At 43.6% G+C, this 286,030-nt stretch overlaps 7 protein-coding genes, 1 long non-coding RNA gene and 5 other non-coding genes across 25 annotated transcripts; 3 read left to right on the top strand and 10 right to left on the bottom strand.

The window, feature by feature from the left end:
- The first annotated feature begins 35,076 nt into the window (after positions 1-35,076).
- On the top strand, positions 35,077-67,821 carry DIS3L (DIS3 like exosome 3'-5' exoribonuclease). 3 transcript variants are annotated; one of them, XM_006050214.4, is made up of 17 exons: positions 35,077-35,303; positions 36,683-36,836; positions 45,701-45,829; positions 47,560-47,695; positions 50,001-50,177; positions 51,839-51,917; positions 52,992-53,171; positions 55,234-55,403; positions 56,451-56,612; positions 58,519-58,766; positions 59,865-59,957; positions 62,762-63,295; positions 64,074-64,228; positions 64,336-64,514; positions 66,094-66,239; positions 66,965-67,139; positions 67,227-67,821. In XM_006050214.4, exons 1-17 carry the CDS (start codon positions 35,165-35,167, stop codon positions 67,530-67,532), a joined length of 3,162 nt encoding a protein of 1,053 aa, XP_006050276.4. In that variant the 5' UTR covers positions 35,077-35,164; the 3' UTR covers positions 67,533-67,821. The 3 variants fall into 3 exon arrangements, with proteins under 3 accessions (XP_006050276.4, XP_044781336.2, XP_044781337.2); XM_044925401.2 differs by lacking the exon at positions 36,683-36,836 and having other exon boundaries at positions 35,176-35,303; XM_044925402.2 differs by lacking the exons at positions 35,077-35,303; positions 36,683-36,836; positions 45,701-45,829; ... (2 more) ...; positions 51,839-51,917; positions 55,234-55,403 and having other exon boundaries at positions 53,118-53,171.
- Positions 67,822-69,406: 1,585 nt separating this feature from the next.
- On the bottom strand, positions 69,407-82,380 carry TIPIN (TIMELESS interacting protein). Of its 3 annotated transcripts, none has more exons than XM_006050215.4 (8): positions 82,240-82,380; positions 76,587-76,727; positions 76,393-76,471; positions 76,108-76,183; positions 73,870-73,992; positions 73,579-73,642; positions 71,261-71,467; positions 69,407-69,812 (listed from the first exon to the last, which is right to left on the bottom strand). In XM_006050215.4, the coding sequence occupies exons 2-8, from the start codon at positions 76,717-76,719 to the stop codon at positions 69,610-69,612; spliced, it is 885 nt and encodes a 294-aa protein (XP_006050277.3). In that variant the 5' UTR covers positions 76,720-76,727; positions 82,240-82,380; the 3' UTR covers positions 69,407-69,609. The 3 variants fall into 3 exon arrangements, with proteins under 3 accessions (XP_006050277.3, XP_025152068.2, XP_025152069.2); XM_025296283.3 differs by lacking the exon at positions 82,240-82,380 and adding an exon at positions 76,976-78,041; XM_025296284.3 differs by lacking the exon at positions 82,240-82,380 and adding an exon at positions 77,078-78,041.
- LOC112577878 lies at positions 73,025-73,160 on the bottom strand. The gene has a single exon (XR_003102080.1). It is a non-coding gene; the product is annotated as a small Cajal body-specific RNA 14 (non-coding RNA).
- A 26,908-nt stretch (positions 82,381-109,288) lies between the features above and the next one.
- Positions 109,289-182,793, top strand: MAP2K1 (mitogen-activated protein kinase kinase 1). Of its 3 annotated transcripts, none has more exons than XM_006050220.4 (11): positions 109,289-109,802; positions 145,371-145,581; positions 146,984-147,130; positions 154,323-154,400; positions 154,956-155,007; positions 174,613-174,737; positions 177,480-177,681; positions 178,699-178,763; positions 180,496-180,557; positions 180,958-181,003; positions 181,763-182,793. In XM_006050220.4, exons 1-11 carry the CDS (start codon positions 109,723-109,725, stop codon positions 181,874-181,876), a joined length of 1,182 nt encoding a protein of 393 aa, XP_006050282.1. In that variant the 5' UTR covers positions 109,289-109,722; the 3' UTR covers positions 181,877-182,793. The 3 variants fall into 3 exon arrangements, with proteins under 3 accessions (XP_006050282.1, XP_044781334.1, XP_045018064.1); XM_044925399.1 differs by lacking the exon at positions 109,289-109,802 and adding an exon at positions 119,990-120,103; XM_045162129.1 differs by lacking the exons at positions 109,289-109,802; positions 145,371-145,581; positions 146,984-147,130; positions 154,323-154,400; positions 154,956-155,007 and adding exons at positions 164,142-165,313; positions 166,888-167,006.
- SNAPC5 (small nuclear RNA activating complex polypeptide 5) lies at positions 168,872-188,950 on the bottom strand. 2 transcript variants are annotated; one of them, XM_045162130.1, is made up of 4 exons: positions 187,685-188,950; positions 186,348-186,437; positions 185,441-185,577; positions 168,872-169,940 (listed from the first exon to the last, which is right to left on the bottom strand). In XM_045162130.1, the coding sequence occupies exons 1-3, from the start codon at positions 187,772-187,774 to the stop codon at positions 185,458-185,460; spliced, it is 300 nt and encodes a 99-aa protein (XP_045018065.1). In that variant the 5' UTR covers positions 187,775-188,950; the 3' UTR covers positions 168,872-169,940; positions 185,441-185,457. The 2 variants fall into 2 exon arrangements, with proteins under 2 accessions (XP_045018065.1, XP_045018066.1); XM_045162131.1 differs by lacking the exon at positions 168,872-169,940 and adding an exon at positions 178,781-183,212 and having other exon boundaries at positions 185,441-185,574.
- Positions 188,951-189,094: 144 nt separating this feature from the next.
- RPL4 (ribosomal protein L4) lies at positions 189,095-193,866 on the bottom strand. The gene is made up of 10 exons (XM_006050221.3): positions 193,721-193,866; positions 192,168-192,339; positions 191,869-191,975; positions 191,400-191,538; positions 190,934-191,058; positions 190,536-190,665; positions 190,124-190,280; positions 189,723-189,806; positions 189,492-189,612; positions 189,095-189,409 (listed from the first exon to the last, which is right to left on the bottom strand). Exons 1-10 carry the CDS (start codon positions 193,721-193,723, stop codon positions 189,179-189,181), a joined length of 1,269 nt encoding a protein of 422 aa, XP_006050283.1. The 5' UTR covers positions 193,724-193,866; the 3' UTR covers positions 189,095-189,178.
- Positions 190,407-190,476, bottom strand: LOC112577860. Its single transcript, XR_003102062.2, has one exon. It is a non-coding gene; the product is annotated as a small nucleolar RNA SNORD18 (small nucleolar RNA).
- On the bottom strand, positions 191,144-191,214 carry LOC112577859. Its single transcript, XR_003102061.1, has one exon. It is a non-coding gene; the product is annotated as a small nucleolar RNA SNORD18 (small nucleolar RNA).
- LOC112577862 lies at positions 191,602-191,699 on the bottom strand. The gene has a single exon (XR_003102064.1). It is a non-coding gene; the product is annotated as a small nucleolar RNA SNORD16 (small nucleolar RNA).
- Positions 192,049-192,119, bottom strand: LOC112577861. Its single transcript, XR_003102063.1, has one exon. It is a non-coding gene; the product is annotated as a small nucleolar RNA SNORD18 (small nucleolar RNA).
- A 112-nt stretch (positions 193,867-193,978) lies between the features above and the next one.
- Positions 193,979-236,701, top strand: ZWILCH (zwilch kinetochore protein). 4 transcript variants are annotated; one of them, XM_006050222.4, is made up of 19 exons: positions 193,979-194,314; positions 198,768-198,819; positions 202,807-202,902; positions 206,799-206,917; positions 210,004-210,203; positions 210,744-210,814; positions 211,120-211,275; positions 212,604-212,675; positions 216,638-216,731; positions 217,260-217,309; positions 219,278-219,383; positions 219,912-219,991; positions 221,594-221,750; positions 222,254-222,282; positions 225,239-225,375; positions 226,280-226,375; positions 230,397-230,509; positions 234,795-234,909; positions 236,124-236,701. In XM_006050222.4, the coding sequence occupies exons 1-18, from the start codon at positions 194,262-194,264 to the stop codon at positions 234,881-234,883; spliced, it is 1,770 nt and encodes a 589-aa protein (XP_006050284.2). In that variant the 5' UTR covers positions 193,979-194,261; the 3' UTR covers positions 234,884-234,909; positions 236,124-236,701. The 4 variants fall into 4 exon arrangements, with proteins under 4 accessions (XP_006050284.2, XP_006050287.2, XP_006050285.2 ...); XM_025296278.3 differs by lacking the exon at positions 193,979-194,314 and adding an exon at positions 194,337-194,524; XM_006050225.4 differs by lacking the exons at positions 198,768-198,819; positions 202,807-202,902 and having other exon boundaries at positions 210,008-210,203.
- Positions 236,301-248,264, bottom strand: LCTL (lactase like). The gene is made up of 9 exons (XM_044925400.2): positions 248,031-248,264; positions 247,833-247,928; positions 246,418-246,472; positions 246,170-246,331; positions 240,312-240,586; positions 239,380-239,506; positions 239,005-239,204; positions 238,209-238,272; positions 236,301-236,416 (listed from the first exon to the last, which is right to left on the bottom strand). Exons 1-9 carry the CDS (start codon positions 248,118-248,120, stop codon positions 236,301-236,303), a joined length of 1,185 nt encoding a protein of 394 aa, XP_044781335.2. The 5' UTR covers positions 248,121-248,264.
- A 24,997-nt stretch (positions 248,265-273,261) lies between these two features.
- LOC123328221 lies at positions 273,262-276,401 on the bottom strand. 3 transcript variants are annotated; one of them, XR_006543026.2, is made up of 5 exons: positions 276,276-276,401; positions 275,413-275,468; positions 274,760-274,824; positions 273,751-273,929; positions 273,262-273,397 (listed from the first exon to the last, which is right to left on the bottom strand). It is a non-coding gene; the product is annotated as an uncharacterized LOC123328221 (long non-coding RNA). The 3 variants fall into 3 exon arrangements; XR_006543024.2 differs by lacking the exon at positions 276,276-276,401 and having other exon boundaries at positions 275,413-275,669; XR_006543025.2 differs by lacking the exons at positions 273,262-273,397; positions 273,751-273,929; positions 276,276-276,401 and adding an exon at positions 274,534-274,668 and having other exon boundaries at positions 275,413-275,669.
- Between the last annotated feature and the right edge of the window lie 9,629 nt (positions 276,402-286,030).

Raw genomic sequence — 286,030 nt, 5'->3', positions numbered from 1 at the left:
TCTTGAGCTGGTTACTTAATCTCTCCATGCCTCAGTGTTCTCATCTGCAAAATGGGAATGATGATGAGGTAAGCACGGCTATCACCCCCATCTCACAGAGGAGGAAACCAAGGTTCAGAGAGAAGAATTCCCCAGCTGAGAGTCACACAGAAAGTAAATGGAGCTCAAGCAGAATTAACATCATAGCCCTTGCTCCCACCCTCCACTTCCCCCCAGCCTCTCTAAGCCTTCTTTCTACAAGGTTCTAGAATATCTCTTCCCCAGGGAGATGGCATCTGAAGCCCAGTTCCATTTCCACCTCTATATCCTTCAGCCTGGACAGTGGTGGGAGGTAAGGAGGTCAAAATTCTGATGACCAAGATAGGTCCTCCTCCTCCTCAGAAGTAGGTAGGATAGGATGCTGGGCAGAATGTTCAAGCTCAGACCACAATGGTCCACACCCTCCCTTTGCTCAAGCTTGTGGGAAATTCCCTTCATTTTCCTTCCTTCTCCCTCCTTTCCTTGCTGAGGGATCCCTTTTTCCCCCCTCCCTCTTCCTGCAGAGTTCCAGTTCAAAGTCCCAGGGAAGAACATCCAACACACACCAGAGATGGCTGGAATCTGTGAATGGTGGAAAAAATTTGGAACTTCTAAGATCTTTTAAGCCCTCAAGTGACATCTGCCATATTAAAGCACTTGAAAAAAATGTCTATCTTCCCAGTAGACTCTAAGGTATTTTCATGTCTATTACATGTCTATCACAAAGCCTCACATCAGGCCTTGCCTTGTAAAAAGAATAAGTAAAAACCAAAGACTGGGACTTCCCTGGTAGCTCAAAGAGTAAAGAATCCACTGCAGTGCAGGAGATGCGGGTTCAATCCCTGGGTCAGAAAGATCCCCTGGAGAAAGAAATGGCAACCTACACCAGTATTCTTGCCTGGGAAATCCCATGGACAGAGGAGGCTGGCAGGCTACAGTCCATGGGTCACAAAGAGTCAGACAAAACTGAGCAACTAAGCATGAGATAAAGGCCTTACAAAAGTAACTTGCCCAAGTTCACGTAGCTAGAAAGTGACAAAACCCAAATTTGAACTCCAGCCTTTTCAAAGCTCTATCCTCCATGCTACAGTGTCTCTCACTGCAGGGCTGGGGCTGGAGCAAGGCAAGCAAAGGGCCAACTCCACAGGACACAACCCTGAGAAAAATCAACCTTTGGATACTTCCAAAGAATTAGAGGGGACCGTGGGGCCCCTGCATCCTAGCCATGAAGAGGTGCAAAGAAGAAACTGTGGAGCAGGCAGGATGTAAGGCAACTCACCAGGGTTACGTCTGCTCACGTGACACATGATAACAGCCCACCCAGCCCATCCTCAAAAAGACCTACACACAATGATCCTGCCCGGGACACAACTTTCCAAGAGCTAACAACTCAACATACCCACGTGCATCCCAACACAACACAAAATGCCCATATGGGCAGATGGTACAACTCCTGCACTCACTTAAAAACAGGGGCGAGGACTTCCTTCATGGTCCAGTGGTTAAGACTCTGCCTGCCAATGCAGGGGATACAGGTTCAATTCCTAGTCTGGGAAGATCCCACATAACCTGGACCCACTAAGCCCATGCACCAAACTACTGAGCCTGAGCTCTACAGCCTGCAATCTGCAACAACTGAGCCCATGCGCCCTAGAGCCTGTGCAAAGCCATTGCAGTGAGAAGCCCGTGCACTATAACAAAAACCCAGAGCAGCCATAATAAGTAAATACATCTTAAAAAAAAAACAGGGGAGAGAGGTGGAGACTTAGGAAAAATTCTAATGAAATGACTTTTCACAGGCTTTTTATGAACCCACAACCACCAATCGAAGAATTGATTAACTTGGTTGTATTTATTAAATCATGTTCAATATTTAATAACTTTGAATACAGATTGAATATTTAATGAGATTGGTTGAGATCTATTTACACATAAACATCAGAAGTGCCAATTGCTTTGAATTGAGAATTGAGTTTGTGACTCACTCTCAGAGGCTAGTGCTGGAGATCTCAGAATTCTACATTTCATGGGTTTCTTTAAATTATAGGTTATCATCATGAAATTATTACACTATTACTTGTTTTGATGCTCCGCTATTATAGAGTATTATACAGTCCCAAGAAATATGGCATTCAGATGCCAGATTTCCTTGCAGCCAGGCAAACTCAGATTGGATCTCTTGTTCTCTTTCCTCCATGTTTACTAGGAAGAGTACAAAACGATGCTGTGAAATGCATCTTGTCTTAAGCCCTTAGTCATCCCACAGGCTCAAGATGATCTGGAAACAATTTATGTGGCATACTTTGCCCAAGACCAATTTGTCCAAGAGAAAGAGCTCTGTTTTGTACACTGGAGGCTAGCGAGGTGAATTTCTGAATCATTTTTACTGAACTAAGAAAATTGGATGCAAATCAAGCTTTCTGAGGTATCATGGAGATTCAGGAAAATCCTTGGAGGATTTGAGATTCTGAAAATCAATGAATGAATTTAGCATATCCATATGTGCAGATTTTACGTTCCTGTGTGTGTGCTGAATAGCTTCAGGTGTGTCTGACTCTTTGTAACCCTATGGACTGTAGCCTTCCAGGCTCCTCCGACCATGGGGATTTCCCAGGCAAGAATACTGGAGTGGGTTGCCATTTCCTTCTCCAGGGGATTTTCCTGAAGCAAGGATTGAACCCTTGTCTCATGTCTCCTGCATTGGCAGGCAGGTTCTTTACTACTAGCGCCATCTGGGAAGCCCACAGGTTTTAAGTAAGTTACCGTTATATCATTGATGCTCTCTAGATAAAAAGTCATTATAAAATGTGGTTTATTAGGGGCCAAAGTTAAATCAAAGGAAATGGCCCCTTTACCACAGCAGTCTGCAGTCAGCAGGATATAAACTGCTCAATAACTCATCTCACCCACACACCCTTGTCACATTCCGATTTGCTTTGATTTGGGGTCCAAATGCTGCCAAAAGAATAGTAGCAACAATAAAACCATTTGATAGAGAGTAAACCTCTGATTCAAGTCAATGTTGCCATATTTCTTCAATACTACAGTATTTTAATTTTCTTTGCAATAGATAATAATGGAAAAAAAACCCTATATCTCTAAACACTCCCCCTTCTCCCCATCTTCAATAACCTACCAACCCTTACATCTTACCGGATACCCATACCAGTTTACCTGCATGTCCCGAATTCAATACAGTGTTCTGGGCCCCCTAATTTTATTTTTTCTATTCTCAGAATCTGAATGCCTTTCCCAACTTCTCTCAAGCTTGGCAAATTCCAGTCTCATTCTTCAGAAGTCTGCTCATGGGCAAGGCCTTCCTTGGCCCACTCACCCTACCTGTTCACCTGCTTCAGTTGGCCCTTTTCTCACTGTCGTTCGACGGTGGTGAATTGGATGGTGAATTCCATGAAGTCATTTCAGTATCCCCACTGTCTCACACAGTGCCTTGCCATGTTGGAAGGATGCATGGATGGGTGGATGGGTGGTTGAACTTGGAAATAAAGGCACATACGTTTTACTTTTGACTGTTTTTTATCCTTTGACTTGAGTTGAGCAGAGTGTTGGTATAGGAACCATCTGACTTTCCAGGAAGTTCATAATGCCATTCAGTCTTAGGCTGAAGTCAGAGCGCAAAGGAATTAACCACTCCTTTACTTTACAGATAAAGTCCTCACCCTCATATTTTCATTCAACACACATTTATGAACTTCTCACTATGTTCTAGGTTCTCCTCTCACAGCTTTGGGTCACAATCCAGTTACTGAATCAACCCTAACCCCTTAGTTGGTGCACAGGGTCCAGGAGCAGCCTCTTTTCTCCAACACTATTGACAATCTCCGTGCAGCAATCAAGAGACTTCGGGGGAGATAGAAGAATCTCCTCCTCGGGAAGGGGTTTGGGATTCCTGCCCAGTGATAGTTGGATTTGGCAAATCCTTAGCTTTTTGTAAGTGCCTCAAACTCTTTGTGGAAGTAGGTAAGGTATCAATTCAATTCTTCCACAGAAAACAAACTGCCGTCCTCCTCCTCCTCAGTCTCCTCTACCATCACTCCCTGCTTTCCGGTGGGTCCTCCAGCAATACTGAGAGACCTGTGGGCTCTGAATCCAGCAGAGCACAAGGTCCCCCAGGAAAGGGACTTTGTTCTGTTTGCTACCATATATCCAGCACCTAGAATGATATCTGAAACACAGTGGGCCATTCATTCCATCAACATGAATGGGATGAGATGAACTCATGGACAAGATGTCATACCTTTGTCTCTGTTAGTGATGTCTCCTCTGTTTGGAATGTCCTTCCCTCTTTCTTTAGCCTGACGCTTGCTCATCCAGCAAGGCAACTCAGGGGAAGCAATGGCCTCCCCTAGGATGTTTTCCTTGAAGCTCCTGAGCTGGATAGAACACCCTTCCTCTGGGTTACCTGGCACCATCTAGATAGGCTTTTCTCATCACCAACCTCAGCACACTGCACTTATCTGTTGTGTGTCTGCTTCTACACTAGACTTTGAGATTGTGAAGACAGGAACCATATGCTATTCATCTTTATACCCTCAGCTCCTTGGCAAAGTGTCCAGAACGTAGAGAGCACTCTATAAAGATTTGTCAGGTTGAACTAAACAACTTCAAGTGAATGCAGATTGGGTCATACCAAATGTGATTGCTGATTCATTTGGTCACTTGGCAAATATTGATTGAGGGCCTATGATGTGCCAAGCACTATCTAGGTATTGGAGAGCCAGCACTGAGTCAAGCAAACAAAAATAATGATAATGATAGTGCTTGTTGATTAGACACAACCCAGATATTTCAGCAGGCTAGTTAAGTGGTGTGTAGAGGAGCCTGGTAGGCTGCAGTCCATGGGGTTGCTAAGAGTCAGACGCAACTGAGGAACTTCAGTTTCACTTTTTACTTTCATGCATTGGAGAAGGAAATGGCAACCCACTCCAGTGTTCTTGCCTGGAGAATCCCAGGGACGGGGAAGCCTGGTGGGCTGCTGTCTATGGGGTCGCACAGAGTTGGACATGACTGGAGCGACTTAGCAGCAGCAGCAGAGTCAATATGAAGCCTGTTTTATACTTCAGCTTTAACCATATTATTTAAGTTAAGGCAGGAAATCCAGGTCCTAATAACTCCATGGTCTCTCCTCCCTGGGCTTCAGGGTCCCCACCCACATACTGAACACATTCTGTATTCTCTCATGAGATATTTTGATAAATGTTTATATGGGGTCCTCTGAAATTCCTTGCACATTTTAAAATCTCCACAATTTGCATAGAAATGCTTTGCAAATAGCATTAAGTATTTCAAGGCTTAGAAAACACTTCACGATTGTGCAAAATGCATTTGTATTTAAAATCCCATGGTAAATAAAAAATTAAGGTCCAATCAAATTTCAATTCAGTTGCAATTCAATTTGCCTTTAAATGCCATTCATGGCTTTCTTTGATCAAACCCACTACCTATGTTACATTTAACAAACTTTTATTGAGTCCTTCTATTGTGTCAGGTGCTGTAGAAGGCATTAAAGAAAACCAAGATTAATAAGACATGATCTTGACCTTTAGAGAGCTCTCAGTGTAGTGGGAGAGATTGAAACATACCTTACCTCCTATAACATGTGAGATGGAGAGATTCTGCACTCCGGGTGCACACGGAGGGCTACAGGAGGACAGAGGACGAACATCTGCTTCTTGTCTGGAGAGGCACTGGGAAGGCATGACGGAAGTGGGGATGCCTAAGCCAAGCTGAAGTCCATGAGTAGAGCTTGACAAACAGAAGAAAATGGAAAGGACAGGCTAGAGAGAGAAGTGGTGAGCGCATAGCTACCAGAGATAGATGGTGCAGCCGCGAAGGATGCTTGCCATAGGCAGCTGGAGCAAATGTGACTGCAGAGGAAAGGGGAGGAAAAGGTGCGGGCGATGAGCTGGGCTCTGATGTTGAACAAGAAGCTAGAATTTTAATCTGGAGATAATGGAGATTACTGTTATTAAAGCTTAAATGTTTTAAAATTATATGACGCCTTTATGTATATATTATACATGTTATAAATGCATATATTACATATACATATATATGTATAGCTGAATCACTTCTAGAAATATTTATTTATGTATTTGGCTGTGTCGTATCTTAGTTGGAGCATGTGGACTCCACTGCAGCACACAGGCTTCTCCTCTAGCTCTGGCGCACCGGCTCTCCAGCTGCGGCACAAGGGCTTTGTTGCCCCACAGCATGTAGGATCTTAGTTCCCCAACCAGGGAATCAAACCCGCATCCCCTGTATACTGGAAGACAGATTCTTAACCACCAGGGAAGTCCCTAAAACTGAATCAGTTTGCTGTACACCTAAAACTAACACAACATTGTGAATCGACTATACGTCAACTTTTTAATTATTATACAATTTTGTTTTAAAAATGCATATAATATTCTGTCACACACAAAAAAGTAAAGCCAGATACCATCTGCCTTTTATGAATATTTACCGTGTGTCAAGAGGCGCTATGCTAAGCAGGTGAAACCCATTGTCACATTTTCTCTTCACAACAACCCCGAGACTTAGGTATCATGATGCCCATTTTATAGGTGTGGCAATAAAGACTCTGAGTGGTTAAGACGTCCAGTTAATCCATAACAGACCTGGCACTTCAATGCAAATGGATCTGACTTCAAACTCCGTGATTTTAACCTATAGGCTGTGGCTTCAACTTGTACAAACAATTAAAAAATTCGGGAATGAGGAGTTTATATAAAATCCTCTTTTTAGCCTTCGTATATATCAAAAACCATAAAATGTTCACACTCCTTAATCGGCAATGAGATTTCTGGGAACAAATCTTAAAGAAATCAGAAATTCACCCACATATGTATGCACAAAGATGATCATTGCAATGTTATTTATAATAGAGAAAAGTTGGAAGCAAACTAAGTGGCCAGCATTAGGGAAAGGGTGTTTTAATAAAATGGAGTATTATATAACCAGAAAAAGTATGCTGGCAAAGGATAGAAAATTGTGTGTATATAATCTGAACTGTGTAAACAAAAAGTGCACAGAAAAAAAAAAATAATACAGACACACAAACACAATGGAAAACACATGTCAAATGTAATCAAAGACTTCCCTGGTGGTACAGTGGATAAGAGCACACCTACCAATGCAGGGGACACGTGTTCGATGCCTGGTCTGGGAGGAGTCCAGATGCTGAGGAGCAACTAAGCCTGTGCCTGCAGCTACTGAAGCCCAAGTGCTTTGGGGCCTGTGCTCTGCAACAGGAGAAGCCAGCACAGCGAGAAGTGTGTGCTCTGCAACAAAGAGAATCCCCCGATCGCCACAACTAGAGAAAGCCCAAGCAACGAAGACCCAGCACAGCCCCCCCAAAATGTAATTAAGCAGTGGCCTCTATAAGGAAGTTAGGAACTTTTCTCCCCTACACATCCAGATTTTCTGTTAATACATTTGAGCACCTCATTCTTGAAATCAAGAAAAAATTAAATTAAAAAAAACCCATCCTGTATCTTGACTGGAGTCATGTCAGCTGGGTCAGCCTGAGCAGTAGGTAAAATGGGAGAATTCATGGCCAAATCCCCTCCCCACCACTTGATGCCGGGACATGTAGATGTCAAAACGTTGATTGAGCTGATATCTTGGCTGTGACATGCAAGGGTCTGAATCCAAATCATTCCAGTCACTCACAGATTCAAAGAGGACTTCCCTGGTGGTCCAGTGGTTAAGAATCCACCTGCCAATGCAGGGAACACAGGTTCAATCCCTGGTCCGGGAAGCTCCCACATTCCAACGGGCAGCTAAGCCAGTGCACACAACTGCTGAGCCCTAGAGCCCGCGCTCGGCAACAAGAGAAGCCTTCGCGGTGAGAAGCCTGCACGCCGCATCTGAAGAGTAGACCCTACTCACTGCAAGTAGGGAAGGCCTGCGTGCAGCAGCGACAACCCAGAGCAACCAAATAACAACAATTAAAAAAAAAAAATTCAAAGAAAGCAGAATCATTCATCTTAAAATCAAAAATATAAATTGTGATGTTCTTAGAACTTGTTGAACACTTCTGTTAAATGTTATCATGTTATGTTCTTTTGACTGACTGTGTTAATTCTTCAGGGGAGGGTGGGGGGGGAAGGAGGAAAAAACAATCCAGAATGGGGCCCAACCCTAGGAAACAAACTGTTGAAACGATGAAACTTAACTATAAGATTGGTGGGCTCTCTCTGAGGAATTAGAATTAAAGCTAATAACCCAATTTGGAATAATTTAAAGCTCTTTTTAGGGAAGTTTCTGACTCAATTGGGCTCATTATGCATGGATTTAATGTGTAACAATTTGTTCTTGAAAGCTAACATTATTGTTGGCAATAAAGATAGGAAGTGGAAATAAGTTTCCAATATGGAAAGCAGATTTATTTCTCATTTCATATGGACTTGTTCCGGGTCTCTGCTTATGAATCACACCATGCTCCCCGCAGTAAGATGCTGTCCATGCAAGTTGGTTATGATAAATGGCCTGTAATTGTGAATCTGATATTGGTTTTCAATATTGAATTTATCATTCTGTCCTCTTAACAGATATTAAATACTTTTAAGAATTTATCCATTTGCCTGATCCATCTGTGATTTTTCAATATGTAAAATTTATTAGTTTCCTAGTTTTTTTTGAGATTTTAATGGCCAACAACATCATTAATAACCCTGAGTAATGGAACTGACCTCTTTTAAACCTCATTCCCTTCCACTAATCCAAAACATCCAAATTGAATCAAAACGTATTCGATGTAGAGACCCGAAACGAAGATGGCCCTGGTAGGTGCCTGATCTGAAATGCGGCTCCAGCGGCCACCGCTTAACCTACCTCCAAGCTTCCCAGAGGGAGCCAAGCCCAGGCTGCCTGCACTTTCGCTCTCTCCTCCTTCTCCTCCCGTTGGATGAGCCAACTCAGGCAGCCCTCCTGTCCTCAGCTGCCTCAGTTTCTTCAGTGAGGGATGATTGATGATGATAATAATGCAGCTTGTCTGGCTCCCTGGTGGAGAGCGCTTTGTGAATTAATGGAAGCGTGCAGGCTGTGAACTTGAGGACGGCTCCGTGGCTGCCCTGGAACTCCCATCAAGCTTGGATGCCCTTCACTGTGGGGATGGTGGGAAGGACGGCTGGAAGAAACTGGGCTGGGGGAAAGAGAAACCAGGCTGTGTGGAACACCAACAATAATGTGGAACTTACCCTGACCCCTGGTTCTGTGCGTTTAAGGCCACCCCTGCCTGTCGCCACTGGAACAGCATGAAGCCAGCACTGGGGCAGGACTGGGGGCTGTGCCTTTACTGGGTTTTGTAGCCTACAAGACTGCATTTCAAGGTTCCTGCAGTGTCTGCTGTGTTAAGTGGACACTTAGAGGCACAAAGGCCTACAGAACAGAGCTCCCGTGTTCAGGGAACACACTGGCCACCAGTCCAGGGGGACCCTCAGTCAGGGTCCAGGAAGGGGATGGGGCCAAGGCTATGTACACACTCAGGACAATGAGCCTCATGATGGGCTGGGGGACAGATAGTCCAGCAGTCCAGCTGAGTTTCCCATCACACTTAGGGGAGGCAGAAGGTCACCTTCTCAGTGTGACTCCAGATGGACAGCCCTCCTGCTGCCTCTGACCTGTGGATAATTGAAAAATAGCTACCGTTCCATCCCCAGAGGCCTAATTTCACATTCTTGAGGTGGCCCGATTAACGTTCAGTTCATTGCAAATCAGCTTCTTTAGAAGTTTTGTCTATTTAAGGATTACGGGCCAAGATCAAAGTTATCAGAAGAATCAGGGAGCTGTCACCAGGGTCACCAAGAGGTGACAAGTTTCCAGGGGGCCCCCGAGTCAGGAGAAAACATATTTTGTACTATAAGCCAAAGGCCACCTGGTTCCAGACCTGGCCCCCGTGTGCATATCAAATATTCAATAAAATGTCCCAGTTGAAACCTGATTCCAAGGCTTCAAACTCCCTTTACTATTGTTTTTCTGCCCTACCAGGACATGATTTACAAACTGTTATAAAAGAAGCTATGTCTTCCCCAGATCCCAGGCATTTCACAACCTTTTGTAGATTCAGTTTTTACTGCCTGGGTCTCTTACTATACTTTTCATATCAGTGGCTTAACTACCCCTCAAACCCACCTTCCCTCAACAGCAAAAGGTAATTTCAGCCTGACAAATGTTTACTGAGTACCTATGAGTGCCTAGATGCTTAGCACTGGGCAAACCACCGTGGAGATGCAAGAAATATCTATAAAATACAGCCTCTACCCTCAGGTAGAACTAGGAATGGCACTGTACTTAGTAATTAATTATTAAACATTTACCGCATGCCTGGCACTGGGTTGGATGCTGCAAAGACACAGGAAAAAGAAGCATGTTTAGTCCCTTCCCAAGGAGCTTACCTTATTAGTTCTTAGTCGCTTCAGTCATATCTCACTCTCTACAACCTCATGGACCATGGCCGGCCAGGCTCCTCTGTCCATGGGATTCTCCAGGCAAGAATACTGGAGTGGATTGCCATTTCCTTCTCCATACCTTATTAGAAAGAGATCTTAATATATAAACGGTGACTTTTTATAATGAAATGTTAAGTTGCATGGTTGAGACAATAAGTACATAAGAGTTGAGCAGGATCCATGTAGGCAAAATAATCAGAATAAACCTTATGAAGGAGGAGGCAGTGAAACAGGGCTTGAGAAAAGAATGTGATGTGGACAGGCAGAGAGGCAGTGATAGACATTTTGTGTGTGTTTGGGAATTGCTGTCTTTACTATTCAGGTCTTCAAATATCTGCCTACCCTTCTATTCCCTATACCTACCAGACAAAGGAGAGGGGCTGCAAACATTTAGGGAACCCTAACCTTGTGCCAAGAGGCATTCTTCACTTAGCATTCATTACCGTATGCATCCTTCCCAACTACCCTCCCAAGAAGGCATCATGATCCCCTTTTATGGAAAAGGATCCCAAAACTCAACGAGAAAATCATTTGCCAAAGACTACATCACCAGTGTTGCCCAGGCTGGGCTTCAAACCTTGGTCTTTCTTCAGTGCTCATAGTCTTTTACCATTGAATCATATGGACTCTAGGAAGCAGAAGGCAGCAGTATTCCAAGGCCATGCTAGACCAGGATCCAGAAGAAAGAAGAGAAGGAAAGGAAGTGGCTTGGTGACTACCTTTCTATGCATGACTTGGCAAGTGCCATGGAGTGCAGGGAAGGGCATCCAGAGAATCATTCATTTTTTGAGATGGCCACCACTGCAGCTTCAGCGTTTCCTTGAGTTAACACCCCAACTCTGGCTTCCCAACACGATGGCTGCTCTTTCTGGCAAAATGGCACTTCTCCTGAAGCTGTAGGCCTCTCTCCTGCAGCAGCCCGGGTCCCCACCCGGGCTTCTTGTCCTTCATCCAGGGCCAGGCAAGCTTAGTTAAGGTTTGGCGTTCAGAGAAGGGTCCTCATCTCTGTCCTCCTCTAAGAGGAATGGGAGGGGGAAACCCTCACTGAGCCAGAAAATACATATCTTCTCAGCACTTAAATGGGTCCTCTTTTAAGCTAAGATCAGTGTAATTAAAACTGCTAAAAAAAAAAAAGAAAAACAAAGAAAACCCCCTACTGTCCTTAATTAGGAGCAAGATAAGAGAGAAGATGCTCTGGTGTAGTTTATTTTAAAGGCAAAATCCTGAAGTGGAACTAAAGAGAGAATAATTAAAATGGAGGTATCATTATTGTTTTTTAAAGGGTCTCAGCGGACAGAGGGGTCTGACTGGCAGACAAGACACAAGAGAGGCATTTGCTCATTTTCAGAGTGACAGTTCTGAAGATGAATGCCCATGAAACCCTGGGCTCTGGGGTCTCTTTCTTGCCACCTACCTGCTTTCCCCAATCATATGGGAGAACAGGAAAATACCCGTGGGTCGGAGTTTGCCAGACAAGGAACACTGCCCTTGGATATATTAGCATCAATCACAATACATGGTTAAGTCTCTTAAACTCCCTTGGCATGAAGGAAGTGGGGTTATCACGTTATGATTCTCATCATCCTTATGGCTGCTGTTATTAACATTTATCCAGCACCAACACAGCACTTAGCGAGCGCAGTGCAGGGCACAAAGGAAGATGCGACTCCTGCTTTGAAAATAAACATCTAGGCTCCCCTATTGGATTAATGCTCCAGCAGCGGGGAGCAGGGTGGAACCCCCCTTCAGCAACAGGAAAACACCCAACCCTCCACCCCTCTGGTGCTCTTTCTTGTTTCCCTTGAGCAACTTGGGGTCTTCTGGAATCTGCTGTGTGTTCTGAGGCCATGTCTGGGTTGCTTGGCCCTCAAGTGGCCTCTGTAGCCAAATCAGGGCTCAGAGAACAGGACAGAGGGTGAAGCAGATGTGGGCAACCAGGACTGTGAGATGGAGCAAGAGCAGGCAGGGGGCACGGGGGAAGAGAGCAGAGAGTTTTCTCACAAACAAGTGGTTCATGTGAGTCAAATTAGATATTTCACTTCATGTCACCCATCCTACTGCTCCGGTCCCCTTGTTTCTCTTATCGCTTCATTCTGCAACCCCACACTCTACAAAGCCTCACAAACACTTTAAAAATCAAGAACCCATGCCATAGTAAATTTTATCCATGCAAGTCTCTAGAACACGAAAGCATTGACAAGTGTCCATGGACATCTAAAAAATATACAAAGACTATATACACACGTCAGTTCTTTGAGCAAAAGTTCCACTTCCCACTGCCAAATGTTATTTTTACAGCAGCTCTGAGAGATGAGTGAAGACATATATTTTAACAGTGAGCCACTTTTTATAGAGTGAAAGGGGGAAAAAAAAGTCCCTAACACTTTTATTGCTTTTTAACCAACAGGAGTTCTGAATGCAGATGAATGAATCACCTTTGCAATGATTGGCTGCGTGAGTTTCCTTGTCACACAGAGAGCAGGCTCAGTGGATGTGACTTGTATCCTCATGAGTCCAGGGAAAGATAAAAGACTGACATTGCTACCAGTGAATTATGAGATTTGTCTTTATCAGTTAAAATAAGGTCATAACGGAGCCTGGCCATTGCCTATTATATGTGTGTTCCATCTACTTTTCTGTATAATGTGATCTAGTGTGCCAGAGTGAGCTAGAGTAGCCTGGTGTATAAATTAGCTATTTTAAAAAGCTGCATTAAGTCTTTAAGGCCACCAGGGTATCTTTTAATGCATTGATGCCACTCTTCAATAGATACCTGTCTTCTTTAATTCTGACCTCCATTTTGATGACAATCTGGTGAAAAAATGTAGCTGGAAGGACTCTCCTAAGTATATTAGAAATTAGAGAGAGAGAAAAAATTGTTTAACCACAACCGGATCCTCAACTAAAAACTACCCAATTGTGGAACTGAATCCCTCATCAGTTCAGTTCAGTTCAGTCACTCAGTCGTGTCCGACTCTTAGTGACCCCATGAACCGCAGCACGCCAGGCCTCCCTGTCCATCACCAACTCCCAGAGTCCACCCAAACCCATGTCTATCGAGTCGGTGATGCCATCCAACCATCTCATCCTCTGTCCTCCCCTTCTCCTCCTGCCCTCAATCTTTCCCAGTGTCAGGGTCTTTTCCAATGAGTCAGCTCTTCGCATCAGGTGGCCAAAGTATTGGAGTTTCAGCTTCAACATCAGTCCTTCCAATGAACACCCAGGACTGATCTCCTTTAGGATGGACTGGTTGGATCTCCTTGCAGTCCAAGGAACTCTCAAGAGTCTTCTCCAACACCACAGTTCAAAAGCATGAGTTCTTCTGTGCTCAGCTTTCTTTATAGTCCAACTCTCACATCCATACATGACCACTGGAAAATCCATAGCCTTGACTAGACAGACCTTTGTTGACAAAAAAGCAGAATCCCTCAGAAATTTCTAAAGAGAACAATTTATTAAAAAATTAATTATTTTGGTATTCGATTCTAGAGCAGTTTCTCTGTGCAAGGCACCAGGCAGACCTCTGAAGTTCCAGCTCTCCCACAGCTAATAAGAGGAGATATGTTTTGCATCATGAAAGTTCTTTAAGAGGAGGAACATGACAAAGAAGATGATGGATATTTTCTGAAACACTCTTTTTGGAAACCACTTGACAAACTTTTTTTAGTGTCTAAAATAAGCTAACTCTAAATCCAATGGAAAATGATGTTTTAGGGGTGTAGGATTGAGAAGGATAAAAGATTCCAAAATCGGTATTTCTTGCACATAGTCTTTGGCCTGTATTTCACACCCTCAGTTTCCTTGTAGCTACTTCTGCCAAAGCAACTGCCCCCATTCACTACCACAACACAAGAGATGAGATTCCCTCAATAAGTTCTTCTCTCCCACAACAGCAACAAAGGCTGGGCAGCCCAGCAGTGGGACTGGGGCTGTGGGGGAGACAGAGATAAAACAGACACAGGTCTGTGTCCTCAAGCAGCTCACAAATCATTCACTGAATAAGTAAGTCACACCTACTCTGTGTGACTGCTCTTGGCCAGCAGTGCTTTGGGGGTGCACTGCTTCAACTTCAAGAGGAAAAACTACTGAGAGCTGAAACTTCCCTGGTAGTTCTGTAGTTAAGACTCAGCACTCCCAATGCAGAGGCCTGGGTTCAATCCCTGGTCAGGGAACTACATCCCACGTGCCACTAAGACCCAGTGCAGCCAAATAAATAGATATTTTTTTAAACTATCAGAAAAAACTATGGAGAGTCTTTTTATAATACACAAATAACCCACTCATTCATTCAGTGCATTTTTATTGAAAACCTAATACATGCCAGATGCTGTCCTAAGCCCTGGGAACAGTGAACAAAGCAAAGTCCCTGTCCTCTTGGAGCTTACATCCAATGGGAGAGACAGACAATAAAAAGCACATACATGATATAAACAGATTTTACACATAGACATTTATATTGAGGTAAGTGACTGCAGCCATGAAATTAAAAGACGCTTACTCCTTGGAAGAAAAGTTATGACCAACCTAGATAGCATATTGAAAAACAGAGACATTACTTTGCCAACAAAGGTCTGTCTAGTCAAGGCTATGGTTTTTCCAGTGGTCATGTATGGATGTGAGAGTTGGATTGTGAAGAAGGCTGAGTGCCGAAGAATTGATGCTTTTGAACTGTGGTGTTGGAGAAGACTCTTGAGAGTCCCTTGGACTGCAAGGAGATCCAAGCAGTCCATTCTGAAGGAGATCAGCCCTGGGATTTCTTTGGAAGGACTGATGCTAAAGCTGAAACTCCAGTACTTTGGCCACCTCATTCGAAGAGTTGACTCATTGGAAAAGACTCTGATGCTGGGAGGGATTGGGGGCAGGAGGAGAAGGGGACGACAGAAGTTGAGATGGCTGGATGGCATCACCGACTTGATGGACATGAGTCTGAGTGAACTCCAGGAGTTGGTGATGGACAGGGAGGCCTGGTGTGCTGCGATTCATGGGGTCGCAAAGAGTCGGACACGACTGAGCGACTGAACTGAACTGAACTGAACTGAAGTATAATACAGTGGATTCGGGATCCCCGCTGCCTTAGTTCAATCCCACCTGTGTCAATTACTAGCTGTAGAGCCTTAGGGAAATTATTTAGCATATTTACATTTAATCTATGTAAAGTGTCTAGAACAGAGCTAGGCACATGGTTAGTGTTATATGTGTGTGCCATTAGTATAAATTCCCTACTTACCTTCTAGGGATAAAGTGATGAATTAAAAATAAAGATGTAGAGAGACTTCCCTGGTGGTCCAGTGGCTAAGGACTCTGCATTCCCAATGCAAGGATCTGGGGATAGATTCCACACAGTGGTAGAGAACTAGCCTGCCATTGCAGGAGACACAAGAGACATGGATTCAGTTCCTGGGTCAGGAAGATTTCCCAGAGGAGAGCATGGCAACCCACTCCTGTATTCTTGTCTAGAGAATCCCATGGACAGGGGAGCCTGGCAGGCTACAGTCCATGGGATTGCAAAGAGTTGCACACGACTGAAGTGACTTAGCATGCATGCCGCAAGTAAGAGTTCACATACCGCAATGAAAAGATCTGGGGTGCTGCAACAAATTCCTGGCACAGCCTAATAAATAAATAAAAATAAATTTTAAAAGTTTGAAAAAAAAGACACAGAGATGATGGGGGTGGTCAGAGAAGGTCTCCCTGAAGGAAGAGACATTTGAACTGAGACCTGAATAAGGTAAGGGTGAGAGCCATGCTGGTAACTAGACAAGAGCATTACAGGCAGAGAAAATGGCAGGTGGAAAATTCCCGTGGTAGGATTATGCCTGGGGTCACCAGGAGCAGCAAGATGCTGAGGATGCCTGGAGCAGAGAAAGGGAGAAGGGAGGCCATGAGCTGACCATGAGGTGGTTACATCAGGCCTTGTAGGGCAGAGTAGGGGTCTTGGATGTTATTACTCTAAGAGTAATGGGAAGTCAATAGAGGGTTCTGAGCAAGAGAGTGACAAAATTTATGTTTTAAAATCTTCTTTGTATGATAGTACCCAAAAAAGTTAAAATAGAATTACCATGAAGTGAAGTGAAGAAGTCGCTCAGTCGTGTCCGACTCTTTGCGACCCCGTGGACTGTAGCCTATCAGGCTCCTCCATCCATGGGATTTTCCAGCAAGAGTGCTGAAGTGGATTGCCGTTTCCTTTTCCAAGAATTACCATGTGATTCCACAGCTTCACTTCTGTGTATACCCAAAAGAATTGGCAGTAGGGCCTTAAGAGCTACTTGTACACCTGTGTTCACAGCAACATTATTCACAATAGCCCAAAGGCGGAAACCACCAAAGGAAGGACGTTCTGACCCATGTTGCAACATGGATGAACCTTGAGGACGTCATGCTAAGCAAAACAAGCTGGTCGCCAAAAGGAAAATACTGTATGATCCCACTTATATGAAGTACTAGAGGCGTCAAATTCATAGAAACAGAAAGTAGAATATTGGTTGCTAGGGACTAGATAAGGGGAAGGAAGGGGTTAAGGAGCTGTTCAATGGGTACAGAGGTTCAGTTTTGCAACATGAAGATTTCTGGAGATGGGTTGCACAACAATGCGATGTACAACTACTGAACTGCATACTCTGAAATGGTTAAGAAGCCTTGGGGTCAAACCCAGCCCCTTGTTTATCACCATATTACCCTGGCAACTTGGCCTCTCTGAGCTTCTACTTCATGTTCCAGAAGAGGAGGATTATAGTAGGTGCTCACTCTTAAGTTCATCCCAGGATCAAATGAAATCTTGTATGTAAAACAACTGCCTTGAGTTCATCACAAACACAGTGGCCATAGGAAAGCCACACATCTTGAAATCATGAAATCCGGTTCCATCCTGGGCCCCTCTTAGGCTTGCTATAAGAACTTCCTATAAGAACAATGGAAACAGTCAGAGACTATTTTGGGGGGGCTCCAAAATCACTGCAGGTGGTGACTGCAGCCATGAAATTAAAAGAAAGCTGAGTGCTGAAGAATTGATGCTTTTGAACTGAGGTGTTGGAGAAGACTCTTGAGAGTCCCTTGGACTGCAAGGAGATCAAACCAGTCAATCCTACAGGAAATCAGTCCTGAATATTCATTGGAAATACTGATGCTGAAGCTGAAACTCCAGTACTTTGGCTACCTGATGCAAAGAACTGACTCATTGGAAAAGACCCTGACGCTGGAAAAGATTGAAGGCAGGAGGAGAAGGAGACGACAGAGGATGAAATGGTTGGATGGTATCACCAACTTGATGGACATGAGTTTGAGCAAGCTCTGGGAGTTGGTGATGGACAGGGAAGCCTGGTGTGCTGCAGTCCGTGGGGTCGCAGAGTCCGACACAACTGAGTGAACTGAACTGAAGAACTTGGACAAGTCACTTAACCTCGCTTTGTATGTTTCCTTATAAAATCAGGCCATAATATCAGCACTGCCTGTGCCAAAAGCATTTTTGTGAGAATCAATCACAAGAACTCATAAAGAACTTTTGAAAAGGCACAAAACGGCAAATGGAAGGTATTATTACTGCATCACTAATTACTAATTACAGATCCAATATCTAGGCTTTGGGTAAAAAAAAACAACAACGACAGAGTGGAGTCTATACAATCCACCCTTTCTCTTGTGACCCAGGAGTTCCAGGCTTGGCTTAAGGAACAGCTAGGGAAGAATACCATTCAGAGTCGCTGTAAAAAAATACAACCCATAATTGCAAGTCAATCATACACATGGCATAAGAGTTGGTGAGTTATTCATAAGAATGGAATACAGATAACAAGCTTGTGTTTGTAGCGCTTTCACTCTGAGGGAAAACTGTTTTGTTACTTGTTCTTTTTTTTTTTTTTTTAATTTTAAATGCAGGGGGAAACGAAGGGGTGAAAGCAGCAGGTCGTGATATAGAAGCAAAGAAACAGCGGGAACTGAGGGGGGGAAAAAGGCCCAAAGAAAGGTCTCTCTTCAAAGGAGAGTGTGTGACATCTGGGACCAGGCCAGGTTCTGGAACCCAGGGCAAGGACAGCAAGACAGGAAGGACTCCAACATTCCCAGCAGCCAACGAGAGCCTTTGGGTTTTCAGGGCTCATCTGAAAGACACCCGCACACTAAATAGCCTGGTATGCAATTTATTCTCTGCAGAGGAATGAAAGGCTGAGTCAATGCCGCAAGGATGTAAACTTGGGTTCTGAGGGAGTTGGTGCGGATGGCTTTAAACACTAAACCGACCCCTTCAGGCAGCGGAGCACCCGTATACTAAAGGACATGGAAAGCAGTCATCATCCCCTTTTAAAAAGAATGTTTCTGTTTTCATTATCATTTAAGGCTGTAGTCAGTGTTGAATGATAATAAGAAACTGGCATGGGGAAAAAAATGCGCCCAAATCGCAGGCGTACACAATAAAAACGCTATTATAGACTTTTGTGAATATAAATAGTTTTTTAAATGAGGCCGCTAAGACTGGCATCTTAGATGCTACCTGAAAAAGAGTCATGGTTATATATTCCAACAGTTGTACCCGCCCCTGGGCTCGGCTTTCCACTGCAGAATGGGCTGGGTGATTTTTTTGGAATAAATATCAAAGGGGCAAAGAAGGGAGACGAGGATCGAAGTGGAGGGAGCACAAAGGGCAGAGAGGAATGACTTGATGCCCAACAGGAGGAAATTGAAGAGGACAAAGGGAAGCGGAGGATAAAAAGGAACAAGGATGGGTTTACTCAGAGTCCCGTTAAATAATGCATCCTCAATCTGAGCAAAGAACAGGCAGGCTTCATTTGGTGGTTTTGTCCCTGTGTTTAGCCTCAACCCCAAACAGTCAGGGTGTTGGTTTCTTTGCTTTCCCCCATTCGGATGAAGGATGAGTATTCAACAGGAACATAATAATGTCCTTGCTGGAATTTCTTTTTCTGGAGTTACTCCCCCCACCCCCTGCCCTGTGAGTTCACAGATGTCAAGGGGGCCTAGCTAAGAAGTGGGGAGGGGGAGGAGGCCCATATTGAGAATCCATTGTAGGAGATTCCCTGGCAGTCCAATGGTTGGGACTCAAGGGTTTGATCCCTGGTCGGGGAATTAGAATCACTCAGGCCCAAAGCAAGCCAAAATGAAAAAAGAAAGAAATGTCCTTGCAAAGGTCAAAGCTTGGTGTGAACAATGTAAAGCGAGCATCAGGAAGGGCTGTCTGACAGTGAGGAATGTTGCACCCTGGAAGCATAATGAAAGAGCTTGTTGAATTTCAGAGAAGTGGGTCTTCCTGAAGGTGGAGATACAGACTAGAATAAGCACCGCACATCTCTCACATCATTCAGGGACAAATCCTTACCCAACCAGGCAGTGATGTGTGGAGTTTGGTCTGCTGGGCCTGAGACTACTGACCACTGTCTGGAGGAAGCAATGGGCACATGGATATCTCCCAAGTGAGTTTCAGCATCTACAATAAGTTCCATCCACTTACTGGCGTTGAGCCCAGAGAGGGTGAGTAAAGACACAGGCACGTGCAGATGAAAAGCACCATAGAGTAGCTGAGAATATGGCATCAGAGCTGGGTCACTGCCATCTGGGTGCCCCGTGAGGGCCTCAGGGCAGGACTCAAGTCAGTCTGCTCTTCTTGTCATCTCTCAGTGGACCTCCTGCCACACTTGGCTAATCTTTTAGCCCACGGCACTACTGTTGTCCTAGATTCCAGCTCCAAACCTACAGCCATCCCTCCATGATGCCGTTGCTGTTCCTCCTCCTCCCCATTCATTGCAATCTGTCTGCTCTCAAGTCCTTCAAGACCCTCCTTCATCTATCCCTTCTTTACCATCCCCTCTCATCTACCAATTCACTTTCTGATCTACCCAAGTTGAAACCATTTCTCCTCTGTAGGAGCTTCCCTCCAGTCTCCTTCCTGCTCTCATCTCCTCCTCCTTCTTCTAATAAACCATCCTGACATCATCACCAGATTGATCTCTCGATGTGTGACTTGGATCGTACCATTCCTCTGCTTGAAAGCTTTCCAGGGGTCTCCATTGCTTATACAACAAAGCCCAGGATCGGGTAACCGGTCATTCAGCGAAAGCCACCTTCCATTCTCTCATTGTCATGCGTCTGCTTGATGTTTTACCTTCTTCTCTGCTTACACTCAGTTCAGCCACCACCTCCGCTGCTTGGCCAGCCCCTGGCCTGAGTTGATACACTTAGAATCTCTAAGTACATTTAGCAGTGCTCTTTCAAATACATGTCCATTTGGCAATTCATGGCTCATTACCTGTGGCATCTCATCTGTTTCACGTGACATCGTTGTGCCTCTTTGTGTCTCCACTGCCTGATCAGTTTGAAAGCTTCTTGGTCTGCAAGCACTGCCCGCGTCTTAATTTGCGTGTGTGCCCTAATCAATTGCTATGAATAGAGTAAGTGCTCATTAAACACTTAACTTAGGAGAGGAAAACCTTAAGAGAATTCTTCTTCACAAAGGTCTTGAAAGTCAGCAGTCTGCTCTGGATATTACAGAAAAGGACTGCCTTCCCAAAAAGCTTCAGCCCCCGTTGAGGCAACCCTCCACATGACCCACTTCATCTCACCTCCATGGCTCAACTCAGATTAAAAATTCAAGAGCTTTACTGGAAACACCCACCAGGAGGCAACACAGATAGAAGAGAGGAAATTCTGTAAAGGTCCCTGGATCTAACCCAATCACGATGAGACTAATTTTGGCTCATGACCCAACAAGCCACACAGGTGGGGTTGTGAGAACAGGCTCTGGCCAGAGCTGAGTAACAGCACTTCTGGGACCCTGAGGATGCGCACATGCTCGCCTGCATGCAGATTCAGACATACATAATCATCCTCAGCAGAATTTTAAAACTTTGTTCCCAAATAGCCCGTGGAATTGAATTTCTGCTATCTGGGTGCATATATGGATATGCATTTTCCATTACTTGTTTACGCAGACTATAAAACATCACTGTAGAGGAGTCGCCAATTTATTAACAGGTTGCCTGCTTCAAGTTCATTTGTTGGCTATTTGAAACTCAGAAGGCATTTTTCCTTGGAAGCAAGAGTGTGCCCAAGCACACTTAACCCATAACGTACTGTGCTTTAATACCACAAAGGTTTTCATTCTATTCATCAGAGGTTTGCAAACTCAAATGCCTGCAGTGGCCAGGGGGGCGGGGGTGGACAATCTAAATGAGAAGAGTCAGGTCAGGAGACCAGGGAATGAGGGAGACCGCTGCGCATGCCCCATCTAAATGGGCTCCCCATCTGCGCTGCTGGAGCCCCTCCCCAGCTCCAGCAGTGGCTGCCATGTGGCTGCCCACAGGCCCAGTGCAGCAGGTCAGGAGAAGCCAAAAACCAAAATCTTAAGCTGAAAATAGTGGGCAAGTAATTAGAAAAATATTTATACACAGTATAGATGAAATAAGACACATTGTCCTGCTGAAACTGGGCTCATGCTTACAACCTCCACTTAATAATGTTGCTTCTTGGACTTCCCTGGTGGTCCAGTGGTTAAACTGCACTTTCATTGGAGAGGGTGTGAGTTCAATCCCAGGTGGGGAAACTAAGAGCCCACATGCTGCACCGCACAGCCAAAAATAATAATAATGTTGCTTCTTTGAGAAAAAGACACTCATCTTAATTTCTACAAGCCAACAGGCAACTATTTTCTCTCTTCCGCTAACATGGGTGGCTCTTCCTGGGTATAGTCCTAGGTTAAGGCTCTACCTTGCATGATTGAAGGCTAATGTCTCTGGGGTTCTTAGAACCCAAGGTTGTGATAGGGCCCGGTGGCCTAAATCTAAGCCCCACACCTGGCCCATTCACTGTGTGTGAGGACAGGACCTTTCCATTCCCTTCCAATGTGTCAGGGCCATTTGTTAACAGGGTATATATGTGTGAGTTAGGACCTGCCTGTGTTTTGCTTTATGTTATGGTGGTGGTGGTTATTACTGCTCTCTTATTTTGTCTGTTTGTTTGCTTTTACTGATTATAAATGCTATATGAGTTCACTATAGAAAACTTGGAAATTTTTCCCTCCTAGAAGTAATCACTGTTAATAATGATTTCCTTTTTTTTTTTTAATCTCTTCCTTTCTAATTTTCTTCACATTACATAGGTGTAGTGGGTTAAACAGTGGTGCCTGTCACTCCACTTTCCCCTAAAAAAGTTATGTCCACGTCCTAATCTCTGAAACCTATAAATGTGGCCTTACTTGGAAAAGGAGTCTTAAGGCTCTTGAGATGAGAATTTAGCCTGTGGCACCACCGATGTCCCAGTTCCCAGCACCAAACCTAGAGTCATCCCTCCATGATACATTATCCAGGTAGCTCCTAAATCCAGTGACAAGTATCCTTAGAGGAGATACACAGAGGAGATACACAGAAGAGGAGGAAGCAGCGTGACTGTGGAGGCAGAGTGATGAGGCCACAAGTCAAGGAAAGCCAACAGCCACCAACACTGGAAGAGGAAACGGACAGATGCTCCCCTGGAGCCATGGGAGCAAGCATGGTCCTGCCAGACTTCGCACTTCTGGCCTCAAGAACTCTGAAAGTAAATTTCTGTTTTGCTAACTTCATGGTAATTTGTTGAGGCAGCCCTAGGAAAATAACACAACAATACATGAGCAAATGGATGTAATTAATTCAAACAATACGGGATTAAGTAAAGTGAAAAAGAGTGATGATCTCTTACCTGCCACACAAACCCCTCTGTGCTCCCAATTAGTAGTAACTGTTGGTAATAACCCTTCTAGGTCTTTTCCTATGCATGCCACATACACACACACACAGAGACATATGCACATAAATATATTTATATGTCTGTGTTTTTTTAATAAATGAAAGTATGATATTCTGCTATTTGTTCTTTTTAAAATTCAGTATTTCTGAGGGATATTTGCATGTCTGTACATAAAGATCTGCCTGATGCTTCTCAATGATTGCAGTATAGTCTATGAACATAGCCTATGCCATTGTTTTCAACGATTCTAAACTTAGTAACAATATTACAATGATATATCAAAGTTGACTCTTCATTTGGCTACAAGTGAAGTTACTTCCCCCCTTTTCAATCTACATATTAAATATATATAGCATGTATATGTGTGTGAGAGAGAGAGAATTAGTACTCTTCACCAAATACTTCTGGATATCTTCTGCCCTTGGGATTGCAAGTGACCAAATAACTTGCTTTAGCTAGTGATCTAGTGGCTCAGCGGTGAAGAATCTGCCTGCCATGTAGAAGACTGGGGTAGACGTGGGTTCAGTCCCTGGGTAGGAAGATCGCTTGGAGAAGGAAATGGTCACCCACTTCAGTATGCTTGCCAGAATAATCCCATGGACAGAGGAGCCTGGCAGACTACAGTCCATGGGGTTGCAAAGGAATCAGACACGACTAAGCACACACACATGCATGTAAAGCAGAAGCCACTGTTCTCATTTCCAACTGGAATCTCTAACAGCAAGTCCACAACTGTCTCATTCTTTTTCCCCTGCAAAGTAATTGCAGAAGTGCTAAAAAGAGCCCCGTTAGTCCAGGTCTCTTGGTAAGGGTGACATAGAGTGCAGGGACAGGGACTTCCCTGGCAGTCCAGTGGTTACAGCTTCATGCTTTCACTGCTGAGGGCATGGGCTCGATACCTGGTCAGGGAACTAAGATCTCACAAGCCACCCGGTGTGCTCATCTTCCAAAAAACAACAGTTGACACCCCAGAGTTGAGAGACAAATAGTGTGAGCAAAAAATAAAGCTTTGCGGTTTTAAATCACTGAGATTTGAGGGTTGTTTATTACTGCAGCACAACCCAGCTAATCATAACTGATTTCACATATACAATATGTATGTGATATATATATATATGCATTTATATTTTTATATCTATATACATTTATATGTTTTTATATATGTATTGTACCCTTCTGAAATTGGAGAAAGCTTAAAACAAGTGGTTTGAAAGAAAAATGTGTGGTTTATTACAGCCTGCTCTGTATTAGTCAAGAATACAATTAACAATACACTGTACTTTGTTTACTTACTTACCCTTTTAACATTTTCACTAAGATGATGAGCTTAATGCTAGTGGAAATAAAAGCCCATGCTGTCAATATCAGGCATATGACAATGGCCATAAATAAACAAATATGTTGTTTGTATATGTGGGTCTGTGAGCTTGGTTTCTGTCTCTATGCACCATTGTGCTCTGCATCTATTAATGAGGTTTCAGACTCTTTTCTATGGTTTAAGTACATTTGAGATAACAGTGCTCTGTAGGCTCAAAGAAGAGCCCTTCTCTCTTGCTTCTGGATGGGGGATTGGCAGGTGCTGTTCGCATTAGGGAGGGAGGAAGTGCTGTTCTCTGATCAACAGTGATGCCTCCAGCTGATTAAAGAACATTGTTTGTAGAACTGGAAGGGGATCAAAATGCCTTTAGTTCTCTAAGTCAGAAAAGACAAGGCCTTGAAGGCTAAAACGATAAACATAACAAGAGCCTTATGGTTTCAATGAAAGATATCCAAGATCCAAGCCTTTTCTCTCCTGGGTAGAAGAATATTTTTTAATGATCTCTCTTAAAATGTCAGATTTAATAGAAAAAAAAAATGAAAAGAAAACCCTCCTGCTCTCCCCTGCCAAAACACTACAATCAGAGAAGCTTCCTTAATCGTGGCTCTGACCGCCTTCACAATCTACACGGAAGATGGGCAGCACATACCAGTAGCCTCCCACTCTCCTGGGTTTGATGACGGTAGCCAGCCACACAATGAAAGACACCTGTAATGATGACGAGGTTTTAAATTTAAAATTCAAATATTCAAAAATGCCAAGACCTCCTATCACCTGTCACAGTGGGATTTTAAGAGAGGATCCTAATCTGGGAGCGGGGGTGGGGGAGAAGGGGGATATAGCATCATTCCTCTGTAGCAACTAAAAGGTGTCAAACAAAAGGAGATGGTTCTACCCACCAGATCACCCTCCAAGTTGCCCTCTCCAAGACGATCCTATATTAGCAAAGGGGGCTGGGCTCCATGCAATGATTCCTTAGTATGTTCTGGGTCCCATGTAAATCAGTGCTGCTTAAGATCAATACAGGGACATCCCAGGTGGTCCAGTGGCTGGGACTCTGTGCTTGAATGCAGGGGGCCTGGGTTCGAGCCTTGGTTCAGGAACTAGATCCCACATGATGCAGCTAAAGATCCCACATGCCACACTGGGACCCAGTGCAGCCAAATAAATAAATACTTTTTAAAAAAGATTAATAGAATGTGGGTGTGTATTGGTGGAGTTTTCTCCTCCTTAGCTTGAATTAACCAAAGCAGCATTATCTATCATTCACTTACTTTCATTTAGCCTCTGGATTACTAGCTTGGTTCTCTCATTTCTTTTTTTAAGAAAGTCATTTATGCTGCTCTCAGAAACTTAATAAATACTATGGTTTTAAGCATAACTTACTGAGTTCAAATGTTTGTTATAGAATGTCATGGTAGTGCTATGGTCTGAATGTTTGTGTCCCCTGACAAATTCATATGCTGCAATCCTGACCCCCACAGATGATGGTATTAATAGGTGGGACCTTTGGGAGTTGCTTAAGTCATGAGGTGGAACCTTCATGACTGGAATTAGTGCCTTAAAAAAGAGGCTCTGGAAAAAAAAAAAAAAGAAGGTCTATGTTAGAGAGGGTTTGGAGAAAAAGGAACCCTCTTACACTGTTGGTGGGAATGCAAACTAGCACGGCCACCATGGAGAACAGTGTGGAGATTCCTTTAAAAACTGGAAATAGAACTGCCATACAACTCAGCAATCCCACTGCTGGGCATTCACACAGAGGAAACCAGAATTGAAAGAGACATGTGTACCCCAATGTTCATTGCAGCACTGTTTACAATAGCCAGGACACAGAAGCAACCTAGATGCCACAAACAAATGGATAAGGAAGTTGTGGTACATATACACAATGGAATATTACTCAGCTATAAAAAAGAACACATTTGAGTCAGTTCTAATGAGGTGGATGAAACTGGAGCCTATTATACAGAGTGAAGTAAGTTAGAAAGAGAAACACCTATACAGTATATCGACACATTATATATGGAATTTAGAAAGATGGTAACGACGACCCTATATGCAAAACAGCAAAAGAGACACGGATGTAAAGAACAGACTTTTGAACTATGTGGGAGAAGGCGAGGGTGGGATGATTGGAGAGAATAGCAGTGAAACACGTATATTAGCATATGTAAAATAGATGACCCGTGCAAGTTCGATGCATGAAGCAGGGCACTCAAAGCCAGTGCTCTGGGACAACCCAGAGGGATACAGTGGAGAGGGAGGTGGGAGGGGGCTTCAGGATGGGGGACACATGTGCACCTGTGGCTGATTCACATCGATGTATGGCAAAAACCACCACAATATTGTAAGGTAATTAGCCTCCAATTAGAATTAATTAATTAAAAATAAAAATACATTTTTTAAAAAAGGGGGCTCTGGAGAGATCTGTAGCCCCTTCTGCCATATGAGGATTCAAAGAGAAGTCTGAAACCCAGAAGAGGGTCCCCACCCAATAATGCTACCACCCTGATCTCCAAGTTCCAGCCTCCAAAACTATGAGAAATAAACTTCTGTTGTTTACAGACTACCCAGTCTGTAGTATTTTGTTATAGCAGCCTGAACAGACTAAGACAGATAGGCAGGATTCTAAGATGGTCCCAGGATTCTTGTCTCCAGTGTACACACACCTTCCGCAGGCTACTCAGTCCAACACGAATCTAAGTGCTACTGTGAAGGGATCCTGCAAATGCAATTAAATTCTCCAATCAGTTGACCTTAAAATAGAAGATTATCCTCAGTGGTCCTCAAAGGAACTGGGTTCTCCTGGTGAAAGAGATAAGAAGTGTAAAAGGGCCTATGGAGAGGGTACATGGGTGGTCTCCTAACATCCTCCTATGCTTAGCGACCTAACACCCAGCAAGAGAAGAGGGGCTACAGTCCTACAGCTGCAAGGAACTGAATTCTGCCAACAACCATGTGAGCTTGAAAGAAGACCCAGAGCTCCCGAAAGGAATCAGCGCGGCTGACATTTTGAGTTCAGTCTTGGGAGATCCTGAGCCAAGAACGTCATTAGGCCATGCCCAGGCTTCTGACTCCAGAAACTGGAAGGTAATAAACGAGTGTCTGGGGACTTCCCTGGTGGTCCAGTGGTTAAGAGTCTGCCTTAATGTAGGAGACATGGGTTCAATCCCTGGTGGGGGAACTAAGATCCCACGTGCTGCAGGGTAACTAAGCTGCACAAGGTGACTAATGAGACCACACGCCACGGCAAAGTCCCCACGTGCCGAAACTAGGACCCAAAACGGCCAAATAAACAGCTGCAACTTTAAAAAATAATAAAATAAATAAATAAATAAATGAGTGAAGCTGCTAAATTTTGGTGGGAATTCATTATACAGCAATAGAAACCCAATACAAACAGACATAGGCCTTGCTCTGGCCTAAAATGTAAAAAAAAGTCAAGTACAACTTAATTTTAACTTTAATCCAGTGAAATAACTGTATACCATGACTGATACTTCATTGGTAATAATAATCCTACAAGATGGGTGAAAGCAATTTAATCAAATAACCTCAATACAAAAGAATTAAAATGACAAATAGCAATGTTCCTATATTTGCCTGATAAATAGCTATCCACATAACTGAATGAATTTTCTTCTAGTTGGCTTCAAGACTTAAAGGATTTTCTTTTTCTTTCCTGTATTAATCAATGAAGCTTAGTTTCTAATTAATTTTGGAGCATCTGGATCTTTGAGCTCCTTGGATAAAGGTATTGTTTAACGCTAAGGTTATTTGCTGGTTTGGTTCTTGTCTCAAATAATTGGTTGCATTTTAATGGCAGTATATGAAAGGCAAGGCTCAACGCTCAGATATCAGCACAGAAGGTACTTTATCTGAAGCACCCGCCCCCACAACAAAAATCAATGAAACAGCGCCCCTTTGTGGTAGAGGGGCAAAAGTATCCATACGCTAACCTTGCTGAGATACAATTGGCAAGCACAAAATAGATTTCTCTTTAAAAAAATTAGAAAGAGTTAAGTAGAATATTTTAGAGTAATCATTGCAAACTGGATTATAGGGATTCACGGGGTGTTTAGAGAGCCAAAAGGGAGCCATTGTATCTTCTGGGAAAAGTGAAAATCAAGGATTAACGGCCTTTAACATATAGGAAATTAAATCACCCCTAGTACAAACGGCAAAGCAATGTCAGCAGCAGTTTGTCCTCCAATGACTCTTCCACTGAGATGGAGCACAAATGGAAGTTAACCGATTCTTCAGATAAATGGGATCATGTTAGACATTTACATGACCCTTTAGAGTCATTGACTCATTGATACCAATACCCAACAACATCTGTCCTGCTTAGCTGCATTTTGTAATTGAAATCATGAAGGCCCAGGGAAGTTAGGAAAGTAGTGGGGTCACATTTGAAACCCAATGTTTCCAATTCTCTAAACCTAAAATAACTAGGTTTATCCCATGGTCCACTGTAGAGAAGGTACACCATTCTGTGAAAGGCGGCATGGCTGAGTCATTGCTGCCAGGGCTCTGTGTCCAAACTGCTCAGGTTCCAAGGCTGGCTCAAGTCTGTGGCCCTGGGCAATTAGTCAATCCTCCTGTACTTTGGTTTCCTCACTTGCAGAATGCAATTGGTAACAGTATTACAGTCAAGGCATTATTTTGAGGATTAAATGAGAAACACAGGAACGGGGCCTGGCAGCTAGTAAAAGTTTGGGAAACGTTAGCTCTAAGTACAATAGCTGATGCTTCATAGGTTGAGAAGCACCTCAAAAAGCTGCAAACATTTGGGGTTATATCTAAAGACTTCTAGGACTTTCCCAGTGGTCCAGTGGTTAAGAATCCAACTGCCAAAGCAGGAGACACGGGTTCAATCCCTGATCTGGCAAGATGCCACAGGGCAGCTAAGCCCATGTGCCACAACTACTGAGGCTCTTGCACCCTAGAGCCTGCATTCCACCACAAAGAGAAGCCATCACGATGAGTCCCTGCTCACCACAACTAGAGAAAGCCCGCACAGAGCAACAAGGACACAGCACAGCCAAAAAAAATAAAATGAAAGAAAGAAAGAGAAGAAGGACGACTTCTAGGATGTGTATCAGATATCAACAATGGTAAGTTACATGGAAGAAGTAGACTTTGCATGCAAGCAGAACTTCAACCTTTTCACTTGGCATCCTTCAGTATTGTTGACATGTGTTGCAACAAGCATGTACTGTTGTGATTTTAAATAAATACAGAAAGACTATTTCAAAGCCTGCTTCAATAATCCCCTCTAGCCCTGGGATCTCATCATCCAGAATTCCTTTTATACATCTAACCTCCTTGTCCTCTAAGCCCTTTGTAAAGACACCCTGTCCTCTCTAGGCTAACCCTTGGATGAAACCTTTTGATTATAATCCAGTGGTTGCTGATGTCTGCACTCCCCGGGCGCATCTGCAAAAACGGCAGGCAAATGCTACGAACTCTTGCAGCGTAAGCATGCTGGTGCTCAGCCTGAAGAAGACTGCAGTCAAGCACCAGGGAAACCTGACCACAGTCAGAGATTTCTATCAGCCACAGAGCACTGCAAGCTGTCACAGCATTCTGCTATCTGGGCACCAGGCTGTCCATCTGCGCTCAGACTGACAAGGAAAGGAAAAACTGCAAAGAGAAGCACGCTATCAAGCATCCTTCCCAGTGTGGCAATGACATTTAGAACTGCTGGAGAATCCTGGAGCAGCTTCATCAGGACTTTTAGTATCTAGTGAGGAGTTCTGAAATAAATAGGCAAGGCTTCGGCAAGTTCCTTAATCTCCTTTGTAAAGTGGGGCTATGTTACTTAGGATAACACCAGCTACCATAAGAAGTGTATTTCACTCCTGCAAGAGACTCCTGGGGATGCTCCTGGGGAGGGAAGACAGAACTCTGCTCTGCATAGTTCTTCAGGAACCCATGTTCGTTCGAAGGGTTGGTGGGTATGCTGTCTTCAGTGCTGACTTTCAAGATCCCCTGGGCTCTGGCATCGGTTCAGGAACAGGAAAGAGGAATATCCATGTGAGGTGTTCAAGGGTCAGGCCTAGAAATGATGCCATTACCTTTTGTGGCCACACCTATCTATATGCAAGGAAGGCTGTCACCTGTGTGCCCAGAGGAAAAAAAGGATATGGATTTGGTTAACAGAGAGACAGTCTCTGCCACAAGAAATCACATGCAGACCAGCATGTAAGAGGAGGTGAAACTAGATCTGGAGAAGACATAGGGACAAGAGTTGAGGTGACGGTAGAGCCAACTTCGTGTAAGGGGTTTGAGTTAAGGACACTCAAGTGGTCACTAACACTGCTCACCAGGGGGTTTCAGCGCACCACCTTCAAGCCAAGAGGGAGGAGCTGCACTGCAACCCAAATATCCCACCTCCACCCATTTTCTGACCTGGGATGTGTGGTCATGTGACTAGTTCTGGCCACTAGGCAGAAGAAACATGTGTCACTTCCAGACTGAGCTTTTAATTTCTGACCTAAAGCTGTCTAGAGGCCTCTTTTCCCTCTGCCAGTGAAGAGCAAGAGGGCTTCCCTGGTGGCTCAGTGGTAAAAAATTCTCCTGCCAATGCAGGAGTTTTGGGTTCTATCCCTGGGTTGGGAAGATCCTCTGGAGAAGGAAATGGCAACCCACTCCAGTATTCTTGCCTGGAAAATCAGATGAACAGAGGAGCCTGGTGGGTTACAGTCCATGGGGTTGCAAGAGTCGGATATGACTTAGCGACTAAACAACAAAAATGAACAGCAAATAGTGTTTCAGAGAGGACTGACTCCATCCAGCCTGGGCCCTGGAGAAAATTCAGAATGGATCTCGCAGGCACCCATGCAACATCTTGCTGTTTTAAGTCATTGGGATTTTTGAAGTTGTATATTACCGCAGCATAACCTAGTTTATTCTGAGAGAGAAACATATTTTCATCCAAGAAGCATCAGATGGTCTGTGAGACAAATAAATCAACAAAAAGGCATTCTTGTCCATTTCAGATCATCAGTTCCAAGAACTAAGGGAGTATGCTTTTGAGAACATAATTTGTACATTATTATTGCCATGCAAGCCAAAGAAGTGTTTGGCAAGCCTTGGATTATTTTAAATACTGACAACATCAACTTTCAATAGAGCCCCAGACACATTCTCTACCTTAAAAAATCACTAGTCCCAATTTAGAGGAAGTTTAAAGTTGTTGTTGTTCAGCTGCTCAGTCGTGTCCAACTCTTTGCGACCCCATGGACTGCAGCATGCTTGGTTTCCCTGTCCTTCACTATTGTTTTAAATAGTTTAAAGTTACAAAATGCTAAAGAGAGATGTTAAGGACATATAAGAAGTAAAAAAAAAAAAAAAGAAAAGAAAGAAAATGGGAGCACTTTGGAGGGACTCATGAGCAGCTGTCAGGAGCGTTTTTACGTGAAGGTCAAATCCTGTTGCGTGCCGGGGGTCTCTAGACCTGTCCTCCTGCACTGCTGGTTGCCATAGGGGCCCGCCTAGTGCTTTGACCTGGGGACCAGCACTGTGATGTTCTCCTAACTTGTGTGATTCTGTCTCAGATCTCACTCACATCATCCCACACGCAGATAACTTTACATAAAAATGCAATGAGTGAGGGATCATGACTCTTTTTAATATATTCCCCCAGAGGGACTTCCCTGGTGGCCCAGGGTTAAGACTCCACATTTCCAATACAGGGGATGAGGGCTCATCCCTATTCAGGGAACTAAGATCCCGAATGCCTTGCAGCACAGCCAAAAGATAAAAAGATACTAAAAATGACAACAACAAAAAATATGTTCTCCTAGAGCAGAGGGCCCCAAAACCAATGCCCCCGCCCCAGGCCACACAGCAGGAGGTGAGGGGTGGAATAGTGAACAAAGCTTCACCTGTGCTTACAGCTGTTCCCCAAAGCTGTTATTACCCTCTGAGCTCCACCTCCTGTCAGACCAGCAGTGAGACTAGATTCTCATAGGAGGCAAACCCTAAATGTAATGAGGTTGAATCATCCTGAAACCATTCCCCTACCCAGCCACCCCACCCAGCCACACACCCACCTCCAGCCCTAGTCAGTGGAAAACTGTCTTCCAAGAAAACTGTCCCTGGTGCCAAGAAGGTTCAGACAAGTGCCCTAGAGAAAGTGATCAAACTGGATACCCTAGTTCTGCTCACTTTAGCATAAAAGGAAGTGCCAATGCTCTTCCACCAGCTGGTTGAGGTGCCTTAACTAGCACTGAACAAGTTGACTATAAACTCCTTAGATATGAGTTGTATTTTATTCATCTGTGAAGAGCACTGTAATTAGTGAGGAGCCTGCTTTGGATTCAGCCAGATTCCAGCTTGGATATTGATTCCATCACTTAATAACTGGATAATCTTGACCTTGATAAGCTTAACCTCTCTAATCTTGTTTCATCATCTGTAAAATGGGGATAATAATGCCTGACTCCATTGACTTGTTGTGGAAATTAAATGTGACACTTCTTTGTAAAGCTCCTGATGCAGCTCAAAGGTCTTTGTTGAGAGCTTGGAGGAACAGTGGCTTCCATCCAACCAAGAGAGTGTGATCTCAGAAGAGACTGTATTTTATTTCAGTCACTCAGTTGTATCTGACTCTTTGTGACCCCATGGACTGCAGCACACCAAGCTTCCCTGTCCATCACCAACTCCTGGAGCTTGCTCAGACTCATGTACATCAAGTTGGTGATGCCATCCAACCATCTCATCCTCTGGCATCCCCTTCTCCTCCCACCTTCATTCTTTCCCAGCATCAGGGTCTTTTCCATTGAGTCAGTTCTTTGCATCGGGTGGCCAAAGCACTGAAATTTCAGCTTCAGCATCAGTCCTTCCAATAAATATTCAGGACTGATTTATTTCCTTTATGATTGACTGGTTGGATCTCCTTGTAGTCCAAGGGACTCTCAAAAGTCTCCTCCAACACCACAGTTCAAAAGCATTGATTCTTCGGTGCTCAACTTTCTTAATACTCCAACTCTCACATCCATACATGACTACTAGAAAAAACATAGCTTTGACTAGATGGACCTTTACTGGCAAAGTAATGCCTCTGCTTTTTAATATTCTATCTAGGTTAGTCATAGCTTTTCTTCCAAGAAGCAAGCGTCTTTTAATTTCATGGCTGCAGTCTCCATCTGCAGTCATTTTGGACTGTTTTAGTCTCCATCAAATTTCAAGGAGAATTCCTTTGCCAGAGGCTGCAAATGCTATCATGCTGAGGTTGAATAGATAATGTTTACCTCAAGGGAAAGGATTGGTTTCCATTTTATCTGCATTGTTTGAATTTTTATATGAATTAAAAATACATGACATTAAAAATAAATACAGTTTTTTTAAAGGGAAAAAAATGTTGAGTTAGCAGGGTTGCTGGCTTATTTGCGGAATCTTATAGCTCTTTCAGGGACAGCAAGAGCAACAAACAGAACATACTAATATTTATCTATATTAATACAAAACACTAATAATTGGGCTTCCCTGGTGGCTCAGCTATAGAGAATTCATCTACCAAAGCAGGAGATGTGAAAGCAGGGTCGGAAAGATCCCCTGGGGAAGGAAATGGCGACCCACTCTAGTATTCTTGCCTGGAAAATCCCATAGACAGAGGAACCGAGAGGAGCCTGCTGTCTATGGAGTTGCAATGAGTCGGACAGGACTTAGCAACTAAATAACAACAAAAAGATATGTATCCATATTAATAAGGGAGTTCCAATCCTATACGGACCTGAAGGTAGAAACAAAGTACAATAATCCTTCATAGTTGCACCAAATCTTTGCAAGACTTTCGTTTCCTTGTACTGACAGTTTCAACTTCCCATGATTCCGCTTATAATTTTTGGATTTTACCATGGTGTGAAAGTAATATCCACTTGGAATTTTTATCTTTTTTGAGCTAATGGCACAAGACACTCTCCTGTGACGCTGAGCAGGGGAACAAGTCTAAGCTCCGAGACAACACGGTGATCAGCAGAGTAAACAACCGAAACGCGGGCAACCATTCTGCTTTTCACTTACAGTACAGCATTCAATAAATTACATGAGATATTCAACACTGTCATAAACAGGCTTTGTGTTAGATGATCCCGCCCAACTCTTGGCCAAAGTAAGTTTTCTGAGCAGGTCTAAGATAGGCTGGGTTAAGCTGTGATGTTGGGTAGGTTAGGTGTGTTAAATGGATTTTCAATTCAGATGGGTTTATCGGGACCTGACCCCATCGTCTGTGGAAGACGATCTGTATTATCTTCGTCCCCCTGAAGTCTTTTGCTTGGTTTCCACCCCTCCCAGGCAATTCCACCCCCAGGCAACCATTAAGGAGGGGAGAAACTGAGGCAGGGTTGGGGGGAGACTGTGAGTCCGGCTAGAACACCCACACCGCGGGCCTCTTGCTGCTCTCAACACCGGGGTTCGGGCCGTTAGGGCGGTTTTCCGTGCAGAGCCCGGAGCGCTCAGGCCGCCTAGAAGGGCCTGCCTGCCTGGAGCTCCGCGGAGACCAGGCCGAGGGGGCGGGCCCGAAGCCTCGGCCTCGCCTCCGCCCGCGCGGCGCCGCGGCTGCCGCTTCCCGGCCGCTCGCGGAGCGGGCGCCTCCCCGGCCCCGGAACTCTGTCCGGGCGCGACCAGCATGCTGCAGAAGCGAGAGAAGGTGCTGCTTCTGAGGACCTTCCACGGCCGGACGCTGCGGATTGTGCGGGAGCATTACCTGCGGCCCAGTGTGCCCTGCAACAGCCCGCTCTGCCCGCAGCCCGCCACCTGCCACAACGGTCAGGGCCTGGGGTGCAGAGGGCTGGGGGCACCGGGAGCCGAGGTCCGGCGGGAGCTGGGTGGCCGGGGCTGGAGCGCGGGGAGCCGAGGCCGGGCAGGAGCTGGAGCTGGGGCGGCGGGGTCGGGGTAGAGCGTCGGCCTTAAGGTGGAAGGGTGCGGCCCAGAGGCGGAGAGCGAGGCCGCGGTGGCGCAGAGTCCGAGGCCCCCGGGCCTCCGCCCGCCTCCAGGCATCACCTCCGACCCGGCTGTCGCTCGCACGCAAGGGGCAGGCGGCTTCTAGACCTCCGCGAGCTGGGCCGGTCCACGGCTCCGCGGTCTCTCAACCCCGACTCCCGATTGCTCTGCCCGGGGAAGCGGAAGGGCCGAGGGGCAGGCGCCCCCGCCGCGCAGAAGCCTGGTTTGGGGGCTCTCCGAGGGGCCTGTGGGCGCTGGAGCGTCCGGCCCCCAGGCTCGCGGTGGTGAAACGAGGAGGTCCCGAGCCGTGGGCCCCGCAGTGCAAGCCGGGGCGCGGGAGCAAACGTTGCTGCTGCTTCTCGTTGTACTTTGCTTTGCTCCCCACCACTTTTCTGACCTACCAGCACCGAGGCCTCAGACATTTACCCAGTGGAGAGCCCACTTGACTGTAGGATTTGTGAATCATCTGGGGCGTCGTTGTCTAGGAAGGTCATGGGGAGACTGGATTTGGGTCGGCTGCCCACTACACCTTCCTCCACTTGATTTCTGGGCTGCTGGGGTGGCCGATTTAACGATGGAGGTTGCAGGTTCTTCCTTGTGGTGGGAGAGGAGCATGGTAGTCCTTTTCAGCGAATATCTGGGATCCTCAGCTTATTATTAAGGCGAACATTTCAGTTACAGCTCGGCTAACCAGCTCCGAGACACAGGCTGGGTGGAAGTCCCACCTCTGCCCTTGCTTGCACTGAGCATCTTTTCTAGTCAATTCAGCCTTCCTGGCCCAAGGAGACTTCTGAGCACGTTCGCAAGCTTGAAACAGAACCGACTTGATATGCCTGGACATAAACAAGTGGTTAACATGTTTATTTGTGGTGCCCCACTGGAAAGTGAGTGCAGGTCAATGAGTTAACACAAAAAAAGTTAAGTTGTGCTTAGGATTTGCTTGTTTTTGTTTTTTGTATTTTAATCTGTCATCTTCTGTCCGACTGGCAACACCATAGACCACACTGAGCTTTTATTTATCATAACTTCAGAAAAATGAAGGTGCTGAATTTAACTCTACCAAAGTGGATTTGTCTTTTAAAAACTTCACAGTGTTGTTAAGATTAGAAGTTGTTCTGCACATGGGGACACCGTGACATTGAAATCATAATAAGCCAGGTTTGCAAACGCTGTCTGATCTCTTCCGTTTTGAATTATGCTTCAGATGGGAAACTCTTGTCTAGTGACGTGACTCATTACATGGTTCCAGATTGGAAAGTCGTTCAAGATTACCTTGAGATCCTTGAGTTTCCTGAGTTGAAGGGAATTGTTTTCATGCAAACGGCTTGTCAAGCTGTGCAGCATCAAAGAGGCCGGAGGTATCTGTTTTGCATTATTTATTTATTTATGGTGCAGGGTTTTTTTCTCCCCTTTAGAAAAGGTCCCTTGTTGGAGAGAGAGGGGAGGAATTCATTATTTTCATCAGAAAGGACTTTTTGAACTAATGTGGCATTTTCTTTGCCAGTGAGGAATGCAGTAACATTCTTTTATATTTCTTCTTCAACACCTGGCCCAGAGATCTGACTGTAAATCAATGAACTGCAGTGTCCCCAGGATGTGGGTATTTAAGATTCTTGGCTTTTGGTTTGCAATTTTATAGTAGCAGACCTATTGCTTACTTCTGGTTGAAAACTGCATATTATTTAATCTTCTTATTTATAGATATATTGTTTCAGAAACGTACATTCTTTTCCCCCTGGGAAAAAGAAAGTGTTTTAAAATTTGAGGCTCCTTTATTGGGGAGGCAAATTTCTTTATAAATTCATTTAATCACTTGTGATTTATTCAGTGAAACCAGAATTAACTTGTTTTATTTTTAGACTACTGGTATAACCACCAACCATAGTAATTGTATTTGCTAAACAAAGAATTTCTGGTTGAACTCAGTCTAAAATGCTTGCCTTGTGCGTAAAGGAAGAACAGTTTTTCACCTTTTAAACAAATACACTATACATGGTTTTGCTTCTTTTACGTTGGGAAAAGATTTATGATTTGAACTTGATGGCTGTATGGAAACAGCATATTAGAATTATACACCCAACCTCTTAACACCCCAAGTTAAGCAGAAATTATGTTTATTCTTTTTTAAATGTTGTGGCTTCTTCAGACGTTGGTAGTAAAAGATGAAGTGTGTTTATTTGTATATGAAAATGATAAGTTGTTCTTATTATATGCTCAATTCAAAAAATATGCATTTACTAGATTGTGTGCAGGTTTTTCAGATAGAATATTTTTATATGAGCTTGAAGTTGATTTTGTTCAGACACAAAGATATAAATGTTTATACGCATCCAGGTTTAAATGCTGCTCTAGGTGTCGTATTTCAATTTCTGCTACTAAAATCAATTTGCTGTTATAGTGTGAGTTGCTAACACACTGCTGGGCCTTTTCAACTTCTGTTTTCTAAAATATTTTTAATATTAAGGATTGTTTTAAAAACCAATTCCTGGGACATTTGAAAGCAAAGAATTGGAATTTAAATAGTCTTTTTTCCTGAACATTTCAAAAGTAGTTAACTTGGAAAATTACTGGTTTTCCATTACTTCACTGTGTCTCTGAATGTACTAAATGTGAAAACAAAAGCTGAAGAGTCATGGAACAGACTCACAGGGTAACGCCCTGGTTTTGCCATTTTTGAGCTCCTAGTTCCAGGCCTTCTGAAGTACAAAAAGAAGTCTTGGTCCCTCTCTCAACAAACTTGTCTTTTGGAGTTAGATGCAAGAAGCAAGAAGGTAATTGTGGCATACCTTACATGGACACATGTAGGATGATTTAATGTGGACTGTGCAAAGTGCAGAAGTGAACATGGGGTGTGGGAGTTGAAAATGCCTTCTGAAGGAAATAGTTTTGAGACTGGTCTCAATGCGGGGAAATGAGCCTGACTGATGACGAGGAATAAGAAGCAGCAAGAGGAGTCAGCAGGTTTGGGACTTAGTGTTTTATTTACCCGTTAGGCGACCAGCAGGTGTATTCAGGTTGAAACAGCTAAGGAAGTTACCTAAGCCCTGCTGCTGCTGCTGCTTCTGCTGCTAGGTCACTTCAGTCGTGTCCAACTCTGTGCGACCCCAAACACGGCAGCCCACCAGCCTCCCCCATCCCTGGGATTCTCCAGGTAAGAACACTGGAGTGGGTTGCCATTTCCTTCTCCAATGCATGAAAGTGAAAAGTGAAAGTGAAAAGTGAAAGTGAAGTCGCTCAGTCGTGTCCGACTCTTCACGACCCCATGGACTGCAGCCTACCAGGCTCCTCCGTCCATGGATTTTCCAGGCAAGAGTACTGGAGTGGGTTGCCATTGCCTTCTCCTACCTAAGCCCTGGAAAGTGTCATATATTAAAAGCTAGCTTTATAGTTGATGACAGCCATTGAATGTGTAGGATTCAGGAGATATGCTTGATTAATTTGGCCTTTGTAAGTGTTACGTGTAAATCACTTGAGTATTTGTATTTAACCAAAGGTGGCCTAGCAGAAGTGGTAAAGAACCCGCCTGCCAATGCAAGAGACATAAGAGATGCAGGTTCGATCCCTGGGTTGGGAAGATCCCCAGGAGGAGGGCATGGCAACCCACTGCAGTACTCTTGCCTGGAGAATCCCCATGGACCCAGGAGCCTGGCAGGCTACAGTTGATAGGGTCACACAGAGTAGGACACGACTGAAGTGACTTGGCACGCCTGCGGCCTAGCAGAGGCTCTCTGGTGCTTTGCTTCATTTAATGTTGGGGAAAGTTTTGTTTTTCAGTTCTTCCTTAGAGATTTTTGAGATGCTGGTAAACAATTCATTCTATTTGGCATGCTTTTAGGAACATTATTGCTTAGGAAAGTTTTGTCAAATGAAAATACCTGGTCTGCTCTAGTGTCTGAAAGAAGGATGCCTTGCTTTCTCTTTTTGACTCCTTCCTAAATGCCATCTGTATAGCATGAGTCTCAGTCTCTTAGAACGTAACATAAGACTGAGATCAAAGTGTTACAGTTGGAAAGTGTTACAGTTTGATGGGGATCAAACTCCCCATCCTATATCAATGTTACTCAACATGAGTAATGTAGTCAACTTTGTTTCTAAAAGAAAAGAAAGTCTCGTGGATACTCAGTGTTAATTTAAATTAAGTTACTTAAATATGTTTCAACATAAATTTAGGTATAAATCCTCATACCTAACTACTTAATGCAACCCTAAACCCAAATCAGACCTTCAAATTAAACAAAGCTACAAAATCAGAAAACTGCAAATGAACATTAATTTAAGGGGACCAATGACACTGTTTTATTGAAATGAAATCACCCGAGTTGGGTTTAATAATGGAAAGACACAGCCTCTATTGGAATAGGCAATGGCAACCCACTCCAATATTCTTGCCTGGAAAATTCCATGGATTGAGGAGCCTGGCAGGCTACAGTTCATGGGATTTCAAGGAGTCAGACATGACTGAGCGACTAAGCAATCACACACTGCCTCTGTGTCTATAGACATGGATTCTATATTTAATATGATTTTGTAGTTTGATTTCAATAATATCAATGCAGAAAATACCTGTTCTCATAAGTATGTTGTACAAAACAGTATGAGGAATGTCAAGTTTTTGATTGGAATAATCACACGCTCTGCCATCTAACAATCCTCAAATGTTTATTTAATGAGGGCTCATGTGGTAGGCCTGTAAGGCTGACATTTATTCATGTGTTAAGGTGTTCATCTGAGAGATTCTATGTGTCAGAGCTGTGCTAGCACTGAGGATACAGTGGAGAGCAAAAGCAGACGTGCTCTCGATGGGGAGACAGGCAGTAATGGATGCTCAGAAACAGATGGGGAAATGCGGCTGTGACAGGCATGCTGAGGCATGGGACTTGGCTCAGGAGAGCCCAGACTAGGCGCCGGAGGAAAAGCTTTCCTGAGTGAGAGGCCTGTGTTGAGCTCTGAGGGGTGTGTGAGTCCCAGGCAAAGAAAGGAGAAAAGCTTTCCGGGCAAGGAAACTGTGCCGTGCAAGGTCGGGGGAGGGAGTACGTGGAGAAGGAGGGAGGAGAGGCCCTGGGCTGGACTAAGATAGGGTCCATGGGCCTCAGGGATGTGGCGAAGGGTTTTGAGCAAGGGGGATAACATGATCGGATTCCAATTTTGAAAAGATTACCGGGCCAGTGGAAAAGAGGCTTGGCGAAAAGAAGAGGAGGTACTTGCTTTAGTTCACATGAGAGATGTGGCTAACTTAGAGACAGGGAGAGAAATAGACTTTTCTAAGAGCTGTTTAGTAGGTAAGATCCATAGAACTTTGTAAATATATAACAGATTGAAAACATGTCCACACAAAAACTTGGAGACAGATGTTCATAAGAGCTGTATTCATAATAGCCAAACTATGGGAACAACCCAAATGTCCAGCTACTGATAATGATTCCACGAAAGGTGTTTTAACCATACAATGAAATATTATTCAGCCATAACAAGGAATGAATTAGTGATAAATGCTACAACACGGACTTGAAAATATTATGCAAAGTGAAAGAATCAAGCCACACACATGGAAATCCTATATTGTATGATTCCATTTATATAAAATGCCTAGAATAGGTAAATCCAAGAGATGAAAAGTAGGTTAGTAGTTGCCAGGGGCTGAGTCAAAGGGAATGAATGGAAGTGACTGCTTGATGGGTATAAGTTTCTTTGGGGGCTGATAAAAATGGAATTAGATAATGGTAACGGTTACATAACTCTGGGACTACACTAAAAACCATTGAATTGTACATCTTAAAAGGGTGAATTTTATGCATCATATCTCAATAAAGCAACTGTTTTTAAAAGAGATCTATAGGGTTTAGTAATGGATTTATGTAAGTGAGATAAGGGAGAAGGTAGTGTCAAGAATGACACTAAGGTTTCTGGCTTGTGTAACCGGATACAGAGGGAGGACACTGGAGGAGGTCAGGGGTGGGAGGGTCTTGAGTTTGAGGTGTCTTTGAGGCTTCCAAAAGGGCAGTCCCTGACACCAAATGGCATTGCAGCTAGAAGCCTGGTCCAAATTATGCTCCATTTAAAATGTTTTAAGAATATCACCTAATGCAGGCAAATACTGCTTGATTCCACTTATACGAGGGACCTAGTATAGTCAAATTCACAATCAGAAAGTACATTGATAGATATCAGGGGCTGGGGAGGGAGGGGGTGAGGAGAATGGGGAGTTAGTGTATAATGGGGACAGTTTCAGTTTAGGAAGGTGAATAATTTGGGAGATGGATGATGGATGAGAGTTGCACAGATTGAATGTACTTTGTGTCACTAAACTATAAGTTAAATAGGGTTAAGATACTGTGTTTTATATTATATGACTTTTACCACAGTAAAAAAAAAAATTAAGAAAGAATACAACCTAATATAAATGGAAATAGAAATTTTTGAAATTCTTGTAGAAAGCTTAGGGACCTCTGAAAGCAAGTCTAGGAGACCTCACCCCAGTTCTGCAAAAACTGAAGAAATGCAGCCTTGAGTACGGAGCCCACTTCCTTGCACATCTCCCATTGGTTGTATGATGCCCACTTCTAATCCCCAGAGAGAGGAGTCAGCAGGGGAAGGCATATTGCGTCTGCAGATAAGATCACTACTGAATAAAAATAGAAAAAAAAATCAATCTAGAAAAGGTAAGTTTTGCTGTCCCCTGAGAAACTGTCTGTAGATAATGGAGATTTTTAGAAAACACTTGAGCCAGACCAGGAAACTAGGGTTTTTCTGTAAGACTGGAAGTTTTTAAATTTTTTTGTACTTGACTATTTGAAACTCTTGTCCTGTCATTCAGGCCAGATTTGTTTAAGGCACTATGATGATCTCTGCTGGCTCCCTGCAGGATGCTCATATATCTCATTCCATCATGTGCACCACCAGCCCTGACTAGCAAAAAATACGACTGTATTCGATGGATATGCTATGAAATTATAAGCATAAGCCCACATGCCTACATGAGCACTGGACTGTCACACTCAGAGTGATTCGCTGTTTGTCTCCTGCTTTCTTCATTAATATTCTCGTGCCATTTGTTCATTTGTTTTATCTGGCTGATAGGTAGCTGACAAATGAATGCACACTCTAAAAGTCTACGGGAAATATATGGGAGTAGAACTTCAAATTGAGAAAATTCTTTTTGCTAAGTGATAGGTTTTGCTAAGCATTGGCAAGGATTGTCATTACGCTTATTTGGTGGTAAACCCCCCTGGGTCTGGCTTGTGGAGCATCAAGTGTTTGGAGAGGACTGGATTCGAGAAGCCCCACGTTTAGGGTACAGGTGTGCTGACCAATGCAGTGATGTGTGCGAAGCCTAGCAAAAGAGCAACTGGGTTCTGAAATGTCAGAGTTTGTCCCAGGGCATTTGTGTCTTGTATTTGGTTCACTGTTGTTGCAACAGGTTGTGAGTTCATTGACTCATTTGCAGACATTTTTTGAGCACCTGCCATGGATTAAGTGCTAGAGATATAAGGATGAAGCGTGCTGTCTGCTCTCTTGAGCCTTCTGTCCCCTGTCTTTCCTCCCTGGGGTCCTTTGTCTACTTAATGGTCTGTTCCCTCCCTCCTGGATGCCTTCCTCTTCCCTCCTGGGTTCCCATCACACCCTACACATTGCCTGAATGATGCTAAAGCTGAAACTCCAGTACTTTGGCCACCTCATGCGAAAAGTTGACTCATTGGAAAAGACTCTGATGCTGGGAGGGATTGGGCGCAAGAGGAGAAGGGGACGACAGAGGATGAGATGGCTGGATGGCATCACTGACTCGATGGACGTGAGCGAACTCCGGGAGTTGGTGATGGACAGGGAGGCCTGGCGTGCTGCGATTCATGGGGTCGCAAAGAGTTGGACACGACTGAGAGACTGATCTGATCTGATCTGATCCCACTGAAATGGGTTGTTCTATCTTTTTTTGTGGTTTTATTTTGTTTTGACAATTAGTGTAGCTATTTTTTTTAATCACAGTAAAATATATATAACATAAAATGTACCCCTATCTAAGTATACTGTTTGGTAGCATTGAATACATTGACACTGTTGTAACAACCTGCCTTCAGAACTTTTTCATCTCCCCAAACTGAAACCCATTAAATGTTAATTCCCCATCCCCCTCCCCCAAGACCCGCACCCACCCCACACACACACAACCACTGTCCCACTTTCTGTCTCTGTGTATTTGGCTCCTCAGGGAAATACATATAAGTGTAATCATCCAATACTTGTCCTTTTGTGACCGGCTTGTTTCACTCAGCATAATGTCTTCAAGGGTCATCTGTGCTGAAGAATATGTCAGAGCTTCCTTTCTAAGGCTGAGTAACAGTCCGTGGTATGTATATACCACGTTTTGTTCATCCACCCATTCCTCTGTAGACACTTGGGCTGGTTCTACCTTTTAGCTAATATGAATAATGTTGTTATGAACATGGGTGTGCAAATATCTCTTTGAGACGCTGCTTTCAGTTCTTCGAGGTCTGTACCCAGAAGTGAATTGCTGGGACATGTGGTAGTTCTAGTTTTGACTTTTTTTTTTTTTTTTTTTGAGGAATGGATGGTTATGTTGCGTTCACCATGAGCAGGACCGTTTTGCAGGTGAAGGGCAGCATCAGGGATATCTAGATGGTTCCCCTGAGGGCCCTCAGCAGAGCACAGAGAAGGAGTTTGCTAACTGCAAGCTGTTTAGTCTGGTATAGTGCAGCCAATACCTGCACTGAACTCAGGTGCTTTATTAGGGATGTGGCTAAAGGGAGCAAAAAACTGGAAGAGATCAGGAAAAACAGGCAATAATTTTCAGTCTTTTCTCTGAATTAATAAATTTCAGATGTTTATAAAACCTCTTCTAGAATTTTTTATTGCTTAACAGGAAAAGTACTCATTTAAAAAATTCATGCATGACAGAAATGTGTGAAGCAGAAAGTGAAAGTCCTTGCCTAACCACCTGGTAAGGAGGGTCTGGGTCTTGCTAGCACAATGATGGAGACTCTTCTGTGCATATTCTCAGAGGTTGTGAAAAATGATTTTAAGTGTATCTTTGTGAAAGTGGGAAAATTATAAATTTAATATGTTCTAGGCATTTCCAGGGGAAAGGGGCAGCTTTTGTTTACACAAGTGGAATTCTATGAAGGAAAGCTACCATTCACATAAATGAAGCTGAACCCTTTTGTTCATTAGGACAGTTTTATAAGTTGTAGTTACCTGATGATCCTTTTTGCTGTTGATTCCTTTTAAAGTGGCTCAAAATTAGAATTACTAAGAAAGTAAAATGTGTTTCTTGCTTTCCAATGAAGTGTTGAGATGATACAGATTTGATAGCATTTATTTAGAGGAAAAAAGTTAAAGTTCTGCCTTTGCTGTATTGAAAAGACTCATTTTTAAACATCCATGGTGGCAGGCTGGAGCTAGGAATGCAAGGACACAAATTTTATTATATTACATGCCAGTCACCTACCTTGGATAATTTATATGTTAATTTAACATCTGATTTAATATTAATCCATTTTTAAATAAATAATTGATTTCCTTTAAAATAATTGTGAATATTATATATTTCATATTACCAAGACAATTGAAAAGCACCTTCTTAGAAACTGACTTAAATGAGACTTTACATTTTATTTGCTTTACATTTATTTGAGATTAATAGGAAGATCTCCTGATGGGGAAAAACCTTAAAACTTTCTGTTCGTTGTCTGACAGATGAAGCTAGCCTTCATTCATGTAAATAGTGTGGCTGCATCGATAAAATTCACAGATAAATCCCCAAACTCACCTTACATACCTTTTCCAGGTCTGCCAGCAAAAATAAAATGTATTAAAACCCAATGCCATTTATGGAATAAAATGAAGTATAAAAATACAGCCCTAAACTCTGCTTGCCTCTGTGAGCCTTTGACTAAGGGGCTACATGAGGCAAGGTCGTATAATTACATAATAAACAGCCAGAGGTCTCAGAAAGGGAAAAGGATGTAGAGGAATTTAACTGATCCATGAACTAACTCCTGAGGCTCTGCCCACGCCCATCCCGGCAGGTGAGATGGAGAAACAGCCGCGCAAGCGCACTCACACACTAAGGCCTATAAACAAGTGTGTCTTGGGTTTTAAATAATCAGTCTTTCACTCTAAAATGCCTCATCTTTTCTGAACCTTAGCAAGAGCTGGCAGGAGATGAGTACATGCTACGTGAGATTTATTCTTCTTCTCTGTGTCACAGACAGTATAACAAATTGCGAAATCTCCTAAAGGATGCGCGTCATGATTGTGTCCTCTTCGCTAATGAATTCCAGCAGTCCTGCTATCTCCCTCGGGAGAGAGGGGAGTCCATGGAGAAGTGGCAGAGCAGGTATGGCCCTGAATAACAGCTAGGTTTTCACCCTATCAGCTTCTTTCATTTCTCTATCATTGGTTATTTGGGAGTTGATCTAAATATAACGCCAGAACAAACCAACAGTTATTCTGGAACTGTGATTAATACTGAAATGTTTAATGTGTCTATATTCTAGAGATGTCATTTGAATACAGTTTTAGAAATTGTAATTAAGGAGATACAGGTGCCTAGAGTAAGTTTGCCCCAGGCCCCTAAAGGCTAATAGGATCTAAAAGTCACAGCTTTAATGCAAGTGTGTGTGTGTGTGTGTGTGTGTGGCAGGGAGAGGTCCTACTTTTAAGCTAAGATCATCTCACTTTCTCTGGTTTAAGTTGCTTTAATATCCCCATCAGCCTTACTAAACTGAAACTCATAGTTTAATTCTAGTCAAGCTGTTTTAGGAAGTGGGGGTCATAGTTGAGTCCACCTAAATGCAGAGCCCTGAAGCAAGGATTTGGGAGAGGAGTTGTTTGTGTGAGAAGCAATTCCCAGAAGCAGGAGTGAGGAACTGGGGAGAGTGATGCAGAGAAGGAGGGAAAGCAGTAAAGGATGTGTTGCTGCTGAGGGAAACTGAGGCTCCGTCTGCTGGGAACCTTTAAAAAAGCATGCAGAGCGTGCCCCAGAAGTCACCTCCAAGGGCAGAGGCGAAGGCACTTAGGTACCACTCTAGCTGAGGGTCATCCCCTGAGGGTGTTAACTCCAGTCAGCGGGCCCTTGAGAAGGGACGGAACCGTCACCCCCGCCTCAGCTGAAGCCAGAGGCAGCCTTAGGGTGCAGGTGCTGGGCACACATAGCTTCTGCCACACTCTTCTGTGGAAGGCAAAAGAGAGTGTAGTTTTAAAATAGCTTTGCCATACAAAATATTTACATCATCTTTTTCCTCATAATTCTTTGTCTGTGTAGCCATTAAATATTTAAATTCTCTAAATCAAAATAAGTACTGATATATACTGAGTCTTTAATGGACTGAGTTCCCACAGGGCTCCACAGCAGAAAGGGAAAAGCAAATCTCTTCCTAGATTGGGTCACATGTGAGGACTCACACTTACTAACTACACAGCCTTGCACGCAGTCAGTACTTAGTGAATATTTTTAAATTCTAGAACTAAAGGAACCTTTCACAGCATCTTCATTTGCAGAAAGGGAGACAGATGCCTACAGAAACTGACTTTTCAAGTCCATCCACTTCATCAGAAACACGATCCTTTCTTGAATACATCTCCAGACCTAGACTCCATTTTCAATTCAGATTCTCCTCACGAGGATTTTCAGACGTCTCACGTGGTACCATGTTGGATTCTGTCTTTACTGGGTTATGATCTTCAGCTTCTTGCATCCAGCCTACTTTTTCTCTTAGCCAAAGGCTTGTTTGTGGTGCTGTGAGGTTCATCCGTCCAATTAAAAGGTGTCAGTGGTGGCAGAGCCTCATGGCTTCTAGGCCATATCAAGAAATGGATGAGGTTTCTGTGGTACTTGGATGTCTTAGAGAACAAGAGATGTCAAGCACTTTCTGATTCTTCTTTTTCTCCCCCAGAGGACCCAATCCAGGATGTGTTTATAATGGGTGCTCAGGAAGTATGTGGTGAATGAATGAATGGTTGTCTGTATAAACCAAAGGGGAGCAGACTGAAAGCCACGTATGACGTTCTGCTCAAGAGCTTGGGTGTGTCTGCCTTGGGAGGGCTCACGTGCCCCTTGCTTCCTAGGAGCATCTACAATGCAGCCGCCTGGTACTACCACCACTGCCAAGATAGGATGCCCATCGTTATGGTGACAGAAGATGAAGAGGCAATTCAGCAGTATGGAAGTGAAACAGGAGGAGTGTTTGTGATTTCCTTCAAGGTATTTCCAGCTGGGTGTGTGTGTGTGTGTGTGTGTTCACTTCCACAGTGGTACCCATAAGGCTCTGGATCCCCTTGGCAGTACAGAAAAGGGAAAATAAAGAATGAAGACTTTAAGAAGTTCCGCGTCTTTATCACTCTCCACCTAATTAATCTTATCTTTGGCAAATTTGGGCAAACTCCCTGTGACTGTAAGGCCTACAGTTTCTAAGACTGCAGACCAGTAAATCCCTATTGACAGCGAACACATGTTTAAAGTCATAACAATAATACTAGTAATGACGATAGGTTGAATCTTATAAAACTGCCAACATTCTGTTGTTTTTGACTTACAAAAAGGCAGTTTTACATGGTTCTACCTAAAAATAATAGCCAGCATTTATCTATGGCAGGCACTGTTCTGAGTGTATTATTTCATTTAGTTCTAACAACAACCCTTTGAGACAGGTGTTAGTATCCCCATTTTATTGGTGAGGAAACTGAAGCACAGAAAGGCTAAAGCAGCTTGCCCAAGGTCACAGAGAGAGAGTGATAGAACTGGGGTGAGAACCCAGGCAGTCAGACTCCAAAGCTCTTAATCACTAAGCTCTGTTGCCTCCAAAACCATTTTGCTAAATATACACAAAACATAGTTTTAAAGGCCAATCTTCTTTTTCTACTATTCACACTTCTTTACTTGTGACCTTGGGCGCGGGTCCGTAAGAGTAAAGGAAGGGGTGACCTGTGATGTTACTTCTGTGAAGGCTGTTGGACCAGCTTGGTGTCCATGTAACAGGCAGGAGCAGCATTATCAGTGACTGTTTTTGGAGCTTTCTGACCAACACAGTTCTTTTATTTCTTAGGTACGTTTTTGGAGAATAGGATGCCGGTTAATCTCTCAAGAGATTACTGGTCACTTCTGCCTGCCCAGTTGGTCGATCAGGTCTCAGTGGTGAATATTGTTTTTGATTCAGAAACTAGAATGAGGCCCTCCATTACCCGTGTCAGTTTACAGAACGTCCAGTTGGATTTTGAATTGTAGATCCTATGAAGGTTCCCATGTGCATGTATTGCTAAAGATTTGCCAATAGAATTTTCTTGGCCCTGCTATAAAGAAAAAGTGTTCTGACATGCCAGAAAAATCCAGGGGCGCTGGATATTAATGGCAGAGTCACTTATTTTTTCTGTTGCAATACATCATGTCTTGTTCCTGCAGAGGACAGTTGACTAAAATTACGTTTTTCTACTTTTTGTGAAAATTACTTTTCCCTGTAGCCCAGTAGCATAGTACAGTTTGATTTTGTATAGCATTTCCTAAGCAAACTGTGTGACCGAGGGCCTTATAGCAGTGTATGATAGCAGAGAAAAAGAGATACTATGAAGTTCAGATGAGCAGGAAGCCCAGAATTTTCTGTGGAGACTTGAAGGTAGATAGGAAAGAATAAGGATAATAAATTCCTCTTGAAGAAGTGAGGGCATGTAGCCTGGACACGGGAAGTAGATGAAGCACAGGCAACCTCACCACACCAGTCTCCTCTGGGTGGTGACCTTGGTGTCTTTTCTAGGGCCTCTCTGCAAGTTACACCAAGAAGTACAATAATATCCAGTAATGTTCTACTTGGAGGCGACCCTGACACTTGTTTGGGAATTATGTTTCATACCAGGCCATCACATTGATAGAGCGTCCCCACAAGTGTCTCCACATGAAAATTGAGACTATATCTGTATAGTCACAAAAGAAGATGTGGTCCTCAGGCAGCTTATGAGGCTGGAAAGCCTAACACCAAAGAACAGAAACCTCTTTCCTTCCCTCCTCTCTGCTCATCTGAGATTGCCTATAGGTTGAAGGAGGGGAGACTGCCTTATTATACTCTACTCCTCACCATTTTTTGCCAGGTTATTTAGATTTCTTATAAATCTCAAACATTTCAAGATTTTTTAAAAAGTGCACATGTAGGAGCTTTTCCTCTCCATTCACTGGGGGCTGTTACCTGCAGCAATGAGATCCCTGTAAAAACAGGCAGCCTGGACTTGTGCACATACTGGCATGTTTGTGGAGAGTGAGGGAGATCTGACAATGCAGAGTGATTGGGGGTAGAAGCATTCCACGGGAGGAACAGCCTCCCTGCGGTTCCTTGGGCAAGGCTGCCAGGATTAATGAGATGGTAGAAAATGAACCGGTAGCATGAGGTTTGGGAGGGTACTGCCCATTTAACCCCTCTTCAAAACCGCATGCCAGCAGTTCCTGTTCGGGAGTTTTCATAATGCTGCTATAACAGAATCTTTATCTTCTGACCATGTTTCTCTCTTGCCTTTATTAAATGCAGAACTACCTGGACGATTTTTGGCCTGATTTAAAGGCCGCCCATGAGCTCTGTGAGTCTATCCTTCAGTCTCGACGAGAAAGAGAGAATGAGAGTCAGGAGAGCCATGGGAAGGAGTACCCAGAACATGTACCCCTGGAAGTGCTAGAAGCCGGCATCAAGTCTGGACGCTACATCCAGGTGAGGGTGGTGATGGAGAATCGGCACAGGACCAACCAGTGTGTTTCCTGCTCTTCTTTATTTAGCTCCTGTCCCAGGCCTCTGATTTCAAAGGCTGTCAGCGAGATGGCCTCAGTAAGCCAGAGTCGCCAGTGTTCCAGGTGACGTGGGAGTCACGTCACCAGCTCACCCTTGGGTTTGGAGCCACTCTCTAGTGTTCTTAATTAGGTTACACACTAAGCATCACACAGGTAGCCTTTAAATGCCTCCCGTGGACTTCCCAGGTGGCACTAGAGGTAAAGGAACCACTTGCAAATGTAGGAGATGTAAGAGATGCTGGTTTGATCCCTGGATTGGGAAGATCCCTGGAGAAGGACATGGCAACCCACTCCACTATTCTTGCCTGGAGGATCCCATGGACAGAGGAGCCTGGTGGGCTACAGATCATAGGGTCGCACAGAGACAGACACGATTTAGCATGCACATCACTGGGAAAGAGAAATTTTTGCATTAAGGTCTGGAGGTTTGGCAGAATTGTAAAGTTGTTGAAAGCTGATTTCCTCATGGCTTTCCCATTTTCCTGCCCCTTTCAAGTGTGTCTGTGCGTTATCTCAGGACCTAGATACTATCAGGGTCTTGAGAGGAAATCAAAATATTATTCAGATTTCAACAGTTCCGTGTGCTTTACTCTGTGTGTGCATGTGTGCACACATGCAGTTTTATCACATGTGTAAATTGTGTATTTACCACCACAGTCAAGATACAGAACTATTCTACCATCGATTTTACATACAGATTTTTACATAGATTTAGGTTGAACCTTGGAAAAGGCAATGGCACCCCACTCCAGTACTCTTGCCTGGAAAATCCCATGGATGGAGGAGCCTGGTAGGCTGTAGTCCAAGGGGTCGCTAAGAGTTGGACACGACTGAGCCACTTCACTTTCACTTTTCACTTTCATGCATTGGAGAAGGAAATGGCAACCCACTCCAGTGTTCTTGCCTGGAGAATCCCAGGGATGGGGGAGCCTGGTGGGCTGCCGTCTACGGGGTCGCACAGAGTCGGACACGACTGAAGTGACTTAGCAGCAGCAGCAGGTTGAACCTACCACACTAAACTCCCTCCCTAAAGTATAGGGTTTTTTTTAAATTATTTATTTATTTGTGGGATCTTTGATCCTTGTTGTGACACGTGAGATTTTTAATTGTGACATGTGAACTCTCAGTTGTATGTGGGATCTGGCTCCCTGACCAGGATTTGAACCCAGGCCCCCCTGCATTGGGAGCAAGGAGTCTTAGTCACTGGACCATCAGGGAAGTCCTTGAATGTGGGGGTTTAAACACTATATCTGTCGGAGAGGCTAATGCTTCCAATTGGTAATGAAGTTTACAGCATTCCTGAGGATATTTTGGGGAAGAAGATATTTTAAAGACTGCTCATCACTTAGGTAAGATAAATTGTCACACTTGGAACACTTGGTACAGCTAAGAGTAGGTCAAAATGATGGTACATTCTCCGGAGAAAATAAACATTGGTGATGAATTATTATTATTATTCCTAAAGAAAGGGATCATAAACCTTATAAGAATATAGTGGGGATATTTTCATAAAATTTTTGAGCTGTACCTTTTGGAGGTTAAAACAGACAGAAAAGAAGCTTTTCATATTGATTTTGATTTTAGGGAACCCTGAATGTCAACAAACACAGAGCACAAATAGAAGCTTTTGTTCGACTTCAAGGAGCCAGCAGTAAAGATTCAGGTTCAGTATAAACCTTACATAAATTTCCATACTGCTTTTTTATTCTGATATTACAGACTGAAGAAAGCAAAGCTGAAATTGTCACTTCATATGTGCCGTGTCAGATATCCTCACATCTGGTTGTGTGGAATCATGGGCTTTTTTTTTTTTTCTTCCCTAGCCTTTTTGTCTATAATTTCTGATTTTTTGGTAATAACTCTAAAAAATGGTAATGGCTACCATTTTATTGGGTGCTTATTATGTATCAGATACTATTCTAAGCACTTAAAGTAGGTATTGTTATTGTTTACTGCCTTTTACACATGAAGAAATTTAACAACAGAGAAGCGAAGTAACTGTCCCAGGATGGTGCACGTGGTAAGCAGTGGGGCTGAACCTGTGAGGTTTTAAGACATCATCCTGTACTGCATCACTGAGCTAATATATTGCCTCATTGGAGTCTTTTAAAAAGTAACATAGATGAAAAAAAAGTATGAATAAATTGTATCATAATAGAGTGTACTGTTAGATCTGCAGTGACAGGATGAGGCTGGAGGAGGGTGAGAAGCAATGGCTTTCTCTGGGCTTCTGCTCGTCAGGCTTCTAGTTCTACAGTAGCTGCAGTTCAGCGGCCTGCTGACCGCTCCCTGGACGCGTGGCCCCCGAAGGTATGGGACAGAGTCCCAGTGTGGGCTGACACTGTCTCATGCAGGGAAGCTACCTTAAAAGACAGTTGAGGGACTTCCCTGGCAGTCCAGTGGTTAAGACTCTACACTTCCAGGGCAGAGGATGCAGATTTGATCCCTGGTTGGGAAACTTAAGATCCCATATGTCAAGTGGTGGGGCCAAAAAAAAAAGATGGTTGGGGGTGGCTTTATGAAAGCACATTATGCAGCATGGCCTGGCAGCAGCCTTTCTTCCTTCCTAACCTGTGGGGCAAAAGTTTGCCTTCAGTTTGACTTCCATCTTTGAAAGGAGGGAGCTTTTATTTACAATAATGCTGATTAGATCTTGAACGGATTATGTTTGAAAGGCCTCACTGGTGTGGTCTCCCCCTTGGCTTTATGGGGTTTCTCTGTGCTGCTCCCAAAGCAGATCTCATCAGTGATGTGCTAATCCACGGGATGAAGGCTCGAAACCGCTCAATTCATGGAGACGTGGTGGTTGTCGAACTGCTCCCTAAAAGTGAATGGAAAGGGAGAACCACCGCCCTGGGTGAGAATGACGGTGATGATAAGGCCCTGGGCGAGTCCCCGAGTGAGCCCATGCCAACAGGTGAGCCAGCCCAAAAGCTGCCTGCTCGTCCAAGGGGACTGTTTATTTTTCCTCTCCTTAGTCCAGAAATACTGCAATTATTAATATATGATATCGTCTCTTTTCCTACATCATCACTTTCCCGTCTCTGCAAGTTTATTTAGTTCTCATCAGCACCCAAATAGGCTATAATATGTCTCACCTTAAAACAAAATAAAAACCCTCTTAGGTCCCTCATCCTCTCCAGCTATTGCCATTTTCCCTGCTTCAGTTTCTGGAGAAACTCATCGAAAAGGGAATTCTCTGTCTCCTCTCCAGTTCCTCTCTCCCTGGTCTCTCCCAAAACCGCAACATCCAGGCCCCACCCCCTCCTACCTCTTGTCCTTTGTCAGAGTCACCGGTGACCTCACAGTCCTCGGTACCCATAACCTGCCAGCAGCATTTGGCTGCAGACCACCGCCTCGTCTTTGGCTTCTGGGCTCTTCTCCTCCACTGGTGGATTCCTCCTTATTCCTTTGCTGGTTCTTGCCCATCTGACTGTCCTCTCGGATGCACCCGGCCTCCTCTCTGGATCTCTCCCTCTCCGCACACTCTCCCCAGGATCTGCCTCCAGTCCTCTGACTGTCCCTCCGGCCCAGAGCCCTTCCACAGCCAGTTTTGTCTACTCAGTCATCTGTTTGGCCTCCTCCCCTGGATGTCTTAACAGGCACCTCAAACTTAGCACACCTAATAACAAACTCCTGATTTCTGCCCCCCAACCTGTTTCTCTCCAACTGTTCCCCATCTCAGTAAATGGCAAGGCTCTTCTTACAGTTGGTCAACCCAAGACCTTGGAGCTATCCGCACCTTCGTTCACACATCGGCATGTGCTGTCCACTCTAACTTTAAGGCGTGGTCTGGGTCCAGCCGCCCCTGCCCTCTGCCACTTGGCTCCTAAGTCAGTGCACGAAGACCTCCGGGAGAGATTTTCCCGACAGCCGCCTCGCTCGCCTCCCTGTGCCTGTCCTTGCTCCCAGACAGTCTTCTCGGCAAGGGAGCCACAGTGATCCTTTTAAAATCTTCAGGTCCTGTCAGGTCTCTGCTTCTGCCACGGTTACCAACTTGTCCTTTACCACCTGAGAAACAAGCTTTCCCCAAACCTCACACCTCCTCTCCTCACTTCAGATCTCTGCTCAGAAGTCACTTCATTTGAAATAGCTGCCACTTTGACCCTTCATCCTCCTGGTCACCTTACGCTACTCTGCATCTCCTAGCAGTCCTTACTGCCTCACATATTTGTCTCCCACCCCCACAGACACCCAGACTGGCGTGTAGACCCCAAGAAGTCAGGGACTTTGTTCTGATACAGCTGTGTTCCCTGCTAGAACCTAGAACAGGGCCTCATCCCTAGTAGGGGCTCCATAAATACTTGGGAAAAGCAAAGATAGCACTTTTAAATGTTATACTTTGCCTTTTCTTGACTTCAGTCTGTGATGATTAAAAGTTTTACGTATCAGACTTATGATTTGTATACTTTTTCTGTGAATAATGTTGAACCAAATTATTTTGGCTGGTAGGAAAATGCAAGACAGTGAAAACGCCCAACAGAAGGCATAGGTTTAAAAAAGTGAAGATCGGGGACTTCCCTGGCAGCCCAGTGGTTAAGACCTCATGCCTCCCCTGCAGGGGGCATGGATTCGATCTCTGGTCAGGAAACTAAGATCCCTGTGGTCAAAAAAAAAAAAAAAAGGTGAAAATCATTGACTTTTCCCCACATACCTAAACCTGAGATTGGTGAAGTAAGGGCCAAAGAGAAAGTGGGACTAATGGCTTCTAAAAGTCATACCACAAAAAAAAAAAAAAAAAAAAAAAAGGAGGGGGGCACATACTAACAGTGTTTATTTTAAAAATTATCTATCTTAAAAAAAAAATGATCCATCCTTCTTAGAAGGAAGGCAAATGTTTGCATCTCTCAACTTGTGTGGATGTGCTTGAAAAAACTGGATGTTGCATTTCCTGTTTTCTTCCTCACTGCTCAGCTGGTCAGAGTCCAGTTAGGTGACACCTTACCAGCGAAGGTTTCTTTTGTTTTGTTTTCCCAAAGGCAGAGTGGTAGGCATCCTTCAGAAGAACTGGCGGGACTATGTGGTGACATTTCCATCCATAGAAGAGGTCCAGTCACAGGGCAAAAATGCTCAGAAAATCCTAGTTACACCTTGGGATTACAGAATTCCCAAAATCCGAATCAGCACTCAACAAGCAGAAGCCCTCCAGGTACCCCCTCTCTTCACCTCTTGTCTCTGCCAGCTTTTGAGCAGTACCAGGAAATGTTAACTTCTTTGCATAAGAAGGGGTAAATTATTGATGGCATGTGGCATTCCGAGATCCTGTTTTCTAAAAATTCTAAATATATAGAATCATCTATTAAGTAGTCCTTGGTTAATAAATGAAGGCCAGAGAGAAACCGTCCTAGAAAGAGCTGTGCAGGACAGCTGGAGAGAACATTCATTATCCAGCTGTCCAACACAGAAACTTCCAATAGATACACTTTGCCAACGCTAACAAGCTTTCTTCCAGCAAGTGATATAGAAATACGATTGCTCTGCCCTGTGGGGATGATATAGTGGTACTTCACAGGATTGATTATCCATAAAGGAACAGAGCCCAGGAGAGAAGACATAAACAAGAAAGTTAGAAATTAACCTTTACTGTGGCAAAGGGTGCAGGCATCACCCAGTCCGATTTGCCCGATGTTCTGTAGTTTGTAAATGAGATGCTGAAGCAGGCTGTCCCCAGCCAGTAACCTGTTCGTCGTGTACCTTTCCATCCTGAAGCCTCACTCAGGCTCTCAGAGGCCAGGTGCAATAGCTGCTTTCCGTATCTGTGGCTTGCTGGAATATGGGGCAGTGAGGTTCAGTTCACGCTGATAACCTTCTCCCCACCAAAAGATGTCTTAAGAAATTAGAAAGTAACTCCAAACACACACACAAATTGGACTGTGCATAGTTGGGTTTTTCCCTTGGGCTGCATATGTTAACTCGAACGTGTCACGGTTGGTTCTCTCTTTCTCAGGTTTTCATCTTGGTGCAGAGAGGTAATGCTTCCCTTCAAAGCACTGGGTTAAGCATTTACCTACCATCTGACAATTTAGTAAAACAGGAAGAACCCAATAAAAGGAAAAAAAAAGAGAAGAAGATGGTTATTTGTATTAATAAATTGGCCACTCTCTATGGAGCTCAATGCTCTTTATCCCTTGTTTGGTGTTGCTAATTGACCCACTTACTCCTGACACTGGTTTCGTGTTTCCCCCTCTCTGTGCAGGACTTCAGGGTGATTGTGCGCATTGACTCCTGGGAGTCGACGTCTATGTACCCAAATGGACATTTCGTGCGTGTTCTAGGAAGAATCGGAGATCTGGAAGGGGAAATTGCAACCATCCTGGTGGAAAACAGCATCTCAGTTGTCCCCTTCTCAGAAGCTCAGGTCAGAGTTGCCCCAGTGCTTTGGTCTGATAGAAGACATTCTCTGCTTTTTCGTTTGTTTGCCTTTGTTGTTGTTCTGTCAGTAAGAAAGAAAAATTTTTGTACTGTGTAACAAACTGCTATCTAACCCACAGCTAATGGGAAAAGTTCATTCCTCTTTAACTCTGTGTTTGAACGAGACTGGAGTCAACTTCAAGTGCAGTTAGTTTCTTACAGCCTCATAGCTCTCAGATTTTCACATGTTTCCAACTGTGCTTACAAATGGTCTGTCAGCATCTTATCATCAGTATGCATCCATCCCCCGTAACTACATGGGTACCTAGTTGCTACAGACCCACTGGGCTCTGCTCCCTGTCTTGATCATTCAACCAGAGGCCTGCAGAAAGCTGTGGGAAGCAGCTTCTTGGGTATACATCTCTGACCCATGTGTCAAAAAAATCATGCTCATTATGAAACCATTTTTGTAACCTTTACAGAAAACAAAAATTGTGTGAACATAAAGCATCAGCTATTTCTGTCACGTTATGATCTGTTAAAAATCCTCATAAATCGTGTTTATTATTCTTGCATAGCTATATTCATAGTGCACACAGGCTATTTTTTGCTTCTTGCACTTAAAATTATTTCTATGTGTTGACATAGCCTACTTATTTTTAATAATGATGGCAAATTACTGTATATTGATGTATTCTAGTTTGCTTAAGCTTACCTCAGTTGTTGAGCATTTGGGATTTTTAATGTTTCAGTATTTTAAAAGGTGCTACTTCAAATGTTTCATAAACATCACTTTTTTTTAATCTTTTGATCATTTTCTTTGGAATGCAATACTTAAAGTGAGATTACCAAGTCAAAGGGCATAAAAAATTTAAATAGCTTTTGCTGTGAATAGGCAGGTTGTCCTCCAGAAAAATTGGGCCAGTTTGCATTGTCATCAAGAGCATATGGGTGTTCTTATTTTCATTATAATTTTTGACAGAATAGAAACTATAATAGTAAAAATACTTGAGAGTATCTTACATTATTAAAATTTTATGTTTAACATTAGTATCTTGAAATCATTTGTTGACTTGTTTTGACAGCTTAGTGAAAATGTTGGAACAAAATAAAACATGAATTAGACTTCACAGGACTAGAATTCTTCCCTTTTAGCCTACTTAACTGAAAATTGATGGCTTGAATAGGTAATAATGCAGGAAAAAAATGCCCAAGATTGATCCTGCTTTAAAAAGGGAATATGCTTTTAATATGTGGGACATGTTGATTTTTTTCAGGGCTTGACTTGAATTAAAAGCTCAAATGTATTTAAACAAATGGATCATTTGAAAATGCGGTAGATATTGTACTTTTTATAAGCCACCCATTCATTCTTGCTTGCACCCTCACAACTAAAGAAACTGTAAATGCTCTGGAACATTTCCTGTCAGACTGTAGAGCCTTCAAGGGCATGCAGATTGTGTCTTTCCTATTGAGTCCCGACTTTCCAGAACCTCACATGGCTCCTGACACATATTAGGCACCTAATAAATAATTATTGCTCAAAAAAAACAAACATAGGTAGAAGGTAGGGAGTAATGAGGGGCTTCCCAGGTGGCACTAATGGAAAGAATCCGCCTGCCAATGCAGGAGACACAAGAGACTTGGGTTCAATCCTTGGGTCGGGAAGATCCCCTGGAGGAGGAAATGGCAACCTACTCCAGTATTTTTGCCTGGAGAATCCCATGGGCAGAGGAGCTTGGTGGGCTACAGTCCGTAGGATCGCAAAGAGTCGGACATGACTGAGTGACTTAGCACACGCACACAATGAGTAATGAATGGGGTTTCTATGCAGTCACATGGAGAATGTTAGAGAGTTTTTATGGAAATTTCTGGTGCATGAATTGCTGAATCTTGGGCCTCTCCTTGTACAGATGTGTGAGATGCCAGTCAACACACCGGAAAATCCCTGGAAGGTAAGTTCCCAAGAGGAACGAGAACGTGAAGACCTGAGGAAAACCCACCTGGTGTTCAGCATCGACCCCAGCGGCTGTGAAGATGTGGACGACACCCTGTCGGTCAGAGCCTTGGATAATGGCAACCTGGAGCTTGGAGTCCACATTGCAGACGTGACGCACTTTGTAGCACCACACTCCTATATTGACATTGAAGCTAGGACAAGGTAATGCTTTTAGAAATCAGCACTGGGATTGTGTGCGTGTGACTATAATGTGTTCCGCAACTGTGCTAAGTCACTTCAGTCGTGTCTGACTTTTTGCAACCCTATGGACTATAGCCCACCAGGCTCCTCTGTCCATGGGATTCTCCAGGCAAGAATACTGGAGAGGGTTGCCATTTCCTCTTCCAGGGGATCTTCCCTACCCAGGGATCGAACCCAAGTTTCTTACATCTCCTGCATTGGCAGGTGGGTTCTTTACCACTAGTGCCACCTGGGAAGCCCATGCTAGTTTCAGATTTTTAAAACAAAGATTTCACAATTGGGAACAGTCCTGAAGATCCTTCCGGAAACGGCAACCCACTCCAGTACTCTTGCCTAGAAAATCCCATGGACGGAGGAGCGTGGTGCAGGCTACTGTCCATGGGGTCGCAAAGAATCGGGCGTGACTGAGCGACTTCACTTTCACTTCCTCTTTTCCTTGAGAAAAGTAGTATCTTGATCAATTACATTTCCTTTGTTTTTTTGGCTGCATTCTCCAGTTGGGATGAGTGGGAGCTACTCCCTAGTTGCAGTGTGTGGGCTTCTCTTTGCAGTGGCTTCTCTTGAGGGAGGTTGCAAGGGCTTAGTTGCCCCATGGCATGTGGGATCTTCCCAGATCAAGGACTGAACCTGAGTCCCATGCATTGGCAGGTGATTCTTAACCACTGGACACCAGGGAAGCCCTTGCCTTTCCTTTTTTAACAAAATCTTTTCACATGTTGTACCCTACAGTGAAATGGGTTAAATTTTTCATGTAGTAATATCCTATTTTATATAAATACTGGATCGTTACACTTTAATTTTTCCTACACAACTAAGATTTGTGCCACTCTGTCTTTCTCTTTTATATCAGTGGAAGAATATTGAGCCCAAAGCAGCATCACTTAGAAAAGTGGGAACACAGGCATAGCTTTATTGCCCAGCCTGCTGCACTTTATGAAAAGCAGCAGCCTTGGGGAATTGGCGCTGAGCCCTTGGCCATTTCCTCACCACAGCCTGTGCCGTCAGCAGTCCTGCCTCTTGCTGCTGAAGGTCATGGACCTGCACGTGTGTCGTTCACAGGGCCACCACTTACTACTTAGCAGACCGTCGCTATGACATGCTGCCCGCCATCCTCAGCGCTGACGTGTGCTCCCTCCTGGGAGGCGTTGATAGGTGAGTTGGTTCATTATTTCTATTGTCAGAACTCGTCTTGGTCCTTCTGTGATGCCTGGTAGCTCTTGCTTCTGGCCACTTCCTTTTTCTAAGCTACTTTCCCACCGCCCTTCCCACCCCTTCTTTCCTCCCCAGTCCTCTGTTTGGGGGCAGCTTTATTTCTCACACCTTCCCTTCCCTTCCACTCCTCTTTTCTTTTTGTCTCCTTTCCTTCTGCCTAGCTGGGAGGCTGCGTCTTCCTCTTGTTGACTTTTTAAAGTCAAAGTCTAAGAACAAATGGGTGTCCCTTTGTACATATATGTTCCCTGCTTGAGGCTGTTTTTCACAAGGATCATGAACTTAGGGAGTTTTGTGGTTATTTGTTGTAATTAAAGTTTATATCTGTCCTTGAAGCTGAAAATTCACACCTTCCAAAAGATGTTTAGTGAAAGGCTCCCACCTGCCACTTTGCATCAGTTACCAATTTCTTATGTATTTTTTTAGATACAATACTGTAACAAAAAAGCACTCTCAGTTTTCCACCTTCCTGTATGGGGAAACACCCAGTTCTTCCCTGCTATGTCTTTCTTTCCCATAAGTTTCCTTTGTCTTTACAGAGGGCACATTAATCTGACACCGCTCGCCACCAGATGTCTTTCTCCACACCAAGCTATTCTCTGCAACCGCAGCTGGGTGTCCAACAATTTAATTCAATTCTGATGCTGTCTTCCCCAGAGACGGCATCAGGTTCCACAGGGTAAGGGCTCAGTCTCACACAGCTGTCCCCCTCTCCCCAACTTCAGACACTGTCACAGGCCCAGACTGTCACCGTGCTTCTGACTGACCTGCTATAGATTAGAGCAGGGGTCCCCAACCCCCAGGTCATGGACTGTTACCAGTTAGGAACCAGACCGTCACACATTAGGTGAGCAGTGGGCAGGCAAGTGAGTGAAACTTCATCTGTATTTACAGCCACTCCCCATGGCTCGCGTTACCACCTGAGCGCCGCCTCCTGTTGGACCAGTGGTGGCATTAGATTCTCATAGCATGAACCCTGCTGCTCTTGACTCATCCTGAAACCATCCCCAGTCCACCCCTGGTCTGTGGAAAAACTATCTTCCATGAAACTGGCCCCTGGTGCCAGAAGATTGGGGACGCTGGATTAGAGCTTTCCACTACCCCTTCCTTGCACTTCAGATGCCAGTTAAAAGTCTACATTGTTACCTGTACTTCTGACCTACTGGCTATAAATCAGAGATACCCAGACCTCCTCCTCAGGTTCAATTAATTGTTAGAGCAGCTCTCAGAACTCAGCAAAACAATTTACTTATGTTCACTGTATAAAAGTATATGATAAGGGATACAGGTGAACATCCAGATGAAAGAGTTGTGTAGGACAAGGTATGTGGAAGGAACACGGAGCTTCTAGGCCCGGGGTGCCACTCTCCCAGCACCTCCGTGTGTTCACCAACCCAGAAGCTCTCCAAACCTCTCTCACTGGGGATTTTATGGAAGCTTGATCACATTGGCGTGATCCATTAGTAACTCCATTTTCAGCCCTTCTCCTCGAGAGAATGAGGGGCAGGATTGAAAGCTTCTAATCATGGCTTGGTCTTTCTAGTGACCAGCCTCCTCCAGGAGCCCACCTCATTAGAACAAGACATGCCTATCTCCCAGGAAATTACAAGGGTGTCAGGAGCCCTGTGTCAGGAGATAGGGACAAAGACCAACATAAGTTTTCTGTTATTTCACACACTAATGCACATATTTGGACATGTGGTCTTTCTTTGTCGTACAAATGGTAACCATATATATACTCTTCAGACCTTGCTTCTTTTTTAACTTAACAATGTATCTTGGAGATCATTCCATATTAATAACAGTTCTGTATCTATGGAAATTTGGATTGCTTCCAAGCTTTTGCTATTATAAACAAAACTGTACTGAATTACTTGGAATATAGCTCATTTCACATTTTTAAAAGTACAGCATCTCTGGAAGATAAAGTCCTAGAAGTGGAATTTCTGTGTCAAAGGGTATATGCATTTGTGTTTAAAAAGCAAATCGCCTTCCATAGAGGTTATACCAGTTACATTCTCCGTCACTGTATGAGAGTGCTAGTTTCCCCACAGCCTTGCCAACACAATATATTGTGTTTTTTTATCTTGGCCAATTTGATAAATGAACATGGTATCTTAAAAGTGCTTTTGATTTGCATTTTTCCTTCTATGCGTACAGTCATTGTTTGGTATGTCTAAGCCGTTTGTGTATCCTGTTCTATGAACTCTTTCATGGTTTTTGCCCCTTTCCCTTTTGCTTTCTTGATCTAGTAGTAGTTGGTATGTAAGAGCTCTTCACACGTTAAGAAATTAGCTCTGTTTTTGATGTCAGTTGCAGATGTTAGAGTGATGGTGCTAAAGTCGTTCTTTACTAAGTGAACTTTTTGCTCATGAACCTGCCATCAAGACTGATATCCTAGTTCAGTGTTTCCTAGTAGCATTCAAAAGGCTTGACTCCTCTTTGCTAGAGAGCCCAGTAGACTTAACTCTATCAGTGCTGTGCTGTTCTAAGGAACATGGAGAACCATCAAGTTGGGCTTGGAACAGTTCGTGTGAACTCATTTCAGATTTGCTCAGAGATCCACAGAACCTTGTCTAACCTCATTTTAATTTTAAATATCTTTCACCTTAGCAGCAGAGTGTTGGACTGAAACATCAGACTGGAAACCCATAGCAATGTCATTTATTTCGTTACATTTAGGCTCTAGTTCTGTTCATTTCAAAAAATGGTAGAATTAACAATGATGAATGTGACTGGTTTTGCAGGTATGCTGTAAGCGTGATGTGGGAATTAGATAAGACCTCCTATGAAATTAAGAAAGTATGGTATGGCAGAACCATTATTCGATCGGCATACAAACTGTTTTATGAAGCAGCCCAAGACTTGCTGGACGGAAACTTCAGCGTTGTGAAGGATATTCCGGAATTCAAGGACCTGGATGAGAAGAGCCGACAAGCCAAGCTGGAGGAGTTAGTGTGGGCAATCAGAAAGCTAACTGACATAGCCCGCCACATCCGAGCCAAGCGAGACAGCTGCGGTGCCCTGGAGCTGGAAGGAGTGGAGGTTCGTATCCAGCTCGATGAGAAAAAGAACATTCATGACCTTATCCCCAAGCAGCCCCTGGAAGTCCACGAGACCGTGGCTGAATGCATGATCCTGGCCAACCACTGGGTAGCCAAGAAGATCTGGGAGAGCTTCCCTCATCAAGCCTTGCTGCGCCGACACCCTCCTCCACACCAGGAGTTTTTCTCCGAACTCCGAGAGTGTGCTAAAGCAAAGGGCTTCTTCATAGATACACGGTAATTTCTCTTTTGAAGGGGCAGGAAAATGGAAGGGGTTACTGTACACTTACGTATTTTACAGTGGTTATAAAATGTGACAGCCAGATCTTTGACCAAAAAGAGAAAACTTCTTAGCTTTTCTTCATTTACTATAATGTAGGTAAAGAGGCTTCCTTTTTTCTTTTTGGCTGCCCCGCATGGCTTGGGGGATTTTAGTTCCCCAACCAGGAATTGAAGCATGATGTAGTTTTAACCACTGGACCACCCAGGGGAGTCCTTGGCTCAATAATTCTTGATTTAAAAAAAGAAAAATTTCATTTATTGACCTATACAGGATGTTTAAGGTTAAGGGTGTTAGGAATTTAACTCGAAAGGTACCTGGCCACCCACTGTGTGCTGAGCGTTAACTTCACCTCATAGGTTCAGCACATTATTCTTCACTACTTAAGAAAGGTAGTGGAGGGAATTCCCTGGTGAGCCAGTGGTTAGGACTTGGCGCTTTGGCTGTGGTGGCCCGGGTTCCATTTCTGGTTGGGGAACTAAGATCCTGTAAGCCGTGCAGTGTGGCAAAAACAGAAAACAATGTTATTTGAATTCTGAAATTTTCTTTGTTTAAATCTCAAAAGCAAGTTAGATTTCTGTAGTTGAAAAAAAGTTGCTTCTCTGAAATGTGTCCCAAATAAATTTAACTATGGGCAGATGAGTGTATTCAGTTGGTGAGTAAAGGGTTCCCCTCGAGTGTTGACTTGTAAATTATTGCTGGGGACCAAATAAGAATTTTTCCATTTTTTGTCAGGTCCAATAAAGCACTGGCTGATTCTCTGGATAATGCAAATGACCCCAACGATCCCATCGTCAACAAGTTACTTCGATCAATGGCTACACAGGCCATGTCTAACGCTGTGTATTTTTCCACCGGATCATGTGCCGAGGAGGAGTTCCGTCACTATGGTGAATGATTACAGTTTTCTTCTCTTGTGGCCGAAGCCTTGAGCAAACTGTTTAAAAAGGTTTTTTGTTGTTGTTGTTTATTTTGATTTTTTGGTTTATTTTTTAAGGTCTTGCATTAGATAAATATACTCACTTTACCTCTCCAATAAGAAGATACTCAGATATTATAGTACATCGATTACTAATGGCAGCCATTTCAAAAGATAAGAAAATGGAAATTAAGGAAAATTTATTCAGCAACAAAGATCTTGAGGAGTTATGCAGACATATCAACAACAGAAACCGAGTAAGAGGGATTTTTAATTCTCTTACCCATCATCTCTTTTGCTAACAGAATATCAACTTTATTGTGTAGTGGAATGAAGTACCGTATATTCCAGCAAGTTAAACTCTAGAATTATTCCAATCAATGAGAAAGATGAAAAATCATAAAGTTTGTTGAGTAGCTCGCAATACATTTACAAATGTTCTGAAATACTTAATGTGGATTTATGAGATTCAACAAGTCAGATTCTTTCCCCGCAAAATGTAGAAATGTGAAAGACTGTCTCTCATCTCACTACCCAAAGATAATAACAATTCTAGACAATGCTTTTTATTTATAAAAATATCCAGCCATACCTGCTGTTTGAAGTAGGCCTTTTTTCACTTAACATGTTATTGATAGCACACCATATCAATATAGTTACATCATTATTTCAGAAACTACTTTGTATTTTATTTCATATTGTTGCTATTGACCATGTTATACAACTTAGATAGAATTAGACCATTTGGCTAAACATCAGATTGGAAACTGCCTAAATGTTTAATATTATCTGTATCCAGTTAGAATGCTAGTTTGATACTAAACAATCTTGTAGCCACTACTCATGTTTAAATGAAAAATTCAGCTCCTCAGTTGCACTAGCCACATTTCACATGCTTAATAGACACGTGTCTCTAGTGGCTACAAGTGACAACACAGTTACAGAATGTTGCCGTCATTTCACAAAGTTTGGCTAGGCAGCAGTGTTCTGGCAATCTAGTTTACAACCATCCTTGTGTATACATTTTTACAGACTTCTCACATTTTGCCTGGATAAATTCCTGGCAATAATGAATTACTGAATCAAAAGGGGTACACAAAACTTTCAGCTTTTGTTTTTAATTGGAAGATAATTGCTTTACAAGTTATAGTGAAATAAATCAGATAAATAAATCTGCCATACATCAACACAAATCAGGCATAATTAAAACTTTCATACCTATTACTAAATTGCCCTCCAGAATATAGTTCTAATTTGTACTTCCATCAGTGGGATTTTGGTAGGACAGACCTGAAAAATACAGGTAAGACATAGACCTGGGTACTTTTCCTCTTCTTGACTGAACTATAAACAGCTTTTAAATAACAAACAAGTAGTACTCCTGCCTGGAAAATCCCATGGATGGAGGAGCCTGGTAGGCTGCAATCCATGGAATTGCTGAGGGTCGGACACAACTGAGCGACTTCACTTTTACTTTTCACTTTCATGCATCGGAGAAGGAAATGGCAACCCACTGCAGTGTTCTTGCCTGGAGAATCCCAGGGATGGGAGAGCCTGGTGGGCTGCCGTCTATGGGGTCACACAGAGTAGAACACAACTGAAGTGACTTAGCAGCAGTTCTCTTTAAAGAGTTAATTTTCTAAAACATTTTTGAGGGATTGATAAAGGGTCCTACAAAATTGATTTAATTAATAATAGAGAATATGTGTATTAATGGTTTTCTAGAACCTAGCCTTTTTAAAAGACATTTGTTTCTTTGGGAATATGAATCACATGTTTCTTCTGGGGTGTCAAGAGGCCCATCATCATGTTTGGGGGTTGTGCTTCTTCTTACAGGCAGCACAGCATTCTCAGAAGCAGTCTACTGAGCTCTTCCAATGCATGTATTTTAAAGACAAAGACCCAGAAACTGAGGAGCGTTGCATATCTGATGGGGTCATTTATTCAATTAGGACAAATGGTGTGCTTGTGTTTATACCAAGGTATGTTATTTCTAACACAAAAGTTGTTATGAAGTCATAGTTAACCTCAATATAGACACACTATAGAAACGGTGGGTTTGATCCCTGCATTGGGAAGATCCCCTGGCGAAGGGAAAGGCTACCCACTCCAGTATTCTGGCCTGGAGAATTCCATGGACTGTATAGTCAGTACATTAGATATCATTCTTTAAAGCACTTACTTTAGCAACTGTATTGAAGTTACCATATGTACATAATGTAATATATAATTCATTATATAAGTATTAAAAAAAAGAGATCCCTGGTAGCTCAGATGGTAAAGAATCTGCCTGCAATGCAGGAGACCTGGCTGGGTTCAATTTCTGAGTCGGGAAGATCCCCTGGAGAAGGGAATGGCAACCCAATCCAGTATTCTTGCCTGGAAAATTCCATGAACAGAGGAGCCTGGCAGGCTACAGTCCATGGGGGTCACAAAAAGTTGGACACAACTGAGCGACTAACGCATTCACTCACTCCTGTATAAGTCGTCGGATAGTTTTACTTTTTTCTTTAGCAAAACATTTTGTTTTCGTCTGCTCAGTGAAGTAGATATTTGGAGGTTAATCAGATGTAAAGTTCTTTTTCTTGTTTTGGGAAGTTTTTTGTTGTTTTTAAGCTGTAAGAAAAACTAGCATTCCAGATAAGTATACAAGATCTGCACACTAAGAATATACTATCTCTGAATTTTTATTCTAACAATACTTCAGGTTTGGGATTAAAGGTGCTGCTTATTTAAGAAATAAAGATGGTTTAGTGGTCTCATGTGGCCCAGATGGCCATTCTGAATGGAAACCAGGATCCCTTCAACGCTTTCAAAACAAGATCACCTCTACCACAACAGGAGGGGAATCGGTTACATTCCATTTGTTTGACCATGTAACAGTAAGTCTGTATTTACATTAAGCATTCCTTTCAATGCAACCAGCAAAGAATGTGACTTAGTAATATGCATTTTCTCCTCTATGATAGGTGAGAATATCCGTACAGACCTCACGTTGCCATTCTGATACAATACGGCTTGAAATAATAAGCAATAAACCACACATGACACCAGATACAGAACTTTTGCAGCAGAGTTCCCTCTTGCTAAAGAGCGATTTAGTGAAAAAAGTAACTAGATCCGTGGAGGAGGCTCAGCTTGCTCAAGAAGTCGCAGTAAACATCACTGAAGATTATCAAAAATACTGCCAAACGAAGGGAAGAAGCCTGTACACACTTCTAGAGGAAATAAGAGACCTAGCTCTCCTGGACGTTTCCAACAGTTACGGCATATGAACTCTTCTGACTTCATTAAAAGAGAACTTTGTCTTCCGTGAGTGTTTTACCTTTAACATCAAGATAAAAGTTTCTGTGCCATTGAGTGCCACCAATCCCTGATTTGGATGGTGGGGGAGGAGATTGGGTAGATATTTCACATATTTGTGAAATGTTTTATCACTAAGTTGCATTTAAGTGCAATTAGGTCAGTATGGAAAGTGGTTTTTCAGATACTGGATCACTGAATCCTGGCTCTGCAAAACAGGTTGCCAGTCTTGTTAATAAACCTAGAACTGACTTTTGGCCAGCTTGTCTCAAATCAGTTCTTTCATTGCATTAATTTTCCAGTAATTTCTACACTGGGCCATTTGGGTCACAGGTCCCTCTGACATCTGCCAGATTAACTTTTCAGTCTCCTGAATTCAGATAGTAAGACTCAGTCCTGTCCATGTGTCCACTTTAAAACTCTCGACTTCGTATTTGACTCAGTCTCCCCTGCTGTCCCCAGCACCAGTTGGGATTGGGGCCTAGGGGTTGGGATGGGATGCACAGGGTAAGGTCTGTTCTCTCACACCTCCCTTCCATCCTCTCATTGAGCTGAGTACTCCTCAGATGGGCTGCCCAGGCCTTGCTCTTGCTGGAGACTTATTACTTAGCACCATCACTTTGCCAGTCTACACCCTGTCCCAAAAAGCAACTTTCCCATGTCCTAGTTCGTAAAGATTAGCTTTGCCTTACCCTCTCCCCCGTGGAAATCTCCTAAGAACCAGACAAACATTTAAACTTGATTCTCAACATAGTACTGTCTGTAATTACCCCTCCACCAAGTTGATAAACTGAGGCTGGAAAGACTCCAATTAGGTCTTCCCACCACATGCTTCTAACACTTCAGCCTCATATCCACCATTCCCAAATCTCTTATTTCCTAGATTTTCATTTCTATATTATTGTACATGTTCTTCCCAATCCTTGGCATCTCCACCAATGCAAGCTCTCCTGTGAATCCTCCCGAGGTGCCCATGATACTTTGCAAATTTCTCTCCAACTAACTAGTCAGTAAGGTACCAACCTTCCCTGATGGTTCAGTGGTAAAGAATCTGCCTGCCAATACAGAAGATATGGGTTTGATCCCTAGTCTGAGAAGATCCTCTGGAGAAGGAAATGGTAAGCCACTCCAGTATTGCCTGGAGAACCCCATGGACAGAGGAGCCTGGTGTGCCACAGTCCATGGGGTCACAAAGAGTGGGATACAACTTAGTGATTGAACAACAAAAGGTACCAAGGAGCATATGAATTTCCCTAGGACCTATGCAGGCCAGGCAATACATCAGCTTTTCACTGACCCTTGGAAGTATTAAAGTGACTTCTCAAAAGACATGTAAACACATATATAACAACTGTAAACATTTTACCGTAAGTATATAGTGTAGCACTAAAGAGCAGTAAGAAACTTTTATAAAGCCTGTAGGGATAGTTCATGAGATTTTTATTTAAAAAAAAACAACACTAGTATTTATCATACATATTTACATCTTAAAACACCACCCAATTTAGTAAAAACAGGGCATTCAATGGAACACAAGCAGCAAAAGCTACTTATTAACTACCAATTGTTTTTACAAGGTCATACTTAAATACAAATAAACACTAAGGAGAAAAATATACAATGAAAGTTAATAAGAAACAATTATAAATAAGGCCTCCCCAGTGGCTTAGCACTGAAGAATCCGCCTGCAATACAGGAGACACTGGAGACTTAGGCTTGGTCCCTGGGTCGAGATCCCCCGGAGGAGGAAATGGCAAACCCAATCCAGTGATTCCTGCCTGGAAAATCCTATGGACAGAAGAACCTGGCGGGCTACAATCCATGGGGGTCACAGTCAGACACAACCGAGCAATTGAGCACATAAACATAATTAAAATAATGCCAGATTTTAAACAGGAATCTAAAAGTTTCACTATATAAAGATTTTCACTCAAAGCAAACAAAATGCACTGCACCGTCACCTCAAATTTGGAAGACAGCAAGTTAATAGATGTTCTCACTTGAGGCCTATCCAACTTGAGGAACATTTCTAGACGAAGCCTTAAGTTACTACTGTACATTGTGAAAGGACTGGTCCAGTTGCATTTCCTTGACTTTAAACTCCTCCTCTTCGTTTACAGTACTGGCAGCACCAGCATTACGTGGACTGTCGAGAAGGTCTCTGTTAAATCCATTTGCTTCTTCCTCCTTTTGCTCCTCACCTGCACTACCCGCCTCAGAGGTCTGTGTGCTGGGTGTGTTCACTGACAAGTCTGCAAGAGAAACCACTATTACTCATTACAAGCACCGGATCCGATCTTACCTAGTACAAACTTCTTCACAAGTCTAGATCAACAAAAATGAAATCTATGATCACTTTAATGTTAATTATGATCTCTTTCTTCCAAATAAAGCCATTTCTATACATGTATTATTATAAAATCCATTAAAAATTCAAGTCGAACTCAAACTTCTGAATCATAGCCAAATGCAACTGTTCTCATTCAAAAACCACAATTACTAGATAGGTTTTTTAAAGTCAAATGTCCTTATGAGATATATAAGTGATCTATAGTAAAAAAATATTTAAGATACTCATTTCTACTCAGAAAATTTTAAAGTCATATATTATAAATAGAAGATGGGCCTTAAAATACTTATCGCCAAGTAAACTTTGATAATGACAGCAAGGAAGAACTGCCACCAACAGTTCTATCTTCATGTAATTTTTCACAAAGTAGTATAAAACATCCATTTGTTAGGTTAAAAATTAAATTCATTCTAACTGGAAAAAAAACTGATAATACCACAGAATAATTTTCACTTGAGAATTTCATTATTTTGCGTGAAACTTGTTTTATAACATGGTATCTTCACTATAATAAGAAAATAATTCTTATTTTCCCACTTCAAAAGGAAAAACTGGATTGGAAACTGACAAAGATGAATGTGATTATGTGTGCTTCATTCAAAAGCAATTTGCCATTATTTTTTAAATACAGCTTTCCAAATTTGATTGTCCAATTTCCAAACCCACAGTCTGTTTTAAATCGGCAAATTTTAAGGCAGTTTTAAAAGAGGTGAGGGAGTCAACAAGAAAGCAATATGACAGCTCACGGCGGGAGTGGCGCAACGCGGTAAAGGCATCTGGGGCCGATTCATGCCACACAAATGGCCCTAAGTCCCCAGTGCTGCAGAGTGTTTTATATGCTTAGGAAATAACAAAGCAATTAATGTTTTAATTATGATCATTAAGATAAAATTATATGTCGCATGCTTTAAGGAGTCAGGGAAGATTCCGTTTTTGAAAAATCCAGAATCCATTTTAAATGATTATTAGAATAATTTTTTAACAGATGCTCAGCTACCCAGAAAACTATCTTGAACTTGTATTCTTTGTGGATTCCAACTAGGTCTCTCGCTCACTCTCTCTCTTGAATATACATAAATTTAATATACTGTACCATATTTTTCTTGGAGAAGGAAATGGCAACCCACTCCAGTATTCTTGGCTAGAGAATCCCATGGACAGAGAAGCCTGGTGGGCTACAGTCCATGGGGTCGCAAAGAGTCGGACACGACTGAGTGACTTTACTTACTTACTTACCATATTTTTCTATTCTTCGAGGTATTTTATTTGAAGGAATAGTAAAGAAGTTAAAACTTCTAACGTGCCCTTGATATATTAATGGTAGCACATAAAATGCAGCATAAAATTTACCATTTCCTAGGGACTGACTGTTACTCAGTAGCTTTGCCTGTCTTCTTTCCAAGGCCAGTTGTTTATTTCTCTCAATTCTTTGTTGTTCTTCTTCTGTTAGGCTTCTACTTGACTCAGAAGCAAACTCTACACTTCCGTATGAATTTGTCAGAAAGGGATCTAATTCGGTAGCAGTTACATCATGGCCATTACTTTCCTCTACTTCATCTGCAGTAGAAAAGAAAAAGTGTGTCTATAGTGTTAAACCAGTTAGAAAAAGATTTTCTGCAGCTATTGACTGAAAACCAGTTTAAAGCAACAAGGTACCAGACATGAAGAAACAATTTGTGAGGTATAAGAATGTCAGATGATTGACATGCTTGACTCAAACAAGTAGAAGGAATATTTAAAGAGTTATTTTAAGTCAAACAGGATACTAGTTTAAAAATATGCATTAACAGAGAGCAAAAGTTCATAGTTGCTAATAAAAGAACTTAAAGAATCCAACGCATATCCTTGTTTTACATTAAAAACATTTTACTAGCTTGCTACATTGTTTGGATGATACACAGTAATTATTTTATATAGGCTATTTTTATATAGGGTAAAACTGAGACACAAAGTGAAAAAGGAAAAAGAAATTTAGAGATCTGTGGACATATTTCCAAGCTAATTTTTTTTTTAATTCAGTGCTCTCTACATTATTAGTCTTAATAAATTCTTAAAACCCTGTACACCAGTTATCTCAAAGTAGGATGTTCCTAAAATGATTCACAGGGGTATGAAAAGTAAATACTAAATTTTCCCTTTATACTTCATTTAAGAATTAAGGAAAATTTATATTTCTTCTTCTAACTTACATTTAGAAGAAGAACTGGCGGTGACAACCTATCACTTATCCTAAGCTACCTTCAAGGCAGGGTGGAATTGAGTCCTCATTTTTTAAATTCAGCATATTATGACATATAGCTGATATTCTGATGACCCAGTTAAGCAAACTGACATACTATCTATTTTAACCAAAACAACCCTAACAAAATGCACAAGTGGTAACTTTAAAAGATTTTTGCAAAATAACAGAACATCTTGAGATAGAAGATAACAGAAGTATAAGCAAGAACTAAGAAGATGGCAAAGCTGACACTTCAACTTCTCTTTGTATCATTCACATTATGCAGTTTAAAAAAAAAAAGACAACTCATCAGATCTGACAAGTGGGGGAAAAAATTCATATCACCAAGACAACCATTTGAAATATGAATTTACATTTACTCTCCTTTCCTTTCCTAGGGTGTGTGTGTGTATAGTACAGTGTTGTTGTTATTTAGTCACTGTATCCAGCTCTTTTGTGACCCCATGGACCACAGTTCACCAGGTTCCTCTGCCCATGGGATTTCCCAGGCAAGAATAGTGGTGTGGATTGCCATTTCCTTCTCCAGAGGATGTTCCCAACCCATGTCTCCTGCATTGGCAGGCAGATTCTTTACCACTGAGCCACCAAGGAAGCCCATTAGCACATAGTACGAAGCTCAAAAAGTTCAATGAATAAGCTAACTGACCCAGTAGGATATGCTGTGGGATTCAGAGTCTAATAACTAATTCCTTTCACATATCAAATCCCATGCCAACAGTTCATACCATACCTTACCAAATAATTAAACCTTGGATTATTTAAATCACATCTTTTACACCTTTAAAAGCAATTTATAAATAACTTTCGGGGATTCTATATGGAGCCTGTATTTTCTACTGCATCTACTAAAAATTTTAAAAACAAAAAGCAAACATGTATGGAGCCATCGCACAGAAAATCTGATAACTATACAGACCCTGTCGGCAGGAACCATATGTTTTGATGTATGTGACTGCCTATGGTTGCACTGTACGACTAACAAATGCAATCAATACCAGGAACAGTCACATAGGTCTAATTAACGTCATATATACAAGATCTGTACTCTTATGTGAAATGTGAAGTATTTCAACATCAAATTATTCTAATTTCCCAGAACCACTTTTTTATAATGGGCATGTATATGAACACTGCATCTTTTCATATATTTTTATTAAGAAGCACTACAAAAGATCAATGGGTCATGACCAACAGTTCACAAAAACTCATGCTCTTTTGTGAACATGTAAAGATATTTTTACATCTCTTAATGGCATACCACTGTGTATTCTAGATGTACCAAGGCATCTTAATTCATTCCTATTTACTATACTGTAATTATATATTCAAAATAAACTAAGAACTCAGTCCTATAACACTGCCAACCCCAATTAGATCCATTTGTAAAAGCAAACTTACTATCAAGTAGATAAACCTATATTCTTACCATTATTGCTAACAAAATCTTCATGTAAAATAGGGAGATCAAGTCGAATTCGTTTTAAACAGGTCTGAAAATAAAAGACATTTTTACATTTTCACTTAGATTTGGAAGAAAGTGGTCACTGATTTTATTCTTAGTTTCAAAAAAAGTTGCACCCAAGTAACCACTATTAACTCTCCCCCTCTCTACTAAGACTGCAAAATGAAGACCCCAAAGAGCTACTTAGCCTCAACTAAATATATCCTTATACAATTTAGCATTGTGAATAATATTCATAATAATCTCAACACCTACCTGAACTTCCTTTTTATTTCCCAGATATTCAACTCTATCAATAAAATCTTCAAATTGCAGTTTAGGGAATAGCCTATGTGCCCAGTGCTCCATGTGTCTGATTAGTGTCTTCAAGTCCTCAGCCTAGCACATAAAAATAAAAATGCTAAATAGAAGATTCATTCTCACAAGTGACCTTGTCAGCAGATTTCAGAATTGAACAGTAGTACCAAAGTCACTGGTGTCCTTCTATAAGGTTAATAAACTTTTAGAAAAAAGTTTAAGAAGAAAAGTATGTATTAAGGGCTTAGAGGATTGCAGTAGGTTTAAAACCTGCAGTAGGCTTTAAAAATCAGAGGAAAGAAGAAACCTAGTATGAAAACTTAATAAAAGTTAAAAGATAATCACATGTGTCTTTTCAGGACTATAAAGCAATACTTGAAAGTAAATTTAATAAAATGACAAGCTTATCTTTTAGAAATAACTATACAGACTGACAGGCCCCTAACAATCATATATGGAGAAGAAAGCACTGAGAATCAGCTCTGCGAAAATATACTTGGAAATTCCAAGGGCAAAGTACTGAAGACCAGCAAGAAAAGTGCAAACATTCTCAGACCACAGTACCTCTCTACATTTGAAATTTCAATTTAACACTAAAAAAAAATTTTAATGAAAAACAAAATTTAATAAACCACAGTAATAAATGAAAAAAGTCCAAAATTCCTGATTTTACTAAAAACAAAATTTTTTTTTCTTACAGAACTTTAAAATAGGAGAGTGGTTAAAAGCTCTGGATCAGACTGCATAGATTCAAATCTAAATTCTACCACTTAATAGCTGTGTGACTTTAAACAAATCACTTTACCTATGTAATTTTTCTTCATGAATAAAATGAGATTATACACACCTCATAGGGTTGTTAGGAGGATTAAGTAATACAAGTAAAGTGCCTGACACAAAGCAAGCCCACAAATGTCCACTATTATTGTGATGGTGGTATTTGATCTTGGTGGTATTTGAACCACAAGAAGCTCATGGTTAAAACCGTAAACTCTACCAATAACTCAATATGTAATACTGAGAACATAATGTCTTGTTGTTCTCATTCTGATAAAGATAAAAGTTCTTTTAAAGGCTCAACCACCGTCTTCCAGTTGTTGACCAGCCACCTCACAATGTCATGTTAGACCCAAGGGACAGAGAAGAGACATACCTAAATACAGTGTAAAGTCCCAAATCATACCTGGAAAAAAGGCATCAGTGATGCAACTTTGTGAGAAAATAATAAGAATTTTCAAAGGCAAAGTATAGAAGACTAGACAAACTCAGAGCCCACCTGCACCCAGTGAAGGAATACAAAATATTTATTCTTCATATAAGTTTATTTATCTTAAGAACTTATGAAAATGATGAAGATGTCCCAAATTCAAAGCACCAGTTTATCATTACTACCTGAAAATTTCAATAAGAGCAATCAATTAACTGAGCTGGGCATGGTTTTAAAATATCTTGACTTAGGTTTAGTTTTGTGGCAAAATAGAACACAGGCTTATATTCTTCCTTATTGTCCACCGAAACTAAGAAAATCAGGTTTTTCAGCTTCCTAGGTTTAAAATTTGGGGATTAATTTTTACTTTTGTACCTCCCAATCACCTCCAAGTATTATATGTTGTTCATCCCCTTGCTATTATTAATATCCTATCTAGGCTATTTCACTTCGTTGCCCTGGGAGTGAAATAGCCTCTGAATTACTATCTGCCTCTGTTCACTTCCCTCTTTCCAACTCTCCTGAACACCACACCAAAATCATGCTCATGTTGTATTAATGTTCCTCTAGCTGGTCCATGAAACCAAAGTCAAGGGTCTGCTCTTAACCACTGGCAGTGGAAGCTTAAAACTAAACCACAGTTTCCTTTACTATATAATGGGACCAACACCTACCCCAGAGGTTGATAATTTAAGAACATATTTGAAAATCCTTCATAAATTATTACAAAGCTCTACTAAGACATCATCTGCAAAAAAATTATATCTACATGATGCAAAGGAAATTTTTAAATGTTCACTTGTGCAGAGATTGACAGTTCCTAAATGTCTTGAATGTCCTTTCCACATATCACAGTTTCTGAAGAGATATGATGCTGAATGACAGCATCTGTGAAACATTCTAAGATTCCTGAGAGCATGAGAATGGCACACAGTCTCACCAATACTTTAAGAAACAAAGGTCTAAAATACAAATCAGACATTTCTTACCTCATGACCTTTACCTTTGAATTTTGCCTTCTCAAACACATGCCTTAATGCTGGGAGCCCTCTCTCTGAAATTAATCTGTGAATAGAAGTATTTTTAAATTTCAAGTTTTCTAAAGCCATCAAGGCCAAAACAAGACCATAAGAAAAAAATGTTATCTGTTAAATTGAAAAAAATGCCTTTAGAAATATCTGATCCCAAAATCATCCCAACCGAAAGCTTGTAACATAAGAGGTAAACGATGATGGAAAGAAAAGTAGAAATCTTTAAGGAAACAGTAAATGTACCTCTCAGCATTCAGCTTGGGTATATTCCTTTTAACTGTTCTCTTCGGAGGTACAGGAACAGGCGCTCCTCTCCCTGACTCTGGTGAAATATACCAAGATTTAATATTACTTATTTAAGCCTCATTTTTAAATGTGTCATTTTGAAAGCTGACAGAGGGATAGCTGGACATGGACACCACTCTGGTGTCATGGACCTTCTTCAGGTTCAGCGCCTTCACCATCTTCTCTCCCTGGAGAGGCTGGAGGTGGGAACGGAGGAAAAGTTTCATCTTCTATATGCTCATAATCTGGTAGGTCAGTCAAGATATTCTCCTGTGGTTCTAGCATCTTTTCTTCTAAGGAAAAAAAAAAGTAAAATGTTTATTCATCCAAGCAGTTTTTCTATTACACAGTTAAGTTCCCCTTGCAGCAAAATGCATGTTTGTCAGTCAGTTAAACCATATTTCAAACTCACACATCGTGAAACAAAGTGGAGAATGTAACAATTACAGAAAAAAGAACCTAAGTTAGAAACTCGAAGAACTGAGTTCTAATGGACAGCCTACCACTAAATAACAATATGGGTTTGAGCAAAACATTTTACCTTAACTGTTGAGTTTCCCCATTATAAAATGATTTCAACTTTTCAGCGGATTTCAAACTGTGGTCCAAATGGGGTGAAACAGGCAGGGTACAAGAATCTCACCTCCACTCCAACCAGAGGTTTTAAAAATTATTACTGGGAATTCCCGGGTGGTCCAGTGGTTAGGGTTCTGTGCTCTGCCCGAGGCCTGGGTTCAATCTCTGCTCTGGGAACTAAGATCCCATAAGCTGTGCAGTGGGGCCAAAAAAGGAAAAAATAAAAATACTGTTTACATATTGGCTTTCTAGTAAAGTTTCCTTTGAAATGGAAATAATGTCTTGATTGGTAACTTGAAAGAATGCTTTTCATACCATCTCACTTGACCTCTCAGAAACATCTGACACTTTTGATCAGTTCCTTTTGCTGGAAAAGATTTTTGTTGACTTCTGAAACACAGTACTCACCTGGTTTTCCTCCCTTCCTGGACATGCCTCCTAAACTTCTGCAGATTCATGTTCCTCTAACCTGGTTAATAAGTTTCCAATATTTCATCCTCGGCCCACTTCACTCAGTTATGCACATGACTCTAATTTATAGATGACTCACTAATTTTTTATTTCTACACAAGCATCAAATCTGAGCTCTAAATCCCTACTTCTCATTCTACAGCTCTAAAATTTTTCAAAGGCATCTACAACTTACCATGTATAAAACCAATCTTCAAAATTTTCCCCATTCAGTAAATGACCCCAATCCAGCTATACAACTCAGAAACCTGCAAGTCACCCTTAATACTTCATTCCCCTACCCTACTTACCCTGTCCATTTACTTTCAATTTATTCCTTGAGTCTGCCATTTCTATTTCCACAACTACTTCCTAACATATATTGGATTATTCCATTACTCCTATCCATTTTGCTTTTTCACTCCATTCTTCGTATTACAGCTTAACTAACCTTTGGAATGTGACAGAATGTGGTCCACTGGAGAAGGGAATGGCAAACCACTTCCGTATTCTTGCCTTGAGAATCCCACGAACAGTATGAAAAGGCAAAATGATAGGCTACTGAAAGAGGATCTCCCCAGATCAGTAGGTGCCCAATATGCTACTGGAGATCAGTGGAGAAATAACTCCAAAAAGAATGAAGGGAGGGAGCCAAAACAAAAACAATAGCCAGTTGTGGATGTGACTGGTGATAGAAGGAAGGTCCGATGCTGTAAAGAGCAATATTGCATAGGAACCTGGAATGTCAAGTCCATGAATCAAGGCAAATTGAAGTGGTCAAACAGGAGATGGCAAGAGTGAACATCAACATTCTAGGAATCAGCGAACTAAAATGGACTGGAATGGGTGAATTTAACTCAGATGACCATTATATCTACTACTGCGGGCAGGAATCCCTTAGAAGAAATGGAGTAGCCATCACGGTCAACCAGAGTCCGAAATGCAGTACTTGGATGCAATCTCAAAAACGACAGAATGATCTGGTCGTTTCCAAGGCAAACCATTCAATATCATGGTAATCCAAGCCTATGCCCCAAACCAGTACGATGAAGAAGCTCAAGCTGAACAGTTCTATGAAGATCCACAAGACCTTTTAGACTAACACCCAAAAAGATGTCCTTTTCATTATAGGGGACTGGAATGCAAAAGTAGGAAGTCAAGAAACACCTGGAGTAACAGGCAAATTGGCCTTGGAGTACGGAATGAAGCAGAGCAAAGACTAATAGAGTTTTGCCAAGATAACGTACTGGTCATACCAAACACCCTCTTCCACCAACACAAGAGAAGACTCTACACATGGACATCACCAGATAGTCAACACTGAAATCAGACTGATTATATTCTTTGCAGCTAAAGATGGAGAAGCTCTATACAGTCAGCAAAAATAAGACCGGGAGCTGACTGTGGCTCAGATCATGAACTCCTTATTGCCAAATTCAGACTTAAATTGAAGAAAGTAGGGAAAACCACTAGACCATTCAGGTATGACCTAAATCAAATCCCTTATGATTATACAGTGGAAGTGAGAAATAGATTTAAGGGAGTAGATCTGATAGACAGAGTGCCTGATGAACTATGGACAGAGGTTCATGACATTGTACAGGACACAGGGATCAAGACCATCCCCATGGAAAAGAAATGCAAAAAAGCAAAATGGCTGTCTGAGGAGGCCTTACAAATAGCTGTGAAGAGGAGTGAAAAGCAAAGGAGAAAAGGAAAGCTAGAAGCATCTGAATGCAGAGTTCCAAAGAATAGCAAGGAGAGATAAGAAAGCCTTCCTCGGTGATCAATGCAAAGAAATAGAGGAAAACAACATAATGGGAAAGACTAAAGATCTCTTCAAGAAAAAGAGATACCAAGGGAAAATTTCATGCAAAGATGAGTTCGATAAAGGATAGAAATGGTATGGACCTAACAGAAGCAGAAGATATATCAAGAAGAGGTGGCAAGAATACACAGAAGAACTGTACAAAAAAGATCTTCAACGACCCAGATAATCACGAAGGTGTGATCACTGACCTAGAGCCAGACATCCTGCAATGTGAAGTCAAGTGGGCCTTAGAAAGCATCACTACGAACAAAGCTAGTGGAGGTGATGGAATTCCAGTTGAGCTATTTCAAATCCTGAGAGATGATGCTGTGAAAGCGCTGCACTCAATATGCCAGCAAATTTGGAAAACTCAGCAGTGGCCACAGGACTGGAAAAGGTCAGTTCTCATTCCAATCCCAAAGAAAGGCAATGCCAAAGAATGCTCAAACTACCGCACAATTGTACTCATCTCACACGCTAGTAAGGTAATGCTCAAAATTCTCCCAGCCAGGCTTCAGCAATACGTGAACCATGAACTTCCAGATGTTCAAGCTGGTTTTAGAAAAGGCAGAGGAACCAGAGATCAAATTGCCAACATCCGCTGGATCATCGAAAAAGCAAGAGAGTTCCAGAAAAACATCTATTTCTGCTTTACTGATTATGCCAAATCAACCAAATCAACCTTTGATTGTGTGGATCACAATAAACTGGAAAATTCTGAAAGAGATGGGAATACCAGACCACCTGACCTGCCTCTTGAGAAATCTGTATGCAGGTCAGGAAGCAACAGTTAGAACTGGACATGGAACAAAGATTGGTTCCAAATAGGAAAAGAAGTACATCAAGGCACAGTCAAAGCTATGGTTTTTCCAGCCGTCAGGTACGGACCTGAGAGTTGGACCGTAAAGAAGGCTGAGCACTGAAGAATTGATGCTTTTGAACTGGGGTGCTGGAGAAGATTCTTGAGAGTCCCTTGGACTGCAAGGAGGTCAAACCAGTCAATCCTAAAGGAATTTACCCTGAATATTCATTGGATGGACTGATGCTGAAACTAATAATTTGGCCATCTGATGCAAAGAGCCAACTCATTGGAAAAGACCCTGATGCTGGGAAAGATTGAGGGCAAGAGGAGAAGGGGCAACAAAGGATGAGATGGTTGGATGGCATCACTGACTTAATGGACATAAGTTTGAGCAAACTCGGGGAGATACTGAAGGACAGGGAAGCCAGTTGTGCCGCAGGCCATCATGTCGCAAAGAGTAGGATAACACTTAGTGAGTGAACAACAAATTGGGACCAGTATTTGTTGGAATCAATCCTTTGGTTTTCCAGAAAGAGCTTATAAGAGACGACTTCCTTCCAATCCCACCATATACACAACATCACCTTCTTGGGATGAAGACAGGCCTTTGGTGTGGTTCATGGTTCACTTCCCTTGCCCTAGGATCTCTTCCATTCCACATTATTGTAGTGTATCCATTTTTAATCACCCATAACAAATTGTTTTAAAAATGGAAGTTTTTTGTTACATTTAAGTTAGGAATTGCATGCAAAACTAAGGTCAAGAAGGTTTTTTCCACTTATGTGGAACCCAAACATCAAAGCGATGAACAGAACCAAGCTGGTGCAAATGATTTTCAATGCTTGATTTGGATATCTTGAGTATGTCAGCTATCTCCCATGTAGTATAACGTTGATTGTTCTCAATGTCTCAATTTAATCACTGGTCTACCAGACCATGGAGCATCATCCAGCGAGAAATCTCCAGCATGAAACTGTGTAAACCACTTTTAACACTTTTGCTCAGTCACAGCACCTTCTCCATACAATGTACAAATCTTTTTTTGAGTTTCAGTTGCATTTTTACCTTTCTTAATAAAGCATAATATGCCAAAAATGCTTTTTTCTTCCATCTTCAATATTAAAATGGCTACACAAAAATTCACCAATGTTGATAAGTTTTTTTTTTTAATGCATGCTGATATGACAGCTGTCACAATACCATCTAACAAATTTGTTTTCAATGAAGTTAAAGACAACTAAGTGCTATTAGAGCCATTATACAACAACAACAAAAAAAACTTTTTGGCGAACCTAAAATAATCTAGTTTCATATCATCAAAAAGTATACTTAGCCCCATTCTGCTTAAGCCTCCTGGAAAGAAATGTGGTTCACATCTTTGAAGCCAAAATGGAGCTATGAATGAGGTAACAAGGCACAAACTATAGTAAGTATAATTGGAGAAGGAAATGACAACCCACTCCAGTGTTCTTGACTGGAGAATCCCAGGGACGGGGGAGCCTGGTGGGCTGCCGTCTATGGGGTCGCACAGAGCGACCTAGAGGACTTCCTCCTCTAGGCCTCAGAATCGCAGAGGAGTGAAGGTAACAAAGAAATTTAATATATAAATTCATTCCCACAGTCTTAGGTGTCCAACGTCCAACTTTTAAGTTATCAAAACAGAAGACCTTGCCAGAAATCCTACCAAACTCACCCCATGATCTTCTTTGCTACCCAGGCTTAAAACCACAAAACTTCCCATCCTATCCCTCTTCTCCAATCTCCCCTCTTCCGTGCTTCCTTGTCTATCCTCTCTTTCAACCGTATTCATTCAACATTCACAGGGCGACTCCTGAGTTTAGAAATCGCGATACAGAAGCCAGAGATGTAAAAGATATATCTGACACACGTTCCCTTCCACTAAAAGGTTTGGTTTAGTGAGTGGCAGACCCGAACGTAAACGAAGTAAAAGCGGCAGCTCTGATTCCCACCGACCTCCTCTCTGCACAGGTCGTGGCCGGTCAGGCCTCCCTTCCCTGCAGTCCTAAATCAGCCCACGTCCGTCTAAGTCATGTCCGCCTGCTTCCTCTCTCCCTCCTTGCGACTGCCCAGATGCCCGCTCCCCCGCCTGACTACCTGGACCGTCTCTCCCCTCCGTAATTTCACTCGCCCCTCGGCCCGATCTCACCTCGCTCCGGCCGCTGCCGCCAACAGCGCAGAGTTCCGCGCGGCAGAAAAACCGCGTTTCTCTCGAACTCTCGCGAGAAGATTCCTTGGCGTTCGGCGCCAAATCTGGGCACACCCTGGGCGGTGCCTACCAGACCCACCTCCCCCAGGTCCCGCCCACCCATGTCTACCCAACCTTTCCCAGGTCCAGCCCATCGCACTACTGCCCTCCGCACCGCATCCGCCTTCCTGAATTCCTCCGAGAAGCTTTCGTGTTGCTTATGCTCTCTGCACTTTAGACTTTGGAAATAGATCTCAGGTTTTTGGATGGAATATTAAGGATAGAGGCAAACAGAATTTTCTAAGAAACTACCGATTCTTCAGATTTACTAACAGAAATCCTTCAATATGAATTCTCAGGTGGCTCAGTGGTAAGGAAGCTGCCTACCACAGGATCCCTTGGAGGAGGAAATAACAACCCACTCCCCTATTCTTGCCTGGAAAATCCCATGGACAGAGGACCCTGGCTGGCTACAGCCTATACGGTGGCAAAGGGTAGAACACCACTGAGCCAGTGAGCATGCACCATGTGAATGTAACTACCACAGTGGTAGGGCACTGACATATTAATGTCTGACTGTCCTATTTCACGTGGGAGAAATACTAGAAATACATTTTCCTTAGCAATTGCACCAGACATGTAAAAAAATATACAGCTTTCACACAGGCCATGTCATTAAAACTTTTAGAATTGTTTGTTGTTTTTAAAAGTGAATAGTGTTGAAAACACATGAGGCCATCAGTTAGAGACAGCTGCACATGGAATTGGGAACTCTGGCTTCAGTGTGGTCGGGTTTCTCCAGTATTACCTCAATGAGTGGGGGACCTTATCTACATGCTGAAGAAGCTTGACCCTGTGGAACAACAGACCTGCTCAGCCCATCCTGCTCGGTTCTCCCCAGACAAATACTTTGACACCGCATCACGATCAAGGAACCCTTCGGGACTTCCCTGGTGGTCCAGTGTCTAGGACTCCATGGTCACATGGCAGAGGGCCTGGGGTTCAATCCCTGGTTGAGGAACTAGATCCCACATGCTGCAACTAAGACTTGGCGCAGTCAAATAAATAAATAAATATTAAAAAAAAAAAAAAGATAAGGAAAGAAACATTCATTGGACTTCACTGGTGGTTCAGTGTTAAGAATCCGCCTTGCAATGCAGGGGACTTGGATTTGATCCCTGGTAGGGAAACTAAGATCCCACATGCAAGTAAGCCTGCGTGCCGCAACTAATGAAGCCGAGCATCACAACAGGAGAGCCTTTGCTCCACAACAAAAGATCCCACATGCCGCAACTAAGACCCAGTGCGGCCAAATAAATACATAGAAAAGAAATGCTTCAAGGTGCTCAGGACCCAGCAACCATGTCCCATCCTCTGAGGATCTATTACAATTTTATGTCTCTTCAGCTGCCTGCTAGCCTTCAAGAGACTTTCTGAAACCAGACTCTCCAATCTGTGAGCCCTGAGGCCTTTCTATGACCCTTGCTCCCCTTTAAAGGGAAGATGTTTGAATCTTCTTTTCATACTTTGAATCATTCCCAGGTTATTAAAATGCTTTGAAAGAGCTAGGGGGAAAATGAAGTGTTGAAGAAAAAGTAAACTATTAAAAAACAAAGATTGAGTATAGGGTGTAAAAAGCTTTTCTGGCAAGCTGGGAACCCAGTCCAGAGGGGAGGTTTGAAACAAAAGAAATAAGAAAAATATTTTAAAACTGAAAGACCATGAACTATTTCTAAATCACATTTAAAAAGCCAGGTCTCTGTGTCTTATCAATCGGCAGGTGTTATTTGGGCTTATCACTTAGGTATGTACTAGAGTGGCTGGTAGTAGTGGTCTGCTGTGTACTTGAGGACTCCAGTTCAAGACTGCGGCATCGAATTGCCCCTGTCATGTACATAACATGCCCAAGTTGGGATCCTATCACCCAGTCAGGTCTGCATCAGCATGAATAATCAAGGTGACCAGCCCAGTTCCAGTTCAGTCGCTCAGTCATGTCCGACTCTGCAACCCCATAAACCGCAGCACGCCAGACCTCCCTGTCCATCACCAACTCCCGGAGTTCACCCAAACTCATGTCCATTGAGTCAGTTATGCCATCCGACCATCTCATCCTCTGTCGTCCCCTTCTCCTCCCACCTTCAATCTTTCCCACCATCAGCGTCTTTTCAAATGAGTCAGTTCTTCACATCAGGTGGCCAAAGTATTGGACTTTCAGCTTCAGCATCAGTCCTTCCAATGAATACCCAGGACTGATCTCCTTTAGGATGGACTGGGTGGATCTCCTTGCAGTCCAAGGGACTCTCAAGAGTCTTCTCCAACACCACAGTTCAAAAGCATCAATTCTTCAGCGCTTAGCTTTCTTTAGAGTCCAACTCTCACATCCATTCATAACCACTGGAAAAACCATAGTCTTGACCAGACGGACCTTTGTTGGCAAAGTAATGTCTCTGCTTTTTAATATGCTATCTAGGTTGGTCATAACTTTCCTTCCAAGGAGCAAGCATCTTTTAATTTCATGGCTGCAGTCACCATCTGCAGTGATTTGGAGCCCAGAAAAATAAAGTCAGCCACTGTTTCCCCAGCCCAGGGATTATTAATTAGGATTTGGCCAGCTACAAATAACAGGGGAAAAAAGCTAACATAAATGAAATAAACTAAAATAACAATAAACAAGGTAGAAAGTTTGTCTCTCGTGTACAAGAAGTTGGGAGGTAGTAAGTTCATTGTTGGTAAGATCCTATCTTCTTGCTTTACCACAAGAGAATTCCATTCTCAAGGTCACCTCCTCTTCTGAAATGGCTCCTACAGCTCTAACTGCATTCCAATCAGCGGGGAGGAGGAAACAGAAAAGGGCATGACTCAACATTTCTAAGAACATTTCCCAGAAGTTGCATGCAACAATTGTGGTTACATCCAGAATGTAAACCCATGGCCACACACAGCTGCAAAAGAAACTGGGAATATAGTCTTTATTCTTGGTGACCATGGCCCAGTAAAAACTCAGGGTTTCTATTACTGTGGAAGAAGGGGTGAAAAGACGTTGGGTGGAAATTAGTAGACTGCCACAAATAATAAAATAGAAAAAAAATAAGCTAGTGCTTTTATTTTTCAAATGTGGAAAATTAGAGTGTTCCCAAAACTATTAATAATATAAATAGCTAGTACTTTCACAATAAGGCATGTAAGCAATTTCAGCACAAGAAACCTATTACATCACTGTATTAGACCTTTGGGAGTTTTTCCTGGACTTTATGGCTTCCCTGGTGGCTCAGATGGCAAAGAATCTGCCGGCAATGTGGGAGACTTGTATTTTATCCCTGGGTTGGGAACATCCCCTGGAGAAGGGAATGGCTACCTACTCCAGTATTCTTGCCTGGAGAATTCCATGGACAGAGGAACGACTAACACATTCATTCACGTCATCCTCAAAGCGTAACATCAGCTCCAAGAAGAGCTAAAAGTCTGACCACCATCAAATCACTTTATTGCTTTGTTTGCTCCTTTGTAAGACAAAGGTGTAGATTAGCTGATTCCAAAGGTATTGTTTTAATGCAAGATACTGAAGAGTAATAAATCAACAGGTATTTATTGAGTGTTATGTGTTTTAGGTAATAAGCCAAATTGGTAAGATAACCTTCAAAACATACTTTCTATGTTTGGCAGTGAAAAACTTATCTTCTCAGGGTCCCACACAATTAGATATATCTTGTGTACCCCAGCTCCGCAACTAAATAGGCTTCAGGTCAGAATAGGGTGAAGTGAAGATGGAGGCACTGCTTGCAGTCCATTCTGGAAAAAAAAAAGAAACCAGCTTCCAAGGGCAGCGGGGCAGAGGTGCCAGTAGTCACGTGTGTAGTGTCAGGGGCGAGAGGACAAGTCCACTTTTGCCCAGTGCTGGCACCCGTAGAGTCTGCACTAGAGCAGGACACCAGCACAGTTTTGACATCAGCCTGTCAGCTGCCAAACCTCATTTCCTGACCACTCAGAGGCTCTAGGAGCCATCCATATCCTTTAATAAATTTCTTTTCTGTTTAAACTACTAATAATGAGTCAGACTTCAACAGTATATAAACCATAGACTTCCAGATGTTCAACTTGGATTTAGAAAAGGCAGAAGAACCAGAGATCAAGTTGCCAACATCCGTTGGATCATCGAAAAAGCAAGAGAAAACATCTAGAAAAACATCTGCTGCTGCTTTATTGACTATGCCAAAGGCTTTGACTGTGTGGATCACAACAGTCTGTGGAAAATTCTTCAAGAGATGAGAATACCAGAACACCTGACCTGCCTCCTGAGGAATCTGTATGCAGGTCAAGAAGCAACAGTTAGAACTGGACATGGAACAATGGACTGGTTCCAAATCGGGAAAGGAGTAGGTCAAGGCTGTACATTGTCACCCTGCCTATTTAACTTATATGCAGGGTACATCATGAGAAACGCTGTGCTGAAGGAAACACAAGCTGGAATCAAGATTGCTGGGAGAAATATCAATAACCTCATATATGCAGATGATACCATCCTTATGGCAGAAAGTGAAGAAGAACTGAAGAGCCTCTTGATGAAAGTGAAAGAGGAGAGTGAAAAAGCTGGCCTAAAACTCAACATTCAGAAAACTAAGATCATGGCATCCGGTCCCATCACTTCATGGCACATAGATGGGGAAACAATGGAAACAGTGACAGATTTTATTTTGGGGGGCTCCAAAATCACTGCAGATGGTGACTGCAGCCATGAAATTAAAAGATGCTTACTCCTTGGAAGAAAAGTTATGACCAACCTACACAGCTTATTAAAAAGCAGAGACATTATTTTGCCAACAAAGTCCATCTAGTCAAAGCTATGGTTTTCCCAGTAGTCATGTATGAATGTGAGAGTTGGACCATAAAGAAAGCTGAGTGCCAAAGAATTGATGCTTTTGAACTGTGGTGTTGGAGAAGACTCTTGAGAGTCCCTTGGACAGCAAGAAGATCCAACCAGTCCATCCTAAAGGAAATCAGTCCTGAGTATTTATTGGAAGGACTTATGCTGAAGCTGAAACTCCAATACTTTGGCCACCTAATGCGAAGAACTGACTCACTGGAAAAGACCCTGATGGTGGGAAAGATTGACGGTGGGAGGAGAAGGGGATGACAGAGGATGAGATGGTTGGATGGCATCACCGACTCAATGGAAATGAGTTTGAGTAAGCTCCAGGAATTGGTGATGGACACGGAAGCCTGGTGTCCTGCAGTTCATGGGGTCGCAAAGAGTAGGACATGACTGAGCTACTGAACTGAACTGAGACCAGATTCCGTTATTTGCAGTGAAGAATCCTAACATACATGGACTGATTATAAATGACAGAAGAAAAATGTGGTTAAATGCTGATTTGCTTAATCCAAAAGTTAAGTACTAAATAAAGATGAACAAGAACTGGAGAAGTTGATGAAGACTTCTGAAAAGATCTGGAACTTGACCAGAGTCTTGGAATTAGGTAGGATTTGGATAGATGTATGGGAAGGTGCCCTAAAATAAGAGAAATAACAGAAGCATAAAAATTATTGAAAAGAAAGTGTTAGTCACTCATTGTTGTCTGACTCTTTGCAACCCCATGGACTATAGCCCCCCAGGCTCCACTGTCCATGGAATTCTCCAGGCAAGAATACTGGAGTGGATTGCCATTCCCTTCTCCAGGGTATCTTCCTGACCCAGGGATCGAACCCATGGTCTCCCACATTGCAGGCAGATTCTTTACCATTTGAGCCATAAGGGAAGCCCCCGCCCCTGCCCCCACTCCAGCAAAAAAAAAAAAAATGTTGGGGAAATAAAGGCGGGATAGCTATATTAAATGGAGAGATCTCATCATAAAAATTTTTTTCATAGCTCCTAAAAGGTTTTAAATATTGTTTTTACATAATATTTGATACCTACAGAATAATATATAAGGTTTATGTATATTACAAAGCACAATAATAGAATATACAAATCTGTGACCATACCTTCCAATCTAAGAACTAGCCAACATCTTCTTGTTGTTGTTATTCAGTCATCTAGTCATGTCTGATTCTCTGTGACCCCACAGACTGCAGCACACCAGGCCTTCCTTTCCCTCACCTTCTCCCAGAGTTTGCCCAAGTTCACGTTCATTGCATTAGTGATGTCGTCCAGCCACCTCAGCCTCTGATGCCCTCTTCTCCTTCTCCCCTCCATCTTTCCCAGCATCAAGGACTTTTCCAATGGGTCATCTGTTCACATCAGATGACCAAAATACTGGAGCTTAAGTTTCAGCATCAGTCCCTCCAGTGAATATTCAGGGCTGATCTCCCCTAAGATTGACTGGTTTGATCTTGCTGTCCAAGGGACTTTCAGGAGTCTTCTCCAGCACTACAGTTCGAAGGCATCAATTCTTTGGCAGTCTGCCTTCTTTACTGTCCACCTCTCACAACCATCGTGACCACTGGGGCGACCATAGCCTGGACCATCCGGATCTTTTTTGGCAAAGCAATGTCCCTGCTTTTCAACACACTATCTAGGTTTGTCATCACTTTCCTGCCAAGAAGCAGTCATCTTCTGAGTTCATGGCTGCAGTCACCGTCCACAGTGATTTTGGAGCCCAAGAAGAGGAAATCTGTCACTACTTCCACTTTTTCCCCTCTATTTGCCATGCATACCAACATCTTATATTTTTATCCCTTTTCTGATCCTCCTTCCTCCTGAGATCACCATTATCCTGAATTTTGTATTTGTCATTCTTTTTAAAAATAGTTTTTGTACATAGTTATAGGCCTGAACAATATAAGCAATACGTTGTTCAATATTGCCTGTTTTGAGTTTTATAAAAAAAATTATACCAAACTGTAGGCAGTCTGCTTGGGCTTACTATCCTAATTTCATATTTTGTCCAGTGATTCTTCTGGGTTGTTTCACACAGCTGTAGTTTAGAAAATTTTTACTGCTCTATATGATTCTTTACTGAATGTATAACAATTTATTTAACTATTCTCTTATTGGTAAACATTTGAAATGGTGTGAGGTTTTTTGCAACTCTGAACAGAACAATGCTATTTTGATTCTTATATATGTATTTTATATATGCATTATTAGATATGTACCCTTATGGCAGAAAGTGAAGAGGAACTAAAAAGCCTCTTGATGAAAGTGAAAGTGGAGAGTGAAAAAGTTGGCTTAAAGCTCAACATTCAGAAAACAAAGATCATGGCATCCAGTCCCACCACTTCATGGGAAATAGATGGGGAAACAGTGGAAACAGTGTCAGACTTTATTTTTCTGGGCTCCAAAATCACTACAGATGGTGACTGCAGCCATGAAATTAAAAGACGTTTACTCCTTGGAAGGAAAGTTATGACCAACCTAGATAGCATATTCAAAAGCAGAGACATTACTTTGCCAACAAAGGTCCGTCTAGTCAAGGCTATGGTTTTTCCTGTGGTCATGTATGGATGTGAGAGTTGGACTGTGAAGAAGGCTGAGTGCCGAAGAATTGATGCTTTTGAACTGTGGTGTTGGAGAAGACTCTTGAGAGTCCCTTGGACTGCAAGGAGATCCAACCAGTCCATCCTAAAGGAGATCAGTCCTGGGTGTTCTTTGGAAGGACTGATGCTAAAGCTGAAACTCCAGTACTTTGGCCACCTCATGCGAAGAGTTGACTCATTGGAAGAGACTCTGATGCTTGGAGGGATTGGGGGCAGGAGGAGAAGGGGACAACAGAGGATGAGATGGCTGAATGACATCACTGACTTGATGGACATGAGTCTGAGTGAACTCCAGGAGTTGGTGATGGACAGGGAGGCCTGGCGTGCTGCGATTCATGGGGTCGCAAAGAGTCGGACACGACTGAGTGACTGATCTGATCTGATCTGATTGTTACATATGTATTTTTATATGTATCAAATGAATAAAGACCTTTAGCAGACATGTGGAAGGGCTAGCCTTTGAGATTTTAATTTTTTTTTCTTGCCCCACTGCACAGCATGCGGGATCTTAGTTCCCCCACCAGGGACTGAACCCATGTCCCCTGCATTGGAAGCATGGACTCTTAATCACTGGACCACCAGGAAAGTCTCAGAAGGAGATAGCCTTTGATGGCAACACTTCTCTCCACTCTAATATGCAGGATGGAGCATTTAGATATAGGTGTGTTATTAGGTTTTTGATAGGAAGTTAAGGATCAGAGAAGATGATTAAGTCACTCCATGGCTGAAGTTTTCCTAGGTAAGTGCAATGGAAGGAAAAAGAGACAAGAGATTTGAAGTATTTGCAGGAAGTGATGAATCTTAAGGTCTGAACTGGATGGAGTAATGACCTAAGGAGACTGAGTGGAGGTGGGGACTTGAATGAAGTTGCGCTCTGAGTGGGGCCTATGGTTTGTTTCCAGGAGAGCACTGGAGCAAGTAAGCCTGAGAGAGAGACAGAGAGGCCCCAGGCTAGGCATCTACAACTGGGTTTCTGTTTACATTTCTTGGGATAAGAAAAAGAGGGGCTTCAGGCTGGACACTTACAACTGGCCTCTTGTATGCATTTATTGAAACGGGTAATAGCTGGGTTCCAGGTTAGAAATTTACAACCAGCCTCCTGTTTGCTCTCTGAAACAGAATTAACAATTGAAACAGGGTAAATAGCCAGGCTTTGTCTCCTGTGGACTCCTTAAGATAACAGTCATGGTAGTAACAGAGAGAGGCTAAACCTTGTTTGAGTAAAGGATCAGGAGGTCATATATTTTCTATCCTTGGAGCAAGGGAGACATTTCACACGTTCAGAAAGGCTCCTTGAGGGTCAAAAGGGGAGGGCACCGCCCCATAATATGTGATCCCATAGGCCTCTGGGCTGAAATCCACCTTGAGAAAATGTTGCCCACACATGTCAGGGAGGGTCCTAGGACAGGTCAGATGTGGAAAAAGAAACCAGACAATTGGCCAAAGGGAAGATGAAGACCCAGAAGAACTGCCTTATATAAATGACTTAATTGCCTCTTTACTGCACTCCTCCTCACTTGGAGGGATGCCACAGCCTTTCTGTCTGGGTGTACATGTCTGCCTTGCTTCTGTCTTAACTAGATAAATTGTTTCTCTGGGTGCTTTCCCACTTGTTGTTGTGGTACGTCTCTAATGATAAACTTTGCACCTGCGTTTTCAGTTTTTGCCTCCTTGAGAAATGCATTTTTCACTGGGGACAAAGATCCCAGGAAAAAATAGCTCCTTGTCTCTCTCCTTTGCTGATCTGATGGCTAGGATTCCCAGCTTTCATCCAGGCTACCGAGGTTCAATTCCTGGGCAGGGATTTAAGATCTCTTCATGTCACTGATCAGATCAAGTCCATTTTGGTCAAAGGATAGCGTGTTTTAAGTTTGAGATATTAGAGGTTGTACCATGCAAGGGTCCAGGATATCAATTGAGGTCTCCTTACTTCTCAAAGGTCAAGTACGATGAACTCAAATACCCATCACTTCACTTTCTGTGGAAGTTAAGGCCCTTCCCAAGATTTTTGTAAATCCCAGTGAGACCAAGGTCCCCAGGGCCATCTGGGACTCTGAACTCCTGAATCTCACATGTTATTTCTGCTCTGAATTGTTTCAGTTTAGGCCCTTTATACAGTTATAACAGTAAAAGTCACTCATTTAATAGATGTGCCCCACTTTGTGGGATTCTTAGAAAAGGGTTACATCATATCTGGCAAAGCTTTTATCTCTGTGCCCCTTTCTCCACTTTTCTCTCTCCTTCCCATCTCCTCTGTTATGGAGAACATGCTTCCATTTCCTTAAGCTTGGTGCCAGTCAACACCCTCAGGATAGGAATAGGAGGCAGTGTCTATGGGTGTTCACCAACTTCAAGCACTTATTAAAATACAATATTCTTCCCAGCAAGAATGCTTCTTTCCCTAAGAGGACTTTAGTGCTATCGATTAAGGTAGTAAAATGTTCTTCACCTCCATTCAAACAGAATTTCATGGAAAAGAAGAGTGATAAGAAAATGTACTCCAGGCGTGGTGGTCTAGAAGCAAGTCATCTTACAGACTGAGACCAGCAATATTTGACTTTCACATCTCACATTTTTAAAATTATTTCTTCTGTGTTCTCAATAGTAAGGTATTTTGCACTTCTGAAAAATATTTGAAAAAAAGAAAAATGTTTTAGATTACTTTTGACACTTTCATAATTTTAAAATGCTTTAGGTTCAAATGCTTTAAAAAGCACTGTCACCAGGTGAGGGAGCTGGGGAGCTCTTTCTTAAGTGTTTTTATGGCCCAGGAGTATATTTTGAAGACTCAAGGCTTAAGAGATGTTATTCAAAATATGAAAGAAAATTTTCCTGATGGCATTTGAATGGCAAAAGTTTCCAAGATAGAATACCAAAAAAAACCCCAACTTCATCAAAATGAAAAACTTTTGCTCTTCCAAAAAAAAAAAAAAAAAATGAAAAGACAAACCTCAGGCAAGGAGAATGTAAAAGTGTGAAAATGTTAGTCGTTCAGTCGTGTCCAACTGTTTGCAACCCCATGGAACATAGGCCACTAGGCTCCTCTGTCCATGGAATTCTCCAGGCAAGAATACTGGAGTGGGTTGCCATTCTCTTCTCCAGGGGATATTCCCTACTCAGGGATCGCACCTGTGTCTCCTGCATTGCAGGCAGATTCTTTACCACCCGAGCCACCAGGGAAGCTGCAAATCACATATTTGACAAAGGATTTTTATATAAAGTACATAAAAAACTTTTTAAAAAGCAAACCTCAATAATAAGACAAACAACCCATTTCAAAATGGGCAAAAGATTTAAATATTCACATCGCCAACAGATATATATGGGTATCAAATAAGCATATAAAAAATGCTCAAAATCATTAGTCAGTGTGTGTATGCCCAGTCGCTCAGTCAACTCTGCTAGTGGGTTGCCATTTCCTTCTCCAGGACATCTTCCCAACCTAGGAATCAAACCCGTATCCCCTGCATCCCACTGCATTGGCAGGTGGATTCTTTACCACTGAGCTATCTGGGAAGCCCACATTAGTCAGTTGAAACATATCAATTAAAACCACAATGAGGTACCAGGACACATCCACTAGAATGACACATATTTTAAAGGACTAATCATACCAGATACTGGCAAAGATGTAGAATACCTGGAACTCCCCTACGTTGCTGATGGGATGTAAAATAGCTTTTAAAAAAAAAAAATCACTGTATTGTATTTTTATTTATTAAAAAATTTTTTTAATCTGTGCCATACAGCTTGTGGGATCTTAGTTCCCCACCAGAAATTGAACTAGGGCCCTCAGCAGTGAAAGTGCAGATTGCCATCCACTGGACCACTAGGGAATTCCCTAAAATAGTTTAAACACTTTGGAAAATAGTTTTGAAATTTCTTTAAAAGTTCAACATACACCTACCATGTGACCCAGCCATTGTACTCTTGGGTATCTAGAGAGAAATGAAAACATATACACATAATAACTTGTACATAGATGTTTATAGAAGCTTTATTTGTAATATCCATCAAAAGGTGAATGAACTAATTGTGATGTGTCAATAAAATGACCTACTACTTAGCAATCAATGAACTACTGACACACACAACTACATGGGTAAACCTCAGCAAGTAAGCTCAGTGAAAGAAGCCAGACAATTCCTCCTCAATAAAAAGCATATTACGGAGTATGTACCATACAATTCCATTAATATAAAATTCTAGTTATATACAGGATAGATAAAAAAAGGTATAGCACAGGGAATTATATTCAATATCCTGGGATAAACCATAATGAAAAAATATGCATAATTGAGTCACTGTTGAACAGTAGAAATTAAACACAACCTAGTAATTCAACTACGAAAGTGAAGAGTGTTAGTTGCTCAGTGGTGTCTGACTTTTGCGACCCCAGGGACCATAGCCTGCCGGGCTACTCTGTCCATGGGATTCTCCAGGCAAGAATACTGGAATGGGTAGCCATTTCCTTCTCCAGTGGATCTTCTTGATCCAGGGATCAAACCTGGGTCTCCTGCACTGCAAGCAGATTCTTTACTGTCTGAGCCACCAGGGAAGCCCCTTCAATAAAATGTAAAATAAATAAAAATTTTTAAAAATGAAAATTATAGTAGGGGCAATGGGCAGATGCAGAGGGGCAGGATTCTGAAGGGGCACAAGGAAATTGCTGGGAGGTGGTGGATGTGTTTATTATCTTGATTGTGGTGATGATTTGTCCACATATGTCAAAATCGTTCAAATATTATCCTTTCCACGTATGCTGCTGCTGCTGCTAAGTCGAGGCAGTTGTGTCCAACTCTGTGCGACCCCATAGACGGCAACCCACCAGGCTCCCCCATCCCTGGGATTCTCCAGGCAAGAACACTGGAGTGGGTTGCCATTTCCTTCTCCAGTGCATGAAAGTGAAAAGTGAAAGTGAAGTCGCTCAGTCGTGTCTGACTCTTAGCGACCCCATGGACTATAGCCCACCAGGCTCCTCCGTCCATGGGATTTTTCAGGCAAGAGGACTGGAGTGGGGTGCCATTGCCACCTATCATACGATTATGTCTCAATATATCTGTAAAATAAAAAAAATCTTAAAGTTTAAAAAATGTTTTAAAAATATAGAAGAAAATTCCCTCAATAGAATTTAAACTAATTTGAATGTATTTATTGAGTTCCCGGTTCTAAAGGGTTTATAGCACTGAATTTGGGACCTGAAATTAAAAGACGCTTACTCCTTGGAAGGAAAGTTATGACCCATCTAGATAGCATATTAAAAAGCAGAGACACTTTACTTTGCCAACAAAGCTTCGTCTAGTCAAGGCTATGGTTTTTCCTGTGGTCATGTATGGATGCGAGAGTTGGACTGTGAAGAAAGCTGAGTGCTGAAGAATTGATGCTTTTGAACTGTGGTGTTGGAGAAGACTCTCGAGAGTCCCTTGGACTGCAAGGAGATCCAACCAGTCCATTCTAAAGGAGATCAGCCCTGGGTGTTCTTTGGAAGGAATGATGCTAAAGCTGAAACTTCAGTACTTTGGGCACCTCATGCGAAGACTTGACTCATTGGAAAAGACTCTGATGCTGGGAGGGATTGGGGGCAGGAGGAGAAGGGGACAACAGAGGATGAGATGGCTGGATGGCATCACTGACTCGATGGACGTGAGTTTGAGTGAACTCTGGGAGATGGTGATGGACAGGGAGGCCTGGCGTGCTGCGATTCATGGGGTCGCAAAGAGTCGGACACGACTGAGCAACTGAACTGAACTGAACTGAACCTTATAGAAGGGCTTCCCTGGTGGCTCAGGTGGTAAAGAATCCCCTGCAATGCGGGAGACCTGGGTTCAATCCCTGGGCAGGGAAGATCCCCTGGAGGAGGGCATGGCAACCCACTCCAGCATTCTTGCCTGAAGAATCCCCATGGACAGTAAAGCGTGGTGGGCTACAGTCCATGAGGTCACGAAGAGTTGGACACAACGAGCAACTAAGCACAGCCCAGCACCTTACAGAGAGTGAAGGGGTAATCAGTTTTTTTCTTCTTTTTTTTTTTTTTTTGTATTTTAACACAAATAAAACCAAACCAAAACCAAACAAAAAAAGGAAGTACCGCAATTGTTAGAAGAAGAGGAATAAGAAGGACCATGTGAATTAACTGATTATTTCATTTTATAATCAGTAGTCTTAATCCTTCAAAATAAGAATGCTTCTTTTTATGTTTACATTGCAAATGGCTAAAAGGCTTGAAGTAAAACAAAATGATTTCATGTGAAAAAAAGTACATATTTTTTTATTGCCTATGAGGACAGAAAAGTTATGAAAGGAAGTTTTGAGTGAAAGCCTAGAAATAGTTCTTTTTTTAAGAAGGTTTTGCCTGGGGACTTTCCTGGTGGTCCAGTGATTAATACTCTATGCTTCCAACACAGGGGGCCTGGGTTCAATTCCTGGTTGGGGAAGTTCTGCATGCCATGAGGTGCAGCCAAAAAGAAAAGGATAAAAAAAGAGGGCATTGTAGTACATTACAGATGGAGCTTTTCAGAAACTCGATAAAGATTTTTCCTTCTCTATAACAGGGCGATTCAGTAGATAGTTTTACAAAGACTATAGAAAAATACATAAGGAGGACAGATTCTTGGGTTTCAGTGAACCCTCAGGCAGGTAACCCATTGCTATGGAAAGAGCCTGGGCAGGTGAGACACTAGACCTGGCTATGGTGTAATATTCACCATTGATCTGTACTGTAACCCAAGCTTTTCTATAAAGCAGAGATCACACTGGATCGTGGTACTTAATTTATATGCCCTAAGACATTGTTTTCATACTGTTCATGGGGTTCTCAAGACAAGAATACTGAAGTGGTTTGCCATTCCCTTCTCCAGTGGACCACATTCTGTCAGACCTCTCCACCATGACCCATCTGTTTTGGGTGGCCCCACACGGCATGGCTTAGTTTCATTGAGTTAGACAAGGCTGTGGTCCATGTGATTAGATTGACTAGTTTTCTGTGATTATGGTTTCAGTGTGTCTGCCCTCTGATGCCCTCTGGCAACACCTACCGTCTTACTTGGGTTTCTCTTACCTTGGACGTGGGGTATCTCTTCACGGCTGCTCCAGCAAAGCGCAGTTGCTGCTCCTTACCTTGGACGAGGGGTATCTCCTCACAGCTTCCCCTCCTGACCATGAACATGGAGTAGCTCGTCTCGGCCCTCCTGCGCCCGTGCAGCCACCACTCCTTGGACATGGGGTAGTTCCTCCCCCATGTCCACACACCCCCATTCAGGCATGTGTGGATCACAATAAACTGTGGAAAATTCTGAAAGAGATGGGAATACCAGACCACCTGACCTGCCTCGCAGGTCAGGAAGCAACAGTTAGAACTGGACATGGAACAACAGACTGGTTCCAAATAGGAAAAGGAGTACGTCAAGGCTGTATATTGTCACCCTGCTTATTTAACGTCTATGCAGAGTACATCATGAGAAACACTGGACTGGAAGAAGCACAAGCTGGAATCAAGATTGCCGGGAGAAATATCAATAACCTCAGATATGCAGATGACACCACCCTTATGGCAGAAAGTGAAGAGGAACTAAAAAGCCTCTTGATGAAAGTGAAAGAGGAGAGTGAAAAAGTTGGCTTAAAGCTCAACATTCAGAAAACTAAGATCATGACATCTGGTCCCATCACTTCATGGCAAATAGATGGGCAAACAGTGGAAACAGTGTCAGACTTTATTTTTTGGGCTCCAAAATCACTGCAGATAGTGATTGCAGCCATGAAATTAAAAGACACTTACTCCTTGGAAGAAAGGTTATGACCAACCTAGATAGCATATTGAAAAGCAGAGACATTACTTTGCCAACAAAGGTCCGTCTAGTCAAGGCTATGGTTTTTCCAGAGGTCATGTATGGATGTGAGAGTTGGACTGTGAAGAAAGCTGAGTGCTGAAGAATTGATGCTTTTGAACTGTGGTGTTGGAGAAGACTCTTGAGAGTCCCTTGGACTGCAAGGAGATCCAACCAGTCCATTCTAAAGATCAGTCCTGGGTGTTCTTTGGAAGGACTGATGCTAAAGCTGAAACTCCAGTACTTTGGCCACCTCATGCGAAAAGTTGACTCATTGGAAAAGACCCTGATGCTGGGAGGGATTGGGGGCAGGAGGAGAAGGGGACGACAGAGGATGAGATGGCTGGATGGCATCACTGACTCAATGGACGTGAGTCTGAGTGAACTCTGGGAGTTGGTGCTGGACAGGGAGGCCTGGTGTGCTGCGATTCATGGGGTCATAAAGAGTCGGACATGACTGAGCGACTGAACTGAACTGAACTGAGACATTGCTTACTGGATCTGTTAAGAAAGAGAAGGGACAAATTTATCCATTTAACAAATATTTACTGATTGTCTGTCTATATGCCAGGTATGGTTCCTAGAGCCAGTGACAAAATGGCCAATACAACAGATCAGGTAAACCAACAGGGAACCAAAAAATAAGCCAGTAAATAAACAAAGAAGATAATGAAAGAAGAAAACAAAGTGGTATTGTGACAAAGAGTGCCTAGAGGGACAATGTAGTGAGGATGAGGAAGTGACACTTGGGCACAGTATATGTAGCAAGAAGTGGGCAGCCAAGCATAGGGTCTCCACACGGGGTAAACAGGAACAACATCTGTGTTCAGAAGAAGGAAAGAAGGTCACAGTGGCCAGAGTTTGGTGACTAAGTGGGAAAGAAGAATGAGGTGAGGTCTGATGGAGGCAGAGCCGAAAAGTCTGCTGAGGGTTTTGAACTGGAGTCACAGGTGGGCCTTGAACAGAGCCTAATGCGTGTTTGTAAAGATCCTTGAGCTGATCTATGGAGAATGGACTTTCAGGAGACCAGAGGGAGAGCAGAGGGCCAGTTAGGATTCTTATGTTTGGGAGACAGAACTTATAGGCAGCCCCGCCCCTGATGTTTGCAGGACCCAGGGCAAGAGGCCACGTGGACACCCAAGCTTCAGGTCATCAAATAAAATATGTTCTGTCCTCCTATCTTGAGAAATATACTTTCACAACAATATGGAAGTCCAAGTTGGAATTGAGACTTCTCAAATCCCCTAGAGTGCTAGAATGCACCATGGGAAGAGCTGGCCCCTAGCTTTCTTCTCACTGCTGCCCCTTCTCTTCTCCCCTCCAACTCCATCATATGCTGCAAGGGCCTTCACCCCCAGGTGCGTGGACATCCAGACCATGAGCCAAGCTCTGTCCACACCTCCTCAAATAGTTCCTTGGCCCCTCTTGGGCCTGGGGGAGTCTACACCTGGGTGCAGTATGTCACTCTGTTCTCAGGAGGGTGGACCAGGGAAAGAGGCCCTGCACAGTTTGGGCAAGACATTCTGGAGTCTTGGGGAACCAGAGAATGGTCTAGAAGTAGGGGACATAGACTCTGTGCAGGCATGACCCTTTGGTCCTGAGGACTCCTCCCAGTGTGGTGGGCGGTATGGTCAGACAGGGGCCATAGTGGAGGCTCTGGAGCCCAAGGCCAGGAAGGACTCCTCAGTGTTTTTGACAGTTTGGATGTGGGTGGTGCTTCAAAGAGAGGAAACAGGATGGTTAGAGAGGGGTGAGGGAGTGGCATCAAGTGCTCCAGTTGAAATGTTTTCAGTTTGTGATGCCCACTGAGGCATCCAAGTATTAGAAATTCCAAGGAGGCAGTTGGCTGTATATGTCTGAAACTCAGGGGGCTTCCCAGGTGTCACTAGTGGTAAAGAACCTGCTTGCCAGTGCAGGAGGCATAAGAGATGTGGGTTCAATTCCTGGGTCCAGAAGATCCCCTGGAGGAGGGCATGGTGACCCATTCCAGTATTCTTGCCTGGAGAATCCCACGGACAGAGGAGTCTTGTGGGCTACAGTTCATGGGCTCACAAAGAGTCGGACACAATTAAAGTGACTTAGCACACATTCACGTCTGAAACCCAGGAGGAGAGGTCTAGAACAGCAGTAATAAAATTGGGAACTCATCAGCATAAAGATGTTGGAGCACATAGCAGAGAATGTAGACAAAAAAAGGACAGAGTCTGAGGCACTGTGCCTGTGCTTAGTCATGTCCAACTCTTTGTGGCCCCATGGACTGTAGCCCGCCAGGCTCCTTTGTCCATGGGGATTCTCCAGGCCAAAATACTGGAGTGGGTAGCCTTTCCCTTCTCCAGGGGATCTTCCCAATCCAGGGATTGAAGCCAGGTCTCCTGCATTGCAGGCAGATTCTTTACTGTCTGAGCCACGAAGGAAGCCCATGAGTACTACAGTGGGTAGCCTATCCCTTCTCCAGGGGATCGTCCCGACCCAGGAATCAAACTGGGGTCTCCTGCATTGCATGCAGAATCTTTACCATCTGAGCTACCAGGGAAGCCCTCTGAGGCACTATCAACTAACAAATACTCACCAACAAAATCTGGAAAACACTGAAAAGCACAAAATAAAAAATAAAATAATCTCACTCACACTTTTGTGTACTCAGTCACTCAGTCATGTCTGACTCTTTGCAACCCCATGAACTGTAGCCTGCCAGGCTTCTCTGTCCATGGAATTTTCCAGGCAAGAATACTGGAGTTGGTTGCCATTTCCTTCTCTATAATTTTACCTCCTAGAAATAAACACTGTTAGCATCTTGAAATATTTCCTTTTTATTCTCTCTCTCTCAATCTCTCCCTCTCTCTATCCATCATATATATTTACACTGTATTTTGATAATAAATGGTGCTCATATGTATATAATTTTTATAAGTGCTTTTGTCACTACTTTTGCAGCATTTTCCCCTGCTGTTATATTACTCTTTTAAAGAGAGATTTTTAAACTGATGCACTAAGTTTCATCATGTAGATGGATCATAAAATCCTCTATTTTGGGACATTAGTTTCTTAAGATAACATAACTGATTACTTTTTTAGCACAGAGAAATTCAAAGAAGGGAAACAAAAATTGCCATTATCTTCCTGCCTAGGAAATACCTGTTGACATTTTCAAAGAAAATTTTTAAAAAATAAAGCAGTTCACAAAGACAGAAATATAGATCAAGGGAACAAAATAGAAAGCCCAGAGATAAATCCACACACATATGGACATCTTATATTTGACAAAGGAGGCAAGAATATACAATGGATTAAAGACAATCTCTTTAACAAGTGGTGCTGGGAACTCTGGTCAACCACTTGTAAAAGAATGAAACTAGAACACCATACACAAAAATAAACTCAAAATGGATTAAAGGTCTCAACGTAAGACCAGAAACTATAAAACTCCTAGAGGAGAACATAGGCAAAACACTCTCCGACATACATCACAGCAGGATCCTCTATGACCCACCTCCCAGAATAGTGGAAATAAAAGCAAAATAAATAAATGGGACCTAATTAAACTTAAAAGCTTCTGCACATCAAAGGAAACTATTAGCAAGGTGAAAAGACAGCCTTCAGAATGGGAGAGAATAATAGCAAATGAAGCAACTGACAAACAACTAATCTCAAAAATATACAAGCAACTCCTACAGCTCAACTCCAGAAAAATAAATGACCCAATCAAAAAATGGGCCAAAGAACTAAATAGACATTTCTCCAAAGAAGACATACAGATGGCTAACAAACACATGAAAAGATGCTCAACATCACTCATTATCAGAGAAATGCAAATCAAAACCACTATGAGGTACCATTTCACACCAGTCAGAATGGCTGCAATCCAAAAGTCTACAAGCAATAAATGCTGGAGAGGGTGTGGAGAAAAGGAAACCCTCTTATAGTGTTGGTGGGAATACAAACTAGTACAGCCACTATGGAGAACAGTGTGGAGATTCCTTAAAAAACTGGAAATAGAACTGCCTTATGATCCAGCAATCCCACTGCTGGGCATACACACTGAGGAAACCAGAAGGGAAAGAGACACGTGTACCCCAATGTTCATCGCAGCACTGTTTATAATAGCCAGGACATGGAAGCAACCTAGATGTCCATCAGCAGATGAATGGATAAGAAAGCTGTGGTACATATACACAATGGAGTATTACTCAGCCATTAAAAAGAATACATTTGAATCAGTTCTAATGAGGTGGATGAAACTGGAGCCTATTATACAGAGTGAAGTAAGCCAGAAAGAAAAACACCAATACAGTATACTAATGCATATATATGGAATTTAGAAAGATGGTAACAATAACCCTGTGTATGAGACAGCAAAAGAGATGTATAGAACAGTCTTATGGACTCTGTGGGAGAGGGAGAGGGTGGGAAGATTTGGGAGAATGGCATTGAAACATGTAAAATATCATGTATGAAATGAGTTGCCAGTCCAGGTTCGATGCACGATACTGGATGCTTGGGGCTGGTGCACTGGGATGACCCAGAGGGATGGTATGGGGAGGGAGGAGGGAGGAGGGTTCAGGATAGGGAATACATGTATACCTGTGGCGGATTCATTTTGATATTTGGCAAAACTAATACAATTTTGTAAAGTTTAAAAAAAAAAAATAAAGCAGTTCATTTATATGGACAGAAAAATCTAAAAAAATTTAAAAAAGTACAAAATGAAAAGTGAAAGCTTTTCTTCCCACTCAGTAAGTCTTTCTTTCTAAAGGTAATTACTGTTAACTAATTCTTGATTTTTTCTTCTAAGATGGGGAAGGGGGAATGGGGAAAAAAAACACTGAATTCAATGAAAGAGAGCAAATAAAGTTAGTATAAAAGAAAAATTAATTTGTGTTTACAGCTTGTAATTATGAGTAATGCTAAAATACACATCTCTGTTGTATATAAATCTTTGTGCACATCTCTGATTATTTCCCTAAAATAAATTTGAACTGTATGCATTATGGACATTATATGAAATTGTTTTTTTTTCCAACAGTTTTTAAACTAAGTATGAATGACATAGAGTTTTGTCCGTTTCTAAGTTTGGCCCCAGATTCTTAGAACTCAAAAACGTGGATTTTGATCTACTCAAACCATTAAACTTATGCCAAATATGTGGCATATTTCAAGTGGTTTGAAGCCCCTTGAAATTGAAGGTAAGTATGAAAATTAGAGAACATTGGAGAAGGAAACGGCAACCCACTCCAGTACTCTTGCCTAGAAAATCCCATGGATGGAGGAGCTTGGTGCAGGCTACTGTCCATAGGGTCACAAAGAGTCGGGCACGACTGAGTGACCTCACTTCACTTCATGAAAATTAGAGAAAGAGGTGGTAGATAAAGGAACAAACATATTATCATTATTTATGGCATGATCAAGATCTTTAGTGTCATTATAATTGGAGATACTTGAAAATGTCACAGCAAAACTTACCTGATGACTATCAAATAAAACAAATTGTACCTATCTATTACTCGGCAAGGTACCAAGAGGTTCTAGAAGAGCATTAACCTGGGAATTAGATGTGTTCCTGTTCTACCCTTAACTAGCTGTGTGACCACAAAGGGCACCACTAAACCCTCCAAGGCTCAGTCGTACTATTTAATTCAAGTTCTAAAATTCTAAAAGGAACTGTCTCCCACTCTCTTTACACAGAAACCCCATATCAGGTACCAGACAAGGTCTAGTTATAAAGGTCTATCTAGTCAGAGAAAGCACACACAGGAGCAAGAATAAATAGCAGTATGGCTCAGGAGTAATTATAACGACACCAAATTGCTATCAGTATAATGACAATAATAATAATTTATATTTTATGAGACAGTACAATGAAAACAATCTGGAACATCACAGAGAAGAGATTCCTTGCTCCCTGGGAGTATGATGTGAAAAGTGCAAGTCACTCAATCATGTCTGACTCTTTGTGACCCCATGGACTATACAATCCACAGAATTCTCAAGGCCAGAATACTGGAGTGGGTAGCCTTTCCCTTCTCCAGGGGATCTTCCCAACACAGGGATTGAACCCAGGTCTCCCACATTGCAGGCAGATTCTCTACCAGCTGAACCACAAGGGAAACCCAAGAATACTGGAGTGGGTAGCCTATCCCTTCTCCAGAGGATCTTCCCGATCCAGGAATCGAACTGGGGTCTTGTGCATTGCAGGTGGATTCTTTCCCGACTGAGCTAAAACACATTGATGTACCAATCAATATAATTTAAAATATCTTAAAACACAAATAAACCCGAGACTATGTGTCACCCACTGTTCATTTGTGGGGATGAAACTCTCTTTAGACAAATTCTAAGCTCTCTGCAAGATGACCTGGCCTCTGAGCAGGAGTATGAATTATAAAAAGATCGACATGTTACGATGACTCTACCTGTGCAGGCCCTGTATTCTTTTATCATAGCTCTCAAGTCTGTAGATTAAATGGTCACTCTCATTTTAAATTTCCTGCCTGTAATCTTTGCAAAGCACTTGACAGGAAAAGGATGATGCTGGGGTTTTCCATTGAGTAGAAGCAAGAATGGAAAAAAAAAAAACAAACAAAACTGACCGGTGATGACAAGCATTCAAATAAATGTTCTGGGAAAGATTTGTTTCATCTCAGACCAGATTAGAGATTAAGAATATCCGGGATCCTGGACTGTGATTGCAAAGGAAGTCAAGACTTCCTTCCCCACAGCTGCCCTCGAGGAAGCTGGTATGTCCCAAGCATATCTTCTTTCATTGTGCTCCCCAATGGAGAAAAGCAAAGTAGCACATCTCTCACGGATGCCAAGCCAGGGTGAGGTCCCTACCCCCACTCGCCTCCAAAAAAAGGTGCCAGATCTGACATCCTGTCTGGCTGAAGCCACATCCTTAGACAGCAATTGAAATTGCATCAGCGTTCACCTTGCTGGGGCACCTTTTCCTTTAAACGAAGGGCAAGTGACCATTAAATGTGGCTCCCAAAATAACCCAGTGGTTTCATTGCATTTGGAATGTCTGACATCTAGAACTGAGGAAGTGGATGTACTGCCTCTGAAGGGGGAGGGGAGGGTGGTGTTACCCTGTCCACTGTGACCCTTCACTCAGTTACTCAATAGGAACAGCTGCCAAACTCACAGGAGCTTCAAAATCTAGACAATGGATTATATTCCTTAGCTGTTTATTTAAACACTGCAAAAGTCAGCCCCACCTTGCAGAATGAATTATAGGCAAAGGGAGTTTTAATGACAGTAAAAGCCTTTAATAAAGAGTCAGAGTTCTCTCATGACTAGAGAGTAGGAAAATGTGGTATAAAAATGAAGAAGGAAATTCCCTGGCAGTACAGTGGTTAAGACGCCAAGCTTCCACTGCAGGGGGTGTTGGTCTGATCTCTGGTGGGGGAGCTAAGATGCTTCTTGGGGTATGGCAAAAAAAAAAGGGAAAACGTAAGGTGGAATTTCCTCATATGGACTAACTTTTGTTTACCATAACTTGACATTTTTTTATTTTGAATTTCCCAGTTGAATTTGTCATAATAAGAGAATAAAAGGTCTTAATTTGTAAGAAGCAAATATGGATTTGCTGCTAAAATAAAACTCATAGGCTGATAATATCATAAACTTCACTGATCCTAAAATATTAACTGTGTGAGCATGGCTAGTAAGAACACAGGACTCTGTAATGTAAATGGCAGTGTTTCATGAATGGTTCTTATTATCTTTTTATACTATTCTAGTTTTTTCCCCCATATTAAGCTGGCATTAGTTACATAATTTTTTTAAACCCACAAAATACTCAGAAGGCCTATATGTTTTAATGTGAGAAAGGCCTATATTTTCTTTCAATCTAAAAACCAAAATAGAAAAAATAAAAATACATTTCAGCTGGTCTGACCTATTTTCTCACAGGGAAAAAAAGTCTTCTTGTGATTTCTTTTTCTCCCATGTTTTATGGAGATGTAATTGATCTAAGACAGGAGGAGAAGGGGACGACAGAGGATGAGATGGTTGGATGTCATCACTGACTCGATGGACATAAGTTTGAGCAAGCTCCGGGTGTTGGCGATGGACAGGGAAGCCTCGTGTGCTGCAGTCCATGGGGTCACAGAGTTGGCTGGACATGACTGAGAGACTGAACTGAACTGACATATAACATTGTATAAATTTGTGTACAAAATGTTGATTTGACAAAGCTATATATTGTAAAATGATTATACCATAGCGTTAACTAAGCCTTCCTTGCTGTCCCATAATGACCATTTCTGTTTTGTGTAAGAACATTTAAAATTTACTCTGAGCAACATTCAATTATATACTACAGTATTATTAGCTATACTGTACTGTATATCAGGCTCTCAGAACTCGTGGATTTTATAACTGAAGTTTGTACCCTTTGACCAATATCTCCTCATTTCTTCTCCCAAAGTTTCTTGTAACCTCTACTCTACTGTTTCCCTGAGTTTGGCTTTTATAGATTTCACATACAAGTTAGATCATACAGTATTTGTTTTTCTCTGTCTAACTTATCTCATTTAGAGTAAGGTCCATCCATATCACTGCAAATGGCGGGATTTCCTTGTATCTCATGGCTGAGTAATATTCCATTCCAGGTCTTCTTCCTCTGTTCATCAGTTGATGGACACTTAGGCTGTTTCCGTATCTTGACTACTGTGAATAAGGCTGTGTTGAACATGGAGTGCAGAGATCTCTATGAGATCCTGATCTCAATTCCTTTGGATACATACCCAAGAGTGGAATTGTTGGATCATTTGGTAGATCTAGTTTTAATTTCATTTCTTTTTAGAAACTCCACTAATTTTATGGGGGTTTTTGATGTATCAATTTGCATTCCCACCAAAAAGCCCAAGGGTTCCTTTTTCTCCATACCCCGCCAATACTTATCTGTTTTTTTTTTTTTTTATGATAGCCATTCTAACAGGTATTAGGTGATACCTCATTGTGGTTTTGATTTCCATTTCCTTGATAATTAGTGGTGTTGGGTAAATTTCTTTTTTTCCCTCTAGTAATTGTTTTATTGAGGGGTAACATAGGTCCAGAACACACATTGTTTTATTGAAAGATAATAAAAATCATACATGGAACACACTTTCCTGTGATCTCTACCCAGAGCAAGAAAGCAAACATTACTAGCACCTTAGAAGCCTCCTTCAACTCACCTTTTGATTCCTCTCCTCCTCAAGGATACCTCTATCCCAGCTTCTGCCTCCACAGACTAGATTTGTTAGTTTTGAGTAAGTATATGTATAATATATATATATGGTATATACATAAATACATATATATTTCTCATGTCTAGTTTCTTTTACCCAACAAGATGTTAATGAGATTCATTCATATCATTGCATGGTGTTGGTGTTGTTCAGTCGCAAAGTCGTCTGACTCTTTGTGACCCCATGGAATGCAGCATGCCAGGTTCTTCTGTCCTTCACTATCTCCCAGAGCTTGCTCAAATTCAAGTCCATTGAGTCAATGATGTTATCTAACCATCTCATCCTCTGCTGCCCCCTTCTCCTCCTGCCCTCAATCTTTCCCAACATCAGGATGTTTTCCAATGAGTTGGCTCTTTGTATCAGGTGACCAAAGTATTGAAGCTCCAGCATCAGTCCTTCTGATGAATATTCAGGACTGATTTCCTTTAGGACTGACTGGTTTGATCTCCTTGCAGTCGAAGGGACTCTCAAGAGTCTTCTCCAACACCACAGTTCAAAAGCATCAAGTCTTTGGAATTCAGCCTTCCTTATGGTCTGAATCTCACATCTGTACCTGACTACTGGAAAAACCAAAGCTTTGACTATATGAACCTTTATTGACAAAATGATGTCTCTGCTTTTTAATATGCTATCCAGGTTTGTCATAGCTTTTCTTCCAAGGAGCTAGTATCCTTTAATTTTATGGCTACAGTCCCCATCCACTTTTGTAGGTTAAAATAAAAGCTGTCACTGTTTCTACTTTTTGCTCATCTATTTGTCATGAAGTGATGGGACTGGACGCCAAGATCTTAGTTTTTGGAGACCTTTTACCCTTTAGCAGTCATTCTACTGTTTCTTGCTCAGCTTTCCCACCAAATCCTAAACAATCATTAATCTACTTTCTATCTCTATAAAGTTGCTTATTCTGGACATTTCACGTAAATGAAATTACTAAATGTGTGGGTTCTTGTAGTTGGCTTCTTTCACTTAGCATGATGTTTCCAAAGTTCATGAATGCAATAGCACAGATCAGCACTTCATTCCTTTTTATGGTCAAATTATATTCCATTGCATGGATGTGCCGCATTTTATTTATCTGTTGATGGACATTTGGGTTGTCTCCATTTTTTGACTATTATGAATAATACTGCCACACATTTGCATAAAAATTTGTGTACAAGTTTCATATGGATATTATATTTTCACTTCTCTTGAGCACATAGGTGTGGAATTGCTGGGTCATATCGGAGAAGGCAATGGCACCCCACTCCAGTACTCTTGCCTGGAAAATCCCATGGATGGAGGAGCCTGGTAGGCTGCAGTCCATGGGGTGGCTGAAGGTCGGACACGACTGAGCGACTTCACTTTCACTTTTCACTTTCATGCATTGGAGGAGGAAATGGCAACCCACTCCAGTGTTCTTGCCTGGAGAATCCCAGGGACACGGGAGCCTGGTGGGCTGCCGTCTATGGGGCCGCACAGAGTCGGACACGACTGAAGTGACTCAGCAGCAGCAGCATGGTAACTATATTTAACTGAGGAACTGGCAGACTGTTTTCCAAAATATCTTCACAATTTTACATTCTCATTTTAATCTTTAAACAATTTATAAAATGTTTTACATTGAATAAATTATATACATAATAAAAAATTCGAACAGCATAAATGGCTAAAAAGTGAAAAGCAAACTTTACCCTCTACATATTGCAAATGGCTAGGTGGCTGACAGGCTGCTCTGGACCACGGGGTGTAGATGCTTACCTGGTTTTGCACACCTAATGCCTTTAGGACTGAATAGAAAGGGAAAGAGGAAGAGGTGAACTGAATGTGTATTTTGAATCATACAAGTCATCTTCATTTCATTAAGCTCTTTATTCACATCTTTTTTCTTCAAGTTTTATAGAACCGGAATTATCTGTTGAAAGGACTTTTTTCAAAAGGTTTTTAAGATATATTCCCAATCTGCTCTCAGAAATGCCCCAATTTAAAGTCTCATCCGGACTGAATACTCATTTCCCTGTACCCTTGTCAGCAGACTAATAGTGTGTATTACCACTTTACATGTAACTTTCTACTTGCCAATTTGCTACACACAAGGAGTCTCTTGACAAGTTGTCTATTCCCCAACGCTGCCTCTAGAAACAGGAAGGGGTCTTTTTCTTTATTCATTTTATTACTTTAGCTCCATCAATGTGACTCGGCCCTGGGGCTACAGGCACCGTAGAGAAGGAGACCGCGAGGCGACCTATCGGATCAAGCTCACCTCGACTAGCTATGGGAGCCAGGATGCACAACCTTTCCCGGTAGGTCCACCTGGGAGTCTCTAGGCGGCAGAGGGCGCTGTGGAGCCAGGGCCGGACCCCGCCCCCAGGGCCGCGCGCCGCGCCCCGTGACGTATTTCCGCGTCATCTGCCGCCGAGGCGTGCTCTCATTGGCTGTCAGAGAGGCAATTGGGGCGGAGCCAGGTGGGCGTGTGGAAAACGCAGCCTCCTGGAATTGGGGGGGCGAGGCTTCCCCTGTCCTCAGCCCTCCCCCAACTCTCCCCCGCCCTCCAGTCCGTCTCTGGGACTGCTGCGCTGAGCCGCTTGGAACGCGGCAGTGGCGGCGGCGCACTTTCCCGGGCTGTGGCTGGATCAGCGTTGTGGTGCGCGCGCCCGGGACCGGTTGACTGAGGGACAGCGGGAGGGAATCCCGGGCTGCCGAGCTGCGCCTGCGGGGAAGCCCTTCGGTTCCCTGTGCACTGAGCAAGTGGGCCGGGGGTTCCCCCAGACCGCCACTGGCCCTTTGGCCTTGACGGGACCGCGCAGGGCGCGCCCCCCGAAGGCAGCCTTCGGGCTTGCGGCCCAGACTTGGCCCCGCGAGGCCGGCGCGGGGCAGCTCAGAGGGAGGAAGCTAGAGGGGCCGCCCTCAGAGTTGGGAGCGCCTTTCCTGGGTCCAAAATGCCCAAGAAGAAGCCGACGCCCATCCAGCTGAACCCGGCCCCGGACGGCTCCGCGGTTAACGGGACCAGCTCGGCGGAGTAAGTCTTGGGGTGGGGGGTGGGCTGGGGAGGCCCGGGCCGGGGTGCAGAAGCCGAGTCGGGTGTGCGCCTCGCGCGGGGCTCTGCTCGGGTCATCACGTACGTCTCGGGCCGCCGGGCGCGAGGAACTCCCGGCCGCCGAGGTATCAGTGACTAAGCACTGATTGTGCTCCTGACTCAGACCAGTCCGTGCACCCAACGAGTAGCGATGCCCCATCCCCACCCCTTTACCGACCCTTCCAGTCATCCCTGACCTTTGGTCATTTTCCCTCTCCCTAAAAAATAAAAACTGGTTTATCGCCCGCCTGTCCCCAGCTCTTTCTCCTAGATTCTCTGGGATTCTGGTGTGTAACGGGGAGAAGGGAGCCGATGTTTTGGAAAAATTAAGATCGCATCTGCGTCTTGAGATCAACTCAGGGTATAGAAGGTGGAGTTGGGACCGGCGAGCAGTCCTCACCTTCGTGCTTGACACCTGTGGGCTGGGAGTGGCTAGTCGCGGCTACTGCCTGGCCAGCGAGGACGTCTGTACACCAACACCCCCGAGGCTTTTTACTTGTCGACTTTGGGGGCTCCCATTCCTTGGCCTTCTTCCTGGAGACTCTTGTTTTGAAGGGAGCTGCTTTTCCTTTCTTCATCTGACTTTTCATTCATTCACCAGATCTCTTCTCATAGGTGTCTCTCCTGGGCTGCTTTAATTGGCCATGAGCCCAATTTTGGACCTGAGACATCACACCATGTTCTTGGAAATCACACACAAGGTGTTCCATCTCTGCAACTTCCAGTGTTCATCACAAACCAGCAGTTTACTTCTTTAAACAGTGATGAGTCTGTTTGATGGATGTTTCTGAGTTGCCAACTCTTTTGTATCCTAGGTAAGGGACAGGACTGTGTGAAGTAGAAAGATCTGGCGAGCTGGAGAAATAAACAGAAAAGATTAAGAGTTCTTAATCTCTTACCTGCACCCCTGGAAACTTTAGGAAACCAGCTGATGAAAAGAACAGATTAGGCCTCGACCTTCTGCCCTTTGGTGATTTCTGTAACCTCTTTGTGTCTCTCTCGATGTTAATAGCCTGGGGACTTGTTGGCTTGGTGGCTCTGTCCACTCCTATAATGATCACAAGGCCAGTGGTGAACAGGCCTGTGATGTGAGCTCAACCACATTCCTCAGACAAACTCCTTTCAATACTGAAGTATCTGTTTTGCTTGATATTAACTTGCCCAGGTTAGTGGATAACTTTGCAAACATTGATGCACGTTTAGTGTACAGAATTTTATCCCCTAAAAATAGTCTGAAATCACCCCCACCTCCACCACCACCACCAGAGCAGGGCAGGGCAGGACAAATTTTGACCACAGTGGATTCTGACTGAATGTTGTGTCCTGACCATCGTGCTCCCACTCGTTTTGGAGGAAGGTCGTGAGTGGAAGTGGGGTTTCCCAAGTGGCACTAATGGTAAAGAACCCACCTGCCAATGCAGGAGACAAAAGAGATGTAGGTTTGATCCCTTGGGTCGGGAAGATCCTCTGGAGGAGGGCAAGGCAGCTCACTCCAGTACTCTTGCCTGGGAATCCCATGGACAGAGGAGCCTGGTGGGTATAGTCCATAGGGTCTCAAAGAGTCGGACACAACTGAAGCGACTAAGCCGCAGCAGCAGCAGTGAGTGGAAGTACCTGTAGTCATTCTGTTGTTGTGACCCAGTGTTCTTACAAAGTGACTGTAAGAACTCACAAAGAACTTACAAAGTTCTTACCATTGTGACTGTGTTCTTACAAAGGGGAGAGGGAAGAAAAAAAGGAAAAAAACTATGCTGAAGTTGGTGGCAGATATATTTGGTGGGACTGGGAGATTCTAAACAGTAAAAGGTTGGACTCTGGAGTCAGGCTAAGTTTGTGGTTTTGTGATCTGGGTCAGGTCTCTCTAGGGCTTAGGTTTAGTTTTTTGTTTGTGAAAATGGGTCTAATGATAGATCTGTTTAGAGTTGTGAAGATTAAATGAGCTAATAGTAGTAGCTCTTCGGTCAGTGTTGGCTGCTGGTACCTTTGTTACTGGGTAGAGAATGCTGAGGGAAGCCTGAAGGTAATTTGCAGCCGTGGTGGTAGATGAGGCGCCGTAGCTTCTGGATAACCAACCCCCTTACTCAGTTTTCTGTGCCATGTGCATCTGCCTCCATGACTCATGGCTGTGTTACAGTAGGAGGCACCTCTGTGTAGGCTGCCTGAGACAAACGGGGACTGTTCCCCTGCCCCCTGCCTCTCATGGCGGAAAGCTGTACACATCTGTTAATACATCTTTCCCGTTTTTCAAGCAAAGCTGATGTACTCATGTTTCTCTCAGTAGATCAGGCCATGATTTGGCACATTTTCATAAAGTGTAAAAAGAAAAAAGTCCATGGACATTAAAGAACTCTTGGTACTAAATTGGCAAGGTTGTTTGTCTGTGACTCCCTGGCACTTGGGACTGCTCTCTAATGGAGCACTTACCCCATTCAGACAAAGTTATGTTACATGGGACCTGGATTCTATGCAGCTTTCTGGGGGTCCTTGAAGAAAAAGACTGCAAAAATATTTCTTTTGCAAGTTTGCAAAAATATATGAGTATATTGCAAGGGTGCTAAATGTTAGAGTGAAATAAGTTGGAAACAAGATCATGTCATTTCCCTGTTTAAAATGTTTTCTCTGGGAATTCCCTAGTGGTCCAGCGATTAGGACTTCCTGTTTCCACTGCTGAGGGCCTGGGTTCAATCCCTCATCAGGGAACTAAGATCCCACAAACTTCACAACTCAGCACAGCCCCCCACCCCCCAAAAAAGTTTTCATAGTTTCATTGCAGTTAGAATAAAATAAAATTGAAATTCTTTATATTGGGCTGTGAATCTGCTGTATCCCCTCTTCCCCGCCCCATCTCTTTAACCACATTTCCTGCTGCTCCTTTCTTCCATTACGCTGGTCTTTCACTTCCTCCATGGGATGGTCCATACTCCCTCCAGGCCCTCGCACATGCTGTTCCGTTTGCCTGACATTAATCCTCCCTTTCTCTTCCCAAGCTGAGAAGGAAGCAGTCTTCACCTCTCTGAGTAAATGTCATTTCCTCAGAGATGTTCACAGACCACCTAATCTAAAGTGGGTCCCTCTTTCTCATGTCACCTGACTTTTCTAATGGCACTCATTCACTGTCCAAAATCTTTTACTGGGGTATTTTAAATATTTCTGTCTTCTGTACACCTTATAACCTGTAAGATTGGACTGCCCTTTTTTGATTTGCTGTTCAATAAGTAGTGCCTGGGATAGTACCTGGAAAGTAATCAGTGCACAAATGTTTGTGGAGAAAATTAGGGAAATTTCTAATATTTGCATAGTCTGTTTATCAAGTCTTTTAATAGCTTTTCTTTTTTTTTGGTTATTTCTCCCTTTATTTTCATTCCCTCCTCCCCACTTTCTTCTCTCCCCAAGACACCATCTCACCCACTCTGGATATTTAATATATGGTCCTATAATTCTACCTATTCGTTGGGTATATGTGTACTTTTGGGAGGGAGATAGTGTTGTTTTGTGTGCTTAGGGTGCTGTATACTGTTGTGCTATTATTCCACCTTGAAAGAGAAGGAAATCCTGCCATTTGCAACACCATGGATGGACCTGGAGGACAGAATGCTAAATGAGATAAGCTAGACACAGAAAGAAAAATACTGCATGATCTCAGATTTTATATGGAATCTAAAAAAAAGGAATACATGAAAGCATAGAGTAGATAGGTGGTTACCCGGGGTGGGGAGGTGGGGAAAATGGGAGGATATTTGTCAAAGGATACAAAGTTGTAGTTAATAGGGTGAATACTCTAGAGATCTAATGCTTAGCATGATGACTATAGTTAATAATACTGTGTTGAATACTGGACATTTGCTGGGAGAGTAGATTTCAGGTGCTCTTGTCACACACACACCCCACATGGTAAATGTGTGAGGAGATGTGTATGTTAATTAGCGTGACTGAAATAATCATTTCACTATGTGTATATAGTGAATCATCATGTTGTACACTTTAAATATTTTCATTTTTTATTGAAAATCCTATTGTGCTATAAATCTGCATCAGTTGGGATAGACTAGAAAATCTCAGTAGTTATTTTCAGGTTAATGGGAGACTCTTTTGATTGGATTCCAGTCAGGGCCTCAGGCTGACAGAGGCACCATGTCTGAAATACGCTTAATGAGAAGGGAATCTTGAGAACCACTTGCTGGCTTTTAAAGTTTCTGCCCAGAAGTGTCACTTTTGCTCCCGTTTTTGTAAAGCAAATCACATGGCCATGGTGACCTTCAAAGGGGACAGGGGCCTTCTTGGAAGGAAAAGAAGCAGCAATATTTGAACAGAAGCAATGACCACCCTTAACTTTTATTTCAGGTTTTTTCTTTTTCAAACAAGTACCGTATTTCTGAGCTCTGTTCATAGTGTTATACATGTATCTAGTTAATTGTTTCTCTTGGTTGCAGAGCAGTCTGTCATGTGCATGTACCACATTTTACTTATCATTCCCCTAGAATAAGAAGACAGTTTTGTTGTTTCTAACCCCTTGCTGCTTCAAACAGTGAAGCCATCACTGTCCTTAAATCTGCACCTCCTTTTGGACTCTTAGAAGAGTTCCCTGTGGAATGTACTCAGAAATGGGATCGCTGAGTTTGAGGGTACTTTGCCTCTCCTTCCATGATAAGGCACTCGCTTAATCTTTCTCTGTGCTTTATTTTTTTTTCTGTTTCCTTTTTATTTTTGAAATTGTGAAAGTATGAAAACACACTGGAGACTTGGAAAATACAGAACAAGTTATATATAGTTCCACTATATATTACAGTTGTTTTTTTAAGTAGATAAATTAAGATTTTTAGTTGGGAGTTTCAATATCAAACTCTCAAAAATTAATAGAATGAATATATAGAAAAGTAGAAGGATATAGTGGATCTGGAAGGCACCATGAACCAATTCAGCCTAATTAAAATTCATAAAGTTCATGTAACAGTAGGATACTAAATCTATTCAAGTTCCCATAGACTGTAAACTAGGAGACATTGAAACATATCCAGGGACATAAAACAAGGTGCAAAAATTTCATGGTCTAGGGGAATTGAAATCATATAGAGTCTATTCTTTCTTTGTGTTTTAAAGAGCACTTTTAACCCTCCCAAGGAGAAGCTGGAGCGCTGAGTAGAGTTCAAAGTTGCAATGCAGGGTGCTCCCCAAGACCTCACTTTTTCTTTTACCTTAGGCAAGTCTTTTGTACTTTCTGACTTTTAGTTTCCTTATCTGCAGAGTGAGGATGAGAGTGGTTTATAAAATCTTTGTCTTAGTGGCCGACAAGGCCCTGCCTGATCAGGTTCTTAGTTTTCCCCGTCGTCCCCTTCAGTCTTGGCTCCAGCCATGCCATTCCCTTTGCTGTTCCACAGTTGGTTGGGTGCATTCCAGCCTCAGAACTTTTGCTGTTCCCTCTGCCTGGAATTCTCTTCTGCCAAATACCCACATGACTTGCTCCCTCACTTCCTTTGGAACTCTGCTCAAATATTTCTTCACACAGGCCTTCTTTGATCACTCTATTTGTAGCACTCCCTGTCATGCTTGACTCCCTTATTTGCCCTATTTTTCTTTGCAGCACTTACCAGTAATTAGTGTTAAGTTGTCTATAAATATTTATCTCCACCTCCCCCTGCCCTAAAATGTATGTTTCCTGAAGGCGGGGGGTTGGTTTGTTCCTTGCTCAGTGAGTAGATCAGTGTCTGGCCCATAGCAGATACTCAGTAGATATCTGTTGACTAAATGATTGAACCGTTCCTACCTTGAAGGAGTATCGTGAAGATTAAACAAGATAACACATACGCAAATGCTTTGAAGGCCACAAGGTGCTGAATAAACAAGGCGCATTGCTTGGCCTAGGTGGCATCCACAGCTTTTTGATTTGCATCAGCACTTTCTGCAGGTTTTTTCACATCTGTTAGTGTGAAAGCCCTTAAGGAAGGGGGCAGAGAGGTTGAAACAGGTTGTTGTGCTTTTGGGGGATCTCTTACAGCCTTAGGCGCTTCCCTGATGGCTTAGTTGGTAAAGAATCCGCCTGCAATGCAGGAGATCCTGGTTGGATTCCTGGGTCAGGAAGATCTGGGGAGAAGGGATAGGTTACCTACTCCAGTATTCTTGGGCTTCCCTTGTGGCTCAGCTGGTAAAGAATCCACCTGCAATGCAGGAGATCTGGGTTCGATCCCTGGGTTGGGAAGATCCCATGGAGAAGGGAATGGCTACCCACTCCAGTATGGGCTCCAGTATGTGGCTCAGCTGGTAAAGAATCGGCCTTCAGTGCGGGAGGCCTGGATTTGATCTGTGAGTTGGGAAGATCCCCTGGAGAAGGGAAAGGGTGCCCTCTCCGGTATTCTGGCCTGGAGAATTCCATGGACTATACAGTCCATGGGGTCGCAAAGAGTTGGACACAACTGAGCGTCTTTCACTTACAACCTTACCTGGGATGTGCATTATGATAACTAGAAGCTTTTGAAGTGGTTTTAACTGACTTTGTAGTTCTGAATTTAGGTGCTTCTACTGGTTTGTTGCAGCAATAACTAATACTGGTGCAGTCTTTTGAGAACAGCTTCAGGTAAAAAGTAGGGGCAGCTGAACCTTGTGTCCTTGGGAAGAATGTCTCTGCTGTTGCACCAGATATAGAAAGAGCAAAAGGTTCATAAAGATGACTTAGTCTGGGGCAGGGAGATGTGTAAGGTCCTTGTTTGAACGTAAGCACGTACAGCATTCTACTTTCACTTATTTATGCATCTTTTGAAAACAGGGAGAGAATACTTCAGTAGAGCTTCCCATCTCTAGTTTGACTTTTCTCTGGCTGATCCCTTTATTGTCCTCCCATCGCCCCTGCTTTTTACCTCTGTCTGGTCTTGCTCACATGGTTTCCTTTGTCTGGAATGCCCTCCTCCACTTTCCTGTGTGATTTTATTTTTGTCTTGTATTTGCCACCACACTTTAGGTGAGGGGAGGACCTATCACTATGAGCAAAGAAACCATGACTATCTTGTGTACTGATATTTCCCCCACATCTAGTCCAGGGCCTGGAATGAAAGAATGCTCCCATCTTTCAAGACCTAGAATAGAGTTCATCTCCCATGTAGCCTTTTCTGAGTAACTCCATGCTATTCTAGGACCCGAGTTTGAGACTTAGTTATGCTACTTCTATATTGCTGATCTTTGGCATGTCGTTTATTTATTAAAAAAAATTTTTTTGTATGTTATTTAACTTCACTGAGTCTTAGTTTCCCTCATTAGTAAAGTAAGGATGATAATATAACAAGCCTGTGAGGGAAGGAGGGCAGGTGAGCATCATCCAAAATAAGGTTATAAAAGCATTTTACCATTGTTGGAAGCTGTCTACATGGGAAGTGTAATTAGCCTTCTCAGTTGACTGTTACCTTTTTTTTCTTAATACCAAATTGCAAATGTTGATACATCATGTTAATTTATACATTTTATATGTTGCCTGTTCTTCGAAGTCTTACTCAAACCTGCATCTAATCCAGCCTTGAGATCTGACTTCCTGTTTATGGCAAATACAGGGACAGAGAAGCAAGTGAAATGACACCAGGAGGAAACAGACAAATTCAGGATGTGGAATATTCTTTAAGACAACCGGCCACGTCCCTTTAGTCAATGTCACACGGGAAAAGTAAGGGAGGGTGCTGTTTGAGAATAAGAGACTAAGGAGACATGCCAGTCAGATGAAATGCATGAACCTTGGTTGGGTACTGAATCAAAAAATGTAATAGCTGTAAAAATGATTTCTTGGAACAACTAGAGAAATTTAAATAGAGAATTATGGTTAATTTTTTACATGTAATAATGGTATGATTATGTAGGAGACTGTTGTTCATAGTTGATGAGTGAAACTTTGAAATGGTTCAGGAAAAGAAAATTACACTCACATAGTAGATAAAGCAAATGGGGCAAAATTGTTCACAGTTGTTTAGTTGGTTGGTGTTATGAGTTTGACTCTTCCCTTCTTTCCATATTTCTTATGTTTGAAAAAAATTTTCCCTTCTTTCCATATTTCTTATGTTTGAAAAAATTAATAATAAATTTTAAAAAAGTACCCAGAGATTAAAATTCATCCTAAATCTTACGTCCTTTTTAACATTAACTCACGTTTTCTCTCTCCGCCTTTGTACTCTGGCCTGTGTGTTTGTGTGTGCGCTTCGTCGCTCAGTCATGTCCTAATCTCTTAGGCCTCATGGATTGTAGCCTGCCAGGCTTCTCTGTCCATGGGGTTTTTTCCAGGCAAGAATAGTGAAGTGGGTTGCTATTTCCTCCTCCCGGGGGTCTTCCCTGACCCAGGGATCAAACCCGAATCTCCCGTATCTGCTGCATTGCAGACGAATTCCTTACCATTGTATCATCTGGCCTATATTGTATAATAAACATCACATTAAATTCTGTATCATTTTGAAATCATATGCTTTGTTTTTCACTAAATGTTCCTTGTGTCTTTTTTTCCTCCATTAATTTGATTACTTGGGACCATGCCTTTTTGGACCCCTGGGTCTACATCACTCCATTCGCTTAGTATAGTAAATCATTATTGGTAAATTTTACAAAACCAAAATAACGTTTAAACAAACTAACCAACAACAACAAAAAACTCTTCCTTGCAAGCTTCCTTTGGTATGAATTGGTAATTGTTTTTACCACATCCATAGGAAGCACAGGTCCAGCAATGGAGAATCTTTCCAACATATTGAGAAAACCTGGAGAACCCACAGACTGGGAAGAAGATGAAGTGAGCTTGAGAAGAAAGCTTAGAGTCTCAGTTTTGTTTCTCTTAGTCCCTTGTAGAAGCTGCCAGTTTTGAAAAAATCATCCTAGTCTCTTTCTGCCACTTGATTATGTCTTTACTTCGTATCCTGTGTCCTGTCTCTTTTGTCTGAAAACCCACGAGAGCTGTTTGAAGGCTCACATACCTGTTTGCTAAATTAACAGCCTTCCAGAATGAATTGCATTTTTTGTTTTTAAAAGAGCAGGTGTTTTCTGAATCTTGGTGCAGGGCCTACTGCTAAAAATGCTGATTCTGCCTCTGATTTCTTGGTGAAGCTCCCAGGGGTATCCTGCTTTGATGTCAGCAAGGGAGTCAGATAAGAAGATGTTGCATGGGGGTTGAAGAAAAATCAAATAGAGTGATTTCTTCCCCCTGAACCCAACTCTTTTTTGAATATTTGCTTGCTGAAGTACAACTTTAAAAGAAAATTGAATATATCAGTACCTTTTTAAGGAAAGAACCTGCAGACATTAAATTTTCCAGTTTAACTTTTGGTTATTCCATTATATACATATATAGATAACTGTAATCAGTTGATGGGTTCCTCTCCTACCCCATTTTTACTCACAGACATAATTCTCATGCTTGTCATTTATTTTTGGCTAAAGAGTAGAATTTGATAGGACCTGGCTTCACAAATGATACTTGTTGATTATTTAGATGGCTTCCAAAGTTTTACTATTTACTGATACTCTTATGAGTATTTTGAACTAATTTGTTTTGTTCTTTTAAACTAATTCATACACCAAATCAGAGGCAGTGAACCATGTTGCCCATTTTGTTATGTATTATTGAATATGTTCCATAAAAAGACAGAACCAGTTTACAATGTATATTTCAACTAGTTCCTCAAGCTTTAGGAAGTTGGGTTTTTTTTTTCTTTTTTTTTTTTGAAATTTAGTGATTTTTTTTTTTTTTTTGATAGTTTAATAGGGCTCCTTCTCAGTCTGCTTTGCTGTGTTTGCCAGGCTGTATTTTTGAAATGGGATTATTTTCAGTCTAAACTAATATTTAATGAATGCACTTTGAATGTAATTTGCTCTGCTGGATGGTGTAGATAGGTGAGTAAGATTGTTTTTGCCTCCAAGGATCTTAAAATCTCATGTATGGAGAGGTTGCAAGTTCACAAGGAGGAGGAAACAGATGGGTAGAGTAAGAAAAGTGCCCCAGGAGAAAGAGGTACAAAGAAAGTACTGTCAATGCTCATTGAGAGGAGGAAGAACGTGCATCCAGTGGGGAAGATTAGGAGGGCCTTCACAGAGGAGATGACATTTGAGCTGGGTCTTGAAGGATGGCTAGGATTTCCATGGGAATGGGGGAGGGAGGGGGCCTGGCAGGAAGAGAGCTCAGGATGAGCAGCTTCACATAAGTGGGAAAGCTTGGGATGTGTAGAGGAGCCGGCAGCGAGTTCAGTGTGCTGGCTGCATAGCTGCAGGTCGCAGGAGATGAAGCTGGAGAGGTAGGTGGGAAGGCTTCGTAACACCAACCGAACACTTTGAAAAGTTTCATGCAAGCTTTTTTCTTCTCAGACCATTTTTTAATAGATACGTCTAAACAGCTTTGATGTGCTTTGTTTTATTTATTATTGTTAGTTTGTGTCTTTTATTAGCCAGTAGATATTACTTGTCTTTTGGTTTGTTGAAGCAATAGATCAGTGTGCTTCGTATTTTTTCAGTTTTATAAATTATGTGGCTACTACATCATCCCACTGTGATGTTTCCCTATATTGTATTACTTAGGAAAAAATATGTATATTTTTTATTTTCCAAAGCATGTCTTTTGTATGGTACAACCTACTTTTCTTTTGTATTCATACATGTAGCATTATTTCATAACTAGCAGGAGTCTGTGGCTTCATTTTCTTCTAGCCTTTTCTCTCCCTTATATGGTCCCATCTGGAATTAATGTGTTTGGGGTGAGGTATGGGTCTATGTTAATTTTTCTACACAATGAGGTCTAATATCTTCATGGAGTTTATTAAATAGGATTTTTATCTCTTGTATTTTCAGGTTTATTTTATGTGGTCTTTATGGTATTTTTAAAATCTATTTCTAAAATTTCTTTTTAGCTCTTACATACTTTTGAGTCTTTTTTCCTTTTCTTAAATTGGGTAGGGTTAAAGATAACTTTAAAAATTGTCATGGTGTATATTTCCATTTATTAATGTCTCCCCCTCTTTTTCTGTTATGGTGTTATAGTTTCTTTTGAATAATTCTCTTGTGTCCTGAGTTAATATTTCAAATACCTAACATTTTGATGCTGTTGTGATGGAACATTTTTTAATTTGTGTATTCCATCTTGACTGTAATTTGATTTGTATGAATTGTTTATATCCTGAAGCTTTGTTAAATTCATTTATTATATCTAGTAACTTTTGATTGAATATCAGTATTTCTAGATTTATTAGTGTCATCTGCAAAATGTAACTCAATTCTTCCCTCTCAACACCATTTCTATTTTATAGCCATCTCAACTTGCTTTGCTCTCAATAGCAGTTCTTGTGTCCCAGGGGAACATTTGAAACTAATGAGGCTTCCCAGGAACCTTCGGGGCTAGGGGCTTTTCTGCTCTTTCCAAAGAGTTGTGAAAATAGGAAGCAGCTGTCCAGCTTTATAGAAGCAGCGCTTGTTAGGGCTGGCAGGGTCCTTACAGATCCTCTAGCCCTGTGCCTCCTTTTGCAGTATAAGGAAACCAGACCCAGAGAGGGGAAGGAACTTGCTGGGACTTCACACAGCTGGAGTTAAAGAAGGTACCTGAAATTTTATCCCAACTCAGACATAATTTCATTTGGTATGCTTACTTGGTCTGAAAAATTTCTAAGTTTACCCAAAACTGAATTTTGGTAATTTTACCCAGTCTTCTTAAAAATTTTTATAAACCTCTTTTTAGGTAATAATCTGAAACTCTGGAAAAGGATATCTCTCGATATCACCACTCACCTAAGGTGTTTGAGGAAAAAGGGAATGAGGAAATGGAGGGAGGAAAGGCTATTTTATTTTTGTCCAGGATCCTTAGTAGGAGGGCCTATTTTTAAGCTTCATAATGTCAGTTTTTAAAGCAGTGGTTTTCAGAATAACCACAGACAGAAGTCCCTGTGAAATGAATGCCTTCCTAGAATTGACCTATTTTGAGTTTAAACTGTTACCCAAGAAAGGTTCAGAATTTCAGATGCTCTTAAGCACATTTACTTTTCAGACAAAGTAGAACAACTGAGTTGAGTGAATGATCTGCATAGGTTCCAGATTCTGGTTAAATCTTGAAATTTGGGGAGTTGTAAGGAGAAGACATGACTAATCAGTCGCATTGTTGTACTTACATGTTGACTGGATCCAGGTTCATTATGTTTCTTTATTGAGTTAGAACTTTAATTTTCAGGTTATTGTTTTTTTAAATTAGATTAGACCCTCACCACATTTGAGAGTTCCGAGTTGAAATTATTGGCCCTATTTGATTTCATATCTTCCTTCAGTAAATAATCCTTCAAGGATGTCCTTGTTGGGGAGGCCTCAGAAGTTAGCAGGATTTCTAAGCTAACTGTAAACCTTTTGTCTAATGGCTTACTCAAATCCAGATTGAAACCCTACCAAAGCGCTAGCCTGTATTTCAGCTCCTCTGTCTCTTTCCCTCTCTCTCTGAGTCTATGGAATGCTAGAAAAACAAGAAGAGGGTAGTTTTAACATTCCAGTAATTATTAACAGTAGAAAATACATCCTGCTTATCGTAGGCATCCATTTGTGTCCACTGATAAAACTTGGACATTGGAGCCACAGAAAATTCTATTCACCAAAAGAAGGACCAGTGGAACATTGGACCAGGCTCATAACACATTATATTAGTTTAGATAGAGAGTGCAACACTTATATTATTTTACTGGAACACTTCTAAAATATAGTCTTTTTTTTTTTTTTTTTTTTTGCCTTATTTTATTTTGGTTACTAAATTAGTGCAAGGTTAGCCATACATGCAGCTTGTAAAAAGGCAGTCCTGAAGCATTTATAAATAAAAAAGAAGTTATAAAATATTTATTAGGGGAAGTCAAGGGGAGAGTTAGCGAGGAAAGTACCAAAAAACCACCAACAGGTGTTTTGGTTGCACTGAACAAAGTTTCAGCTTGATAGGCAATCGGGGGGAAGGGTTTTGTGAATTCCTGAAATGTGAGGTGGCATGCGAGGTGGAGGGGACACAGGGTAAGCGGAAATCAGCGGTTCCGGAGACACAGAAGGCTTGGGTTACTGGAGGCTCACCCCTTGCTGAGGATCCGTAACAATTCCTGAGCAAGTGGCTTTCTTGAAAAACAAGAGCTGCATCTTTAGGGCCCAGGTACGGAGTAATCAAGTATGGGTCCTAGATCAGGAAAGGCAAAAGATAGGATAAAGGCAAAAGACATAAAACTTTATCCCTGAAGGACATCATAACTGAAAAAATAACTACCACTGATTGAGGAACTTCCTGATCCGTTTCATCCATTATCTTAAACTTGCACTAAAATTCTGCAAGAAAGGTCATAATATTCTGTTATACAGATAAGGAAAATGAAGTTCAGGAATTTGCATGTTTGCCTAACTAGTTAATGGTGGAGCTAAGTTTGGAACCCAGGTCTGTCTTGCTCTAACATTCAAGCTCTTCCCACATAGCCCTCCAAAGATCACATAAAATACTAGAGGTCATTTTCCAGCTACTCTTGCCAGAACTGTAGCCACTAGCCATACGTAACTATTTAAATGTTAATGAATTAAAAGTTAAGAATTGGTTCCTAATTTATACTAGCCACATGGAGGACACAGTGGCCACATGTGGCTAGTGGTTACTGTACTGGGCAGCACAGATTACATTTTCATCGTTGCAGAAAATCTGTTAGTATCTAGCAGTTATCCAATTTAACTCTTACTTATTTTTGCCCCTTTCTTTTGCAAAGGAGAAAATGAAGGACAAAGCAACTAACTTGTTCAGTGTCTCCAGGCCTTTGGGCTGGTTGCCTGGTAGCTTTTCCTATGTTCCACCCCCTTCCTTAAAAAAAAATTAGCAGAATAGAGATGTGCAAAAGCAGTGACTCCTACTCTCTCAGCTTTGCCTGGCCTTCAAACTAGATTCTTCCTCCCAAAGTACAGTCCTGAGTTTCCATGAGTTCAAAGAACATTTCGTGGTTAATTTCCCCCAGGGAAATGAAAGATGTTTTTTGGAGAGGAATTCCATGCTAAATGTATGAAATAGCACTTTGATTCCTTCTGGTTCTTTCTCTGCTTTCCTACTAGGCACTTCGTAATTGAACTTGCAGCTGCCAACCATTTGTCTTCCAAATAAGGCCAACTTCAAAACAGTTCAAGTGACAGAGGTATATATACTTTGAATGCCAGCAGCTGCTTGTTATTTGCTGTTTATTCCATGGCATTTGTGTTAGGGTCAAATAGATTATGCCCAGAATTACAACAACAGATTTCTAACTTGTGTGTTTAGAAGATTAAGATATATTAACATTCATTTAACTGATATTTAGTACATACCTAATATGTGTCAGGTACTGGGCTGAGAGATGGATGAAAAGGTTTGCTGAAAATTGGAAAAGATGCCAGTGTTACGGCCAAGTTGAATGTGTTTTAAATTTTCTGACTTTTATTGTCAGTATTTGCCATCCATATATATATACCTATTTAGTCCTAAATTCAATAAAAGCTTCAGTTTGGATCATAGCTTTGAAATAAAGTGAAGAATCACATGGAAATGTTCTTTTAGTACATGCTATTAAAGACGTTTAAAACTATATACTCCAGTGTTTAAATGACAGTCTAAAATGTATGTGTGTGCTTGGGGGATGAACCTGTGGGAAAAACCAAGGAAGGCATTGTACTGGGGTAGTATTTTTAGGAAGCCTAAATGTGATGTTTGATTTCAGTCTAACAGACTCATGGCTTAGAAAATTGTCTTTCAGAAACAGAGAAATTAAAGTTTGGGGCTTTTTCCAAAGGAAATGTTAAAATCACATAAATGAGTATGCTCAGAGAGATTAAAAGCAAATTTGAGGAGCTTCTGTGGTGACTCAGTGGTAGAGAATCTGCCTGCCAGTGCAGGAGATACCAGTTCGATCCCTGATCTGGGAAGATCCCACATGCTGTGGAACAGCTAAGCCTGTGCACTACAGTATTGAGCCTGCCTCCAGAGCCTGGGAACCATGACGACGGAGCCTTCGTGCCACAACTGCTGAAGCCCGTGCTCCCCAACAAGAGGAGCCGCCACAGTGACAAACCCACAAAGGACAGTGAAGAGTAGCCCCTGCTCACCACAACTAGAGGAAAGCCCGTGCAGCAAAGAAGACCCAGCACACAAAAAAACAGCAAAGAAAACTGATTTGACTGATAGCAAGGTGTCTGGGAGAGTGCCTTCCCTGAGAGCACAGAGGCGGGGCAGAGAGCACCTGAAAGGCAGTGGAGACGGTAGCATGGAATCTTGGGGGGCTCTGACATCTGGCCTTTCTGTCTGAGAGCAGGGGATGGGTGGGTGGGCGCAGAGCATCCAGAGGTCTTCACTGGATTGTTGAGAGTAGGATCTAATTTCTAGAAAGTTGGGGATGGGATTATAAGAGTTTTGGAGGCAACAGACCCCAAAGCAGGATGGTCTAAGGAAGACATTCACCTCTGAGTGGTACTTGTCTTTGGTGTTACTGCAGTGAAGAATCCAGCTTCCTGATCAGATTTTTGAACAAATGTTTCTGCTCCCCCACCCCAGGTGTTTCATTTGAATCTAGAGACCGACCCCTTTTTCTGAGGGATTTGAAAGTCTTCAGAATTTTCAGGCTGCAGTACTTTTGAATAATAGTACCTTGTGTAGAGCAACAGTGTGAGATCTGAATTCCTTTTCTACAACTATTAACTCACCACATGACCATTCTGTGACTGCTTTCCTGCAAGGTGCAGTTGGTGGTAATGCCTTCTTACCTTTCAGGGTTTAGGTAATGAGCTCCACATGACCCTACAGGTCACCCCTGGGCCCGTTTTCAAGTTCTAAGTAGATCATAAGTAGGTTAAATTTTATTGTTGAAAGGAATCTTGGAGATCTTTGTTGCAGTCCTAATTTTGGCGTAGATAAAGAATCTAGGACTAGAAGAAAACCTTAATAGAAGTTGACCTTGTCACACAGCAGGTTCTGCTTTGAATTACGAGTGTGACTTCTGAGTGAACATAGCCTGGAGACAGGCTCAGGGGGAGGCCTTTGAACCAGCACACTTGAGTTTGAATCTTGACTCCGCCTCTATTTTCTGTGATCTTGTGCAAGTTTTTTCATATCCTTGAATCTGTAAAATGGGCACAGTAATCCCTACCCAGCAGAAAGGATTCATAGATACTTGGTGTGTGTAAACTGCTTTTTATGATTAACTGGACTCATGAGAAGGACCAGGACTAGATTCGTGTCCCAGGGTGCCTTATTTTCTATTAGGTGAGAAGGAGAGAAAATTCTCACCTCCCAAAGAACTTCCAGTGATGAGACTCTTCAGCTGTTCTTTATCCACACAGACTTAGAATAGAGACAACACCGGGCATACTTGCAATATCTGGGGATGTGCAGGAAGGAAAAGAATTATTTTCAGTGAAATAGGAGGCTGCACAAGGTGCCTGGGAAGCAACTGCCGCAGTACATCCTAATATAGACTCCTCCCAGCGTCTCGAGGCGGCCGTCTGCCTGGCAGGCACCACCCGGGAAGCTCAGCTTTCATCTCCAAGAGTTTAAAGAGGATTACCTGGGGAGCGTGTGTGCGTGTGTGTAGGAATAGGGAGGGGTAGTCACTGTCATACAGGGAAGATATGGCTTCCCTTTCTTCCTGGGGCTCAAACCAGATGTTGAGGGTCAGTTCCAGGTAGATCTTGGGTTCAGCTTCTCCTTCATGTTTCTTCTAGAGGTCTTCCTCAATGGGCCCTGGCCTCTGCTCATACTATGTCTTCTACTGGGATTGCCTTCTCCACCTTTAGTACATGTTGAAATCCTTGTTGCCGTTAAGTTGCTCGGTCGTGTCCGACTCTTTGAGAACCCCATGGACTGCAGCATTCCAGGCCACCCTGTCCTTCACCATCTCCCAGAGCCTGCTCAAACTCATGTCCATCAAGGCAGTGATGTCATCCAACCTACTTATCGTCTGTTGTCCCCTTCTCCTGCCTTCAATCTTTCCCAGCATCAGGGTCTTTTCTAATGAATCAGCTCTTTGTATCAGGTGGCCAAAGGACTGGAGTTTCAGCATCAGTCCTTCCAATGAATATTCAGGATTAATTTCCTTTAGGATTGACTGGTTTGATCTTGCAGTCCAAGGGACTCTCAAGAGTCCTCTCCAACATCACAGAACGAAAGCATCAATTCTTCAGCCCTCAGCCTTCTTTATGGCCCAACTCTCACATCCATACATGACTATTGGGAAAAAAACATAGCTTTGACTATATGGACCTTTGTTGGCAAAGTAATGTCTCTGCTTTTTAATATGCTGTTTAGGTTTGTCATAGATTTTCTTCCAAGGAGCGAGGATCTTTTAAATTCATGGCTGCAGTCACCATCTGCAGTGATATTGGAGCCCAAGCAAATAAAGTCTGTCACTGTTTCCATTGTTTCCCTATCTATTTGCCATGAAGTGATGGGACCTGATTCCATGATCCTAGTTTTTTGAATGTTGAGTTTTAAGCCAGTTTTTTGACCCTCTTCTTTCACTTTCATCAAAAGGCTCTTTAGTTCCTCTTTGCTTTCTGCCATAAGGATGGTGTCATCTGCATATCTGAGGCTATTGATATTTCTCCCAACAATCTTGATTCCAGCTTGTGCTTCATCCAGCCCGGCATTTTGCATGGTGTACTCTGCATATAAGTTAAATAAGCAGGGTGACAATACACAGCCTTGACATACTCCTTTCCCTATTTGGAACAAGTCTTTTGTTCCATGTCCAGTTCTAACTATTGCTTCTTGACCTGCATACAGATTTCTCAGGAGGCAGGTCAGGTGGTCTGGTATTCCCATCTCTTTAAGAATTTTCCACAGTTTGTTGTGATCCACACAAAGACTTTAGTGTAGTCAGTGAAGCAGAAGTAGATGTTATTCTGGAATTCTCTTGTTTTTTTCTATGATCCAGCGGATGTTGGCAATTTGATCTCTGGTTCCTCTGCCTTTTCTAAATCCAGCTTGAACATCTGGCAGTTCTCAGCTCATTACAATTGAAGCCTGGCTTGGAGAATTTTGAGCATTACTTTACTAGCATGTGAGATGAGTTGCAATTATCCAGTAGTTTGAACATTCTTTGGAACTGCCTTTCTTTGGGACTGGAATGAAAACTGGCCTTTTCCAGTCCTGTGGCCACTGCTGAGTTTTCCACATTTACTGGCATGTTGAGTGCAGCACTTTCACAGCATCATCTTTTAGGATTTGAAATAGCTCAACTGGAATTCCATCATTTCCACTAGCTTTGTTTGTAGTGATGCTTCCTAAGGCCCATTTGACTTTGCACTCCAGGATGTCTGGCTCTAGGTAAGTGATCATACCATCATGGTTATCTGAGTCATGAAGATCTTTTTTGTAGAGTTCTGTATATTCTTGTCACCTCTTCCTAATATCTTCTGCTTCTATTAGGTCCATACCATTTCTGTCCTTTATTGTGCCTATCTTTGCATGAAATGTTGTCTTGGTGTCTCTAATTTTCTTGAAGAGATCTCTAGTCTTTCCGATTCTATTGTTTTCCTCTATTTCTTTGCATTGATCACTGAGGAAGGCTTGACATCCTAATCTTGCTCAATTTATAGGTCAGCTCTCCTGTAAATCCATCACAGACTTGTCTTCTACCCACTCCAGGTAGTGGTCATCGTCCAGAGCATGCACTACATATCCCATCACATGTCAGTTGTTTGGGTAACTCTGTCCAGTTGGACTGGACTTAAGGAAGTCTGGAACTGGGTCTTAGTCATCATTATCTCCAGCGCACATCCTGTTTCCTAGAGTCTGGTTTGGTACCGTTCTGTTGAATGACTCAAGCCTTGAGATAGCAGAGGGCAGAAGACACTCCTTTCCCAAGGTCGAGACTTGGCTAATCCTTGTGAAGTCTGACTTTGACTCAAATTTGTGATTGGCTGTTTTCAGTTTATAATATCTTGGTGCAGGAGGGTCACAGTGTCGGTGGTAATCGTAGCATTTGTTCTGTGAGGCTCTGTGTGCTGCTTACTGTTTTTACATCTGTTTATTTCTTCACTCAACCACATGAGGCAGGTGCAGTGTGTTACCTCTGCCAGGTAGATGAGGAAGCTGGCCCTGGTTAATCTCGCAGGCAGCTAAGTGCCTTTTTAGTCAGTACGAAGCCCGGTGAAGAAACCGGCAGTGACATTCTGTGGTGTTCCCTGAGTCGCATGCCTGGCACAGAGGAAGGTGTAGGGAGTGTTTGGGGCCGGATGGATTGGCAAGCCTCTTTTGCGTGCTGAGCTGAACACTCATCCCCAGCAAATGCTGGGCTCTTTGATGGATATGTGACATTGGTGGCACCTGTGGCTTTTCACACTCCCCCCCACGCCTCTCCAGGGACTGGGATAGGCCAGATGGCCACAGACATAGGATTGTCAGCTTTGCATCCTCTCTGCAGATCGCACTGGGGAAGAGTTAAGTTTGTGCAGTAATATAATTTCGGTAACATGGTTTCATACTGCTAAGTTCTCTAACATTCTGGATAAATCACACTTCAGCAGAATTCATTTGGGAAAGGGTTTAATTTCACTGTAGGTGGCTGTGATTCCCACCCTCCAGCCCTCCCGCCCCCCTAATAAATCTAGGCTGATAACAGGTGAATGCAGCACTAAGCCAGGCTATTTCTGGACCCACGATAGCGTCATGTTATATTAATCATCCTTTTCACCACCAGCACCTCTCATTCTTTCTCCTCCAAGCACAGCCACCTGTCTGTCCTTATATATTAGATGTGGAAAAGATTTTGAGAGTTCAGTCTCCTGGATGTATCATGAAGAGACTGAGGTCCAGAGAGGCTAGGAAGCTTATTTGGTGTGGTACAGCTGGTGAAGACCTGAAACGAGATCGGAGGCCTCTGCTCTTTAGAGCGGGGCTGGGTTCTGCCTGTCCCAAAGCCTGCCCTTCAATCTGTCTTACAAGTAGGTCAGAGTCTATATGTTCAGTTTAAAATGAGGGAAAATGACCAGTTGCTCATTGTTAAAGACCCCCGGCGCAGAGTGAGTTCATTTCCTGTGAACCCTCACAGTCGTTCTTGACATTTCTTTGGTAACGGCCACTGAAGTCTTGACAGATTTCTGTAGAGTTAGCTGCTAATAGGATTCAACTTTCTGGGAAAAAAGAAAAAGAGGAAAGTATATGTGGAGGGAGAGAAAAAACTATTGTTAATTTGGCTCTAGAAGTCATCCAACTTTGATGTTTCAAATATGGCAGACAGACACAGAATCCAAGTCAGGTGTTTAGACTGCTGAAGATTAGTGAAATGTAACTGTAGGTGCAAGTCTGGCGTGTGAAAAGAAATAATGCTTTTTGTTTGTGGTGGAAGCTTCCATGTTCTACATTCTCCTGCTAGGGGACTTGCGGATGCTTGGGAGCTCAGCAGTTAGTATGTTGTCAGCTGGTCTCTGGTCGCCCCTCGTTAGGGGTGGGCCTGTTCCTTGTCTGAGTGGGAACCGTTGGGAGCGACACACATGCCTGGCCAGCCGAAGGGGCCCGTCGAGCTGCACTGGGTGATGTACGAGGCAGGAAGTCCCTCTGTAACAGCAGATGATAGTTCGCGGCATAGGTTTCACATGTAGTAGGTGGTCAGTGTTGATTCATTTCTCAATTAAAAATATGTCTTTATTTTTCTGTTCTTTCTTTACTAAGAGGAGCTCAAGTCTCTTTAATTAAGGGAAAAAAAGGAGCTAATGATGCCCTGCTGCACTTTCAACACCATGACTAGTTCCCCCAACAGATACAAACTCTGCTTTGACTCCTAGTGGGTGCTCTTGTTTGGTGGTGTAGGAGTGATCTGTGGAGGCAGACAGCTGAGTTTGCAGTCCTGGCTCCACTCCTGCACCCCTGTGTCGATTGGGCTCGTTGCTTAACCTCTCATCCAAGTTTGTTGCCAGTGTTTGGGAGCCTACCTCTCCTGGAAGTTTGATGTCAGAAATTATCTTGACCATGAACCTTTGCATGGTCTTCCTTGGAAAAGGTCCAGTGGAACTGTCCATGAACTACTCAGGAGACAGACCTCTTGGCGGGGCGGGGGGAATGTGGTGATCTTCACACGCATGTGTTGTGTTTCACCGCCTGCCCTGTGAACTTCTGGAGATCAGGACTTCAGTCTTGATGCCCCATCTTTAGCCCAGGCCCGACGTATAGTAGGCAGTCTCTAAACATGAAATGCGTGCATGAATGTCAGTGTTAGCTTACCAAGGTCATGTGGGACGGGAGGTTGGCTCCAGTGGGTTTTCTCTGATATCAAATGCACTGTTATGTGCATTGAGTTTCTTGATACTTACGCTTGAATCATTTCTACTCTTTGTTCTTTTTTTACTACTAAACAAAGCTGGGCTAGTTGGAGCCCCCAGATAGGGCCAAGAGATATGGCCCCTGCCTGACTCTGTGGTAGGTAAAGTGCTTAGTCCCAAACCAGTATGAAGAAAAGTTGGAAGTATTAATTATCTGATCAAGTAGAGTCTAGTTACTAGACTGTAAATGATAGATAATGGGCAGGGATGCCATAAATATCTTAGGGCCTGAGGGCCTGAGGAGTTAAAACTCCTCTCAGAATAGCCCAGGCAGCTCCTAGGAAGTAGCTTCTGAGGCAGGATGTGGCAAACCAGTGAGTAAATGAGAGCCTTTCTCCTTTGGAAGAAAAGGAAGTGGGTGGGGAGAAGTGAAGAGGAAGAGCCTGGTGGACAAACCTTTTTTATCTGCTGCAGTAAGAGCATGCTTCTCTTTTGAATGCCAGGCAGAAACTGCAGAATTTTAACCCAAAGCGATCAAGGTCCAAAGAATGCTTCATAAGGCTGGTTTTGCTGTCTTGTTTTTCTCTACATCTAATAACTCAAGTTTAATATGCAGTGGAGTACTGTCTTAGTAGATTTTGTTTTGTAATCTTGGTCATTCATTCTCAAAATTCTCCAAGGGAGGCTTCAACAGTACATGAACCAAGAACTTCCAGATGTTCAAGCTGGATTTAGAAAAGGCAGAGGAACCAGAGATCAAGTATCTGTTGGATAATCGAAAAAGCAAGAGAGTTCCAGAAAAACATCTACTTCTGCTTTATTGACTATGCCAAAGCCTTTGACTGTATGGATCATGAAAAACTGTGGAAAATTCTGAAAGAGATGGGAATACCAGACCACCTTACCTGCCTCCTGAGAAATCTGTATGCAGGTCAAGAAGCAATAGTTAGAACCGGATATGGAACAACAGACTGGTTCCAAATTGGGAAGGGAGTACATCAAGGTTGTATAATGTTACCCTGCTTATTTAACATATATGCAGAAGTACATCATGTGAAAGTCCATGCTGGATGAAACACAAGCTGGAATCAAGATTGTTGGGAGAAATATCAGTAACCTCAGATATGCAGATGACACCACTCTTACGGCAGAAAGCAAAGAGAAGGCCTCTTGATGAAAGTAAAAGAGCAGAGTGAAAAAGCTGGCTTAAAACTCAACATTCAAAAAACTAAGATCATGGCATCAGGTCCCATCACTTCACGGCAAATACATGGGGAAGCAATGGAAATAGTGACAGACTTTATTTTCTCAGGCTCTGAAATCACAGCAGATGGTGACTGCAGCCATGAAATTAAAGGATGTTTGCTCCCTGGGATAAAAGCTATGACAAACCTAGACAGCATATTAAAAAGGAGAGAGATTACTTTGCCAACAGAGGTCTGTCTAGTCAAAGCTATGGTTTTTCCAGTAGTCATGTATGGATGTGAGAGTTGGACCATAAAGAAAGCTGAGTGCTAAAGAATTGATGCTTTGGAACTGTGGTGTTGGAGAGGACTCTTGAGAGTCCCTTGGACTGCAAGGAGACCAAACCAGTCAATCCTAAAGGAGATCAGTCCTGAATATTCATTGGAAAGACTGATGCTGAAGCTGAAACTCCAATACTTTGGCCACTTGATGCGAAGAACTGACTCATTAGAAAAGACCCTGATGCTGGGAAAGATTGAAGGCAGGAGGAGAAGGGGACAACAGAGGATGATATGGTTGGATGGCATCTCTGTCTTGATGGACATGAGTTTGAGCATTCTCCGGGAGATGGTGAAGGACAGAGAGGCCTGGCGTGCTGCAGTCCATGGGGTTGCAAAGAGTCAGACACGACTAGCTACTGAACTGACTGAATGTGCTGTGGAGTACTGTCTAGGTAGATTTTGTTTTCTAATTTTGGTCATTCATGTATTCTTTAATGCTCTTTGAGGATTCACAATTAATGTGAGGTGTCACCCACAATCACACTCTTTTTGTAAGCAAGAATAAGTTAGAGGAAAGGTATTCTTGTTTATTTTAGAAAAGCATCTCTTTTAATGTGGCCAGCTGTTTGTTTCAGAGCACATTCTCACTGTGTTCATAACAGTCTTTTGTAACACAGGACAGGAGTATGCTTCCATTTAATACATATGAGAGAGCTTGTTCAAGGTTAGATGATCAGTTACCAGCAGAGTTGATGGAGGCTGTAGACCTCTTGATTTCAAATTCAGGGTTATTTCCACAATTTTAGTGTCTTTTGTTAAGACTGTGGTTATACATTGGAGGTAAATTATTGACAGAGGGTGCAATTCTGCAAATAAAAAAGCCCTCAGGCATTCAGTAATGCATATATGAAATGAGATAGCCAAACTGAATTTGGTGAGCTTCAAGCATAGTTGGAAAAGCAACCATCATTTATTAATGTATTGCATAGATAGCAATAATATGAATCAGTGTTGGGTTTAGGAATTGGCTCCAGGACTGTGGTTTGACAGGAGAGAAACGCTTCTGTCCTTAAAATGAGCTGGTATGCATAATAGACTCGATTTGACGGTACAATCAAAGGCTTCTTTGAGCCAGTCTTTGGAACAGATAACGAGAGTTGATTATCTAAAAGAGAATTCCCCAGTGGGCTTCCAAGGAGTTGGAAAGTTGAACTCAGCTGTTTTTAGACTTCAGGTTTCTACATCCTCTCAAGGAAACCAGTGTCTTCTGAGTTGTGCAGTTCTTGACTCTATTTCTGTTATGATTGCAAACTAGAATTTCTTTTAGGTTGATGTATAGTTGACTTACAATACTGTGTTAGTTTGGAGTATACAGTGCAGTGACTTGGTTTTTTGGCAATTATATTCCATTTTAAGTTTTTACAAGATATTGGGTATAATTTCCTGTCCTATATATAGTAAGTTCTGTTGCTTTTCTATTTTATGTATTTCTGTTCATCTCTCCTAATTTGTCCCCCTCCTCGCTCTATATTTGTGAATCAATTTCTGTTTTGTATATAGATTCATTTGTATAATTTTTTAGATTCCACATATAAGTGATATCATATAATATTTGTCTTCCTCTGGTCTGATTTGTTTCTCTAAGAATTATGTTCTCTGGGACCGTCCGCATCGCTGCACATGGCAGTGCTTCATTCTGTTTCCTGGTGGAGTGATCGTCCACTGCGTACGTGTGCCACATGTTCTCAAGCCAGTCGCCTGTTGCTGGGCCCTTGTCTTGGCTATTATAAATAGTGCTGCTATGAACATTGAAGTGCGTGTATCTTTTCAAATTAGAGTTTTCTTTTTCCCAGATGTATACCCAGAAGTGGAATTGCTGGATCATAAGGTAGCTTTGTTTTTTGTTTTTAAGGAACCTCCATACTGTTTCCCATAGTGGCTGCACCGGTTTCTGTTCCCACCCGCGGTGTAGTAGGGTTCCCTTTTCTCCACAGCCTCTCCAGCGTTTATTATTTGTAGACTTCTGTTCATAGCTATTCTGACCAGTGTGAGGTGATGTCTCATTGTGGTTTTGATCTGCATTTCTTTAACTGTTAGCGATATTGAGCATCTCTCATGTGCCTTTTAGCTATTTCTGTGTCTTCTTTCAGGAAATGTCTGTTTAGGTCTTTTGCCTGTTTTTTGATTGGGTTGTTTGTTTTTTTGATGTTGAGTCATATGAGATGTTTGTATATTTTATATATTAACCCCTTGCCGATCGTTTCATCAAACTAGAATTCTTTACTTCTTTAAATGTCTGCTTTGCATGAGTGCATTATTGGTGATTTGACCCCAAAAGTGCATACTTAAATTGCATTCTGGTCAAATTGTGATATCTTGAATGTATCTTAAATGTTTAAGTAGTAAAACAAGTAAAAATTCTGATGGCATTTTTAGAAACTAAGATGCCAGGCTGCTGTTTGTTGCTAAACCATAAACAACATCCTCAGGCATTTTAGGCTGGTGTGCGAGGGCCACGTCTTAAAAATTTTTTAACTTAAAAGAGTTTTTATGTTTTATTGAAATATAATTGACCTATAACAGTGCATACGTTTAAGGTATACATTGTACTGATTTGATATGTATTGCAGTATGATTGCCACCATAGCATTAGTGAATACCTCTGTCTTGTCACATAATTATCATTTCTTTTTGTGTGTATGTGTGGTGAGAACATTTAAGATCTAGTCTCTTAGCAACTTTGAAATATGTAATATAGTATTGTTGACTAGAATCACTGTACTGAGCATCAGACATGCAGAACCTGTTCGTCTTCTAACCCCAAGTCTGTAGCCTTTGGCCAGCATCTCCCCGTTTCCTCCCAAACCTAGTCCCTTAGCGTGATGTGCTGTGTCCTTCACAGTCTCGCCCCAGCTCAGCCTCCAGTTTCCTCTGGGCTCTCTCCTGGGCGCACCTGCTCTCTGATCACTTGGGACGGCTTGTAGCTTTCAGCGTTCTTCTGTTCATGCTGATGCCCGAGCCTGCATGGAGTGCTTTTCCCCCTGCTGCAGAAACTGATACCCTTCAGTTCTGTCTTCAGTGGGCATTACACTTTCTGACCTTTGCTTTCCCTTCCTCATCTTAGATGGAGTTGTCTTTTTTCTGTTCCCATGTCCCACTGTGCCCACCTCAGTTTCAGCATTATGGTCTCCTTTACCCTGCAGTCGTTGCTGTACTTGTTAGTACCCTTCCTGGTGCTTGGCTTGCACTGTAATATCTGTCTGTCTCTTTCTCATCTCTATATCTCTGTCTCCCTGTTTACACACACACACACACACACACACACACACAGCCTGGTGAGGCAGGACATTGTCTTGCACCACTGTACCTCCCTAACCTCTAGCATAGATAATGCCTATCACACCATGGGTGCTCCATAATGAATCTGTGTTGCATTTTCACGGCTATAGACAGCACAGCTGTAACCTAGATACCTACTCCCATTCCTTACACCCTGCCCTCCTCTAGATTGGGCAGTCCTGGAGATTTAGATTCTCTTGGTCACTTCTGTTTCTTTGGGACTCACATTTCCCTTCTGTGTTTTTTCTCTTCTCTTTGCTCTGTGCTGAACCAACTTGGAATTTGGCCCTCTTTCCTTTGTTTCCATCAAACAACAGTAAGAACAAAATATACACAAGGCTGTTTGTGTGCATGGCAGAGTAGACTGAAGGTCTGGGGTAGGGAGAATGTATTGTAGCAATAAATACAACATAAACTTTGGTGGTCTTAGGTTTAGATGACCTCTGCCACTCTGTCATGGTGTATCCTTTTCTTCATCTTTTGCTGCTTCACAGCCACTCCCCATAGAAGTCTCTCCCATTTTATTCTGTGATATAATCCATCTCTCCAGCTCCACCCCTGTGCTGCCCAGGCCTGCTTCTGCCTATGCCAGAGCTCAGGAGCAGCCCCTTCTCAACTATGGGCCAGCCTTCCGGGCCTCAGGTATCCTCCACTCTGAGGGAATTTGTTACGAGCACACTTATTTCCTCACCCTTCACCTTCTTTCAGAAGACAGAAACGAACACTGTCAGTTTGGGTTTTCATTAAATTTCATTCTCTCTGGTCTATGATGTTACTTCTACCAGCTAGGTTTTGACTCTGCCAGACCAGTCACTCTTAAGTGGAGAGCCTGACTAATAGTTTAGGAACTTGAGTGCCTCCGTGAGCATGTGTATGGCCTTCTAGCCCTGGTCCCTGAGATTGCTAGAGGGGCCCAGGCAGTGAGATTTCCCCCAGAGGTGGTATGTGCTCAAAGGTGAGGTTTGCTGACCTCTCTTGTCTGTACTTTGAGCAAGGAGAAGGATGTTGCTGTAATAAACATGCTGTTTGTGTATTTAAGGGGAGAAACGGGTCTGGAGAAATGAAAATTTCTCAACATGATCTAGAATTGGAGATGTGTTTTGAGTGCTGTGTTTTTTTTTTGTTTTTTTTTGACTACATCTTCCTGCTTCTGGGCACTAGCTATTGATCTTTTTTTGCCCCGGGGACTCAGCTGTCCTCACCATTTTGGGTTATGAGGTCTAAGGTTGTGGTTGGATCCTTTCTCCTTGAAGAGCAACCTGCACCTGTCGTTCACAGAACAACGTGGGCCATTATTATGCAGGGAGTTGCTAAAATGCCTTTCTCTAGAACAGGGAATTGTTGTTTAGTCGCTAAGTCATGTCTGACTCCTTTGCGACCTCATGGACTGTAGTCCGTCAGGCTCGCCAGTGGGTGGAATCCCATGCAGCATTGTATTAAGGCCGCTTTCACCGGTTTGTCCTTTCAAGAACAGTCAGCGAGTCCCATTCGATGGCTGCCTTTGTTTTTCTGATGGTGACCACCGGTTTATTGGATTTTCTACCTAGGTCATCCTTGGTGCTTTCTTTCGTCACTTTCTGCCCCTTCCCTGCTACCCTCTCAGGGCCGCCAGAACGTTTACTGCTCATCCCACGTGGACACCTGGTCAGTGTCCTATCTCTTCCCTTCCCTCCCCAACCAAATTGTGTGTCAGCCTCGGATGTTCCTCTGAAAGAAGTTTCTTTTGGGGTAGATTTAATTTGCTGCCCTCTCAGGGATTTTACCTCTTAGCCAAACACACTTCTTACTTCAGAGTCACTAATGGGTAAATACCTGGTGTTAGGGATGAGCTAAGTTAGAGATTTGTTTGAAGGACATGAGCTCTTTAGCTGGTGTGGGGGAAAGATCAAACTTTGGAATTCCAACCCTAGCTTTGGTTAAGTCACTTAACTACTTCTGGCCTCCATTTCCATGTCTGTAAAACAGGAACAACATACCCATTTTTAAATGTTGTTGTGAGGATTAGGTGAGTTAATGAGTATACCATGACTAGCATTTAGGAGCTCATCTCTTAACTGCATCTAAATGTTCATTCTTTGTCAGACTCTTACATCCCTCTTTTGTCCCTATTAAGTAAAGGTGATGCATATCTTTTTGTCCTCTGTCTTCTGATCTTTTTTCCTCTCCCTCCAAACTCAATCACTTTTTTCTTTTCTTTTGGTACCACTACAGAAGACTGGTCCTTCGGAAATTAACTCACGTGTGGCTAATATGAACACATTTTGTCCACTGGGGCAGAAGGAACCATAGGCTGTCAGTTCTTTCAAGCAACAATTTGACACGCCCTGTCTGATTCAGGATGTTGTTCAGTATTTAAGAAGAGTGTGTGAGTGGGTGATCCTGTCACTCCAGAGGTTCCTGTGTGTGTGTGTGTGTGTGTGTGTGTTTCAGCATGCCTGTCTGCAGAAACATGCCATGGGAAGGTTCTTTATATGATTTCAGAAGGCAGTTTGATTCCAAGGATGAAGTTGGGTTGTTTTTTTGAAGGATAGGAATATGTGATGATTATTTATTTCTTTTAGTCAAACTCATTCTGTTGACTTTTAAAAATATTTGCTTATGGGCTTGGAAGCTGTTTGATTTAAAGTGAAATTAGTGATAAACATCTGTCCCGACTCTCATTTTCTGATTTTTTTACTTTTAAACTGTATTCTCCCGGTGTTCTTTGCTCTTAATGTTCTTACTCCCAGTTCTGTACCACAGTCTATATTGTAGACCCTGCTGGAATGCCCTTTCTCCTTTTTTGCTATCTAAATTTTATATGTTCTTCTAGAATCCTACAAAAATTACCTTGATTACTCAGCATGTTCTGAACTACAGAGCCATCTGTGTCCTAGGCTCTTTGTGAGGATTAGGGAACCTGAAGGATAGTCTTTGCTCTAAAGTCTTTTTTGGGAGTGGTGGTGAAGCCAGTAAAGGCAATAAAGGTAGTGTGTAACAACATTGTGCATTTTTTCTATGCTATTATTTATTGCATGAAAATGTGAAAACGCAGGGATTTCATCAGTAAAATGGGGCTAACAGTGGCAATTGTGCCATGGTGGCAGTAAGAATTTAGGTGCTTATCCATGTTTAGCAGAATACCTGGCACACAGCAGGTATGCAATAAATCAGTAGTAGGTACTGTCAAATCACACATTATTCTTATTAACCAACAATTACTGACAATACCATAGCAATATTAAATATTTGTTTATCACTTTTGGTGATTCCAGTACTTTTTTTTTATATTGCACTTTCACTTAATCTGTGAAATCACCTTTTATTTACCATCACATCATTGTCTTAATTTGCCCTTCTTTGTATTCCTCTCACTATTCACCGAGGGCCTTGTAGTGTCAAATGGCGTGCATTCTTACCGAAGACCTGGGGAGATGAAACAAACCTATAATATGACATCAGAGGTCAACAGGCTTATTGGCAAACTGGACAGAACTGAGGAAAGAATCAGTGACCTAAAAGAAGGGTTCATAAAAACTATCCAAGCTGAAACACAAAGAGGGAAAAAAAGAATAAAAGGAAATCAGAACGGAGCTTTCAAGGCGGATTGATCTGATTATCAAGAGATACTGAGATTGAGAAAGAGAGAGGAAACAGAACTGACTGGAACTTTTAGAGGAATTCGCTTTTGTGATTGTGGAAGCCTGTTAAGACCAAAAGCTTCAGGGTAGGCTGGCAGGCTGGAGGCCCAGGAAAGAGTTGCACTATAAGTCCAAAGGCAGTCCACTGGAAGAATTCTACTGTTGGTAAGGCCCGCTCACATTATGGAAGGTAATCTGCTTTACTAAAAGTCTACCAATTTAAATGTTCATCTCATTTCCCCCCCAACCCCCCAAAAACCCAGAAGCATCCAGAATAATGTTTGATGAAGTACATTGGCACTGGGACCAGCAGTGCTGCACGTGGGATTGACCGTCATACGTCCCTTCCTGGCCACCACCCTCCCCACCGAAGGACAATCGCTTTTTAACTTGATTTGTTTTTGTTTTTGGATTTTTAAGAAATTGAAGTATAGTTGATTTACAGTGTTATGTTAATTTCTTCTATACAGCAAAGTGATTCAATTATATATATCTTCTTTTTCATATTCTTTTCAACTGTGGTTTATCACAAGATAGTGAATATAGTTCCCTGTGCTACACAGTAGGGCCTTGTTGTTTATCCTACTGTTGTTTATAATATGCTGTATTACAGTTTGCATCACTGTTTATAATAGCGTAGTTTAGTTTTGAATTCTATATAGATGGAATGACATAGTGTGTATTCTTTTGTATCTGGTCTCTTTCACAGAGCCTGTATACGTACTCCTGGAATTTTACTCCCCCGTTAGTTAACCAGCCCTTCCCAGAGCACCTGCAGGATGGAGGTGGGGGGCTATAAGCTTCTCCCCACCATGTTGTCCGGGGCTGGCCATGGTCGGCACACACGGGTGGGCTGCGCTAACACAGGTGGGCTAGTCCAGGTTGGAGTCTGGAGGTTGTGAGCTGTGCCTTTGGCCCCTTGGCCTTCCTCAGCCAGGCCCCTTTTCCTCTCTTCTTGCCTTTGTAGCCCCCTGCATCTCCTGCTGTCTGTGGTTTGGCCATGTAGAGACCCTTGGTGCCAGCTCTACCCCTTTCCCCTCACCTCCCCGGTTGAAGCTCCTCAGCCCCTCAGTCCAAATACGCCCTCTGCCTTATTCTGTACCTCCTCAGCTGGCTATCATGTTGATAGACTTCCTGAGACATCTAGACCACTCTCTCCAACCTACTCCCCATATCCTTTTTTTTTTTAATGGGTGTGGAAACCAAGGATACCAGAAAAGACCTCTCAGAGGGGGAGTGCATAGGATGTAGGTCAGGGGCGCATCCTTAGTCTCTGGGGGCTGTTCCCTTTCTGCCTTTCTTTCCCTCTTGCTTTCTGGCCCTACTGGCCGGATTCCCCAGGAGGAGGAGAAGTTCAGCACTCCTTGGGCTCTCTGGTGAGGAGACCCACCTGCACCGGGGCTCCCCCTCCCCTCCCAGCACACTGAGTGGGGGTCACCCCCTGCTCTTCCCTCTGTGCTTCCTCCTGGTGGGGGTGGGCCTTCCACCTGCCGCCACCGTGCTCAGGTTGGTGACAGACAATGGGCTGGAGTTTGGCGTGCATTTGTGGCTCATTTCTGTTTGGTGTGTGTCAGTCTGATGACCCCATTCCTTGGTCTGGACATTGCCTCCCTCCACCTTTCGGGTCAGCTTCCCGTTGCAGTGACCATCAAAGTTGAAGGTGGCAATGTTTAGGAGTTGGGAGGCCTGCCACCCATGAGCTCTGGGACCTCGCCCTCTGTGCACCTCCGTCTCCTCACTTGTGGAATGGGTTGCATAAGGTGGTCTTTCAGGTCTCTCCTGTGCTGCCTTGTGTACTGCTTCTTGATGTGAACATCGAGCCAGGAATGAAGGGTTCCAGCTGTGGCCGTGTAATGAGGCTTAGCAGATGGGTGAGTTGAGAGGGAAGGAGATGTTCTGTAGGCTCGTCCCCACCCACTTCATTGTGCTTCCCTGGTGTTTTCAGAACATGAATGACAGCCCATGTTTTTCTCCAAGTCCCTTGTTTTTCTTCTGTGTTCCCATTTCAAGCCTGTGCTCGTGCGTCTGGATGAACTCGTGTCTACTGACGCCCTGGTGCAGGATTCCCGTTGCAGTGGGTTGCTCCCTTTCTGCCGTAGGCAGTGTGCATGCTGGGGGTCGGAGCTGTCGCGGCTGCTCCCTGAAGAGGGCCGGGTGTGTCAGAGATGGAAGCTGCTAGGCTCCAGGTTCTTTTCTTAATCCCTAGTCCTGATATTGCTGATTTCAGTGAAAACCAAAGATTGTGAGAGAGGCTGGTTCTCACCGTCTGAGTGTTGGAGATTTGTGGGGTGGCTGGAGGTGAGGGGCCCCTCTCTTCCTATTTCCTTTGTGTGAAGCATTTCACCTTGGGAGGGCACAGATGAGCCCTGTTGAACATTATCTGTTCCCCGTGTGAGAGGAAGCAGTACTGAATGCTGATATCTTATTGATTGATTTCTCTTTAATGAGTTGTGAAAGTCGTTTTGTGGCCAGGACTTTCCTTTCACCTTCAGATAAAATCTTTTGTCTTTCATTCTCTGAAATAGTTTTTAAAACACTTTTAGAGGCTTTTTAATAATTTTTAAATTACAGGAAATTAAATTACAGAAAGGACAAAAGACAGTAGCATTTGGAGCCTGCTGTTGATGCTGTGGCTTCTCCTTATCCTTCAACCCACTCCCACCTGCCCCAACATTTGTGTTGAAATGTGTCAAAATGCCTGTGTTTTGTCCCATTAGTTTTCTGTTTTAATCCTGTCCTGGTGAAGTAAGCATCTTCCTACTCTCTTTTATAGGAGAGAAAACAGACTGTCAAGTTAAATGACTTGTTCATGGTCACCCAGCTAGCTGATGCCCAGTTCGGGATAAGCATCCAGGATTTCTGATTACTGTGACTCATTAATTTGGTGACACTGGTCCACCCCCGGTCGTCAGGAAAGTCTTGCCACCGTAGCTTGTAGTTTTTGCCATGTCTCCTTGCTCCGTGGCTCCACCCTCTGAAAGCAAAATCAGAAGCTGGGTCCTTAGCTGATGGAGTAGGCGGAAGGACCGTGAAGCACAGGAGGGAGGGCAGGGAGGAAGGTGGCACAAAGCCCAGATTTAGTTTTTCTTCCTCAAAGTGGGAGAATTCCTTATTTCTGCAGAGTCAGAAAATGAGCAGAGTCAGCGTCCCTCCCACCTTCCCCCCTCCCCCTCCTCAGCCTCCAAATGGGTGTGGCTTCTTGTGGCCAGTGTTCCTCACGAGGCAGTTGTTCAGATTGACATACAAGGGAGACAGGATGGCATCTGAGGCAAAGTGCTCTTCATGTAGGGACACCATTTATACATTTTTTCGTCTGGTTGAGCCCTGGTGTGTTAAGTGCGCCACCCTAGAATCTCACCCATGTTTGCAAGTCACCACCCTTGAAAGTATGGAACTTTTTGAAGAGGTAATACAGCATCATGATTAAGGTTAGAGATTCTCTCTGCCCAGGTTTAAATCCTGGCTCTGCCACTTACTAGCTTACAACCTTGGAAGAGTTACTTCCCCTGTCTGTGCTTGAGTTCACTGTCTGTTGTAATTGTAGGGGTGTGGATTAAACGCATTAATATGTGTAAAACACTCAAAAGAGAATACAGTGTTATTAAGGAGAGTGATGATCTTTTCATCTAGCCCCCGTTTCTTCTCTCCCTCATACATGCTCAGTGTCCGGGTGTGTATGTGTGTGTATGTTCTTTTTTTTGGCCACACTGTATGGCATATGGGATTTTAGTTCCCCAACCAGGGATTGAACCTGTGCCCCCTGCATTGGAGGCGCAGAGAGTCAACCACTGGACCACCAGGGACGTGTCCCTGTGTGTGTGTGTTCTAGAGTGCTTTTTGAGTCTGCATTTCCAGTCAGACTACTGACCCTCCAGGCAGCTGTAACCTCATCCAGGTTTTAGCTGTGAGGTCTGTCTGCATTTGACGTGTGTTTCTAAATGTTGTCATCAGTGGGCTCCTTTGTGGAGAGACCTTAGAGAAGGGAAACCAGAGGGTGTGAGCTGTGCATTCCCAGCAGCCATGGTTCCAGCGTCCCTACCTGAGGGCCTGAGGGGAGCATGAGGCTGAGCTGAGCCTTTCAGGATGACGATATTGACCAACTGTCTCAGTCTGCGGGGGCTACATCACAAAATACCATAGGCTGGGTGGTTTACATAACAGAAATTACTTTTCTCCTAGTTCTGGAGGCTTGAAGTCTGAGATGAGGACTGGTTGACTTGCCAGCATGGTTGGGTTTTGGCAAGACCTCTCTTTCTGGCTTGTAGATACTGCCGTCTTGCTGTATCTTCACACAGCCTTTCCTTGGAGTGTGTAGGGGGAAGGCCACCTCTTTTACAAGACTATCAGTCCTATCTGAATAGGGCTCTACCCATATGACCTTACTTAACCTTGATTATTTCCTAAAAATCCTCTCTCTAAACACTGGTTAAGGTTTCAACTTAACGAATTTTTAGGGGACAGTTCAGTTGATGGCCCCAGCCTTCTTTCCCTGCAGAGTTACCCAGTGAGGAAGATGGGAAAGTCAGCCCCGTGTCCTCTTCGGCCCCGTGTACCGTGTTATTTGTAAGGCAGTATTGGATCCTCCCATACACTGGGGAGGCATAGGGTCTCCATCTCCTTCTTAAGGTTTGGAGTATAATGTGAACGAAGAGTGGAAGACGATGCTGCTCTTACCCTTCAAGCTCAGAAATGGTGCGCCTGTTGAGGGGAAGGGGTCACCAACTTCCTGATGCGTAATGTCTGCCTGTGTTGCCACCCGTGTTGTTTGTCTAGACTAAGGACAAAAATGAAACACGGTAGAAGCGCTCCTTACCACCCTTCTCTTCACAGGCTCCCAGGAGGTAATGAGCACTTTTCAGTTCTTTATGTAAAACGCACTAGTGGGCTGCTCTCTGCCATACCCACTCACTCTGGCACCCACTGTTTGGATTATGTGCTTACCAAGAGATGATTTGTCCCCAAAGTCATTTCTACAGTTATAGCTGGAATTGTAATTAAGAAATGTATCTATTTAAATATATGATAAACTGATGAAATACGATTGCAAACGAAGTGGTTTTCTTTTTTCTCCCTCTGTGGAGACTGGTTAAGAGCCGTGCAAAGACTCAGTAAAGCCAAGTCAGTAAAAAAAAAAATTACTGTCAAATTTGGTGAGCATTAAAATGGGAGAAAGTCATCCAACTTTTAAAGTTTTATGGAGATTATTCTGTTGACATCTTTACTCCACCTGAAAGAATTTGGAAATGATAGGCACTGTATTCTCTTCTGGTTCATGTAATAAAGGTGATGTGGAGTTCTTACTCAAAGAAGGTGGGTGAATGAATGCACTTTATGTTTGTTGCAAAAATAAAAATTTTAGGTATATCCTGTTTGCTCTGTTTTGATTCACCTTGTTCCTGATCTGATCACATGGAGAAGGAGGGTTTCTGTTGTGATTCAGGTTAGAGCCTGTTTTGATGATGTGCTTTGGTTTCAATTTAGTGATTTTAGGAAATAGATTGTATTTTGTTTATGGTGTTGTAAAACCAACACTCGTGGGACTTTTTGAAACTGGGGTTTTAAGACAGAGTAAGGTGGCTCACTCTGGATTTTAGTAGATTCTGTGGTTCCTTTTGTAGGCCCAGAGCCTATTGAGAGAGAACTCATTCCCTTATTTTACAAACGAGGAGACCAGGCCTTGAGAGGGGACGTGTGTCCGTGGTGAACCGTGAGGGGTGGTGGAGTGCAGGGGGCAGAGCCACAGCAGGTGAGACCCTCCCCGAGCCGCCTCTGTCAGCTCTCTCTCTGGCCCCAGCGCTGGAGCTCTCCACAGCAGGAGCACTCCTTTGGGTGGGCTTCTCTGTTGCCGGTGTTGACCTGTGCTCCCCGCTTTGGGACAGGACCAACCTGGAGGCCTTGCAGAAGAAGCTGGAGGAGCTGGAGCTCGATGAACAGCAGCGGAAGCGCCTCGAGGCCTTTCTGACCCAGAAGCAGAAGGTGGGGGAACTGAAGGATGATGACTTTGAGAAGATCAGTGAGCTGGGTGCCGGCAATGGAGGTGTGGTGTTCAAGGTCTCCCACAAGCCGTCCGGACTCGTTATGGCCAGAAAGGTGAGGGCACTTTAAAAAAAAAAAAAAAAAAAAGGACTGAATCAAGCTTGCCTTGGTAGACAGGTAATTGGATTATCTCTTAGAAGACCTGGGGGCCTGGAGACAAGGGTGGAAAGAAAATTGACTTTTCGTTCAGTACACTTTTGTGCTGTTTGAAGTTTGAATTCGTGTTATCTGTTAGATTACAGATAAACACACTCATGATGTGTTAGTGTATTTATCCCACTCCCCAGACTGGAAAATAATAGCAAGGGACCTTTTGTTAGCTTTCTGGGTGCTCTAGAAAGAAAGCTGAGATGCTCATTTGCCATTTTTCAAGAGCAGGGGCTGCTTTCATTTACCCAGCCCCAGGGACATACATTGAAGAAGGAAATGGCAACCCACTCCAGTGTTCTTGCCTGGAAAATCCCAGGGACGGGCGAGCCTGGTGGGCTGCCATCTCTGGGGTTGCACAGAGTCGGACACGACTGAAGCGACTTAGCAGGGACACACAAAACATTGACTTCGTGTTGCTTCTCTGAGCTCCACCCCTGCCCATGCTTCCCCTTCGTCTCCCTGCAGTATGGCGTCCTGGCTCTGCACCCTGGCGTGCAGTCCTTGAGCTGGACGTGCCTCCCTGGTGACCCTGAGTCCTCCTCTTTCTGGACAGCAGATTTGGACTCTTCCATGTTTTGCAGCACACCATGTTCATTTCTGTCCACATATTTTTGCTCATGCTGTTCCTTCCATCTTTTCAAACACTTCCCATCTTCAAGGCCCACCTCCTGTCTAGCTTTCACTAGCGCCCACGCTGCTAACCGCTGCTTCCATGTCTTCTGACACTCATTGTCCATGGTTCTTTTTAGAAGCTCAGCCTTATTTGGTAACCATTTCATGTTTTTGTCACCTGTCTCCTCAGCTGAAACAAGGGACAGCGTGGCGGGGCGAAGATAAGGAGGCCCCCCAGGCCTTGGCTAAATCTCAACCACATCAGGCTCCTAAGGTCAAGGGGAAGTCTCCTGGGCAGCTTAGATTGGCAGACCCAGTTCCTCATCCCCTTCTGGTCCTGCAACCCTTGGGTATCAACCAAGTCTCTAAGGCCACTTCCCCTCATCTCTCAGCTTCCCAGGTCCTTTTGTTCTTGGGAGCAAAAGAGCCCCTCTTCCTCAGTCTTGGCTCCTGGGAGTGGAGGCACAACTGTCCCTCCCCTGGGTACAGCTCCTCCAGTGCCAACACCTGCCTTGGTTGTGTTGGCACTCAGCACTCTAGCTGGCCAGTAACCTGTTTGTTGAAACTTGCCTGTTTCCTCTCTTCCCACCTTTAGGAGCTTAAGCATTTCAGAAAACTTCTGTCTATCCACCCACCCACCCCTCCATCCATCCATATGTTTAAAGCTTCTCTTCCTTCCACTTTCTTTCCCCAGCTAATTCACCTGGAGATCAAACCTGCCATCCGGAACCAGATCATAAGGGAGCTGCAGGTTCTCCATGAGTGCAACTCGCCTTACATCGTGGGCTTCTACGGGGCGTTCTACAGCGACGGCGAGATCAGCATCTGCATGGAGCACATGGTGTGTGGCAGCCTGGCAGCCTCTGAAGAGCGGCCTGGAAAGCTGGGGGCTCCAGTTTGACCTTTGCTCTGAGATGTGACCTGACCTATTGCTTCCTTCTTCCTCCCTGGATCCAGATCACTGTCTGGGGCATTTAGGAAACCTGACTGTAGAAGTTGGATTAACCAAGAAAATGACAGGCCTCCTTCCTAAGTCCCTGTCTCTTCAGAGAGGTGGCAGCAACCAGGTGTCCCTAGGTTGTACCTGGAGCACATGTCTCGGTTTTCTTGATCCCAAGATTTTGATGTGGGTCAAGCCTGGTTAATGTAGTTTAAACCCATATATTACATGCCATGCTGTGTACTAGGTACATGGTTCAGGGGTTATGAAGATGAGTGAAAGTGGGTGAGTCCCTGCTTTCAGAGAGTTTATAACTTGCTATAAGAGCAGGGTTAGCAAAATTAATACTGATGAACTAATAGCTATTGGGTATATATCATATTAAGCACCACCCTAAGCAAATTAATATTATATTTCTACAAACACCTTATTGAGTTGGGTACATTATCTGCATTTTACAAGTGAGGAAAGTGAGGCACAGAGAAATGGAATAACTTAATGAAGGTCAGGCGACTGCTAAGTAGAATTAGTAAAGTTTGAACCAAGGCTCTCTCACCCCAGTGCACTTTGTTGAGTCTACTGGATAGGGATTGAGGATCTGTTTCCATCCCTGATGGCCAGAAGTTCAAAGGGAGAGAGGCTGGCTTTAAGGTTGCTAATCTTTTCTGTCCCCAATAGGCAGCATGGCACAGGGCACTTTGGTATCTGAGATGTTGATTCATAATTCCCTTCTTCACAAAAATCCAAGCGGACACTTTGTTCTGTTTGCCATTGTGTCTCCAAAGCCACAGCAGGTGCTCAATAATTATTTGTTTATAGATGTCACTTTCTCGTCGTGTCCTTGGAAAGTTTTTTATCTTTCTGATTCTCCGTTTCCTCATCTGTAAAATGGGCATTATTATACCTGCCTTGTTGTGGTGAGGATTAAAATAAAAGATGTAAGCCTTCTACCTGACTCAGAGTATACCTTTTGTAGACTTTAGCTTTTGCTTTATCCTCACTGGAGCTGACAGTTCAGAGACCAAGGCTAACGTGACCGAGTCTCCCTGCTTCATGGGTGCTCTGCTTTCAGTCCCTGCCTTTTGTCCCTCAGCAACTTCTCTGCTTCCTTCCTGACTCTCTAGACCTGCCCTCAGCTCTGTAATGAGAGCCCCAAAGCCTGGTCTTAATAAACTGTAGGAGAACCCTCCCAGGATATTTGTCCCTTGCCGATGCCCCTGTTAAATTGAACATCTTTTCATTTTAATGATTAAGAAATGCCATACACCGGGTTTCAGGCATGTGTTGACTGTCTTTGCAGTACCATATGGAACGTAGGTTCTGAAATATGTCTTTGGTGCACCTGAAGGTCCCTGAGAAAGCTCTCATCCCTTCTTGCTTCCGCTAGAGTGAAGCAGTCTCTGTGGGAAGCGTGTGAGCGTTTCTGGCTTGGTCTCAACCCAGGCCTGGGGTGCCGATTATTCTCAGCCTGGTGGGGTGGGGAAGGGCAGAGGGGCAGGGCTGCTGCTTGTCCCTGGGGTTTCTTGTGCTCTTTGTGCTGATGATGGTTTTCCAGCTTTAGCCCAAGAGTTGGATGAAAATGTGTAAATGGCAGTGGAGGTCCTTGAAAACTAGAAGGGTGAGAGGGTGGAGGTGATGGTGATCAAGCAGTGGTAAAACAGGAAAGGCCTGAGCAACCTTTTTCCCTCTTGGGTCTTGCTAAAATAACAGAGAATGGGTGGCGGCATGGCTCGACACAGTGGAACTAGCTTTCGCATCTTCTGCCACTTGAGTCCTTTTCATGTTATGTGACTTGTTAATCATATCAGCCCTGTCATGTGATGTGGATTGATCCCCACTCCTACCCCAAGCTGGTAGATGGAGAGAGTAAGGCCTTGAGAGGTTTAATAGTCTAAGTTTTATAACCAGTAAGTGTCAGAGCTGAACTCTAACTGATGTCACTAACCAGATCCACCTTCTTTAAATTTCATATTGCCTCCATTACGCTATGTAAGTCATGTACCCTCTCAGGATTTTCTCATCTCTGCAGAAAAATGTTTGGACTGGATCTTTTCTAGGGACCCCTCCCCATGCTAACCTTTTGTGTTTCTGTGGTTTTTGGCCCTCATAGCCAGTCAGTTCATTACATTAGTTAATCATTATGGAATCAGCTTCACATGCACTTATTTTAGTGCCTATTAGTACAAAGTGCCACATGAGCTGCTGCAGGGATGGGGACATTGAGAGCAGTGTCACGGTGAGGGTGTCGCTGTGGACATGGGGGCTCTTTGAGCCCCAGATATGTGTCTCCTCATGCCTACTGTCTTCTGAACCATCAGAAGTTCTTTCCTGAGTAACCGCCAACCCCTTTATTAGAGGGTAGCACGGAACTGGAGGTTATTCTTCCTTTAATAGAGGAGCCAGGAGGTGGTTTGTAGGTTTGAGCATGGTTGACCTCCAGGGTGCTTGCTTCAGAGGTTAGGATCAGGCCCTAAACATTGATAGTCAGTGGCCTCTTCATTTATCAGATCCTGCTGGAACCTTTCTCTATTGGCCGTATGTGGCATATTGCCACATGGCGTTCAGTCTTTCTGTTTGTCTTAAATTGACCTGTGTTGAGACTTCCTCATCCTGGAACCCTTCTTTCTTCAGTCTGGATTCAGAGATACTGATCACAGCCTCGTGCTCCTTGCCCAGGTTCAGCCTTTCCCTCCCAGAGGAGACGACACAGGGTGTCACGGGGGTTGGCACCCATTCTCTTGGCCCATTGCTAGTAGCTGCAGGTTGGTTGTTTTCCCCCATGGATTTGGCTCTCTGGGGAGAGTGAGATCTTCTCACTTAAGTCCTCAAAACAAGGTGTCTCTGGAATTACCTGAGGAGGTAATTACCTGGGAAAGGTGAGCCTGGGAAACTGGCCGTCGAAAGCTTTCTGGGGCCAAGCACAGTGTGGGACACCCACTAGGTGATATGTGCTGACCAACTGATGAGGCAGGCCAGGACGGGTGCGGTCAGGCCTGGGCTCAAGAGAGAGTCAGGGCCCCTGTTTCTGGGGTGCCTAGGCCCAGCTGAAACTGCTTCAGTGCTAGTGGAGAGGCTCAGCGCTGCCAGGGACGGGGCCCTGCAAGGAAGCAGTTGTGGCCTGAAGTCTAAGCAGCCATGCCCCAGGGTAGCTTTCTGCTCTTGGCTGGGCACGCTCACCCCTTCCTTGGTCCCTGCACAGGCCTCCTGCAGAAGAGCTCCTGCACCGGCTGCTTTGCCAGGACAGTTTTCTAATGGCTGCCTGCCACTTCTCTTTGGGGATTTCTGCTTTGTCTCAGCTTCCCCATTTGAAAGGTGCTGTCATGTAGAGCTCTGTTCATTAGCCATATCCCACCTTCCCAGGCTCTCTGGCCCTCTCTGTATCACAGTGTTTGCATGATGTCCTTTGTCACTGGGCATTTTCCCCCAGTGCTTTACTATAAAAAATTTCAGAAGTACAGAAAGTTGCAGGAATTGTGTAATGTGCAGTCTAAACCCACCACCTCAGTTCTGCCATTAACATCTTCCCGTGTTTGCTTTTATCACACCTGTCCACTTATGTATTGCTCAGATACATACATTATTGGGATGCACTTTAAATTTGTCATCAGCATGCACTGAGCCCTGTCTTCTCAATGCACTTGGCTAGGGCTGACCTTTTCTAGAAAAAAGCTGTGTTTGTACTGCCCAGTCTGGATTTTGAGACCCAAGGGGTACCTGGATGCTGCCTGATCAGAACAGGAATGTTCTTGTCTTTGGGGAAGTAGACTCCTGCTCAGGGGTAGCTGAGCAACCAGAGAGCTGGGAACTCAGGGTTGATGTTTCGAGCTCTCTCTTTTTTTTTTTTTTTCCCATAAAGCATTTGTCTCTTCTATAGAAAACCTTCACAAAAGCACCACTGACTTAGTTAATAATCGGCTTCTAAAAATAAGCCCAGTTTTCAGCAGCTTTAGTCAGCGAAGGCAGGTCCTTGGCAACTGCAGTAGAATTGAAAGGTTGGGAGGTGAGTCGCAGGCAGCACTGGGTGAGCCTGATTGTGGTTTGTGCCTCTTAAATCCTGCTCCTCCCATTGCTCATACTGTAACCCTGCTTGTAGTACAGAAGGAGGCTAAAGGGAGGAGAGCCAGCATTTCTTCCTTGTTAACAGAAATGTTTACTATACCAAGGTACTTCGCTGGGCTGCCCTCTGACCTGGCAGTGGAACCTGAGAGCGTTTTCTGCCTTGTTTGCATCACAGATTTGGGCAGAGTTTCTCTGTTCCCTAGCTTTAAGTATACAGTCTTCCCTAATAATTAGGCAAAGTCTTTCAAACAAAGGGTCTGAAATCACATTCAGTTGAAAGCAAAATAGAAATAGCCAGAAGCTTTCTGCACTGGAGTCCCTGTGTCTGTCAGTAAGGGAAATTGAGAGGTGCTGTGGCCTTTCTTGGAGCCTGCTGACTTGGGTATATTTACCTGGGCTGTGGTGCTGGCCTGATTTGGCCACCAGGGGCCTGTGGCATTGTGAAGGCAGCCAGGCTCAAAGCATGACTCAGGCACCCGCCTGGGTCACAGCCAGGGTAGGACTCTCCCGAGGGCTCTTGGAAAATGTGTGTTTACGGAGAAGTTCTCTTTGGCTCTAGATTAATAATTCCCATCTCATAGCACAGTTGAATTTTTGGTTGAATTTTGAAATCTTCCCCTGTGCTTCTTGGTTGTCTGACCCATCGTTAGGTAGGTGTGCCTGGGAGTTTGTTGTGATGAGAAGTCTAACGTATTCAGGCTGTTAGTATGCACATGCCTACATACCTGCACACCTGCACTGTCTTCTTTTTTCATTAACATCCATGATCCATAGCTGATCTATGATAGAAAGTCATTGGTCCAAACTGTCCTTTCTGTAAGCGTAGAATATTAAGTTGATAATCTGTGGTTAGCATTATTTTAGGTAACTTTAAAAAATGATTTTTACTTACTTATTTTTTTATTTTTGGCTGCACTGGGTCTTCATTGCCAAGCATGGGCTCACGCTAGTTATGGTGTGTGGGCGTCTCATTGCAGTGGCTTCTCATTGCAGAGCATAGGCTCTAGGGCATGTGGGCTTTAGTTGCTGGTGTTCAGGCTTGGTTGCCCTGTAGCATGTGGTGTCTTAGTTCCCTGACCAGGGATCGAACCCATGTCCCCTGCATTGGCAGACAGATTCTTAACCACTTAGACCACCAGGGAAGTCCCTAGGTAACATTTTTCAAGAGCTCTGTATCCCTGAACAAGTTTTACTTATTTTCTCACTTCCTTTAGAAAGAAAGCAGTGTTGTAACTTCCTAACAAATTTTGCACAAACTGGATGCTCAGTAAGTATCTGTTAATTGATTTATAGGTTTAATTCTCCACTTTCATAAATGAGGTCAGTTTTTTTGTTTTTTTTTTTTTTTTTTTACTTTTAAAAGGTAAAACATTTATTTATTGTAGAAAGTTTGTAAGTCATAGAAAAGCACAGAGAAGAAACTATTGCACGACAGAAATCCCTGATCTTACTATATAGACTGGAGCATTTTGGTAACATTTTTGATATTCTGGTTTTGTGTGAGTATATGCACACTTTAGTTTTATAAAAATGAGATTATGCTGTGTCCTCCTTTTGTTTATTACGTCATGCATTGCTCTCCAACCTTCTGTTTCTTGGCTGCATCATAGAGTCTGGGTGGTGTTGAAAGCGGGATCTCTGTGGGAATGTCTCTGTACTTATCCTACCCAGATCTCGCCCTCCTCAAAGGCTCAGGTTCCATGTCCTCTTGTGAACGCTTCTGCTGGCCGCTTTGTCCAGGGATTGCTCTCTCTGAATACCTGTAGTGATGTCTTTTCTCTTCATTTAACTGTTTGTTCCCTGCCCTGTTTCAGAGGAGGATTCACGGTGCCTCACCACTTTATGATGTGTTCTGTCTTCCCAACCAGAGGGTGTTATTTCCTGTCCTTATAGTTTCTTCATTTGTAGTTCCTCACATATCCCTATGCCTTATGCAGAGGTGATTAACAGATGATAGTTGATGATGGTAGCTGCCCAGGGTAGACAAGATACTTTAGAAAATCAGTCTGAGTTTGTAGGAATCATCTCTGCTTCTGGGGTAATTTTATATTGTGACTGATAATTGGCTGCCTCCCAGGAGTACTAAGCAATTGAATGTTTCCTTGCTTATGGGAGTCCCCTGTGATCCAATGGTTAGGATTCCACTCTTCCACCCTATTCTTTTCTCCCCTTGCTCCTCTCCTTTTGCAGGTATGGAAATCATACTCATTCTTTGAGTAAGATTTCCGCTCAAATGCTATCTTCTGAGTGAAGTCACAATTCTCCCTTCTTCTCTGGGTGTGTGCAGCACTTTTACTATATACATTTATTCTGTTTCATTGTGTTTTGTGGAGTGGTATATTTCTCCTACTAGTTTATAAATTTATTGAGGACAAAAGCTAGGTCTTTTTTGTATCTTTATCCCCCACAGAACCTCAAACAGTGCATGGTGCTTTGTAGGATTTGTGGAATGAATAATTACTTTCTATGGTATTTTTCTTTGGATTTTGTGAAGTATAATTCGTTAGGATGATACCAAATGCAAGTTGTGACTTACATAATGGTGACAGAATGGCAAACATTTATTGAGAACTTACTGTGGGCTAAATACTGTTCCAAGGGCTTTGGATGGATGAGCCTGTTTAATGCTTACAGTAGCTCTCTGAGTATTACAGCAGCCTTATTGAATTATTATCATTCCCATTGTACAAGTTGAGTAACTTAGTCAGTGTCCACTAGATAGTAAGTGCGAGTTGGGAATGCAAATTCAGATAGTGTGCCTCTAGAGCACTCCTAGGCACTACTCTGTCAGTTCAGCAGAGTGAACCGCTGAATTAGTAATTTATGGGATGGTTAGTCATAGGAGTTGAGTTATTAATCATTTGCTAGATCCCACAATGTTTCACATTCATATCTTGATATCTGGAGCATACCAGAGGGTACCCTTCTAGGAAGATTTGTCATGTGTGAGATTGATTTTGGTCCTGAAGTTTAACACTTGAAAGAATAGTGAGAAACACTGTCACTAAACGGGCTTTGGTATTCTTATTCTTAGGATGGGGGTTCCTTGGATCAAGTTCTGAAGAAAGCTGGAAGAATTCCTGAACAAATTTTAGGAAAAGTTAGCATTGCTGTGAGTATATTGAGAAGCTTTTCTTCCAAGTTCTCTCATTGATAAATAGGAAAGGGACAAGGAGGAAGGTGGGAAGTTCACAAAGGGAAGTTTTCTAAGAAAAGTTAGGTTTTTCACTAGAATTTTCTCTTATCTGGATTCTAGATATAATATCCTCTCCCTTTCACTAAAACTAGCAAAGTAACTTTCTGTATGTTAAAATCTATCTTGAAAAATAGAACAGGGTATCCAAAAGAATTCTCATTTTTGGCATCAGAAAGCCTCTTTTTAGATTGCAGGTTAAAAAAATGAATTCAAGCAAAGTGTTTTTTAAAATGTAAGTTATCTAAACTTGCAATTACCAATTTTGCTTAAAAATCATATACTATATACCATGTAAAAAGATGGTTTCTTAATAAGACAGATGAAAAAAATCAAAAGAAGAAAAATAAGGGAAGAAGGCAAATTTGTGATGTTAGAAGAAGTATTTTCTAGATAATTTTAAAATAGAAAGGTTGAATATTTTCTAAACACCATGATTTCAGTCTCCCTCTTTTTACATTTCCTCTCACCTAGGTAATAAAAGGCCTGACATACCTGAGGGAGAAGCACAAGATTATGCACAGAGGTAAGAAATTATTTGCTAGTTGTGATGTTTTGGATTTTAGCTGAAATCTAAAAGTTGTTGCATCCTCTTTTATGTTTTGTTTTGGTATAAAAGGCATTTTCTGGTATTTTTTATTTTTACTACGACTCTTTGTTTAGTTTGATGTCTGGAGAAGTAAGAACCACCCTCTTTTTGCTATGTGGTATGCCTGAATATTATGCCAGTATACATATGCCAGCATATTAAAAAGCAGAGACATTAATTTGCCAACAAAAAGTCCATCTAGTCAAAGCTGTGGTTTTTCCAGTAGTTATGTATGGATGTGAGAGTTGAACTATAAAGAAAGCTGAGTGCCGAAAAATTGATGCTTTTGAACTGTGGTGTGAGAAAAGACTCTTGAGAGTCTCTTGGACTGCAAGGAGATCCAACCAGTCCATCCTAAAGGAGATCAGTCCTGAATATTTATTGAAAGGACTGATGCTGAAACTCCAGTACTTTGGCCACCTGATGTTAAGAACTGACTCATTTGAAAAGACCCGTTGTTGGGAAAGATTGAAGGCGGGAGAAGGGGATAACAGAGGATGAGATGGTTGGATGGCATCACTGACTCTAGGGACATGAGTTTGAGTAAGCTCCGGGTGTTCGTGATGGACAGAGAGGCCTGGTGTGCTGCAGTCCATGGGGTCGCAAAGAGTCGGACACGACTGAGTGACTGAACTGAACTGATGCCTGTTACCTGAGACTGTGAAAGACATAGTCACTCAGTACGCACAGACCATATCCCCAGCTGGAACTTAGTTACCCAGCCCTCAGTGTCCTTGGCTGCCCACTGGACTAGACTGTGCATAGGCCCAAAACATGACTGGGTATGAGTTTGACTCTAAAGAAACTCTGGGTTTTATAAAAGTATACATACTCTTATCATATAACCATACCATTCTTAGATATTCAAGATAAATGAAAACATATGTGTAGATAGACTCATATGCAGATATTTAAAGCAGCTATATTCATAGTAGAAATAACTAAAATATTCTTCAGCAGGCCAAGAGATAAGCAAATTACAGTATATCCATACAATAGAATGTTATTCAGCAATAAAAAGAACAGACTCTTGACACACATAGTTTTTAAAAATTAATTTATTTATGGCTACTCTAGGTCTTCATTGCTTTTGGGGACTTGCTTCAGTTATGGGGAGCAGGGGCTGCTCTTCGTTGCTGTGCATGGCCTCTCACTGTGGTGGCCTCTCTTGCAGAGGAGCACAGGCTCTAGGCACATGGGCGCAGGAGGTGTGGCACACAGGCTCAGCGGCCCTGAGGAATGTGGGCTCCTCCCGGACCAGGGGTCAAACGCATGTCCCCTGCACTGGCAGGCAGGTTCTTACCTTGCATCTTGTCTTATTCTTATTTCACTGTACCACCAGAGAAATCTGACACATGTAGTTTTGATGACCATCAAAACCACTTAATGTTAGATGGAAGAAGCCTGACAGAAAATAGTATAGACTATTTCCATGTATGTAAAATTATAGAGAAAAAAACACAGATCTTTAGGGACTGAAAGTAGATTGGTGGTTGCCTAAGGGCTTTTGGAGAGATTAACATCAGTGAGGCCTTAGGAAACTCTCTAGGGGTGATGAAGTATTATATCTAGATTGTGGTGGTAGATATGTGGGTATATGCATTTATCAAAAGTTAAACTTTCTGATAAAGTGGTTGCATTTTATAGTATATGTGTGTATGCTAAGTCGATTCAATTGTGTCTGACACTGCGATCCTGTGGACTGTAGCTTGCCTGGTTTCTTTGTCCATGGGATTCTCCAGGCAAGAATACTAGAGTGGGTTGCCGTTTCCTCCTCCAGGGGATCTTCTGTCAAATTCACATCTCTTCTGTCTCCTGCATTGGCAGGAGAGTTCCTTACCACTAGCGCCACCTGGGAAACACTTAATAGTATATAAAGCCCTTTATGTCTTAATGAAGTTTATTTTTTTGAAAAAAGATGAAGAAGCCAGAGGAAAGACAAATAGAAAACATAGTTAGCTACAATGTGCCTTAGCACAGGTCTAGGAGGGGATGGCAGAGGGAAGAGAGGAGTGGACTGGTGGGATTTACTGTCCAGCTTATGAATCATTCTGTATTCCCAGTGTTAGTCACTCAGTCGAATCCGACTCTTAGTGACCCCATGGACTGTAGCCTTCCAGGCTCCTCTGTCCATGGAATTCTCCAGGCAAGAATACTGGAGTGGGTTGCCATTTCCTTCAGGGGATCTTCCTGACCCAGGGATTGAACCTGGGTCTCCTGCATTGCAGGCAGATTCTTTTACCATCTGAGCCACTGGGTAAGCTCTATGTACTATCCTGCTGCTGCTGCTGAGTTGCTTCAGTTGTGTCCGAATCTGTGCGACCCCATAGACGGCAGCCCACCAGGCTCCCCCATCTATGGGATTCTCCAGGCAAGAATACTGGAGTGGGTTGCCATTTCCTTCTCCAATGCATGAAAGTGAAAAGTGAAAGTGAAGTCGCTCAGTCGTGTCCGACTCTTAGCGACCCCATGGACTGCAGCCCACCAGGCTCCTCCATCCATGGGATTTTCCAGGCAAGAGTACTGGAGTGGGGTGCCATTGCCTTCTCCACTATGTACTATAATACATTCTAAATTTTAGAATAAGTGTTTTTTTTTAATTAAAAATTTAAAATGTAAAATATATATATAACATAAAATTGATCATTTTTACCATCTCAAAATGTACAGTTCAAGTAGAATAAAAAAAGAAATAAAACGTACAGTTCAGTGATATTAAGTACATTCACATTGTTATGCAACCACCACCGTCAGTATTCTTAAGATGTCAGATTTGCTTTACGGGATCTGTAGTTTCAAACACATCCCATTAAAAATCCCAGTAGCCTTTGTAGAGTTGATAAATTGTATCTAAAATTTAAATGTAAATGCAAAGGACCTAGAATAGCCAAAACAACCTTAGAAAGGTAAAACATAGTTGGGAGACTAAGCCTACTGGACTTGAAGGCTTATTGTAAAGCTACAGTAGTCAGTAGAGTGTTTGTATTGGTGTGAAGCTAAGCATAATAGATCAAATAGAACAGAATGAAGAGTTCAGAAACAGACGCACACATAGTCATTGAGTTTTGACGAAGTAGTTCAATAGAGGAAGAAGAATTTTTTCAACAAATGATGCTGAACAATTGGATATCCATATGCACAAAAATGAATGTCTATCGTTTCCTCACACCATATACAATAATTAGCTCTCAGTGGATCACAGGTCTAACTGTATGGGTTAAAAGTCTAAAACTTCTAAAAGAAGACACAGAAGACTATTTTAGTGACCTCTGTTTTAGCAGAGAGTTTTAAAATGGGACACAGGGGCTTCCCTGGTTGTCCAGTGGTTGAGAGTCCGTCTACCAATGCAGGGGACACGAGTTCAATCCCTGATCTTGGAAGAGCCCACATGCCACTGGGAAACTAAGCCATGCCCCACAACTACTGAGCCTTCGTGCTGCAAGTACTGAAGCCCATGCACCCAGGGCCTGTGCTCCGGAACAAGAGAAGCCACCACAATGAGAAGCCTGAGAACCCCAACAAAAAGTAACCTGTGCTCATCGAAATTAGAGAAAGCCCATACGCAGCAACGAAGACCCAGTGCAGCCAAAAATGAATGAACGAATAAATAAATTTTAAAAGAGAAAATGGGACACAGAAAGCACCAACTGTAAAGCAAAAATCAATAAATTATGCTTCATCTAAATTAATAACATTTGATTTTCAAAAGATGCTGTGACAAAAATGAAAAGGCAAGCCACAGACCAAGAGAAAATATGGGCAAAATATATATCCATCAAAGGACTTTATTGAGAATATTTAAAGACCTCTTAAAACCTAATAAAAAGATAAACAATGCAATTTAAAAAAGGTGGGTAGGGTCTTCTTGGTGTTCCAGCAGCTAAGACTCTGCAGTCTCAATGCAAACTCCCAGGTTTGATCCCTAGTCAGGAAACTAGATCCCACATGTCACATCTAAGACTTGGCACAGCCAAATAAGTAAATAAAATAAGTGTTTTAAAAATGGGTAAAAGATTTGAAGAGTCACTTTACAAAAGAAGAAATATGAATGGCAAATAAGCAAATGAGAAGATCTTTAACATCATTAGTCATGAAGGAAATGTAAGTTACAGCCACAATGAGTTACTGCTACACACCGACTAGAATGTCTATAGAGACTATGTTATTCAGGATGTGGAGCAATTGGAGCTCTCGGTCGCTGCTGATAGGAATCTGAAATGGTGCAGTTTATCACAGTGTTTTAAAATATGAAGCATGTATCTATGATATATTCAATGATTTCATTCCTAGGATTTTCCCTAAAGAAAAAAAGAAAGCATAGGTTCAATAAGGCCCTTGTACCTGGATGCTCATAATAGTTTTATTTGTAATAGCCAAAAGTAGAGACAACCCAAATGTCCATCAGCAGTTGAACGCATAAACAGATTGTGGTATATCCATACAATAGTATACTGCTTAGCAATAAGAAGAATAAAGCATAGAAAAGTTCAGCAGTATGGAAGAATCTTAAAAGAGTATGTTAAGTGAAAGTCAGACAAAAAAGAGCTTTGTTACATGCTGTGTGATTCTATTACATAATTCTAGAAATTGCAGACTAATCCGTAGCGACAAAATACGCATCAGTGCTTGCCTGGAGAATGAAGGAAGGGGTGGAAGGGAAGAATTACAAAGGAGTGTGAGGAAATTGCGGGGAGGGTAAGAGATGTGTTTATAATCATGATTGTGGGCATGGTCATATTTATACTCATCAAGTGATACACTTTAACTATCAATATATGGAGTTTATTGTATGAAAATTATATACCAATTGGGACTTCCCTTTCGGTCCAATGGCTAAAACTTGATGCTGCCAATGCAGGGGGCCCAGGTTTGATCCCAAGTCAGGGAACTAGATCCCACATGCCACAACTGAAGACCCTGCATGCCACAACTAAATAAGTAATTTTTGTTTTAAAAAAGGGTAAAATTATATATCAGTAAAGCTGTAAAGCAAACAAACAAAAAATAGTCAAGTTGCTGAAAACTCTCTCTTTATCAAGAGAGAGATAAAGAGATTCTTAAACACAGCCAGGGAAAGGGACAATTACTTTGGAAACAGTTTGCTAGTTTTTTTTAAAAAAATTAAGCCTTTTACTCCATTTCTCAGTATTGACCTAAGAAAAATGAAAACGTTTGTTTGCACAGAGACTTGGGCATACATGTTCATAAGCATCTTTATTAATGATAGTACCAAACTAAACAACCAAAATATTTATCACCAGATGAACAAGTAAACAAATTCTGACATATTCAAACAACGGAAGGAAGACAGCTCAACAATAAAAGCGAGCAAATTGCTGATACACACAACTTGGACAAATCTCAAAAACATCATGATGAGTGAAAGGAGCCTTATAGAAGAGTCCATCCTGCATGGCTCTACTAGAACAGTCAGAATTAATCCGTAGTAATACAGGTTGCCTGAGGGTCTAAGGGGCTAGAGTGAGGGTGAACTTCAAAGGGGCATGAGAGACAGTGAAGCTGGGCCAGGAACCCATATCTTCTGTTTTTAATACAGTCCTAAGTCTAGTCCTGGTGTTCTCTTTCATGTGGCTTCTCTGTGCCATGCTCTGCGTTGTTGGAGGAACACTCACTTTATTTCCCTTCCGAAGAGAGGAAGGTTTCAGCTTGTTCCTGGAATAACCAGCTTGCTTTCCCCTTCCTCCTGGTGCTGCCCTCACTTTCCCAGCAATTTCTTTTCTGGCTCCACCATTTATTGCTTTTTGGCATAAAGAGCTGCTTTGTGAGCCAGGTGGGATTCCGGACAGATGTCTTCATGGAGAGCTCACTCCTTGCCCAGCGGACAAGGAGGAGTCACTAGAAGGACTTCTGCTCTGGTGAGCAGAGTGTGCATGCAGGCAGCCGGGCCTGGCCGCTCTGCATTGCAGACTCGTGCTGTTTGTGGGTCTTGTCCAGAAAGAATCCTGAAAGAATTCACTGTAAGGCCAACCTGGAAATGGTCCTTCTCTTGCACAACTTGATTCCTTATCAGGAAGCACGATGAGTGGACGATTCCTGGAAGCTGAATTAGAGTGAGAATGAGAGAGTCTCTCTGCCTCTGTCTTTAGGCTTTCTCACTGCTAGTAAGTTCAGTAAGTTCCTCTTCTGCTTTACATATATTCTTTTGCACTGAAATTTAAGCTCCGTTTCTTCTCATTCTGTCCTTGAGGAAAAATGGGGATGAATAAAAAGGCTTTTTGTTTGCCTCACATTTAAAAAAATTCTTTACTTTTTTTTTTTTTTTAAATCTCTGGTGTAATTTTTTTTCTTTTTAAGAAAAATTTTGGCTTTACCACTAGTGTGCCTGGGAGGCCCCAGAAAAGTGTAGATAGGCCTTCAAAAAACTGAATCCCCAGACTGTGTTGGGGCAGGGACCAGGACGGACTGCTCTGGTTTGGGAGGCTGGGTCACTCAGGCAGAAAGGCAGCAGCCTGGGTCCACGGCTCCCACAGGGTGCCTGCTGCTGGGCCCGTTGGCCCTTCCTGGCCTCAGCGGGGGTGGGCTGCCGGCTCGGTCACCCCCAGAGGGCCCACCGTCACTGCCCCTGACGCACACACTGCCACAACACTCATGCAGGCACCAAGCGGCCCTCCCTACTGAATGTGGGGTACGGGCTGGCACATCCGCGTGCAGGATTTTTTTTTTTTTTGGCCACGCCACGCAGCATGTGGGATCTTAGTTCCCTGCCCAGGGATTGAACCGTCTCCCTGGGCAGTGAAAGCACAGAGAGAGCATTAAGCCCTGGGCCGCCAGGGAAGCCCCCAACATTGTTAGGTTGAAGGTGATTTCTAGGTGTGCCTTGCTCTAAGTAAAAACTAAGATACAAAAGTAACTTACAGCACAAGTTGTTCTGGGGGCACTTTTGCTTTTTAAAACATTGGCTGGAAGATTTTTCAAATATAATTTCTCACAGAATCTTCAGGAAGGCAAGCAAAAATTTTATCACTTTGATTCAGACTTCTTTTTTAGGGGTTGGGAATATGCCAGTGATACAAACTTGGGCATACCTGCACTTCCAAATTACTTTTTAAGCGAGAGGAAGTATAGTAATGGTGTTTGGGTGAACAACTGTTTTCACCTACTGCTGAGGTCCTGTTTTTGCAGCTAGGTCGTGGCCTCTTGAAAGTTTCAGTTTTCTTTCTTGGAGTGGGTGTGTGTGTCCTGGACCTAGTGAGCTGCACTGCTCTGGGTGTGCCTGGGGCTGGCTTTCCTGTGTTTCTGGATGGGAACCTAGATATCAGCAGATGCTCACCCTCATTCCTGAAGTGCTTGGTCTCTGCCATCGTGGAACGGGACTTCTTAGGTAGGACAAGTACAACCAATACTCCCCAAGTCTGAAGTCCTGGCCAGCTGTCTGGATTTCATCCACAGTGACCTGGCCCATTGTGATTTATCTGGGTGTTGGGCAGACATTGTATTCTGTTTCCCTGAGTGTTCAAAGGGAGCAGGAGTCTGTGTGGTTTGGCCTGGTGTGTGTGGTTTATGGGTGGTTAATCAGGAGGTGGGGATTAGATCTGTGGTTCCTCTGGGAGTGGACCTTTTCTCTGAACTCTTTGGGTGACAGTCTTGTGTCGGTGCATGCACGTATTCCTCCATGTTTACTTCCCCTGTAGGCACTTCCAAGAAGAGCAATTTGTATTGTAAAATATTCATTGAACACCTACCAAATGCAAGGGACTGGGTGAATCGCTGAGGAGGGCAGAAGATGGCTTGTAAGTGACTCTTGTCCTCTGGGGGCTTAGTGTCTAACGTGGAAGAGACGTGTCTGTGAGTGCTTCCAGTGGGAGGCAGAACACAGCTGGCGCCGTTGTTTTGTGCATGGATCACCCCACCACCAACTGTCAAATAGAATCTGATGTAATGTAATTAGTCGGGATTCTTTGACTGTATTAGAAACCTAACTCAAGATTATTTGATCAAAAGAGGGAACTTATTGGCTGGAGTTACCAGGAGGTCCGAAGGCAGGGATGAGTGTGGAGTTGAAGTGATAGTCTCAGGACTTTGGTTGCCGCTTGGCTTGACTTCTCCTTCTGTGCTTGGGCTTCCTTTTCAGTCAGGTTCTCAACCCTGGGGGCAGCAGGGACCTCACCAGCCAACACTTCTAGTCCTTAGTGCTCCATGTCCCTGAGAAAGCTCTGCCTCATTCAAGCACTGACCTCAGCGTCTAGGTCAGCGCTTGAATCACTGGTCGGCTCTGCCTGGAGAGCCCCTCAAGTCCTGGGCCACTTCTTATGTCCAGGAGACTAGCTTATGAACATGTCTTGGGGCAGGATAGATGGGGCCTCTTCATTGGCACCCCAGCAGGAGCACACACTGTTGTGGGGGAATATATCCCAAATGAAAAAGAGGAGTTCTGTAACTAGAAGATGGGAGGAACAGATTCTGAAAGCAAAAAAGGGTGAAAAGAGTTGTTCCACTGTAAATAATATTAAGCATTGGGTCAGCAAGACAGAAAACTGCTAACACAGGATCAAAACAATAATTAAGCATTGAAGGCAGGGGTGGGCAGATTGGCAGCTCGCAGCCTGCTGCCTGTTTTTGTATGGCCTGCAAACTAAGATTTGTTTTTCAGAATTTTGTGACATGTGATCATTGTGTGAAATTCAAATTTCAGTGTCCATGAAGACATTTTGCTGGAACACAGCCCAGCTTACGTGTTGTCTGTGGCTGCTTTTGTACTGTAATGGCAGAGCTGAATAGTTGCTTGTGAAAGAGATTGTGTGGCCCTCAAAGCCTTAAAATATTTGCTCTCTGGTCCTTTGACAGTAAAAGCTTCCTGACCACTGACTTAAGGGGAAGAGGAATCCCTCAGCCGAGGGAGCTTTAGAATTGAAGCATGGAAGTCAGCTGTAAGATGATTAAGTTCTTCACTGAAAACAGGGTGTATGGCTTGGGGAGGAGACCCTAGCGCTCTGAGAGGGGTTAGTTAACTCCACTGGTTTCTATGTGGCCTTTCTACTTACGGTGGCAGGAAGTCAGAGGTCCAGTTCACCCGAAGCTGACCCAAGTGGTTAGCCTATGAGTTAAGGGGTGTGTGTGTGGGGTGGGGGGCTCAGGGCTCAGATACAGCTGTGCTTCATGCTATTGAAAGCAGTGACTTGCATCACCAGCCCATCAAGCCGCTTAGCCCCCTCTCATTGTCAAGATCTTGTTCTGATTAAGACCCTGAAGAAAGATTATAGGATTTAGACCAATGCAGAGTTCATACCGCAGAGCCCATGAATAATGTCTGCTTTGGAGTTGCTGGCCAGTGAAGATCAATAGATGCTGATAACAGAGTTAAATTAAGCCTCAGGTGGGTTTTCTTTTCTTTCTGTCAGATGGAGCAGCATGTAACCTGCCTGATCTTTATACCCAGTAGCTAGGGCTTAGATTTTTGAGGGAACGCCCAGCCAGACTGTGATTAGAGTCAGCTGTGAGGTTCTCTGCAGCTCATTAGAGTCGCTTATACCTTGGGGCCCTCCTGCTCAGAGTACCCTCCCAGAGAGTTCCTTATTGCCCAGGATAAAGCATCCTGTGAAAACAGGGAGCTCTCGAGTCAGGATGAGATTTCAGCATTCTTCAGAGACAGAGTGGTTTTGGATCCTAGCCCTGGGGATAGCAGAGAGTCTTCAAGTTACCTCAAGGGACCCCAGCAGCAGCCTCGGAGGAACAGGGTTCTCACAGCCATCAGGATTTCAACCTCTGAAGTCCTCCTTTCACTTCAGTCAGACTTGCTGTTGGCACCGACAATCAAGATTTTAAGTGGCCCAAGTTTGTTGTTTTACAAGCTGTTGGTGGCAGATTCACATATAACGGGTTTCTGAGTGGCTGCTTCTGTGACCCCTGCAAGGCGCTGTCGTCCCTGCCAGAGTTTTCCTGGCGTCTTGCCAGGCTTCCCCGAGGCCTGTGAGGGTGGCCCTGCGGCTGCGCACAGCACTGTGTCCTGAGCACAGTCCCCGCCCGTGTGTGGCAGGGGGATGCCAGCAGAGCCTCAACCTGTGGGCGGCCCATGGTGTCCGGGGGGGCACCCTGGCTGCACCTCAGCTTCCTCTGCCTGCCAGGCTCATCTCCCGCCGGGTGGCGACAGCCTCAAGGGGGCAGTTAGCTTACAGGGAGAACCTATCCCTTTGGACTGTGTCTGGACCCCTCCACCTTGCAGATGGAAAGAAACACAGTGGCTGATTAGTAGCTGGAATCCAGCATGTGGTCTCTGGTTCGAAATGTGAGTCACGTTCTCTAGAATTACCTCAGTGCTAGACCCACAGCGATGGATTATGTCTCCAGACGAGTTTGTTTCTTAGCATCTCAAGTGAGGCAGATGGGCTGTTGGAGGAGGAAAGTGCTTCCTCAGATCCCTTTAGGGAAGCATCGTGGAGGAGGTGGTATTTGGGCTGAGCATGGAAACATGGGGAGAAGTTACGCAGGTTGCAGTGTTAGCACGAGGGATTCTAGGTAGGGAAACACATGAATCACGATGACACAGCGGCCAGGAAACACAGATAATGTCCTTGCAGGAAACAGCAAGTTGTTTAGAATATTTAGAATGAAGGATTCCTGGTGGTAAGTGGTGGGAGTTAAGTGAGAATTAGTTGAAGCAGTTGAGGAGGGTCTTCCCCGCTGTGTGCAGGGACTGGATTTTTATCCTGGGCAGTGGGGAGCTGAGGGGTGCTCCTGCACAGGGAAGGGAGGCAAGCTGTCCTCGGAGGAAGAGGCCTCTGGCTGCTGAAGCTCAGGTGACAGGGAGGGGAGCGAGGTCAGCGAGGAGGCTGCCTCCATGCTTCTAGAAGAAGGTGGGTCTGAGTCACAGTAGTCATTGAGTGAAGGGCGAGGAGGACCCAGGCTGGGAGGGATGACCCTGGAAAGCCTCTGAGAGCAGAGGCTGGGTGTGGGAGGAGGGGGGTGGGGTGGGCACAGGAAGGAAGCCCCTAGCTTTGCCCCTGGGCCCTCCCTAAGGCGGGGGGTGGAGGGGACCCCGAGGCTGGGCCTGTTCCCTTTAGGAAAGACCAGGCCGAGAGGCGATCCCCACAGAGCTGTGTCCTGCTCCTTCTCATGATAAAGCCCCGTTTCTAGGGACGTCAGGGCCGGGGCACTGCCGCTCTCCTCAGGTGCAGATGGCTTCCTGAGGAGTCTGTGGGCCCAGGAGAGCTGGTCTGTCTTGCAAGTTTAGTGACCAAAGAAGGGGTAGCTTTTATTAACCAGTACCGTAGCAAGGTGGAAGCCACTTTGCTCACTGTGCCCAACGCCACAGTGACAGTGGAGAATCTCAGCTAGAGGGTGGGAGCCAACATTAGGCTTAATAGCACCAAATTAATTAGAAACAGAGTGGTATTTTCTTTTTCCACCAAGAAAAAGTCTTGGTTGAAACAAGGCTGGCAATGAGTAGATAATTGTTGAGGCTGATGTTGGTACATGTTTATACTCTACTTTTGTGAATGTTTGGATTTTTAAGAGGGAAAAAATGGAAAGAAGGAGGCAAAAGTACTAATGTGACCAGTGGCATACATGGTAAGAGCTTCCGGGAGAAGGCAGCCTTGTGGGTGTGCAGTGGTCAGGTGAGGCTTCCCAGGGGAGGTGGGAGCCTCGCAGGGAGGATTTTTTTTTTTTTTTTTTACATGTAACAGAAACTGGGCTTCCCTGGTGGTCCAGTGGTTGAGAATCTGCCTGCCATTGTATGGGACATGGGTTCAGTCCCTGGTCCAGGAGGATCCCATGTGCTGTGGAGCAGCTGGGCCTGTGCTCTAGAGCCTGGGTGCCACAGCTCTGAAGGCCATGCACTCGAGAGCGTGTGCTCTGCAGCAGGAGAAGCCACCACAGTGCGAAGCTGATGCAGTGCACCCTGCTTGCCACAACTAGAGAAAGCCTGTGCACAGCAGCGAAGACCCAGCACGGCCAGTCAGTCAGCCGAAAACAAACAGGTAACAGAAACCAACTTGAGTCAGTGTAAACAGAAGAGAGGACTTCCTTATAAGGGTCTGGGGGACTTTCCTGAGCATTGGCAACAGCCCAGATGTTGCCGTTGCTCAGGAAGGGTCAGGACAGGGGTGGAAGACAAGTGGGATCCCGAGCAGCTTCTGTCCACTTTTGGCTGCCTTGTCTTGCGTGGTCTGCAGCTTGGCTTTCTCTGCTACTTTGTCCAGGGGCAGGAGGAAGGGCCTCCCACCCCCACCCCAGCTCCTCCCACCTCCATGCCAGTAAGCATCAAATCTGTTCAGACACAGTGCAGGCCCAACCCGACCCTCTTAGCCCCACTGCCAAGTCCCTGAGTATCCTAGCAGAATTCACCTGGTGCAGATAGTCTGTGGCGCTCCCTGCTATAGGGAAGGGAGGTAATCAAGAGGACATTTTTGGGTCACCTTCTCCTTCCTTCCCTCCAACAAACAAAAAAGACTAGAAGGATGGTAGGTCATATAAATACAGAGGGTATCTGGATTAGAGACCAGCCAGAGCAAATGATTCAGACAGAAACATTCAGGGACTCCTGGGGAACAGCATGGATCCTCTTGGCACTGACAGTGGCTGGGGAGGTGGGGGTGGGTGGGGACATAGGTAGGAGCCAGACTGAACAGGATCTGATTGTTTATATTGCTTGTGTTTTTTTCTCAAACAAATGTTAGCTTTTATTCCCCGGCCCCAAGCTTCAGACTTAGATGACAAATAACAAGCTTCAGAGCCGTTGAAATCTAAATTCTATTTCTCATGTGTAGTTCCTCTTACTTATGGAGTCCTCAGTACCTGCCATCAAGGAGGAATTACTGCTCTCACCTGACAGCCAAGGAATCCGGCTACAGGAGGCTCGTGATTTTGGCCGGGCTCACACAGCCTATGCTGGTAGAGCTAGGATTCAAATCCAGATCTGCCTGACTCCAAAGCTGGTGCTCCCATTTCCATACCACAGTACATGCCTACTTACGGTAATTTTTGATGCCAGTTGATAGTAAGAGTCAGTGGATGTTAGGATTTTTGGTTGTTAATGAACACAAATTAGCTCAAGCAGTAAAAGAGGTTGTTTGTTTGGCTTAGCCAACCAAACCCCAGGAAGAGTAAGAATGTAGCCTGGCCTTAGGGAAGATTATGTCCAGGGACTCAAATGCCATTAGCTGTTATAGTTCAGTTAAGATGTGTGGTCGGTTCTCTATACCTGCATATACCTTGGATTCAGCCAACCTACAGATGGAAAATATTTGGGAAAAAGTTCCCCAAAGCAAAATTTGATTTACATTGCATTTTCATTGTGTTTGTAACTATTTACATTGTATTAAGTATTATAATCTTGAAGTGATTTCAAGTATACAAGAGGATGTGTGTAGGTGCAAATGTGCAAATACTCCATCATTTTATATAAGGTTCTTGAGCATCTGCAGATTTTGGTATCCATGGAGGTGGGGGTTGGGGGTGGGGTGGGGTGGTGTCCTGGAACCTGTTAATTCTCGCTCATTTGTTTCTCTTCCCAAGTTGGCTATTTTCTCTCAGGCCAGCTGTCTCTACCACATGGGAACCATTGCCTCTGGCTTTAGTCTCATTATCAGAGAGGCAAGAGCTTTTCCCAGCCTCTGACAGAAAATCCCAAAGAACGCTCTAATTGAACTCATACTGGTCTTGTACCCAGAACCTGCCGGAGGTTGTGTACCCAGAACTCAGCAGGAGGTTGGTGGCCCAGCTTGCATCAGGGGCCTGCCCTGTGGCCTGGGGACAGAGGTCTGATGGTCAGTCTCCATCCGAAGCAGCTGGCTGGAGTCAGGGAGGCACACTTTTCCCAAAGTTAGTGTATGTGTTGGGGTGGGTCCTTCTCTTCTCAGGAGACAACACGGAATGCCAGCTCCGTTTAGCTTAGGTTTGTCCTTACCTGGCAAACAGACTGTCCTCGGTGTTTTCCTTCAGGGCCTGTCTCAGGCTAAGCTAGGAATGACTGATGAGTGAGTGACCTTGACTTCACGAGTGAATCATGCTGACTGTGACTGACCCCAGGCATCAAGGGTAATGCGTTACTTGGGTGCAGCTTGGGTCCCCATAACTATGGTGATATTATTAGAAATTCTCTCCCACTTCCCATTTAAAACCGAACAGATTTCCAGTCTAACTCTGCCCTTCCTTTTGGCATCTTTTTTTCCCCTCTTTCTTCCTGCTGAGCAAAATTAACTTTCAGCAGGTCAAACCAGGTTTTTTTTGCTGATTCCTCTTTCTTGAAGTACAGATGATAATGTCCAAGTAGCCAGCATTATTTTCCTGTCCACCGGTGGTGGTTGATTGGCTTTGTGATAGATTGCATATCTGCTTGTCTCCGGAGGTCACTTAGTCTGGAAGGCAAACTATACTGCTCTAAGGCAGTATATTTTTTTGGCCATGCCATGCGGCATGTGGGATCTTAATTTCCCAACCAGGGGTCAAACCTGTGCCCCCTGCATTGGAAGCATGATGGAGTCTTAACCACTAGACTGCCAGTGAAGTCCCTACCTAAGGTAGGTTCTTTTAATGGGAAGGTTACTCTGTGGTCTTTAGCAAGTGGCTTCTACTTGAACTTTAATTTTCATATCTATAATATGGGGCTGCTCTGCCGTATGTTATTATGGGGTTATTTGGAATGAGGGATCAGGGAGTCCAGGATCCATAAACTCATGCCTTGACTACTCCCTTTCCCCCTTTTTCTTTCTCTCTCTCTCCCTTCTCTCCCTCTCTCTCTGGTTTAACCCGTTTACCTTCTGTTGAGGCTATTATTATTACCTGATTTCAGATTCTGACCATTTCTTGGAATGGCGTATGCTGATGAAAACCAAATCATGGCTTAATGCGACATCATCTTGTGTTAATTGTCAGCATTTGCATGCCTTTTGGGTCAGGGAGGAGCACTGCATCTGCAGAGAGGGGCACACAAAGGTAAAGAATGAAAGCAATTCAGAACTCATGAATCATGGGAGGGAAGTAAAAATTAAAATGCAGTTGCTGGACTTGGTTGCAAAACTCTTGAAAGCAGAGAGATAAAAACAGCTGCTGGTTAGGACCTGGCACACGTGCTCCAATGGCTCATTGTGTGAACTCACTTGTTAATCAGGAGGCTCTAGTTCCCACTGTCAGCACGTCTCCTGCAGTTAAACTTGCCCAGGAGGGTAATGAGCTGAAGCTGAGAAGGAACTGCTTGCTCACTAACCCAGAGCACAGAATTATAATTTCTCACAATCAAACTTTAAGGATTTCAACCTACCCCAAGTCAGCTCCTGTTCCCAGATAAAGTTTGTTTTATTGGTTACCCCTTTGACAGGTAACTCTTGGACTCTGGGCCTCGGTGTTTCTTGTCTGTTCAGTTCATTTCAGTTGCTCAGTTGTGTCTGAATCTTTGTGACCCCATGAATTGCAGCACACCATGCCTCCCTATCCATCACCATCTCAGGGAATTCACCCAAACCCGTGTCCATTGAGTCAGTGATGCCATCCAACCATCTCATCCTCTGTCGTCCCCTTCTCCTGCCCTCTATCTTTCCCAGCATCAGGGTCTTTTCAAATGAGTCAGCTCTTCACATCAGGTGGCCAAAGTATTGGAGTTTCAGCTTCAACATCAATCCTTCCAATGAATACCCAGGACTGATCTCCTTTAGGATGGACTGGTTGGGTCTCCTTGCAGTCCAAGGGACTCTTAAGAGTCTTCTCCAACACCACAGTTCAAAAGCATCGATTCTTCGGCGCTCAGCTTTCATTATAGTCCAACTCTCACATCCATACATGACCACTGGAAAAACCATAGCCTTGACTAGACGGACCTTTGTTGGCAAAGTAATGTCTTTGCTTTTCAGTATGCTGTCTAGGTTGGTCGTAACTTTCCTTCCAAGGAGTAAACGTCTTCTAATTTCATGGCTGCAGTGTGCACAGGGGTTAATAATGCTTACTTCACAGCACGGTTGTGAGGGTTAAAGATGACAGTGTATTTAAAAGGCCTGGCATAGTAGGTGTTCAGTGAACCAGAGCTGTTGTGATGTCTTCCTACGTTGGCTGGTTCTTATTTCTTGAGTTCCGTCTCCTGTGGTGGTGGCAGCCTGGACAGGGACTGGTCCTTTCTACTCACAGCTCAGTGCAGGCACTTTATTAGTGTTTATAAAGAATAAACAAGTGAATTCTTTAATCCACAGAGGGGTAGAAAATGCTCAGAAGTCAAGTTGAAGTCATGTGCTCATGGAGGGGAAATCAAGAAGCTTTGAACAGTGGTTATTTCTGGTGCAGAAAATATCAGAAAAGAAAATTCCTTCTTCCACTTAGTTTTTTCATAACACCTTATTCGTTTATGAAGAAGAGGGGTTTATCCTTTTTCATTGTTGCAGAGGCTGGGCAGAATCTGGGTTTCAGACCTTAGCATCTTATAGATTTCCTAGGGAAGCTTGTCAGCTTGGGAGCTTAGAGGCTAGTGGATACTTCCTGTGAAATGCAGCATGGCCCATCATCTGCTGGGGCTCCTTCCAGCTTCACTCTCCTGATATTGGAGGGTTGGAAAGAGAACCCAAGGCCTGGAGAGGCCTCGGGAAGTAGAGAGGGACCACCTGGGCCTGTAACATGAACAGTGTTTGAGGCGGTTGCAAGGAAAGATGAGGGAAGAAGACTGACTAAACCTCCCCGGGCTCCAGAGCAGGGCAGTATTCCACACTGGGAAAGGCCCTCAGAAGAACCAGGCTTCTACCAGATGAAGAAGTGAGAGGGCAGGTGGGAAAGGAGGGTGTTTTAGGTGCAGGGGTCAGTTAGGCAGGTGAGCCGGACGTGGAGATGTGCTGCGGCAAGAAGTTGGAGAAGTGAGCAGGACAGTGGGCTTGGAAGTGCAGGCCGAGGGGCCTGGCCTGTGCTGGGAGGCAGATGGGAGCCGCTGCAGGCTCTGTGCAGGGGCGGTCCCACTGGAGGCGCGCCGGTCACTGTGTAAGACCGGCTGGAAGAGGAAGCTGCTGGGGACGGGAGCAGAGGAAGGAGGGGTGGGGACTGTGGGAAGCAAATCCAGGAGGCTGCTAGTGGGAGGAAACAGCCTCTCAGGCCTTATCTGACCTCTTTTCTGTCCCCAGAAAAGAGCCTGACTTTGCTGGGGTGCCGGGGAGGAGCATGTCCTGTCCTGGCAGCTCCAGCCACATGTGCTGGAGTGGAAGAAGTTAGGATGTCTCCAAACAACTTCTTGTCAGGCCTTCAGGGTCACCTTGAGGGGCCCTGTGTGTGCATTTGGCTTCCAGGATGAATGTGGTCCAAGCAGGGAAACACCGTCCCCCCTCCATCTGCATGGGTGTCTCAGCCTCCCAGGCAGTGTTCCCTGGGGCGAGTGGGGGAAGCGGGAGCTGACAGCCAGAGAGGGAGGAAAGTGGCATTATATAAGTTTGCAAAAAAGGAGGCTGGCTTGCCATGTGAACAGAAATCAGATACAAGGAGAGCCACAGAGGCAGTGCAGCCTCTCCTGAGCAGCAGCTGTGGCCTGGGGAGTGGTGTCTGAGCAGCAGGGGCAAGCAAGGGAGCGGGTGTCTGGAGCCGTGAACTGCCGGTCGTGGGGTGCAACCGTGAAAGAATCCTTCTTTGTGATCCTGTCACGTGTGTGCTCTGTAAATGCCCACAGTTCATCCAATGGGTCCTGGTCTCCATCTCAGTGGTGAGACGACGAGAGCTGTGGTGGTTACCACCACTTTACCCATCTGCAGACCACAGACTGCAGAAGCCAAGGGTTCGCTCAAGACTGCATGTGGAACGTGTGGCAGGGCCAGGACTCGGATACAGGTCTCCTGTCTCTGTAGCTAGTGCCGCTCTTGTGCTTTTAAAAGAAGACCTAATAGGTCATTTCTGAACAGGCCATGGGAACATTGGAAGGTGAGGGCGCTCCGGGCTTTGTGGTCAGTCACTCAGGGTATGAGTGATGTGGCAGCAGGGTGAGTGGGGAGAAGACAGGTCCAGGCATCACAAGGTCTGAATTCTGGTTCCCACTTTATCCAGTTTTTGCTGTGTGACCTCAGTCAAGTCCCTGGACCCCTTTGGGCCTTAGGCTTTTCGTCTCCACCATGAAGGGGAGGAACCAGATGCCTTCTCAGGCTACTTCTGACACTTGTGTCTATATGGGAGACATGGGGGTGTGCCAGTAGGTTTGGAAAGATCTCGAATTCTGTGCTGCTGTGTCCTGTGACACGTGGATGGTTGGGTCTTAGAAAGACAATACCCACGGTGTGAGCTGTGTGTGTCCCCAGGAGTTTAGCCCCATTCAGTCACAGGCATCGAGGAGTGCTTCCTGTATTGTCCTGCATCTGCAGTTAAAGGGGTGAGGCAAACTGCCAGCGTCCCTGCCCTGGTGGAGCCGGTGGTGGGCGGAGAGAGGCTGGAGCTGGGGATGATGAGGGGCTAGGTGGAGGTGGGCAGGCGAAGGACTTCCTGGGATATGAGAAAGGGATTTTTTTGTTTGCTTGTTTACCCTTGGAAAGATACTTAAATAGATCTGTTAGAATCTGTGTAGGAATAAATAAATGCATTCTTTTGAGTATTGAAGGGGAACGTAATAAAATCCTAATAGTAGCTCTGGTAGGTTGGGATTACGAGGGTTTCACTTTTCCCTCTGGTTCTCCAGATGTCCTGTGTTTGTATTACGCCCGTCAAAGATTCCCTATCAGGGTTTATGATTTTGCTCTGGGGTTTGGCCTGCTCTCGAGTGGGTCTCCTTGATTGCCAATGTCTGTCCACAAACCTGGTGCCTGGGGCCCCTTTACCAAGTCCCAGCCTCTGCTCTGACTGCTTCATGGGACAGTTGTTTGAATCAGAGGAGATGGTAAAAGGAAAATGTTGAGAAATTTACTTCTTGGCAAAGGGAAGGGCCAGCGGACTAATACTGGTGGTGCGCGCCAGGGTGGCCGTGAGGCTGGCTCGAGTGCAGCGAAGGGAATAGGGCCGGTGCTGGGGACACTGTCCTGACCCCGAGGAGCAGCTTTCAGGCCTCCCTAGTTCTCTGGCCCCGACAACGAGAGACTCTCCTTAACTAACAGGTAGACGCAACTGTGCAGGCTCTTAGAGAAGTGACTTCAGTGAAAGAGAATCGAAAGTTGGCTCCCATCCCCTGGCACACACATTTTTAAAACCCCCATCTTCTGTGCTTGTTGGGTCAAGAACAGGAGTACCGCCTCCATCCCACCCTCCTTTAGTCTTTGGTCGGTAGCCTCAGCAAGCATACAGGTCTTACTACTCCTTCCTCCCTTGTGATCCGGTGATAGGCGTTGTGTCTTGCCAACAGAGGCGGCTGAAGCAACAGACCTTTCAGTCTTGATTATTCATGGTAACTGACTCCTTCCTGTGGGTCATCTGGCCAAGACTGGATTCTGAGTGGAAAACACTGGCTTTCTGTCTTGCTTCTGTAGCAGCTTGTCACTCCTCTGCTGACAGTTCTGAACCAGGGGGAATAGGGGCCATGGTGTCCCGTGTCCATAAGCCAAGGACTGGCTCTGTGACGAGGGCATTCGTGGTCAGGGCTAGTCTGTCTGGGCAGCGCTTCCCAGTCTACCTGTGTCAATTCTTTACCTCTCTGTTTTCTTTCCCCTACAGATGTCAAGCCGTCCAACATCCTAGTGAACAGCCGTGGAGAGATCAAGCTCTGTGACTTTGGGGTCAGCGGGCAGCTCATCGACTCCATGGCCAACTCCTTCGTGGGCACCAGGTCCTACATGTCGGTATGAGCACCTCGTTCCATTTCTCGAGGTTCTTGTCTCATCAGGAATAGGAGCCAAGTGGGTGTCTTCCCATGTGGAGCCAGACCCTTGTGCTTGGGTGATGGGGATGGGGGGGGAAGAAATGAGGGATGAGCCTTGTGGTCCCTCCCTGAGATCACAGTCTCAGGGGAGATGGGCTCAGCCTTTCACAGGCCTTGGAGCATAGTTGGGGCACTGGGACCTTGACTCACTGGAAGAGACAGTGGATCACAGCTTCAGCTCAAACCGGCGCTTGGATGTTTCCAGAGCTTGGCTTTCATTCTGTAGACATGGAGATCCAGCCACCCTCCGGACCTCTGCCTGCTGTCTTTAGACCCTCAGAATGACATGCCCAGAAATGCCCCCATCCCAGATTGCCCTGCCTTTTCCATTAGCAGTAAACATCATCACTGTTTCCTTAGTCTCCCAGGGTAGAAATCTGAGCATCAGCTTTCAGCCTCTGCCCATCTCCCCGTCCTTTCAGCACCTAGTGACCCGACTCCTGTGAGTCTCTTCAGAGTTGTCTTTCCCTGTGCAGTCTCTTCTCTCCCGCCTTGCTGCCTGTCTCCGTTATCTGCCCCTCTCCCACCACAGCACAACTTCCTGGTCCCCTGGCATCTGGTTCAGCTGACAGCCTGAGGTCCCCGAGTCCCCCCTCCTGTTTGCAGCTGCTCTGGCTCCCCCACCCACCCCCACCCGCGCCCTCAGCAGCATGGCTCTGTTCCCTTGCTTCCCCCACCCAGCCAGCTCCCTGAGGGGCAGGGATAAGCCTGCGGGTGGCTCCGTTGTCCTGAGGGTCCAGTTTGGGGCCTGGGCCGTGGTCGGTGCTCAGGGAATGCGTCACCAAGTGGGTGAATGTGTGGTCGACGAATGGGCGGGAACGTGGCTAACGCTCCTCAGAACGATTCAGAAAGGGGAAACGTGGCTTCGGGTGAGGGCCGACTGGGGCCGAGTAGAGGAGCCTTACTTGGAGTGAGTGGGGGCTCCTCGGAGGTGAAAGGAGGGATTGGCACAGGGGCTCAGGGCGTCTTAGCACACTGTGTTTTGCGTGCAGTCTTTCGAGCACTTTGACATCCTGCAGTGATGATCCCATTTGAACCGTATGGTTGTCCCATTTTAGAGATGAGGAAATGTAGACTCAGGGAGGTGTGGTGACCCATGCACTTCCTGTTGCAGAGCCAGGGTTGAAAGCCAGGCTCCTGGCCGGTGAGTCCACCTTGCACCGCAGGCCCTCACTTGCTCTTCGGTAAAGTTTGGCAGCTGCTCCCGTCCTCTTCCTGCTTGCCTGTCCCCTGCCCACAAGTGATTCCAGCCACTGGCAACATGGCTCACCGGGCGCTGACCCACATCTGCATCCCCCCATTCCAGGGGCTGAAAGACATGAAACCCGTGGGCCCTTCAGCTCCTTCCCCGAATGTCTAAAAACTGAGCAGCTACTGGGCTACTCAACTGCTAACTCTTTGGGTTTAAAATCAGTTAATAGGCCCTAGAACTTATATTGATCCTGGGTTTAGTGGTTTGGGTTTTGTGGTTATGTGGTCAGGCCAGTTCCAAAATAGTTCAGTGTTGGAGTTGGTGAAAAACCCTATGGGAGAAATGATTTTGATGCCTGTATAAGTGGTAAAGAATCCACCTGCAATGTGGGAGACCTGGGTTCGATCCCTGGGTTAGGAAGATCCCCTGGAGGAGGGCATGGCAACCCACTCCAGTATTCTTGCCTGGAGAATCCCCATGGACAGAGGAGCCAGGAGTCAGACATGACTGAGCGACTAACCACATAAGTGTATCATGGTCAGAATAAAGATTTTTTGATAGGGTTCTTAAAATACATGTTTTATTTCAATTAATGCTCAATAAAAATAAGCACTATGTACTTCTCTCCCACTATTTCCACCAATAACAACTCATATTTGCATAACATTTTGCAACATCTAACATACATTTTCATTTGGTTTGACCTTCTCAGTGCCCTAGGTAGCAGAGTAGGTATTTTGTTTTGTTGTTACTATCATTAGCCCCATTTTAAAGCTGAGGAAACTGAGGCTCAGGATCACCTAGCTTTTAAGTCCCAGCTTGGGACTTGAACCCAGATCTCCTGACCCCAGATCCTTTGCCTTTTCTAGTTTTCCATATGGTCCAGAACAGTGAGTTAGTGGCAGAGCTGGTCTTAGAACTCAGCTCTTCTTACTTGCAAGGCCGGTGTTCTTTCTACCCACTGATACCTCATTTGTGACCCATGTTCCAGAAACTTCATATTTTGGATTCAGGACTCAAGATGAGTCTCTCATGCTGGGCTTTGGATAGGCTGTCCTGCACATGCAAGACCAGGATGGGCAGAGCTGGAACCATAGCTGAGGCTCAGCCAGGGTCCAGCTGGGTTGGATGCTGTTAGTTCAGGGTAGGTTGGGGGGAGACATCAGTTAGGGGTCAGAGCCACGAAGGCCAGCTAGGATTTGGTAAACAGATTATTTGGGGGTAGAAGGGAAGCCAAATTAAAGAGGTTAGTGGAGGTCCTGAAACAGGATGTGAGCTCTGCTAAGGGGCAGGAGATAAAATGCATCAGTAGAGCCAGGGCTGGGACCAGGCAGGGTAGCCCAGCACTCCTGCACTGCAGACAGGCCTCAGCGGGGCAGGAAGTCCCAGGCATTCATGAGGACTCACCCATCCCTCTCTGCATGGGCCAGGCTAGCTCACAGGTGATAACTGTGTCTGTCTCTCCTGCAGCCAGAGCGACTCCAGGGGACCCATTACTCCGTGCAGTCGGACATCTGGAGCATGGGGCTCTCTCTGGTTGAGATGGCTGTCGGGAGGTATCCCATCCCTCCTCCAGATGCCAAGGAGCTGGAGCTGATGTTTGGGTGCCAGGTGGAGGGAGATGCGGCTGAGACCCCGCCCAGGCCAAGGACCCCCGGGAGGCCCCTCAGCTGTGAGTGGCCCAGTGTGGCCCCAGCTTGGACTGTGGGTGGTCCTTTCCATCAGGGGTTTCTGGAAGGCTGATTCCTGTCTCTGGCTGCCAGGCTGGGGCAAGGGGGAAGCAGAGCATGGGGTTCCAGTGTAGGAGATTATTATCATTACCAACGTCTTCCTTCCTACCATTTGTTAAGTGCCCACTGTGTTCCTGGCACTGCGCATAGTATTTTATATGTATTATCTAATTTAAAAAATCTTAACTTTTTTTAGGTAGATTTTTTAATTGAGGTAAAATTCACATAACATAAATGCACATTTTAAAGTGTACGGTTCAGTGGTTTTTAGTATACTTCTCCGTATCATGCAGTCATCACCACTTTGTAATTCAAGAACGTTTCCATCACCTCCACAAGAAGCCATTTCCATTAGCAGTCAGTCACGGCTCCCCTACCTGACACCCTAGTCATCACCAGTCTACTCTGTCTCCATAGATTTGCCTAGCATTGTCTAATAGCAGTTGTGTGTGAGCACTACTGTAATTTCCATTTTAGCTATGAGGAAATTGAGGCACAGGGTGCTTGACTTGCCACATACACTTGTAAGTGGCCAAGTCTGACTCTGAGGAGGTAAGCTCTGTGTAGCACTGCCCGCCTCTCTGACTGTAAAGTACACCCAGTACTTGGAAGATCCTGGCCCTGCCGTTACCTTCTGACGTTGTCCCTGCCAGGACATCACTGTCTGAGGCCCACACGAGGGCGTGTATGAAGGGAGAAACAGAGCGGGCAAGGGTTGCCGGTGGTGGGTCGCAGGAGGAGCTGGTCACAAGTCTTGGGTGTGGCAGAACCCAGACTCAGACTCTGGCCAGCTGTGGCTTTGGCCCACTCTGTGTTCAGGCTTTATCTGTGGCTCTTCTGTCTCTATCTTCCATGACTTTGTTCTAGTCCCTAAGATCCATGCCTACCCCTAGCCTCAAACTGGCAGTTAACCTTCTGTTTGAGAAGTGTTTTCTTTTTTCTTTTCATAAAATTTGCAGCTTATGGAATGGACAGCCGACCTCCAATGGCAATTTTTGAGTTGTTGGATTACATAGTCAATGAGGTAAGGTACTGCATGGCTTCTGTGACCTTGGAATTTATTTGCTTTTAAGGAAAAAACTCACAATTGATCTGTCTGGGAAACCTCTGAATTATTCCCACAGCATGGGCTGTCCCTTCCCCAGGAGCATCTTCACATAGCTCCGAGTCCCTCATCCTCTCTGATTCAGAAGCCTCCACCTGCCCATTGAATGCTTTCTCATCCTTCATTCACCAGGCATTTCTTTTTTTCCACCAAGCATTTCTTGTGCACTTACTATGTGCTAATAAGCACTTTGGGGTGGTGGTAGGAACGAGGTTGGGATCCAGGCAGAGATGGAAAAACAAGTCTCAGGTCTTAAAGACTGTTAGATTGGGTAGGGGAAGCAAGGCAAACACATGCATTTTCTATATAAAGCAATGAGCATAACAGGTGACAGTGTAGAAAGTTATGGAAAATATTCACTATAAATTGTGTGGGAAAAGTTGGTTGTAAAAGAGTATGTATGATTGATTCATTTAAAAAAATCTATGCATATTATGTGTACATAAAGTCTGGGAAGTAATATGACAGTGGTTATCTCATAGTGATGGAATTACAGGTGATTACATTACTGCTAACTTTAATACAGAGAAGATATATTATCTGTGAAGTATATATGCCAGTATATTTAAATGTAAAAGGGATTGAGGAAGGACGAGACTGACAAGTATTCATCAGTATGGGCCTGGGGGAATTAGAAGCTCTGGACTAGCACCGTGGTTGCTCAGAGGGTGGGGCAGGGCAGGAGGAGCTGGAGGGCAGGACAGAATTTGAGATGGTAAGGCACCTGATGCACTGCTGGCATAGGAACAGCGTGGGTAGAGGAAGAGAAGCGATGAGCTCTGGCCTGTTTGGGAGGCAGCTGGAGGCCCCCACTCCTCTGAGGAGCATGGTAACGGGCATTGCCCCATTCTCTTCAAGACTAGTGGAATAACTTTCATGCTTTCTCATTTCTCTCTAAAACTAGACCCCCAAAGGGCCAAAAGGTCCCCTTGGTCATTACAAATTCAACAGGGAAAATCCTGGCTCACCACAGCAGTTTAGAAAAATCACTGCCACTGGTTCACAGGTTACTGGGCTCACTTCAGCTCTTCACTTAGCTTTGTGCTAAGCACTGTGGGACAGAGAAGGGAAGTGGAGGGTCTGATCTAAGCTGCATAAGGATGCAAAGAAGGTAGACTGTGTTGTATTTATATCAGGAAAGTCATCCTTTCCTGCTGGGACCCAGCTCTCTGCCAGTTAATGTTTTACTAACCTTTCTGCACTCCTTGAGCACTCAGAAGGGGTAAACATTTCATGCTCAGCCTTCTGTGATGCCCACAGGTGCTGTCAGGCTGGGCTGTGCTGGTGGTTTGCACATCCTCCTCGCTGCTGCTCCTAGTAGTTACTGGCTGTGTTTCCCTGCCGCACTCCCAGATGTACGGTGGTGGAGCCTCAGAGCTAAAAAGGGTCAGCTGAGGCTCAGAGAGGAAATGATTTATTCAGCCACTGACTTTTAGTCAGGTTTAGACTGGTGAGTAGTCAGAACACTGACCTGGCCCCAGTTCTGACTGGTTTGAGACTGACCACTCCAACAGGGTAAGCAGTAGCAGCCGTGGCCTCTCAGCCCTGCCTTTCCTGGACTGGGTAAGGGCGGCACTGCCCAGAGGTGGGAGTAGAGGAGGGAGAGGTGGGTAGAGCAGGACACTTCTTAGGTCTTTGCATGTACTTGCAGCCTCCTCCAAAACTGCCCAGTGGAGTATTCAGTCTGGAATTTCAAGATTTTGTGAATAAATGGTAAGTCACCTCCTTCTTCTCTGAAAGTACTCTGGTTTTGTCAGGCTCCCCATCCCTCTTGGGGAGCACAGCTTTGCCTTTCACCTTTTAGCTGCTGCCCTTCTTCCAGAGCGCTAGGACTCGGGTGACATGTCTGACTGTAGCAGGGGGCAGAATAGCTGCTGCGCTCAACACCTGCTGTAAAGGGACTGCCCTATTGCCTTTTGGCCTTAATTTAATTCAGCAAGTGTTTATTAACCTACTGTGGGCATGACACTCTGCTAAGAACAGGAAGGTGGGTAAGGCTCAGGCACTCTTCCTCAGAGCCCGTGGGGTGTGGGGAGGACAGGCATGCACACATTAAGTAATCTGAGTTAGAACCAGCAGCAGCAACAGCTCACACTGTCTTTCTTCCTTTAAGCTTAATAAAAAACCCCGCAGAGAGAGCAGATTTGAAGCAACTCATGGTAAGTGGCTTATTTCAAGTCCTTACACTGTCGTTTGCTGCGTTTCATTTGCTCGCCTGTTGGTCACCCGTCCAGTGCTTGCTGAGCCCACACCCTGCTCTGCCTTGACTGCTGTGGCCCAGCTGATCTAGGGCCTGCAGGACCCCAGACACGTCTCCTCGGTCTTCCCATCAGTTTAATGGAAAAGCAGGGATAACCCTGCAGCCAGAGGGGATCCAGGGAGAGAAAGGGCCAGCTTGCCCCACAGGGGGACAGGGCCTTTCTGCAGTACTGACTGGCTTATTTTGTATTCAAAATACAAAATCCACTTATTCAGTGGAGTTACTCTGAATGTTACAAATGGATCAAGGCATTAAAATAAATGAGATCTACCTTTCACCAAACCCAGTGTCTCCTACCACACAGGAGACAGTTACCCTCACCAAGTAACTGTCTCCTGTGTGGTAGCAGAGGAGTGGGAATCCTCTAAGTGTTGGCACTCACATGCTGGGTAGAGCCTGGTCACTGTAACATGCGCTTTCAAGTCCATTAATTCTCTTGGTCCTTCAACAGCTGCAAGGCAGAGCTGCTGTCTCCATTTCACGGAGAGCAGGCTCAGGGAAGGGGTAAGACCAGCAGAGCCGGGGCTCTAGGCAGGCACTTGGACAAGGGTAGGCTCCCGGAGCTCCTTCCAAAAGCAGCACAGCCTCCAGACCCAGGACTCTTGAATTTTCTTTCTTGGCTTTTAAGCACACTTTCTGTCCATTTCCTCACACACAGGTTCATGCTTTTATCAAGAGATCTGATGCTGAGGAAGTGGATTTTGCAGGTTGGCTCTGCTCCACCATCGGCCTTAACCAGCCCAGCACACCCACCCATGCGGCTGGCGTCTAAGTGGTTGGGAAGCAGCAGTCCCTGCCCGGGGCATGCCATGTTGCTTCCGGGCAGCCTTCCCATGCCTGTCTCTGTTCAGACGTGCATTTCACCTGTGACAAAGGATGAAGAACACAGCATGTGCCAAAATTCTATTTGTGTCATTTTCAATATTATCATCTTTACTCTTATTACTATTGTTATTCCCCTAAGTGGATTGGCTTTGTGCTTGGGGCTATTTTTGTGTATACTGATGATGAAAACATGTGCAATGTAGAATTACAGTGAAACTCTGGTGACTGTGGGTAGTCATTCTTACTGAAAACTGCGCTGCTTTCCCACACCGTGAACTGGCTGGTCGCCTCTATTTTCGGGATTCTTTGACACTTGGTGGTACTTCATTCTTGCCAGGCATACCTTCTAACTGAGTAGGAAGGAGCCTTGTAAGATCCTTCACAGGCAGTGCATGTGAAGCATGCTTTGCTGCTATAAAAATGAGCATCAGAAAGTGTGTATCATGTTATTTTATTATGTTCTTGCTTTTGGTGTAGAATTCAGCAAATTTTCATCAAAATCTAGCCAGAGCCCTTCACTGCCATGATAGCTGGGGCTTCACCAGTCTGTCTACTGTGATGATTTGTAGACTTCTGGTTGTATTTCTATATTTATTTTTAAATATACCATGTGGATATTTAGTGCTATGTCTCTTTAAGTTTGGATTAGTGTTTCTAAAATGGTGGAGTTACTCTGAATGTTACAAATGGATCAAGGCATTAAAATAAATGAGATCTACCTTTCACCAAACCCAAGTACTGATGCTACTGTAAACAACAGTGTGTATAGTGCCTAACAACTGTATGAAAATCCTTTTACCATTTTAATCCAGATGTTTAACAAGCCTAATCTCTTACTCTAATAAATATACTATCAAATTCAAAGGATGAAAACAGTTTCTGCTTTTGTGGTGGCATTTTCAGTGTCTGTAGTGGATAAATCATCAAATGATTTAGCAGCCAGGCATTAATGAGGGGGGAAACGCAAAGACAGGAAGGAGGCTGGAAGGCGGAAATACCACACTAAGGACAGCTTCAGTGCTTTGGAGCAGTGTGGCTTCCTGGAAGTCTAATCTTTGGCCTTTGTCCAGTTCTTCTCAGCAAGCACCCTTATCCTCCAGCCACCTTTCCTGTGGGCCTGTGAACAGATCCCATTGATCTTCCATCTCTTCATCCGAGAGGAAAGCAGGAGAGGGGGCAGGACTGGCGCAGCTGGCACTGGGGCCTCTACCCGGGGCTGCGCCGCGCTGCTTACTCCACTGAGCGATGGCTCCCCGCTCAGCAGGTACACCTGACACAGGTTCCTGCAGAGGAGAAGGGTGCCTGGACTGACTTCGTGCCTGTGGGCTGGCAGTGAAACTCCAAAAACTCACAAAGCCATGTCCTAACTGGTCACCTTTCTTTCTTTGAAAAGTAACTTTTGAGATTTAGGTCATATATATATGAGGCTGCCTAGTCAGCACCTCTTCCCTCATTTTCTTGAGAGAGCAGGTGATAGAAAACCAAAATAAATAAATATATTTAAACACTTATTTCATTTTCAAATTAAAAAACAGTAAATCTCCTAAGTAGGTAGTTCCATTGCAGATCTACGAGAGCCTGAGATACAGCCAGGATTTTAAATACTGGTCAACACTATAGCTACAAGGCTGCCTCAGCCAATCATTGTTCCCTCAAGAGGCTAACGTCTGTTCTATAAGTCAACAGTCTAACTCACATGTTTTCAACATACAAACATTCAGATGAGGTTTAAGAGCCACACCTTTCTCGCACCCAGGGTCTTTTCCTAACAGAGAGGATGTCACCACCTCTGAGAATGTCTCACTGAAGTGTGTAAACTAAGGAGTGGTGTGACCTGGAGTCTAAAACCTGGATGTGAACACTTTCAGGCTCCGTGTCTTTTGAGTGCTGTTTTAAATCTCTATTCACATCCAAAGGTACTTCACTTTGAAAGTCAAAAATATTTCTTCCTAGTAATTTTCACTAAGAATGATCTCATTCTCAAGAATGATGGTGCCTACATCGCTCATGCTATATTTTTAGAGCTCCCCAGGCCAAACTCCTTTTTTAAACTCCCTTACTGAGAGATATAATACTTGAATATTTTAATTTCTTGGCTATGGCTTTTGCAATCTTCCCCAGCCAGGGGCTGAACCTGGGCTCTCAGCAGTGAAAGCATGGGAATCCTCATCACTGGCCCGCCAGGGAATTACCAATAGTTGGATTGTAAGTGATGCCTCATCAGCATCTCAGGAGGACACCTGAAACTGCTAGAGCAGGTGTGAGTGCTCTCGTTTCACAGACACGCGGGTGAGGACCCCCGGAAAGGTGAAACGCAGGCAGCCAACCGGTCGTCAAGCTGGAATTGATACCCAACTTTTCCAACTCTTAAAAACCCATGCTTGTGTCTTACATTAGACCCCAAAATGTATACCTCGATGCTTTTTGTTGCAAAGTGAGATTCACACTGTGTTTTCTAAGAAATATGCTCATTTAAGCTTCTGGCTACTTCATGTAAGAGTAGCTCAACATAACTTTAATGAAACATCGGTTAACAAATAAGTCTATGCTCTCTCCTGGAACAGTTATGTAAGAAGCTGTGCCTGAGGAGGCTGTGTTTTGTTTGGCTTTTCTATTTCTGGGCAGGGCAAATTACTTTTATAAAATCAAGCAACTACATATTTGTATATTCACTGGAAAAGGGACAATATGCAAAACTGAGTGTCAGCTTAACGTATGAAGTGTCTCTTATTCTGTTAACTGTCAGTTTTTTATTACAAAATCCAATCTCCCGAGCCTCGTGATCCTTCCTCAGTGGCACAATTCTAAGTCTAGAAATGGGTTTAAACCATGCTACTGTATCGTTCACCCCAGAGGAACTGAGCCTTTGGTCTGTTGTTGTCTGGAAAGCGGCAAACCGCATGACAGCTATTTATGTGTGACTTATTTCTAAGCACATTTTTACCATAATGATGTCTCAACCGAGGTGTGATGAGCCACCCACGGCATGTTAGCAGTCAGTTTACGACGTCACTGAGAGGCGGCAGGCAGCAGCTGTGCTCTCAAGGGGCCCTCTGTCCTCCTCTTTGTCATCTCTCTCCCAGACTGTAGCCTCGCTCTGCTCACAAGGGTTCAGTGGCATGCAAACAGTGTTTAATTGGTTTTCTTAATAGAGGCATTGTTGGCTGCAAGGCTGGCTTGTATTTAAACTCTGCCCTTTTTGCAGATGCCAGACCTTCTCAATAGCATTTCAGAGGAAGTTTTTTGTTTAGAACACAATTATTTAATCTGACCAGCCTATAAACACAGCACCACCCGTACTGCTCAATGCTGAAACACTGCATCTCTGCTTTTCTATATGTCACCAACTTTTGTTAAAGCACTGTGAAACCTGAGTTATTGATGGAACTATTTTTACAACTACACATTCTCCTAAAGTTCTTGCTTCCTTTTAAAGCAGGCTATAGGGCCCATGAGAATTCTTTGAAGAGAGAAAGTCTCTGAGACTTAGAAATTAACTTGCATGACTAACCCGGGCTCTTCTCCCCTTCAGGAATCTTCCTCCTCCTCTTCCTCCTCCTCCTCCTCTTCTTGCACATGGCTCCTTGTGCTCAACTCCAGTGCAGTTTGGTTGATTGATGCTTCATTGTCTACATGCACCAACATCTGCTTTAGTCAAGGACATTATGGATTAGTAGGAAGAACATTAGCCTGAAAAGAAATTCTTAATGTTTTATAATAAAATCTCAATTGTATATTCAATCCCAATACTATCACTAAGAAGTGTGGCCACTTTCCTATTTCTCCAAATTCTACCCTGACCCCCTCCCCCCAACCTCCACTGCCAAAATGAGAGCACAGTAAATGCCCTAGATTTGACAGATTACCTGATTTACACACATGGTTCTTACATAAGAATTATATACTGGCTTAGATGTGCTGCTTTTAAATGGTTTTAAATGTTTAACACACAGCTGGGAGAACGTTCAAATATGGTTTATCTAGAAGATGATTTTCCTGAGGGCACTTGGTCAGAGGCTATAAGGAGGACTAGAACTCTAGTTCTAGGCTTTGTGGTTGAAGCTACAGTGTATTATCAAATCCTAAGCTTACTTATTCACAGAGCAGCAGGAATTCTGACATACTTCTGCAAAGATCTTCACACTCTCCCCAGTTCACTGGAGTGACTAGAGAGAATGGAAGAGTAGGAAGGTGGAAGCGATACAATAGTACAGCCAACCAAAGTGTACCCAGCTGGTAGATGTTCTCTGTTTAAAAGAGTAATATACACTAGCTAGTTAATTAAACCAGAAGGTTCTTATTAGCACTCCCCAGAGTTCTTTGGGCTTGATAAGGTAATCTACAATTTCTGATCCCTCAGCAGCATAAGAGCAGAATGGACTGCATTCTCTCCCCAGGCCCACACGGATTAAGCTTACATCATGTGATGGTTCCGGTGTAGGCTGAGAAGGCAGCATCTCACCTTCTCTTCTAGAACTAATCATCGACTGGAGGGCCAGCTCTTCAACCTAGAAAGAGTGGAGGACACTTTCTTTACTCTGTCACCGAGCTACTAATGTGGGTGAAATGTACTGAGCATGCTCGGAGAGGTGGCATCAGAACTGAAAACAATGTAACCTCTGTGAAGCTCTAGAGGGAAGGGATGGGCCTCTAAATGAGGGCCCTTCCGGGCCTCTAAAGGAAACGGTATAGAAAGTTTGCTGCCTCTTTCTCCTAGGGTGAACAGGTGTTCCAGCTGAGGCGAGATTTCCACTCGCCCAGACCTAGGAGCTCAGGGGAGGAAAACACAAGCATGCCCTTAAAAAAGCCAACTGTCTTCTGATTCCACACGACCCAGTCTGTCTACCCCGTAATGAGATAGCAAAGGCAGGAAGAATGGAAAATGGCAGCGTTTCCTAGCCATCGTTGGCACGCACAGATTAGACGTGTGCAGGCACTGCCTGTGTCCTGAGGGAAAGCACGCTATTTTCATAGGTCTCAGTTTACAAAGGGCCTTCATAACCCGAAAGTGCCCAGCAGGGATTAGAAGGAACATCTCACTAAAGGCGGTTTCCTCCGCACATGTCTGAGAAATGGCTCTAGTGGGTTTCAATCTAAATTCAACAAAGCAGCTGTGTCGGTAACAGATCCGGGGAGAAAAGCTACCGGGAACTATTTGGCTTGGTCAAAAAGTTCGTTCATCTTACATCTTACGTTCATCGTTCATCTGTAGCATCTTACAGAAAACCCCGAACGAACTTTTTGGCAAACCCAGTACTGTGGCAGGGTCTCTTCTGGCAGGGCCTTGCTGTCTTCTTTTGCACAATGGAACACCCGCGAGTGGGCTGCCTTTGTGAGACCAGAGCTGTATCAAGCGACCATACGAGGTAGTAAAGAGAGGCTAGTAAATGCTGCAGGGGCTCGGGAGGGGAGGCAGGGGCCGTCTAGGCGAGCTTCGGGAGGTCGCCTTTCCTCAGCGCGTGGTGCGGGCCGCCCACGTTTACGGGGCTGTAGTGGTCCGGTGGGGGTAGCAGTGTATTCGCCACACTCAGATGAATGAGCCTCAGCCTAAACCTACAGGATCAATATTCTTATAGGGGTAGACCCATAAGCTCAAATCCAGCCCCCCTCGATGCCTGTCTACGCCCCCAGGTCCGGGCCCGACGGCCAGGTGAGGAAAAGCTAATCGGCCGCAGACGCCTGGGCTCCACGTAGGGCCCGACGGCCTGGGGCGCGGGAACAACTGAATGGAGAAATGGGGGGGGCGCGGGGTCACCTTGAGCCGGTTCAGCTGGTCGTGAAGAGCCGCTTTCAAGCGGAGCAGCGTCTCCTCCTCCTTGCGCAGCTCCTGCAACCGGCTCAACATCTCGACCCTTCAAGCCCGCCGGGTCGCTCGATGATGACGCCACCTCCGCGCTACCGGAAGGGGAAAAGCGGACTGGGAGGGGCTGGCGGCACGCCTCTTCCTACCGGCGCCTGCGCTCGTTTCCCCTTCGTGGACGTAAACTCATGGCTACCCAAACTTGGTTGTAAATCGAAAACCTCAAAACTCCGGGGATGAGAACTCCCTAAAGCAAAGGGTGTTGGCGATGTAAAGGACCTGGGGATAAAAATGGTCAGATACCGAGTGTCAAGTAATTCAGCTGAGCAGTGCTGTTCTCTCATCCGTGGAGGCTACTCTAGCTCCTCCAAACTTCAGTCACCAGCAAACAGGACATCAGTACAAGAGCCCTACTGAGTTGAAGGTTCAGGCAAGCGGAGATTCCTGGTTACAGGAAAGGGGTTTCCAAGTAGGACTGTGCAAATTAGAGGGCAGGAAAGTAACTATTTTAAGCTGGATAGTGCTTTTTTATACTAAGGAACAGAGATCCTTTGACCTATAAATTGGAGGACAGACTGCCAACAGGGCAAAACGAGATGCAAAACAAGACTCTGAGTAGGGAAGCACAGGTCACTTCCAAGGTGTTAAGACCGCGACCCGAGTTAAAAGCTTTGGAAAAACGTTTGGGTACATCCATCCTCTGCAGAAAGTATACTAAACCTGAAATACACAAGTGACTGTGGACAAAAAAAAACCACCTGGCACTTTTTATACCAAAAGTGAAGCTGCTCAGTCTTGTCCAACTCTCTGCGACCCCATGGACTGTAGGGCTCCTCCATCCATGGAATTTTCTAGGCAAGAGTGGGTTGCCATTTCCTTCTCCAGGGGATCTTCCCAACCCAGGAATTGAACCCGGGTCTCCTGCATTGCAGGCAGATGCTTTACTGTCTGAGCCACCAGAGAATCCCTTTTTATACCAAAGGGTCCAAATATTAAAACGTTGCCAAGCATCTCTTCCACCAATTGTATCACAGAAGATTATTAACACTTCTGAAGGGAAAATCAATTTCTTATTGCTATCCTTTAAAAAATGTTCTCTGAATCTGCCCTCTTGTGGTTATCAAAAATGTCAAATCTTTATGGAACATGGCCCATTTTCCAAAGAGGTTTTGGGGGGAAGTTAAATAATGATTTTCTGTGTATTTCTGAGATAAGTCTTAAAAATGGATTTTATACCCGAATTTATGTAACATCTCACTTCTCATTCACCTTGGATTTATACTAAACTGAAGGCTCCATTTTATACCAGACTTAAATCGAAATTATCAGTTAAAAAAAACCCACAACTCACACACCACATCCAAGTCATGTTTCTCATTGCCTCTTTGTTCAAGCCTTTCTTTATTCAAAATCAGCTGTCCGGCATTTATGGAATAAACAAATTTAAGTTTACGCAGCAGCCTTCTTTTCCTCTGAGGTGGGTTTCTTTTCTGTGGGCTTCTTTTCAGCTGCTGGTTTCTTGGTCCCTGCAGCCTTTTTTCCCACCACAGGCTTCTTCAGCTTCTTATCGCCAACAGCCTTCTTTTCTTTGTTTCCCACCACAGGCTTCTTGCCCTGAACCCCTTTCTGATCTGATTTGGCTTCTAGTGCTGCTGCTGCCTTATCCATGCGGATTTTGTGCTGCAACAAATTAGGAAGAAAGTCTAAGAATCAAATCTTTCTAAAAATCAACAGGTCCAGCAAAACCCGAATTATTGCTTACATTCCTGGCCTGTCGAAGAATGGTGTTCCTGCGCATGGTCTTTGCATATGGATTAAGCTTCAACATGATTCTCAGGTTTTTCAGTGGATTCTTTTTCAGGACTCTGCGATGAATCTTCTTCCTATAAAAAAGCAGATACTCTATTATTAATAGTTTATACATTATCCATATTTCTGAAATAACTGATAGTGTGAAGCTGAACAAGAATTACTGTGAATATCAAAACTTTACCGTGGTGCTCGGAGTGCTCTTTGGATTTCTGGGCTTTTCAAGATTCTGCTAAGGTCTGTATTGAGCATCTTGTGCATGGGGAGGCTGAAAGAAAAAACATTTAAAAGAGGCTTAATTCCTATTTCTTAACAAAAGATTAATCATTTAAGCTCTACAGAACCCAATCAGAATTTCCACTATACTATCCCTTCCCCAGAATCTATTTCCACATATTGCATCTGTATACAAGGAGGAAATAGCAACACAATGCATTATTTAAAAAACATGCAAATCCATTTTGAACAATATCCACAGCATATATGTGGTGAAGTCCTTGCTGTCTCAAGTGCCAAGAGTAAGACACGACTTTGTGACTGAACAACAGCATAAACATCCATGTCCAGCACACAAATTATACTCACTTGTAGTTACTCTTGAGGGAGGCTGCTTTACGCCAAGTGCCATACAGCTCATCTAACTTTCGGAAAGCACTTTCAGTCCAAATGCAGAAACGTCCCACATGACCACCAGGAGCAAGTTTCAAAATGTTCAGCTTGCTTACATTAAGCAGAGTAATTCCTTTGTAAAGGAAAAAGGAGAATCAGGGATCCTGTATTTCAGTAAGTGAAATGCAGATCATCTTTATAGCACCTAAGAAGTATTTTAATCATGAATGTAAACATCAATGGTATACTTATTCAGCCACGAATCAGAAGTTCCACAAAATCATGTGTTTCAGAAACACGGACCATAAAGTGGAATCTCATCATAATAAAAGCTGGGTAAGCTTGCATAACACAGGTAATTAAAACATGTAAGCAGTACAATTATTACCAGGTATGTTTCTGAAGGCCTTGATGATACCATTGTCCTCATTATAGATGATGCAGGGTCCCCTGCGCTGGATACGGCGACGGTTTCTCATCTTGCCTTTGCCAGCTCTCATTCGCTGAGAGGCATAGACCTAACGAAGTAAAGTTTGGTATTCTGATTGAGATTTGATCCCTGTATTCAATCTTTATAGTTTAAACAACTTCAGTTTTACAGATGAGGAAATTGGAGGCACAAATGACTTGCCTAAATTTAACATAGCAACGAGCTTCCAAACTCAGGGAATATGGTTCCAGAGTCCTTGCTCTCATATCCACTAAGGTTTACTTATACTGTCTTTCAGTAACCTTTTGAAATGTAAAATCTGGCAACAAACTTGTGTGAAGAACCACAAAACCCACCTTTTTGATATCATTCCAGGCCTTAAGTTTCTTCAGAAGCAACACAGCCTCCTTGGTCTTCTTGTAGCCTTCAACTTTATCTTCCACCACCAAAGGAAGTTCAGGAACTTCCTCTATACGATGACCTGAAAAAGCCAATTAACACTGACCTGGTTACCCTGCACCTTTGAAAAATTTAATCAAACCCACAAATCAAAGTGGCACATTTGCCAAATCAGAACTACCACAAAGATCATGTGTTTCAGAAACACGGACCAATGAGTGGAATCTCATCATTTCGACAAACGATGTAAATATTACCTCATTACGTAGTATTCACTGAGTTGTTAGACTGAGGTGGTTATAACTAGCATTTAGTAGAGGGAAATGTAGTCAGACACTCTAGGATGGAGAGAATTCACACAGGCTCTCAGGTTCAGATGTAAGAAAGGTTTACAGGTTTCCTAAACAATAAAGTATCACAAACCTTTAGACATGACCAGCGCCGGTAAGGCTGAGGCAGCCAGTGCAGAGCAGATGGCGTATCGCTTCTGCGTCGTATTCACTCTGCGGTGCCAACGTCGCCAGGTCTTGGTTGGCGCAAACATGCGGCCCCCACGACACATCTATTTTCCCAGTTAAGAATCACATTTCTCCAAGTTTAGCAACTTTACAAACAGGCTGTGCCTTGCTCAGTAAAATTTTCGTCACCCTTCTGCTCCAGCCTACTGACAGCAGGCAACTGTCGCTGGGAACAGAGTCGGACGCAAATTACGACATCATGGCAAGGAAGCCTGCGCTGCAGCCCGCCTCCCAACAGCAAACCTGCCGGAGGAGTGTTCCATCTGGACACCAGCGTCTTGAGCACAAACATTTTCAAATCACTAAAATGAATAAGCCAGGTTCAGTCTGCCAAATGCCACAGCTGACAGTCTAGGTGGTGCAACAAAGGATACATTTCCAAAAGCGCCCTGACCGGAACGATGAGTCCCGCCACCTCGAACCCTGGGAATTCGAGCCACAGCTCTGCCGGTACCCCAAGACTCAGCACTGGTTTGATGACCTGAAATTGTTCAGAAACACAAGCTTTAGCTCCTTAACACATCATTCTGTGACTACTGCGTACAGCAGCAAACAGCATCAGAACATCCAGGGAAATCATGTTGTTCAGAAACACGGACCAATGGAGTGGAATTTCATCACTGCTGTGAAGTACCCCTTAAAAAGTCAACCCAGGAAACAGCTAAATCCGTACCTGCTAATTCACTGACAGCATAGGGCTGTCTGTTGTTTTTGCGCAAGTTGGTGTGAACAAAGTTAACAATATCGGGTCGAATGGGAGCCTTGAACACAGCAGGCAAAGTGACATTTTTGCCAGAGGACTCCCCCTTTTCGGAGTACACTGATATCAGTGGACGAGCACACGCCTGAAAAAAAAAAAATCAAAAATATTTATATTGAGAAACATCATCAAAAGCACTCAAGCACCAACAAAAGCATTAAAGGCTCATTTACAGAAAGGTCTAGAATTTGATGAGGTAGATAGTGCTTAAGCCAAAAACAAAGGCTAAGTTATCAACACACCATCAGGTCTATTATCAGTAAGTATTTGAAAAATACCTAAATTTCTCAAGTTCTGCCACAGAATCTCCATCATTTTCAGAGATTGCTTTATTATTAAACTTTCAAATCGGGCCTTAAAGAGCAAGATAATAAAAACCATAGTGTAAGGTTTGAAAATGCAGTTTAATGTCATCATCCAAACTCTCTCAGCCCAAATGTGACCAGATCTTATCTACCAGGGCTCTACTTCAAACATCTATCCTTCCCGGTCATCCCATTCCAAACACATCTTCCAAAACTTACTACTAAGAAACAGCCTTGTTACTTCTCGCTCAATTTTCTCCAGAAACTTACCCCCTGAAAGTAAAAGGTCCTAAGCATGACCTACAGAACCTGCTCAACCTCACTGCCCACAGACCACACTCTCTTCCAGATTCTCAGGCCTACACTCAGGGCCATCCCTCTCCTTCCTCAGATTTAACAAGTATTCTACCTAAACATACCCTTCCTCACCTAGCCTCCTTCAGGTGTCTCTGGTCACGGCTTATAAAGTCCAATTACTGCCTCCTCTCCAATTCCGTCGACAACAGTACCATCCAACATTACAATGCATCTTGAGAACCCAATTACGAACAAAGAAGCAAAATAGTGCTGTTTCCATATTGTGTTCACTGAACTACCCAAGGCACATGGTGCTTTTACAAACGTTATTTATGCAGAAGCTACAAAACAATTAAAATCTAATGCAAGAGCAGAATGCTTTCAGAAGCAATTGCTAAGATAAGCACACGATAATAAGAAATAAGTGAAATAAAAGTTTTTTGTTTAACAAAATCTCTCTTAAAACTTTCTCACTAAATAGGGTATGGAGACACAAGACCCCAAATTGACTCACCTAGCCTTAGTCTAACGCTCTGAGAATCTTCAGAGCGGAAGTCTTCAGCGGAACCCATACTTTCTAAGATCCAAGAGAAGCTAGAATCCCAAAGGTCCCTCTGGCTCCAAGAACTATCTGGGGTTCCTCCGTGTTATTCCAGACGCGCCCGGCGCCGGCCCGCACACGTTGCCTCTAAGATGGCTGCCGTAGAGCATTACTACCCACGTCCCAGCCACAAACACACGCTTTGGTCCCCATCTACTTCTCCTTGCTCCCCCTCCTGTAGACTTCATGCTCTGAACACCCAAGCCCATTCCTGCCAAGCCCCGAAAATAGAAGCAGGTCCAGCGGAGAAGAGTTCTGCTCACCATGGCGGGGAGAGGAGAAGGCCACGCTCCTCTCAACCCGGCGGCTCCCACAGGAAAAGGAAGTGCCTAGCACTTCCACCCCATATGTAACCTTCAGCTGGTCCCCCAGCCTGCCCCGCCTCAGAACCAACTCAGGGACATAAAATATCTCTCCACCACGTTAAAACAATAAAAATAGCATATTATTTCTTCATATATGTCAAATTACGGTATTTATTGACTTCCCAAGCTAAAAAGGGCTCTTAGAACCCAGGGACTCCTTTTCGCGGAGTAATCCATGAGAGGCCGTGGCCAACTCTCGCGAGACGAGTGTCTTTTCCCCTCAACCAGTATAATGTATTTTAACTTTTTCTTACGGAAAGGGGAAACTATTGGAACCAGAGAAACCGCTCTGTGCTATAAAACAATAGTTTAACTGTAGAATGGAGCCTGTTGGAGGGGGGTAAAAGTAGTCCCGGCAAGGAAGTCACGACCTCGTACGTCAGCGCCCGGCGCGCATTTCAGCTTGGCGGTTTCGGGTCTTCAGTCAAACTGGGGCGCGATGTGGTCGGGGGCTAACCGAGCTGCTGAGGAATTTTACGCTGGTCTTCTGCAGTGAGTTGTAGCCCCTAGTTTTGGCTTGGCTTTGGCCACAGCACTTCTCCCCTGGGGTATCTCGATCCCCGCCCCAAGCCTCTTGCCGCAGCCTTGGGGATTAGCGCCTTCCCACTTTCCACCGGCGCGAATTTGTAAATTGAGTCCGCTTTCCGGGGATCTGGGAGCATCAGAGAGGCCGGTTTTCTGCTCCATTGTGAGGTTGGCCCGGTAGGCCCTGTTGCTGATAGTCTCGTATAGAAGAAAACGTGTACTTTGTCGCCGACGGTGGATGGTGACGAATTTTACGAGAGGTGTATTATTCAATCTGATAATACACACACAACTTGTGATATGTTAGAGGCATCGAACAGGTTACAGGAAACTAGATGTTGATATCGTTCACCTGATATCGTTCGCCTTGCTGGTGTGAAACGTGTTTTATGGTTTATTCAAGATAATTTTTTGAGCAACAGTTACAGCGATAACGTGATGGTGTGTCTGCTCTTCAAGACACTTGTTTTACAGTGCCCTAGGACTTCGTTTTATTCGTATAGTGAAAGTGAAGTCGCTCAGTCGTGTCCGAGTCTTTGCGACTTCTATGGACTGTAGCCCACCAGGCTCCCCCATCCATGCAATTTTCTAGGCAAGAATATTGGAATGGGTTGTCATTTCCTACTCTAGGGCATCTTCCCGACCCAGGGATCCAACCCGGCTCTCCCGAGTTGCAGGCAGACTCTACCATCTGAGCCAACAGGGAATCCTCATATAGTGAAGTACTAGTAATAAAGTGGATTCCATCCAGTTCTGTATCCGACACAAAAATCTAATCCAGTAGTTCTCAAACTTGAGCGTGAATCAGAATCACCTGGCAAGTTGCCAAAACAGATTGCCGGGCCCACTTCCAGAATTTTTTATTTAGTGGGCCTGGGTGGAGTGTGATGAGATGGTTAGATAGCATCTCCGACTCAATGGACATGAATCTGAGCAAACTCTGGGAGATGTGAAGGACAGGGAAGCCTGTGTGCTTTAGTCCATGGTGTCACAAAGAGACAAGACTGAGGGACTGAACAACAGCAGGTTCTGGGTAGGGCTAAAGAGTTTTCCTTTCTAATCAATTTCAGGTGAAGCAGATGCTACTGGCCTGACACCACACTTTGATAACCAACTGCTGTAATCTAACCCCTTTTTCTAAATATCATACTTTTTCAATATTTGTCTTCATTGCTTTTTATCCTGCTTATAAAAGTGGTAATGCTTGTCAGTTTTTTCAACATTGTAGAAAGATCACTAGCTTCTTTTTTAGCATTTATTTATATTTGTTTATTTGGCTGCGCCAAATCTTAGTTGCAGCTCCTGAGATCTTCATTGCCACGTGTGGGATCTTTAGCTGCGGCTTGTGGGATCTAGTTCCCTGACCGGTTTGAAACCAGGCACCCCCTGCAGTGGGATCTGGGAGTTTTAGCCACTGGATCACCAGGGCAGTCCCTCACTAGCTTTTTCTTTTAAGGCAATGGCAACCCATTCCAGTACTTTTGCCTGGAGAATCCCATGGACAGAGGAGCCTGGTAGGCTGTAGTCCATGAGGTCACTAAGAGTCGGACGCGACTGAGCGACTTCACTTTCACTTTTCACTTTCATGCATTGGAGAAGGAAATGGCAACCCACGCCAGTGTTCTTGCCTGGAGAATCCCAGGGACGGGGGAGCCTGGTGGGCTGCTGTCTATGGGGGTCGCACAGAGTCGGACACGACTGAAGCGACTTAGTAGCAGCAGCAGCAACAATATGTTGGATAGCTTTCAGTATGACAGCCTGTCAATCTGTTTTTAATGGCTCTATAATATTTCATTGTTTGGCTATTTTATGTTTATTTAACCAGTCCCTTGTTGATAAATTTTATTTAGACTCTTTCATAATTCTTTCATAAGTGTTGGTATTTCTCTCCACTTTGAAGCATCAATTGTCTGTGTGTCTTCTCTTCAATCTCTCATATTACTTGTGTAGCCCCCTGCCTACTGGAAATTTCCAAATGAGACCTCAAACTCATTATCTGCGAAACTGAATCCATCTATTCCCTGCAGTGTGATAGTTTCCTGAATTCTGTCTCTGAGTTAAGAGTTCCAAGTCCAAGACTGTCATTTGGTTCTGTTTTCCGCCACCTCCATCCCATCTAGTCAGTCCCAGCTACCTTTGTTTTCTCTCCATCCTGACTGCTTTGTTTACCATCATCACTGTTTTAAGTACTACAAGTTATTCAGTTATTTTCTGGCCTCCAAGTTTATCTCTCCACATCAGGAGGTCAGGGAGATTTTCTCATATAAAATCTTGTAGTGAGCTCCTCTTAGCTTTCAGGATACAGACTAAGCCCTCTAGCAAAGTCCCTTCCTGTGCGCCACCACAGCATCCTGCGTCCCCTCTTTGAGGCTCATCACCCTGTATTGCAGTTGTTGGCTGCAGTCAAGACTGTGAGCCAGGAAGTATGCATTTGTTTTATATCTTAGACATTTAGTAAGAATTGTTGACTTAAAAAATGCACAGCCTAGATTTACTGTTACTCAGGGGCCTTACTGAGTAGTATAGCCTGGCAATCAGCTTCAGATAGCTCTAAAGAACTGTTCCTAAAAGGTAAGGGAGGAGCCAGAATATATAGGAGTTTTGCTGGGGGAAATAACAAACAAAAATGTAGTTGAACATCAAAAGTTGACTACTAATCCCAAGAACAGACATCTCAAGTTAATGATTATAGTGCTTTTCCACTTTGGGGAAGGTGCAGGAGTCTGGGCTCATTGAAATGACTCCTTTGGTGTGTATGTTAACTGTCTAGTCCTGAATTCTCCTCAGGGTGCACCAAAGTAGCTGCAGTGGCTGATGGCAGGCAGTATTGGTGTATCAGAAAGACAGGCAACACTTTTTTGTTCACAGAGTGCCTGCCCATAAAACACATACTGGTGAAATGATTATTGAATGATGGTTGAATGATCCTTGAGTTACGCATGCATAGAGATAAACTTTTCTCAGGGACTTACCATGCTGGTCCAGTGGTTAAGAATCCACCTTGCAATGCAGGGACATAGATTCAATCCCTGATGGGGGAACTATGATCCCACATGTCTCTCGAGCTGCACACCTACTGAGCCCACGCACTCCAGACCCAGAGAGTCACAACTAGAGAGCCCACATGACCCAGTGAAAAATCTCATGTGACTCAACAAAGATCCTGTGTGCTGCAACTAAGACCTGATACAGCCAAATAAATAAATATAGGGAAAAAAGTCACAGCCTTGTCCAAAATGGCCACAGTGAATCAGTCACAGGCCTCATTTTTATTTTGGTGAGTTACAGAGTGAATCAAATAATGGCATCCTGAAACTATTCTGTTGGCTTCCTATAGGACTCTAAAGATTCTTTTCTCTTAGAATGTAGATCAAGCTGATGTGCATTTTTAGTATCTTTATAGTTTACATGCTTTGGGATCAACTTTTTTAATATATATAATTTTACTTATTTATTTTTGGCTGTGCTGGGTCTTCGTTGCTGCTGGGGTTTTTCTCTAGATACGGTGAGCAGGGCTTCTCTGGTTGCGTGTGAAGGCTTCTCGCTGTGCTGACTTCTCTTGCTGCAGAGCACAGGCTCTAGGGCGCGTGCGCTTCAGTAGTGTCAGTTCCTGGGCTCTAGAGCCCAGGCTCAATGGCTGTAGTGCATGGGCTTAGTTGTCCCAAGGCATGTGTGATCTTCCCAGATCAGAGATTGAATCCACGTCCCCTGCATTTGCAGGTGGATTCTTTACCACTGAGCCACCAGGGAAGCCCTAGGATCAACTTTGTTCAATAAAATGATAATTACGATGTATCTTAACATTTTGTGCTTCCATTTTTTAAATGTTTTAGCGTTATCCAGTTTACTAATTTTTTGGTGTCAACTCATGAAAACAGGGAGGATAGCAATAGAAACTCAAGGCCTGGGACCCTTAAATAACTTCTCCATAATTACCCACTGATTTCAGTTATTTTTGCTTCCCAAAAGTCATGTAGTAAATTACATTTTAATAGTAATTGGTACTGTGTTTTAAAAGTTATACGAATAGAGGTGGGTGATCTAATTTCCTGCTGCCTCTGAGAAGCAGTTGTACCCAGTTTGGGGTACAACTCTATCTTTTTTCTCTGGCTGTACTTAAGGACATGTGGGATCTTAGTTCTCCAGCCAGGGATCAAACCTGTGCCCCCTGCATTGGAAGGACATAGTTTTAACTGCTGGACCACCAGGGAAAACCCAAGGGGCAGCTGTCTATTAATCTTTACCACATCTCTTTTTTTTCTTTCCTTATTAACCTAATGCTATTTTTCTGCTTCTCTTTTCCCAACTGTGCCTTAGTGCTGTCATGAGTATTCTGAATTTTTAATTTCTCTCAATAACTCCAGAGTTTAAATGACAAAATACTGTAGCTTTATTTTTCACATGTGTTTCTGCATTTTAGGGAATTTGATGAAAATAAAAAAGGAATCTGTAAAGACCCATTTATCTATGAGGTATGAACAATTTATTTGGTTTTTAAACAAGTCAGTCATCCTAAAATTGTTTTTAAAAGTTGAGTTTTTCAAAGTTAATTTACATACATTAAATTTCACCCTTTTAGAGTACAGTTCTATGAATTTTTACAAATGTATTTAGTTGTATTACCACCTCCGTAATCAAGAACATTCCTATGATCTCCAAAAAATCTCATGTTCCTTTATATTCAACCCTTTCCCCTGTTCCCTGGCAACTACTGACCTGTTTTACATCTGTTTTTTTGTGTGGCCTTTTCCGAATATCATATAAATAAAGCCATATGGTTTATACCTTTTCTGTCTGGCTTTTCTTAATACGTATAATGCATTTTTTTTCTGGTTTGTTTTTTTTTTTCAATGGCCATGCCACACGGCATGTGGGATCTTAGTTCCGCAACCAGGAGCTGAACCTTCACCCCTTGCATTAGAAGTGCAGACTTTTAGCTGCTGGAGTCCTGAGTATAATGCATTTGTGATTTGACTGTGTTGTTGTGTGTATCAGTAGTTCATCCCTTTTTATTGTTGAGTAATAGTCCATTGTATGAATGCAGTTTGGTTATCCATTCACCATTCAGACTGGATTGTTTCTAGTTTTTAATAGTTTTGAATAAAGCTGCTATAAACATTCGTGAATTTATTAAGCATCTAACATGCCAGTGTTCCATAGGTAAAACTTCCCATAGAACTTAATCCTCTAAAACAGTTAACAAACTAAAATAAATTATGTCTAAAAGACTAGCTGAGGATATCATTTATGACATCAGTGTCATAAATGATAGGGTTAATATCCATGTATATGAAATATATGAAAAGCTCTTAAAACCAATAAGGAATAAAGATAATCATAATAGATGAATAGGTAGAGGATAAAAATAAGTGTTGGAGAAGACTGTTGAGAGTCCCTTGGATTGCAAGAAGATCAAACCCGTTAATCCTAAAGGAAATCAGTCCTAAATATTCATTGGAAGGATTGATGTTGAAGCTGAAAGTCCAGTACTTTGGCCACATAATGCGAAGAGCCGTCTCACTGGAAAAAAACCCTGATGCTGGAAAAGACTGAGGGCAGGAGGAGAAGGTTGGATGGCATCACTGACTCAATGGACATGAGTTTGAACAAACTCCAGGAGATAGTGAAGGACAGGGAAGCCTGGCGTGCTGCAGTCCATGGGGTTGCAAAGAGTCCATCGGACATAACTTAGTGACTGAACAACAACATTTCAATCCACAACAGTATTTGATCAAGAACGAAGTAGATATGAGGCTCCCCTGGTAGGTAGTTCAGTGGTTGAAAATCCACCTGCCAGTGTAGGGGTCACAGGTTTGATTCCTGACCTGGGAAGATCATACATGCCCTGGAGCAGTTAGACCTGCGGGCCACAACTGCTGAGCCCGAGCCTCCTAGAGCTTGTGCTCTGCACTGGGAGAAGCCACTGCAGTGAGAAGCCCACGCGCAGCACCGAAGACCTAGTGCAGCCAAAAATTATTAAACCAAAAGAGTTCAGTAGATCAGAGTAACAAAGCATCCTTTGCTCTCTGTACTTGGTGTCTAAATGCTTCGATTTCCAAACTAAGAAATTAAATAGGTTCGAGTAATGAGATAATTGTCAATAATAAGCATATTAGCAGCTGTTCACCATCATTAGTGATCAAATAAATGAAATTTATAAAATAACAAGATACTATTTTTTGCTAGGTGAAATGGTAAAAAGAATGTAAATAGTGTGTTGACGTAAAATGAGAATGTGAATATGTGAATATGACATTTGAAAGGCAATTTGACAGTATCAATGTGATTTTAGATACTCATCTTAAGAAATTAATTAAAGGGGAAGTTCCCTGTTGGTCCAGTGGTTAAGACTCTGAGCTTCCACTGCAGGGGGCATGGGTTCATCCCTGGTTGGAGGAGCTCCACATGTTGTGGGGTGCCGAGGAGGTAGTAATTAAAGAATATTCCTTATCAATTGTTTATTATAGCATATAATTTGAAAATGCACAAATGTTGAATAATACAGAATTAATTATGTGATGGTAGCTCCATGGTACTAGACAGCCTAAAAAAGTTTAATGGCATGGAAAGAAGTTCATGATATAAAACTGTTAGAATATTCTATTTATTTAGTAAGCAAAAATCTATTGCATTATCAAAATAATATATTTCTATTTAAGTAGGTTTATTTATATGTCTGGGAAAAGATTAGGCAAAATATACACCAATAAGACTAATAATAGTAGTGACTACTCGGGCTATGTGGGTCAAGAAGCCATAGTCAGAACAAGACATGGAACAACTGACTGGTTCAGAATTGGGAAAGGGGTACATTTAGACTGTATACTGTCACCGTGCTTGTTTAACTTCTATGCAGAGTACATCATGCGAGATGACAGGCTGGATGAAATCACAAGCTGGGATCAAGATTGCTGAGAGAAATATCAGCAACCTCAGATGTGCAGATGATACCATTCTAATGCCTGAAAACAGAGGAACTGAAGAACCTCTTGATGACAGTGAAGAGGAGAGTGGAAAAGCTGGCTTGAAGCTCAACATTCAAAAATCTAAGGGACTTCCCTGGTCGTCAGTGGCAAAAACTCCCTGCTCCCAATGCATGGGACCTGGGTTCAATCCCTGGTCAGGGAACTAGGTCCCACATGCCATAACTAAAGATCAAAGATCCTGCATGCCACAACTAAGACCTGGCACAGCCAAAAAATAAAAAGTCTGAGATGATGTCATCCGGTCCCATCACTTCATGTTAAGTAGAAGGGGGAAAAGTGGAAGCAGTGACAGATTTTATTTTTTGGGGTTACAAAATCACCAAGGACTGTGACTGTAGCCATGAAATTAAAAGATGCTTGCTTCTTGGAAGGAAAGCTATGACAAACCTAGACAGTGTATTAAAAAGCAGACACGTCACTTTGCTGACAAAGATCCACATAGTCAAACTTACGAATTTTCCAGTAGTCATGTATGGACATGAGAGTTGGACCATAAAGAAGACTTGAGCGCCAAAAAATTGATGCTTCCTAACTGTGCTGAAGAAGACTCTTGGGCTGCGAGGAGATCAAACCTCAAGAAAAAGGACTTCAATCCTGAATATTCATTGGAAAGACTATTGCTGAAGCTAAAGTTCCAGTACTTTGGCCACCTGATGTGAAGAGCTGACTCGCTGGGAAAGATTGAAGGCAAAAGGAGAAGGGGGCAGCAGAGGATGAGATGGTTGGATAGCATCATCGACCTAGTAGACATGAATTTGAGCAAACTCTGGGAGGTCATGGAGGACAGAGGAGCCTGGTGTGCTGCAGTTTGTGGGGTGGCAAAGAGTTGGGCACAACTCAGGGACTGAACAACAACTCTGGTTAGTCGAATATAGATGAGTTTTATCTGTTAGCTATCTGTTTTCAAACTTTTCTACAATAAATGTTTATTGTAATTGGAATGAAGAAATACACAGTACCTATAAAGTGAAAAAGTTCTAAATTTCATGGAACAATCAGAAAAAATAATGTTTAGTAAAGAGCTAATTTTATGGTTCCTAACAGTAAATCCAGGATGATTAGGGGAAGAGGATGTCAGTGTGATCCTAATCAAAAGGTCTTACAAGGCAGGGTGCTCTCTAGGTGGGCCTTGAAGCATACAGATACAAAATATAAGAGCTAGATTTTGTTGTTGTTTTGACCACTCTAGGCTTGCAAGGATCTTAGTTCTCCAACCTGGGATTGAACCTATGCCCTCTGCAGTGAAAGCTTGGAGTCATAACCACTGGACTTCTAGGGAATTCCCCAGCTAGATTTTCTCAACATGAAAAACAACATGGGCAAAGAAGAAATGAAATTGTATTTTTAAAACATTAGTCTTGTTCAAATTCTCTTTTTCAGTTACTTGCATAGAACTGGTGTTTATGTGTTTAAATATTTGTACATATATATGTGTATCTATAACATTGCTGGGCCTTAATCTGTTTTTAATAGGCTGATATTCAAGTGCAGTTGATCAGCAAAGGCCAACCAAACCCTTTGAAAAATATTCTACATGAAAATGAAACCATATTTATTGTGGAAAAAGTGGTAAGTAGTGCTTGGGCTTTGTGGCTAATTCTTAACAGCCAGGTTTGGTTTCTGAGGGATAATCTCAAATGTACACATTTTCATGTCAGCGTATTAGTGTGGATTCTGACATCTTTTAGTGATAAGTAGAGTGCTGTCCAATAGATAATGTGAACCACATATGTAATTAAAAGCTTTCTAGTAGCCTCAAAACAAAAAGGTGAAATTAAATTTCATACTGCAAAATTTACTTTTTCTTTTGTTTAGTTGTGTGAATTTTAACACACTTATACAGTCTGGTAGTCATCACCATAATTAGAACACAAAACGGCTCCATCACCCCGAAAACTCCCTTGTGCTATCCCTTTACAATCATTCCTTCTTCTCCTTCATTGTAGCGTGATCTTTTTAAGAGTGTCAGGAATGGAATCATATGAAAGTGTATAAACTTTTGAGTCTGGCGTCTTTCAGTGTAATAATGCCTTTGAGACTCATTCAAGTTGTATGGGAGAAGGCAATGGCACCCCACTCCAGTACTCTTGCCTGGAAAACCCCATGGACAGAGGAGCCTGGTAGGCTGCAGTCCATGGGGTCGCTAAGAGTCGGACGCAACTGAGCGACTTCACTTTCACTTTTCACTTTCATGCATTGGAGGAGGAAATGGCAACCCAGTGTTCTTGCCTGGAGAATCCCAGGGACGGCGGGGCCTGGTGGGCTGCCGTCTATAGGGTCGCACAGAGTCAGACACGACTAAAGTGACTTAGCAGCAAGTTGTATGTGTTTAGTGGTTCTTTTAGTTGCTGATCCATCCTTGATCCAGAGAGCTAAATAAACAAGTAATAAGATCATTTTTGTACAAAGTCCTATGTGAGCACAAGTTTTCTTTACTGTAAATAGCTAGGAATAGGATTGCCAGGTCTGAATTTATGTGTATAATTTTTTTTTAATGTTAATCATTCCAATAATTAATGTAAAAATAAAAATGAGATTTTAAGCTCTTTTTTTTCCACACTGCATCTTCAAAATTTGATATGGATTTAACACTTAAGTCTCAATTTGGTTGGCCACATTTCAGGTGTTCAAAAGCCACATGTGACTGGTGGGTGGCTACTGTTAGACACAGCATAAGTCACTCTGACTCATGAATTTCTACTTTAATTTTCTCTTGTTAAATCTAACAAGAGGGACCTTCTTATTTTTTTCATCATTTTATAATTACGTCCTTACACCTTTGTGTTTTAAATAGGGGAACCGTTCTGGCCGAGCAGTAGCAGTGGTTTTGGTTGAGTGCTGATAATGCTGTCATTTTACACAGTTACTTTGGGGCCAGGACCCATTCTTTGGGTCTATCGTTTCTTGAAGTAGATAGAAACAGGATATAACAGGGGAAAGTGGACATTCCTTTAGAAGGAATGCCTCTGTTTGCTTTAGGACCTGCATGCTGTCTGGATAGGGATTGGGATGCATGAACAGAGAGCACTCTGTTTTACAAACTACACGAAAACTCCTTTCTGAGGAGGGGACTACTTTATTTGTTTTGTATTAGTGATGCTTATCTATGGTGGACAGATGCTTGGAAAATAATTATAAGTGAATTATGTGGCTGAATTTAGACTTATTATGAGGAGAGAAAAAATGTGTGTAGAGCAAAAGCTGAAAGATGAAAATGAGTTTCTAGGGAAAGGTAGAGGAACAGAGGAATTTGTGGAAATTGGTTGAGATACTAGTGAGAAAACAGCTTGGAGTTGTGAGGACTTACCTGGAGTTCAGTGAGGTCCTGGCATTTTTGAATGGGAAACAATTAAAATGGCCTTCATTTCTGCAAAGGTCAATAGAGCTTACAGCATGAGTTTTAGATGGATAATACTGAAAAGTAGAATGGAAGGGAAAATGACATTTCTTGGATACTTCTAGGAACTATTTGGAAACACAGGCCTAGAAGGGAATAAAATCTAGAATCTGGCAGAAGAAATTCAAAGTTGAGGATACATCTAGGTCAGATAACTATTAAGTATTCACTGCTAGAAGACCTTAGTGGACAAGAACTTGAGTTTTGAAATCAGACTACCTAGATTCAGGGGCTTCCTTGATGGCTCAGTTGGTAAAGAATCCACCTGTAACACAGGAGACCCCAGTTCCATTCTTGGGTCAGGAAGATCTTCTGGAGAAGGGATAGGCTACCCACTCCAGTATTCTTGGACTTCCCCTGTGGCTCAGCTAGTAAAGAATTCGCCTGCAATGTGGGAGACCTGGGTTCGATCCCTAGCTTAGGTAGATCCCCTGGAGAAGGGAAAGGCTATCCACTCCAGTATTCTGGCCTATAGAATTCCAGGTATTGTATAGTCCATGGGATTGCAAAGAGCTGGACACAACTGAGCAACTTTCACTTTACCTAGATTCAAATGTGGGTTTTGCCGCTCAGCTGCTTATTCTATATAAGCTATTCAGACAGTCACTAGCTCAGTTTTCAGTCCATAAAATAGGGTTATTAATAGGATCTTTCTCAGGGTTTTTATGAAGAATAAAAGAAAGCTTGGAACAGTAGCTGGTACATAGTACATGCTCAGGAAATGTTATTTCGTTTAATTTTTGTTATTATTGTCAGTACTGAGCTATTTCACTACTTAAACATGTGGATATGAGAAACACAAATGAGAGCTGAGAGTCCTAAGAGGAATAGACTTAAGAAGTAAGGGCTGTGCATTAAAAAGAATGAAATAATGCTTTGCAACAACGTGGATGGACCTAGAGACTGTCATACTGAGCCCGAGACACTGACTTGGCTTGCACAGCTGCAGGGCTCTGCTGGCTGCTGGAGACCCTTAGGATATGTCTTCCTGAAAACTAACCAAAGTTGTTGCTGTTGTTTTAATTTTAAGAATTCTATTTGAATATCTTTCTAAAAGATAGGTTTCTTCCTTCATATAATATACCATTGACTCCTGAACAACACAGGTTTTGGGGTGCCCCACCATCTGTGTTGCTGAAAATCCTAGTGTAACTTTACAGTCGGCCCTCTGTATCTGTGGCTCTACATCCACAGATTCAACCAATCACGGACTGTGTAGTACTGCATTAAAAAAGTCCACATGTAAATGCACCTGCCTAGTCCAAACTTGTGTTGTTCAAGAGACAACTGTATTGGCATAGTATAGTTGAGTATATACTACTACCAGGGCAGGGAGGCCTGGCGTGCTGCAGTCCACGGGGCCGCAGGGAGGCCTGGCGTGCTGCAGTCCACGGGGCCGCAGGGAGGCCTGGCGTGCTGCAGTCCACGGGGCCGCAAAGAGTCGGACATGACTGAGCAACTGAACTGGGTTACTAGTATAGTATAGTATCAGTACTAGTGTTATAGTATGCAATTAATATTATAGTATAGTGAAATTGGAACAATATTAGAATTATAGTATTAGTACCAGTATTATAGTATAATATAGCATAGAATTACTATAATATAGCAAATCAATATAGTCTGGAACCATATACCCTATATTTCTGTAATAATGAGGTAATTAATGTCAGCTGCTGTAACAAATCCTGGAGACTTAGAAAATGAGTAGAAAGGGCTATGAACCTTCAAGTTTGGGGAATGACAAAATCAGGGAGTCTCCCATGGGTTTCCCTTGGTGTTTTGTATATAATTTTGTACATGGTAGAGCACTTCCTTTTCTGATGGTGTCATATACTTCCTTTATCAGTAGCAACGTAGATCAATATCTTCTTATTGGACAGTGGAAATACTTCTGATGAATGGTGAGATTTATTAGTACCCCACTGGTTTCTAGCTATGATTCTTGTCATAACCCAATCATTTTGCACTTCAGGGTCTGGAAATCAGTACATTGTTCTAGCATAGTGAAGAGTTGACTTTACCGTAGTGTTCTCTTACCTGGTTAAATAATTAAATGTTTTTAAAGCCTTTAGAAAAGGAAGAACCAAGTCCTATTGAAGAGCTACAGTCTGAAGACACTGCTATTTCTGATCTCTCTACTGGTGAAAATGTTGGCCTGCTTGCTTTACCAATTGGGAGAGCCAGGTAAGTTTTTCTTACCATAGGGGTGGAGGGTAGGATTTAAACTCACCAGGCAGGCTACGGTCCATTGAGTCGCAAAAGAGGCGAACACAATTTGGCAACTAAACAACAAGAAATTGTTATAAACATTGGGAAAACATAGGTATTTAGCCCAGATCCCTCTCTTTCTCCTTCCCCACCTGCTTGATGGATATAGTTAATGCTCTAAGGATAGTTCTAAATACTTGACTGTCCCATGGGTAACTCAAGTGTGACTAAGGTGACTACCGTGATCTGCCTTTTCTCCATCTCCTACTGTTTAATGTTGTTGCTTCGTAATTGTTTTCCTTACTTCTAATCTGGTTCCTTGCCAATCTTTTTTCCTCACTCCTGCCAGAGCGGTTTTATGAAAGCCTGATTGTGTTGCTTCCATGTTTAAAAAGCCTTCCATGGTCCTTTTGCCTCGTGATAAAATCCAGATTCCTTCTGAGTGACACATAGGACACAAAGGAACCTTCAACCTCCAGTCCAGTGCCCAGCAGGGATTTGGAAATACGTGGGGTACTTTTTGATTGTCACTATGACTCAGGGGCGCTGTTGGCCTGAGCCGTGGATGGTAAATGTTAGGCAATGCCTGGGGCTCTCCTGTCCAATGATGAAGTATCCCACCCGCATGCCAGAAGTGCCCCTGTTGGAATCCCTACTGCCTCTGTCTGCTTAGCCAGCTTCACTACCCTCCCCCCTCCTACCATATGACTTTCCGTCTGCCTGGTCTCCCTCAACTCCAAAGCCAAAAGTATTTGCTATCAGGGAGTCCTGGAGGATCTGGTCATATATGTAATATTAGAGAATAAGCGGTCTTCCCTGGTGGTCCAGAGGTTAGGACTTCGCCTTCCAACGCAGCGCGGGTGCGGGTTCAATCCCTGGTCGGGGAGCTAAGACCCCACATCCCTCCTGGCCAAAAAGACAAAGCATAAAGCAGAAGCAATGTTGTAACAAATTCAGTAAGGACTTTAAAAATGGTCTACATTAAAAAATCTTTAAAAAAAAATACTGGAGAATAAGGACTATAGTAGTATTCAAAGTGACTTTCCTTCAGAGAGGGTTTTTTTGTTTTGTTTTGCTGTGTAGAAACTTTTAAAATCTTTTGTAGTTGATCACTCTTTAATGGCTTCTTGATTTTAAGTCATATTTGGCCTTTTTTTCTTTCCTCTCCCACAACTTGAGAATTTTTTTATTCACGTTGTTTTCTGTAGCCAGTGTTTGTTTGGATTCATCCATATGCTTATCATTTCTTTGCTCTCCATTTCTTCTTGCATTTCAGACCTTCCTTCTGGGATTATTATATTTCTTTTCTGAAGTACAGTCCCTTAGAAATGCCTTTTCTGAACATATGTTGGTAATAAATTTAGTTTTCATCTCTGAAAATTTTTAAGCTGTATTTTTGGGTAACTTTTCATTCTGATGCACTCTGAAATTTACAGAGAAGTGTAAAAGAACAGTACAAGAACTTCTGTGGACCCTTAACCAGGTTTCACCAAAATTTACATTTTGCTGCCTCTGCTTTGTGATTCTATGGCTTACTCCTCCTCCCCTCTGCTCCTCCTCTTATTCCTGTCCACACCTCATCTATATAACCACACACACACATTTTTGTAATGAAATATTGACAGTATGTTGGAGACACTGTGCTCTCTTACCCTTGAATACCTCACGATGTATTTCCTAAAACCTAGTACCTTCTCTTGTATAACCATAGTCATCAAAATCTGGGAATTTAACATTGTTAAAATAATACTATCTGATTCACAGACTATATTCAAATTTTTGTGTTCGGTGTCTAATGACCTCAAGCATCTCTATGTATTTATTGACTTCCTTCTCCCACCCTAACTTTATTGAGAAGTAATTGACATATTCTGTTATTTCTTTTGCTTAATCTCAGAGCCTGCTTCCACTCCCATTGACCCTGTAGCCCCACCATACTGAACTCTCTGCTTGTAGTAGCTATACTTTGTCAGTTTTTGGTGTGTGGATCTTGATCTGTCCGGTGTGCCTGGCTCTCACTTCTTCTCCAGGTGAAACATTTATGTATTTTGCCAGTTAATTTCCAAATTTTTGTTTCTGGGACACTGTGATAGTGTGATGTATAAGAAGAAGCATATTTAGTCTTGGTCCACTGTTCCTGGAACCCAGCTCCTAAAAACCTTTGGGATTTCCTAGGGATTGAGAAGAATAAAGGTGTCTTTTTTAATGCTAATGAAGTGGCTTTTGGACCTCCCCGCCCCCACCCACCCCCCCCAGTAAATTATGGATGGGGGCTGGTTGCCTGGGGAACCAAGCCTGTGAGTAGAGGGTTGGAAGTTTGAGTCCCACCCAACCTCTGGAAGGGAGAGAGGCCAGAGTTTGTTAAGTTTAGTCACCTGATGAGGGGTTGGGACTCAACCCCTCCCTAAGTTCAATCAGTCACCACTGTGACTATGTAGTGAAACCTCCTTTAAAACCCAAAAGGAGAGGGCTTGGAGAGCTTCTGGGTCGGTGAACACGTGGAGGTACGGGGAGAGCAGCTTGCTGGGAGAGGGCATGGAAGCTCTGTGCCCTTTGCCCCATACCAAAAGGTATGGACATTTTCCTTTGCTTCCCTTCCGTCTGGCTGTTCCTGAGTTCTACCCTTGTGTAATACACTAGTAATCTAGCAAGTAAAATATTTCTCTGAGTTCTGGGAGCAAATTAATTGAACTTAGGGAGGGGGTTGTCAGAACCTGTGATCTGTAGACACATAGATGACAACTTGGACTGGGAACTGGCAATACAAGTTGGAGGTGAGGCAGTCTTGTAGGACTGAGCCTTTAACCTGTGGTTGCTGATGCTGTCTTTGGGTAGATAGTGTCAGAACTGAGTTGAATTGTAGGATACCAGCTAGTGTCAGAGAATTGCTTAGTGTAAGGAAAAAACCCCATTTGGGAATTGGTACAGAATGTTAGATGGTGATCAGAAGTGGGATCCGAGTCAGCATCATAGCTACTGTTCATGATATCTTTGGAAAAGAAAACTTTTGACTGATCAAAAATCTCTACCTCTAATTTATTCTTCCTACTCTTGTTTCCAAGGCAGTTAATTGGATTTTATACCATGGCTCACAATCCTAATATGACCCATCTGAAGATTAATCGGCCAGTTACTGCCCTTCCTCCTCTCTGGGTAAGGTGTGATGGTTCAGATCCTGAAGGTATCAGTTGGCTGGGAGCTGAGCTTATCTCAACCAGTAGCAACATCACAGGAATTGTCTTGTACATGGTCACCTGTAAAGGTGAGAGCTCACTCCTCTTTTGTGGAGGTGTATGTATTTATTTATTTGTGTAATCACTGTTATTTGTGTATCACTGTATTTATTGGTGTAATCACTGTTTCATAGTTTTTACTAAAACTTGAGAGCGAAGTGCACACAATGTAGCTTGTGTTAGCCACCAAGAGTCTGCTCTAGTGTGTAACCTGCAGCATGTGGGAGACATTTCAGAAACAGATTTCCAAGAGTCTAAATAGGAGTTTATGGCTGTTTTATTTGGGTTTCATTTCATTTACATGTGTGTATTTTTTGAAATTTTCATTGGAAGATAAAAAAGTTGAATATAATGATAATAGAATTCCAGTGTCATAATAGGCATTTAATTATACTTTTGGTAGCAGTACTGACCTTTGTTCCACTTTCCTTGTTTTAAAAACATTTCATCTGTGGTTTAAAATTTAATTTTGATAGTTATTAATATCGTGAATTAGATTGTAATTTTCTAGCTCTAATGATGTAATTTTGAACTGTACCTATAAAGTTTTTTTTTATCATGTCCTACAGTGGATAAAAATTATTCTGTAAATCTTGAAGACCTAAAAAAGTCACACAAGAAAAGACATCACTTGTCTACTGTAAGTATTTCTCTTTCATATTATTTTCTTCTGACTGCTGTCAATCTGCCTTCCTAGTGTAAAGGATTTTTTTCATTCTTAATAGGACTAGATATTTTTCTATAGTATCAAAATGTTTATTTTCATATCAGCTAATGACTAAAAATATATGCCTTTTATCTAATCTTTGTGATGAAAAAGAATTGTCTCGTTTTTCCATTTGGCACAGCACTTTTTCTTCTTGGGGAAAAGAATCAGTCGTTTTGATAATGGGCCTTTGGCCTTGTGAAAGCGCTGCTGATGATCTGCTGAATGTCTCTTTACAGTTAACAGCCAGCGGCTTTGCCCAGTACGAGTTGTTTAAGTCCACTGCCTTGGATGATACAGTTGCTGCCTCACAAACCACGATCACTCTGGATATTTCCTGGAGTCCTGTGGATGAGATCCTTCAGACCCCTCCACTCTCTTCCACTGCAGCTCTGGTAGGAGCCAGCCCTGCTTTCTGTTGAGTTTACTCACTGTGGGTTTACTTTGAACTTGCTAGTTCCTGGACAGCTCTGAAAGGTTCAGCCTGAAGTCTCGCCAGCACAGCCAGTGAAGGTTTTGCCAGGTGGTCTGATCCGTCAGTTATCTACAGTGCTGTAATTACGTAACTTAAGAATTTTCAGTGGGGACCGAAATGGAATCATCACAGTGGCTTATTATCCCTGCTGTTCTTAAAGAATGCAGATGTTGAGAACACATCAACAATCGTTGTTCTGTTCAGCCCTTGCACCCTATATTTACATTTCTAGGATCTGTCTTAAGAAATTATTCAGAATTGGTAACAAAAATACATGGGCAAAAAAAAAAAAAAAAAAATACATGGGCAAAGATATTCAGTGCAGTCATACAGCCGTGTTTTGAAAATATTAAAAACAAAACCTGAATGATCTTGAGAAAAATAAATAGATTTCCTGATGAAATATTATATACATATTTTAAAATTATGATTTAAAATATCTTTAATAATGAAAGAAAATGCTTATTATTAAGCAAAAAAAAAAGCCCCCAAAGTACAAAATTTATGTACAGTGGGATCTCAACTATGGTTTTCAAAAATATGTACACAAAGTCCTGGGTAGTGTTAAGAGTGGTTTTTCCCAGGGTGGTGGGCTGGTGAATAATTATACAGTTACATTCTTAACACTTTTCTTTTCCTGCAGTAGGTGCTGACATACAATGGCGTTTACTAACTTCTTTCAAACCTCCTCACCCCGCTTCAGCTTTTTTTGTTTGTTTGTTTTACTGAGGGGAGGGAGAGTTGTTTTTGGTGTGTGGTAATGCTAAGTTTGTCATTGAGTCTTTTTTTTTTTTAATTTATTTTTAATTGGAGGATAATTGCTTTACAATATTGTATTGGTTTCTGCCATATGTCAGCATGAATCAGCCACAGGCATACATATGTCCCCCAGCTCCTGAACCTCCCTCTCACCTCCTACCCTGTCATCGAGTCTTGAAGTGTGTTTATATTTCTACTTCTTGTCCTTTTGGAAATTCAGTGACACCAGCAGGAGAGTGTGTGCTCTGTGTACTACAGTTGTATTGAGAGGGGTTGTGGTGGCCTGAATTGAGGTTTCTGTATTGGGACGGGCCGAGTCTATATTTCTGGGGAAGGTATACCAAATGGAAGTGTTGACCTAATTTTTCAATTCACTAGTGTTTTATGAAATATTTTTAAATGTGTGGGTAGTTTGAAATGCAAGTAACTGTGACCCTGATGGAGAAAAGATGGGATTACCAGTGAAAACTGACTCTGGGAACTTTTTAGAATATCAAGGTGGAATCGGGAGAGCCCAGAGGTCCTCTGAGTCAACTTCACAGAGAACTGAAATTTCTCCTTGTGAGTATCCTTCTGGAATTTGTTACCTGCATTAGATCTCATATTTCCATAAAAATTTTTGCTAGTATCATTGTTATTTAATTTTGTGTTCTTAAAAATTTGTTCCAAATGTTACGTGCTTGGCAGTTGGGGCAGTTGTCCTTGCAATTAAAGGGAACATTTATCAGTGAGTTAGTAGTTAATAACAGTTCTTTCACCTTTTCTACTGAAGTATTTGTATTTTATTCATATGATGGATTCCCTACTTTCCAGGTGAGTCAGCTGCCAGTTTATTCCAAATGCGTATATAATCTGCTTGTTAATAACTGAAATTTGATCCTGAAAATTAATGAGCATGTGTTTCAAAAATTTTGTGTTTCAGTAATTTTAGCTCCACTCTACAGATTCAATTCCAAAGGGGCGGGCAAGGGGGATTCATTTTAATGCAGAGGAAATTCTGTATGTCTTAAGTTGGCATACAAAGACAGTTATATCCAGTCACTGACTAGTTACTTTTTTCTTTTCTTTTTTTAAGAGCTTTATTGATATACATTATAGCCCATAAAATACTTTTGTTTTAAGTATAGAGTTCAGTAGTTTTTAGTGTACTGACAGAGTTTGTACAGCCATGACCATATGTAATTTTAGGATATTTTCGTCACCCCAAAAACAAATCCCATACCCATTAACAGAAACCTGCCAGCCACTGATTCATCTTCTGTAGCGCTTCCTTCTTTTTTATTTCTGAGTAACACCAGTGTAAAGGTGTAGTGTGTTTGTGTTTATCCATTTGTCAGTTAATGGGTATTTCAGTTGTTCTTACTTTTTGGCTATTCATGAATAATGCTGCCATGAATAGTATTTAAGTTTTTATGTGACATAGAAACTCTTAGGTGGGGTTGCTGGGTCACATGGTAGCTCTTTAACTACCTTTTAACTTTTAACTTTTTGTGGAACTGCCAGACTGAGTGGCTGCATCATTTTACATTCCCATAGCAGCATATGAGGGTTCCAGTTTCTCCATATCCTTGCCTCCATATGCTTGATACTATCTTTTTTATTTATGTTACCGCCATCCTAGTGGGGATGAAGTGATATCTCATTATGGTGGTGTTTTCTTGTTTTTTGGCTGCTTTGTGAGGCATTTGGGAGCTTAGTTACCTGACCAGGGGTCAAACCCACACCCTTTGCAGTGGAAGTGCAGTCTTAGCCACTGGACCGCCAGGGAAGTCCCACATTATAGTTATGATTTGCGTTTCTCTGATGGCTAATGACGTTGAACATGTTTTCATGTTCTAATTAGCTCCTACTTATTTCTTGAGCTTGATCTCACATCCTCCTCTGCTGCATTGAGCTCCCTGCTTATGGTAGCTCCAAGGCCATCACGCCATCACTTTCTGGTGTGTGTGTCTTAATCTGCCCAGTGTGCCCTTTTCCCACCTCTTTGCAGGGTTATCTGCACCTGAGACGATTTACCGATTCTCTAGAATAGGTTGTGCTGCCGTAGAACTTTACACACACCCCTTGTCAGAGGGTTTATCAAACAGTAATTTCTTTACTCCTCTGACTCCCCTACTAGACGTGAGTGCCAGGTACCTCATGGTGCCTTCCACTTCTACCACAGTACCAGGCATTTTTCATACTTTTACCTCCTCTCATTATTTCCCTGTTTGTGAAAAACTTGTTACCTTTTCTACCTTTCTCATCTTTCTTCTTCCTTGAGAGCTCCTCTTTCAGGACCCTTCCCGTGGGCTTCTGTCATACTTCTAACCTCCTATCTCTGCCCTCCTCTCTCCACCCCAGCAGAGGGCTTATCCATTTCGTGATTTGATGAATGCCTTTATAAGGGAACTCCAGACTCCTGTCTGTAAGCTGCTTCCACTTCCGATCTTTCCCACTTTCATCAGTTCAGTTCCCACTCTGGTACAGTGTTCTTCCCTCCCATTCAGTTTGTCCAAAATGAAACTTGAATCAAATCTCTAGACTGGATCACTTTAATAAGCCCCTGATTTCTGTCTGCAATTTCACCATTCTTTCCGTTCACAGGCTGGCAGCCTTATCTGTTACTTCAGTAAGATCGAGTTACTGCCACAGCTGGAAGCTGCCATTCTGCTGTGTGCCCAGTATGTGGTGCTAGATGGTTCTGTTATGTTGCCTGTAGTGTCAGCAACTGGTAGATGGAAGAGCTGGCTTAAAACTCATTCAAACATATGTCTATCTGACTTGAAAGTCCAAGCTGTGTTATTAATGTAATCTCCCTTAGAAATTCACAGACTCTTCGATGTGCACGTTGCCATTGTTTCTCCAAGTTCAATCCCCTGTATTTTTATAAATAGGTAGGATTTTTTTTTTCTTTTTTTCTATTCCTCATATATTTCTGCATATCTATCTGTCTTTCTCTGGAGTATACTTTTTTTTCCCCTTTGAGGTTTCTTTCACTGTGCCTCTCTTACATAAAGCCCCTATCACTTCCCTTCTGGACCACTCTAATGATCTTTCACTGTTTCTCCACAGGGACACACACTCTTGGCATCTTGGGCAGAATCATGCTTTGTGGCTTAGGACCATTCTACACACTGGAAGATATGTAGCCTCCTTGCATGCGTGCCAGGTTGCTTCAGTTGGGTCTGACTCTTTGTGACCCTATGGAACATAGCCCTCCAGGCCCCTCTGTGGGTTGCCATGCCATCCTCCAGGAGATCTTCTCAACCCAGAAATCTAACAGCAGTCTCCTTTGTCTCCTGTTTTAGCAGGCGGGTTCTTAACCACTAGGGCCACCTGTAGCATCCTTGCTGCTGCTGCTGCTAAGTCACTTCAGTCACGTCCAACTCTGTGCGACCCCATAGACGGCAGCCCACCAGGCTCCTCCGTCCCTGGGATTCTCCAGGCAAGAACACTGGAGTGGGTTGCCATTTCCTTCTCCAGTGCATGAAAGTGAAAAGTGAAAGAAGTCTCTCAGTCGTATCTGACTCTTAGCGACCCCATGGACTGCAGCTTTGGCCCCTACCAAACTAAATGCCCACAGTCACTGTGACACCAGAATTTATCTTCACATTTTCCTGAAAACTCCCTGGGGGTGGAGCATGATCTTACTTCTATTGAGAAACATTGTACTTCTTTTTTTCCTTAGACTCTATCCTGAGTATTTGTGATGGGGGAATTCTCAGCTGCTTGATCATGTCATTTTCCTGCCAAAAAATCAACAGTGGCTGTTGTCTTCCAAATGAAATAAAAAAATTCTTTAAGATCACTCTTCCTGTTTAATCCCTACTCCTAGTCATCTTATTTCGTGCTGTTGCCTGGGGGTTTATTCCACCCTAGTGGAAACAGCTCACCTTCTCCATCGTATCCTCTGCTCTTTGCCTGGGATGGTTCCCCCATATGAGTCAAGCCATTGTTTCTCATTGTTCCTCTGGCTATTCCAGCCTCTTTTGACCTCGACCTCTTTCCTTACTTCAGTTTAGATACCCTACGTATAGGCATACATATTCATGTTATTTTTATGTAAACTTCTGTTCAGTCTCTGTAGCACACATAATTAGTTCAGAATACCATCTTTGGCATCAGACTGCTGGATATATGTCCTGGCATTGCCAGTTACCAACTGTGTGAGCTTAAGCAAGTTAATTAACCTCTTTTGGGCTCAGTAAAATGTGAGTGATAGTGGTATCTGCCTCACTGGATTTTTGTGAGGATTAAATAACATAATGCATATGAAACATTTAGAATAGTTCCTGGCGTCTCATTAAACATTCAGGAAAAATAGGTGTTAGGAATGCCCTGGAGGTCCAGTGGTTAGGACTCCATGCTCTCACTGCTGAGGGCCTGGGTTTGATTCTTGGTGCAGGAACTAAAATCCCACAAGGTGGGTGGTGCAGCTAAGAAAAAAGATGTTATTACTATTGATAATACATCTTACTGATAACTTTGTATTTTGCTAACAAGTTTTGGGGTTTTTTTGTTTGTTTTTAAATCTCCCACAGGTTTTGGCTGATGGTTTGAGGACTGGTGTAACTGAATGGCCTGAGCCTCTGGAAGCAAAATCTGCTGTTGAACTTGTGCAGGAATTTCTGAATGGTGTTTGTTTTCCTGACTCACACTTGGCTTTTGTTTATTTTTCTTAATTGGGAATTTATGCTTGCTATATTTAAATGTAAATTTTTTTTTTAGGCTTAGTATTTTTTTTTTTGGTAGCTATACCTAAAGCTGTAGGTCTGTCATGGTGAGAGGGGCAGCTTTCATTCTGAATTGCTAATGATAAAAATCTCAGTGATTTTAAGAATTAATAATATGTATTTAATTTAAATTTTATATACTGCAGTCATATTTGAGATTGTGGAAGAAGAGGGATGGAACAGTGACCTTAGAGCGCCTACCGTGTGCTTGACATGTGTGCCAGGGGCTTTCACTGTATCTCAGTCCATCCTTACACCCCTGCCTAGTGGGCATCTATTCAACCTCCATTGGAGAGTTAAATAATTGCTAAAATACCTGGTCATCATTCTACTCTCCTCATTTGCCATTTGAAAACAGGATTAGAGTGGAAATAATTTGGAAAGAAGGAGAATAAAATCCAGAGTTTAATAAGCTTTTGCCACTTTCTAGAGTTAAGTAAGCTGAATGAATTTGGTGATTCTACAAAAAAAGACACCGAGGTAAGTGATTGTTATCAGAAAAGTACACTGAAAGGGCTTGTAAAGTTGGGTTGTACTGTTGTCTTTCACATCATACAATTGCAAATGGGTCTGCTACAGCCAAGGTAGCATTTTGAGGGTAGTTTTTTGTTGGTCTTTGATGTCAGCACTAGTGATTACTTTCCTTAAAAACTGATGGATATGTTTAAAGAGAACTAGGACTTTTTTATTAATAATTGTTTAACTGCAGAAAAATGGAAATGACTATGTTAATATACTATGAGGTGATAAGGCAATGCCAAAGAATGCTCAAACTACTGCACAATTGCACTCATCTCACATGCTAGTCAAGTAATGCTCAAAATTCTCCAAGCCAGGCTTCAGCAATATGTGAACCGTGAATTTCCTGATGTCCAAGCTGGTTTTAGAAAAGGCAGAGGAACCAGAGATCAAATTGCCAACATCCGCTGGATCATGGAAAAAGCAAGAGAGTTCCAGAAAAACATCTATTTCTGCTTTATTGACTATGCCAAAGCCTTTGACTGTGTGGATCACAATAAACTGTGTAAAATTCTGAAAGAGATGGAAATACCAGACCACCTGATCTGCCTCTTGAGAAATTTGTATGCAGGCCAGGAAGCAACACTTAGAACTGGACATGGAACAACAGACTGGTTCCAAATAGGAAAAGGAGTTCGTCAAGGCTGTATATTGTCACCCTGTTTATTTAACTTATATGCAGAGTACATCATGAGAAACGCTGGACTGGAAGAAGCACAAGCTGGAATCAAGATTGCCAGGAGAAATATCAATAACCTCAGATATGCAGATGACACCACCCTTAATGGCAGAAAGTGAAGAGGAACTCAAAAGCCTCTTAGTGAAAGTGGAGAGTGAAAAAGTTGGCTTAAAGCTCAACATTCAGAAAACGAAGATCATGGCATCCAGTCCCACCACTTCATGGGAAATAGATGGGGAAACAGTGGAAACAGTGTCAGACTTTATTTTTGGGGGCTCCAAAATCACTGCAGATGGTGATTGCAGCCATGAAATTAAAAGACGCTTACTCCTTGGACAGAAAGTTATGACCAACCTAGATAGCATATTCAAAAGCAGAGACATTACTTTGCCAACAAAGGTCCATCTAGTCAAGGCTATGGTTTTTCCTGTGGTCATGTATGGATGTGAGAGTTGGACTGTGAAGAAGGCTGAGCACTGAAGAATTGATGCTTTTGAACTGTGGTGTTGGAGAAGACTCTTGAGAGTCCCTTGGACTGCAAGGAGATCCAACCAGTCCATTCTGAAGATCAGCCCTGGGATTTCTTTGGAAGGACTGATGCTAAAGCTGAAACTCCAATACTTTGGCCACCTCATGCGAAGAGTTGACTCATTGGAAAAGACTCTGATGCTGGGAGGGATTGGGGGCAGGAGGAGAAGGGGATGACAGAGGATGAGATGGCTGGATGGCATCACTGACTCGATGGATGTGAGTCTCAGTGAACTCCGGGAGTTAGTGATGGACAGGGAGGCCTGGTGTGCTGTGATTCATGGGGTCGCAAAGCGTCGGACACGACTGAGCGACTGATCTGATCTGATCTGATCTGATATTATTATAGCATGTTAATAGGCTATGAGATAGTACATTACTGTGCCATCGGTGGCATTATTAAATTGTGCTAAACCTGTTGTCATTTGACAAGTAGGAAAATGGAGGCCTAGGTAATTAAATATTTTTCCAGGGGAGGAAAACCAAATGCTTGCTTTTAGGCATCAGAGTTTGAAAGCAGTTTTAGGGGTTCTGTTTTTCACTGTCTGTTTACTTATCTCTCCTCATTAATGGATGAAGTTGTAGAAGATACATTCATGCCTCTTATATGTGTTCATGATCCCACCTTTTCTCAGAGCAGCATTTGCAAGTTTACTGGTCTTAAACTATTGTGCTTTTTAAAAATTAAACTGAGTGTTTTCTGGCACTCACTTCTTTTCCAGATAGTGAAGCATGACGCTGCTGCAGTTGATGGGTCTATTGAGTGTCTTCTCACAGTACGGGGTGATCTCGATTTTGCTGAGCAGCTGTGGTGTAAAATGAGCAGTAGTAGGTGTCCATCAGCATTGTGAAATAAAATTTTTCCTGTTATTTCTTAGGTTTACTTTTAAGTCTTTTGAAAATAATAATGTATATTGTTAGCCTTGTATGGACATCTGGTTTCTGTTTTATCAAACTCAGTTCTAATAACGCATTGGCATATTTTGCTTGAGAATTATACTAAGACCAGGCAACTCATAGAACCTGTTCTTTACTCCTGCCTGAAGATTTAGGTGGGTTCTATGCTGTATTTGTATTAACCAAAACATATCTTAATGAAATTATAATTATTAAGAAAAGGAAAAAATATTCCATAATATTTGACTGAATATATTATTTTATGGCAACGAGTTTAATTTCTTTCTTTAAAAATGCTGCCTTTGGAGGGGGAGGGGGACTTTAATTTCTCTCCCTTTTCACCGTCCCTAAAGTTCAGATACTTATCTTCCCTCTTCATTTGTGTATCCTTAAAATGAATGACGTGTTTGATCTGCAGAAATAACTATGAGAATAATGTTAGACTAACTTGCTTTCAAGGTGTGATTTCTTATCAAGACTTGGTGAAGTGTTTCTCGTTGGTCATCCAGAGTCTGCAGCATGGTGCTATTCAGCCATGGGTAGGTTCAGTAGTGTGTGTGCTCCTTTTCAGCAGCAGAGCAGACTGATGACGGGCACAGGCTCTGCAGCAGACTGCCTGAGTTTGAATTCTCGTTTTGTAACTCTCTTACCTGTATAAACTTGGCCAGGGTCCTTAATTCATGTGAAGCACTTAGGACCTAGTTCATAGTTAAGTGCACAGCATTTATAAGCTACCTCTATTATCATTGCTGTTGCTGTGAACAGTCCTTCTCATATACTACTGATGAGAGTACAGATTGGAACACTATAAAGCAATTATGATAATGTACTGAGATCCTCAAAATGAATCCATCCTAAGGCCATATGCAGAAGTATGTGTCAAGAGTTTATGTATTAGGGGCTTCCCTGGTCTCGGAAGATCCCACATGCAGTGGAACCAGCTAAGCCTGCGCGCTGCAACTGCTGAAGCCCGTGAGCCTAGAGCCTGTACTCGGCAACAAGGGAAGCCACGCCGTGGCACCGTAGTGAAGAGTGGCCCCCGCTTGCTGCAGCAGAGAGCCCATGTGCGCCAGTGAAGACGCACCATGGCCAAAAGAAATAAGCCTTTTTAAAAAAAGATTGTAGTGGGATGCTCGTTATAGCCTCATTTACAGTAGCAAAAATTATAAATGATCTATTAATGGATGTCTAAGTAAATCATGAAACAGCCACATAATGGAACATGTTAATAGTTGCTACAGATGATGTGCATAAATACTTACAGTGGTGTGTGGAGAAATGCTTACAATGTTCAGTGAAAAGACATTACACACTATTGTATGAAAGATAGAAATCTTGGAGAGAAAAACCTGTGAACAAATACACTAAAATATGCCAATCCCTTCTGGTGGTAGGGTTACAAATAAATTTCTCCAACTGCATTATACATTTCTGTATTTTATGGATTTTCCATAATGAATGTATAGTTTTATAATGAAAAAATCTAAGTTAAAAGCTAGAAAGAAAAAGATTCCTCATTTAGTAGAATTATTTTAAATAATGCAACTGCCAATTCATAACAAGATAGAAACTTCCTAGGTGTAAACAGAGATACACTCTAGAGCAGAAGCTTGCAAACCCTCCCTCTATTTGATCATTCTGTGCATTTTAGTCTTGCCCATTGAATTTTTCTTAAAAGTTTCTGTTTGTGAGATATTTACAAGTATATCCTACCATGTACAACAAATGCAAAGTGAAAATAGTATTAAAAAAGAAAAATGCAAAGGATTGTGTTGGAAATTTGAGTTAACAGAAGGACAGTAAATGAGAAAATGTCAAATGTCAAATATTTTAGGTATGTTTAAATTTAATTGTTTAGCATTTAGAACACATGTTAGATCTAGTAAGTTCACAGCTTTTTTTATTCTCCAAATGATTGAGTTAATCTGTTGGCTATTATAGCCAATAAGAAGGTTTTGGGAATGGCATTTTAGAAACGGATAGGTTTGTAACTTAGAGGCTTTCATTCAAATAATTTATAATGTCAGGAGATGAAAAAATTTAAGTTTATAATTTTTTAGTTAATGCAGTTTGCTTCTCTTTTGCTTACTGGACTTTTTATAGTTTTAACTGTGGCTTTATAAACTTTTCCCAATCTCTAGCTTCATAGTGGGAGTAACAGTTTACTGAGTAAGCTCATTCATCAGTCTTACTATGGAACCATGGACATGGTTTCTCTCAGTGGGACTGTTCCGGTTCAGATGCTTTTGGAAATTGGTTTGGATAAACTGAAGAAAGATTATATCTGTTTTTTCATAGGTAAGTCCCTTTCCCAACTCAAAAAATTAAAAGCAACATCATAGTTGTCAGCCATAGGTATGCTCAGATTTTATCTTTGTACTTGTCCCTAATCGTTTGTAGTCCTGGCTTTGCCTCTGGTTCACTATGAGACAGGCACTTTCATTTTCTGAGCCTTATTTTTTTGTTTAATAAATAGATTAGATTAAAGATAACTATAGGTTTTGTTTGTCTTTATTTCAAATGTTTTGAGATTCTTTAGGGTAAATGTAAATAAAACCCTTTTTTAAAATGACATGCTGTTTTAATACTCATCACCTTGTTTTTATTAGGGGCAAACTGTGATCATTTTTAGAATAAGTATTTATGATGTAATGTACAAGAAAATTCAGCATTTTGTGAGAAACTGTTTAGCTTGAGCATTTCTTTTATATATGAACTATGAAATGTTTTTCTTAGCTTGTTTGATTTGTAGTAGATAAAACCTAAAGCTTATTGGCATCTCTTCGTTTTTTTCTTGATAGGTCAGGAACTTGCATCTTTGAATCATTTGGTGAGTTTTTATTCTCAAGTCGATTTTTCTTTTATTTGGTCATTCTGCCATACAGTTATTAAGTGCCTATTCTGTGCCAGCTTATGTCCTAGGAAACAGATAAATTAAGACAGGCAGTTAATTACACTGTCTAGTAAAACAAACAAAAAAGTAGCCCATCTAATGTCACCTCTCATTCTCTGTAAACGTATGATACTGCCTGACATAAGGTTGTATCCTGCGTAAGCCAGTGTACTTCCACAATTCTTCATTTATCTAAAGTGGTTAGAGAATGCCTTTCTGTGTTTGATAAGCCCTACAGAGGAGTATTCGCTTTATATTCTTTTGACCCATTTCTTTATTTCTTCTTTGTTTTTATTTATGTATTTATTTGGTTGGGCCTGGTCTTAGTTGTGGCACATGGGATCTAGTTCAGTAAGCAGGGATCAAACCCAGGCCCCCTGCATTGGAAGTGTGGAGTCTTAGCCACCAGACCACCAGAGAAGTATCTTGACCCATTTCTTTTACACGTAAAAGATTACTTTTCAAAGAATTTGCTGTGCTCTTTAACATATTGATTCAAAAAATATTTCTGTGTTTCAGGGTCATGATTATGAGCTTTTGTATTTCCCTAGTATCTTGAATTAGAAACTTAAGGAGATTAAAGAGCATCCATAATGACCTTTGACATTTGTTGGACGATTCTTTTAGAAAATAGATCTTCAAATGATATCTGGTCTCATAAAAATACAAGATAGGATAACTCCAGCTTCATCTATTATGCAATGTAACACTCAACTGGATTCTATTGAGGTTAATTTTTGATATTCCAAGTTTAAACATTTTATTAAAGGTGTACATTTTTAGTGGAAACTTTTTAATACATTTTCTTAAGCTTAGGAAAGTAATAACTTTTTGAAAATAAAAATATAATGCAATTATACCCTTAATCTCATCACTCAAATGTGAGTACCCTTATTTTTATGAATTCCCCTCAAGTCATTTAATATGCCTGTTTTTTCAAATATGGTTTGATTTCAGATTTTTGACACAATATTTCTTAGACTTTGAAAATCTCCCAGAAGACTTGTTAAAATGCTGATTCCTAGACCCCTGACTCAGTAGGTCAAGGGCTCTGGAATATGTGTTGTTGTTGTTGTTGTTGTTGTTTGGCTGTACCACATGGCTTGTGTGTGGCTCATTTCCTTGACCAGGAATTGAACCCTGGCCGTGGCAATGAAAGCCCAGAATGCTAACCACTAGGCCACCAGGGAACTCCCTGGAATATATTTTTCTAAACAAACCATCTCATCTCCAGATGATTCAGATGCCAGTGGTTTGCAACAATATTAGTTTTCTATTGCTGCTATAATAAATTACCCCCACACACTTAGTATCTTAAAGCCACACACACAAATGCATTACTTTATAGTTCTATAGTTCAGAAGTCCAGTCTGGGTCTCACTAGGCTAAAATCAGGGTGTTGGCAGGCTGTGTTCCTGTCTGGAGCCTGCCTGTAGGGGAAGATCATTTCCTGCTCATATGAGTTATTATTGATAGCAGAATTCAATTCCTTGTGATTATAGACCTGAGGCTGTACTGCCTCCCAAGTAATCAAGAACTTTAGGCTTTATCACCTCTGTGCGGGGTCTTGGGGACAGGCAGAGGTAGACCAGCCTGGGTTGTAGCATGAGCAGAGAGAATCGAAGGGGAAGGACAGTCTGGATCTGTTCTTTATTTAAAAAAGAAAAAAAGATCTAGGTGGTCCACTTCCAGAGTGGTCAGGGGACCACTGGGAATGTGGGTGGCAGCTGCAAGGAATGTCGTAATTTGTAGCCAGTGGTGAGTGGGACTGTTTTGGGTCTTCCCTTCCTGGGACTTGACTGTGTTCCTACTCGTGTTATTTTCACATTTTGGAATAACCTGGGTCAGCATTTTAGCTGGGTGCTCTGCTCAGTTTCACAAGGCTGAAATCAAGGTATCATCTGGAGACTTGATTAGGGAAAGATCCGCTTTCAAATTCCCTCTCATTGTTGACAGAATTCATTGATTCGTGACCCTTTGATGAAGGTTCCCATTTTCTTGCTAGCTGTTGGCCCAGGACCATCTCCATGTCCTCGAGGTCACTTGGGGGTTCTTCCATGTGGCCGTCTCCACAGTGCCACAGTTTGTTTCTTCAAAGCCAGCGGGAGAGCATCTCTGATGCTTAGAGCTCACTGACAAGGTCACAAGTAATGACCAGGAGATTATCTCCCTTTTGATTAATGCACAGTCAATCAGTAACCTAATCATGGGAGTAACAGCCTACCATATTTACATATCCTGGCCTCACTCGCGGAGAAGGGATTGTATAAGATGTATATTCCAGGGGGTAAGAACCTTAGCATTGTAGAATTCCACTTACCATGGATTATTTCCTTAGGATTAATTCTCAGAAATAGGTCTGAGCATTTTATGATGCTTCACGTAACCTTGCCAACTTTCTTTTCCAAAAGGTCATACCAATTTACCAGTAATATATGTTAGTAGAAGCTTACCAATGCACTTGATTTATTTCTTGGTACTACAGGTTTACTATCTATTTTTAGAAGTGAATATGCCCATCAGCCTGGCAAGCTTATTGAAGTTAAGAATTATCTTGTGGGTTTGCCATTCTTTCCATCTGGAGAGTTTGGTGGGTGGTACCAGTTACCTACTTGGACCTCCTCGGTGAAGCAGTTCTGTGATTTGCCTTTACCAAAGAATATGCATAATGGTTTGCTTAGAACATTCTCAGTGAAGACTTACTTAAGAGTTTAGTTTAAAGAATAGTATTGAGAGGAGGAAAGCTACCTAGTGGCTTCTTCTCCCTAACCCCAAGCCCCCACCTGTTAATCAAACATCCCCACTCAGGTGTAGTAGGCATAGTTAATTCTTTCTGGAGATGCCGCTTGTTCTTTAACTCCTTATTTCCCATGTCCATTTTCTTTTATTCCAGGAATATTTCATTTCTCCATCAGTAGATACACAGGAGCAGGTTCATCGTGTTCAAAAACTCCACCATATTCTTGAAATAGTAGTCAGTTGCATGCTTTTCATTAAACCTCAACATGAACTCCTCTTTTCTTTAACACAGTAAGTATTTCTGTTGTTTACTTCATAAAAATGTACTCTCTTCTGAAATAGTTGCAGCCAAAATAAGTGCCCTTTTTATTATCAGTTAGGGTAGAATCTGTGCACCTTGTCTTCATAGTAACAGAAAGGTTCTAAGTCACTGCCATGAGAAGGAAAGACTTTGGATTCAGGAGGAATCGAGCTGGACACTTGGATCTGGCACTTCCTTTCTAAGGAAGTTTCCTTTCACTGCATCTTGTTTTTCATCTATAAGAACAGCGTAATATATATAAAGTACTTGACACTTAGGTGCTTAATAAATACTAGTTCCTTCTGTTTTCTTCATATCCCTATAAATTTGAGTCAAGCTCATCATTGCCCACCATCTATATGGTGACTGAATGGAGTCAGATTTCATCAGACCTATGTCAATAGTGTTGCTGAAATTTTAGAGGGTCTGTCAGTTTGGCTAAAAATAGTTTGGAATAATCTTTACACATGGATCCTGGATGTCTTATTTGTATTTTTTGAGTCTTCAAACTGGAAATAAGTATACCATTGAGTGGAAGAACTGGGATTCTTTTTCCCTGTGAAAGAAAATGTACCATTGCCTTTTCCAGAATTAGAATTTGCCTTAGTTGTAAAGGGAAAAGTTTGAAATTGTTACTAGGTTTTTTTGTTTGTTTGGGGGGTGTTTCTTCCCATTAAAGATCAGTAGTATGGGTGAGTTAACTCTTTAATTCCCCATACTGGGAAAATGGTGGAAGCTGTATCTTTGTCTCTCTTTTGCCTTTCTGTCTTTGTCTTTCCAATACCTTTCTCCCCACTTACACCTTTACTTGAGCTCAACTAAAATGTATTTTATATTTATGAGCAGTATGTCCACTATTCATTTTTTACAAGTGAATTTTTTTTTTCTCTTTAGATCCTGCATAAAATATTATGAACAAAATCCTCTTGATGAGCAGCACATTTTTCAGCTGCCAGTCAGACCAACTGCTGTTAAAGACTTATATCAAAAGTAAGCAATTTAACCATTAAATTATACTTCACCAACCATAATTCCAATTTCAATATCTGTTCCATGGCACCTCATGACCCAGGCCTGCTTCTTCTCTGAAACCAGAAACATCTGATTCCCATTCTCTGAACATAGTCTGATAAGAGTCCTCCCTCTCCCTTCTCCCAGGCCTTTGATCCGCTCTCTGTAGACTGTTGGTCTGCTATGTTCATTTTTCTCTGAATTTGTAATTTCTTCACAGAATAGGGCAGAAACTTTAGCCAGAAGGGAAGTGACAGATTGGGAAGAAAGGAATCAGGTGATGACAAGTTTTAGAAAAGGCAGAGGAACCAGAGATCAAATTGCCAACATCCGTTGGATCATTGAAAAAGCAAGAGAGTTCCAGAAAAACATCTACGTCTGCTTTATTGACTATGTCAAAGCCTTTGTGTGGATCACAACAAACTGTGGAAAATTCTGAAAGGGATGGGAATACCAGGCCAGCTGACCTGCCTCCTGAGAAATCTGTATGCAGGTCAAGAAGCAAGTTAAAAGTGGACACGGAACAACAGACTGGTTCCAAATAGGAAAAGGAGTACGTCGAGGCTGTATATTGTCACCCTGCTTATTTAACTTATACACAGAGTACATCATGAGAAATGCTGGGCTGAGATTGCCGGGAGAAATACCAGTAACCTCAGATATGCAGATGACACCACCCTTATGGCAGAAAGTGAAGAACTAGAGAGCCTCTTGATGAAAGAGGAGAGTGAAAAAGTTGGCTTAAAACTCAGCATTCAGAAAACTAAGATCATGGCATCCGCTCCCATCACTTCATGGCAAATAGATGGGGAAACAATGGAAATAGAGACTTTTTTGTGGGGGGGGCTCCAAAATCACTGTAGATGGTGACTACAGCCATGAAATTAAGACACTTGCTCCTTGGAAGAAAAGCTATGACCAACCTAGACAGCATATTAAATAGCAGAGACATTACTTTGCCAACAAAGGTCCGTGTAGTCAAAGCTATTGTTTTTTTCCAGTAGTCATGTATGGATGTGAGAGTTGGACTAGAAAGAAAGCTGAGCACCGAAGAATTGATGCTTTTGAACTGTGGTATTGGAGAAGATTCTTGAGAGTCCCTTGGACTGCAAGGAGATCCAACCAGTCCATCCTAAAGGAAATCAGTCCTGAATATTTATTGGAAGGACTGATGCTGAAGCTGAAACTCCAATACTTTGGCCACTTGATGTGAAGAACTGATTCATTGGAAAAGACCCTGATGCTGAGAAAGATTGAAGGCAGGAGAAGGGGATGACATAGGATGAGGTGGTTGGATGGCATCTCTGACTTGATGGACATGAGTTTGAGTAAACTCCAGGAGTTGGTGATGGACAGGGAAGCCTGGCATGCTGCAGTCCATGGGGTCGCAAAGAGTCAGACTGAGCGACTGAACTGAACTGATGACAAGTCAAAGGCGTGGCTGTGGGAGTGAGGGAAGGATTTAGTATTGGGGATTTCAGAGGGATGGAACTGAGCCTAAGACTGGCCATCCATGCAGACACTGAGGTTGCCTCAAAAAATGATCTTCCTGACTCTTCTCTCAGTGTACAGTAGACCTGAAATTTCTTTCATACTAACTAACTGCTCTCTTTATACCCTTCCTCTGTATAGTTCCCTCTTAGCCAAACCTCATCCCTTCCCTGAAATTGTTAATCAGAAGTTGCCAGTGGCCTTCTAATTGGCAAATCCAGACAATGCTTTCCAGGAGAAGAGTGTTTTTGTCCCCTTAGGTAACTAGCTAGCCCACCAGTTCTTTCTCCTTCTGTAAGCATTTGTAGTGCTCCGTGGCATTTGACACTACTGCTTTCTTGAACCCATCCCCTTCCTTTGTTTTCTTGACCTCACATTCTGTCTTAATTTTTAAAATTTTTTAATTTTTGGTTGCCCTGGGTTCTTGTTACTATGCTCGGGCTTTCTCTCGTTGCAGTGAGCAGGGGCTACTCTTTGCCGTGGCACGCAGGCTTCTCATTGCCGTGGCTACTCGTGTTGCGGAACACAGGCTCTAGGTCGCTCAGGCTTCAGTAGCTGTGGTGCGTGGGCTTAGCTGCTCTGCAGCATCCGTCTTAATTTTAACTTCACCTCTCTGGCCCACCTCCAAGACTGAGAATGGTCCTCTTTTCAAATTCTTCTTCCTTTGCTTTATTCATATGTGAGTATCCACCAGAACTCCACCATCTGCCCTCTTTTCTTACTTTCTGTCTTCACTAGGTGATGGTGTTCACACCCCAATCTTCAGTTCCTCTGGGCTAATGATAATTCATAACCTTTGTCTCCAGCTTCTCCTGAGTTTTACCCCCATGTTTCTAGGTATCTGTTAGACATGAATCCTCAACTTCAATGTCCTCCAGGTGATTCAGACTCTAAATCCCAACTCTTCACTCCCTTTCCCAACACTTTTCCTCCTCCTGTATTTCCTCTCAAGTAGCCATCATTAATCTTCATCCAATGCCCAAAACATAAACCTCGGACGTATCTTCCACTCATTGCTGTCACTTTCTCCCTCCTTGAAATGATTCCCAAGTCCTGACCTCTTTGGAAGCTCTTAAATCTGTTCCTTTCTCTGCACCTTTGCATGTGTTGAATATTTCACATCTGCTCATATCATCCCTGGACTAAGTACAGTAAAATCCTTTTTCCTAGCTGCTCTGTTTGCCTCCATTAACTTCCTTCTCTGTGCCACCACCAAAGTGATCTTCCTGAAGTTCAGATCCCACCATGACTTCCCTCTGTTTAAGTGGCCTCCTTTGCCTTTAGGATAGTGTTTCATGTCTCGGTGTGGTCTGAGCCCGTCCTCTGCCTTTCTGGCCCAGGTGCCTCCACACCTTGCGTGTGTCGTGTCTCTTCGAGTCAGGCCCTGTGTCCTTGCGTTTCCTCAGGCACCACACGTGCTTACCTGGCAGTGCCTCCACCCATGTCTGTTCTTCCTCCTGGATCTTTTCTGTTTAACTAACTGCTCCTTCTAATGTCGTTACAAGCTCAGCTCAAAGGCCACCATCTCTGAGGATTCTTTTTCAACTCTGCAGTCCCAGTCTAAGTCAAATTACCTCACGATTATGGCCCCCTCTTGTATCTGATATTTCTGTATTACAACATTTTTCAGAATTATTATTTATCTTTATTGAATATAATTGATAAACTGTATTGTATTAGTTGCAGGTATATTAGCAGAGTAATTCAGTGATACATATGTATTTTTTTCAGATTCTTTTTAATTATAGGTTATTATATGATATTGAATATAGTTCCCTATGCTATATAGTAAGTCCTTGCTATTTATTTCTTCTAGATATGGTGGCCTACATTTCTTTTATATATAGTATCTGTTAATTCTGTACTCCCAATTTATCCCTCCCGCACGCCTTCCTCCTTTGGTAACCATAAGTTTGTTTTCTATGTCTGTGTGTTTATTTCTGTTTGGTAAATAAGTTCATTTGTATTGTTATTTAGATTCCACAGTTAAGTGATATCATGTATTTGTCTTCGTCTGACTTGCTTCACTCAGTATGACAATCTCTAGGTCCATCCATAACGCTATAGATGGCGTTTGATTCTCTTCTATGGCTGAGGAGCAGTCCGTGTGTGCGCGTGTGCACCACATCTTCTTTATCCATTATCTGCTGATGGACATTTAGGTTGCTTGGCTATTGTAAATAGTGCTGCTCCGAACATTGGGGTGCACATATCCTTTCAAGTTAGAGTTTTTGTCTTTTCTGGGTATATGACTAGGAGTGGAATTGCTGGATTATCTGGTAACTGATTTTAGTATTTTTTAAGGAAACTCCGTACTGTTTTCAATAATGGCTGCACCGTATTGTTATCGTTTATATTCTTGTTTCTCTCCCTCTCTTGACTGTGCTTCTTAAGGGTGGAAATTGTGACCTCTCCACCTCTTCTTCCTCAGTGTTTATCGCAGAAGGACTTCAACTGTACCAAGAAGGAACTGGATTGTTTTTTCTTTGATATTTTTTTCTTTCCTTAGTGAGAAGCCACAGAAATGGAGAGTGGAAATAAATAGTGGTCAAAAGAAGGTGAAAACAGTTTGGCAGCTGAGTGACAGCCCACCTGTAGACCATCTGAATTTTCATAGACCTGGTAAAGTGGTTTGCAGTCTATTCATGTAAATTATTCCAATAGGAAATAAACTAAATTTACTAATAGAGATTATTATTAGAGCCCTTGTGCCTAGTTTTAACGGAGAAGGCAATGGCACCCCACTCCAGTACTCTTGCCTGGAAAATCCCATGGACGGAGGAGCCTGGTGGGCTGCAGTCCATGGGGTTGCGAAGAGTCGGACACGACTGAGCGACTTCACTTTCACTTTTCACTTTCATGCATCGGAGAAGGAAATGGCAACCCACTCCCGTGTTCTTGCCTGGAGAATCCCAGGGACAGGGGAACCTGGTGGGCTGCCGTCTTTGGGGTCGCACAGAGTCAGACACGACTGAAGCGACTTAGCAGCAGCAGCAGCCTAGTTTTAAATAATTTTCTTGAACTGTAGATATAAACCTATTTATTCTGGAAAAAAAAATTATGAAAGAGTGCTTTTTCTCATTTTCCTGCCTAGAGGAAATTTTATTAAAAGAGGCCAAGCAATAGGGACATAGATGTGAAAATAGGTTATGAAATGGAAATGCCTTGAGGAAAAAAAAATGAAAATGCTAGCTCGTACTTCACACTTGTGTGTACTGTTTAAACAGTGATGACATTTCTGCCCTAATACCGTCTCTGTTTCTGAAATAAGGGTTGAGATTTCTAGTATTGTATCCAAGATGGTGTGTGTCCATGAAAGATGTCTTTTTGTGCCTGGTATGATTAGCTGCCCCGCTGAGTCTCCCTCCTTCAATAAGTACCTGTAAAACTGTTGTCTGTGTGCACATGGATTGTGTGAGGCTGTCATGTCTTATTTTAAAAGTCTTAAATGGCTGATTCAAATATTGCAGATATATCCAAAATAAAATCTGATCGTTTTACGACAGAATTCAAGAAGAATTTGAAAGGCTGGGAACACAAATAGTTGTATTGTAGTGATTGATATGTTGCAAAATTATTTCCAGAAATTGTTTACTCTCCCCCTACACACCCAATATGTTTTGATTCAGATGTAATGGAAACTTCTCTAAAGTAGAATATAGAAACATTGTGATTCACATGGCTGAACTGTAAAAGTCCTAAAGAAACTGAAATTTCCTAAGAACCATCAGTTAAAATTGTGCTATCTTTTCTAAGTGTGATATAAAAGCTGGAGCCTATAAAAGATTAATAATGAACTATATAAAAGTAAATTTCTGCCTGGCAAAAAATGCCAGAGGTTAAACAACAGACAATTGATAAACTAGGAAAACAAATTTGCAGCTCATGTTCAGAAAAGAGGTGACATTCCCCATTATATAAAGAACTTTCAAATCAGTAAAAAGAAAAATGAGCAAGTAATATGAACTGTGGCAACCCACTCCAGTGTTCTTGCTTGGAAAATCCCATGGATGGAGGAGCCTGGCAGGCTAACAGTCCATGGGGTCTCAAGAGTCAGACTTGACTTAGCGACTAAAACCACCACCACTGCCAAAAAGGAAATTCAAGTGTAATCTTAAAAATAAAAGATGCAAAAAAATAAATAAATAAAAGATGCTCAACCTCACATATAATAAGAGAAATGCAAATTTATGTTATGTAGATACTTTCACCTGTCAGATTAGCAAAGATCAACCGGTTTATTGTCACCGTGCTGGCCAGGATTTGGGGAAATCTTACACACTGCTGGATGGAGTGTCGAGTTGTATGGCTTCTGTGAAGGGTGGTATCCACCAAAATAAAATTTTGACCAGATTACTAATTGTGGTATTATTTACAGTAGCAAAAATATAAAACCAGAGCATAGAAGAACCTCTGAAAAGAAACAATTAAACTTAACCCTGAGGTGTAGAATGAGGCAGGGGTGGGTCTCAGCTTTGATCATTAGAATCATATGCTGCTGCTGCTGCTGCTAACTCGCTTCAGTCGTGTCCGACTCTGTGCGACCGCATAGACGGCAGCCCACCAGGCTCCCCCATCCCTGGGATGCTCTAAGCAAGAATACTGGAGGGGGAGCCTTTAAAGCCCTAAAACCCAAGTGAATCAATCGTTGGACATCAGAATTTTTAAAGTTCTCCAGGTGATTTCATTGTGCCACAAAGCTTGCTGCTGCTGCTGCTGCTGCTGCTGCTGCTGTGTCGCTTCAGTCGTGTCCGACTCTGTGTGACCCCTAGACGGCAGCCCACCAGGCTCCCCCGTCCCTGGGATTCTCCAGGCAAGAACACTGGAGTGGGTTGCCATTTCCTTCTCCAATGCATGAAAATGAAAAGTGAAAGTGAAGTCGCTCAGTCGTGTCCGACTCTAGCAACCCCATGAACCGCAGCCTACCAGGCTCCTCCATCCATGGGATTTTCTAGGCAAAAGTACTGGAGTGGGGTGCCATTCTACAAAGGTTAAAGATCATCAATTTAAACATTTTATCTACATTTGTTGTTTCAGGTTTTTTTTTTTTACTTAAAGGTGATTTATGATTTTATTTATAATTTTATTTATGATTTTATTTTATGATTTTAAAAGTTTAAAATACATGAATGTGATATATTTTTCAAAAATGCCATTTTAAAATTTATTACCTGAAGATTAAACCTTTGTTAGGAGATTAATATAAGATTAAACACCTTTTAAACAAGATTAAACACTTTTTCCAATGATGCTGAGTAAGTGAAGTATACAGAACCTATCTTCTAGAGTCTTTGATGCTTCAAAAAAGAATGCAAGATATTTTGAACAGTAGAGTTAAATCTATTTGCTAATGTATTGGTCCAGTGACTTCTTTTATGAAAATAAGGAATTTTTATGAAATCATATATTTGTGTGCTTGGAAACACACTCAAACTCCATTTGACTTGAACCTTATTACCTCTTCAACCCATTATGTATTATTGATGTGTTTGTCTAGAAATTATTCAATGACCTTTGGCCCAAAGGAAGACCCACTGTTAAAGGAGGACCTCATTTGTAAAAGTCATAGATTATTCACACAAAGCTTCAGTTGTAAATATTAAAGTCCAGTAAATCATTTACTTTTGGCCAAAGATCATAGACATTTACAAAATTAGACTTTCTGTTTCATTGGACTGAGCACTTAGGTCAAATACTAGCTTTTCAAGATACCTAATGGTATGATGCTCTTGAATAAAACAATTTACAACAAAAGCAGAAGACTGAAGAGAGAGAAGTGTACTTTTAGCTGCCCTGGGAAGAGAGAATAATGACTTGGAGTTAATGAGGGAGAAAAAGTGTCCAGTAGAGTGCTACCCACCCAGGGGGTGCTCGGCAGATGGTTGCTGGTAATGGTGGGAATATGGAAACCAAAATGTTGACCCACAAGGAAGTGGACATGGTCTCGTCTAAATGTTAATTGTATCATTTATTTTTGAAATACAAAAGTCTTCAGGAGAAAAAAAAATGGATGTGTTTCTAGCTCTAAGACTATAAATCCTAAGTAGAAAATGTTTTCTGAAATATATATTACGATTAGAAAAAGACAGTTGTTTAACTGCAGCGAAAGAGGCACAAAAATTAAAGCAGTAGGTTCCCATATTTAAAATATATCTTTTTTTTTTTTACTACACCACACATTTTGTGGGATTTTAGTCCCTTTCGAAGGATCATACCTGGGCAGCCTGCAGTAGAAGCATGGAGTCCTAACCACTGGACCTCCAGGAAAGTCCCCAAAATATATAATTAAAAAATTTTTTTATTGGAATATAATTGCTTTACAATGTGTTTATAAAATTGCTTTACCATTTTGTGTTTACAGTGTTGTGTACAATACGATTTTTAAGAATCTAGTTTATCTCTTAGTTTTTTTTTAAATTAATTTTTATTTTTTATTTTTGGCTATGCTGGGTCTTCATTGCTTCTCAAGCTTTTTTCCTCTAATTGCAGTGAGAAGGGGCTTTTCTATAGTTGTGGTGTGTGGGTTTCTCATTGTCATGGCTTCTCTTGTGGCTCCCGGGCTCTAGAGCACAGGCTCAGTACTTGTGTCTCAGAGACTTAGTTACTCCACAGCATGTGGCATCTTCCTGGACAGGGATTAAACCCATGTCTCCTGCATTGGCAGGTGGATTCTTTACCACTAAGCCACCAGGGAAGCCCTCTTAGTTTGTTTAGTCATTGTTTTCAGTGCATCAAGAAGGTTAACTATTTAAAGAAATTGTCTTTGCTGATTTTTGTCTTAACTGGTTCTCTTCAGGTAGAAGACACATCATTCAGACCACCTCTTGATTATTGTAAAATTCAGCAGTAACTTAGTAGAAAAGCAGACTGGTAATTGATTTTGATCTCTCTCTCTCTCTGGTTATAGATTTCTCTGAATTAACATTAAACGGTAGCTTGGAAGAAAGGATATCCTTTACTAACATGGTTACCTGCAGCCAGGTGCATTTCAAGTGAGGTGTGCTGCTGGGGCCCTCCGTAAGGTAGTGTATTCATTCTTTATTCTCTGAAAATATTTTATAATGTCCTAAGTACCTTATGCTTTTTCTTTTTTTCTGTCTATGACATAAATGCTGATTTAATACATTTGAAATATGAATTATTAGTAATCACATAAAAGGCTTACCAGGTGTTAGCTGTGCAAGTCTAATTTCCTTTCTACCTTCTGTAGTTGAAAGAAGCTGTCATAGTCAACTGACAGTTTAATCCTAAAACCGGAGAAATGAAAAAACAATTTTTTGAGTGATAATGTCTTTGCATCTGAAATCTGTGTATATAGTAGAGAGTTTGGTTTCAAAACCATTGATGGAACAGAAAAACCCTAAACAGGCATGTTGATTTGACATTGAAAGCAAAGTTTTGTGAAAAACAGTTGTAACTCATCCCAAATGTAGGACTAAGCCCCAGATGTAAGTACCTTTTTAAAAGGTTTAACTTGAGATAGTATTAACCGAAAGAATGAATGGAATAACCCTTTCTATGATCTTACTGTTTTTGGGTTTCACCAATACTAAATAGAATCAGATAGTGAATGAGTTTTCCTTAACATTCTTTCTTAAGCTGTATTTTATATCCAATAAATGGATATTAATTTTAGCATAGTTAAGAATAAAATGGACTTTTAAAAAACTATCCAGTTACAGAGAAGATACATGAATTAAGTATATAATATTTCTTTGAGGTATTTCAGTGAGTAAAGGATACTCATTTAGCAGAAGAAAATTTCTCTTAGAAAAGCATACATCCTCATTTACTTGGTCCACATCTAGTGCTTTTGCATGATTGCCTGAAAGCGTTGTTATCTAAAGGATTGACTTTGTCATATGTAGCGCAGTCCTAATGTGGTAATCATTTCTACATTAAAATAATATTTCCAGACAGATTTTATTTTTCATTTTTATTTTTTATGTTTTGAGTTTTTTTGGCCACAAGGCATGTGGGATCTTAGCTTCCCCCCAGAGATCAAACTTGCACCCCCTGCAGTGGAAAGTGGAAGTGTTAACCACTGGACCACCAGGGAAGTCACCAGAACAGATTTTAAAATGAGATAAATCATAAAACCGTTGGTGCAGTATGATCCCTTTCTGCAAAATAAAAATCAGTGCATGATATACAGCAAAATACTAACATTGACTTTGAGAAGGGTGAGATTACAGGTAATTTTTATTTCATTTACTTTCTAATTCTTAAATCCTAGCTCAAACTGCCCCCCCCCCCCCAAAAAAAATGGACAGAGGTAATGGGAAGGTAATTATCACAAAACCTGAAAACAGATATATGCCTGAGCCTTTAAAGGAGAAAAAGGAGAAAGAAGCTGAGGAAGATCCTGATGGTTCTCTCTGAAAGACGCAGCTGCAGAACGGGTGATCGCGTCTCAGCTCAGACTCCGCAGGAGAAGCATCAGGAGAACTGCAGCGATTAGTATACAGAGGGTGCAGACTGTGGGTACCACGATCTCCGTCACGATCTGCATGTAACTTAGCAAAGGCTCTGCAGTGGTGGGGAGAGACCAACACACGGCAGATGAGAAGGCGAATGCAGCTTCATCCTGAAAGCCTCAGCTGTCCAGAAAAACTTGCAACATGGCATCATCACACTTGCTAATTCTCATTTGCTATAAAAGGGAACCTGGTGTATTAAATGTTATAAAAAATTGTGTAAGGGCTATGTGAGATACTTAGAAAATATGGATAAAGAATGCTGACTTTTGGTTCTTCACTACTATAATAAAGTCTATATGTAAGTGCTTGTGCTTACTCAGAATATTAGCAGCCATATTCCTCAGTTTCTATAATTCTCATTGGGGTGATTTAGATGATATTGGATACGTTCAGGGTGGTATGGCCGTGGACTCATTGGAGGGATTTAGGGGAAAAAAAAATTCCCTGAAAAATATTTGCAGCCTTTCAAAGGTGTGATGTGAGTTTGAGTGAACTCCGGGAGTTGGTGATGGACAGGGAGGCCTGGCGTGCTGCAATTCATGGGGTTACAAAGAGTCGGACACGACTGAGCAACTGAACTGAACTGAAAGGTGTGATTGTGTATCTTAAGAGGTATAGGAATTTCTATATTGAAAATTTTTATGGTAATTCTTACCATAACTAAATAATTTTAAGAGTGAAATGATAAGCATTATTTCATGTGCATTAATATTGTGGTAGACGTTTATGAAATGCCTGCTGTTAGGTTTTGTGCCAGGTACCCTTGTTACTGAGATAAATAAGGCACAGACCCATGGAGCTCGAGGGCTCAGTAGTAAATTCTACATCATGTTTCTGTATTATTTTAATTTAATGGAGTATACATCTTTAATATTGCTTGATTATTTAGATGAGGGAGGAGGGGACAGTGGTATATTGGCCTGTAAAAATAGCTGAGTTGGTAGGATTTGAGCTAGCATTTTCCACCTCTGATATCACATTAAAGATGAATTTGTTAAATGTGTGTAACGGTAAAAAAAAAAAAAAAATTGTTAAAACAGGAAGTGTATTTCTCTCGTTGCCCTTATGTATGGTGGTTTAGTTGCTAAGTCATCTCTGACTCTTGTGACCCCAGAGATTGTAGCCTGCCAGGCTCCTCTGTCCATGGGATTCCCAGGCCATAGTACTGGAGTGGGTTGGCATTTCCTTCTCCAGGGGATCTTCCCGATCCAGGAATCAAACCTGGGTCTCCTTCATTGCAGGCAGACTGACTGAGCTACAAAGGAAGCCCCTTATATGTAAAGACAAACTACAGAGAAACAGATGATATGCGCTGGCATTTCTTGATGCATGTTTACTATCCTGCTTATGCCACGTCTCTGACCCTTTTAGATCCTATTGCATTAGAAATGCCTTCTGTGAGAGCAAGGACCTTGTTTTGTTTATTGCTATGCCCCCAGGGCTTAAAACACCCTTGAGCCAATAGTGACTAATAATTACTTGCTGAGTGAGTGAATATAATGTCTAGAGTGTTTGTAGGTTTTTCTTCATTGCATTTGGTAGAATGGTTGAATCTCTCCCTCCTTCCAACAGCCCACAATAACAATAGTAGATTTATAAATTTACACTATCATTCAGAATAAAACTAGAGTAGATAAAATATTTCTTTTTCATGGTAGATTTTTAGAAAACATTTTAAATGCTGATAGAAATTTGACATTGCTTCAAAGTAAAGGAAAAAAGTCCATTTCTAATCATGTGGTTTAGGAAGATTGACTTAAGATGCATCCACATTTTGAGATTTTGGTAATACCACTACATATGTTAATTACATGGTTTAATTATCCAATAATTAAACTCACCTGCAGCAAGCATCTGGTTGTTGATAGAGCAAATTTCCAAGGCTTTGAAGTACCAACTTTCCACCTAATAAAAACCCACTTGGTAAGTAAAGTTGTCTTAGACTATGTTTGCACTGTTTGAAATCATTTTTGGAATAGTGTGGGGTAAATATTTTTCCAAGAATCTGCTTATAGTTTAAATCAGTTAATATTTATTGAACGCCTGTGCATCATTGTGAGGGAGCTAAAGAGCAGTTTTGATTCTTATAATCTAGCTATCTTTTTCTAATAATGCATTACTATCTTTTCTACTAATGCAAAAATAGTGAATACCTGATAACCATCAGTCACTGCTTCTATTTATAGTCCAACTAGGCTCACCCTAAAAGAATGTTGATGAACAAGTGAGATTTTTTCAAAAGAATTAAGACACTCTGAATTACAACTTACATTCCCTGCCATTGGGTGCAACAGCATAGAGAATAGAGAGCTAATAGAAAAACGTGTAGGTTATAGAAAATGGGAGGTTTTACAGAATATTTTTTACTATTTTAATCTCATTTTGGAAATAGTGCACTTGTATTGCTGTGCCATTTGGTGGGAAAAGAAATGAAAAATTTTAATAACCCTAGTCTGCTCTTAATGCTCTGTGTGCTAGGATTGCATTGTCCTTACCCCCGTTCCAAGCAAATAAGCAAGGAGGGGAAAAAACACCGGGCTCTGTTCCCAGATACCCCTGTGAGGTGCTTGCTAAACTCTGTACTCCAGTTACCTAGTTCTAAAATCCAGAAAGAATAATATTGAGAAATATTCCTACCTCTCTCTGATTGGGAAACCCATTGGCAATGATGATCCTCTTGTAATATTCAACTGAAGCCTTTGGATAGCGCGGCCTATTTTTCTTGTTGAAATCAATATAGTAGAATCCATATCTATCTGAGTATCCTCTCTCCCATTCAAACTTATCCAACAGAGACCAGGAAGTATACCCTTTTACATTAACACCATCTTTGATAGCTGCAAAGATATTTTATTCCATTTTGAATATGTTTTGTTTTCTTTGAAAAACAGTATTGTGAAGATAACCTTAAATATTTTCATTTATGAGATTTAGAAACAGTTTTAATCAATCGTGTTATCAAATTTTGCCCAAGTTGAATAAAAAGATACGTGAAGACAGTTTGTATCTTACCTTTTAGCATTTCATTTGTGTATCCTTTAAGATATTGAATTCTCCACTCATCACACAATTGGGTACAGTGTAATTTTTGAGACGCTCCATTTTCTGTCACATATATGAGTGGATTGCCGTATTGAGTCTGAAAGGAATCATGGCAACACATATTGAAGCCTGCCATATTCTAATTGGGCATTCTAATTGGCATTTAGTAGATGCCAGTTAGCATGTTTATTTAGAGATGAATGTAGGCAGAAGGCAAGTTCATATAGAAAAAAATTATATATATATGTATGTATATTTATTTTTGGCTGCACCATGAAGCAAATGGGGTCTTAGTTCCCTGACCAGGAATTGAACCTGTGCCCCCTGCATCCCTGGACTGAAAGCATGGAGTCTTAACCACTGAACTACCAGGAAAGTCTCAGAAGACATTTCTTGACAAGCCATCATTTTAGAGAAAATATGCTTCAGGTCTTGTTTTTGTCTATGTATTCCATTGTAGGTGAGAAGAGCAGAAAAGTAAGTATGAGATTTTTGAAGTTTATTTATAAATGTATATAGTATCTGTATCACATGTAATCATATATTGTTATATATGATATATATGCATATTACATGAATTTATATAAGATATAACAACCATGTATATGATCTCTATATATGATTATTAGTAAACATTCATCTTTTTTTTGGCCATGCTGTGTACCATGTGGGATCTTAATTCCCTGGCCAAGGATTGAACCTGTGCCCCCTGCAATGGAAGTTGAGAGTCTTAACCATTGGATCACCAAGAAAGTCCACATTAGTCTTTCTTTAAGGCCTGTATCTAGTAGCTTCTGAAGTGTAACTGGGTTTTTTAATTAACTTTAAAATGCAGGCACCTGAGCTTATGCTGTAAAAACATGAATTCAGGTAAAAAATGTCCTTCAGCTTAATGTAGTCACCTGAGCAAAATTGAGAAGCCTCCGAAATCCCCATGGCACAGAATATAGCCATTTAGATCCCAAATCAAGCCAGTTTGGGTCAACCAGTTCTACTAAGTCACGATCATTCTGGTAGCTGGGCCCCTGGCCAGAAGGATAGTTCCTTTCCATGATGTACCGAGTCGTAAAATGGCCTAAGCCCAAGAAGTCAGATGTGCCTTTAATGTAGCTCTTCTCCTGGAGTGAGAACACTGGCAGCCTTGACATTTCCAGGCCTTGCTCTGCACTCTTTCTTCCTAATGAGAGAAAAAAGTAGAACTTAACCAAGTTTTATTTTCTCACATTCTGTTGTCATACCATGATGATACTGGTGTGTTGACATGAAAGCCAATATCCAGATCCTGGGCTTTGGAATGCATCAGCATGGAAATTATAATCTTAGCCTTTCTAACTGCAATTTCTTCATTGGAATGCTAGCCAAAAATTTTTCAGTTCATATTGCTTAAAAGTAATATTTTCACAGATTACTCAGTAAGTGGTATATGGAAAATTGTGCAGCTATCTGGAAAAAAAGTAGAACTAGGTTATTCCTTACATCAAAAATTGGTAATTTTGTTTGCCTCTTGGAAGGGAACTGGAGGCCAGTGGTACTCTGGCAAGTGGGGGAGAGACATGTTCAGGCCTGTGGTGGTGTCAGCTGGCACCACCTCTGTGTTGGGCAGTGTCCTCACTTTCAAAATTGTAAAAGTGTATGTCCTTTCACTGACCGATTGTAAAATCTACTTATCCTACACTACTCATATAAAAGGATGTATGTACAAGGATCTTCATTAGCAAAAGTTTGGAAGCAACCTGAAGGTCTGTCAGGAGAGGCTAATCAGTAAGTAAGTGATGGGATGTGTTACATCAGTACCACATTCTGCAGCCATTAGAATGAATCAGGCGGTGTTTCATGTACCAGCATAGAAGAGTGCCAAGATGGGTGCTCGAGTGGAACAAAGATGCAGAGCATTATGAATATATAAGTATGTACACATACCTAGCAGCAGTGTTTTTTGCTTATGCGTGCACAATCCATCTCTGAAAGTGTACTTCCTTCTGGGGAGGATAGGAACAGTGAGGTAGGGGAGGGAAGGAAGTTTAACCTTTTTCACTTTTTTATACTTAAAAAAATTTTTTTTTAAATTTTCTACACTAACATTGATGTTCGCACCATCCTAAGGGTAGGTTCACCATTATCTTCAAAAAATGTTTTAAAGACAAATTCCGTTGTTTGAGGCTTAAAGAAAGACATAAATTAAGGTCAGAAATTTGCTGCCTCCAAAACATATAAAATGAGTGCTCAGGTTAAGACTTTATTCATAGAAAGCTTAGTAAATGGCTGTCATCCTCCCTGTCATGACCCTCACCATCATCTATGTTTTTACATCATTCTGTTTCATTCTGTTTTTGGGGAACTACAACTAGATGTTTAAAAGATAACACTTTGAAACGTCTTTGTATAAACTAGTCAAAAAAAGTTTAAGTCAATGTATAAAGGAAAGTAACATTTTTATATGAGTTGATAACTAAAAATGCAGTGATAAAAATGTTTCCAAAGAGGTTACTGGTTTAGATTAAATGAGTGAAAAGATTGTATTATTAAATCCATGTAAATATTAAACATTATTATTTTCAGTTATATTTAGGAACTTGAGAAAAACCTTAGGAATTGTCCCTGTGGTGTCTACTACAATAGCCGCTCACCATATGTGGCTATTGGAATATGGCTAATGTGACTGCGTCCTCAACTCAGTCACACTGAAGGATTGAACTTTTAATTTTGTTTGATTGGAATTTAAATAGACACAACTGGGTACAGGCTCTCACATTGAGCAGCACAGGTATAGAACATGTAGAACATTTCCATGATCACCAAAGGTTCCGTTGCACAGCACTGGTCTAGAATTACCTTTGTTCATGTATTCATTGTGAATGAATGCTCCAGAGATGCCTGCAAGTAATTTGCGAATGAGATTTCAGGCAGAGTGCTTTCACTACTAAAGAAAATATTAACTGTTTTGTCAACTATAGTCAATAATGCTGGAGGAAAAAAAGAAAAAACTACTTAGAAGATCCTTCTTTCCACATTGTAAAAAGGAAAAATTGAGCCCTGTTCTTCCTTGAATTATCAGAGTTGGAGTTGGTGGGGTCTAGGTTTATTGACCTTAAGCCCAAGAACTTCTCTAGGATTCGTAATCAGTTTGGCTCTTTCGTACAGTCCTGTGGCGCCTGCAGTGGCTTCTGAGGGTCCTGAGAGCGCAAACCCAGCGTGTGAATGATGGGGCGTGTGTAGGAATGCTCCATGTGGGCACTGTCCCATATGAGGGCTTTTTTCTTATACATCTTCAGGAATGATTTTCTCAAGATTTTGAGTGTATATGCACAGATGTATCACAGAACTGGTTGTTGTCAAAAGATTTTCAGAGATTATTTTCTCTAATCCCTTCACTTTTTTTAACTGTAAAGTTTTTGTTTTGTTTTTTTTTTAATGTGTAACATAGGCAAAATTATTTAAGTCAATACATTTGAAAGGAATTCCGCATGTTCTGGTTCTTTCCACTGGCAATCACCTTAGTTCCTCCAGTCATAATTTCCAAGAGAATACAGCCCTTTCAAAAAGATTTGCTCAATCCACAGCCATCATGTCAGTCAGCCCACAGGGCCTCTTTGATCTCCATTGGAATAGGTACACACTTCAAAATTCCCCACCTATAATCTTTGAGATCCAGTTTCCTCAAACAATTTATTTTAGGACTCTTGAAGTTAAAGATAGCAAGTATATTACTATACATTCCTTAATCTTTTCTAATATTGGAAAGTCTTGTTATATCCAATTTTTACTCATTAGCCTAGCAAAAAGTGTTACCAGTCTCACTCACCACTTCAATAGAATAACAACAATGGAAGCAAAACTTGCATCCTCAATGTGGTCACATTAACAATTTATGAACACTAATCCCTTCATTTTTAGATGATAAAGACTGAGACAGGAAGAGGTGAAGCACCTTGCCCAGAATCACTCACTGGTTAGTGACCGAGTTGGAATTAGAACTTGCTGCCAACTCTTCTAGAGAAGTCTGATAAATGGTCTGATAAATTTCCCCTTTAGAAGGGGAAATTTTTGATACGTTGATGCAAACATTCTTAGTCAAACATTAAAATAATGCTGATGCATGAGATTTTAATCTATTTCACTGTCATCCTTGTCTTTTCCTAGGGAGGCTGAAACCAAATCACAGTTACATGTTTTAGATTGGCTGGACACTGCTGGTTACCTACCCAGTCCCATGCTGGTCTGCTTCCGTGTTCTCCTTCTCATCCTCTTTCCAAGGGCTACATCCTTTCTGTAAGTCTTAGTCCCCTCCTCCCACCCCCAGACTCGGAGGCTCTAGTCCTGGTGGTCTAGGGCATCTTGGGGCTAGTGACAGTTCTGTTCCCTGAGGCACAAAGGGGACAAAGAACTGTACAACACAGATCTTCACGACCCAGATACTCAAGATGGTGTAATCACTCACCTAGACCCAGACATCCTGGAATGTGAAGTCAAGTGGGCCTTAGGAAGCATCACTATGAACAAAGCTAATGGAGGTGATGGAATTCCAGTTGAGCTATTTCAAATCCCAAAAGATGATGCTGTGGAAGTGCTGCACTCAATATGCCAGCAAATTTGGGAAACTCAGCAGTGGCCACAGGACTGGAAAATGTCAGTTTTCATTCCAATCCCAAAGAAAGGCTATCCTAAAGAATGCTCAAACTACCGCACAGTTGCACTCATCTCACATACTTGTAATGTTCAAAATTCTCCAAGCCAGGCTTCAACAATACATGAACTGTGAACTTCCAGATGTTCAAGCTGGTTTTAGAAAAGGCAGAGGAAGCAGAGATCAAATTGCCAACATCCGCTGGATCATAGAAAAAGCAAGAGAGTTCCAGAAAAACATCTATTTCTACTTTATTGACTATGCTCAAAGCCTTTGACTGTGTGGATCACAGTCAACTGTGGAAAATTTTGAAAGAGATGGGAATACCAGACCACCTGACCTGCCTCTTGAGAAATCTGTATGCAGGTCAGGAAGCAACAGTTAGAACTGGACACACTGGTTCCAAATTGGGAAAGGAGTACGTCAAGGCTGTATGTTGTCACCCTGGTTATTTAACTTATATGCAGAGTACATCATGAGAAACACTGGGCTGGATGAGGCACAAGCTGGAATCAAGATTGCCAGGAGAAATATCAATAACCTCAGATATGCAGATGACACCATTCTTATGGCAGAACGTGAAGAAGAACTAAAGAGCCTCTTGATGAAAGTGAAAGAGGAGAGTGAAAAAGTTGGGTTAAAGCTCAACATTAGGAAAACTAAGATCATGGCATCTGGTCCCATCACTTCATGGGAAATAGATGGGGAAACAGTGGAAATAGTGGCAGACTTCATTTTGGGGGGCTCCAAAATCACTGCAGATGGTGACTGCAGCCATGAAATTAAAAGATGCTTACTCCTTGGAAGGAAAGTTATGACCAACCTAGATAGCATATTAAAAAACAGAGACATTACTTTGCCAACAAAGTTCCGTCTAGTCAAGGCTATGGTTTTTCCAGTAGTCATGTATGTATATGAAATTTGAACTATTAAGAAAGCTGAGCACCAAAGAATTGATGCTTTTGAACTGTGGTGTTGAAGAAGACTCTTGAGAGTCCCTTGGATTGCAAGGAGATCCAACCAGTCCATCCTAAAGGAAACCAGTCCTGAATATTCATTGGAAGGACTGATGTTGAAGCTGAAACTCCAATAATTTGGCCACCTCATGCAAAGAACTGACTCATTTGAAAAGACCCTGATGCTGGGAAAGATTGAAGGCAGGAGGAGAAGGGGATGACAGAGGATGAGATGGTTGGATGGCATCACCGACTCAGTGGACATGAGTTTGAATGGACTCCGGGAGTGGTGATGGACAGGGAGGCCTGGCATGCTGCAGTCCATGGGGTTGCCAAGAGTCAGACACGACTGAGCGACTGAACTGAACTGAACTGAGGCTCAAAGGGAAGTCAGCTGGAAGTAGAAGCTGTTTCTTAGGAAGATGTTCCTTGTTCTTAAAAACAGATGATAGTACTATTCCCTTTTTTACTGCTTCAGAGTGTTGATGTACAAAGATGTGGTGCCTGGAGCTCCTGTAGCCACCTTGTGGCCTTGGAAAGTAGACGATGAGTTAGCTAAAAGTGCCAGAGTGGAGAGATGAATCTGGGTTCCCAAAGACATCCCTGAATGCTGAGTTAACTACTTGTGGATCACCCTTTTCTGCATCTCAGGTAAGATGATAAATCCTCTACTTTTCAATCCATTTCATTTGCAGTTTTCTATGAAGTGGCAGTTAAAAACACTGAAATTATAGCATTGTCTTTATTCTCTTCTCTGACACTGTGGACACCAGAACTTGGAAAGTATTCCTCAAAAGATAAAAAGAACCAGCGATAGGACTGAGCCCACCCAATGCCATGTCTTTGACTCCTCACCCCTACTTCGCTGCATCTGGGTGGAGTGGAGTGGGGAGGAGGAGACAGGACAACGGAGCACAGAAGAGAGCTGCTTTGAGAATTGCAGCTGCTTTTCCCCTGGATTCTGATAGTCTCGTTTTCCAGGTCAGAAACCTGTTTGGATGTCCCTCACCCTTCCAGGTCAAATAACCAGATCTCAGTTCTTTGGGGGCTGGGTTATCCCTTGAGTGCTTCACCCAAACCAGCCCTGCATGTTCTTCTCTCCCCCTGACTTTCCATCCTCTCACTCGAGCTCCGTACTGTTGGTGTGCTACCTGGAGCCTGAAAAGATGACATGGCTCACCGATATGGTCCTTCATGACTTGGGGGTAGTCTCCAGCGTAAATGGGGTTGGCAAACCAGCCCAGGCAGAACTGTAGGTATCTCTCGGCAGCCTCTATGTCCTTGGGGTTACTAAGGTCCACAGGTTCCCCCCAGTCGCAGTTTAATGAAATCCCCACCAGACCTTAAAAGAAAGAGAAGGGGGTGGCAGGCAGAATGACCCCGCTCCCCGGTCGCTCTGTCCTCGGGGCCCTCGGCGGCGGGACTCACCTTGCTGCTGGCCGCGCCACGTGTCGTTGTAGGCATGCCAGGCCTGGGCGTGGGCCTGGAAGAGAGAGGAGTCCGTTGGGGTGCCCACCTGCTCCATTTCTCTCCTCCCTTTCAACCCAAGGGGGGCTTTCTCTCCTTTCTAACTCTGGAGATCATTTTAAGCTTTATCCTTTTCATGAGTCCAGCAGTAATTAGCCCAATCCATAGTCTCCCTTCCTCTGACTTCCGTTTTCTTTGTACTATGGAGGAAACTTGGTCTAAATCTGGCATGGACACATAAGCCACCACTTTGCGTTATTTATTGTTTCTAAGATTTTTGCTAACGTGTCTGTTTTGTTCCTGGTTGTCCTACGCTGTCACTAGGCATTGCTTTCAGCACACGTACTCAGGAAATTAGGGAAACACCAAGCATCTGAAACAGTCTTGAGAAATAGAATGCAAAATGTGCCAACCGGCCTTCTCTCCACATTCTCCCCCAGGGACCCGCTGATGTCTCAGAGCTCTGCCCTTTAAATATTCACAGTTAAAGAAATCCTAAGCTAAGTAGGGAAAGAATGAGAAAGTTCTCTTGCTGACATGAATTTGAGGGTCTGGTATGTCCCCAGTGGTCCCTTGCCTGCCTGCTTGATCAGATTGTCCACCTTCTGTTGAGAGACCACTGGGGGCCGCCCCATCATGCCTGGCATTCATCCCCAGTCATCATCATATATGTCCTGGAATGGGACCCACTTCTTTCCCCACTTCTCAGGCCTTTCTGGTGGTTTATAATTCCGCCTGTCCTCCGTGTCCTCCTCAGTTTTTGCCCGAACTGAGCCTGGCTGCCCCTACAGACCGCTGCAGCCGCTGCAGCTCTTCCCAGCAGATGCCATTGTTTTCCCCTCACACACCACATACCTTACGAGAGTGTCTGCCTTGCTCTTTGTTGTTGCTTCCAAATGATTTCTCCTTCCTCCTCCAAAAACTCCAGATCCTCTGAAGTCCGTGCTATCAGACAAGCACTCCTAAGCCATTCCTACTGCTGTCCTTCACCAACCTCCTCTTACTTCTGCTCATGCACTGAAGATTTTCTCCCCTAGCTCCCTGTCATCCCCCTTTCCTCCTGTCACCATGCCCCACAAGGCAGTTTAGACCTGTAGATGACAAGTTTTCACACTCATGTGCTCCAGCCCCTTGGCCAGATTGCCAGCTCTAGGGAGCCATCCTGGCATCTGGTCGCAGTGTCCAGCAGAGCACTGGATGGGACCCTCCCTCGTAGATGCTCATAGATGGAAGGGAAGGGAATGGTGCACAGGTGCGAAGGAGGAGGCGGCAGAGGACTGGGCTCAGACTTGGGCCCCTGGGGCAGGCTTAGCTGTCACTGGTGCTCACCGCTCCACTTTGACCCTGGCCTTCACTCCCAGAAGGACCCACCTCACCTTAATGACGTGATGTGCCGCCTTGTACAGGCCTGTGCCCTGGAGCTTCAGGCCAGGTGCGTGGTGGCCCGTCTCGTAGCCCTCTTCTGCCATTGTCTGCAGGGATGGCAAGTGAGAACCACAGGACCTGTGAGAAGTGACAGGGTGCGCTCTTGGCTGGAAAGTGGGTTTTCCCACCTGGAGCGGGGGTCTGCTTACCCGAGGATCACTGAAAGTAACCCAGTGTTTCACACGGTCCCCAAAAGCCTCAAAGCACAGGCTGGCATAATCACTGAAGTAGCTGGCCATGCTCACGTTCTGCCACCCGCCGTACTTGGCCTGGAGCAGCTGCAAACAGAGGGGCGGAGAGAGAAGCAGGTGCCCCAGGGGCCGTCTCCAGAAAAGACTTTTGGGGTCAATGGGCCAAGTTTGTGGAAGAAACTTGGCTGACTGGAGCTACAGGGGATGTTTAGAGGAAAGGGGAGCAAAGATACAGGGTCTCAGGCGTTAAAACTTGAAGTTTTAGGGGGGTGGAATGGGTCAGGTGGGAGGGCAGTCCAAGAGGGAGGGAACATATGTGTATATATATAGCTGATTCACTCCATTTACAGCAGAAACGTACACATCACCACAACTTTGTAAAGCACTTACACTCCAATAAAGAGAGGAAAAAAGACAGGAAGATAGTGGCAGTGTTTAACTGTAGAGAAATATGCAGACATGTTATACCTTATACAAACAAGAGGGAGGAAGCAGAGAAAGTTTGAGATTCTCATGCTTAAAAAGAACTGTATAGAATGAGTATTTACGAAAAACTGCCAGAGGAAAGAGGTCTGATCATGAGAAAAGAATCTTGATTATAAGAAGAAATAAGACACAATGCTGGGAGTGGGAACTCTGGTTAGAATTTTGAGGGCCAATCAGGTCTCAGAAACCTCCCAGAAGCCTCTGTCATGAGAGCAGTTCTGCTTCCTTCAGGGAAGGGCTCTCTCCCACCCAAGGGCATCTGCTCATCATGCAAGGTTTCCCCAAGATTCATCGCTCCATCAGGATTGCCTACTGAACTCGTCTTGGAGGGTTTGCGGGAATGCCAAAGGGGCAGTGACAGTGATTAACCAGGGAAGAAGTTGGAAGGTGGTTTCCAGTTCACCTCCCCAAAGCCTGCTCTACAACCCCAGCCCCAGCTCAGAGGCCTTCCTCCCACCTCACGCCCAACCCGCCAAAGCGTCGATGGAACTCCATCTTCTCCCTCACACCGCCCTGAAGCCAATGTCTTGCCCTCTGACCTCCCACCACCGTGTGTCACGGGAGGTACAGAAACAACTCCTCTGCCAGCTGGGCTCTGAGGAGCCTTGTTGAACAAATGAAAAAACTTCTTGAATGGTGATGTCTAACAATGAGGTTCTTACAGAGATCACTTGGGAGGGTGGGGGTGCTCGTCTTTTGTAAAATTTTTTATTAATTTATATATTTTTTGGCATGTGGGATCTTGATTCCCTGACCAGTAATCATACCTGTGCCTCCTGCATTGGGAGCACCGAGTCTTAACCACTGGACTGCCAGGAAAGTCTCAAGGGTGCTCATATACAAGCACAAACAGTGCTAATTCTAACAAACTAGGGAAAGAAAGGCTAAACAAACTTGTTAATTCCATGAACTCTTACTCAAAAGAGACTTCTTTCTTTGTAAGTTTGAGTTGTTGCTTCTAGGTTAAATGTTTTGCAAAACATCAGAATCTGCCCTTAGCACTTATTATAAACATCAGTTAAATCAGTGTGACCTCCCTGCCATGGGTAAGTTGAGAGATTTCTTCTTCACTTCCTGCCATCTTTCTATCCTGAGCCAGAGCCCAGACTCCAGGCTTTGCCCCCACCTTGGCCATCCCAAGTGCCCAGAGCAGGCTCCCTCCTGCTGAGCTGAGCTGCCCCTTGGGCCTCTGAACCTGCACAGCCTCACCTGTGGGAGATCCCAGTGGTGCAAGGTCACGATGGGGGTTATGTTGCTCTTCAGAAGGGCATCGATGAAGTCACTGTAGAATTGGATTCCCTTCCTGTTCACCCCATCAGCTGAAGGGGAAATAAAGAGACGTGATGAGAAAGGATGCTGGCCTTCTGCAGTACACTATGCCGGAACCCTGGAGCTTTCAGCAGGCCTGAGGCACACTCAGTCCACCAGCACTTGGGTCTCAGATGGTGGAATAGCTACTCCTGGGAGTCCAGCCAGGGGTCCCCAACCTCGAGGCTCTAATGCCTGATGATCTGAGATGGAGCTGATGTAATAAAAATGGAAAGCGCACAGTAAATGTAGTTGTGTGCATCATCCCAGAACCATCCCCAAAACCATCTGTGGAAAATTCTTCCACAAAACCAGTCCCTGCTGACAAAAAGGTTGGGGACTTCTGAGCCCAGCTACCTTCGGAACCCGTGAGAGACGCTGCTGGGGAAGCTGTGCTTGTGGGCTGTTCTCCCCACCCAGGACTTGTGGTGTCTCCACCAAGCCAATGTGACCAAAAGAGGCCGCTCTGGGGCAGGGATAGGGTGGCCTTAGCTCACCTCGGATGCCTGTGGGCAGGAGCCGGGGCCAGGACAGGGAGAAGCGGTAGTGGCTGACATGCAGCTCCCTCAGCAGAGCGACGTCCTCCTGTGCACACGCGGGTGGGTGCGGCTGGGTCAGCCGGGCCCTGCCAGGGCGCCTCCTGGCCACGCTCTGCATCTACACAGTGGGGGTGATGCCACCTCCCCCTGCCGCCTCCTGGGGCTATGCCAGGAGTAGAGTAAAAGGCAGGATATGGGGGTGCTCTGAGAATTCCACTGGGGTTCTGGACCCCCAGTCCAGAGAGGGAAGTGGGTGCTGGGCAGAGGGAGAGAGGATGAGCTGGTCCCACTGTCTCCATGGGGCCAACTCCCATACAGGGGCCACGACAGCCTGTAGGCCCTAGGGCCAAGGCCTCGGCCCTTCCGCTGCCCATCCCTTGGACTAAGGCCCTAGCTCAGGTGGAGCCTGCTTTCTTTTCCTTCTACATCCCACATCCCTTCCCATATCCTAGCACCCCCTCCCCAAGCCCCAGTCACCACCAGCCCCTCCCTGCCCAGCTGCATCAGGGTTGATGGCGTTCACAGAGCACCTGGTTGACATTGTCACGTGGGCTCCCCCAGTATGTCCCTCCCAGCTCTCGCTAGGTGATGCTCAGTCACACACGCGCACGCACACCCATTACTCACTTGGACCTTGTAGTAACTGTTGCAGGCCACGTCTGCTGTCTCGTCCCCGAGCACGTTCCCCTTCCTGCTGTGCGTGAAGGTGTCCCAGATGCTGGGCCCTTTGCCATGCTGGTCCCAGGCACCCTCAGTCTGGAAGGCGGAACTGCCCACACCCCAGGAGAAGCCTGCAGGGGGAGACCCCAAGCTGGGCCCTGAGCCCTCTCCCACTCCCCATCCGGGACGGATCCTGAGCTGTGCCTCCAGGACCACAGGACAAGCCCCCTCCCTGGCAGCCTGCCCTATCTCCCTAGGGGTAGGGGTGGGAGCATGTGTGGCAGGGGGAGGGGAGAGACATTATGCGTTAAAAGCGTTATCTGCACTATTTTAGCTCTGATTGGCATTTACTGTCTATATAGTAACTTAAAAAACATATGTTAGGCACTGTTAACACTGTATTTAAAACACATAACTAATGAGAAACTTCAGTATAGCATAAGGAGCTCTGCTCAGTGCTCTGTGGTGACCTAAATGGGAAGGAAATCCAAAAAAGAAGGGATATATATATATACATATAACTAATTCATTTTGCTATACAGCAGAAACTAACATAAGACTGAAAAGCAACTGCACTCCAATAAAAATTTTAAAAATCTGTTAGGAACTTTTATTTCAGAACAACTACATGGAGTTATTTTCACCATCCTACCTATAAGGAAGCTGAAACACCGAAACTCTTGGACAGGTCAGCCAGTGTGGGCAAGCTGACAGACAGATGGACAGACGGACAGAGTAACTGGAGGGTGGACATACCAAGTGGGAAGTTTCCATAGTAGAAGGAGGCCTCTTCTGGGGATTCCTTCCTGGCGGCCCCCAGCCCGGACACCAGCAGTAGCGCCCAGCAAAGAGTAACAACCCGCTCTGGCTTCATGGCACCTGGCCCTCCCCCATACCTGAAAAAGCACATCTGACAGCTGTCAAGCCCTAGCAGCCAGGACTCGGGGTAGGGGGTGCAGATCCTGGCTTGAGGGCAAAGACAAGAGAGGAGGAGGTGGGACTGGGTGGGGGCACTTTATCTAATAAAGCATTGGCTCTTTGGGGGGCAGGTTCTCTGTGGTTTTGCTGGGACACACCAGCACAGGCTGAGACTGGGCTCCAGATACAATCCTCAAGTTAGATACTCAGGAGGACAAAGACTGGGCTTGGGAAGCTTTGGGTCTGGTGGGCAAGGCTTCAAACCACCCCGTGTCCGTGCCTGATGGGGGAGACCCAACATATACTCTGTGATGGCTTCAACCCAATGGGAAAACCACTCTGGCTTAGGGATGCTCTAGTCTGATGGGGGAGGCAGAACAACCCACAGAACCCCTGCAGCACCCCATGTACACTGCAGCCTATACAGAGAGACAGACCCCTCCCTGAGCCGGGGGTCATGAGAAACGTCGCCATCCCAGGGTCTTCAGTCCTAAGGGTCAAGGCAATTCCCTTCCCCTGGACTCCCCTCTCTGACCCAGCCTAGTCAGCTTACCTGGATTGTCCTTGGTCCCAGACACCCCCAGAGTAGCAGCTGGTGTCCAGGGCACTCTCCAGCTGGCCCCTAGTGCCTGTGTGCCCCCTTTCCTGACAGCAGAGCCCTCAGTGCAGCGAAGGCTCTGGGTTGGGGGTGTGGCCAGTGGCCTAACCCCCCTACAAAGAGCTTCAATAGCCCAATTCAGTCGGGAGGGCAGGAATGCTGAGCTGGCCAGCAGGGCCTGAGTCAGCAGCCCAGCAGCTTGGCCCTGGGCCCGGGGCATCCAGTCAGCCCCCTCCCAGGGTAAAGGGGAGGCCACCCAGTCCCCTGGTCCCTTCTGGACCTGATGCATCACCTCCAGCCCACCTTAACCTGTGAAACTCCAGGTGGCTGGGTAGGGAGCGTCATGTGAGAGCATCTGTCTCTGTCTCCACCCCTCCCCAGCCAGACAGAGTTCACTGTAGAAGGTAAGTTTGGTTATCCCACTTATCCTTCCTCTCTTTGGATCCCTCATTCATTCCTTTACTCACTCACTCATTCAATCACGACTTCCGAGAAATTCTCTGGCGGTCCCGTGGTTAGAGACTTTCACTGCCATGGGCTGATCCCTGGTCAGGGAACTAAGATCCTGTAAGCCTCTTGGGGTGGCCAAAAAAATAAAAAATACCAAAAAAAAAAAAAAAAGAAAACGTGAGACTTCCCTGGTGATCCATTGGCTAAGACTCTATGACCCCAATATAGGGGGCCCAGCTTCAGTTCCTGGTCAGGGAACTATATCCTACATATCACAACTAAGAGTTGCATGCTGCAACCCAACACAGCCAAATTCAGGTGAGTTCAGTCGCTCAGTCGTGTCCGACTCTTTGCAACCTCATGAACCGCAGCACGCCAGGCCTCCCTGTCCATCACCGACTCCCGGAGTCCACCCAAACCCATATCCATTGTGTTGGTGATGCCAGAGAACCATCTCATCCTCTGTCGTCCCCTTCTCTTCCTGCCTTCAATCTTTCCCAGCATCAGGGTTTTTCAAATGAGTCAGCTCTCCGCAACAGGTGGCCAAAGTATTGGAGTTTCAGCTTCAACATCAGTCCCTCCAATGAACACCCAGGACTGATCTCCTTTAGGATGAACTGGTTGGATCTGCTTGCAGTCCAAGGGACTCTCAAGAGTCTTCTCCAACACCACAGTTCAAAAGCATCAATTCTTCTGCCCTCAGCTTTCTTTATAGTCCAACTCTCACATCCATACATGACCACTGGAAAAACCATAGCCTTGACTAGACGGACCTTTGTTGGCAAAGTAATGTCTCTGTTTTTTAATATGCTGTCTAGGTTGGTCATAACTTGCCTTCCAAGGAACATAGCCAAGTAAATAACTATTAAACAAAAAAAAAAAAAAAAATTACCCACCTCCCTGGGGTCTCAGCACCTCCTGCTCCCAACCCAGGCTGCCAATCCCTGCCCCATGCTTCCTTCACTAGGTGTTCCCAACTTGTGCTCTCACTACCCACTCCCTCACCCCAACTCCCTGCATATCACTGAACCACTAGCCTCCGTGCCTTCAGCTAATCCCCCCTGTGGCTCCATAACTGGGCAGTTCCTACGCTTTTGTGGTTGATTAATTTCTTTCTGCCAGAGTGAAATGGGACTTTGTCTGAGCCCCCCAGGGATTCAGGGTCTTGTGGGGAAGGGGGCAAGATGGAGAAGGAAAGCTGTACTAGTGGTCAGGGCTCTAGTGGAAGGATGGACAGAACTGCAGAGGCTCAGGGAGGTGGGGCTAGCTTCACTGGAAGGGACACTGGACAAGATACTTGAAGGATGTGGAGGCACTTGCTGGATGGTGTGGAGCAGGGAGCTGTGGGAACTGACAGAGGTAACAGTATGAGCAAAGGCTCTGAGGGGTGTTTGGGGACCTGGCAGCCTGGTACCTTCTCTCCCCTCGCGTCTGTCCTGCACTGACCAGGCAGAACTGTGTCCTCAGGTGAGCAGATCGTTGGACCTCATCCCCACGGCCATCTCTTCTGTGGGTGGAGGGCTGTGAGGGTCTGAAATAGGGGGTACGCTGTGTGCACTGGTGCCACTGCCTGCCTCTCCAGGCCTGTGGGCCCTGGGGACCCTGCTCTCCAGGCTGAGGTTGGCAGGAAACATAAAACTTTAAGACCTGATGTCATCTCTGAAAAATGCTCCCCCTTCTCTGAGAGCCAGGGGCCTCAATGTTTGTGTTGGGGGAGGGGCTGGCCATCCTGGCACAGCCCTGGCTGCTTGGGGTCTGTCTGCAGACCCAGTCTCCACTGTCTGACCTCCATTCTCCCCACAGGCTCCAAGCTGGAAGGACTTGGGCCTCAGGGCTGGGTGACCACCACCCTCCTTTCTGCCCCCAATCCCATCCCACCCGGGGCTTCTCGGGCCCTGCCAGAGGCTTGGAGCAACCATGATAGAACCCCTTCCTCAGGCATGTGTGAGGGGTAGAGGTGGGGTGGGGAGTATTCTGAAGGTCCTGGAGGCCAGGCCTGGCTGAAGGTGAGGTGTGTTGGGGGATGGGTGGGCTTCTGTAGCTTCCCCCTCCTTCTTCCCTGCAAGGGGTTGCAGAGGTGGGGTGCCCTCTGCCAAGAGCCTCCGTAGGGCCCAGGCTAGGATCTAAGCTCCATGTCTTTCAGGAAGGGATGTGGTAAAAGCAAAATGTCTGGTCTTCCATGCTGGGGAGCACTGATGGGTCCCAGGCACAGGGTCAAAGTGGGTGTGGGGATGGGAGAGGCTCAGCTCAACCCGCTCTATACCTCAGGATCCTTCAGAGGGAATCAAAGGGCAGGTGTGGGAAGGACACTGGGGATTCAGGAAACCAGATTCCTCCATGCCACCAGGAAGTGGCTGTGGGATCCGGTAACAGTGACTGAGGCTCCCTACTTAGAACAAGAGCTACTATTTAAGGGTGCACCCTGATGACAACCAGGGCCCAGTCATTCTCTTTCCTGGCCCTAGGAGTCAATCCTTCTCTCTCTGGGGAGGAAAGGGGTCTCTAGGTCCCATCTACCCTCTATCTGGCTACCAGCTGTCTGGAGTCTTCTTCAGCTCTGGAGTTCATTAAAGGGGTGACAGGCTGTTTTCAGGGTGTCTTGTCTCTGCAGGAACTGGGCTGAGGTGGAGGGGGCAATTTGCAGGGATGAGAATGGGCTTGGTTGAGCCCATCAGGGGATTGGTTGGTGTGTGTCTGTCTATGTGTATATGTGTGTATATCTATCTGCAGGGAGCGTTGGGGAAGGAAGTCCATCGTGGGGTGTGGAGTTGATCTGGGAAGTACAGGGACAGGAGTGAGGTGCTTGGTTTTCTGCGCCCAAGTCAGACTTTCTCCTGAGCTTTCTTCTGAGGATGGAGCAGACAAGTCCTCTGTGACAAACCCCTGGAGAAAGAGTGGCCTGTGGAGCAGAAGAGGGTATCGGTTAGGATCAGAGACACTACAGTCAAATATATCTTTGAATCCCTCCTCAGCATCTGCCAGCTGAGTGTTCCATACAGGTTATTGAATTTCTCAGAGCCATTTTTCATACACAAATGGGGATGACAATAGTACCTGCTTCATAAGGTCTTTAAGCATTAAATGAAATGATAGGTGTAGGCAAAAGCCTCAAAAAAACAGCTCCATGGGAGCTCCCTGCTAGCTCAGATGTAAAGAATCTGCCTGCAATGCAAGAGACCGGGGTTCGATCCCTGGGTCGGGAAGATTCCCCTGGAGAAGCGAATGGCAACCCACTCCAGTATTCTTATCTGGAGAATCCCATGGACAGAGGGGCCTGGCAGGCTGCAGTCCATGCACCACGAAGAATCAGACACAACTGAGAAACTAACACACACTAGTGTTTAGGATTCGGCTCTTTCACTGCCGTGGCCCAGGTTCAATCCCCTGTCCTGAAACTGAGATCACACAAGCCTTGTGGTGTGGCATAAAATGAAATAAAATGAAACAAAAACAAAATCACCAAACCACATCTGTCATTGATGCCATCATATCATGAAGGCTGAAGTCCACCTTGACCACTCACAAGGGCCCTTTGGTGAGGCACAGAGCCTCAGAGGGGAGATGCTCCCTGATGGTCTGACAAGGGCTTTCCATGATCTGAGAGCTTTGTCTGGGAGATACCAAAATCCCTCCGGGATGTGGGCTCTGCAGGAGTCAGGCCTCTCTGTCTGTTGAGGCCAAAACTCTGTACCCCAGAACCTCAGTCACCGCCTGAGGGCAAGTTGCCTAAGGGGTCAGGGGATTCTGAGGCTGCTGCTAACTCTGGCTAACAAAACCCAGGGTCTTTTATATTCTGAGTGTTGATGGCCCACTTCATTTCTCTGAGCCCCTCCCTATCTTTTATTAATAAAAATGTGCAAACACACAGAAAAGTGGAAAGAATTATATTGCCCAGACCCTGTGCCCACTGCTGAGATTATCCTTGCTTTATCACACGTCCACCTCTCTTTTCCTCTCTTCACCCAGCAATTCAACTTACCTTTTGGATGTATTTCAAAAGTAAGCTGAGCGCATCAGGTCACTTCATCCTTAAACCCTTCAGTAGGCATATCATTAACCATGTTATGGTTCTTTTCTTTTTTGAGGTAAAATTTGCAGTGAAATGCACAAATCTTAAATGCATTATTCTGTGAGTTTTGACAGATGCAGTCACGTGTAACCAAACCACTGTTAAGATATGGAACATGAATTTGTTTCTTTCTAACTCTGAGTCACGCTGCATTTTTCTGAGGGCTTTGGGGGAAATTCCCATGGGTCTCAGAAGCAAGAATCCATGTCATCTTCTTTCCCTCTTACTTCTGGCTGCTTGGAAATTCTGAGATATGTTTGTGGCCTGACTCCAGCATGTACACAGGACATGAGTTATGCGTTTCTGTGTCATCTTGCTCTCCCTTCTCCCCGATTTCCTTGTCTGTTATTTTTAAATCCTGCTGAGGTATATACAACTCTACAAGCTGGTTCTCAAATCCTTTTTTTGGAACAAGACTGAAGGATTTCTGCATAAATAATCATAGTGGAATTTTCAAGATATTTCAACGGTCTGTGGTGGCCAAATATGTGGAATTGAGGCTGTTCCAGTAAATCTGGAATGAATTGACACCCTATCCACAGAGTATGAAACTGTGTGTAGAGTATGCATGTGTACACACACACACACACACACACACACAGGAAGAATTCTTTTCTTGTCCAGACACTGGCATTGGCAGTGAAACCATCAATTCCAAACCAAAGGAGCCCCCTCACCAGTGGCCTTGCCGCCCAGGAACCCTGCAGGGCAGAAGTTGGGGAGGGGATGGCAGTCTGAATAGCGCTCTTGGATGGCTGGAAGCTGGCACCTGTGAATAAGCAACCATGATGGTGATGCACCCGGAACCAGACTGCCCAGCCAACCAGCGCTTTCCCACCGGAGCTCTTTGCTCTGGGCTCCTCTGCCGGTGATTTCCCAGGTCCCGCCTTGCATTTTATCCCTCAACTTCACATGTGGGGAGCCCCTGGCCGGCTGCTGAAGACCCCCAGACAAGCCTTCAGCTTCCAGATCATGGAGGGCAGCGTGGGTGAGAATATGGGATGGAGAGGGTGGGGGAAGTCTCAGTGAAAGTGTGGGAGAAACCTCTTCGGTTTTCTTTCCTCAGAACATTCTTTAGGTCTGTCTTCCAGACCATGCAAGACGGGAACTTCCCAGTGGTCCAGTGGTTAAGACTCCATGCTTCCAATGCAGGGGGCACAGTTCTGTCCCTGGTGGGAAAACTAGCATGCCTTGCGGTGTGGCCAAAAAAGGAAATTAAAAAAAAATCCCTCCCCCTCCCCGCCCAACAAAACAAAACAGGCAGACCTCATTTCATCTCTGTTTAGGAGAATGATTAGAGTCTGCCTCTTTACTAGCCTCTAATCTTGTCTGTTTTTATCTAGCATTGACCACTATTTAAGGAATGAAGGTTTTCTTGGCTGCTTTGTTTTCCCTCATCCTCGCACAGAAGGTGTGAGAATAAGCTCGAGGGTTTTCCAAGGGCAGGGAGTAGACCTGAGGCAGGGGCTGGGGTCCCGGTCTGACAGGCCTCGGCACTACACGGAGCATATCGCCTGGGATAAGGTGCCGTCTTGGAAGAGGGGAGCCTGGGTCCTTCTCCATAGGCAGTCTTGCTGAACCATGGTGGTCTCTCCCTCCTAAGGAAGAAGTACCCACGGATACCAGAGATGGGAGCAGAAGCTTTCTGAAACAGCCAGGGATCCAAACTGTCAAAGATAGTGAAAGATTCTAAGGCTTATATAAAAATATATCCGTGCATGCTAAGTCACTTCAGTGACTCTTTTCGACCCCCAACTCTTTTCGACCCCACAGATTGTAGCCCACCAGGCTCCTCTGTCCATGGGATTTTCCAGACAAGAATATTGGAGTGGGTTGCCATGCCTCCTCCAGGGGATCTTCCCAACCCAGGGATCCAAGCCCTGTCTTTTGTCTCCTACATTGACAGGCAGATTCTTTACCACTAGCGCCACTTGGGAACCCCATGTAAACATATATGTGTGTTAGTAGCTGAGTTGTGTCTGACTTTTTGTGACCCCAGGGACTGTTGCCCACCAGGCTCCTAGGCTCACGGAATTCTTCAGGCAAGAATACTGGAATGAGTTGCCATTCCCTTCTCCAGAGGATCTTCCCAGCCCAGAAATCGAACCTGGGTTTCCTGCATTGCAGGCAGATTCTTTACTGTCTGAGCCACCAGGGAAGTCCTATAAACATATAAACATATGTAATCTATATATTATATAAATATATATTTATTTAAATATATATGTGTTTTTAAGTTTACAAAAATCATACAGAAAATACATGAATATATTCACATTTCAAAGAAATGGCAACCATCTCTGAAATATGTGGAGTAAAAAAGGGTAAAGTCCTTTTCCTTGTCCCTTTCTCCCGCCATCCCTCTCCTAGGTGGCCACTTCTGACAACTGGCCACTGTCCCTCCCTGCATTTCCTCCCTCTTTTCATGCAAATTGGGGATATACAAGTTGCTTTGTTTGATGTTCTACATTAGTGGAGCTAGACTGGGAAGTGTTTGGCAACTTTTTTTTTTTTTAATTTTATAATGTATGTTGGAGACCTTTCTGGATCAGTGCACCCAGCACTGCCTCATTCATTTTAATGCCTTCCCAGCACTCCATTGTATGGATGGTGCATGATTGATCTTACCAGTCCCCTGTGGAGGGACATTTTTTTTCTTTCCAATGCTTTGCTCTCACAAAGAATGCTGCAATGAATATTTCTGTTCATGTAATTTCATTCCCATGTGTGTATGCTGCTGCTGCTGCTGCTGCTAAGTCGCTTCAGTTGTGTCCGACTCTTCGAGATCCCATGGACTGCAGCCCACCAGGCTCCTCCGTCCATGGGATTTTCCAGGCAAGAGCACTGGATTGGGGTGCCATCGCCTTCTCCACCGTGTGTGTATATCTATTCCTCAACATGGAATTGCTGAGTCAATTGTGCTTTCAATAGATGTTGCCAAGTTGTCTTTCTTTAGAGATAACCTCATTCTTTTTAACTGAAGTATACTCAACACCAACATTTACCTAACATAACCAGTCAGAGATGAGATGAAACTGTGGCTCAGTATGTGGGGACCCAACCCTGCCTTCTGCTGATGGTTGGGGAAGGACTTGACTCCTGTTGGGAGCTCAGTGGCAAGAGGGGTGGGTGTATTTGCTCTAGTTAGTCCCTGAAGAAACCATCACTGATCCATAACTTTACAGTTTACAAAAATACATTTCTGTGCATAATATATCTCACTCCTATTAAATGAGGAAGGGCCACATTACTCACTCGCATCCCATTCTATAGATGAGAAAACTGAGGCTTGAAAGAGTCATACTCAAATGACCAGCATGACCAGGGTCTAAGACTCCAACTTTCAGGTGTTTTTCCACTGTGTCAACAGCCTTCCCTTTTTCCTCTGGGACACTACTTCTGTTACCACCCCCTATTTACCAAATCCTCCCCAAAACATTGCTGCTCTCAGAATCACCCCCAACCCCAAAGCCTAGGGCTCCGATAAACCCAGGAATATGCAGTAAGATTAGAAGTGGTTCAGATTGGCCTGAAACACACCCATGAGGCTACCCTGGTGGGAGAATTTATGGCATCTTACTGCTCAGTTCAGTTCAGTTCAGTCGCTCTGTTAAGTCCGACTGTTTGCTACCTCATGGACTGCAGCACGCCAGGCTTCCCTGTCCATCCCCAACTCCCAGAGCTTATTCAAACTCATGTCCATCGAATTGGTGATGCCATCCAACCATCTCATCCTCTGTCATCCCACCATCTCATCCTCTGTCATCCCACCATCTCATCCTCTGTCATCCCCTTCTCCTCCTCCCAGCATCACGGTCTTTTCAAATGAGTCAGTTCTTCGCATCACGTGGCCAAAGTATTGGAGTTTCAGCTTCAACATCAGTCCTTCCAATGAATATTCAGGACTGATTTCCTTTAAGATGGACCGGTTGGATCTCTTTGCAGTCCAAGGGACTCTCAAGAGTCTTCTCCAACACTACAGTTCAAAAGCATCATTCTTTGGCACTCAGCTTTCTTTATAGTCCAATTCTCACATCCATACATGACTACTGGAAAAACCATAGCTTTGACTAGACAGATCTTTGTAGGCAAAGTAGTATTTCTGCTTTTTAATATCCTGTCTAGGTTGGTCGTCTTCCAAGGAGCAAGTGTCTTTTAATTCATGGCTGCAGTCACCATGGCTGGAGCCCCCCAAAATAATGTCTCTCACTGTTTCTATTGTTTACCATCTATTTGCCGTGCAGTGATGGGACCAGATGCCATGATCTTAGATTTCTGAATGTTGAGTTTTAAGCCAACTCTTACTGCTCAGACAGGCTCAAGGACAGATGTGAGGCCTGGACTCCTTTCTACCCACCCCCTCAGCCCCCAGGCCAGAAAATCAGTTAAGTTTCGGTTCAGTTCAGTCGCTCAGTTGCGTCTGACTCTTTGCGACCCCATGGACTGCAGCACACCAGGCTTCCCTGTCCCAGAGCTTCCCAACTCCCAGAGCTTACTCAAACTCATGTCCATAGAATCAGTAATGCCATCCAACTATCTCATCCTCTGTTGTCCCCTTCTCCTCCTGCCTTCAATCTTTCCCAGCATCAGGGTCTCTTCAAATAAGTCAGTTTTTTGCATCAGGTGGCCATACTATTGGAGTTTCAGCATCAGCATCAGTCCTTCCAATGAATATTCAGGACTGATTTCCTTTAGGATGGACTAGTCTGACCTCCTTGCAGTCCAAGGGACTCTCAAGAATCTTCTCCAACACCACAGTTCAAAAGCATCAATTCTTCGGCACTCAGCTTTCTTTATAGTCCAACTCTCACATCCATACATGACTACTGGAAAAACCATAGCTTTGACTAGACAAATCTTTGTAGGCAAAGTAATGTCTCTGCTTTTTAATATGCTCTCTAGGTTGGTCATAGCTTTCCTTCCAAGGAGCAAGCAGCTACTCCATGGTGTCACAAAGAGTCGGATGCAACTGAGGAATTAACACTAACTAACCAGGAGATCAGCCCTGGGATTTCTTTGGAAGGAATGATGCTAAAGCTGAAACTCCAGTACTTTGGCCATCTCATGCGAAGAGTTGACTCACTGGAAAAGACTCTGATGCTGGGAGGGATTGGGGGTAGGAGGAGAAAGGGACAACAGAGGATGAGATGGCTGGATGGCATCACCGACTCGATGGATGTGAGCGAACTCCGGGAGTTGGTGATGGACAGGGAGGCCTGGTGTGCTGCAATTCATGGGGTTGCAAAGAGTTGGACACAACTGAGCGACTAAACTAACTAACTAACCAGGTACTGATGCTGGGAGGGATTGGGGGCAGGAGGAGAAGGGGACAACAGAGGATGAGATGGCTCGATGGCATCAATGACTCAATGCACGTGACTTTGGGTGAACTCCAGGAGTTGGTGATGGACAGGGAGGCCTGGCATGCTGCGATTCATGGGGTCACAAAGAGTCAGACATGACTGAGCGACTGAACTGAACTGAACCAGGTACTAATGGTACCTGGTTTCAGGACCTACAGAAGCTCAGGTTCTTGATGTCTGATTGCAGAAAGAATTCAGTGAGAGACAAAGTGATAGGTAAGAAGTAGATTTATTCAGATTCAGCGAGAAGCACTCTGCCCAGATAGACTGTGGGCCATCGTAGAGGGCAATTGAGGCCACGAAGTATGGTGTAATTAGTTTTTGTAAGCTGGGTAATTTCATATGCTAACGAGTGGGAGGATTATTCAAACAATTTTGGGGAGTTCAGTTCAGTTCAGTCACTCAGTCGCATCCAATTCTTTGCAACTCCATGGACTGCAACATGCCAGGCTTCCCTGTCCATCACCAACTCCCAGAGTTTACTCAAACTCATATCCATTGAGTTAGTGATGCCATCCAACCATCTCATCCTCTGTTGTCTGGGTTTTGGCTGGGTTTAAGTCCCAGTGACATGAGTTTGCATCCCAAGCAGGGTTTCGGCTGGGTTTGAGTCCCAGCACATGAGTTCGAGTCCCAGTCCCAGTCCCAATCTGAGGTAAACGGTTTCAGCATCCCTATACAACTGCCCACTCTTCATGAAACCCAACATAAAAGCACTCAGGGCTTTTTTTTCAGGTCTTCATTTCCTTGTACAGGCTCATGTCACATAAAAGTCTAACTCTACGGGCATGCTTTTCTCCTGTTATTGTCAGTTTAATTTTCCGACTCATTCAGGGACCCTAAGAGGGTCAGGAGAATTCTTCCTTCCCCTATAGTTCCTGGGTATTCTCAGGATGCTTGTGTAATCTTTTCCCCTTGAACCTGGTCTAGACCTAGTGACCCACTTCTAAGGAAGAGAATAAGGCAGAAGTGAGAAGAGGTCACTCCCAGGGTCAAGTCGCAGGAGGACTGATTGCCTTCCAGGTCACTCACTTGCCCTCAGGAAAGCCAGCAGCCGTGTTGTGAGCTATGCCCTGGAGGAGCCCACAAGATGAGAAACTGATGAGCCAGCAAAGACCTGAGATTGTGAACAGCCAGGGGAGTGAACTTGGAAGTGGATGCTCTCGCAGGCAAGTTTTGGGATGACTGCAGCCCCAGTCCAGTCCTAGATTGCAGCCTCCTGAGAGACCCTGACCCAGAGGCATCCAGCCCAGTTCCTGGATTCCTGAACCACAGAAACTGAGATTACAAATTCTCATTAGTTAAGCCACAGAGGTTGAGGGTAACTTGCTACTCAGACAAAGGTAGCTAATAATGCACTTTTTACAGTCTCCAGTTTTCTATTGCTGGATGTCTGGGCTATGTTTAACTTCTCATTAATATAAAATCCAGTTTAGTGAATATCTTCCTAACCAATCAACTTTTTCTGAATTTAAGGTCACTTTCTAAGAGTGATCCCAGCAGGGAGATGATTGAAGCCATGATTCAAATATGTCCAATTTTTCATGTGTGTTAGTTGCCCAGTCATGTCTGACTCTTTGCAACCCCATGGACTATAGCCCGCCAGACTCCTCGGTCTATGAAATTCTCTAGGCAAGAATACTGGAGTGGGTAGCCATTCCCTTCTCCAGGGGACCTTCCTGATGCAGAGATTGAACCCATGTCTCTTGCATTGAGGCAGATTCTTTACCATTTGAGCCATCAGGGACCCCCAGATTGCTGTCCTCTAAGGAAGCGAGTGATCCAGTTGGGCCACCAGGAGCATTCAGGTCCCGATTCCCACACACCCTTGGCCACATATTCCTTGGTCTCCTTGATCATCTATAGCTACCAGGTAATACTTTCCCCACCTACTTTGCAGGGTTATTGTCTGACTTGAAATCAAAATTATGCAAATAAAAAGTGCCCTGGAGAATATACAGTGTTCTGATGGCTGAGAGAGTTTAGGGTTTTTCTTAGAATCTCAGTATTTCTCAGAGTTCAGCCCCTCTGCATTTCATAGAAGAGAAAGCAGGGGCTTGGAATGGCCCAGGGCTGTGCTGGGGGTCACACAGTAATTCATGGCGGGGCAGGGCCAGGACAACCCGGGTCCTTGGCCTCCCTGTGTGGACATCTCCTGACCTATTCAGTCTCCCAGCTTGCCTGAACCAATCATTCAGACAGAACTACAGGGCTCTCTTTCAACCTCCGAGGACTCACAAAATCTTCACATTTTAAGGAAAGCCGGGCCCCAACCCTCCCTCCCTTTGCTAACCTGGCCACCTAATGAACTGCCTCCTCTTCACCCCATGTGGCTCTGCTCAGCTCAGCCCTTCCACATCTCAGGGAAAGGGATGCTCACTCCCACCTCCTCCTCGCTCCAAGACCCCTCTCTTAGGCCATGAACTCCAGCCCGGGCTGCTTCCACCCCCTTGTCATTGTAGCCAAGAAAACAGGAAGTGTCTGAGTCACCCACTGTCCCCTGGGCTTTGGCTGTCTGGACCCGAGTTCTGGAGTCAGAGCAGGACATGGAGGGAGCATGTTGGCCTTACGGAAGCCAAGCCTGTCTGTAGGGCCCACATGCCCTGTACTTCCTTGCAGCTTGTGAGACCCCAAAGAGCCTATGGTCCAAGAACCACCCCAGTTCTTGGGAAGAAAGGAGGAGTATTCCCTTAAGATGTAGAATTTTTGTGTTGGTTCTACTTCCAACCAGTTATGGGCCATGAACTTGTCCGATGGTTCTCAAACTTGGTTATATCTTAGAATCACCTGGGCTCTACTCAGAGAGATTCAGACTTAATTTTTTTTTAAAAAACTCAGGTCTTCCATAAGGGTTCAGTGGCTAAGATTCTGCACTCCCAATGCAGGGGGTCTGGGTTCAATCCCTGGTCAGGGAACTGGATTGCATAGTCTGCAACTAAAGGTCCCGAGAGCTGCAACTGAGACCTGGCACAGCTAAAAAATATTTTAAAATAAAGAAATAAATAAAAGTTCCCAGGTGATTTCTAGGCACACCCAGGCTTGATAAGCATTGGCCTATCTTATTCACCTCCTTAAGCCTCAGTCTCCCACCTGTCAAATGGGGCTAAATGTGCCTGCTTTCCCCAGCCGCTGAGCAATGCACACTCCTAGATGTGTGCAAGCACGCTGAATGTGCAAACACTAGTGGAATGTGTCTTCCTGTGGCCACATGCGAGAGCTTGGGCAGAAGTGAAGGACCTGCGGGTTTCCTTACCTCGGAACCCAGGTCCAGGTGACAGAGGCAGGACCTTGACAAATGTGCTCAAGAGCCTTAGCAAGCCTGTCCCCGTCCCTCAGTGGTCGTCCTCCAAAGTGCTCAGTACTGAGCAGAGGATACGTAGGGTGAAAACAGCAGCCACCTCAGGCCCAGCCCCCAAAGAGGAGAAAGGCAGGAACACAACCACCCAAAACACGAGGCAGGGGGATAAGGAGGGTTCTAAGAGAGGAAGATGAAAAAGGAGAAAAGGCTGTGTTCTAGCTGGAGGGAGTAGGGAAGCCTTCCTGTAGGAAAGCGCACAGCAAGCATCCATCTTTGGGTGTGGGATCCCCGATGGAGGGAACCGCAGGAACAAAGGTTTAAAGAGAGGAAGGCAAGTGTAATCAAGACTTCCTAGGGTCACCTAGGGTGTGAGTTGTGAATGGAGGGGATGTGACAAGCAGGAAGCTGATGTGCAGCTCTCTTCTAGCCCTTCTCCTATGAACGTACACGTACACACTCATGATTCCATTGAGGAAAAACAGCAAGCACTTTTGTTTGATAGTGTGATCTGATCATGTTGTGTTGTTGTTGTTGTTCAGGTGCCAAGTTCAGGCTTTGCAATCCCATGGAATGCAGTCCTTCCCTGTCCTTCACTATCTCCCGAAATTGACTCAAACTCATGTTCATCGAGTCGGTGATGCCATCCAGCCATCTCATCCTCTGTCGTCCCCTTCTCCTCCTGCCTTCAATCTTTCCCAGCATCAGGGTCTTTTCCAATGAGTCAGTTCTTCGCATCAGGTGGCCAAAGTATTGGAGCTTCTGCATCAGTGCTTCCAATGAATATTCAGGACTGATTTCCTTTGGGATTGACTGGATTGATCTCGTTGCTGTCCAAGGGACTCTCAAAAGTGTTCTCCAGCACCAGAGTTTGAAAATATCAGTTCTTCAGCACTCAGCCTTCTTTATGATCCAACTCTCACATCCATACATGACTACTGGAAAAACCATAGCCTTGACTAGATGGACCTTTGTAGGCAAAGTAATGTCTCTGCTTTTTAATATGCTGTCTAGGTTGGTCATAACTTTCCTTCCAAAGAAAGTTAATTTCATGGCTGCAGTCACCGTGTCTCAGTTTCTACTGTTTCATTTGGTCATTGGTTGTGCTGTCTTGTCACCTTTCCTGCCTAGTTTTCTTCGATAGTAGGATGGATGTTTGAAAGGTAACCTTTAGAAGTTACTTGAGGGAATTGGCTGGCAGTCCATTGGTCAGGACTCTGAATTCTCATTGCCAAGGGCCCAGGTTCAATCCCTATTCAGGGTACTAAAATCCCACAAGCCTCTATATAGGGCCAAAAAAAAAAAAAAATTACCTGAGGCCTAAAATGATGTCATCGTCCTTCAATTAGGATTTTAGTTAGCTTCTGCCATGTCTAGGGCATCCCATGATCACCTTAGTCCAGTTTCAAGGCTGAAGACCTCATGGCTTACCCAGATATCAAAGCCAGCCTGTGGAATCTGTGAAGACCAATTTGTTTCTGGTTCACCCTTACACTTTTCTTCTTCTTTTGGGCCATGCCATGTGGCTTGCGGAATCTGAATTCTCCAACCAGGGATTGAACCTGGACCTTTAGCCCACTGGACAGACAGCCAGGGAATTTCCACCATTACTCTTTTTTTTTTTTGTAATAGTTACTGTTTATCAAATTTTGAATCAATTAATCTTTGATATTGGTTTTTTAAATTTTTTATTTTTAGTTTTGACTGAGCTGGGTCTTCGTTTCTGCATGGGCTTTTCTCTAGCTTTGGCAAGCGGGGCTACTCTTTAGTTGCGGTGCTTGGGCTTCTCATTGTGGTGGCTTCTCTGGTTGTGGAGCACGGGCTCACGGGCTCTAGGGCACACGGCCTCAGTAGCTTTGGCGCGTGGGCTCAGTGGTTGTGGCTCCCAGGCTCTAGAGCACAGGCTCAATCGCTGTGGCGTATGGGCTTAGTTGTTCTGCGGCATGTGGGATCTTTCTGATCAGAGATTGACCCATGTCTCCTCCATTGGCAGGCGGATTCTTTACCACTGATCCACCAGGGAAGCCCTTCTACCCTCACTCTTAAATCGAAGTGTTTTAATTTCCCAGTCCCAGTTCTCTGCCCTAAGTTCTGTTCCCTGACTCCCACCTCAAGGATCTCAGAGATCCCGTGCAGCTTCTCAGCTTCTTCCCTGATCGGAGAATTCTACCATGGCAGGAGGGCCTCCCAACTCTGGGCTCTCTAGCTGGGCAATTTCTTCATATATGGTTAGCTTTTTGATGCTTTTAAGATTATTTAAAATATTGTGGCCAGTTTTTTTTAAGTTGTCTTTATCAGCAAGGTGGGTCTGAGTCATCTCAATCTGCCTTTAAGGAAAGCAAATGTCCTCTCTAATTCAATTCTGACATGAGAGTTTTTCTACTTAATTTTTTGATCCTAAAACTGTACCCTTTTTATACTGAAAAAATTATATCTAAAGTATATACTTATTTGACTTTTCTGACAAAAAAAGAGTTCAAAACAACAGTACCAATATGACTTTAAAAATCGCAGCCAGAGGCATCCATCCAGCACCTTCTGATGAGACTTGGTCTCTGCAGCTCATTGGGATCTCACTCTAGTCTTTCCTCAGGCTGTGGTGGCTGCCCCAGCACAACACCTCTCCTCTCTGGGCCAAGGGGCAAGTGAAACTAGGGGTTTGCTTCTAGACTTTAAGTTCAGCTTGCAAACCTTGTTTTTCTCTTTATATGCAGCAAAATTTAACAACCTCCTTTGAGAGATCTTGGAATAATATTTGGTCCAGTCTATAAACTCAAATATCTTAAAATATTTTAAACTTTGTCTATAAATGAGACTTCCTATTTCAGTACTCTGTCCCTAACTTAACCAAGAAGAGCTTCCTTCCTACTAGATAATCCTTAGAACCAATTAAGTTAAACTCATACAAAATTTAAATAACAGTAAAAATGGCTTCCCTGGTGGCTCAGATGGTAAAGAATCTGCCTACAATGCAGGAGACCCAGGTTCAATCTCTGGGTAGTGAAGATCCCCTGGAGAAGGAAATGACAACTCACTCCAGTATTCTTGCCAGGAGAATCCCATGGACAAAGGAGCCTGGCCGGCTACAGTCCATGGGGTCGCAAAGAGTCAGACACAACTGAGCAACCAACACTTTCACTTTCAAAAATTATGGTGAATTTAAAGTTCTCTTATGGGTTCTAGTTTTGTATATAAACTTGATAAGAGTTCAACCTAAAACCCTCAGTTTAAATTACTCAATTTTACACTTTCAATTATTTGAAGATCAAATTATCTAATAGATTACAAGCATTATAAATACCAAACATGTAAAAATTTCTTCTTTTTTTTAAAAAAAATTTTTTGGCTATACCAGATCTTTATTGCAGCATGCAGGATTTTTAGTTGCAGCTTGTGGGATCTCTAGTTTTAGCATGTGAAATCTTAGTTGCAGGATGTGGGATCTACTTCCCTGACCAGGAAGTGAACCTGGCCTCCTGCATTGGGAGCATGGAGTCTTAGCCACTGGACCACCAGGGAAGTCCCCAGATTACTTCTTACTACAAAAATATCAGTGTCGTGGTCAAGTAGCCCGTATCCCTGGTGCCAAATTTCTCACATACCTCCTAGTTCTTCTGGTGCAGCACCCCTCTCAGGCTGATAGCCTGATTGCATTTTGACTCTTAAACTGGGTGTGGTGGGCACAATAATACCACCCCCTGCCAAAGATGTCCATGTCCTAATCTCCAGAATCTGTGAATACGTAACTTACGTGACAAAAGGGACTTCACAGACATGATTGAGTTAAGGATCTTGAGATGGCAGATTAGTCTGCATTATCCAGGTGGCTCCAGTGTAATCACAGATCCTTATAAGAGAAAGAGGGAGGCAGGAAAGTCAGCGATAGAGTTGGGGGTAACAGAAGCAGAGGTTGGAGTGATGTGATTGCTGGCTGGCAGGGAGCCATGAGCCAAGAAATGAGAGTGGTGTCTAGAAGCTGGAGGAGGTATGGAAGCAGATTCTCTGCTAGAGCCTTCGGCAGAAATGCAGCTCTGCGACACCTTGATTTTAGCCCTGTGAGACCCACTGGGGAATTCTGTTACCCAGGACTGCAAGATAATAAATCAATGTAATTTTCAGCCACTAAGTTTGTGATAATTTGCTAGAGCAGCAGTAGGAAACTAATGACATTATACAGTAAGTCCCCACATACGAACAAGTTCCATTCCAAGAGCACATTCATAAGTCTAATTCGTTCATAAGTCCAACAAAGTTAGCCTAGGTACCCAACCAACACAATCAGCTGTATAGTACTGCACTGTTATAGGTTTATAATATGTGTGCTCAGTCGTGTCCAACTCTTTGCGACTTCATGGACTGAAGCCCACCAGGCTCCTCTGTCTGTGGGATTTTTCAGGCAAGAATTCTGGAGTGGGTTGCCATGTTCTTCCCCGGGGGATTTTCCCTACCCAGGAATCAAACCTAAGTCTCTTGCATCTCCTGCATTGGCAGGTGGATTCTTTACCATTAGCACCACCTGGGAAGGCCCTTTTCACACACATAATACATAAAAAACAAACAAAAGAGTAAAGAAAATATTTTTCATCTGGCAGTATAGTAATTTGAAATGTACAGAAGTAAAGTACAAGAGCTGGCCTACAGGGGCTGGCATCAAATGAATGGGCAAGAAGAGTTACTGACGGGAGAAGGGAGAGGAGGTGGGAGATGGTCGAGTTGAAGGATCGTCAGCAACAGGAGACAGAGGGCGAGCTGCGATCTCACTCATGCCTGATGTTGAAGGCACAGTTTCTTATTTCTTACTGGATCCTACTCTATCTACCGTCTAGAAAAAAGAGATCCAGTGATGTCTGGGTAGCTCACATCTTTGAAAGTTTACAATTTGAAAGTTTGTATGTAGGTACTTCCTATATAAATAGAATTCTTGACTTAACCCTAAGGCCTCTGAATTCTATGTGATCCTAAGATATTCAAATATCCATGCTATTGAACGCTGAGGACTTTTGCATGACTACCAGTGAGGTCCCTGGATAAACGGGAGTTTGAGGTTGTCTACACAGTTGTTTGCGCAGCACAATGCCTTGTTCTGTGTGCCCGTGTAGGCGCTTGCTGATACGTGATTGACTCCACTTGTTTCTAACCAGAAGGCATTTGCATCCTACAGCTGATAGTCCTAAGTTCTTGGAAGGTGGTGTGCGCAGCTCCTGTGCTTCATGATATTCAGGCACCTGAGGACTGTTGGAGAAGTCCGTTCTGGTGGCCATTTGATGAGACTGGTTCCCCCCATTCATTCCTCAAACCCTCTCAGAACACTGTGCCAAGGGACCCAGCAGTGAAGGGTGCTGAGTCTGGACCCTGAAAGCCCTCAGCTTAAGTAGGAGCCGTGGACAGTAATCCTGACATAGTACCATCAGGTCAGAGCAGGGATGGCCAGTATGCAGAACATTACCCAGCACAGAGGGGAGGGGGACAAGAGGGGGTGGTCAGGGATTTGGAACTCAAGGGCTGAGAGGGGAGAGCACAGCAGGTTGCTTGACATCAGACCCGGTCAGCCTGAGGGGCAGGGGGAAAGGGGATGAGGAGACCCAGGCTGGAACTGGTGGGCATCAGGCTGGAGCCTGGTCCTTCCATCAGCTTGACTCAGGTATGCTGGATTCCCATCCTAGCCCTGTCTTGTGACCTCAGTTTCTTCATCAGAACAGAGTCATTCATACTAGCATCTTCCTCTCCACAGGGAGGCAGGAGACCCCCGGGAGGGCGGAGCATGACTTTTGTCCAGGAGGCTGGACTACCGATACCGACTTCAGCAGGTAAGCCAGGCCCCAGCCAGTATAACCACTGGGGTTTGAGCCCACCACTCACCTTTGAGGAAGTCCCCTGCCCATTTCCCGCTCCCCCAGGCCCAGATCCAGGCCTTAACTGGCTCTGATGACAAAACTGGCAGCACCCTTCAATCGTGGAGGATGTGTGAGAAGCAAGAGCCAGGTTCCAGCCTCAGCTGAAGGAGCCAGCCTCTGGGGGAGGGTGTGTGTGCACGCGCAGAGGGGTAGCTCTGGGAATCTGAACCCTAGAGGACCCTGGAGCCCCACTAGGGCTGAAAATCTCTGGGCTACAGGCCCAGGATCTGGGGCTGGATCCACTGACCCGTCCCCTTTCACAGATAGGCACACGCCTAAGGCCTGGCCTTCACTGCAGTATCATTTTCCAAGTGTGCCTTCTCCTGCTGACTTTAGGGTTTGAGCACGGGCCCTGGACACACACTCAGTGTCCCCATACTCAGTTGTGCTAACAATATTTTGTCACACACAGACACATGGACTTGTGTTCTAAGGAGGGTTACCAGAATTAGCAGATAAAAACTCAGGACACCCAGGTATATTTCAATTTCATACAAGCAACTTATACTTTTTTTAGTGTAAGTAAGTTCCAAGGATTGCATAGGACATATTTATTCTAAAAATATTATTTGCTATTTATCTGAAATAGAAATGAACTGGGCACTCTGTATTTTACTGGTAGCCCCACTCCAGTGGGGCACCTTCCTGGTTGTTCAGATATACTCACAACCCCCCTAGACACACACTGATGCTGTAAGCTCAGTTAGGTGGGGGGCTGACCTCTCTACCTCTGCCTGGGGAGATGTCTACCTAGCCTGGGCCCAGCATCACTGGCCAAAGTATCCAGGGAGGACTTACAAGAGATAATGGCCTTGAAATGGCCTTGAGGAGTGAAAATGAAACCTGGACATTGTCCCCCATCAAGGAGGCCAGGCTGGGAGAGGCCTACCGCTGGGCTCCAAAGTCCATTAAGTTCCCATGAAAGGGGATGGGGCCGGCTCCACCTCACCCTGCCCCCATCCCCTCCTGCACCTCCACCCAGGTCCTTAGTATGGTAAGAGGGCTCATGATCAAAGGTGGTGAATCTGGAGGGTGTTTTGGAAACAGACATGGCGAGATACGAATCCTCTGTCCCAGACCGAATCATCAAATCCAGGGCTTCTTTCAGCCCAGCTTTCCACAAAGAAAGGCTGATAGCCTGCAGAGGGCGACCTCCCCCCAAGGGGCCCGAGGCCCACCTCTCCATGCTGGAGGTAGTGATTGATGATGTGGTGAGTTTGGGAGATAGGTCAGGCCCAAGAGGAGGGCACCCACCTAGGTTTGAGGTTCTTAACTTGTCAGACCCATCACCCTCCTTCTGAAATAAAATACTGTGGATGCCCCTTTTATCATCCTGAAAAGACATTCACAGATATTACAACCAATCCAGACACATAATTAAAAAAAATATATATATATATATACTGCTCTAATTGTAAAATAAGGGAGAAATTAAAAGCTATTGAGAATAAAATAAAATGTATTTCAATCTGTAATGTTTAAGCATCACTACACTAGGAAGACCTTGGCATGTTTAATTACCCCTGGCTTTAGCTATAAACAATAGCATTAAGAACGTGACAGGTGAAATACAGGTGGATAGAGGGGTGTTGTTCTGGTGAGTCAAATACCTGACATGATTTCCTGAAAGAGGAATATTTCTTGATAAAATTCCAAACTACACAAAGTATGCATGTTCCCTTGATTTATATAGTAGTTGTGTATTCCTAGAAAACTCAGTGTGTGCTTTTCAAAGCCGTACAACACTGTGTGTTTATATGTAAAACAGAGTTAGGTTTTCAACTAGGAGATTTAGAGACAGGTTTTCAACCAACTGGGGACCTGGGACAATTGGCTGTTGCAGGACCACCCCCCTGCCCACTAATAGTGCCCCACACCCCTTCAGTGTGACAACACACACACATACCCACAACTCTATAGAACCCATCCTGGAAGCAGTATCTGCTCCCTGAGGGCCAGCATCACGAGCTCATGCAGGGAACCCCGACCCCTGGCTTCCCCAGTTTATAGACAGCCTCTGAACTCAGCTAGCCTGGGGTCTGTGCTGAAGGCGGCACTTGGAGGTTGTTGAGGGTGGGAGAAGGGAAGCAAAGGATACAGGGTTGGCTCAGTCTCTAGGTTTCCTTCTCTCCAGGGACTGTGCTTGGAGCAGGTGGGGGAGGTGAGAGCCATGAGTCAAATTGTGGGGTCAGGGCACTGCAGCACCAGATCCTCCTTCTGAAGGACTCGTTGCCCCAGCTGTTGGGAACTCTGTCAGGTCTTCTGGGATGGCTCCAGCTGCCAAGAGATGCTTCACTAAGGTTATACTCCTTCCCACATCGCCTGACTTACTGAGGCAGCAATATGAAGGCCTAGCTACCTCAGCCCTACTCGGGACACCTCTTAAGGGCACATATGCTCCAGAGGCCCATGGCGTTGGCCCTGCACCACAGCTCAACTTCTCCTCTACCCACTCTTGTTTCTTCCTCTCCCTTCCACAGGTGTTGATCCCAGGGCCCTCCTTAATAAACACCTCAAACTCCATCTTAGAGTCTTCTCCAAGAACCCAAGCTGTGACACCTGGTAATGAGCAGTGTTGATGAATTGTGTGACCCAAGTCCTAGAAGGTGAGCAGAGGAAAGGGGTGGGGGGCTCATGTCTGCTGGGAGCATCTGGGAGGGTCTATATTAGTCAGGGTTCTCCAGAGAAGTAGAACCAATAGAATATACAGATAGATACATAGAAAGATTTATTACAAGGGATTAAGTGAAGTCACTCAGTTGTGTCCAACTGTTTGTAACCACATGGACTGTAGCCTAGCAGGCTCCTCTGTCCATGGGATTTTCCAGGCAAGAATACTGGAGTGGGTTGCCATTTCCTTCTTGCCTGATGCAATTGTGGAGGCTGAGAGGTCCCACAATCTGCCACCTGCAAGTCAGAGGCCCAGGAAATCCAGCAGTGACGTTCCAGTCCAAACCCTGAAGCCTGAGAACCAGGAGCACCTGTGTCCAAGGGCAGGAGGAGATGGATGTCCCAGCTTAAATAGAGAGAAAAGTCACCTTTCTCCATATCTGTTTTTGTTCGTTTGTTTTCCTATTTTGCCCCTTAATGGGTTAGATGATACTCACTGAATTGGTGAGGCATATTCTCCACTCAGTCTCCAATTCCAAAGCTAACTTCTTCTGGAAACACCCTGAAATAATATTTCATGAGCAATCTGGGCATCCTTTAGCCATATCACATTTACACATAAAGTTAACCCTCAGAGTCCCCCAGAGGAGGTGGGAAATAGGTTGTCTAGAAGGATAGCTAGGACTTAGATGAGGAGGGAGAGAAGATTGCTTCAGCTGGTCATGATCATCATCGATGATAATAATGCGCCTTTGTGATAGGTGTTTTATTTACACCTTTCACCTGTGGGGGGAGGTCTGTGGGGAAACGGTGAGGCATAGGGCACCACTGAGGCCCCCAGGGGCTCTGACGGAAGAGGGGCCTGGACTGAGTGGGAACATGGGCTTTATTTGGAAGGCAATGGGGAGCCACTGAAGGCTGCAGAGGGGGAAAGTATGAGGCTGTTGCTGGCTTCCGAGTGAGATACTCTGAGATCTGCCCAGATGCACATGGGAGATGGCTGGGTGTGGGGGTGCGAGGAAGGAAGGATCAGAGACGGTGCCAAGCCCAGCCCCAGCCCAGAACTGAGCATGTGGAGGATGCCACTGGGCAGATGTGGACAGCTACGGGGTCCTTGGTTTTCCCCAGTCAGGGGAGGAGGGAAGCTTACCTTTTCCAGGGGATCCATCAGACCTGAGGTCCCCCCAGTGTCTCTCTGTGGTTGGCCTGAGGGGAGGGGCCAGGAGAACAAGGGCCGGTATATCAAGGTAACAGCACTAACTAATGTAGCACAGAACACCCCCCAACACCCCACCCCCCATTTAAGTGAATTAAGTGAAGTGAAAGTCACTCAGTCGTGTCTGACTCTTTGCAACCCCATGGACTATACAGTCCATGGAATTCTCCAGGCCAGAATACTGGAGTGGGCAGCTTTTCCCTTCTCCAGGGGATCTTCCCAACCCAGGGATGGAACCCAGGTCTCCGGCACTGCAGGTGGAATCTTTACCAGCTGAGCCACAAGGGAAGCCCAAGAATACGGGAGTGGGCAGCCTATCCCTTCTTCTGTGGATCTTCCTGACCCAAGAATCCAACTGGGGTCTCCTGCCTTGCAGGCGGATTCTTCACCAGCTGAGCTAAGAGGGAAGCCTTACGTGAATTAACCCAATAACAATGACTATGGTGGCTCAGAGGTTAAAGCCTCTGCCTGGAATGCAGGAGGCCGGGGTTCCATCCCTGGGTCGGGAAGAACCCCTGGAGAAGGCAATGGCAACCCACTCCAGTACTCTTGCCTGGAGAATCCCATGGAGGGAGGAGCCTGGTAGGCTACAGTCCATGGGGTTGCAGAGAGTCAGACACGACTGAGCGACTTCACTTCCACTTTCATTCTCATAGTGGTAAAATGCAGGTGTTCTGGTTGGCTAGTGGTTCTTCTCCATGGTGACCAAGCCTCCTTCTAGCCTGTGGCTCCAGGAGCTTCTAAGTGCCTTATTGTCCCCTGTATTCAGTGGATGGATAGGGAAAGAGAGGACACACCTTCTTCTTAACAGCTGTGGCCAGGAAGGGGCCCACCACTTCCGCTCAGATTCCACTGGCAAGAACCAACCATAGGGCCATGCTAGATGCAAGGAGAGCTGGGAAATGCAGTTTGGGGTGAGGCAGCCATTTCCCAGGGGTGCCCTGAAGAGGGGGAGCTTGAGTGTTTGGTTGAAGGTGGCCACATTTGACCCAGCTGGGAGAGGGCCTGGCAGCAGGAAATACTCTCTGTCTCCAACAGGCTTCTCAGAACACTTTCCACAGTGAGTGTTGAGGGCGCTTTGAGGCGCCTGTGGATGGGATGGACCCACAGTGGACTGGGTGGTTGTGGCTTGCATGCAGTGTACACCTCGTATGCTCCATGGGTGGTGTGGCACTTGGGGGCTGGTCCTTGTGGGCTCTGTGTGTTATGGACTACTAATATGTAAGATCACAGGATATAGGATCACTGTACCAAAAAAAAAAATTATCCTAATACTGTATACTAGCAATAACATTTGGAAATTTAAGTAAATTTTTAAAAAGCATTCTCTACAACAGCACCAAAAACCATGAAATACTAGTTGCCAGACATATAGGCTGAAAACTACAATCCAGCAGGACATTTTCCATAGAAATGAAGATGTTGATTCTAAAATGTATACAGAAAAAAAAAAATAGAAAAGCAAAAGCAATTTTGAAAAAGGACAAAGCTGCAAGAGTTGTACTACCTGTTTTCAAAACTTACTATAAAGCTACAGTAGGAAAGAAAAGAGAGGGTATAAAACTGATGTTTATTAGCTTTTCTTTCCTGTGAGATCATATGAGATAGCTTTGGGAACCTAAGACACAGGAGAACTTGCCGAGGGATTGGACAGGTGGCCTTGGCAGGTGGGGATCTTGGCTTGTGAATCATGGATGGGTGATACACAGATCTGAGCTCTGAATGACGTGTTGTCACCAATACTGGCCTCCTGTCATGAGAGCAGGGGCTGCTGCTGCTTCCTGCTGTGGGTCCTGTAAGACCCAGCTAAATGCGCAGTCCATAGTGAATATTCGTGATTATAGATAAAGGGGAAATATGTATTAACACGTGCGTACTTTGTGTGTGTGCTGATCATCTTGTGGAGGACCATTTCTCTGCTGCTTTTCCTACAGCCTAGATAGTAGAGAACTAACCCAGTAGAATGATCATTGAGTATGTGTAGGTTCTCTGTGACTGGCCAGAGCGAGAAGCTGCTGACTTCAGGGAGGAGGAATGCAGCCTGTCTGAAAAGTGCATGATTATGGATGGAAGGGAAAAGGCTGCATTTTTTCCTAGCAGAGAGCTGCCAGGAGTGAGCACACATGTGTCTGTGTGATGTGGGGGTGGGATTGGGGGGTAGGGGGCTGGATTGTGTGTGTGTAGTTGTAGGAACCCAGGAGAATGACATTTCAGTCGCTGAGCTCCAAGTCAACTCCCAAGAAACTTTTAACTCAAAGACACTGGGTCTCACTTCCTGCCGTATTCCCACTCACTGGCTGGCTGGCTCTCAGGTACTGGGGCAGGGTAGGCAGTGCTGTTAGGGCTTCTGTTTCCAGTGTCCCTGCCAGGCTCTTTGCAGAGGCCACCTGAGGCTCCTTTTAGTTTGTGGTTCTACCGTTCTCAAGGCCCAGCCTCCATCTCGAAGCTGAAGTTGACTGTTCATCATGTCTCAGCAGTGGGAAGGGTAGAAGATGTACCCTTCCCTGTTAAGGGCAGATGAAAGCCAGGCCCATCACAAGTGCTTACACCTGTGAAGCCAGATCTCAGTCCTGTGGTCCCACCTGGCTACAAGGCAGACTGGGAAAGGGTAGCCCCCAGGAAACAAGGAGAGAGCTGTTAACTTGGAAACAAGGTAGACCCAACAATGAATAGACAGGATTTTAGGCAAAGCAGAATTCACCTTCGCGCGTGGAGAAGGTGAGGCAGGACCGAGCTCTCCGAGAGGAGGAGGCAGGCCTTCCAGGTGAGTAAGCAGGAGGGCCCGGCTTGGAGGCGGCCTAACTTATTAGCATGAACTAAGGCGGCAGTGATGGTCATGGTGCCGCAGAACAAGCCCTGGCATTGGAGCCAGATAGGCTTGAGTCCAAATCCTGAGTCTGTGATCAAGTGTTACAGGTTGAACTGTAAACTGGATCAATCTCCATCATAGACTGTTTGGCACTATCTTTCAAAACTACAAACACAGCAATTAATATTCTACTTGTAGGAACTTATCCTACAGATATACTTGCACATGTGTGAAGCAACAAATATATGCAGCTATTCATTGCGGCATTATTCTTTTTAAAAGCAATTTATTTATGTCTGTGCTGGGTCTTCGCTGCTGCACGCGGGCTTTCCTAATCGTGGTGAGTGGGGCTACTCTTGGTCGCGGTGTGCAGGCATCTCATCGCAGTGGCTTCTTGTTGCGGAGCGTGGGCCCTAGAGTGCTGGCTTCAGTAGTTGTAGCATGCAGGCCTAGTTGCTATGAGGCATGTGGGATTCTTCCAGACCAGGGATCAAACCCATGTCCCCTGAACGGGCAGGCGGACTCCCAACCACTGTTTCACAGGGAAGTCCTGCAGTATTATTTTCATAATGGTAAAAGATTGGAATGGACCCAATTCGATGGACTCAAATGTCCATCAATATAGGCTTGGGTAAATAAATCATGATATATTTATGCAATGGAATACTATGTGGGAAAGAATTAATTTACTTTCTTATGTATTAATATGGTAAGATCTCTAAACTATATTGTAAGTGATAAAAACAAGACACAGATCAATGTATATAGTTGACTACCATTTGGGTAAAGAACAAAAACAGAGAGGAAAGGATAGCTACCTGTATCTATCTAAATGTGTGTATATGTATTTTTTCATATTTGCTTGGATATGCACAGGAGATCTTTGAATATGCACACACAAGGCCAGAGGCTTCTAGGACAGAGAACTAGGTGGCTGGGAGCCAGGGCTGGGAGGCTGACTTTTTATTGCACTCTTTTATACATTTGGAATTTCAAATTATGTGAAATGTATTATATCTATCCCAGTCTTGCCATTTTGTAGCTATTGGACTTTTGGCAAGTTACTTGGCTTCTCTGGGCCTTCTTTTCCTCTTCTGTGAAATGGCGATAACACCGCTGACCACCTAAGGATCATCAGGGTTGCCCGGCACAAGAGTAATGCTCACATATCACTGTCCAGCTGCTCAGTCCTGCCTGGTTCACCTGCTTACACTTGCGAGCTGCCACCCCAGACTTGCTGGTGTTTGGGAGACACGGTGAGCAGCACTTGCCAGCTGTCCCCACATCTCCCTGACATAACCAGCCAAGATGGGAGGCTCAAGAGGAAGAGCAGGTTTAGGGTGCAGAGCATGAGGTTAGTTCTGGTTAGGTGAAGTATTAGCATATCTGATGGAGCTCAACATCTGGGCTGGTGATGGAGATCTATGGGTCTCCAGGCTCTTCCACTTACAAGAGATAATAATTGTAGTAGGGATAAACGCTAACATTTTTCAAGCATGTACAGGCATTATCTCACCTTCAGGAACCCTTCAAGGTTGACTAATATTATCCCCAAAGCTACCCAGTTAGGAAATGGTGGACTAGATTCCAACCCAGGTCTGTCTGAACAGGACCTGGGACCCAGATTTACAGCAGGTCGGCAAAACCAGTAACTTTTGAGGCTTCCCTATTGGTCCAGTAGTTAAGAATCTGCCTTCTAATGCAGGGGACGTGGGTTCTATCCCTGGTTGGAGAGAAAAGATCCCACATGTCTTGGGGCAGCTAAGCCTGTGTGCTGCAACTACGATTGGACACAAATAGATAAATATTTAAAAATCAGTAACTTTTGGGTTGGCAAATATTTTCCATAAATAATATTTTAGACTTTGTGGGCCACACAGCATCTGTCCTAACTTCTTAACTCTGTCGTAAAAGCAGCCACAGACAATTCATAAATGAATGAGCATAGCTATGCCCCAATAAAACTTTATTTAGGGACACTGACATTTGAATTTGATAGAATTTTCACGTCATAAAATTATTCATCTTTTGATTTCTTTTCCCCAGCCATTTAAAATGTAAATCATTCTTAGCTCACTGGCTGTACAAACAGGTAGTGTGAGTCTTAAGTTGTAGTTTACTGATACTCCCCAGACCCCACTCCTCTAAATCCTCTGATAACAAAAAAAGGTCCCTTTGGAGTCCTTGCCTCCTGGAGGCCAGTGGCCATGATGCTAAGAACTCTCCCTCACTGCCTGCATGCTTGTCTCTAGAATAGAAGTGCAACAGACAGGACCTGGGTCCTGTTCCCTGGCAAGTCCAGCCTTTTGAAGACCCAGCTACTTTTTAAATGAAAAACACACCTTCTCAAGGGTCTGACCCTGCCAAGTCCAGGATCCGTCTTGGGGTAGGAAGCGGGGGCAAAGTTTGACCGCCAAGGCTGCCCCTCTTCTGTCCTCCACCGGTTCCAAGCCTGCCTCTAGGGCAGTGCAGATGGGGCCAGCTCAGTGGGGTCAGGGGCTGTGGATCTGGGGGGAGGCAGGGGAGACTGGGCTGCTGTGGGGGCAGCCGGCAGTGTCGCCGGGGGCCTTCCTTCTGGGAGGAAGAAGGTCAGGAGGTTTTCTCCAAAAACCCACCCCAGAGTTGGGGAGTGGGGCTCAAATGAGCAGGACTCCTGCCTCTAAAGAAACTTCTTTTGAAGAGAGTTGCTTTTCTCACTGTTCTCTGTTTTTGGGCTGGCTCCTTTTCTTAACCCTTTTTTCTGCCTCTCCTCTCTGGTGCCCTCCCAAACAAGGCCTGACTCTGCTGCTCCTGAGTCTGCTCAGCCAGCTCCCTCCACCTGGAGGCCCCGTTCCCCTCGTCCCACCTGAACAACACTCTCCTTTCGGATCCCACCTCCTGCTCTCCCTCCTGGGGCCAGGGTTGGTCTGGGAGCGCACAGTCCTGGGTGTCAAGTGTAAAGACCTGATCTTACAAGAACTGCTTCCCAGACTCCAGGCTGCCCCTCTGCCTGGAGTTCAAGACCTTCCGTGATCTGTCTCAGACTTTACTCCCACTCAAACTGCCCTCGACGCCCTCAGAGCGTTCACAGCCTACCAAGAGAGGGAATACTTGAGCCAACTCCTGTCCAATAAAAATATATAGTTTAAGCCACAGGTATCATTTTAACTGCTTTATGGCCAAATTATAAAAGTAAAATGAAGCAGGTAGAATTAACTTTATTTTTATTTTTTTTTCATGTTTTATGAATTTATTTCATCTGTTTATCTTTTCTTTTCTTTTTTTTTTTTAAATTTTATTTTATTTTTAAACTTTACATAACTGTATTAGTTTTGCCAAATATCAAAATGAATCCGCCACAGGTATACATGTGTTCCCCATCCTGAACCCTCCTCCCTCCTCCCTCCCCATTCCATCCCTCTGGGTTGTCCCAGTGCACCAGCCCCAAGCATCCAGTATCGTGCATCGAACCTGGACTGGCAACTCATTTCATACATGATATTTTACATGTTTCAATGCCATTCTCCCAAATCTTCCCACCCTTTCCCTCTCCCACAGAGTCCATAAGACTGTTCTATACATCAGTGTCTCTTTTGCTGTCTCGTACACAGGGTTATTGTTACCATCTTTCTAAATTCCATGTATATGCGTTAGTATACTGTATTGGTGTTTTTCTTTCTGGCTTACTTCACTCTGTATAATAGGCTCCAGTTTCATCCACCTCATTAGAACTGATTCAAATGTATTCTTTTTAATGGCTGAATAATACTCCATTGTGTATATGTACCACAGCTTTCTTATCCATTCATCTGCTGATGGACATCTAGGTTGCTTCCATGTCCTGGCTATTATAAACAGTGCTGCGATGAACATTGGGGTACACGTGTCTCTTTCCCTTCTGGTTTCCTCAGTGTGTATGCCCAGCAGTGGGATTGCTGGATCATAAGGCAGGTCTATTTCCAGTTTTTTAAGGAATCTCCACACTGTTCTCCATAGTGGCTGTACTAGTTTGCATTCTCACCAACAGTGTAAGAGGGTTCCCTTTTCTCCACACCCTCTCCAGCATTTATTGCTTGTAGACTTTTGGATCGCAGCCATTCTGACTGGCGTGAAATGGTACCTCATAGTGGTTTTGATTTGCATTTCTCTGATAATGAGTGATGTTGAGCATCTTTTCATGTGTTTGTTAGCCATCTGTATGCCTTCTTTGGAGAAATGTCTATTTAGTTCTTTGGCCCATTTTTTGATTGGGTCATTTATTTTTCTGGAGTTGAGCTGTAGGAGTTGATTGTATATTCTCGAGATTAGTTGTTTGTCAGTTGCTTCATTTGCTATTATCTTCTCCCATTCTGAAGGCTGTCTTTTCACCTTGCTAATAGTTTCCTTTGATGTGCAGAAGCTTTTAAGGTTAATTAGGTCCCATTTGTTTATTTTTACTTTTATTTCCAATATTCTGGGAGGTGGGTCATAGAGGATCCTGCTGTGATGTATGTCAGAGAGTGTTTTGCCTATGTTCTCCTCTAGGAGTTTTATAGTTTCTGGTCTTACGTTTAGATCTTTAATCCATTTTGGGTTTATTTTTGTGTATGGTGTTAGAAAGTGTTCTAGTTTCATTCTTTTACAAGTGGTTGACCAGAGTTCCCAGCACCACTTGTTAAAGAGATTGTCTTTAATCCATTGTATATTCTTGCCTCCTTTGTCAAAGATAAGGTGTCCATATGTGCGTGGATTTATTTCTGGGCTTTCTATTTTGTTCCATTGATCTATATTTCTGTCTTTGTGCCAGTACCATACTGTCTTGATAACTGTGGCTTTGTAGTAGAGCCTGAAGTCAGGTAGGTTGATTCCTCCAGTTCCATTCTTCTTTCTCAAGATCGCTTTGGCTATTCGAGGTTTTTTGTTTTTCCATACAAATTGTGAAATTATTTGTTCTAGCTCTGTGAAGAATACTGTTGGTAGCTTGATAGGGATTGCATTGAATCTATAGATTGCTTTGGGTAGTATACTCATTTTCACTATATTGATTCTTCCAATCCATGAACATGGTATATTTCTCCATCTGTTAGTGTCCTCTTTGATTTCTTTCACCAGTGTTTTATAGTTTTCTATATATAGGTTTTTAGATTCTTTAGGTAGATATATTCCTAAGTATTTTATTCTTTCCGTTGCAATGGTGAATGGAATTGTTTCCTTAATTTCTCTTTCTGTTTTCTCATTATTAGTGTATAGGAATGCAAGGGATTAACTTTAAAAATGTATTTTCTTTAACCCATTAATGAGATATTTTATATTCTTTTTTCCTACTGTATCTTTGGGATCTCATATGCATTTCACACTAACAGCACCTCCAGTTTGGACTGCTCACATTTTACATTCTCAGTAGCCGCACGTGGCAGGTGGCCCCCATGTTGGGCAGCTCAGGCCTAACTTAACCCTGAGTCCTGACTCTTAACCCAGAAAACGGCATAAGTAACTACAAGGTAAGGGTAATAGAAGGCCCTGTTGGAGGTTAAACTTACGGAGCTGCTGCTTTTTGGCATTGATTTCTCGGAGAAGAGGGAAGTGTCACCTTTGCCAAGGGGAATCATGCTTGTTGGAAGCTCCATGTGCATCTGAGTCCTGCGCCCTGGGAGGGACAACCGAGACTCATCCAGCAAGTGGGGGATGGTCAGCACTTTGTGTGAGAGGGTCAAAAAGGGGAAGCTATAACCTGGGTCTCCGGAAGAGAGCCAAGTGGCTTCACTAGGGGAGGGAGTTTCTGTGGGCCATTCATGACCCAGGAGAACAGGGCTGTGGGCTCTTGGCAGAACCCAGCTTGGAACCAAGCTCTGCCTCCCTGTGGAGTCCTGGCTGAGGGCAGCAACTCCCTGTGATGGGCGGCAGGGAATGATTCTAGAAGAGTGTCTGAGCTCTTTCCTGCTCCTGTCAGCACCTCTATCCATTCTGTTCTCTCTCATGTCCCCTCCCTGTCCTGGCTCCAGATCACTCTGGACACTCTTCACAGGTGAGTGCCCCACTGAAAAAGCCTGTTTCTGGGGTCAACATGTACACACTGCTCCATTTAAAATGGATAACCAACAAAGCCCTACTGTATAGCACAGGGAACTCTGCTCAATGTTATGTGGCATCCTGGATGGGAGAGGAGTTTGGGGGAGAGTGGATACATGTATATGTATGGCTGAGTCCCCTTGCTGTCCACCTGAAACTTTGTTAATTGGCTATATTCCAATATAAAATTAAAAGTTAAAAAAATAAAAGGGAAGAATAAGCCTGTTTCTCCTTGAATACCCAGGCTCTGGTTGGCTCTGGAGGACATCCCTCGAGAAGTGCTGGCAGATGTTAGATTCCCGCCACCTGGAGGCCTGACCTCACCTGAGGGCATCCCTGCCTGTCCATGTCTTATGACTGGGTGGGCAGCCCCGCCTACCTCTCTGCGGCTTCAAACACCAGCCCCTTCCACTCAGAGACACTCAAAATGTGTGTGAGTGTGTGAAGGGGGACTCTGAGACTGAGGGTGGCACTGGGAGCCGTCTGGGGTGCAGGGTCGATGGCTGGGATCTCCAGGACAGGTCTGGTATAAAGGGTCATTCATTCCTGACAGGTGTGTGTGGGGTGCGGGGCCTGGCCAGGGCCAGCCAGAGCTTTCAGCAGAATTTAATCAGGGCTGAGTGGGCCCCCCTGAAAGCCGGGATTGTGTTCTATCAGAGGTCACTGTTTCATGAGCCCTGTGGGAATACAGAAGGACCATAGTGCAAGAGGGCATCTGGGTGACCAGCTGCTCAGGGTGCAGCCTGCTCAGGTACGAGGGCCTGGTGGAAGGAGGAAATGGGTTTGGAGGAGGGTCAGTCTATGGGAATTAGCACGTTTGTAACTCAGAAGCTTGCTGAGCCTGACACAGGCTCTTGGCTGATCAGTGCCCGAGTGGGTATTCCAATCCCTGGACAGTGATGCAAATGTACCTTCTCAGTTTTTCTATCCTTCCTTCGAGGCTTTGTTTGATGGAGTTTGGGGACTGGAAGGGAGGATTTCAGGGTGTAAGTTGGGCAATGTGGCTGGAGTAAGTCTCAGGCTAGCAATTCAGTGAACAAGAGATATTGGTTCTCAGGTGGTTTGAGTTCTTCCCTTTTTCCACAAGGGGTGATCTCACTTCCATCAAGCAGCAATCTCCTGACTTTAGTGCCTCTGTTGGGGCTGGAGAAACATTCTGCTGATTCTGAGAGTTTGCTGGGGTCCGGAAACTTCTGTGAGGTGCTCACAGCTCTGTCTGTCTGACATGCTCCCCTAGGAATCCCCTTGCTGGAGGGGTTGCCCTTAGTGCCTGGGTGCTTAGCAGCTTCCCAAGACATCTTGGATCTCACCATTTGTTTCCATTGTTTTTCTTCCCTGTGGCCCTGGGGCTGGGGCCTGGGTGAGCAGCGAGGGAGGGTGTCCTCTGGACTCCTGGGAATTGACCACCAGCATGTGCTGCTTCGCTGACAAGGTAAGGCAGCATGTTCTGAGGGTCCTTGAGGGTCAGCGTGGCCTTTATTCTCTTTCTTATGGAACAGGTCACACACTGCTCTGATGTCACTGGTCAACTGCGTCCCCTGGACCCTGGGGGTTGGTGGCCCAGCTCTGCTCTGGAAGTCCTGATCAAGCCAGGGAAGAAGGGCCAGCTGGCTGCCCTGAAAGGGAAGGGCAGTCCTGGTTTGCCCAGACTGCAGGGGGTGATCACTGGGATGAAGGACTCTTGGTTCTAAAATGGGGGCAGTCCTGGGTAAAGCG

The sequence above is a fragment of the Bubalus bubalis genome, chromosome 11 (genome assembly GCF_019923935.1).
Source record: "Bubalus bubalis isolate 160015118507 breed Murrah chromosome 11, NDDB_SH_1, whole genome shotgun sequence".
Classification (NCBI taxonomy): Eukaryota; Metazoa; Chordata; class Mammalia; order Artiodactyla; family Bovidae; genus Bubalus; species Bubalus bubalis.
The sequence above is the reverse complement of the archived record's forward strand: the minus strand, read 5'-3'. Positions and strand labels throughout refer to the sequence as shown.

Coding starts and splice junctions, on each gene's coding strand:
- SNAPC5 (XM_045162130.1), bottom strand. CDS start 187,774: ATGTTGAGCCGGTTGCAGGAGCTGCGCAAGGAGGAGGAGACGCTGCTC. Junction 186,438..187,684: donor ACCAGCTGAACCGGCTCAAG/GTGACCCCGCGC, acceptor CACTCTTTCTAG/GTTGAAGAGCTGGCCCTCCA. Junction 185,578..186,347: donor CACCGGAACCATCACATGAT/GTAAGCTTAATC, acceptor CCTTGACTAAAG/CAGATGTTGGTGCATGTAGA.
- RPL4 (XM_006050221.3), bottom strand. Junction 190,666..190,933: donor CCTGGAATGATATCAAAAAG/GTGGGTTTTGTG, acceptor TTACTTCGTTAG/GTCTATGCCTCTCAGCGAAT. Junction 189,613..189,722: donor AGAGCACTCCGAGCACCACG/GTAAAGTTTTGA, acceptor GCTTTTTTATAG/GAAGAAGATTCATCGCAGAG.
- DIS3L (XM_006050214.4), top strand. CDS start 35,165: ATGCTGCAGAAGCGAGAGAAGGTGCTGCTTCTGAGGACCTTCCACGGC. Junction 50,178..51,838: donor AGTCTGGACGCTACATCCAG/GTGAGGGTGGTG, acceptor TTTTGATTTTAG/GGAACCCTGAATGTCAACAA. Junction 51,918..52,991: donor AGCCAGCAGTAAAGATTCAG/GTTCAGTATAAA, acceptor CTCCCAAAGCAG/ATCTCATCAGTGATGTGCTA.
- ZWILCH (XM_006050222.4), top strand. CDS start 194,262: ATGTGGTCGGGGGCTAACCGAGCTGCTGAGGAATTTTACGCTGGTCTT. Junction 211,276..212,603: donor TCTCTTCCACTGCAGCTCTG/GTAGGAGCCAGC, acceptor GGAACTTTTTAG/AATATCAAGGTGGAATCGGG. Junction 226,376..230,396: donor GTTAAAGACTTATATCAAAA/GTAAGCAATTTA, acceptor TTCTTTCCTTAG/TGAGAAGCCACAGAAATGGA.
- TIPIN (XM_006050215.4), bottom strand. CDS start 76,719: ATGCTAGAACCACAGGAGAATATCTTGACTGACCTACCAGATTATGAG. Junction 73,643..73,869: donor GAAATAAAAAGGAAGTTCAG/GTAGGTGTTGAG, acceptor TTTTATTTTCAG/ACCTGTTTAAAACGAATTCG. Junction 69,813..71,260: donor CAGTCAGTCCCTAGGAAATG/GTAAATTTTATG, acceptor TTTCTCTTGCAG/ACTTGTCAGTGAACACACCC.
- LCTL (XM_044925400.2), bottom strand. CDS start 248,120: ATGGCCAGCTACTTCAGTGATTATGCCAGCCTGTGCTTTGAGGCTTTT. Junction 247,929..248,030: donor TTACTTTCAGTGATCCTCGG/GTAAGCAGACCC, acceptor CCATCCCTGCAG/ACAATGGCAGAAGAGGGCTA. Junction 240,587..246,169: donor AGTCATGAAGGACCATATCG/GTGAGCCATGTC, acceptor TTCTCTCATTAG/GAAGAAAGAGTGCAGAGCAA.
- MAP2K1 (XM_006050220.4), top strand. CDS start 109,723: ATGCCCAAGAAGAAGCCGACGCCCATCCAGCTGAACCCGGCCCCGGAC. Junction 145,582..146,983: donor GACTCGTTATGGCCAGAAAG/GTGAGGGCACTT, acceptor TTCTTTCCCCAG/CTAATTCACCTGGAGATCAA. Junction 174,738..177,479: donor GCACCAGGTCCTACATGTCG/GTATGAGCACCT, acceptor TCTCTCCTGCAG/CCAGAGCGACTCCAGGGGAC.